The sequence below is a fragment of the Pongo abelii genome, chromosome 7, assembly GCF_028885655.2.
Source record: "Pongo abelii isolate AG06213 chromosome 7, NHGRI_mPonAbe1-v2.0_pri, whole genome shotgun sequence".
In the NCBI taxonomy this organism is placed as follows: domain Eukaryota; kingdom Metazoa; phylum Chordata; class Mammalia; order Primates; family Hominidae; genus Pongo; species Pongo abelii.
In genome coordinates this window covers 23267045-23509114 of record NC_071992.2, presented here as the reverse complement: position 1 = coordinate 23509114, position 242070 = coordinate 23267045, and the positions used below count along the sequence as shown (strand labels likewise).

General features: G+C 45.1%; 1 long non-coding RNA gene across 1 annotated transcript; it reads left to right on the top strand.

Moving 5' to 3' along the window:
- Window positions 1-85049: 85049 nt before the first annotated feature.
- Window positions 85050-222301, top strand: LOC134761911 (uncharacterized). Its single transcript, XR_010141068.1, has 4 exons — window positions 85050-85412; window positions 94454-94522; window positions 213847-214033; window positions 221937-222301. It is a non-coding gene; the product is annotated as an uncharacterized LOC134761911 (long non-coding RNA).
- The last annotated feature ends 19769 nt before the right edge of the window (window positions 222302-242070 follow it).

The window sequence follows — 242070 nt, the reverse complement described above, 5'->3', positions numbered from 1 at the left end:
ATGCAGTGGACATGGGCGTGGTGGGGAGCGACAGCTTGGCATCACACGTTGGGAATGTTTTATTGTCAGGCTGTCTGGGTGGCCCTGTTAGTCTTACATAGAGCAAAGTGGTATGTCCCTCTGGGACTCCTGGCTTATTTGAGATGTGTGATTGTGAGTGCAGTGACCTGGTCTTTTGGGGCCCACCAGAGAAGAAGGAGATGATTGTGAATGTTCTGGGGTCATGGTCTGAAAGCATAAGTATTTTTTGGGTCTCCCTCTATTCCTTCCTTTCCTGTTTCTCCATTTGCTACCCAGGCCCCACTTGGACACTAGGCCTGCCATAGTTTCCAAGAGAGATTCTCCCCAGAGAGGACCAGGAGGATGCCTGCTGGCCAAGTGTGTGTGTGTGCATGTATGTGAGCATATGTACGTGTGTGCGGTTGTGTGCAGGCTCGCACATGTTCATGTGCATGTGTGAATATATACCCATGGCAGGAGGGAGAATGGAAGACTGGCAGGCAAGAAGATGTTTCTACTGTCAGCCTGGCCTTCAGGGCTGCATGTGAGTCCATCCCATTTCAGTTGGACAACAGGATGCAGTTTTCCCATCTCCCAATCGCAGGTCCCCTCATTGGCTTTTGCTTCTGGTTGTATATGTGTGAGCAGCATCCGTTCACGGCATTTATCACTGTGGTGTATTGCCTTCCAGCCTCTGCATGGAAGGGGTACAGTGAGCCAGCCAGGTCTGTGTCCAGCCATTGCGGGTAGACGTGGTCATGGCATCCACTTAGGAATCTGTGTTCTTTGCAAACAGCAAAGATCATTTAACTTAAAAAGTACTTTACTGGAAGGCTATGGGAGAAGGTGGCTCACAGAATTTGTGGGAGGTGGGGGGACCAGGGCAGGTGAGGGCAGGGACTAGAGGGCATCTGAGGGGCTGGAAGGCAGGATCTACAGGGTCAGCATTCTGCTGCCAACCATTGCCTATCTGGCTGAACTGGGCCTTGTGCCTGCCCTCTGCCATACTTGAGTGTGAGAGAGAGGATATATATGTCATGTCTGGTATCCCTAATAGGAGGTAAGCCCTTAGGCTACATCATGGGGGACAGAAAATTTCCCAAGAGGAAATTGAGGTACCATTTTGAAGGAGGAATGGATACTAGCTAGCTTTACTCTGCCCTCAAATGTCTCCCTATACAAGTATCACATGGCTGAAATTTTACCATTAGGTATTCATTCCTTTGGTTGAGATGATTACTATTTGTGATTCTCTCAAAATATGCAAATAGAACTGGAAGAATAAATTGTTGCTATCTTAATGTTAGTTAATTTAATGGTGTGAATGAATTCTAGTAACATTAAGACATTTGAGTCTAGATATTGAAATTGGGGTTGAGAGACCAAAAATAGGAAGTGCATCATGGAAAGTTTGGTAGGGACCACCAGAGATAGATTTTTTTTTTTGAGATAGTCACACTCTCATCCAGGTTGGAGTGCAGTGGCGCGATCTCGGCTCACTGCAGCCTCTGTCTGCTAGGTTCGAGCGATTCTCGTGCCTCAGCCTCCCAAGTAGCTGGGTTTACAGGTGTGTGCCACTATGCTTGGCTAATTTTTTTTTTTTTTTTTTGTATTTTTAGTAGAGACAAGGTTTCGCCATGTTGGCCCAGCTGGTCTCGAACTCCTGACCTCAAGTAATCTGCCTGCCTCGGCCTCCCAAAGTTCTGGAATTATAGGCGTGAGCCCCGACGCTGGGCCACTAGAGACTGATTTTTAGATTTTCTTAGAGTTGCTGTGGGAAACTGCAGCCACATGCAATCCAGGGCCCTTGCCTTTACCCCCAAGTCAGCAAAGTATATAAAATTGGCTTTTTTTGCCACCAGCCCCCTGAGGATTCCTGATCAGGGGCATGCCTCTATCTGCAAGTCTGGCTTACTCTGTTTTCTAGGCTCTGATACCTTGTCAAGTGTGAAGTCATATAGGTGGCCAATTCAGAAGCTCAGGATTGAGTGAGCAGTGCCGCAGGTCCCATGTTGACCCACGATGGTCTTCACAGCAGGGTGCCTACCTGGTATCAAGACCAAACACAGGGTCGTCACCTTAGTTCCTGGCACGCCAGGCCTTGCCTTTGCAATTGGCTTGGCACACAGATTTCCCAGAACTGGGCTCAGCACTGCTTTTGCTGGTCCTGCCCTGACGGGGATGCTTAGGCCGTGGAGGTGCCCTGCTGTTTCCCACAGACCTTCCTGATGGTGGTCCCAGGCCTGCCAGGATGGACACCTTTGGCCAATCCGGACTTTCGCCCATGACTCGCCTGCTCACTGAGGAGCCCACTGGGTCTCTGGTTTAGCCTCCCAGTGTCGGCTGCCTGCTGGTTCCTGCCTCTGAGGGTCTCATAGCCCATCTGCTATGGCTTCACTTCATGCCAAAGGGGCTTGTGTGTGTGTGTGCGCGCACACACCCACGGCTTCACTTCTGCCAAAGGGGCTTTGTGTGAATGTGTGTGTGTGCATGCACCGATGGCTTCACTTCATACTGAAGGGGTGTGTGTGTGTGTGTGTGTGCATCCACACATATGCACCTGTCTCTAGTTCCCAGCCACAGACTGTCGAATGCCTAAGATGAAGACTTTCCTTTGCTCATGAAGATTGAAGCCCCAGTGTTCCCTGCCAGCTGGAGAAATTCTTTACCAGCATTTTCTAATCTGTGAAGTGAGTTTAAATTGGGCTGCCCCTCCCAAGTATGCTGAGACTGGTCACTTACTGCGTATTTTTAAAAATTTATGTATTTATTTAAATATTTTTATTATTATTTTTTGAGACAGTGTCTCATTCTCTTGCCCAGTCTGGAGTGTGGTGGTGTGATCATAGCTCACTGCAACCTCAAGCTCCTGGGTTCAAGCGATCCTCTTACCCTAGACTCCTAAGTAGTCGGAACTACAGGTGTGTGCCACCACTCCCTATTCATTTTATTACTTGGTAGAGATGGAATCTCACTATGTTGCCCAAGCTGATCCTAATTGTCTGGCCTCAAGGGATCCCCTGCTTCAGTCTCCCAAAGTCTGAAATTACAGGTGTGACCCACCCATGCTCCTGGCCCATACTGTGTTAATACAAGTAAACAGATTCATCGCCTGTTTGTTGCTCATTTTTTTAGAATCTTAGTAGGGGTAGATAATCTTTTTTTTTTTTTTTTTTTTGGCTGGAGTGCAGTGGCGCGATCTTGCCTCACTGCAACCTCTGCCTCCCAGGTTCAAGCGATTCTCCTGCCTCAGCCTCCCGAGTAGCTGGGATTACAGGCACCTGCCACCACACCCGGCTAATTTTTGTAAATTTTTTTTTTTTTTTTTTTTTTTTTTTTTTTTTTAGTAGAGATGGGGTTTCGTCATATTGGCCAGGCTGGTCTTGAACTCCTGACCTCAGGTGATCCATGGACCTCCGCTCTCAAAGTGCTGGGATTACAGGCATGAGCCACCACGCCTGGCCCATTCACCTTTTAAAAATGGATTAAATTTTTTAGGAAAATCCAAAGTCATTTAGAAGCCAAACTGGTAAATAAGGTTGATGACATTCCCTGTGGTGGGTTTACATGGTGCCTTCTAGTCATTTATGGTGACTTTCAGGCAATCTTGTTCAATCTTGGTTGCCTCACCTACAAAATTGTATTAGATGATTCAAGTCCTTCTCACCTCTAAACGAGCTCTGGAAGAGAGGAGAGAGACTGAGACAGAGATGGACAGAGGCTGCTGAGGCTGACTAAGCAGTCAGCTGGGGTTTTCCGGCCCAGCGCATCCCCTCCCCTGCAAGGAGTACCTCCAACGTCATGAGCGATGGGGGTGATCCCAGCCTGCCGAGGTGACCACATTGAATCTTTAAGGTCTGATGTGTTTTCTAAAAACTCAGCAGTATGGCTTCATCACTCTACCTCCTACGTTCAAGCAAGTGAGTAAATAGAAAGGGCTCTGAAAACCTCGCAAAGATGTTGTTTACACAATCAAGGCCACACAGAGCGTCAATTAACCAGACATATTTGCCACATTCCTCTTTTAGTGTGAAGTGGAGTTTTTGTGCTGTACCTTCCAGAGTGGAAAAATGGTATCAAACATTTTAGGAGGATTTTAATAGCACTACTGCAAACCAAACCAAAACCAAATGTAGATACTTAAAAATATATATATTTAAGAATTAACTCATGCTTACATAGCCCTTGCCATGTGCCAGACATCATTCCAAAACTGTATGACTGTTACCTCGTTTCATCCCCATTAGGATGTAGTGAGGCTGGTGCTGCAGCCTATTCTACAGACAAGCACACCGAGGTGTGGAGAGGTTACTATCTTCCCCGAGATGTTATGGGGTGTGGCAGTGCTCAGACACAAACTTAGCAGGCTGGCTCAGGGCCCTGTGCTGTAGCTGTCATGCCAGGCTGCCACCCTGAAATGAGTCACAGATGCCACCTGTGTGCTCTGCCTGTGCTGACCACGGGGTGCTACACTTAACTGGACTTTATCATTGCTCCCTCTCCTCCCTCTCCAGCAGCCTTGAGCTTGTGCAGGTCGGCGGTAACAAACCATCCACAGATGCAGGGCTGGGTGTACCTTTGTGGCCTTCACAAGGTAGCCCACAGGGCAATGAGGGGGGAGTTCTATAAGCGACTTCATAAAATCAAGTGCGGTGTGGACTTGAGGAAGGAGGGAGTGGGGAGGAAGATGCTGCCCAAGGACACAGGCCCCTGCTCAGAGCCTTCCCGGTGGGGTAGGGGGATGGGGGTGGCATTCCACTTCAGGGCTTGCCATCCTGATTTTGCTGGGATCGATAATGACCTTGCTGGGAATGGCTTTACTGGAAGGTGGCTTTTCCGGGAAAGAGACCGACCAGCTAGGATCTTGCTCGCTTGGACCTGCCTGGACAGCTCTTACCTTGGGGGCACCATGGTTAAGAGGATAGTGTGTAAGTTTTGGAATCAGGCAGACCTGGGTTTGAGTTCCAGATTAGCCACTGACCAAGGGGATGACCACGTCCAGTCTGAGTTTCAGTTTGCTCATCTGTGAAATGGAGACGGTGGTCCCTGCCTCCAAGGAGTGGTGTCAGGATTCAGTGCAGTACCCTGCCACATGCCCGGGCACGCAGGGGTGCTCAGCCACTCCCTCGGCCCAGTGGCCACCCTGCCCCAGCCTCCAGGACTCCTCAGCACCTGCTGGCCACCAGGCTCCTTTTGGCAGTGAGAGAAGCTGCACTGGGACCTGTGCTTGGATCTTCTTCCTTCCTCCTCCTCTCTGTGGCCTAAGAAGCTTTCACGGATTCCCTGTGGCAGACGAAAACATGACTGTGATCAGGCCCCCGGGCTGTGTTCTTGCAAGCATTGCCAGGTGGAATTGAGAGGGCAAGAAGAGAGAAGAGAGAGAGAGAGAAAAAAGAAACTTCCTTGTGTTGGTAAATAGAGTTGATGTGATCTCTGAGCCACTGGGGTCAGTGGCTACAGAAGATGCAAATGTCACGTTCTTTGGAGTCCCTTTGACTGGCTGCCCCTTCTCCACGCATGCAGGCAGAGGATGTGCTGCCGGAGCAAGTGCACCAGCTCAAAATGGTGAATAAATATTGATCAGATGTGGAGCTGAGCTGAGGGGAATGTCAACACCGATGGGAGGTGGGCTGGCGTGGGGTTGCCCTGTCAGGTCTGATGCAAAAGTGGAGTGGGCTTTGCTACCTCGGGCTCCTAGGAGATTCCTGCAGGGAGAACCCCAGGAGGGTATGAGTTCTGAGCCACCTCGATGTTTTCTAAGTAGAGCCACTTCTCCTTTGTGTGCTTTTCTGTATAGAAAAAAGGCTGGCAGGGGCTGGGCCTGGTGGTTCAAGCCTGTAATCCCAGCACTTTGGGAGGCCTAGGCGGGCAGATCACCTGAGGTCATGAGTTCAAGACCAGCCTGGCCAACATGGCGAAATCCCATCTCTACTAAAAATACAAAATATCAGTTGGGCGTGGTGGTGTGTGCCTGTAATCCCAGCTACTCAGGAGGCTAAGGCAGAAGAATCACTTGTACCCAGGAGGCAGAGGTTACAATGAGCTGAGATCTTGCCACTGCACTCTAGCCTGAGACTCCGTCTCAAAACAACAACAACAAAAAGTTGGCAATGGGGTGACAGTCTGATGACATAGTAAAGTCATTTCTTTTCTCAAGGAGTCTGGAATATACCAGAAGGAGTATCAGGGGATCCAGGTTCAAATGCTGGCTTTGCCATCCAGTAGCTGGTGACATCAGCTAGGTCACTAAACTTCTCTGAGCCTTGGAAAGTTTGCTCTAGGTCAGGGATGGGCACACTTTCTCTGTAAAGGGCCAGATGGTGAAAATGACAGGCCTCGTGTGCTATGCCATTTCCATTGCAACTAGCAACTGTTCTGCTGTAGTTCCAAAGCAGTCATAGGCAATGTCAATGACTAGGCATGGCTGTGTTCCAACAAAACTTTATTTACAGAAATAGGCACAGGCCAGATTTGGCTCATGGGCTGTAGTTTGCCAACCCCTGCTCTAGATGACCTCTGAGACCAAGCTGTCCGTCCCAGGCAGTTGGAACTCTGAGGGTTTGCAGTGGGGAGTGACTGATGGGTGACAGGGCTGAAATCATCCTTAAGTTGGAGGAAGAGAGAGGGCATGCTGGCCCATTGTGCAAAGGAGGTGAACTCACATGGGAGTTGGTGGAGGAGAAAGCTGGGAGGAACCATCCTGCACACGGTCCAGGGGTGCAAGGAGAGAAGCCAGGTAGCCTGTGGACCAGGAACACATAGGTGTGGGCTGGAATGTGGGGGCTTTGTGTGCCACTGTGAGATTGTACTCTGCTTAGGGGCATCTGGTAAGCAGGGCGAATGGGGCTGAAAGCCAGCCACCCTCAACTCACCTATCTGTGCACCCAACCTGGGCCTCAGCCCTGAGGAGGGGGCATCATTCTCTAATTTGCACCAAGGTTTCTCTGTGTGCCTGCAGAGAACTTGTGGCCAAGAGCAAATGGAGCTGCCACCCCAGTGGCTGGGGAGGGGACAAGGGTCCTGAGTGCACAGAGAAGTCCCTGAGAGCACTGCATGGCTGTGGGCAAGTCACTTACCCTCCCTGGACTCTCCTGCCCTCATCTTCAAAGGGAAGGGAGAGGTCAGAGGGGCCGCTCCCCAACCTTCCCTCGGCAATGAGATTCTGTGATTCTGTGACTGGCAGCCATTCCTGAACTCACCGGCCTGGGGCAAAATGACTTGAAAGGAGGCAGAATTCATCTCCCTTTCAGCAAACACCACCACACGCTTGGTTGCTTCAGTTTTTCTCTGAGCCTCTGGTCCAGAGCTGTGGACTGCCACCTTAGAGCTTGCTCTGTGCGTGGCACCTTACACGCTGGCCTGTTCCCACTCCTTCAAGACAGCATTTCTTGGGAAGCCAACCTCTGGGGCCATGTGAAGCAATGACTCAACCACCGCCTGGCCTCCCTCCCTGGAGGAGGGCACACTTGAGTCACCACCTTGACCTGGACACTGCCCAGCATCAGAGGTCATGAAGTCTCCTACGCATGGGCCACCCTGGCAGAAAGTGACTAATCTCATCAAACATCTCTATGGGAGGTTTGCACAACCACTGTGGTGAGCGTGACTCCGTGTTGAAGCTCTTGCAGCCAGAAGAGAGGCTTCCAGGAAAGACTCTTTGATTTTTTCCAGCCCAGCACAGTGGACTGACCCCGCCTCTCTCCTTCCCTGCCCACCAACACACAGGAAGCTCACAATGTAAGATGAGGTTGCTGCTCTCACCCTACTCCATTTAATAGTCAGGGTCCAACCTCGTTGGTCAAACAAATCCTTGTGGAATGACCCCGCCTGGCCCAGTGTATCATTCACTTTTATCCTCAGTGGAAGATAAAAGGCCTTTTTCAGGGGCCCCAGCAACCTGAAATTACTCTTAATTCTCGTTTTGCTAGAAAGCTGGCTGAGTGGGAGGCTGCAGTGACATGAGGGATCTGTACTAAAATATCTTATTCTGGGAAATGTATTTCTGGTATTTCTACCTGGAGTGCGTGGTGGTGATGGGGGCTGCTGGAATAACCTTCTCTTCCAAATGGAGGAGACATGATTTTCTTCACAACTGGAAATGGTCCAGGGGTGCTGTGGTCCCAGGTGATGACAGTGATGCCCTAGCGCGACCCCTCAAACTCACCCTCCTGCATCTTGATATGGAGTCCCAGGGCAGCCTTGGAGAGGACAGGTCTAGAAAGAGCGCTGGGCAGTCTGAGAAGTGTTTGTGGAGGTAGCCACACTGTTGGGTCCCTGCTGTGGGTGGGAAGTTGGGCTGAGCTGGCCCTGTGAGCCTCCTTCCTTTTTGGGCATTGGTTGGCAGGACTAGGAAGTCCACACCACCCAGGATCTGCCTCGCTGCGTCTGCACCTTGCGAAGGATCCCATCAGAGATCAAGCCCTCCTGGGGAGGGCTCTGTTTAGGACCAGGCCCTGGGAGCTTCCACAGAATGAAATTAGACAGTGGCAGGACTAGTGGGGGGACACAAGGAGGGTACTACTCATTCGGCAACCAACATGACTGATGGAGTGATTGATTTCTGGCAGCAAGATGAGTGCTCCCAGGGATCCCCCTGAACAGGAATCTCTCTCGGGGGATCCCTAAGGATTCTCTTTGTTCTCTCCAAGCCCCCTGACTTCCACCCTTGGTGCCAGCTGCCCGCGAGACTCCTCCCCTTTCTCCTCTGCTCGCCCCGCCCCCTGTGGTTAGGCCGGGACTACCAAATACTTGAGCGTGCAAGTGTAGGATTTAGACGACAGGTGTGGGACTCTGGGTATGATACATGCATGCTGATTAGGTCAGCCCTAGTTGCTGTGTCCTGTTAGAAATTCAGCATGGCACAGACTTGGAATCCAATCATTCTCTTCTAGGAATTCCCTCTTTCATCCTTCCTCGTTACAGCCTCTTCCGCCTGGCTGGCTTTCTGTCTTTTGCCTTCTGCTGCCGGCGATGTGTGCAGCGTTTGCAGGCCCTGGAGAAGGAAACGGCTTTATCCCCCCACATCCTGTGCTTCGGCTCAGGATTGCTCTTCCTCTTGGCTGTCTGGACCAACTGAGCATCATATTGGGGTATCCATCCACCCAAAGCCCCTGAACGAACCTGCGCTCTGGGTCCATCGTGAAAATTCCATCTTGTGTTTCCCACTGTCCAGGCCAGGCCCTTACAGGGTCCTCTCCCCTCCTCGGGAATGGAGTCGAGAGAAGGAATCCGCTAGCGACACACTAGCATGTTAGGTGGCCTCACTCTACCCATGTAGTTTGCCTGAATATTGTTACCTATTTTTTCCAGTTATTAGCCTCTTGGAATTCCACTGTGCGTTTCCTGACTTCTTTCCATCAATCTGGGGCAAAACTCCCTTCGTTTGAATTAATTGGGAGGTTTTCAGGGAGACTCATTTAAATGAATTAAAAAATCTGATTTATACAATTTTGCTTAAACAAAGAAATGTACTATAATCTGTTTCGAGTGGAAACCAGTCCCTACGAGGCCTCCGTATACAGCCTCCATTTAAGGCCTCCATATAATGCCCTCCACGGTCTGGCTCACTACTTTTCTGACTCCTTCTCCAGCTGCCCTCTCCACCCACTCTGCTCCAGCCACAGGGGCTTCCTGGCTGTTCTTTGCACGCCCCCAGCCGATTCTCACCTCCAGGTCTTTGCAGTGGCTGTTCCATCTACCTAGGACACTCTTTTCCTAGTCAATATCATAGCTAACTCCCTCACTTCCTTCAGGTCTCTGCTCCAACATCAGCTAATTAAAGAAACCTTCCCTCTCCAGGGAACCCCTTCCCCCTACTAGTTTAGAACTTCCTAAACTTTACTTTTCCAAAGCACTTACCGCCTTCCAACAGACTACATATGCATACATGTTCACATGTGTGCATATATATGTGTGTCTGTGTGTATAATTGTTTATGATGTACTTCCTTACACTAGAATGTAAGCTTCAAGCAGGCAAGATCTTCCTCTGTTTTTTTCTTCACACCTCTATCCTTAGCTCCTAGAACAGTGCCTGGCAGAGAGTGGGACTTCAGTAAATGTTTGTTAATTGACTGAAAGAAAGTAGGCATGGAGTTTCAGTGGGTCCTGGGAGAGTGTTCAGGTAGAACGTGAGGAAAAACGGGATGGGGAGAGGAACAGAGAGGATTTTGAATTGGCATATCAAAGCAGATTGCAGGGAGTGCTGGCCTTAGACAGCTTTTTTGAATTGCCGAATCAAGGCCACACTGCCGTGCATGAACAGCAGAGCCGAGACTAGAACACTAGACTGTATTTCTGAGTCCAATCCTCTCCAACCTTGGAAAATGGTTTCTTCTCTTAGTGGGTCCTGCCCATACCCTACAGTCCACTTTGATTAATTTGCTTAGCAAACTCTTCTCTTGTCAGTAGAGCAAAGGGAACTTGCCATGGAAGCACAGTGGGGTTTGACCCAGTAGGATTTGAAGGAGGGTGTTTTGGTGAGACACTCCAGGGTGGGGGTCTGGCTGTTGTGGGAGACTTGGACATCTGCCGAAACAAGTTCAGTTGAGTTCCTCCGCAGAAAGCCTGTCTTGTAATCAAGCTCGAAGCCGTCTGATTTCTTCATCCTGTCCCTCCAAATAACTACATGTCCTGGTTTACCCAGCCTCACCCTCCTATTTAAAAAAAAAAAAATGATGTTCCAGCGCAAAAATACCCTGCATCTATGTCTCTTTCTGAATTTGCACCAGGCGTGCATGCTTGCCATGCGCTGGGGCCACTTGCTGTCTCAGTAAACAAAGGGGGAAGTTATCCAGGGAAAATCTCCCTGGTGCTGAGCCTGGGCCTGGAAGGGTTAAGAGGGGCCTCGGGAGGGGGAGGGGGGGCAAAGAGGGGAGCAGGTGGGTTTTATTTACTAAGCGGGGGCTAATGATTACAGAAAGAGGAATATCAGGTCTTGCTTGTTCAGGTATATGATTGAGAAAGGCCATCAGCAGAGGGAAGAGGAGCTTGTCAGAAATCACCAGGCCATTATAACCGAGATCAACAGCTGCCTCTTGAAATGGGAAGGAAATAGATACAACCTCAAGAGGACGATCAAATTGAAAGATTCCAGTGTGCCTGGGTGAGCGAACATCACTTCATAAAAGATCTACTAGGGCAAGCAGCCTCCTTATAGTAATTGTCTTTCTCCAGCCATTAGTGACAGGAGTGCAGGACATTGGTTGAAGCCAAAGGTCAGGGGTCAGAAGCAAAGGGAAAGGATGAGACCAGCTGAGTAAAATTTCCAGCTCCTCTGCCTCTGGGGAGGGGCCACACAGTTGTTGACTTTTTTTTTTTTTGAGACGGACTCTCACTCTGTTGCCCAGGCTGGAGTGCAGTGGCACGATATTGGCTCACTGCAGACTCCACTTCCCAGGTTCCAGCAATTCTCCTGCCTCAGACTCCCGGGTAGCTGGGACTACAGGCATGTGCCACCACGCCTGGCTAATTTTTGTGTTTCTAGTAGATACAGAGTTCACCACGTTGGCAGGCTGGTCTCAAACTTCTGACCTCAAGTGATCCGCCCGCCTTGGCCTCCCAAAGGGTTGCTGACTTTTAAAGACAGAGGAGAAGGGAGGAACCAGGAACAGCAAGCCTTAAGTTTTCTAAATTTACTAATAATCTTGTACTTAATTGATGCTTAGCGTATATAGGACAGCATGCTGTCGTTCCTGGGGAGGGGGAGTCTAAAAGGGCCTGCAAATTGTCCTGCCTGGTAGAGAGAGGAACTTCAGTGAATGTTTGTTGATTGACTGAAAGTAGGCATGGAGTTTCAGCGGGTCCTGGAAGAGTGTTCAGGGCAGCTCAGTTGAATTGAGGGGGCCACAGGCATTTTCTGTTTTCTATACTCCCATTCTGAGGTGAGAGGACAATGGTGGGTATATATATGTGACAAATGCACACACACAGAAGTTTCTCCTTGGCAAACATAGAGGTAGGTGGAATTGTTTATTCATTTACAATTCTCTGAGCCAAACCTTGGGTTCCTTTGGGAGAAGCTGATTGACTAACAAATCAAAGGGAAGCGGGCTAGAAGTGACTGGGCCATACAGACTAGACGTCCTCCTTGTGGCCCCGCATTGACCCTGTTGCAGTGGCATGAGGTGACCACAGGGCCCCGACTGGGCCTGACTGAGGGTTGGGGAGCCCACTCTGCTGGTGGATGCTGCCGCCTGGGTGCCTGAACTCTCGTCTCAGATGTCGGCCGACAGCATGCCTGTCCTGGGCCATCTTCTTCTATGGCCCCATGATGCCATTCTTCCCGTGATCATTTGTAACTAGTGAAGAATTTTGCCAAACCTATCATTTGGGCTTTAAAAAATGCCATTGATTATTTGCACATGAACTCAGAGTAATCAAGGGAAGAATAGACAGAAAGAATGAGGCATCCACAGAGGCAGCTGATGAGAGGGCTTCCCCCTCCCTTTCCTGAGCTTTCCTGCGTGGGTGGAGATGACCCCATACAACATGGACTGGATTTCGGGCATCACAACCCTCCTGCTAGGGTCCAGGATGTGCCTGCCCTCAGAGCTCTGCTGAAGTGGCTGTGCCCTTGAGGTGGAAGGCAGACAGAGGGCAGAGGGGCCCTAACCCGCTCCTCATCACTCAGAAGCAGTTGTTAGCACGGGTCCTGGGAGCTCCAGCACTTGGCTGGCTGTTGCCCAGGAAGAATGCTTCCTTCTGCTGGATGCAGGGGTGGGGAGGAGGTATCTACCTGGGAGTCAGGAAAACAAGGCTGTGGTTTCTGCCTGGTCTAGGTCACTTGCCTTCTGTCTGCCTCAGTTTCCTCTTCTGTCAAATAAGTGGTTTGGACCGGGTGGGTGTCCTGGCAAACAGCTCCAGGAGATCTAGAATGACTGGGCAAGGTAAGGTATGGATGGGCAGCTTATGAAACTGGGCTGTCTCAGTGTGGACCAGCTCAGTCTTTGGGTCCCTCAATAAATTCTAGCTATATGACCTTTGGAAGCCACTTAACCCTGTAAGCCTCACTTTTTCCCTCTGTAAAGGGGGTTATGTGACATTTGCTTTGAAGAGTTGGGGGTATTGAATGAGCTAATGCACATGAAGTGCCTAGTGCAGGGCCTGGTATGGAGTAGGTCTTAAAAAATAGGTTCCCTTTTAATTTCCTTTATCCCCATGTCCTCTCTGCCTGTGCTTGCATTCTTCTCATTCCATTGCTGAACCAAATTTGGGAGTTGGAAAGCCGTGTGAACAGACTGCAATAGTTTGATTCCCTGTGTAAATGTGATGACTGGAGGACATTGTAACATTCTACTCTTGGCTCCAGTGGGGTTTGCTATCAGTCACAGCCTCTTCATGAAGGCTTGCATTGTTCAAAAGCTCATTCTGGAAGACACTGTTCATTACAGAAAATGTCCCTTCCATACGGATATATAAGACCCTAGATCTTAGTACAGGAAAAATAGTCTTCCTTGATGTTAGACCATGATGGAACAGATCTTATTTTCCCTTTGTGCTTTGGTTGCCAGAAAACACAGTTAAGTTTGTGCTCAAGAGCTATGATGTCTGACATACTTGTACTGCCCAACCTCCTTTTATAAATCTCTCAAGGAAAGCTTCTCTGGCTCCCCAAGGCTGGGAAAGAGGCCACCTTTAATGGTCCTGGATGACCCATGCCCACTTCCATCTGAACACACTCAGGCTAATTGTCTTATTTTCTTTTTCTCAACACACACATGCACATATACACAGACTTTAAGTTCCTTAAGGCCATGGAGTGTGTCATTCTGCCCAGTACACCCAGCACAGAACACATGGTATCTGAAACTTATGATATACTCCATGAATACTCATTGAATAAAGAGATAAATGAATGAGCAAATGGTTAAAGAAAGCACTTTAGTTCAGTTTGATGTTTAATTATCCTTCCCATTCTACTCTATGGGTTTTGATCTTTACACTTGATCTTTTGCAATGATTGAACACTTTTGATTAGAAACAGAACTTCAGGCTGGGCACAGTGGCTCACGTCTGTAATCCCAGCACTTTGGGAGGCTGAGGTGGGCAGATCCTTTGAGGTCAGGAGTTCAAGACCAGCCTGACCAACATGGCGAAACCCCGTCTCTACTAAAAATAGAAAAAAATTAGCTAAGTGTGGTGGCACATGCCTGTAGTCCCTCCCACCTACTCTGGAGGCTGAGGTAGGAGAATTGCTTGAACCGGAGGCGGAGGTTGCAGTGAGTGGAAATTGTACCACTGCACTCCAGCCTGGGTGACAGAGCGAGACTCTGTCTCAAACAAAAAAAAGAAAAAAGAAACACAACTTTAAACCTTTTTGGAATTATGTGGGGTGTAAGTAAATGAATCAGCAACTGCATATCTCTTTCACAAAGCCTTCTTTGCTAACTCCAGCCAATGAGCCCCTTGTGCTCAAGAATGTAAATTTGAAATGAAGCAGGACATGTGTTTCTATTCTGTGCTGTCATGTGACAGCTGTGTGAACTTGGGCACTTTTTCACCTCTCTGACCTTGTGTTGCCCTGCTTATAAAATGGAGGTAGCAATAACTCTTGCAGAGGGTTGTGGAAGATTAAACAAGACAGCATAAGTAAAGTGGGTAACAGAATTCTTGACCCACAATAAGTGCTCAGCAAATTTTTATGATGAGTGAAAAAAAAAAGTTTCTGGTTCAGTGATTTGACGTGCCCTAAGTCCTGACATTTATACTCAAATGTAAGCTCCTTGAGGCCAGGCACCTTACGTGACACTCCTCATGTGTCTTTTTTTTTTTTTTTTTTTTGAGGCGGAGTTTTATTCTGTTGTTGCCCAGGCTGGAGCATAGTGACAGGATCTCAACTCACTGCAACGTCTGCCTCCTGGGTTCAAGCAATTCTGGTGCCTCAGCCTCCCGAGTAGCTGGGACTACAGGTGTGCGCCACCACGTCCAGCTAATTTTTTTTCATTTTTAGTAGAGACGGGGTTTCACCATGTTGGCTAGGCTGGTCTTGAAGTCCTGGCCTCAAGTGATCTGCCTGCCTAGGCCTCCCAAAGTGCTGGGATTACAGGTGTGAGTCACTTCACCTGGCCCTCTATGTCATCTTGACCACCTAGCTTGGCGCTTGGCATATTGGCTCTGCAAATCCCTGAATAAACCTCTGAACATCATTGGAGAGAAGGTTCAGGCATTCAGTCTGGTGCATAGACTCGTGGCACATAGATCTGGGAGGGGCCTTTGAGATCAGGTGGTCTGACTCCCTATTATATGGGAGAAACTGGGGTCTAGGCAGGTGCTGCCCTGGAACCCGGGCCCTTGGCACCAGGCAAGGATGCCTTTCCCACCACGGTGCTGCTCCACCTGGCCATTAGCAGAGATGGCCCAGGAGATCAGCCCTCCCAGCACATGGCCTTGACCAGGCTGACACCAGGCTGCAGTAATTACCCGTGGCACAGGCGTGGAGCTTCATGTTTTCAAAGTTCTATTTCACAGCCATGATCTCTTTTCAGCCTCACAGGGAAGATATGAAGTAGGCTGAGCAGCTGTTTTTGTCTGGATTCCCCATGGGAAGCTTGAGGGCTGGAGAGGTTAAGTGATGGGTTGGAGTTCCCTCGGCCAGTTAGTGGCAGATCTGGGATAAGAACTGCCATCGGTGAGCCCCAGCTCCATGCTTTCTGCCCTGTGCCTGGTGGGGATGCTGCCAGGGATGGCATCTAGAAGTTGGTGCCATCTCTGAAGTTTGCTCTGAAGAAGGTCAGAGCCTGAACCCAACCAGTGTAGCCCACGGAAACTGAGAGGGCCTGGCCTTTCACTGAGTCCACCTTTGTCCCTGACTGACGTGGCATGATGGCATCAGGGGGAGACCAGGGCTAACTTTGAAGGCCTTGATTTGTCTCTGGGGCTGGGTTCAAAGTCAAAAGCTGTGACAGGCAGTGTTGCCAAAGGCTGTATTAATAACATGGCGGTGGGGAAGAGGACCGCGTGTGGAGAGTAAAGGCTCCACGCTCGTCTCTGAAGCTGTATCACGCGCGCGCGCGCACACACACACACACACACACACACATAAACGCCTCTGTTTGGAGCGGGCACTGGACACACGCACGGATTGGCATTTAGCAACTTTCCAAATGTGAATCGCAGTATAAAATTAAATCCACATTTAAGGGCTTTTAAAGCATAGCCTATTTCTTCAGCAGCTCTTTACGCAGCGCTCACTGATTTATAATCTAGGCAGTAACTCACTTCACATTGCTGAGAGCTGGGTGTTAATCCTTAGCTAGAAGAAACACAGGTCTCCCTGTGTGGACAGCGCAAGTCTAGCTCCCTGGGCCTATAAAACTGTAGGACAAAGGCATTCTGGGAGATGCTACTGAGTTACCTCCCCCTCCATCCTGATGACCTACTTCCCCTCCTGATCCTCTGGAGTTCCTTGCTGGCTAGGAGCCTGAGATGCAGGGAAACAGATTTATTCATTCAGCAACTTTCATCTAGAGCCTGCTATGTGTTGACTACGGGGCATCCAAAGGAGAAACTCCCTTCAAAAACTCCCCGAGGAGGCCAAGCTGGTAGCCTGGGCTTTCCCGTCTGTTGTGTGAACAACGGTTGCCCATAAACTCTTGCACACAATCCCCCTCCCCACACCATCCCAGGAAGAGAAGAGACACTTTGAAGTGCCCCCTCGGAAAGTCCCCAAGCCTTAGCCTATCCTCTTTCCCTTCAGGTCGGCAGGCTGTTCTCTGGCAATTTTAAGTTAAGTCTGGTCTAGGGCCTTCTCAATACTTGGGCTCATGCAAGCAGATTTCTCTGTGGTCTCCTAGAGAATGACTCAGGCCTTAGGGGGTGTTTCTTCCACTTCTGTTGGGGTGTATTTGTGCTAATTATTTGCTGCTTCCATTACATAACCAGGCCTTTGTCAGCTGTTTTCCGATGGGACCATCTGTGAAGTTGGGGTTTGCTGTTCAGGAAGCATTTCTGATACGTGCTCTGGGAAGTCCACGGTACTGTGATTTTGCATCTGCCCTCTTGGACTCCACCTGCCACTGGCTGCAAACCCAGACTGCAGAAGCCCCAGAGAGCTCAGGCACTCTCTGCTGCGGAGGGAGCCTCTCCTAAGGAGGGTGTATTCAGGAAATGCTCTGCATTCATCTGCAGAGGCAGGGCCCAGGACGCCTGGCTCTGGCCACAGCTGGAGTGGGGATGACTTATTGGAAAGGGGCAGAGTACAGTAGAAAGAGCTCTCCTTATAGAAAATACCTCTGTTTATCTGTGCCCAGCCGGGACCCTTTTGTTAAATGTAAACCCAAGCTTGAAACCCCATTAACTAAATTCTCATTAATGGCAATGACAATAGCTAATGTTAATTGAATGCTTTTTAGGCACCAGATACTGGCTGGGCGTTTAACCCGCATTATCTTATCTAGTCCTATTACAATCTTCTGAGAAGGTGCTATTCTTCTCTTCATTCTACAAGCATGGAAACTGAGGCTAAGAGAGTCTTGCTACCTTGTCCAGAGTCACTTAGTTGGGGTAAGTGGTAGTGGTGGAGGGCAGGGATTTGCCCCCAGGGCTTCTTGCTTTTATTGCTTTGTTTGCTCATTCATTTTTACAAACATATATTGGATGCTTTGTTCATCTTCTTTCCCTGGGGAAGCTCAGAGCATAATGGGGGAGACCTTCTTTGAAGTGTACAATGTGGGTGTAGCATACGGGGATGCGTGTAGCACATAGCACTGGGTGCTTCAAGGAGATGGCTGTATTAGGGTTCTCCAGAGAAACAATCAATAGCACACATATTATAAGGAATTGGCTCACGTGATTCTGGAGGCTGAGAAGTCCCATGATCTGTCACCTGCCATCCCTCAGTGGGTGGAGTAAATTCTCGTCCAAGTCTGAAGACATGAGAGCCAGAACACTGATGGTTTAAATCTCAGTCCCAGGACAAGCAAAGAGTAATGTCCCAGGGTAGCAGTCAGAAGAGAGAGAGAGAGAGAGGAGAGAGAGCAGAGAGAGAGAGAGAGAGAGAAAGAATTTCATTGTCCTCTGCCTTTTTATTCTATTCATGCCCTCCATGGGTTGGATGTGCCCGCCCATGTTGAAGAGGACAGATTTTTATGTAGTCTTATGATCCAAATGCTAATCTCCCTTGGAAACACTCTCACAGACACACCCAGAAATAATGTTTATAATATTTAACCAGATATCCGGGTACTCCATGGCTTAGTCAAGTTGACACATGAAATTCATCACAGTGGTTGAGTGTCAGTGACTGTCACATACAGGGATAGGTCAGGTGGCTTCTGGAGGTGGCGAGGTGCTGGAGCTGAATCTGGAAGAGTAAGCAAGAGATGCCAGGCAGAGAAGGGGAAGAGGGCCTCCCAGTAGGAGGAGTGGCCTGTGCAAATGCAGAGAGGTGAGAGGGATGGCTGCCCTGGGCACCTTGGTGCAACAGCAATATGGTGGATCCTAAAGTCAACAGGAGGCCCATAGGTCTGGGAGGGAAGGCTCAGACAGGTGGGGGTGGGGCCTAAGTGCAAAGAGAAGGGGAAATTTATATCATGGGTCTTAAGGTTGTGCTGAGGCTTATCTTTGCTATCCATAAATGCCTCTTTCTCTAATCCTTGACACTTAAAGCCCATTTTATGTGTTCCCTACCCGCTTTGATGTCAGTGTCATACTATTCCACCCCCTTTGCTATGTGGTCTAAATGTGTATGTCCCCCAAAATTCATAAGTGGACACCTAACCCCCAATGTGATGGTAATAAGAGGTGGAGCCTTTGGGAGGTGATTAGGTCTTAGGGGTGGAGCCTTCCTGAATAGAATTTGTGCCCTTATAAATGAGGTTTGAGGGAGTTGCTGGCCCTTTCTTTCATGTGAGGACACATACAAGCCACTATCTATGGGGGATAGGCCCTCACCAGACATTCAATCTCCTGGCACCTCAGACCTCCCAGTCTCTGGAACTGTGAGTAATAAATTTTGTTGTTTATAAATTACCCAGTCTAAGGTATTTTGATGTAGCAGCCAAATGAAGTAAGACACCCTGCATTAAGCTGCTGCCAGCTACCGAGTCCGGCTATATGCCCTGGGGTGTTTGAGGATCTATATCCTTGCAACTCCCACTCCCTGGTCTTTGCTTATAGGAAGCACACGCTAAACTTACTTGTAACTTGACTTCCTTTGTTCTCCTTTTGCTTCCCCAAACCACCTACGTAACGCTGAGCAAGGCCAGTCCTAAATGGATGTTCAGGAGATTCTGAACTTAGATCACGTGTTTAGTGTGTCCTGCTAAACTTCCTCAATTCCCCTTATGTCAGTACAAAATCTCAAATAATAGGAGGAACTAGAAAAAACTGGGGTAAACTTTGGCCACTAAATACTATTATAGTAGGGATGGCTGCGGTGAGTTCAGGTTAAACACAAACCACACCGTTTCCTGTCACACAACTGCCCCAGCCTCGAGACCCTCCTGCAGCTAGAACAAATTCTCTCTCCCTCATCGGACCACCTCCTTGGATGAGAAGACTCAATATTGCCAAGAAGTCAGTACTCCCTAGGTAATTTATACAGGTATATTACTCCCAGTAATATACCTACAGGTTTTCCCCCATGCTCCACTCCCTCAGAACTAGACAAGGTAGTTGAAAGTTTATATGGAAATAGAAACAAGCAAGAAATATGAAAAATGTCTTAAAAAACAAAAAACAGCAGGCTAATGAGTGGAGACTAGCCCTACCAGACAATTTGGAAACACTATTGTCTGGATAGTGAAAGCAGTGTGGCATTGGCATGGGTGGATACACCAAAGGGGTAGAACAGCAGGACCAAGACAGCCCAGAAGCAACGTAAGAATTAGGAAGTGATGCGGAGATGCAGATGGCATCTCAAATCCATGTGGTAAACATGAATTCTTAATAAAGGGTATTGGAACAATACAGTAGCCATTTCTGGAAAAAGATAAAATTGGCTCTGTACTTTATATCATGCATTGGGAAAATCTCCACATGGAGCAATGATTTAAACATTAAAAGCAAACCTAATAATGCTACAGGGAAACTTGGAGTTCACTTTGGATGGGGATAGACTTTCTATGATTCAAACTCTAGAAGCCATGAAAGAAAAGATGGCCAGGCGCGGTGGCTCACACCTGTAATCCCAGCACTTTGGGAGGCCAAGGCAGGTGGATCACCTGAGGTCGGGAGTTCGAGACGAGCCTGAGCAACATGGAGAAATACACTACTAAAAATACAAAAATTAGCCAGGCGTGGTGGCTCATACCTGTAATCCCAGCTACTTGGGAGGCTGAGGCAGGAGAATTGCTTGAACCTGGGAGGCGGAGGTTGTGGTGAGCTGAGGTCACGCCATTGCACTCTAGCCTGGGCAACAGAGTGAAACTCCGTTTAAAAAAAAAATGAAGAATTTTGACTATATAAAAATAAAAATGATTTCTGCATGCCCAAAACACTACATGTGGAATCAAAAACCAAGTGATACTGAGGAAAAAGCAAGTGAAGAATGTGAACGTTGAGTTCACAGAAAAAAAATGCAAATGCTCCTTCATCATTGGAATAGAATAGATGTGCAACCCATTCCTAATGACAGAAATGCAAATCAAAACCACACTGAGAGATACCATTTCTCATCCCTCTGATTGGGCAAAAATACAAAAATTTGACAAAACACAGTGTTGGCAAAATTGTGGAAAATGATGTGATCTCTGCTATTGCAAGCAGAGTGTGACATGGAAGAACTCTATGGAAGGAACGTTGGTAAGGTCCAACAACATCATGGATGCCTTTACCCCTCCACCCACAATTGCACTCTAGGAACTATCCTACAGATACACCTCCACACATATGAAATCACATGTGTACAAAGTCATTCATCATGGCACTGTTCATAATAACAAAAGTCTGGAAATGACCCAGTGTCTGTTCACTGGGGACTGCATGAAGCCTCCTGGCACATCTACCCAGTGGAAAACTCTGCAGTGGAGAGAAAGAAAGAGGAAAATCTCCATGTATGGATATGTAGACAGCTCCAGGATAGTTTGCTAAGTGAAAGAGGGAGGGACAGAACGTGTAAATAGTATATCTTTTGTGAAAGATAAGAAATGAGAATATATATATGTATATTCATTTGTGCTTGCATTTGCATAAAGAAACATGAAGAAGATAAACAAGTGGATAGAAGGGTATTCTGTGGTAGAGGAGGCCAGGGTTAGGGAGCTGCAGGAGCCTGGATTCTCTGGGTTTATCTTTGTATGGAATTTGGAATTTGATGAATACAGATATATTACCTGACTTAGAAACCTGTGTTCCAATCTGGCCAGATTAGAACAATGCCATAGGTTATGTGTTAAAATGAATCCAGAGTCTCCAGCTCCTGTTTGTGGTGGGACCAAGGAATGTGCATTTCCCCACGGGCGTCAGATTATTCTGTGGTTTGGGAAGTTTGGGAAACTGTTGATGCTCATGCTTTTGATGCCACTGAGGTTACAAGGAGCCAATCAGAGAGACAATCCCTGTGAAGGTCCCAACACTCACAGTGTCATGATCCTCAAACCTGAAACCCCATGTCTAAGTCTGACCCCATGTCCACTCCTTCCCCTGGAAACCCTGACCCCAAGAGGCCAGTCTCCCACCCCCAGAGGAGCACTGTGCTGTTGGGCATTTGTCTCCAGCAAGCCAAAGTATTTTGTCAGATTTTATTTTCCACAATTTAGAGTATAAAAATGGCACATTTATTTTTGTTTTAAAATATAAAATTACAGTTGAGCCTTGAACAATACAGGGGTTAGGGGTGCTGACCTCCCCACACAGTAAAAACTCTACTTATAACTTTTGACTCCTCTAAAACTTAATAGCCTACTGTGGACCCGAAGCCTTACCAATAACATAAAGTCAATGAACATAATATTTTCTATGTCATATGTTTTACATACTGTATTCTCACAGTATAGTAAGCTAGAGAAAAGATGTTAAGAAATAGGAAAGAGAAAATGTATTTACTCTTCATTAAGTGGAAGTGGATCATCACAAAGGTCTTCATTCTCGTTTTCAGGTTGAGTGGGCAGGCGAAGAGGAGGCTGGTTTTGTTATCTCAGGGGTGGCGGAAGTGGAAGAAAATCCGTGTATAGGTGGATCTGTGCAGTTCAAACCCTTGTTGTTCAAGGTCAACTGTATATTATAATCTTTAATTTTATTTATTTTATTTTATTTATTTTTGAGACAGAGTCTCACTCTGTTGCCCAGGCTGGAGTGCAGTGGCATGATCTCAGCTCACTATAACCTGTGCCTCCCAGGTTCCAGTGATTCTCATGCCTCAGCCTCCTGAGTAGCTGGGATTACAAGTGTGCACTACCACTCCCAGCTGATTTTTGTATTTTTAGTAGAGACAAGGTTTCGCTGGTCTCAAACTCCTGGTCTCAAGTGATCCACCTGCCTCGGCCTCCCAAAGTTCTGGGATTACAGGTGTGAGCCACCAAGCCAGACCCATAATCTTGAAGACGCTTTTTCAAACTCCTCCTCCTCCCTCTGTAGGGAATCCTGATAGTTCCAATGGATATTTCTTCTCCACTCCCAAACCTCATTCAGGAAAAACTGATGGAAGATGCTTAAAAGAGATCCCTCCGGTGCTTCCTCCCCTCCAAGGAAACATTCCCTCCCCTTTTGTGAGAGCTAATGTAGTAAGAAAACCTAGGCCTGAGAGCTGGATAGGGGTTGCCATGCCAAGTTCCCTCTGGCCCTCTAAAGATTTCTTGAAAATCAACTTGCAAAAGGCAGATTAGTTGGAGAAAAGGCGTGCAAATTGATTTAATGTGTGTACATAGAAACCTTCAGAATAAAGACCTAAAGATACAGGGGAAAGTGTCCATTCTTATGCTTCTGTTCAACAAAGGATGGACAGCTGTGTAGAGATATGATTGGACTAAAAGGGTTTGATCTAATACTAACAGACTGAGTGGGAAACCCAGCGAGGCCTGTCTGTCTAGATTCTTCCTGGCCTCTTTGAGCAGCTTTCCTTCCTTTGGTGGTGTGTGGCAGACTGTCTCTGGAAGGAGGGTCTCATGACCTACAGTCAAACAAGGTAGGTCAGGTAATTTCCTTATGGCCAGTGTCTACAAAGAAAGGCAGGGGGAAAGTTAGAGTCATATTTTTAGGTTTAATGGCTGGCTTTGAAGAAAAGGGGTCCTGGTTTCTATGACCCACCTTGGGGAAGAGGGATTCTATTATCTGTGGGTAGCCTCGAGGGAGAATGAGACTGGAAGACAGGAGGGCAGAAGGGCAGAGAAAGACTTTTGCTTCTGAGGCTGTTTCTGAAGCCTTCATTTTGGGGTGCTGTTTTCTGAGCCCCAATGTAGCTAATCTCCATGGAGTGCTGCAGAGAGTAATCCACATCATGACCATGGGGTGGGTACAGGGGCTATGAGGCTGGTCCCGGTCCTTTGAGAGAGTCTGAGGCTGTCTCTGAGAGGCTATCTAGAAGTTAGGGAGATGTTTGTTTGGAGCTGGCACCAAGCATTGGCCCTTTAACTCACTTGGCTGACTGAGAATGCTGCCAGAAGGACCCAGGAGGGCCCTGGGTCCAGTAGGTTTCCAACCAGGCTTTCTGTGACCCACAGCCCAAGGGACAAGGTGGTGGCAGAGCTGTGCTCTGAGCCACAAATGCTGGCCACCTAGCTCAATGGTAGCACGGGGCCTCTAAAGCTTAGCCCTTTGCCCCATCTCTTTCCTGGCCTTGATTTTCCAGTTCGTTGCTCTTTTTTTTTTTTTTTTTTGGTGTCAGAGGACAATGTCTATCTCCTTCCTGCGTCTCCCTGAAGTCCGAAAGGACTAACGAGAGCCTGTCTTGGAAAAACGTGGGGTTCTCCAACATGGGAAAAACATGCTGCTAACAACGGGGAATTATGAGACAGAGACTGGATTTGCCAAACCCCAGCCTGTGGTAGGTATTGGGTGAAGGTGTTGGCAAGAGTAGCCTCATGTCTCTCCACCACCCTGCCCTGCCTGGATCCTGCCCTTGACCCATATGCACTGTTGGTTGCAGGTCCTGTTGCCCATGGCAACAATCATGTTGGAGGACGGAGTAAAGGTAGCCATGAGACCTGGGGCAGCGCCCCTCTCCTCTGCCAACCTCAGTTTCCTCCCCAGGCAAATGAGAAGCTGCCCTAGGTCATCTCTAGAGGCTTCCCAGCTGGAGCTCTGGTTCCTGCCTGGCCTGCTGCCCAGCACTGGGGTCTCTCTCCAGCAGACATTCATGGTGAGGAGAAGCCCCTTGCCGGAGAAGACAGAGCAGCTTTTGCTGGAATAAAGAATGCAGAGCAGGAAGGCCTGAACAGGAAGCACCCACGGGCACTGGCCATGTCCACAGGCTGACAGTGGCTGCTTCTACCAACTGCCCTCACTCGCCACTCCTGGGTCTGTGTGGCTTTACAACATCTGCACCCGGAGAGAATGAACAGTGCATCCAAACTTCAACCCCATCTGGAAACAGATGTTTTTCCTCCCTCCATTATTTTCTGTAAATTTTGCAGGCATTCAGGCCCCATTTCCTGCCACCCCTGTAAGCTCTTGGCAGTTCTCCCAGGTTCTTGAGCCAAAGCACTAGGAGAGATCCAAGCTGAGCGCTGGGGACCCCGCAGCCCGAGCTGCTCTGCTCACCCTCCATTTACTGTTTTCTTTTTCTTCCTTTCCTTTCCTCCTCCAGTGTGAGCTCAAGGGAGTCTGAGGGTACTTCCAAAGAGACCCCACTTTGAGGAAGATTCTCATCCTTACTGGGGCCCAGAGGCTCCGGGGAACAGCCCTGGGCCAGTATGTGTGATGAGTATTTGCAGGAAACTGCTGCTTACAGGGGACCATTTCATGGGCAGCCAAAGATATCTTTGTAACCTTCTTATGTTCCTTTCTGTGTTCTTTGGGGTCTCCTCTCTGATCCCATCATTCCCCCCACACTTGTTGGCATAAGCCCCTGATTCTTTTTTTTTGAGATGGAGTCTCGCTCTGTTGCCCAGGCTGGAGTGCAGTGGTGCGATCTCGGCTCACTGCAATCTCCACCTTCCGGGTTCACACCATTCTCCTGCTCCAGCCTCCCGAGTAGCTGGGACTACAGGCGCCCGACAACACGCCCGGCTAATTTTTGTATTTTTAGTAGAGACAGGGTTTCACCGTGTTAGCCAGGATGGTCTCCATCTCCTGACCTCATGATCCGCCCACCTCGGCCTCCCAGAGTGCTGGGATTACAGGCATGAGCTACAGCTCCCAGCCAGCCCCTGATTCTTGAGGTCCCCATCACAGAGTCCTACTCCTTCCTAAGTGACAGGTGCTCAGTTATTCTTTCAACAAACACTAATTGACTGCTATGTGCCAAGGGACGTAGCAGCGGAGGAGCAGCCGGCTCTGGCTTGTAGGAACTGGTGATAGAGTAGTGGAGGAAAAGATCATTGAGGAAGCGATGACAACAGCGTGACCAGTGCTGCAAGGTCTCAGCACAGCCCATAGGGCTCAACAGAGGCTTCTGGAAGGAAGAGATGTAAACATTCCCTCCCTTCCCCCTGAAGCTCCTCTTCTCACAGTATCCTGAAGGTTTTGGAGGGGAGGAAATGAATGGAAAAAATTCCCTGACGTGGGCGAGTCTCAGGTACAGGTTAGTTCTCTCCAGATTATTTCCACGTTACACAAAGGAGCTTGTTAACCTAACTTGTTGACCTAATTGCGTGTCCTGGAGAGAAGTCCTTTCATCTGGCTCTTGATGTCTTAGTTTCTGCACTAGTTTCCACCCATGCCTCTCTTCTGAAAAGCTGACAAATTCTCACATAGAAGATCAACATATGGTGTGTGTGTGTGTGTGTGTGTGTGTGTGTGTGTGTATGTGTTTAAATACTATTTTTGGAGGGAGGCTGGTGCTTGGAGTCCAGAGACCTGGATTTGGGCTGCTATTAATTAGCTTTGTGGCTTGGGGTGAATCGTCACACCTCTCTGGACCTTGATTTCTTCCTAGAAGAAGGCAATGCCATCTGCCCTGTCTGCTTCAGGCAGAAGCTACTGGGAGAGTGTTAGAGCATCTGTATAAGTGTTGGCCAACACTTGAAAAGGTCTTCTCCAAGTACCAGGAGTCACCTTTGCTTGGTGTATTAGTGAGGGTTCTCTAGAGGGGCAAGACTAATAGGATAGATGTATATATGAAAGGGAGTTTATTAGGAGAATTGACACACGCGATCACAAGGTGAAGTCCCACAATAGGCTGTCTGCAAGCTAAGGAGCCAGGAAGCCGGTCCGAGTCCCCAAATCTCAAAAGTAGGGAAGCCGATAGTGCAGCTTTCAGTCTGTGGCCAAAGGCCTGAGAGCCCCTGGCAAACCACTGGCATAAATCCAAGAGTCCAAAAGCTGAAGAACTTGGAGTCTGATGTTTGAGGGCAGGAAGCATCCAGCACAGGAGAAAGATGAGGGCCAGAAGACTTAGCGAGCCTGCTCCTTCCACCTTCTTCTACCTGCTTCGTCCTAGCCATGCTGGGTGTTGATTAGATGGTGCCCACTCAGATTGAGGGTGGATCTGCCTCTCCCAGCCCACTGACTCAAATGTTAATCTCCTTTGGCAGCACCCTCACAGACGCATCCAGGAACAATACTTTATATCCTTCATTCCAATCAAGTTGACACTCACTATTAACCGTCGTACTTGTCCTCACATACTCAGTAACATGGGGCTCACTCCAGTCAGCAGATTGGGACCAATTATGAGCTGGGGTCCCCTCCATGCTCATCCCTAAGGCCCCCATTTCCCGTTTCTGTGAGTCTGTTCCTGGCTGCAGTGAGCTTTTGCTTCCAACACCTGCCCCTGAGGAAGACAGCTCTGGGGGTACTGGAGCTGCCTTGCCAGCTGCCAGGGACTCACCCCACCCCCAGCTTTCCATCTGTTACCTGGGATTGGAGGAGGGTGAGAGCCTAGCTCACTGGCCTCACCATCAGAGGGTCTCTGTTGTGTAACTGACACTCGTGAACTTCTCCGAGGGATTGGGCTGAAGTCATCTAAAGGGGACCTTACCTGAGATTCCACTTGTGCTTGGCTCCTTCTACATCCCTGTCATGTGTCCCCCTCTTCCTTACAGTTTTCTCTTGGGAGAACTTCCTTAAAAAGTCACTGCCATGTGAAGCCTGGCCTCTGAATATCAGGGTCTGTTAATGGGGATCTGGACCTTGGGGAAAAACTCTTTGAAGATAATGTATCCTTAGTAAGGATAAAAGGGTGAAGAAAGAGAAGAAGCAATTGAACAATTATTAAGCACCAACTGTGTGCCAGGCACAGTGATAAGTGGCTATTTCACCTGATCCTTAAAAAAACAAAAACTGTATGATTGCTATACTTCCCATTTTACGGTTGAGGAAACTGAGGCCCAGAGAGTTTCAATAACTCACCCAGGTAATGAAGTTCGTGAGTGACATCTGACCCTGGGTACCACACGTTTTCTGATTCCTTCTGTCACTTCCCTGGGATGCTGTGGATCTGGGGAGCCTGGGGCTGGCTTGCGGGGTACTTGTGAGGTGAGGGAGGTGTCTCTCTCTCGCTCTCTTTTTTTTTGAGACGGAATCTCACTCTGTCACCCAGGCTGGAGTGCAGTAGCTCAGTCTTGGTTTACTGCAACTTTTGCCTCCCAGGTTCAAGCGATTCTCCTGCCTCTGGGATTATCTGTGTGCACCATCATGCCCAGCTTATTTTTTGTGTTTTTAGTAGAGATGGGATTTTGCCATGTTGGCCAGGCCGGTGTCGAACTCCTGACCTCAAATGATTCATCTGCCTCGGCCTCCCAAAGTGCTGGGATTACAGGTGTGAGCCACTGCTCCTGGCCAGACATTTCCTTAGGCTAGCCTGGGCCTGGACACAGCCCTTGTAGTCATATGCCTGAGCACAGAACAGCCTTGAGTGCCTTTTGTTTCTCTTCTGGTGGGGAGTGTGTGACCCTCTCCTACTACCTGCAGGGTGTGTGTGTGATGGGGCTGCTGTCACCTTCTTTTCTCCCTGCCCTATCAAAAGAAAGGAGATAGGATGTCCTCCTGGGGCTGGGAACACATGCTAAACCAAAAGCCCTGTGGCCTGGAGCCACTCACTTTCTGCCTTCTGGGCCTCTGTCTTCTCATCTGTCAAATGGAGGTGGCCATATCTGTGTGTGGCCTTCTTCATGGAGTTGGCAGGGGACAGAAGGAGAGAGCAGACACTGAAGCTTCGCAGGTAGAGTGGCCAGACAGCCCCATAGAAATGCCAGGGTTTCCAATTCTGGAAACGTATCTGCTCCATACCTCTGCCCTCCTGCACCTGAGCTGCTCACGGGCTGGGGGTTGATCCTCTATGGGACAGTTCTCTACCACCCACCCCTGTTCCCAGCTCCTATGCAGTCTGGCCTGCAGTTAAGTGTCCCCTTCCTGGCCCTCCCCAGGCAGCCCTGTAAATAGCCTGCGCTGAATTCTGAACACACCTCAGTGGAAGGGGAATTATTTGCCAGATATACAGTGTCTGCGAGAAGGGCCTCTTATGAGTCGGTGTTCAAATATGTTACTGGCTCAATAAACAGAGGTTTGTTGTAAATTAAGGGAAGGAAGCGAGGTGCCTGCAACAGCCCTTGTTCATTTACTGTTTTCTATTAGCAGCACTTTCCCCTAAGTAGTACCTAATGCCCTGGGAGCTGTGGGGCAGGCAGCTTGGTGGGGGGAGGGTGGGGGGTGTAATTACACTGCAGTTGTTAGGTAGTTAGAGCTATACAGTAAGGCCCAGAGATGGACAGGGGCAGGCCCAGAGATGGACAGGGGCAGCCCCTGAGGGACTTGGCTGGGTTCCTGTGTGGGACGGGGGCTGCTGGATGGATTGGCGAGAGGCAATAGAAGGTGGTGAAGGGAGGAACAGCCTGGGCAAGGGTGGCAGGCAGATCTGGAAACCCAGGCTCTGCCTTTCATGGCTGGGATGCATGGGGTTGCTGGGGTCGTGGCTGATGGAGCCCTGTGGTTGATTGACAGGTATTGGTGAGGCATGGCAGACTGCGGCTGGCATTGGGGATGAATGAGGCCGAGGTGGGAGTGGGGAGGGGTCTGAGGTGAGGACGGCTGTTGGGGAGGGGAAGGAGAGTGCAGAACCCAGGTTGAAATCCACCCAGGCTGCCATTTTCTCAGAGGAAGCAGGCTGGCTGCTGGGTCTCACCTTTGGAGGTGTTTTTTGGTGCTTTCCATTTCCCAGCCAGGTCCAGGGTCCCATCCCCGCCTAGTTCCTCATTCTGAGCGGGATTAGATGGTCAAGGTCAAGCTACCCACTCCTTGCACTGCCTCTCCACCCTCTGGCCTTCAGAAGCTCACTTGCCCTCACGTCAGGCATCCCAGGCTTGGGAAATGTTAGGTTGAGCTGTGGGTTTCAGATGGGAACCCATCTGGTCCTTGACATCAACTGTCTCTGCAGGTGTCCCCTGAGCTGTCACTGTGCCCATCTGCTGTAGTTATGTGTCCAAGGGGGTGCTACTGCGACATCCCTCTTCCCCCAGCTGGACTGTATGGCCGTGTCTGTCATCTCACCTCAGCACAGGTGAATAGTATTTAGAAAGGTGGGAAGGCATCCTTGAACTCTCAGCAATGGAGGTGAGGGTTCCCCTGCCTCCCTGGTCCACCGAGTCCTCTCAGGTCCCAAAGGACACAAGCTTTTGACATACTAGAGGCCAGAAGAGGCTGCAGGCCTCTTTGTTTTCTGTCCTGCAGGTTCCTGCCCCAAAACAATGGTCAAAGAAAGGTCTAGTGCTTGAATGGGAGAGGGGAAGGGGAGCAAGGAGTAGATGAAAGATGAGTGCTGATGTTCCCTGAATCCTTTCTGGTCTCATGGAAAGACCAGGGACCTTGGGCAGCGTGTGGTTCGGCCCCTCAATTTATGGATGGGGATCTGGGGCCCACCGTTAGGCAGATTCTGAGTGGAGAGTGCACCTCTTCCCTGGTGGAAGAATTTTCAGTTGACATACTGGAATGTATATGGCACCTGGTGGGTGCCCAGAATATTTTAGTTGAATAAATGAATGAATGAATGGAGAGTGGGGCAGCCTCTAGTGAGTGAGGAGGGAGGAGATTCAATGGGAGCTCCAGAGTTTCTCCACTTTTCTTTCCTCCCTCCCTCCCTCCCTTTTTTCCTCCCTTTCTTCCTTTCTTCCTTCTGACATCATGGCATGCATAGAAAATGATACCATTAGGCTGGGTGCGGTGGCTCATGCCAGTAATCCCAGCACTTTGGGAGTCTGAGGCGGGTGGATCACAAGGTCAGGAGTTCAAGAGCAGCCTGGCCAAGATGGTGAAATCCCATCTCTACTAAAAATACAAAAATTAGCTGAGCGTGGTGGCAGGTGCCTATAATCCCAGCTAGTCAGGAGGCTGAGGCAGGGAATTGCTTGACCCTGGGAAGGAGAGGTTGCAGTGAGCCATCCTTGCACTCCAGCCGCGCCATTGCACTCCAGCCTGGGAAAAAGAGTGAAACTCTGTTAAAAAAAAAAAAAAAGATACCATTTGGAGGGCACACTAGAATAAATCAGGGAGAAATTAATGTCTTGTAAACCTGTAACTACTCCTGCCCCACCACTGTGCTGCAGCAGGCTGGCTGGGAAGCTCTGGATGCCACCTCCCCACTGGGACCCTAGAGCTGGCTGGAAGCAAATGCAGGCCTGAGGGGTTGGAGACCTTGGCTCAGATGAGCAGAAAGAGAGGTCGGTAGGTTCCACCTTAGGCTTCAAAAGAGAGAAGGGGCCTCATTTAGCTAGTGGCACACAAGGGCTGTGGGTTTTGGTGAGTTCCTCCTCTGTCCGTGATCACAGCTCCCCATTGGAGCTGCTTGGTGATTGAATGCCTGGCTGCCCACTTACTGGAGGCCTTCTGCTGCATTCTCCAGGAGGATCTCATTAGTGTCTCCCTGCTCTCCTGACTCTCTCACCCCCTCCCCAGCAGCAGAGCTGGGGGTAGCTGCACAACTCCTGCTCTACTGCTCTGAGTGCAAAAAATTTCTCATCATGGTAGGCATCAAAGATTCTGCCAGGTTTATGAGATTGGAAGACAGCTCACTTCATTCCAATTGGAGAGGGCGGGAAAGCATCTTTGGAGAGCTTTTGATTCTAGAGGCCTTTATCCCATGCCTAGTCTCGTCTTCCCAGGCTGGATGAGAAGGCTACATTCCCTTTGTGTCTCTTTTCTATTTCACTCTTATTTTGCTAAGTCTTCTCGCCATCCCTTGAGGCTCAGGAAGTGGTGTGCAACTCCATGGAATGCCATTACCACCCTACTCAGAGCAGAGCAGCAGGGAAGCCCTGTCCCCAAGGCTGGTTCTCCAGGCCTGCCCTGTCTGTTAGCTGTGAGCCTGTGCTGGTCCTTTACTGGATTTATCTGCAAGTCACTAACTTTCACTCTTCTCCCAGTCTCTGATACTGGGGCTCACTTCAGCATGGTGCAGTGGGAAGATTGTTGGCCCAGGAGGCGAACAATTAGGTTTGAATCCTGGCTCTGTGGTGTGATCTTGAGCAACTCAAATAACCACTGTGTGTGTGTGTCCGTGGGGGGTGTGTGTGTGTTTTAATCAACTTTAAGATACAGAAAAATGTACTTCCCAGCATTGGGGTAAGGGTCATATGACAATGTTTGTAAAGGTATTTAAAAACATTGTATACCACTACGCAGGTATTGGTTATCCCAGTTAGACCCTGGGATCTCAATTCTAGTTTTCATTGAGCTAACTTGTCAGAACCAGGCTATAAAGGACACATCTCCACCTTCCCTATTACAGAGCCAAATCAAGGGAGTGTAAGAGCAGGATCTTGGGGCAGCCCCTAAGATGAATGCTATTGGTCTGCACTTAGCCTTCATTAGACGTTCCTTCCACAGATACTTACTGCACACTCATTCCAAGTCTAGGTACTCAGTGTACATCAGTGAACAAAACGCATACATTAGTCCAGTGCCACTGAGAAGAAGATGCCATGATAGGATGACGTTTCCTGGAGAAGGAGCAAGGAAAGAAAAGGAGAGCCTCACACTGTGATGCAGGTCCGATGCCTGCAGAAGGAGACATGGAAGGGAGGAGGCTTGGAGTAGAAGAGCCTTGGGCTGAAGTGCAATTCCAGGAATGCTCTGGCCCCACCAGCGGGGAGTTCTTGAACCAAAGTCACCCATAAGAGAGCCTTGCATTTTGCCAAATGGATCTGTGTTAATGACCTTGCTGTGCTCAGCTGCTGGCTGGAAACAGCCCGTGGGAAGTGTGAACTCAATATGAATGTGGTGGTGGGTCCCAAGGGGTGAGCTGAGATCGTGAGTCCATTGTGCTTCTCACAGCAGAGATCTGAGCCGTGCAGTTTTCATGGACACCCCTAATGTTTTCATGGAGTGAGAGAGACAGAAGGCACTCAGTAAGCATAAGAAATGAATGAATAAATAGATAAAGGTATGATAGAAGCCTGTAAGTATTATGCAAAACCCGAGGTGGCACGGAGAAGGATTGGGAGTGCCAGGATGGGGAGGGCTGCGACTGATGTAAAATGGGAGGGTAGGTCTCATTGAGAAGGAGGTGTTCCAGCCCAATCGTGAAGATGAGGGAATTAGCTACATGGCTGTCTCAGGGAGGGGTGTTCTATGAAGAGAGAAGAGTGAAAAGGCCCTAAGGTTGCAGCATGCCCCACTGTGTGAATAACAGCAGTGGAGCCGGAGTGGAGAGGGCCAAGGGGAGATTGGGAGGACAGGGTGTCTCCCAGGAGGGGTGTGCCTGTAGGCCATTACATGAGCTTAACTCCTCTGAGTGATGTGAGCAGATGATGGAGAGTTTGGGCAGGGGAACAATGTTGTCTTAATGTTTTAAAAGCACCGATATGGCTTTTAAATCGGAACATATTCTAGGCAGCTAAGATGGAAGACTGGAGACCAGTTGGAACATGAGGACATTGACTCAGGTAGGAGAGGATGGTGTCAGTGGAAGTGATGAGGAATCGGGGTGATATGGTTTGAACTTGTGTCCCCGCCCAAATCTTACATCTAATTATAATTGCCAATGATAGGAGGGGATTGGATCATGGGGGTGGATTTCCCTTTGTTGTTCTTATGATAGTAAGTGAGTTCTCACAAGGTCTGGTCGTTTAAAATTTGTAGTGCCTTCCCCTTCTCTTTCTTCCTCCTGCTCTGGCCATGTAAGACGGGCCTGCTTCTTCTTCACCTTCTGCCATAATTGTAAGTTTCCTGAGGCCTCCCAGCCATGCTTCCTGTACATCCCGCAGAACTGTGAGCCAATCAAACCTCTTTTCTTTATAAATTACCCAGTCTTGGGTATTTCTTTATAGCAGTATGAGAATAGACTAATACAAGGGGCCAGGCTGGGTGTGGTGGCTCATGCCTGCAATTGCAGCATTTTGGGAGGCTGAGGTGGGCGAATTGCTTGAGCCCAGGAGTTCAAGAACAGCCTGGGCAACATGGCGAAAATCCTGTCTCTACAAAAAATACACACACACACACACACACACACACACAAATTATCCAGGCATGGTGGTACAGACCTGTGGTCCTAGCTACTTGAGAGGCTAACTGAATCCAGAGGATCACCTGAGCCCAGGAGGTCAAGGCTGCAGTGAGCCATGATTGCACCAGTGTTCTCCAGCCTGGGCGACAGAGTGAGACCCTGTCTTAAAAAAATAAAAATAAATAAAAAAATATATATATCTCATATCCCCATAAGATTCTGAATGTATTTCGAAGGAAGAGCTAACCGGACATCCTTCTGGACTGATGAGAGAAGGAGGGGAACCAAGGATACCACCCACAGTTTTGGCCTGAATAATGAGAGTAAATTAGGCCAATACCATAAAAAAAAGAACATAGAGCTTTCAAACCAGCAGAGGGAAGTTTTATCTATCCAGTGGAAAAAAGGGAAGAAGGAAAAACAAGTATGAAAATGTGAAATAAGAAATATGAAATAAATAGCAAACACAATTCTTAATATAACATCAATTTACAGTAATATAAATGAATTAAAATCATAATTCAAAATACAGAGACTTAAATTGGATTAAAAACACAAGATTTAAGAATACGCTTTCTGCAAGATACAAAACAAGAGATTGGAAATAACAGGGTAAAAGAAGAAATAGCAAGCGAACATGAGCCAAAAAATTTAATAAGAAAAAAAAGGGAGGAACGCTATATTCCAGTAAAAGGAATAAAGGATCATAAAACTATAAAATCATGAAAAATATATACACACCTAGTAAGATAGGTGTGTATATGTATGTGTGTATATTTATACACATGCACATACATATAAAAAGTAGCTGTAGAAACAGAGAGAAAAATAGATAACCATTTTATTTGAATATTTTAATATATTCCTCTCATAAGTTTATAGAGCAAGGGAACAAAATTTGTTAAGTATACAGAAGATTTGAACAACTTGTTTAATAATCTTAAATGTGTGTGTACAATTATATGCAAATATGTAATTTATACATAACAGAAAATACATTTTGATTATATGTAGAACATTTACAAAATTGGCCATAAATCAGAGCACAAAAACAGCCTCAATAGATTCCATAGGACCAATATCATATGCATCACACAGATAGTGTTTGTATTTAGTCCATCTTAACACTGCTAATAAAGACATACCTGAAGTTGGGAACAAAAAGAGGTTTCATTGGACTTACAATTCCACATGGCTAGGGAGGCCTCAGAATCATGGTGGGAGGCGAAAGGCACTTCTTACATGACGGCAGCAAGAGAAAAACGAGGAAGAAGCAAAAAAGGAAAGCCCTGATAAACCCATCGGATCTCATGAGACTTATTCACTATCACGAGAATAGCATGGGAAAGACTGGCACTCCTGATTCAATTACACCCCCCTGGGTCCCTCCCACAACACGTGGGAATTCTGGGTGATACAATTCAAGTTGAGATTTGGGTGGGGACACAGCCAAACCATATCACTGTTCTCTGACCAAAATGCAATGAAACTCCAAATCAGTTAAAATCCAAAGACTGTGTGTCTAGAAACAAAAATGACAATACTAAACAGTCTTTGGATTAAAGAAGAATTAATAAAGACAGTCACAAAATATTTAGGATTAAATAAATGAACAAGCCACATGGCAAAAGTTGTGGGACATATATCAAGCAACACTTAGGAGAGAAGGGATAGCCTTAAATACATCATTAAGAAGATAAAGAATATCTTAAACAAAGGAGCTAAGTGCTCGTCTCAAGAGGCTGGAAAAGTAGCAACAGAATAAGCTTAAAGAAAAAGAAGGAAATCGTAGACATAAAGGCAGACGTAAATGAATAGCAAATAACAACAAAGAAATCACGGAAGCTTAGCAAAGCTGAATGTAGGTCTTTTGAAAAGATTAATAAGATAGACAAACCACTGTTAAGAGTGGTTGAGAAAAAAAGAAATAAGACAGGATTAAAAAAGGAAAATGACAGACACAATAGATGTTTAAATATTAAAATAATCTTATAAAAATATTATAAAGTACCAGTACATTTTAAAAATTAGATGGATTGGATACTTTCTGGAAAAAATGAGAAGTGCCAAAATTGGCAAAGAATAAATAAAAAACCCAAACAGACCAGTAATGAGTAAAAAAATTAAAATCCTAGCCAGTCCCTGCCTTTAAAGAACTAGGCCCATATCCCTTTACAATTAAATCCTACAAAGCATTTATAGAGAAAATAATCCCCATCTTGTAGAAGCTGTTCCAGAAAATAAAAGGAGGAAAAAAGTGGTCTGATCCATTTAATGAAGCTAATTTAATTGTTACTCTTAAACTAGACAAGGAAAAGAGTAAAAAATGATAGGCCCATTTCACCTGCAAAAATAGATGAAAACAATACTAAATAAAACATTAGCTAACTGAATCCAAACATGTCGGTGGGTTTCCGGGAAGAATGCAGGGCGGTTTAACAGCAGAAAATCTGGCAATTCACCACATTAGTGGACCAAAGGAGAAAAAAAAATCATATGATTATCCCAGGAGTTGCATAAAAAGCATGTGATGAAGTTCAATATCTGTTTATAATGATAGTAATAAAAATGACAAGGTTCAATACCTATTTATAACAATAATTATCATCCTAATACATTTCTCAGGAAACTAGAATTAGAAGTGAACTTCCCCAACTCTAGCAAAGCTGCTTACCCCAAACCCACAGCAAGTCCCACTGAATGGAGAAATGTGAGCTTCACTGTTTTATTTTTTAGAAAGAAACCACATGCACATTGGGGTCTGTCTGGCCTCACGTCTCATGCTCTTCCTCCTCTGCTGTTTTCCATCAAGTAGGGTCAAAGACTGAGGCATAGCAGGCTCTAGGAATTTTCTCTGGAGCAAGGTCTTTTTGGTTGATTATAATAGAAACTCACTTAAATCAATTCTGTAAAAAATGGGAACTTGATGGTAGATATGACAAGGCCAAAAGTATTTAATGATGTCTTCTTAGGCTGTAACAAGTCTTGCTGGTACCTCATTGGTGAGCAGGAACCTGCTTATCTTGCTGCTGGTTCCAAATGGCACCACTCAGTACTCCAGGGATAAATGAATGGGTCACTCTGTTTTGCTCCTCAGTTTTTGGAGATATAGGAAGAAGGATGGTGGATTCCATGAGAGAAAGGCTGTGGCACTCCATAGTGTGGACAGTAATTCTCATGTGTGGATAGGATTACTAGGAAGAGGAAAATTTTATAAATTTTTGCAGGTATTAGGTGCAGACTCTCCTCCCCTAGTTCTTCAAGAGGACCTTCAGTCAAGAGCTATTTTTTAAATCTCTAGACTTTTTAGTGTTAGCTATGTGATGTTTGTTTTTTTCTTCCAATGTGTTCTTATAATAAAGGAAGAAACACAATGCCACACTTTATTCAGGTCACATAAGAAGACAGGCTCGCACAGTCCCAAATCAGTAGGGTTCATGCCCCACTTTCTGTGCCTCCTTCTCTGGGTGCTCAGATCTTCTCATCCATTGACTGGCCTTGCACTCGTGTTCCCGTTCTCTGTTTCATTTTCTTCTCCCTCTTGCTCTCACTCTCCCCTCAATTCAACTCCTCTGGATCTATGAAAATTTTAGGTTGATGAAACAATTATCCTGTGCAAAGTGCATGAAAATTTTACATCCTTAATTCAAAGGACAAACAGAGACTGGCTCGTGCCTCTTACACTCAAGTTCAAAATCTTGTAAGACAATCTCTGATTTCCCCAGCCTGGATCAGGTGTCCATCCAGGTCTAATTGGTTTCTGGCCAGAAAAAGGGCAATGAGGAAGGGTGGAGACAGGGTCCCAGGAACAAACATGGCTATAGGGGACCATGTATGTAGGTAGGACTGGCTCTCAGAAAAGAGAAGCGTGGGTTGGCTGGACTTCCCAAGTGCACTCTGCACCTGTCTGCACAAAAAGTACAAAGTTTTCTTAAAAGCCAGACCCTGGCCAGAGAGGGTAACACATGACTCTGCAAATGAGGTAGTCCAGGACAGTTGTGGGTATGACGCAGACCATACAGAAGCAGTGTTCAGTTGTCAGCTGGATGATTTCTGAGGACAGGGAGCTAGTTCTAACTAGCAAGAGGAAAAATAGAGAAGAAAAGAGTTCATAACAGCTTGACACCCTCCAGGCTGAACCCAGCAATTTTATTTTTTCTTGTTCAGGAGGGGGAAAAGTCATCACTAATTCCACAATTACTTCATTCCAGAGTACTGGTGAAAAATGACTTCAAGTGTAAAATATTGTCTACTAAAGAATTAACTTAATAGATAATTTGGATTCAATTATTGGCTCAATACTGAAATTTTCTGGGAAAAGTGCAGGCAATATTTTATGACTGTCACATGATGCAGCGATTGTGAAATTAGTTATTAATGACTTATGAGAGAGACACTTAAAAAAAGTCAACTGGGAAGTTGACTAAATACATCACTTAGGCATTTATAGGGCAGGCTAAGATGGGGGATTCTTTCTCCTCCATTTCTCAAGTGATTCCAATTTTGCTGACCGAGCCTCTTGCCTTGGCTCTGTCCTTCCTCTCCCCATGTGTGTGATTTGGGGTTGGAGTCATACATGAATTCTTTGGGAGCAATTAGAAACTGAAGGTTGCTGCCATCCATCATGGCCAGGGGGACGCCATTTCTCTTCCCCCTGAGAGCTGGGTGCTGACCTCTCCCCTCTGCTGCTGGCCATCGATTATCTCTAGCCAGCATTGTGTGAGCACCAAATGAACTTTTAAAACCAGAATGAACTGCAGGAAGTTTATGACCATTACTTCCCACCTATAACCTGCTTGCTAGTCAAAGGGGAAATTTTTTTGAAGTCCCCTGTGTTCACTTTGGGGGTGAGTATGATATACTTTCATTAGTGCCTTTAAAGTTGCTGCTGAGGCTACCTTCTAAATTCAATTTAAATGACTTTTGTTCATTCTTCCCATAGTACTTATTGGGCTTTTACTCCATGCCCAGCACTGTGCTAGAGCCTGCAGGGAATGGGAGATGCAGAAGACATGCTCTTTGCTCACTTAGAGCCTCAAGCCTAAGGGGTGATCTACGATGAAGCAATGCAGTGACAGTACTATTTAGGACAGGGAAACTGCCCAGTTGAGTGGCAGATGCAACATGTGTTCCATAGAGTGAGATGTTGGGGACAGAAAGTTCTTGCCAGAGGAGGAGTGTAGGAGGTCCAGATTCTGACATTGAGCCAAGAGCAGTATGAAGGGGCAGCTCATTCATTCAACAAATACTGAGTTAGGTCTACTAGGTGCCAGAAGAACTCCACAGGGCTCTAGGTGTCAGGGACATAAAACCACAAAGTAGACCAATGCTTTTTGCAATTCATTCTAGGCGACAAACATCACATAGCTAACACCGAAAAACCCAGAGATTAAAAAAATAGCTCTTGACTGAAGGTTCTCTTGAGGAACTAGGGGAAGATAGGCTGCACCTAACACGTGCAAAAATTTCTAAAAGTTTCCTTTTTCTAGTAATCCTATCCACACATCAGGATTACTGCCCATACTGTGAGGCACCACAGCCTTTCTGTCATGGAATCCACCATCCTTCTCCCATATCTCCAAAAACTGAGGAGCAAAACAGAGTGACCCATTCACTTATCCCTGGAGTATTGAATGGGTGCCATTTGGAACCAGCAGCAATGAATTGAATGAGTGAATATGTGTGTTTTGGGGTGGAGGGAGATGACCAATAATCAATACATTTTTAATAGGCACATCATCTAGTATACTAGAAGAAAATAGGTGCTGCAGAAAAAAATGCAGTGGGGTTAGGTGAACTGGAGACATGTACAACAGTGGGTGGGAGGGAACAATTTAAAATATGGTAGCTGGGGCTCACAGAGAAGATATCTGAGTAAATATTTCAAGGAAGAAGTGAGGGCTTTCGTTTGTGAATCTCTGGAGAGAGATCTTTTTAGGCAGAGAAACATCCAGGGCACAAGATGCAAAACGGGAGTGAATTGGTGTCTTCCAGAAATAGCAGTAAGGTCATGTTGCTGTGGGAGTGAGTGGAGGGATGAGGTTGGAGATGTGATGGGGACAAGATCGTGTGCTAGGGTCTTCCAGGTCATTGTAAAGACTTGTGTCCTTTTTCTGAGTGAAATATGGAGTCACAGGAGGGTTCTGAGCTGAGCAGGCATATGATCTGAATAATGATTTCAAGGGATCCTTCTGCCTGTTGTATTGGGACTAGACTACAGGGGGCAAATATGTAATCTGGGAGATCAGTGAGGAAGCTAAGACAGTGAGCCAGGTGAGAGAAGTCCTGTGTGTAGCAGTGGAAGTGGTCAGATTCTGGATGTATTTTGAAGGTGGTGTTGATAGGTTTTGCTGGTGGAGTGTGTGGTGTGAGAGAAAAAGAGAATTTCAGATTGGCTCCAAGGCTCTCTTCTGGTGATACGGTTTGGATGCCCCACTCAAATCTCATGTTGAGTTGTAATCCCCAATATTGGAGGTGAGGACTCGTGGGAGTTGTTCAGATAATGAGGGCAGATCCCTAACGATAGCTTGGGCCATTCCCTTTGTGATAAGTGAGCTCTTGCTCTGAGTTCTTGCGAGATCTGATCATTTAAAGGTGCATGACAACAGTCCTGCCCCTGACTTTCTCTCTCTAGCTCCTGTTGTTGCTATGTGATGTGCCTGTGCTGTCATTGCCCTCTACCATGACTGGAAGCTTCCTGAGGCCTCCCCAGAAGCACTATGCTTCCTGTATAGCCTGCAGAACCATGAGACAATTAAATCTCCTTTCTTATAAATTACCCAGTCTCAGGTATTTCTTTATAGCAGTCCAAGAATGGCTTAACATAGAAAATTGGTACTGAGGAGTGGAGAATTGCTATAAAGATAACCTGAAAATGTGGAAGTGACTCTGGAGCTGGGTAACAGGCAGAGGTTGGAGGAGTTTGGAAGGTTCTGAAGGAGATAGGAAAATGAGAGAAAGTTTAGAACTTATTAGAAACTGGTTAAATGGTTGTGACCAAAATACTGACAGTGATATGGACAGTGAAGTCCAGGCTGATGAGGTCTCAGACAGAAATGAAGAACTTATTGGGAACTAGAGCAAAGGTCATATGTGTTATGCCTTACCAATGAGCTTGGCTGGATTTTGTCCATGCTCTAGAAATCTGTGGAAGTTTGAACTTCATAGTGATGATTTAGGGTATCTGGTGGAAGACACTTCTAAGCAGCAAAGTGTTAAAGAGGTGACCTGGTTGCTTCTAACAATCTATGCTCAGATGTGACAGCAAAGGAGTGAGTTAAACTGGGAACTTACATTTAAAATGGAAGCAGAGCATAAAAGTTTGGAAAATTTGCAGCCTGGCCATGTGGCAGAGAGAGAGGAAAAAAAAAGCTTTCTCAGGAGAGGAATTCAAGCAGGCTGTGGAGCAACCACTTGCTAGAGATATTTGCATAACTAAAAGAGAGCCAAGTGCTAATATCCAAGACAATGGGGAAGAAGCCTTGAAGCCATTTCAGAGACCTTCCTGGCAGGTCCTTCCATCACAGGGCCAGAGGCCTAGGAGGGAAGATTGGTTTTTTTGGGCCAGGCCCGGGGCACTGCTGCCCTGAGCAGCCTCAGTACAGCACTCTCTGCATCCTGGCCATTCTGGCTCCAGCCACAGGACCCCAGATACAGCTTGGGACACTGCTTCAGAGGGTACAAGCCATGAGCCTTGACAGCTTTGTTGTGGCGTTAAGTTTGTAGGTGCACAAATGCAAGAATGAAAGAGGCTTGGGAGCTTCCACCTAGATTTCAGAGGATGCATGAGAAAGCCTGGGTGCCCAGGCAGAAGCCTGCTACAGAGGTGAAACCCTCACAGAGAACCTCTACCAGGGCAATGCAAAGGGGAAATGTGGGGCTGGAGCCTCCACACAGAGTCCCCAATAGGGCACTGCCTAGTGGAGCTGTGAGAAGGGGGCCACTTTCTCCAGACCTGAGAATGGTAGATTCACTAGCAGCTTGCACCCTGCACCTGGAAAAACTGCAGGCACTCAACTCCAGTCAGTAGGGAAGCCATGGCGGCTGAATCCTACAAAGTCACAGAGGTGGAGCTGTCCAAGACCTTGGAAGCCCCCTTCTTGCACCAGTGTGCCTGAGATGTGAAACATGGAGTTAAAGGAGATTATTTTGGAGCTTTAAGATGTAATGACTGCTATGCTGGGTTTAGAACTTGCATAGGGCTGGTAACCCCTTTCTTTTGGCCAATTTCTTCCTTTTGAGATGGGAATGTTTACCCAATGCCTATACCCCCATTGTATCTTGGAAGTAAGTAACTTGTTTTTGATATTACAGGCTCATAGGTGGAAAGGCTTACCTTGTCTCAGATGAGACTTCGAACTTTTGAGTTAATGCTGGAATGAGTTAAGACTTTGGGGGACTGTTAGGAAGGCATAATTGTATTTTTGTAATATGAGAAGGACATTTGTATTTGGGGGGCCAGGGGTGCAATAATATAGTGTGAATGTACCACTCAAACCTCATGTTGAATTGCAGTTCCCAATGTTGGAGGTGTTTGGATCATGAGGGTGCATCCCTTGTGAATGGCTTGGGCCATCCCCTTAGTGATAAATGAGCTCTTGCTCTGAGTTCTTGTGAGATCTGGTCATTTAAAGTGTTTGGTACTTCCCCTCCCCCACCTCTTTTTCCCATTCTCATCACGTGATACACCTGCTCCTCCTTTGCCTTCTGCCATGATTGGAAGCTTCCCAAGGCCTTCCCAGAAGCAGATGCTGCTATGCCTCCCATACAGCCTGTAGAGCCATGAGCCAATTAAACCTCTTTTCTTATAAATTACCAGTCTCAGATTTTTTTTTTCAATAGCAGTGCAAGAATGGCCTAACACACCTGGCCTGCCTGCTTTCCTCACCCCACTTCTCCTGAGCATATCCCCTCAATAAGCTACTCCACAAGGACCTCCATCTCAGGCTTTACCTCTAAAGAGCTCGGAGATGATAAACTTTCACAAAAGTAAAACATTCATGTAACCATCATCCAGATCAAGAAATTGAAACACTGCCAGTTCTCTGGAAGTCCCCTGGTGCCTCTTCCCAAAGATTGTCATCAATCTGAATTATAAAACCATAGATTAGTTTTGTCTGCTTTTAAACCTTATTTATTTATTTATTAGAGACAGAGTCTCACTCTGTCACTCAGACTGGAGTGCAGTGGTGAGATCATGGCTCACTGCAGCCTTAAACTCCTGGGCTCAAGTGAATCTCCTTCCTTAGCCTCCTGTGTAGCTGGGGTACAAGGGTGCACCACCACGCCCAGCTAATGATCTTAAACTTGATATAAATGCAATAATACAGTATGTACTCTTCTGTGTCTGGCTTCTTTCACTTGAGATTATGGCATTCATTCATAAGGTTGCTTGTCATGGTAATTCATTCTCCTTCATTGTTGTATAGTATTGAATTGTGTGAATGTACAATGCTTTCTTATCCAATTTAATGCTGATGAGCATTTTGGATTGTTTCCAGGTTTTGGGTTTTACAAATAATAATCCTGTTAATATTCTTCTTGTATGTGTATTTTGCTGCACATATGTAGGGTGTCTAAGGATGAAATTGCTAGGTCATAGTTGAAAAAACATATTTATTTATTTATTTATTTTTTGAGATGGAGTCTTGCTCTGTCACCTGGGCCGGAGTGCAGTGGCACTATCTTGGCTCACTGCAACCTCTGCCTCCCGGGTTCAAGTGGTTCTCCTGCCACAGCCTCCCGAGTAGCTGGGATTATAGGCGTGTGCCACCACACTTAGCTAATTTTGTATTTTTAGTAGAGATGGGTTTCTGCTAAGCATTTTTTCACAGTGTTTGTCCTAATTACCATCCTGTCAACATGTATGAGTATTCCAGTTGCTATATATAATTGGTGACATTTGTTATTGTCTGTTCTTTTTATTTCAACAATTCTGCTGGTATTTTAGCAATTCTGCTGGCAATGTTTCACTATGGTTCTAATTATTGGTTCCCTGATGATGACAAAAAAGATTGAGCAGATTTTCATGTATATTGACCATTTGGAAGTGTTAACTTTTATAAAAATGCCTGTTCATGTCTTTTTCCCATTGAACAAAAATTGGGTTGCCTTTTTTTTGTTGATTTTTAGGATTTCATTGTGTATTCTGGACACGAGTCCTTTGATTATATACAACACAAATATAATTTCTCAGTTGGGATTGCCTGTCACTTTCTGAATGGTGTTTTTTTGTGGACAGAAGCTCTTATTTGTAATGTTATTATTTATTTCCTTTAGGGTTAGTACATTTTGTATCCTGTTGAAGAAATCTTTGTTTAACTTATGATCCTGAAACTGTTCTACATATTTTTTTCTAGAAGCTTTATAGTTCTAAGGTCTTTGACCTGAACAACTGGAAGGATAGAGTTGCTATCCACTGAGATAGGAAGATGGGGAGTATCAGTGTCTGAGAGGGGCTGTGGGGAATTCAGGTTGGGATATGTTAAGTTCGAGGTAAATATTGAACATCGAAGTGAAATTTCACATAGATGATTGGATCTATGAATTAAGAGTTCAGGAGTTAGGTTTTCATGAACACAATACTAAAACAGTATTAGAGAGGATGCCAAACACTGAGCTCCCAGGCTTGGCCATGTTAAGAGTTCTGGATGAAGAAGAACCAGAAAAGGAGACTGAGAGAGAGCCAAACCAGCAAAATGGGAGAACAGCGAGAAGACTGTGTGTTCTGCAGGGCTGGTGAAGAAAGTGTATGTGGGAGAAGGGTCAGTGCTGTGTTGAACGTTGTGGACATGTCATGTAAAATGAGGACCGGAAATTGCACCTTGGACTCAACAACAGGGAGGTGACTGGTGACATGATAAGAACAGTTTGGAGGAAGGTGGGGAGGAAAGGCAGATTGGAAGACGTCCAGAAGAGAAATGACCGGATTAAGAAGTCTGTTGCTGGTAGCTATGACTCTGTGAGAGCCCAGGCCATGCTTTCAGGAGTGTAGAAGAAGGGAGGGAGCTGCTAGTCCCAAGTGAGAGCAGCAGACACAAGAGTGAACCCGATAATCCTGCCAGACCCCAGACCTGTTTTAATGAGCCAGCCCAGCTAGGTGGGCGCTTGCTGATGAAGAGCTCCTGAGCAGACCCATGGGGGCTTGGAAGGGAGAGCAGCTTTGTGGAAGTCCTGGGCCATGTCGAGTTTGTAGGCACAGCACATAGTGCTCTCTATGCATTTCCCAGCTCATTTCCCTCTTTCGTTTCCTCCCTCCCGCTTCTTGTTCCTTCAGTGCAGAACTTTCAGCTGGGGGGTCCCTATTGCATCAGCTGTCCACATGTCAGGGTCTTCATTTAGTCTGTTTCCTATCCTAGAATCTCCCCCACTGCTTCCTCCTGACTGATTTCTACGTATCCTTCTCGTCTCAGTCAGGAAACACATCCTCTGGGAAGTCTTCCATGACCGTTTAACATCTAGCATCTGCCTCCGTGGCATTCTTCTCGGTGAGTTCAGTGGTCTCTTTATCTGTGTGTCTACAGCACTCGATGGCGACATTCTTATGGGCTGTGTCTCATGCTTATCCATTTCCGTCTCATGCACAATGACTGGCATAGAGCAGGTCCTCACAGGGTTTTAGCAGGGGGACTACGGAGGCCCTTGCATTAAGTGCAGGATGTGGACGGGCTGCCAGGAGGGAGAATGGTATTCCAGGAGGAGAACAGTGTGAGCAGCGACTCAGCAATGCAGCCGCATTGATCAGGGCATAGATGGGATCCGGAGAGCCAGGTCTGGCCAAGGGTTTGAGGTGAGACTAGAAGGAGATAGTGATGGCTCAGTGGGTGCCGGCCACATCAGAGAGGCAGCAGGTGCGTGTGTACTTGCACATGTAGCCGTTGAGGAGTGAAATTATGGATATCAAATCAAGCTAATTTACATGGATAAGTGCAGCCAGTGAGGCTTGGCCTGCGGGAGCTGATTTATTTAGGGCAAGAGGAGATCCGGCAGGGAGCTCCCTTCAGGTGAGCGAGCGGCGGTGTGGCCACCAGTATAAATAATCCAGCTGTCAGCCCGAGTTAAAGCCTCTGTTACTCTGTTTACTGCTGGAGGAGGAAGCACCAGGGCTGTTTCAGAAACATTTTTTAGAGAGATGGACCTCTCCCTTTTTTCTCTTCCTGGAACACTGGAGGACTAATCTTTTTTAAAGCAAGCTTGATTGCTTTTAATTCTAATTATAAAAGTGAAATGTGTTTAGTATAGAACATGTGAAAAATACAGAATGGTGTAAAGACAAGAATTAAAATAACTCTACATCTACTGCCCAGAGATAACCACTATAAGCGTGTTAAAAAATTTCTTCCAGTCTTTTTTTATGTTTAAGTGCAATTTTAATAGTATTCCAGTCTGTGTTCTAATTTTTTAAAATTTAAGATGATATTTTGATCCTTTTCCTATCCCACTGATAGAAGATGGCTGGAATAGTCTACCTTGTGGATGCACTGTACTTTATTTAGTCAGTCCTCAGTTAGTGGATGTCAGAACTATTTTCAATTTTTTGTTGTTATCAATAGTACTACAGCAAAAAACATTGTTTATGAGTCATTTTCTATATCTTGGATTATTTAGAATAGATTTCTAGAAGTCAGACTTTTCTTGCATATTGTCAAATTACTGTCCAGATATATATATATATACTTTCCATATATATATATATATATACTTTCATATATATACTTTATATATATATACTTTCATATATATATACTTTATATATATATACACTTTCCTTATATACATATATATTGTTTAATTATATCCTTATATATAAGTTAAAGTGTATAATTTGCCTTTTTGTTTATAATGGGGTTTTTGACATGTGCAGACTTTAATTTTACATGTAGAAAAACTTCTTTCTCTTTCTTGCCCTTATGCTTAGACAGTCTTTTCTACTACAAATAATAATTTAAGATATAGGCAAAGACTTAGAAAAAATGTTTTTTTTTTTTGCTGTAGGATTATTGACAAGAACAAATTAATGATTTACTTACATATATTTTACTTATTTTATGATTTCATATGATTTATGAATCATAAAATTAATCCATCTGATATTTACTTTGATGAAAATTATTTGTTTTCAATTATTAACCACATACTTAACCAAATGTCCCAAATAATCTTTTTCTGGGTGCTTACTGATGACCTCTATTTAAAAAATAAATTTGTATGTATGTGTCATTCATTTACATACTTGAATTTGTCTGTGAACTACATATTAATTTTCTCATCAGCTCCATGCCATTTGATTGCTGTAGTTATAGTCAGTTTTAATACTTGTCACAGCAAGTTCCCTGTATTACCCTTATTTTAATAATGCTTTTGGGAAATTATTGCATCTTGATTTTTACTGATGACCATTTGAATCACTTAGTTAAACTTTAAGGAAAAAAAATTTCCCCTGGCATTTTGATTGGAGTTATACTAAATTTATAAAGTGTTATGTGAAGAACTGACTTCTTTACAAGAGTCAGTTTTCCCACCCACAGATATACTCTCTTTACTCAAGTTTTCTTTTGATACGGATTGTTATTTTATTTATACAGAGTTGGGGGCCAGCCTGATTCACCTGGAACATGGGAACAGGGAACAGAGGTGCTGGGAAGGCAGAGAGAGGCTGGGTAGCAGCTTGTCCCCATCTGTCCTTGCCTTTGACCCTAGCTGTCTCCCCAGGAGCCCCACATGGAGCCTCCTAAGTGGGGCACACTGGCTTCTGCCCAGAGGCTCAAGGCTGCCCATGCCTGATCTGGAAGCCTATAGCAGCCATTGCTTCTCTTTCTAGATTGTTTTTGCTGCTCATGTCTTATTTCCACTCTCTTCGTTTCTGATGATTTATCTAGCTTTGGATTTATGGTTTTGCATAGCTCTGGGCAGACAGGCAGAGAGCAGATACTCTTTCATGGTGGAAGAATATTACCATAGGTGTGAGGCTTGATTGGGTACACAGCCTGTTAAGCTGGCGAACGCAAGGCCTGATGGCTCAATATGATGCCCAACAAGGATCTCTTGGCTCTCAGTGCCACGTAACACAAATCAAGAACCCACTTTATTCCCTGGCCACAGTCTATCATCTAAATGTTTGGGCAACCCTTTTGGCTTCTCTATCTTGAGATAAAGCTAGAGTTGTACCTCTTAGCGTTTGTATGTGTGACGTGTGTGTGTGTATGTGTGTGTGTGTGTGTGTGCATGCATGTGTGTTTTGGCTTCAGAAACTCCGTCTAGACAGCCTGAAACTTTGAGCCTGGATATCCTCTGGTTCTCACCCTTCATCACCTGCACCATTTCTTTCCCTAGCTACTTTCTCTTTGAGTCTTCCTGGAGCAAAGAGGTCAGTCTCCCTGGAGCTGAGGGCGTGGATTGGAAGGGAAGAGTAATAAGTTGGACGCTTTGGGTGCAAAGGTCATTCTGGTCTTGGAAGTTGTCTCAAGACAGAGGATGGTTCCAGGGGGCACCCAGGGGCTCAAATTTCAATCCTGGAATTCCAGGTGGACAAGATCTTAACTTGTCAATTTGATTAGACCCCAATGTGTCAGAAGTGTCTCCAGCTCCTCTTACACTCTAGACATCTTCCTTATCTTGATCTGGGCTGGGGGAATTTCCCAGTACTCGCCCTGCACCAGAAAGACCTGCACTCCCTGCCAGGTACACCCTCCAGCCTGCCTCAATTTGGGTGTCAGCTCCTCACCTTTCACCCAGGCCCCTGGGGACCTGGCCATCTTTGGGATGGTGACTGAGATGGCTCTCCCTGCTGGGCAGTGACTCTCCTTAGGGTTTCCTGGTCTTGACAAGAGGAAGGAGTTGCAAGAGGAAGACAAGAGCATAATGAAGTGCCTCGGGTCGGTTATCACTCCCAAGAAAGTTTCTTTTCTTTCTTTTTTTTTTTTTGTGATGAAGTCTTGCTCTACTCTCCAGGCTGGAGTGCAGTGGCGTGATCTGGGCTCAGTGCAACCCCTGCCTCCCTGGTTCAAGCAATTCTTGGATTCTCGTACCTCAGCCTCCCGAGTAGCTGGGACTACAATCATGCACCACGACATCTAGCTATTTTTTTTTTTTTAAAGTAGAGACAGGGTTTTGCCATGTAGGCCAGGCTGGTCTCAAACTCCTGACCTGGGGTGATCTGCCCACCTTGGCCTCCCAAAGTGCTGAGATTACAGGTGTGAGCCACCATGCGCAGTCCCAGGAAAGTTTCTCAAAAGGGTTTGCCCCCTTTGAGAAGCAGAAGCAAAGAACTTCTACAGGTAAACGAGAGGGAGAGGAGAGAGAAAGGAGAAAGTTCACTGCTATTTCTTGCCTTTCTTATCTAGAATGCAAATTTCTGGATTTGCATGGCTCTCTTCTTCAAGGAGGAACACTTAGTCCTCTGCCCACCCATCTCAGCCCCACCAGACCATGCTGTCTGTAGCCTGGCAACGCTTCCTTGGGTCCTCAAATCCCGCCTTTCACCTCCTGCTTTTCTCTTGCCATGCACCCCACACCTGAAGGCCGCCTCACCTCTCACCTCCCTCCTCCCTCCCAAGAGTTGGGTTCCATGTCAAAGTCACGCAGAATTGTCTAATTATAACAGATTAATCCATTAGGATTTATGCCTTTCGGTTTATTGGCTGGAACTATCCATTTCACAGCTGTGGCTCCCACATCTAACCAGCTAGCAGGCAATTTAAATATAGAAAGCAATTTAACCTAGTTGGATACCGAGGCATCTCGCTTAATGTAGTGCATAAATTTCGGAGCTCTTTGCTCTCAGTCCTCAAAAGGGCAGCCAACAGTTTCATGTCCTGAAAAGATTTGGCTTTTTGGGGAATTTACACCCAGAGAAGGGACCCTGGGTCTTGGTTGAAAGAAAGGAGTCTTTTCAAATGAGGTCAGGGGTTGTTTGCAGGTCAATTCAGCTTTTCTTTTTTTCTTCCTCTTGTGGGGAAAACGATGTTTTCCTTGACTGAGCTTTTTTGGAGCCTGACATCCAAAGGATGGAGGGTGTTTGCATTTTCCTCTCTCCTTTTAATTTTCATGTACTGCCTGTTTGAGGAAAGTGGTTTTTCCCACATTGTGCCAATAGTCAGGGTCACCCTGCCTGCTAAGACTTTGCCATCCAGGTGACACCACGCTCAATCTTGGTTCTCCTAGCTTCCCAGCACCTGGCTTATAGTAGGGCCCCACCTAATGTGTGCCGTGGCTGGGAAGAAAGGTGGAGGCAGGAGGCCATGAGAACTTGCAAACCCAACTCTAAACCCCAAACTGGAAGCAACAGTGACCAGGACATGCAGACTTGAGAAAACCCTTTTAGTATGTACGACTGCATGGCCACCCCCCTTTCAGGTAGGAGAAGAGCAGAGAGGGAGATCTTGCTGAGACAAGAGAAGACTAAGAGGAATGAGGTACAAGTCTCCAAGTGCCTGAAGAGCTTCCACAAAATGGGATTGGATTTTTAAATTTTCTTTTCTGCAGGGCCTCAGATGGCAGAGCTAGCAGGCTAAGGGACGGAAGTTATAGGAATAAAGAGTTGTAACTAACTTATTTGTAGGACAAACTTTGCATTGATCAAAGTTGAAAAAAACTTTTTAATGGAACTCTCAAAGAGATAACAAACTGCCTACCAGTATTTATGCTTAAGCAGAAGTTAGCCATGGCTGGGAGCTGTAGTGGACTTGAGAACCAGACAGGTCTAGGAGACCTTGAAGAGGTTGTCCAACAGAGCTTCTGTGATCATGTATCTGGCTTTAGGAATCCATGGACCTGAAACGCAGTCTGTTTTATCCACTCCCTTGGGCAGATGGGAAAAGAAAACCATAGGCTTTGAAGAGGGTGGTGGGAGCTTGCTTAGCACAGAGTCCCTGAGCCAAGAGCATGAGTGCAGGTCACCTTGGTTCCCACTGCTTGGATTCAGTTCTTCCCCAGGGCAGGATGGTGATTGCAGTAGCAGGGATGGGGTGTCTGCTATTTTCCTAGAGCTGCCATAACAAAGTACCACAGACCAAGTGGCTTTAATCACAGGAATTTATCATCTCCCAGTTATGAAGGCTAGAGGGCTGGAACCAAGATGTCGCAAGCCCAGTGTGCCCTCTGACAGTGCTAGGGAAGGATCTGTTCCAGGCCTTACTCCAGCTCCTGGTGGTTCCTTGGCTTGTGGCAGCAGCACTCCAATCTTCACAGGGTGTCTCCCTGTATGTGTGTCTTGTACAAATTTTCCCTTTTTTCATATTGGATTAGGGTTGTACCCTACTCCAGCATGAGCTTATCTTAACTAATTACATCTGTAACAACCTTATTTCCAAATAAGATCCCAGTCATATTGGATTAGGGGTCTACTTTATCCCAGTGTGATCTCAACTAATTACATTGGCAACGACCTTATTTCCAAATAAGATGCCACTCTGAGATACTGGAGATGTTAGAACTTCCACATATAAATTTTGGTGAAACACAGTTCAACTCATAACAAGGTATGAAGAGATGGGCTATAGAATGGTTGGTTTGATTATAGGACCCAGCAGAGGTTTCAGATGGTTTTGATAGGTGTGAAATAACTCTAAAATGTTCCAGTCCGAGCCACTCACTCCCCCATCAATCTGCTCTATGTAAAGCCCCAAGCAGGTATTTCCTCTTTTTTTTTTTAAAACTCTAACAGTATTTGAAGTGGGCATCACAGTTTAGCCCTTAGTGATGGTCCTTATACTAGTGTTTTGTTCCTGCAAAGAAACTATTACTGAGCACTTAATATAGAAGAAGTATGTGATCTATACAATATCTCAATTAGCCATGACTCTGTGAAATAGATAGTATCAATCTCATTTTGCAGGTGAAGAAATAGATGTTGAGAAGATACTTGGTAACATGCTCAAAGCCACACAGCCAGTGGCAGCACAACGGGGATTTGGACCCCTGTCTATTTGGCTGTAAAGTTCATTTTCTCTCTGATACACCAGGTAACTCCCAAACTCGTTCATAAGCTTTTCAAGAGAACAGACTTCTCTTACATTCCACTCACTACCAGGTTGATTACAATTCGCTGTAGGCATTCCTTCAGTTCCTTGTGGTGAAATGCCCAGGTGCTGCTAGGTGATCTCTAAGCCCCCTTTTAGCTCGTCTGCTTCATGGTGAATAATCTCCTTTTTTGACTAATGGATTGGTTTACTTTGAATCAGGAATTTGGTGATTATGCACAGAGTTGGTATGTAATAGAGCGCAGTACGGACGTGGAAACGGCTCAATGCTGGGTGGCCTGCCTCCCGGGTAACTGTATCCTGGGCTGGGTCCTCTACTTTAAGGTCAGAGGCTCTGCATCTTCTTCATTTCTCCAGGGGACCTTCCAGTCTGGGTGAATTGATTTACACTCTCTCAACTCCCAGCAGTCTTATGGGTAAGCAACTGATTTATTAATATACAGTGAGAAGCAGTTGCCAAGAAGACTGAATGATCGGGGCATCAGGCAGCACCCGCTCTTCTCACCCTTGGGAAGCAGCTCAGTCCTGAAAGTTAGTCCACAAGGAAAGAGACCAACAGCATTGCGGTGGCTGTGAGGGCTTATCATCAAGCTATGGTAACCCTAACCAATCCTTTGAGCTCTTTTTTTTTTTCGGCTTTATTGAGGAATGGTAGACAAATAAAAATTATCTACATTTAAGGTATGAAACCTGATATTTTGATATGCAGATACATAGTGAAATGATCACTTCTGTCAAGTTAATTAACATACACCACCTCACATAATTATCTCTCTCTCTCTCTCTTTTTTTGGTATGAGAACACTTAAGATCTACCTTCTTAGCAAATTTCAGTATATAATACAATATTGTTAAGTATAGTGCACGATGTTGTCCATTAAACCTTCAAAACTTATACATCTTGCATGACTGAAACAGGTACCTTTGACTAGCCCCTCCCTGTTTCTCCCTCTTCCCGTCCCCTGACATCTTCTTTCTACCCTGTGTTTCCATGAGTGTGACTTATTTTTTGTTTTTAAGATGGAGTCTCACTCTGTCGCTCAGTCTGGAGTGCAGTGGTATGGTCTCGGCTCACTGCAGCCTCCGTCTCCTGTGTTCAAGCAATTCTCCTGCCTCAGCCTTCCGAGTAGCTGGTATCACAGGCGCCCACCACCATGCCTGGCTAATTTTTGTATTTTTAGTAGAGACGGGGTTTCACAGTGTTGGCCAGGCTGATCTTGATCTCCTGACCTCAAGTGATCTGCCTGACTTGGCCTCCCAAAGTGCTGGGATTACAGGCATGAACCACCGAGCCTGGCCGAGTTTGACCATTTTAGATACCATATATAAGCAAGATCATGCAGTGTCTGTCTTGCTGTGTCTGGCTTACTTCACTTAGCATAACATCTTCCAGGTTCATTTGTGTTGCCACAAATGGCAGGATTTCTCTCTTTTTAAAGGTTAAATAATATTCCACTGTCTTTATACACTGCATTTTCTTTTTTTTTTTTTTAATTATTATTCTACTTTAAGTTCTAGGGTACATGTGCACAACATGCAGGTTTGTTACATATGTATACATGTGCCATGTTGGTGTGCTGCACCCGTTAACTCGTCATTTACATTAGGTATATCTCCTAATGCTATCCCTCCCCACTCCCCCCACCCCATGACAGGCCCCGGTGTGTGATGTTCCCCACCCTGTGTCCAAGTGTCCTCATTGTTGAATTCCCACCTATGAGTGAGAACATGCAGTATACACCACATTTTCTTTATCTATGCACCCATCAAGGGACACTTACACTGTTTCTATATCTTAGCTATTGTAAATAGTTCTGCAGTGAACATGGGAGTGGAGATACCTCTTTGACATACTGATTTCATTGTCTTTGGATATATACTCAGTAGTGGGATTGCTGGCTCATATGGCAGTTCTATTTTTAATGTTTTGAGGCACCGCCATCGTGTTTTCTACCATGGCTATACTAATTTACATTTTCACCAACAGTGGTAAAGGCTCCCTTTTCTCCGTGTCCTTGACAGCACTTGTTTTTTGTCTTTTTGGTTAGCCATTCTTAGGGGTATCAGGTGGTATCTCACTGTGGTTTCAATTTGCCTTTCCCTGATGATTAGCGATGTTGAGCATTTCTTTCATATACCTGTTGGCTATTTGCATATCTTCTTTTGAGAAGTGTTTATTTAGGTTCCTACTTTTTAATTGGGTAATTTGTTTGTTTGTTTGTTTTTTTGTTTTGCAACTAAGTTGTATGAGTTCCTTATGTATTTTGGATAATATATCCTTTCCTATTCTCTTAGGACCTATTTAACAAGCAGCCATTGTATCAGGTCAGTAGGTCAGGACACCATCCACGGGGATGCTTACACTTACACGCTTGCTCTGACTGTATTAGCTACAAATCTGCCCTTCCTATGTAGCAGATTTCATGACACAGAGGAGGTAGGTTTTGCTTTAGGTCGCCTGTCTCAGATGATCAATATTTATTGAGCATGGATCATGTGCTGGGTGCTGGGCTATATACTGGTGGGGGCCAGAGGGACTGATACATGCTTGATAAGCATGTGAAGAGATGTTATAATATGAGGGATAACAAGGTGGGGATAGGTACTGGATTTTATGTGAGCACTTGGAGAGGCTGGGGCTTCAGGAAGGCCTCCAGGAAGAGACACAGCTGGCATTGAATCTTGAAGAGAAGAGTTAGCCAAGACAAAGCCACAGAAAATAAAACAAAGAAACAAAAACTGCCAACAAGTCCTGGCAGAGACAAGAGTATATGCAAAATCATGGATGCATAAAGCAAGGTGTGTGTGTGTGTGTGTGCACGTGTGTTGTTTTTTTTTTGTGTCTAAGTGGATTGGAATTAGAGGATAAAATGCTGGAGATGAGATGAAGTAGTTGACAAATCATGGAGATTGGTCAATACCAGGTCAAGGGGCAAAGACTTAATCACTGAAATGTTTCAATCAGAGGAGTGACAGGGTCAGAATCACGTCCTCTAGAGAGCTGGCTATGTGGAGGATTTCCTGATGGAATTTCTGGAGCCTTGCTGATCTGCTCCATACATGTTGCTGAAGGAGTCACTCTGGAGCTCGGGGGAGGGTTACTTCTTGGTGTTTGCAGGACAGCTCTACCTGCCTCCCAGGTAACTGCAGTGCCAGAGAGGAGGGAGGCATTCCCTGACCTCGTAGCTGGGTTTTTGAACTCATTTTCTTTTGGAGGTTTAGAGTTCTCTGCTCCTGAGTACATTGTGAACTGTTGAGGGCTGCTGCAGGGTAGGAGGAATGGTGTGTGTGAGTGTGTGTGTGTGTGTGAGAGAGCATGTGTGTGTGCACCTGTGCATATGATCATCCACAACAGTGAGCTTGGCGTTAACCAGTCAGTATAATATCTGGTTACTCTCTCTTCTTTCTCTATTCATTTAGTGTCTATTGCAGTGCTGATTGCATTGTACCTATAATCTTTTTCTGTCTATTCTACTTAACAGTGGGCAGAGACTGTCATCTTTATTTCACAAGTAATCCGTGACATAATAGATGTTCAATAAATATTTGTGAAGTGAAAGAGTAAATGGAAGAATAAGGGTTCCTGTGCTCCCTGGCACAAGACCCTGGCCTGGGATCAGCAGAGAATGCCAAAGAAGGCAACATGTCCTGACTGTGGCTGTGCCAGGTGGGAAGCCAAGGGCATTAAAAGGTCTTAAGTAGAGGGTCGGGTCTTTGATTAGTGCATTGACTCTTTGAAGGGAGACTATACTATGAAAACTGGTACTTACAGGAAGGTCGTATCTCAACAAGGCTTCAGGGTGGATCCCTGCTTGTCCCTGACAGCTAGGTCTTGGGCATGGTCACCAGGCTTCCTAGTTGCCCCAAATTACATGAAAATCACAGGTGGGGTGTGGCACAGGCTTTTATGGGTCCTTTCCTTTGGAGCCTATTGACTGTCTTCTTTTAAGTACAGGCCATGCTCCCCTCTCTGACATAGCGGGCACTGGCAGCTGGCAAATCCAATTAAGAATGCTGAAACATGTACTGTAATTACAAAAAAAGATATGCATGCATCTTAAGCATTTTGCCTTAGTTTAAAATATATACATGTGTACTTATTTGCCAATCCTTTTGGGAGGGGTCAAAGCTATTCTTGGAGTATGAGTCTCCTAATCAGAGTTTCCCTTCATTGTTCTTGGATCAACCACGCCTGTGATGCATTATCTAAGAATTCTAGTTTTCTTTAAATCCCGGGTTTCTTTCAAGTAGAATAAGAACATCAAGACCCATGCAAAGCAGTATAAATGCAGAATTCTAAATTTTTTACAATTATGCCCACCACTTTTCCACCCTGCTCCCCAAGCCTCAGTCTGTTTTAGTGGGGTCTCACCCACACATTATTTAACACCATTTTAAATGACTTGCCTTTATCAAGTCTTTCCAAAGCATTCAATATGGTGTACTTAGAATCACCAGCCTTCTTTTCATTGGTGATTGCATTTACAGCTTATTACTTTGCATAATATTTAATCTAGATGCATAATCAACAATAAGAAGTATAATTGGCAACAGACTCCTGATAAGCAGACAATTTGCGCTGGGAGAGGAGTCCAGGGTATCTTGGAACCAGCCCAGTGATTTCTGTCCTCAGCAGGCTGGGACCCCATCAGTAAGGTAAAAAGACATCTGCTCCACACCCTGTTTTTTCAGTGACTTCAGGACTGGCTGCCTTTGCTGCTCTCTTCTTCTCCAGTCTGTTAGTCCGTCATAGGTGGGGGATTGGGACCAGTGCTTTCTGAGCTCCCCTTAGTTCTAGAGTAGACTTCTGGGCCCTCACAGGAAATGCTTCTAATTTCTCCTGCCTCCTTCTTCTTTTTCCTGCCTCCACCAGACTTCATAAGTCCTCCCCAAGGTCCCTGCAAATGTTTCCATGTATAGGAAATCCCAGATCTCTCTTGATTTATTATAAGCCACATATATATGGAATGGATTCCCAGCTTTGTCACACAGCAGCATGTCACCTTGGCCATCATACTTAACTTCTTTTAGCCCATCACACCTATCACATCAGATTGTTGTATTAAATTAAATAAAGTTCAACATGTTATAATAACAGCTAGCATTATTAAGTGCTTACTGTGAACCAGGACAAGCTTTACATGGGTACTCCATTTCATTTCTGCAACAACACTGTGAGCTAGGTGCTACTGATCTCAATTTACAGCAAAGGAAATGGAGAGTCAGGTAGTCTACAATATCTTTTAAAATCTAAGTGGAAGAAGCCATGCTACCACAACTCTTGCATTCTGTGTGCCTGCAAAATTAGCACCATGTGAATGCTGCCAAAATTTATGGCTTGTGCTTTCTGGAGTGATGGGTTGAGCAGCACTTGGGCCCATTTGAGTTATGGCTGGGGCAGCCAAGGAGCAGTGCATCCAATGTGAGGAGCAGTGACTCAAGGCTGCTCTGCGCAGCAAGTCTACGGAGGGTACCCTTGACACATCCCCCCAGATCATTCTGCCCACCTCGAGTTTTGAGCCTGTGATGAGAGGAGCAGATTTAAAGATCTCTCAAATGTTTCTAGGGTCATTCTCCCATTGTCTTGATGATCTCTTATCTCCACACTAATCTTCTTAGCAAATGGTCAATTGCCACACCCTTAGTTTGTACTCCTGAACACGCTTTTTTATTCTTTATCTGATCAGGCTGGAAATTTTTGAAATCTTCCTATGCTGCTTCTCTTTTAATTATAACGTTTGTCTTTAAGTTACTTCTTTCCTCTTGCATCTCACTTAGGCAGTTAAAAGTAGCCATGCAGCTCCTTCAACTTTTTGCTTAGAAATTTCTTCTGACAAATACTCTAGTCTATCACTTTTAAATTCTGCTTTCTATAAAGCCTCAGGTATAGACATAATTCAGCCAAGTTCTTTGCAACTTTATAGGAAGGATGGCCTTTACTCCAGTTTTCAGTACCTGTTTCTCAGTTTCATCTGAGACCTCATCAGAATGGCCTTTACTGTTCATATTTCTACCAAAATTCTGATTAGGACCACTTAAGTAATCTCTAAGAAGAGTCAGACTTTCTCCACAGTGCTCCTCATCTTCTGAGGCCTCACCAGAATCATGCTTAATGCTTGTTTACTGAAGTCCATGCTTTTTCTAGCATGCTTCTCCAAAATCTCCCAGCCTCTACCCATGACCCAGTTCCAAGCTGCTTCCGCATTTTCAGGTATTTGTTATAGCAACAGTTCCATTTCTGGTACCAATTTTCTGTCTTAGTCCATTTCTATTGCTATAACACAATATTACAGACTGGATAATTTATAAAGAATAGAAGTTTACTTGGCTCATAGTTCTGGAGGCTGGAAAGTCCAAGAGCATGGTGCTGACATCTGGCGAGGGCCCTCATGCTGCATCATCCCATGGTAGAAGGTAGAAGGGCAATAAAGCATGGGAGCCAGGGACAGAACAAGAGGGAGCTGAACTCATTTTATTTATTTATTGTTTTAAGAGACAGTCTCCCTCTGCTACCCAGGTTGGAGCATAGACAATGTATCACAGCTCACTGCAGCCTCAAACTCCTGGTCTCCAGTGATCCTCCCACCTCAGCCTCCTGAGTAGCTAGGATGACAAGTGTGCACTCCCACCCCCACCTAATTATTTTATATTTTGGAGAGATGGAGTGTCACTATGTTGCCCAGGCTGGTCCTGAACTCTTGGCCTCAAGTGATCCTCCTGCCTCAACCTTCCAAAGCTCTGGGATTACAGGTGTTAACCACCATGTCCAGCCTGAACTCATTTTTATAACAAGTCCACTCACATGATAACTAATCTACTCCTGGGTTTACATTAATCTATACATCAGCAGAGCCTTTATGACCTAACCACCTCTTAAAGGTCTTACCTGTCAATACTGTTGCGTTGGGGATTAAGTTTCCCCCAGGAAACTTAAGTTCCAACATGAACTTTGAGGGAAACACTGAAACCATAGCAAGGTTTTTTTGAACTTTCTGGAAAGAGACAATCTGCAACCCTCCTATAATTATCTCTGTGGCGCACCACACTTTTGGTGCAGTAGAACGTATTCTAACGTCTATGTTGTTAGACACCATATCCCTAGTTTATAGAAACTGAAATTGCAAGTAAAACTCTATTTGCTACAACCAAGATGTAGTGAAAAAAGGTGCCGTGGGATTAGGAAGATCTCCGCTCACATTCCAGCCCTGCCATTTTCCAGCTGTAGCACCTTAAACAGATTAATTAATTTCTTTGCTTCTCGGTTCCTTATCTGTAAAGAGGCACAATAATATCTACTTTGCAGGGTTGTTGTGAGGATTAAATGAAAGTGACACTGCTCGGCAGATAGAGGGCAATCCACTAAGGGCCTTTTATTTATAATTCATTCATTTAATAAGGGCTTAATGAAAACCTATGATGTGGCCAAAACTATTCGAGGAGCAGAAGATACTGTGCCTACCTGTAGGAGGTGGCTCTCTAACTGGGAAACGTGCTGAGTGCACATGAGGCTGTTGAGTCCCATCGCCAGGTGGCAGAGCCCTAGTGCTGGAGCAGTGGATGTACAGATCAATTCTGTGACAGCTGCCCTTGTCCAGATGGAGACTTCCCTGAGGAGGACAAGGTGGAGGAGATATTGTTGGGACCTGAGGGAGAGGAGAAGTCAACGTGACCACTTGGAACAGGGCCCCTCTGGACTTCTGGTCCCCTTTGCCTGTTGCTTGGCATGACTAGAGTGTTGAAGAGATTGGAAGAGGTTGGAGGTAAAAGTTGTGGGCTTGAGTGTGTCCTCCATGCCGGGCTGAGAGCAGATCATGGTGCTAAGACAATGCTGACAACCCAGCCAGGGAAAGCGTTTGCTTGGAGGGGCTAGTTGTCACCACCAAATCAGCCATCTTTGCTGCTGTGAGGCGTTTGCAAGGAAAGGCAGCTGGCTCTTTCATCACCAGAATGTGCAGCATGTCCCTGTGTCTCTAGCCTTTGCTGGGGCACCAAAACAATGCCAATGACACAAAGAGATGAGCAGCACAGTCATCCTTCTTGGCTCATTTATGGGCAAGTTTCCAGTTCTGCTACCAGTATCACTGGATCTTTTAAGAGAGAGGCTCCACCTTGGGGATCCCCCAGCTCTTAGCATCTTCAGCCAGGAGGCCAGAACAGCTCCTCCAGGGACCGATGGTTAGTAGACATGCCATCCCTGTGAGAGGACAACTGCAGCCACCATGCCAACAGGCTCCTTGTTGCTGACACAGACCGGCAGTCTCCCTTTCCCCTGCCTCCAGGTTCTGTGGCAGCTGTTTAGTGACCATAGATCCCTTTGTGCTTAGTGTTTTCCAGGTTAATTAATCCAATTATTTTCATCACTATAGTTTATAGTTAGGCACACTGTGCAATTATATCATCCATTCTGCATTATTGATGTGCAATTCGCCAGCCAAAGACAATTATTAATTCTTACCCTGTTGGGTTGTATCAGACATAAACCTGATGCATCCTCAGTCCCGATGCCTGGGTGGTTATCCAGTGTTTTGGGATCCCTGCTTGGGTCTGGGCTAGCTGTGTTGTTAGAGAGCCATCCAGTGAGCATGAGTGGATGCCTCTCATTGAGGGGAGGTCTCTTTGGGCAAGACCAGGTAGTACAACATCCTCAGCTGAACTGAGAAGAGGAGCATGTGCCTCTGGTCCCAGCCTTCCTATCCAGGCCTTTCCTCCATGGACAGGCCCGTTGGTGTCGTCAGAGATCCAGCTGTGTTCTCCCCAAACCCTAAGGCCCTTCAGCTCTGGTACTTCAAAGGGCTTAGGAGCATGCAGGCCACCATTACCTTTGCATGTGTTATCAACTGTGTGCCAGGAACTTCACATATGCTCTCACTGAATCATCACGACAATGCCACAAGGTAGAATTATTATTCACATTTTAGTTATTCTTATGTATTTATTTTTGGGACAGGATCTCTCTCTGTCACCCTGACTGGAGTACAGTGGTGACATCCCAGCTCACCGCAGCCTCGACTTTCGAGGCTCAGGTGATCCTCCTACCTCAGTCTCCTGGGTAACTGAGACTACAGGTGTGTACCACCACTCCCAGTGAATTTTTTGTATTTTTGGTAGAGACAGGGTTTCACCATGTTGCCTAGGCTGGTCTCAAACTGCTGGGCTGAAGCGATCTGCCCGTCTTGGCCTCCAAAAGTGCTGGACTGCAGGCATGAGCCTCCTCACCTGGCCCATTCCCATTTTACAAATGAGGAAGTTGAGGCTTGGAAAGACTTAGGGACTTTTGAAAGAATTGTGGAGATGAGTTGCACCCCAGTTGGCTTTGCTTCAAAGACAACACCTTCTTAGCATAAAGAAAAGAATTGCATTTTATAAAGAATAAGGGGAGGTGGGCATTTGAACCTGACTTGATGTGAAAGGGAAGAAGAATTAAAGAGGACTGTCAGCATTAGCTGACAGGCGACAGAGAGATAAAGGCGCTCAGGCAGCAGGGCCTCTGGATTCCTGGAGCCATGTGTGTGTAAACCATGGTGGCTTTCACATGTGTGGCTGTGACAGCCCCTCCCGCCAGGCTGCTGAGAAGAAGGCCCTGTATGTAGTGAGCCAGGTCTGGAGGCTTGTTCACACGTGACCCCTGATGGCAGCGTGGGACTTCCGGGGAGATGAGGATGTGCCAGGGCAGAGGCAGGCCCCCCACAAGGACTCTTGTGTCCTTAAGCACTCATGGTGTCTAGATGTATGTGAGCCACTCTTGACTGGGGACGTCTGGCTTTTGGAAGGTCCATGGGGAGTACAGGATGAAGCCACCCAGAGAGACTGTGTCCATCTCCCTGCATTCTGCTCTGCCTGCCCCCCTCCTATCTACGCCAGGTGAGGCCAAAGTGAAACGACAGTGTAGGGAGGCTTCAGAAGGAAAACTGGTGTGAAAGGGCTGCTTTCTGCCTGGGGTGGGGGCAGCTGGGGGCTGAGGAAGGTGGACTTCTTATGTTTGGGGTGGTGTGGATATGAGAGTCAGGGCTGTTGTCTGTCCTCTCCTTCCCTCTCTGCTGTATTCTTCGTGTTTTTAAATTTTCTGTGTTTTATGATGTTTTGACATCTTGCAGGGGCCTTGTCAGCTGGGGAGAGATGGCTTCCCCCAGGGCCAGCTGATTCCTAGAGAGGGTAAACAGCTTGCCTGTGAACACACCCTTCATGCCCCATTCCTGAGCCCATCCTCCTAATCATCTCCTTTATCTAACTCTTCCCCACCCAGCAATATTTCCCTATCCTGAATCACTCCAGGGTCAGGTACCAAGCAGCTAGGGAACACCCTTATACTCAGAGCCCACTGACATTATTCAGAGGAGCCAGCCTGAGGCCTGCCCACGCTGCCCCACCTTGTCTTCCTGAGAGCCTTGTGATAGAGGTGTGGCCTCTGCTTTCCCGGTGCTGGCTTCTGCCTCTTTCCTGATTTAGGTGCTTGGCTGTGTGGCCATGGCTGGTGATGCCTCCCGTTTCTAGGGGAGCTGGGAATAATAATAAAATCTTTCAGTGGCATTAGTCTCTGTGTGCCATCACTCAGTCACCTCAATTAAAATCTTGCAGGTGCATTTTAATACAACTGCCACCAGGGCAGTCCAGATTCATGGTCCCCAGCACAGCCCTGCGGGGGCCTTGCCAGGGCTGGTCACACCTGGGGGTGGCCGACTGTGGTCACTGTGAGAGGATGGCACACATTCCATGGAGAGGATGGGATAAAGGTTCCAACCCTTTCCAGCTTGTTTCGGAAGTCAGAGCAGCACACCCAATTCTTTTTTCTCTTGAGAGGGAGTCTTGCTCTGTCACCCAGACTGGAGTGCAGTGGTGCGATCTCGGCTTACTGCAACCTCCACCTCCTGGGTTCAAGAGATTCTCCTGCCTCAGCCTCTCATGTAGCTGGAATTACAGGTACACACCACCATGCTTGACTAATTATTGTATTTTTAGTAGAGATGGGGTTTTGCCATGTTGGCCAGGCTGGTCTTGAACTCCTGACCTCAGGTGATCTGCCTGCCTTGGTCTCTGAAAGGGCTGGGCTTACAGGCGTGAGCCACCACGCCCAGCTGACACACCCAGTTCTGTGTGTACTTTTCAAGAGGTTTGGAGACACCAGACGAGGCCACCCCAGAGTAGGCGTGGGTGCCACCTGTGAGCCTTTGGGGATGAGGAGAAAAGGGATGATGACTCAGAGTGTGAAGGGAGTAAAGGAGGAGAAGCTGTTTCCCAACTGCAGCTCAGGGAAGCAGAGGCAGTGCCCAATACCTCCTTTTTTCCGTGTGCTAAATTGGGGTTGTTGTATTTGCTCCTTTACATTACAGGATTTAAGCCTGCAGGGTCAGGGAGGGAACTCTGAGTCTGGGTGGAAGCTCTTTAGAAAGTCCTGGAATGTCATCATGCTCCGCCCTGGAACAGGCAGCCTGGAGACAGGAGCATCAGGGCTGGGGGTCGGGAGGTGGCTGGAGTCTTCAGTAAGAAGGAGGAATGATGCATTTCTGCACGGTTCAGTGGCATGTTCTGGGTCTCCACGGACCCAGCCAACTGGTTAAAGGAAAACGATTTCCCTGTGGCATCATTTTCAAAGGGAGGATGAGGAAAACTGAAAATTGCAGTAATGATAATAATGATAAACACAATATAAATAAATTAGATAATAAACGTTAGTGGTTTGCAGAAATAGCAGTTGCAAAGCCCCAGGCTGATTCCAGGACCCAGATGATGGGTTATGGCAGCCGCTAACCTTGGGGATGGTGCTGCCACTGATCGGAGAAGTGGCAGGGGCATTTCCTGTGGCTTCTGTGGGGGTTCTGGTCTCTGCTGTCCTCTCCACACTTCTGTAGCCCTGCCTAAGCCTCTGGGGACTTCTCAGCTTGGCTCAAGGGCTGGCTTGGCTGGGTGGGTGGGGACTTAGGCCCTGGGTTAAGCTCTGGCTTGGGAAAACCCTCATTGTGACCCTGGCCTGGCCACTCAGTTCTGTTGCACCAAGATGCCTGTGATCAGTTGGCAGAGGGAACAGGTGTCGAGCTGTTTATTTATAACAGTTAAGGGCCTTGAAATGCTTTCTCCAGGCTCAGAAAAACCCCCACAAAATTTTTGTGTTCATTCATTGTATCCCTTCCCATCTTCCTACCTCTCTTCCATTGTCCTTCCCTTCCTCCTTCCTTCCTTCTCCCCCAGCCTATCTCCCTCCTTCCTTCTCTTCTTCTCTCGCTCATTTTCTTCCTTTGAATCCCTAATAATGCGGCCCAGTACTGGGTTCTTGCTACCTGGAGATGAATGAAGCCCAGTGTTTGCCCTTGAGGAGTTTTAATTGGATGTCTAAGTCTGTAGAGAATTATTAAAAGTCATTGACCTGCAGAAAAAATAGAGCTTTCCTCTATCTGATTGGAAGCATCCCACAGTCTTATGAAACCCTAAGGCTGCTCTTGAATTCCTGCTCCTCCTTCCAACAGGCTTCTGGGTTAGACAGGGAAGCAGGGCATAATGACAGTGCCTTGGGGTTGTCCAGCCGGCTCCTGCATCCTGGCTGTGTGAGCCCAGAGAAGGGGCATTGGCCTTGCCTGGGTGACCCCGGCTGAGTCCCCTGCTAGTCCTGGTGGCCCTCTCCCTGTGCACCCCTCCACGTCCCTGCTGTTCCCATGGTGAGTTGTGGTCTGTGGTCTGTGCTGCAGGGACAGACTGAGTGGGGGCTTGCTGCCAGCAGTGCCACTGAGCCTACTTTAGGCTGTTATTGTCCAACTGCAGGCTGCGTCCATGTGCTTCTCCAATTTCCTCAGGTCCAGTTCAAACCTTTTCCCTGAGCTCCACGATGGGGTAATATTGAACCGCCTCCTGGATAATAGTGCACACAATTGCTGTTTGTTAAGTGCGTGTGTGCTATGTGCCAGGCACTGTACTCTGCTGATGAAGGTCATTGTGTTTAATCTTTATCATTATCCTACAAGGCAGGACTGCAAGGGTGAGGCAGTAAAGCCAGGGTAACTCACTCAAAAGTGACATGGCTCCTTGGTGGGTCCCTTGAAAGCCCAGACCCAGATGTGGAAAATTGCACTTGTTTTCTGCCTGTCCTTTCCTTATTGGATTCTCCTTCAGTGACTTCTTTCACTCTGTTCAGCCAGTGGCCCAGCTGAGTAACCCAAGTTGCTTTTTTGCATTCTTTCCCTTCATCCCAACAGCCCCTTGACACTACAAATAGCTTTGTTGCCAATGATATCCATAGTTACTATTTATTGATCTCCTCTTGGTAGCAGGTTGTGTCAGGATTTAATTTTTAATCCTTGGAGAAACTGTGAGGTAGATGCTGCTACCTTGCTTTAACAGATGAGAAACCTGAGACCTGGAGAGGGTTGGATTGCTTGCCCTTTGCCTTCTAGTGAGCACGCACCCAATCTGTCTGATTCCCAAATGCCCACCCCTCACCAACAGGCAGCGATGCCACCCTCCTTGCTAAACCTTGCTAAATTCAGTTATTGTACTTCCTTGCACAGGCTCTTGATCCATTCCTATGGTAGGTGAAATAATGGCCCTTCCAAAGATGTCCGTGTCCTAATTCCTGGAGCCTGTGAATACACTGGCTACATGGTAAGGGTGGAGATTAAGGTTGCAGATGGAATGAAGGTTCCAGCTCACCTTAAAATAGAGATTGTCCTGGGTTATCCGAGTGGACACAGCGTAATCACAAGGTTTCTTTAAATGTGAAGGAGAGAGGCAGGAGAAGATCTACCTTGCTGGCTTTGAAGTTGGAAGGGGGCCACAAGCCACAAGTGAAGGAATGTGGGCAGACTCTAGAAGCTGAAAAAGGCAAGGAAGTGGATTCTTTCTTAAAGCACCCAGAAGGGAACACTGCTCTGCAGGCACCTTGATTTCAGCCTTGTGAGACCCATTTTGGACATCTGACCCCCAGAACTGTAAGATAATAAATCTGTGTTGTTTGAAGCCATCGAGTGTGTGGTAATTTGTTACAGCAGCAAGCGGGAACTTATATAACCCCCTGCAGCCCTCAGCTCAGGACCTCATTACCTTTCTCTTGAGCTGTGGCCTCTGCCTTTCCTCCAATCTTCCATCTAAAGGGTCTAAACTATCTTTTCAAGGCAAATATTGTTCCCCACCCCCAACCTTGGCCCAGAAATCATTACTGGCTTCTGCTTTCAAATCTGCGAGGCGGCCAGCCTCTGCACCCTACACTCTGCCTTCCTTCCCATTAGCCTGGAGAAAGGTCCCTGGCCCTCTCCAAGGCCAGCTCCCAAAAGTGCTCTGTGACCTTCAGGACTTCCCTCTGTCTGTGTGGCCTCTTCTCAATCACCAGTTTCTTGCTCTCTGGGGACAGTTCCTTTCGGTACACAGCTATGTGCTGGCAGTTCCCATTTTTATCACCCATCTCACACTAGAGCTTTTACATTTGCTGTTCCCTCTGCCTGGAATGCTGTTTCCCTGGGTATCCATGTAGCTCATCTCCACATGTTGTTCAAGTCTCTGCTCCAATGCAGTTTCCTTAGAGAATTCCCCCTGATCACCCCGTCCAAACTCTCTGCTCCCACGTCTCTCCTGTTCTCTTTTCTTGCTAGCCCCGGCCACTGCCTGAGACTGCAGCTTCCCTCTGTCCGTCTGGCTGCCTCCTCCTCTTTGCTCACTTTGCTCATTACTTTAACTCCAGAGCCTGGAATAGAACCTGGCAACCACGTAGGTGCTCAGAGAACGTCTGCTGGAAGAATGAATCACGTTTTATTGCTTTAAATACAGTATGGATACTGATAGATGCCTATATCCTCAGCTCCTTTATCTCCCTGAGTTGCAGATTTATACATCCAAATGCTTATGTGACAGACACTCTATTTGGATGTGTAACAAGCATCGCAAGGTTAATGAGCCTTGGGTTGGATCTGTGTTTCCTGCCTACAACCTGATCCTCCCCCAGTCGTTAAGCTGAACACCAATGGTTATCCTTGATCCCCGTCCTCCCCCTCTTCACACCAGTCTCCTGGCCAGGTCTACACCCCACTACTGCCCACTTTCTCATCCCCACTGTCACAACCACTCGCTTCCACTCTTGCTCCCCCACAACTCAATAGGCATGTGGCAGCCCAAGGATCTTTGAAAAAAAATTTTTTAATTGTACATTAGTTTTAGGTTTACAGAAAAGTTTCTAAGGTAGTGTGGAGAGTTCCCAGGCACCCCTCACCCAGATTCCCCTATTGTAAACATCTTACAGTACTAAGGTACGCTCATCACACTAAAGGACCAACATTGGTGCATTGCTATTAATTATACTCCACACTTTATTCAGATTTCACTAGTTTTCTTTCTGTGCTGGAATCCCACATTACATTCAGTCATCATGTCTCCTTGTAACAGCTTCTCGGATTTTCCTCATTACTGATGACCTTGACTGTTTTGAGGAGTACGGGTCAGGCAGTTTGTTCAATGCCCCTCAATTTGGGTTCATCTGATGGTTTTCTCATGTTTAGGCTGGAGTTATGGGTTTTGGAGAGGAGAAGTGCTATTCTTTTCACATCACATGAAGGCTACCTAGCATCAGCGATGTGTTTCACTGTGGACCTTGGCCTTGATCACCTGGCTGAGGTCGTGTTTGCCAGGTTTCTCCTCTGCAGCTACCTTTCCTGCTCCTTTCCCATGCTCTACTCTTCGGAAGCAGGTCACCAAGAGCAGATGACATTCAAGGGGCAGGGAGAGAAGAAAATTAAACTCCATGACTTGGAGTGGAGAACGTCTACTAAATATTTGGAAATTGATAGGGGAGATCTGTTTCTGCTCTCTCACTTATTCATCCATTCGTTTATTTATTAATTCATCATGTATTTATATCAGTGGACTCATGGGTATTTGCATCATACTTTGGGTCACAACTCAATAAAATTTTATTTACTTACTGTGCAAAGTGTTCCAGCTTTGGCCTTGGGGAGCTGCTTCGGGTTGGCTCCCGTGTCACTTTGCCGTACTCCCTCTGTTTAACACATCCCTGCTTTCTGGCACTGGAAGGTGCCGTGGGCTCATCTGGTGTGTTCCCTGCCCAAGCCCTAGAATCAGCCATTATTCCAAGGAGCGCTGGAGCCATTTTCTTAGAGAAAGGAAGATCTGGAAGCTGGGTGTGTCCATGGGCACTGGGCCAATGTGCTGTTGATAATGCTAAATGAAACACTTATTTTTGCCCTTAGAATAAAAGGCACACTCCTTACCATAGTCATCTGGTTCTGGGTGACATTTTCAGTTTTGTTTTGAACCACTGTGCAGCCACAATGTACTCACTCCTGTTCTTAAGCCAGAACCTTTGGACTTCCTTTGTGTTCCTCGGTTTTTGCCTGGCTGACTCCTTTCCAGGCTCCAGGTCTCAGCTCAAAGCCTCTGGACTCTAACTTCATGAGCACCGCAAAGGTAAAGGCCTTGTCTGCCTCATTGGCCATTGTCTTCCAGTCCCTGGAAAAGCCTCTGGCGCCTGACCAAACTAAGCAAACATTTATGGAATGAACAACTATCTCCAAGCACTGGTGCCGCCATCTGCAGGCTGGCTCTCTGATGGGAAGCTTGTCTCTCCCTGGAAAGCTTTATTTCTTCTCTTAAGGCCTGGCTCAAAGGTGAGTGGAGCCCTGTCTGATTCCCCGTGATCCAGAAAACTGTGGCTTCTGCTTTTTCTCCTGTTGATCTTTCTGCATGTCTCTGTGACAGCATCCAGCCTGGTAGATGCTAACCATAGTGAGCCTACAAACATACCTCTCTTCCTCACGGGGCAAACTCCCCTAGGGTGCAAACCTTGACTTGCCTATCCAGCGTTGCTGTTCAAGGAACTCAGTAAATTTTTGTCAAGCAAATATTGGGACTCTCCATTTGGATTATTTCAGCCATCTTCAGTCTAACCCTTGCTAGGAAAGGGTGAGCCGGCCACTAAGGGAGCTGTCTCCAGCCCTCAGAAAGGGCATGGAAGACCGTGACAAAGGTTGCCTCCCATTTGCTTTTTCCTTCTTTCCTCCTTTTAGTAGAAAGAACCAGAGGATGGAAACTTCACTTCTAGCAAAACTGTCTGGTATTTCACCAGTTATAAAGGAGGTCCCTTCATCCCTAATCTTATCTTAAAATCTCCTTGATGTCTGTGTCTTTAAAAAAAATTTCCACCTCTGAAGATATTGCAGAAGTGAGAGATCAAAGTTTTTCAAGTGGTGGGTGAGCTGAGGCGGGAGGTAGGGGTGGAGGCTGGAAAGAGGGTTTCTATTAAACTCATCCCTGGATGATGCTTCCAGATGCATGGAAGCTCATTCTGTCACCTGCTTGCAGTGCCCTCTTTTTCTTTCTCTCCCCTCTCCCCAACACTTTTCCTCCATCCCTCCCCCTCTTGCCCATAAACAAAGCCACAGCCTCAATAACATCTTGTAAAGCACATTATAAAATGCCTCTAATAAATCCCTAACAGCCTTGGCCATAACCAGCTGAAAGAAAGGTGATCATGACACGGAAGTGTCAGGGTAGAACAACAAATTGGGCCATGTGAGCAGGGATTTATTTGTCTTTGTAAGTGTGCTATAAAGGTCCATATAATTTCACAAATAAATACGAATATTGCTTAGTAAATGGCTCCTGAATTTAGAGCTCCAGGACCACTGGAAGTAGCACATTAGCACCAAAGGTGCAATTTCAGATGTGGGGCAAATCAGCCCGGGGCACCAACGAGGTGGCACTGAGCCCTACCAGTGTCCCTTCTCAAGTGTGTGCGGTGCCCCAGGCTAGGGCAGCAGGAGGGGACCTAGGGCTCGTGGGCTCTGGGGTTCTCATATCAGTCCCTGGGGCTTAGGATGATCAGGAAAGATCAAAGAGGAAGGCAGGCTCTGAGCTCTTCATCATCTCTCAAGATGGTGATTGTCAGGCTCAGGAGAGCTGGCAACCCAGGAATTGGTCCTCCCAGTTTGTCTGGGGCTAGGGGCTTCCTGGGATGCTGGGCTTCTGGTTTTAGAAGCAGGATGGCTGGTCACCTTTCTTGTTGGAGAGCAGTGGTACAGATCGGTGACCCCAGAAACTAGGCATGGGGAAGAAGAAGGGGAAAGGAGGTGGGGGGCAGAGGGGAGGGGCTTCAGAGAAAGTAGAATTGGATTAATATTGGAGTTTTTTCAACCCTGGCTGTACTTGAAGCACTTTTAAAAACTATTAGTTTGTGGCCCCATTTCAGACCAGTAAATTGGAATCTCCGAGGGTGGGGTCCAGGACTAGTATTACTTAGGGGCTCTGCAGGTGATTCTAATGTGCACTGGGGCATGGTTCAGAGCCCTGGAGGCCCCTTTCCCTCCCCACCCCAATGCTGCTCCTTGAATGCACCTTCGCAGTGCTTCATAGAGCTGTCCGGTCCATTTATTCCCTTTTGTTGTGTTGCCATTGTCCCTCCTACTCCCCTTTTTAAATACCAGATCACATAGGCTCAGACAAACCATATTGGCTAAATCAGTCATGAAACCACCAGGAACACTGGCTGACCCTCTCCCCATCTGGTGCTTTTCTGTTATAGACACAGCCTAAATAAGAAATGATGACCTAAATTTGCAAACCAAAGATGTTGCAAATAGGAAGGTCCATCCTCAGAAGCATTCTTTTTTTTTTTATAATTAAGATACAGATGCAATGGCAGAATGTGTGTATCATTGCCCCTTCTCCATGCCTGATGGTGGGACAGAGTGACCTGGAGCTTATGTATAATTTTGCTCTGTTGGCCAGTGGGGATTGGCTGGCAGGACCCACAGACCCTGTATTTAAACCCTATATGTCTTCCTGCATACTTGCAATCTTGTTTTTCTGCATGGGACAGAAATCTGGATGGTGACTGCTATACTGGGTGGTGGGGGAGGCTCCCTATCATGACCTGTCAGAGGGTGTGGATGGGGGTGGAGGCCTCCCATTATGCTTAGGGAAAGAGAGTAGATCAAGGCTTCCAGAAGAGGAAGTTTGTTTTCCATAGAAACCGAACTTGGGTGTGCAAGGTCCTCCTGCTTCTGACATGAAACTGACTCTTGTCCATTCTTCTAGGCTGCAGTTCTCTGAACTCCACCACCTATCGTCTGCAGCCCAAATTCTGCCCCCCAACCCCTGTAACAATAATGCCTCAATTACCCAGTGCTCTGCCCTCCCATAAAGTGGTAGGTATCCAGGATCTCATTTGATTCTGGCTTGCGTTATTCTCTCATTATTTTATGAATGTGGAAAAGACATAAAGATTTCGATTCAGAGCTTGGGTCCCAGTCCCATTTCACTTGATGGCTGTCTGACCTAGAACAAATCACTTACTTCCTTTGACATTAGTTTTCTTCTCTGTGTAATGGGAATAATGGGACTGTAGACCCATGAAGTGCACAATGTTACATACAGTGTTGGGCACATATTTGGTGTTCATTGCGTCTGGTACCTCTTTCCCTAGCTCCCTCCTTTTCCTCCATATGGCTGTTGAGATAGTCAAATGAGCTAATTTATGTAAGGATTGTGTGGAAAGTGCTATACTCATTCTCATGCCTATCCTAGTTATTACTCTCATACCTATTAGACCTCTATCCTCTCTGGCTGTATCTAGAGACCAGACTATTTACTCTTCCATACTAGACCGTGAAGTACCTATACTGCTTTGCTATCTCTCAGACTTCACGAAGGGAGCATCACACATCAACTCTTTCCTCTCTGAACGTCTATAGCCTTCCTTGCCTTTTTCTGGGGCCCAGTTAAAATTCAGCCTTTCAAGGTTCACATCTGTTCTTTCCAGGAAGGAAGCCTGGGATTTCAGGATCTTGGAGCTGGTGAGGAAAGGAGACTTCGAGGTTTCTGCGGCGATTTATCACAGCTACCCTATCTCTGAGGACTTCACACTGATCTCCAAATGTTTGACTTCGCTCAGGCCATCTGCCTTGACTCTGCCATCCAAGCTGTAGGGTCCTCCTTTCTTATCTCTCCAAAGCCCACTCATCCCCCAGGATCCAAACCTAACCCTGCTTCCCCCAGCAAGGAAGAAGTAACTCTGACCTCTTTCATACTTACCACCTGGATGTTTTCATATCCGTCCATGGCCTGGATATCCTCTCTTGGTCCCCCTATGCTCACCCTTACCCTACTGTGTGCTCTGGGAGGCCAACCCCTATAGACTCCCTTGTCTTTGGCCTCAGGTTGGGTTTAGCCAATGGAATGACCCAAATGGAGATCAGAGGGTGGGAGAAGAGTGGATGGAGAATACTCATTCCCTGAGTGGTTGCCTCACTTGCTACAACTCTTGTTAAGTGGACTTCTCCATGTAACCATCCTCTCTGTTTCTTCAGTTTCTCCTTCCTTTGGCCTCTTCAGGCCCAGGAGAGTTGTACATGTCATCCTTTGTGTATTTCTCTAAATCTTTCCCACATATTTCAAAATAGCATTCTCATGAAACTCTCCTCAGTTATCCAGCTTGAGTGTACCATCTGTTTCCTGCTGAGACCCCCGCTGATATGGCTGCTGACAATGAGGTATCCGATTGAACACTTCAGCATATATTGTTTTGTGTCATCCTCCAGTTGTCTATCCCATGCACATCAGGGTTAGGGTCTTAAGGGAATAGAGGACCACTATCTAGCTCTCTTTGGTGCCCCTGAGCTTGGCATAGAACTTGCCACATATTTGGCATGAAACAAACACACATAGAATTGTCCAAAGGGAGGACTGCCACATATGTGGGCTCCTAAGTCTCTTTTAGCCGTCCCTGCCATGGTGTGCAGGTCTAATGACTGACTTGGAGAGAAGTTCTGAGCAGGGTGGGTGGCCTGGAAGCCTGGACTTGGAAACCAAGCTCATATTTTGGGCTGAGAGAGGCACTGGGGCAGGACCTCTGTGGCTTAGAACATGGGTCCAGGTAAGCCAAACCTCCTATCTGGAGAGCACAAGGTCAGCACTGGGTGACAAAGGATGGCGCGGGCTGCCTAGGTGGTAAAGTTGTGTCTCCTTGAGAGCAGGTGGGCAGAGCCTGGTGGTGGAGAATCTGCTGTCAGGCAAAGTGTAGAGGCATGATCATGAAATCCTAAGTTGTCTGAACTACGAGGGTCCTTAGGGTTGTCTAGTCCTGCACTGTCCAACACGGCAGCCCCTTGGCACTATGTTGTGGCTACTGAGCATTTGAGGTGGGACTGGTCTGAACTGGCATTTGATGCCAGTGTAAAATACATACCAGATTTCTTTTTTCTTTCTTTCTTTCTTTCTTTTTTTTTTTTTTTTGAGACAGAGTCTCGCTCTGTCGCCCAGGCTGGAGTGCAGTGGCATAATCTTGGCTTACTGGAAGCTCCGCCCCCTGGGTTCATACCATTCTCTTGCCTCAGCCTCCCAAGTAGCTGGGACTACAGGCACTTGCCACCATGCCTGGCTAATTTTCTGTATTTTTCTAGTAGAGACGGGGTTTCACCGTGTTAGCCAAGATGGTCTCAATCTCCTGACCTCATGATCCACCCACCTCAGCCTCCCAAAGTGCTGGGATTACAGGCGTGAGCCACCACGCCTGGCCTAATACATATCAGATTTCAAACTCAGTATGAGAAAATTTAAAATTATCTCATTAATTTTTATATTGACGATGTGTTGAGATGATAACATGTTGTATATTTCAGTGATCCCCAACCTTTTTGGCACCAGGGACCAGTTTCGTGGAAGACAGTTTTTCCACAGATGGGGTGAGGGGTGGTTTCAGGATGATTCAAGTGCATTACATTTATTGAGTACTTTGTTTCTATTCTTATTACATTATATGATGAAATAATTATACAACTCACCATAATGTAGAATCAGTGGGAGCCCTGAACTTGTTTTCCTGCAACTAGATAGTTCCATCTATGGGTGATGGGAGACAGTGACATCAGGCACTAGATTCTCATAAGGAGCATGCAATCTGGATCCCTCACATGCGCAGTTCACGATGGAGTTCATGCTCCTATGAGGATCTAATGCTGCTGCTGATCTAACAGGGGGCGAGCTTAGGTGATAATGCTTGTGATGGGGAGCGGCTGTAAATACAGATGAAGCTTCACTCACTCACCTGCTGCCCACCTCCTGCTGTGCAGCCTGGTTCCTAATAGGCCCTGGACAGGTACCAGTCTGTGGCCTGGCGGTTGGGGACTGCTGGTATATATGACGTTCATGATATACATTATTAAGATTAATTCCACACCTTTCCCCCCCTTTTTAATGTGGCTACTAGAAAGTTTAAAATTATATCCATGGCTCACATGACATTTCCACTGGGCAGCACTGGTCTAGTCCAATGCTCTCATTTTCCAGATGAGGAACCTAACGCTCAGAGGAGGGAAGCGTTTTCCAAGGCCTCATACCCAGTGGGGATTAAGTGGAGAAAGCTGGGAGGTCTACATGTTGTTTTACTGTGTCAGTTATTTTTGTATAAACTACAGTGGGTGGAGAGAGAGGGGTATGATTCCAGTGGTCTGTCTCAAAAGTTGACACCAGTTGTCCAGTCTTGGCATGGATTTAGGATGTTGGCATAAATTTGGAATGCAGGCCTGGGACCTTTCTCCATGAAACTGGCCATGCTACTGTCCATGAAGCTCTTCTCTACGTGGTGGGTTCTTGGTCTTTTTGGTGGGGGTGGGTCTTCTCCATATGTGGCCTTGGTGCAGACAGCCTGGACAGGTCATGGCAGAAGAGCTGAAAAGCAGTTTAGAGAGAGCATCCTTCTCACCACTCAATATTACATCAGTGTTGAACGAGTCTTGCCACACTTCTGGAGAGCTTCCTAAACCTGCAGGACCCAGCAACATTCAAATGGATTCTGCAAATATTTCTTGAGCAGATCCTCTGTACCTAGGCTGAGAAAAGGAGAAGACGCAGCTCTTGGGCTCTGTGACTTTATTGTCTGGGACAAGAGAATCCATTATACATGAAACAACTCAAGAGCAATGGCAGACAACAAGGCAAGTCCCAAGAGGGCATCCCAGCCTGCAATTGAGATATGGTGGGAAGCAAAGTCATGACAATGGCCTGGTTTGGTGAAAACATATCCAGCATAGAATCCTTGTATAGTCTTGAGTCCTGCTATGAACAAATTCAGTGATTTGGGCAGATTGCATTCTCTCTGACCTCAGTGTTCTCATTTGCTCACTGGAATAATGCCTTCCCTCTGGTTCCTGTTCCCTAGTGAGGCTGGGCACGGTGAAAGTGCCACCTCCAGCCCAGGAAGAGGTGCCACTTTGGGCTGAGGTTTCAGGACCTCTGTAGGTACAGGGCAGGTGGGAGCTTCTGAATGTAACCCATGAGGGAAGCCAGTCAAATAATTTATCTTCCAAAAGGAGATGCTGCTGCAGGTGAAAGGGAATGATATTAATATTAAAACTGGGACAAGGGATGGAGAGAATGATTGTTCTATGTATATGGGATATATGGCCACCCTACTGGGCAGAGGCCAAAAGACATAGCAAAGACATTGTCCAGTTTAGGCTTTGAGGCTAGTACAGGGAAAGGATTTGTGACAGAGGTTGGAGGCAGGGGTGGATGGTGAGTGTTAGGGTTGGGGTGAATGCAGGGAGGAATTTTGTGATAGCACTGAATCAGACAGAAGCAAGGCCATAGAGTGCTAGACCTGGTGCCCAGCATGGCGCAACCCTGCGGTGCTGGATACTTGCCTCCCAGGGCTATTGCAAATCTAATCTGAGAACGCAATACGAGGCATGAAGTTTGGGGATCCATTGAGGCACTTTTATTCTCATTCCTGGCACAGTGAGCATATTTTGTGGGTGTCCCCTGGCTGCTGATGGAAGAAAGCCCGCTGCTCGGATACCCCCAGAGAGAGCCTGAGAATGCTCCTCGAGTGAGGCCACAACCACTGCTGCAGGATGTAGCGGTTTAAATGTTTGAGACCTTGGGTTCTTCCCCAGGGCCTCCAGCCCTGTCCCCATCCCAAACAATGGGATCTGTTGAGCCAGATGGCTCCCAGGCAACAGGAAGCCCTGGGTCCAAGCCCCAAACATAGAGCCTTGGAGGAGATGCCCCAGTGACCTCTAGCTGGAGAGCACAAAAGGGCCGATTTTTCCTGGCTGTGGGGCTGGAGTGGGAAAAAGCAGCGCTGTGGCTTTGACTCTAGAGAAAGATGACTGGCCTAGTGTTCCAGCCTTTGCCCTGCAGCTCTCTGTTCCATCTACTGACTTCATGGGATTGTCCTTCGAGTCCATCTGGACCACGCTGCAAGGCAGGGGAGACAGGGCCTTTTCTTCCCCTCTCTGTGGCCCCTGGGGGTCAGGCCTGGTGCTGGGCGTGGAATCCTTTTGGCTGCCCCCTGCACAAACCCATTGCCCCCACCACCTTCCTGTGCCCATCTTGCCCATGGCTTCTCACTGGGGCCTGCAGGGATTTGTGGAAATGACATACTTGAGCCTCCAGCCAGGTGAAGTGGTAAAACCCTCTCCTCTTCCCAGGCCCCAGGGATTGGGTCTCTTTGCTTATTGACTCTGCGGCCTCCCCCAGCCCTGTGTCTTGAGATTCAACTGCACACATTTGGTTAACAGCAAGGTGGTCCCTGATGCCAGAGATCGTCATAGGCACCGAGGGGCCAGTCCTCGCCCTCACTGTTTGATGGCATTTCCTCCTAGGAAGATGCCCAAGCAGAACACTTTGGCCTTTCATGGTTGCCTTTAAATGGACCCAGTGGGATTTTTCTTTTAGAGCTCTCTGTTAGGAATCTCCCCCTAAGCTTGGTGCAGTTCCCCAGCTAGAAGAGGTCTTCGGCAGATCCCCTGGACTCTCTTCCTGCACCGTGCTGAAATGTAGGCAGGACTAGGCCTGTCTTCCTTACAGTTTCCTCTTTACTCATGAGTTGGTCCCATGGAGAAATCGACATCTTTCTTCCATTCATTGATGTCTACAGATAAAGCCCAACCAGGCTTCCTTCCCTCGGGGAAGCAGACCCATGTTTTAAGGGTACCTGGGATTTATTTTAATCAGAGATGGTATGAGACTCAGACACAGAAATGACTGTCACGAAGGAAGGAGGAGGGAGGCTTAGCATGCGGGGCCACAGGAGGGAAGCACCAGGGGTGGTCGCAAGGCAGAAGAAGGGAGGGAAAAACGTGGCCAGGAGGCTTTATAGTGGTTTCCCTGGGACAGCTCAGGCCCAGAGCTGGCTAGTTTGAATCGTTACAGCAGCTCTGTGGCACGGGGACTTTCCCTAGTTGTCTGGTCCCTGGCCCTGGGGCGAGTCGGGCAGGTAGAGAGAGGTCCAGAGTGAAGTGTAAGAAGATGATAGGGTAAGTGGTAAAGGAGTGGACTCTGGATTGGTTGATTCACTCTCTCCAGGAATTTGCTAGCCTTGGGAGAGGCAGCCCTCCAGTATCAGCAAGGCCCCGAGATGTCAAAGCATCGAATGCAGAAACTAGAAAATGCGGTGAGTGCACCCTATCTCTTCAAAAGTCCTATAGAGAGCCAGGCACGGTAGCTCACACCTGTAATCCCTGCACTTTGGGAGGCTGAGGTGGGCGGATCACCTGAGATCAGGAGTTTGAGACCATCTTGGCCAACGTGATGAAACCTCATCTCCATTAAGAAAAAGAAAAAAAAACTAGCCAGGCTTGATGGTGGGTGCCTGTAATCTCAGCTACTCAGGAGGCTGAGGTGGGAGAATCGTTTGAACCCAGGAGCCAGATGTTGCAGTGAGCCGAGATCGTGCCACTTCCTTCCAGCCTGGGAAACAGCGCGAGACTCCATCTCAAAAAAAAAAAAAAAAAAAAAAGTCCTATAGAGTTGCTGGCAATTCTGCTACAGTTACTTTCAACAAAACTTTATGCTCTTTTGAATCTGATTCAAGCATGAGGGTCTCTTCTGGGAAGTCTCCCGTCATCCTGCCCCTGGGAACCCCCCAGTGGAATTGCTCTCTTCTCCTGTAGAATCCATTTGTCCCTCTGGGGGACCCCTGCTATCCTGCGCCATAGCTTGGGGCTAGTTGTGTTTATATTTGCTTTTCCCCATGAGCCGTGAGAGCCTTGAGGGTTCACCTGATCCCGTATCCGTTGCAGTGCCTGCCACAGACAGGCCTGGCTCCATAGGCCTTGGCAGATCATTGAGTGAACATGGACCGTAGGCCATTTGAATATCCCCACACCCAAGGGGGCCGTAATATCTGCTGCCTTGGTGTCATTCTTCAGAAAGTGGCAGGAGACATGCAGGGTGGGCACCCGGCAAGCCATTTGTGTTCTTGTTACTGGTGCCACGTAAGCATTTTTGTGGATGTTCTTTGGCTGCTGGTGTGCTGTGCCTGGAGAAATTCTTATTGTACATGACCTTATGGAAGTCCTTCAAGCCTGGACTTTTATATAAAATATAGACCTTTTATTCAAAATGTAAGACCTGCATTTTCCGGAGGAGAGAGGATCCAGGACATTAATCAGACTTTGGAATTGCTCCAAAGTGGGAACAGTTTAAGAGCTTTGGAACAGATGGTCCCTGCCAAGACTGTGGTCCAAGATGATGGTGGCCACTTCCCGTCTTCAGGTCATGCCCTGCAAATGCCCTCTTTCCTCAGAGGGGCCCTGTCTCTGTCCCCTCCCTTCTCCCATAGGTGGGGCCTCTTAGCCCCCTAGCAAGTCAATGTCTCAATGTCTCTCAGGAGGGAGTGATTTAAATCATTCCAGATTATCACCCTACAAGCTAATCTGACTCTGACCTTGTTCTCTGGTGACTGGGCTCCTATATTGTTCCTTGTGCCAAAGACCCTGTCCAGAGGGCTTCTCCAGTGCCCCGAGGCTTGTGGAATAGTGGCCTTCCTAGTCCCTCACCCTTGCTCCTTACTACCTCACCCAGGCTGCCCTGGTCTGGAGCAACTGGGAGCAGCTGAGAGACATTGCAGGTGCTAATGGTTACAACAATGACAACAGCAGCAGCTACCGCTACTATGGCTATTACTCTGCTCAGCAGTAATGACATACTATTAAGAATGACAATGGTAGCAGCTGACCTTGACTGGGAGCTCACTCTGGGCTAGGTCACTTTCTTATTTAATTCTCGCCACAGCCCTGTGACTTAGGTAATTTTATCTTCCCACTTTCATTTTACAGAAGGAACCTGGGGCACAGAGAACCTAAGCTACTTACCCAAGGCCACACAGCTAGTAGGTGTGGAGCCAGAATTTAGACCCAGGCTTGTGCTCCTCCCAAGCTCACACTTGTAGCCCCCATGCTGCATTGCTGAGTGTTCAACTGCCCCCTTGTTCTATGGGCATTGGTGTCCCAGGAGCCAGCATTCCTCTGCCCTCCCCCGTGACTCCCACTAAACCCTGCCCTTCCCTCCTCATCATGTCTGTCGCACAGGACTGCTGAGGCCTGTTACTAGAGAGTGAGCTTCTTGTGGGCAGGGACTGGGCCATTCTTCCTCCCCATTTAGCCTCAGCATGACACAGAGCTGATGAGCAACATTAATGGAGTGAATGGACCGCCCACCACCTGGTTCTTGTCCAGTTCTGTCATGAGATACAACTTTGGACTTGGCTCATGCCAGATTGCCAGTGTGCAAGTGACAGGCTGCCCCACTGTGCCTGTTTCATGCACCCCCACTCTTCACCCATGTGAGCCTGGAAGGGACGGGAGGCAACAATGACAGTGTTAGGGCTTGTCATGGCAGCCCCCCTCCCTGCTTTTGGCACTAGACTTAGACGAGAAGTGACATCTCCTCTTGTGTCTTGACCTCTCCTTTCCCCCTTCCCTGGGGACTCGACCCAGAAGCTGATAGGGAAGGACAGGCCTAGTTTGACTGGAATAAGCATGCCGGCAAAAAGGCAAGAGCAGCTCTCCCCACCAGGACTCAGGCAGCCTGGCCAAGACAGCTGAGGCTAGCAGCCTTGGGGTGACTGAACGGGGCCTGCAGGGGCCACATAATTCGGGCCTGGATGCCAAGGGCTTGGTGTTTCTCCCATTTCCCTACTCAAATGAACCTTTGTCCTGATGGTCATATCCTTCCCCTGAGCAGAGGGGCTAGGGGCTCTGTGGTCCCTGCCTGACTGCATCCTGGCTTCTAGGCATAGGATGGAGGCTGTGAAGTGCTTGTCTGAAGTGTCAACTTTTGGAGCCATGCAAGCAACCACTGGCGGCCTCGTCCCAGCAGATTCTCAGGTTCAAGCAAGATGAGCCACCTGAAGCCAAATTCAAACAGGGTATGTGAGAAGAGGAGCCAGGAAGCACAGCCAGGCAGAGAAGTGGCTGGGGGAGCCAGTGCCAGAGGATGTTAGACATATATGAAGAAAGGAAGCCTGGAGGGATTCCTGAGCAGAAGCGGAAATGACTATGATGGTTTTAAAACCATGCTGCAAATCTGGATATGCCAGAAGCTGTTTAAGGCGTCAAATCAGAGCAGACACCCATGGCAGAACCAGAATGGGTATTCCCAGTAGCCTTTCTTAGGGTCCGACTTCTGTCCTCCAGAAATCCCCTCTGCTTCTCTTGGTTCACACATCAATCCATCAACCCACCAAGCATTTGTTGATGGCTTTCTATGCCTGCAGCATCAGTCCAGACATACACTTACACTCTTGCTGGATAGATGAGTTGGATGGTTGGATGTGTACACCCGCAAACATCCAACCAGTGGTCTCTTGTAAGCCATAGACTTGTGTGGGAGAGAGGGTTGGCATGTATAAGGCACCGACTGGCAGCAGATGGATGCAGGAGTTCTGGAAGTGAGCAGCAGCATGGGCTGCAGTGATCAGGGAGGGTCATGCACTGGGGGGCTTGAAGGATGTGGTTCCATGAACAGGAGATGAGAGAGGCCTCCAGATTGGATGGATTCCTGCTACACACCCTGGTGCCACCAAGACCACAGTTCCAACTCCACTCAGGATCTAAGCATGACCCTGCAGTTGCTACAGCCCCTGACATGGTGCTGCTATGCCCTGTGGCTCACCCTGATGGAGGCTTCAGATTTAGGAGAGAGAATAGCACACAAGGAGACAGGGTACACAGTGTTTCTCTCCTCCCCTCCCTGCTCCTTTCCTCCCTCCCTTCTTTTCTCACATACAAGGTACATTTTATAACAGGAAACAAAAGACACATCACCCTGCCCTCATGGAGCTTACATGGATCCTTGTCACCAGTTCCGACCTTTGGTTTCTCCTCTATAAAATGAGACTACTTCTAGCTCTGAAGCTTTTGAATTCAGTGGAACTTAGAGTGGTAAGCTGGGTTGGTTGCAGCTGTGGAAGGAAAGCTGAAGTCCTGTCCTGTTCTGAGGGGATGGACACATACACACACACACATACACACACACACACCATTGCACCACTAACATGGAAACACTAACATGGAAACAGAAAACATCAGAGCAGCCTCAGCTCCCTGTGGGGTGACTCATGTGTCCCCAGGCACTGGCTGGGTTCTTTGTACCAGGGTCTCCTGGGATGCTCATACCACCCACATCTCTGCATCCTGGTGCTCTGTTCCCTGCCTTACTTTGCCCATGGGCATAACAAGAAGGCCTGCGATGCCTGTGTGTTTAGGTGAGCTACTCCAGTGATGACTTCCTTTTGCAGGAGACTAAACACGGAAACAATAATTGTTTAATTTCAAGTAAAAGGGGCACTGAAGGAGACATGGTGTGACCTTTTCTGTGCATGTATCTATAGATAGAGATATATAGACATTGAAATTTACTTCCCCAGGGAGACAAGTGCCACAGTGCAGCCAGCTGGGTTTGTGTGTGGAGATGTGTTTGTGTACAGTGTTATGTGTAATTTATTTCCCCAGGGAAGAGCAGCTAAGATGGTGCATCTGATTCCTAGCAGAAGCTGCTTTTCCTTTTATTTCTTAAAAATAAACCAATCCACCCCCCACATCTGAACGAATTGTCTCCTCCAGCCAGCTGCGTTATTTGACTGGATTATTTGAGCTTCCTGATGTCTCTGCAGAGATGTGGGCTTTGGTCTCTGCAACCCCTGGGATCTAGTTGTTACCCACCATATCTCTGTTGTAGCCCTGGTTCTGGATGGGAGACAGGGCACTGCAGAATGGCTGGGGCAGAGGACACACATGGTGGGCCGGCCCTGCCTCTGTCACTTGTCCTCTGGGAGGCTTCAAGGGAGAGTTCTGAGTCTTTGCTTACTCTTTGCCTAAAACTGGTTTTTTTCCTGCTGTCACCAAAGGGATGTCCTCAAGTCTCTGCCACCCCCACTTGCTAGTCTCCGACCCTCTCAGCCCCCACCTTCCTCAGTAAGAACCACCCTGTGAGGCAGCTCTCTAGACCCTGGAGTAAACGAATGAGAGCTCTGGCTTCGCATTCCCTGCCCTCTTTTGTGACTCATGGCTGGGGGCTTAGAAATATTTAGAAGGGATTATTTAATTAGTTAGCAAATGCAATGCTTACTTTAATTTTGTAAATTCAGTGGGCACAAGTGCCCACTCACCTGTTCTGGTTGCCATAACAACTTTAAATTTCATCTGTGGTCTCGGCTGATGCTTCTCCTTTGACTGTGTGTATGTGCAGGTTTTGTTTGCTTGTGGGTGACTGTGTGTAGTTTCTCTCCTGGCTTTCTTTCCCCTCAAGCCCTTACTCTGGCGCCTCCTCTTTGGTTTCTTCCTTCTTGGTGCCTCGCTCCTTCTTGATTCATTTCCTCAAGGGTTTCCCTCTATCCCCTCCCTCTGTGTTTGGATTTAGGATGGGATCTTCTTCCATTGCTGGGATGCATGAGCCATGAGTTCTCAAAGGCTCCCTAAAGGTGTTTTAGGCATAGTTGAATTGTAGCTGTCTATGTGGTGTGATTTTAGGGATACCAAGGAAAGCCCCAGATATCAAACTCAGAGTGCTTTAAGTTTCCCTATTGGGAATTTGTAACCTAACAAATATTTTCTTAGTTGACAAAAAGTTATGTTTATTTATGTGTACAGCATGGTATTTTGATATATATGTGTATTGTGAAATGATTCCATTATGCTGAAGGGTGAGGAAACCCAGTGTGAATCCTCCCACAGTTCCCTATCATCAGCATCTCACTCATACCAAAACCTCTGGGTGCCTTGATTCCCCAGCACTTCAGGCGAGCTCCATGGGGAGAACTGCAGGTGCAGGGATGCTGTTGGTGTGTACTGGAACGGTAAGTGTGCAGGGGTTATGGACAGGGAACTGACAGCATCTACTCCGGTCCTCCCCTTGCACTACTCAGATCCCCTCATGGCCCAGTTAACCTGACTGCATCCTGACTGTTTCTTTCAAATGTGACTGTTCCTAATAAAATAAAAAAGACAACTAAGGGGCTAGTGAGATGAAGTTTTTGCTGCTGTGGTTGGTTCTGAGGTTGTAATTGATAATCATCATGTTGCTCTTTCACCACCAACTGGTTCTACATTCTCCTCGCACTCAGCCAGCATTTCTGCTACATTTTTCTTGCCTGGTGGGATGGACCAAGCCATTATCCCTGAGAGGCTGAGCCCCTGGCTACTGTGACTTTGTCAGGCCATTGGTTGAGAGAGTTGCCCATTCATGCTTATCCCTGGGCACAGAAGCACCAAGCAGCACCCCCAGCAGATCTCTTGAATTCCAGACCTATTCCTTTCTGCCCCCATGATGTAGCAGAAATCCTAACTGCTCATGGAATCAGGTCAATTTACCCTCCTGGTTTAATAATTTCTTCTTTGCTTGCTGGTATGCTGGCATGAGGACCCAAAAATGACCAGGGAATAGCCCTCACTTTGGGATTAGAGGAACCCTTACTGTGTCTCCTGCTTCAGGTATTTCCCCCCGACCCTGGAATCAGATTCATCAGATCCTAAAGGTGCAGGGACAAGAGGCATGAATTCCTCCCGTGGGTCACTGGGAATGGTGCTAAGAAGGGCTACCTCTTCTGCCAGCCCTTGGTCTTCAGACCCGTGTATTTAAGTCACTGGGGATACAACACCATAAAGTAGTCATTAGTTCAAACAGTATGCTGCATCTTGACTAGTGTCCCAACCCTGTGGATGTTATTACCAAGCTGGTGCTTAGCTGAACCTTCATGAGGCCAACCCAAAGTTCTATCAGATTGGTGGCTTCTGAGAGATGGATGTATTGGATGCATGACAGGACTACCGGGCCCTGTGGTTGTGTGCTGACTGCCACACCTCTCTCACTGCAAGGTGCATCTTTTGGCCCACAGTGATATACTGCAAGATCCCATATAGTAAACCAGATACTCTATGAGCCCTTGGACACTAGTTCTATTCAAGACACTGCAGGTCCAAAAGGCAAAGCCTTTCCTAGAATATGTGTCAATGCAGCAAGAACAAAACACATCTTCCAGGGTGAGGAATTCTGACATCATCAACTTGCCACGAAGTGGCTGCGTGGTTTCCTTGAGGGATGGTGTCAAACTGAGGACTCAGCATTGGTCATGAGGGACCATATGAATCTCTGGAAATAACTGGACCATCCTCAGTAAGAAGAAGCCCATGCTGTCTGGCTTATGGCCTCCTTACCTGTTATCAAAGCTTCATTCACTGGGATGGTTAAGGGCAGCAGTGGGCTGACATCCTCAGGATCCTGTCTATTTGGTTGTTCAATGCCTGCTCTGTGGGAATGCTCTCTAGTGGACACTGAGAATGATCCACCCCATTTTTCCTCATTTTGCAATCTTGCCCTTTCCAGGCTCTTGACCATAACCAGCTAAGCCATTCTCTACTGCTTGTGGGTATGTGACTGTCATAACCTCAGGGCCCTTCTCCCACCACATCAGGTTGGGGATCAGTTCAAGTGTTCAAGGCCCTCTCCAATGGGAAGATTTCCCTTCACTGCTGACTTTCAGGGCTGCCCTTGCATCAGGCTACTGGGAGATAGTGGTACATTTTTGGGTTCAACTGGAATACGGAGTTGACTTATCTGTGAAGTAGGCCCAAGATTTTCCTTCTCCATCAGCTGGTGATGGAGAACTCCCTACAACCAGGAGCTGAAGGAAACACATTGGTGCAACATAAGTAGGTGACGTGAGATCTGGGTCACCTGTTTGTGTCCTTTAGGCCTGCTAGGGACTGATCTTGAATGTGCCATTTTCATTAAATGGTGGAATTCTCCAGCGTCCACACAACTTATGACTTGGCAGTTCTAAACATATCCAGACTATGATGGACAGCTCTGGTCTCATTGTTCCTTGATATCCCATGGTCAGGTGATTAGTCCCTACTACAGCCCAATAGCATGCCTAAACCTGCCTTTTGAAGGGTGAGGTTTTTTTTTTTTTCTTTTTTTTTCTGTAGATAGTTCAGTCTTGCTCTAGAATCCTAGGGTTTTTTTCTGTAACTTCCCTGCTTAATCTCACCAAGACTCCTCAAAACATTGTCATCTATCCCAGATATTGCTAGCATCCTGGAATCTGCCAGGTCTTAAGGTACCAAATATGAAGCCGCTACCTTAAAGATGGGATGTTCAAGGTTTAACGATTTCTTCTTTATCTTGGAAGAAATATCTCAATATGCCCCATACCACTGGACCTTTAAAAACTTTTCTGATGTGGCAGGCCTCTTAGTCTTTGTAGGGCTTATCTCCAACCCCTGATGCACACATCTTACCAGGACATCTGAGTACTTGCCATTTCCTGCTCATTTCAATTGTTATTATGATGCTATCAGTATAATAGACCGGTCTGATGTTCTGTGGAATGTTGAGAAAAAGATGGTTCCTTTGAACTGTATGGTGACAGAGAGCAGAAGAGTTAAATAGATCTGGGCAAAACCATTCATATGTACAGCTATGTATGGCAAGTGAATGCAAACTTGTTCTGATCTTCCTCGAGAGAGACTGAAAAAAATGTAATCATCAGATTGTAAACCACATACTAAGTGCTGGAGGCTGTGCAGATCTGTGCTACTGAAGATATCTGGCAAAAAGACTTGCAATTGAGGCTACTGTTTGGTTAAGTTTATCGTAGTCCATTGTTATCTGCCAGGAGTCATCTAATTTTGCCGATGGCTTATATGGAGATCTGATGGGGACCATGACCCTGTATCCTTTAAGTCTTTGAAGGTGATACCATACTAGTCTTTTTCATTCCATCTAAGGTGTAGTATTGTTTTACCGTCTTGGCCCAGTGAGCATATGTTTATGTGTATGTATGTGCATTTTAGTGTGTGAGTGTAGGTATGGGTGTGAGTACGGGAATGCCTTAGTCTGTTTTCTGTTGCTGTAACAAAATAGCACAGATGGGGTAATTTCTAAAGAACAAAAATTTATGCTCTCACAGTTCTGGAGTCTGGGAAGTCCAAGATTAAGGTACTGGCAGCTGATGAGGATTTTCTTGCTGCATCCTTACATGGCAGAAGGCAGAAGGGCAAAAAAGGGACAAATGCTGTGTCCCCAGATGGTAAAAGATCAGAAGAGAAAATCTACTCCTGCAAGCCCTTTTAAGATGCATTAGTCCATTCATAAGGGTGGAGCTCTCATGACCTAAATACATCCCAAAAGATCACACCTCCAGGCCGGGCATGGTGACTCATGCCTGTAATCACAGCACTTTGGGAGGCCGAGGTGGGCGGATCACCTGAGGTTGGGAGTTCGAGGCCAGCCTGACGAACATGGAAAACCCTGTCTCTACTAAAAATACAAAATTAGCCAGGCATGGTGGCACATGCTTGTAATCCCAGCTACTCGGGAGGCTGAGGCAGGAGAATCACTTGAACCTGGGAGTCAGAGGTTGTGGTGACCTGAGTTCATGCCATTGCACTCCAGCCTGGGCAACAAGAGCGAAACTCTGTCTCAAAAAAAAAAAAAAAAAATCACACTTCCAAATACTTTTGCATTAGAGATTAAATTTCAATGTGTAATTTGGAGGGGACAAAAACATTCAAACTATAGCAGCGGTAAGAGTGTGTATATGTGTGTGGGTGTGGGTGTGTGTGGGTGTGAGTGTATGTATGTGGGTGTGTTTGTGTGTAAGAGTATGTGTGTGTGAGTGTGTGGGTGTGTGTTGATGGCAGGAGAGGTGGGGAGCCTTCCACTTGGCCTTTTCTACTCCAACAAATACTACACAGGCCAGGAATTCAGTGTGAGAGGTCTGCCAACTTCTGGGTGCATTCATCTAGATTATGCATAAAAGGACCTGAAAAATGACCACAGAGTGAGGCTGTAAACCCACTGGACCCTCTATGAAGTGAACATCTACTGGGAGTCCATTGATTAAATAATATTTCTATGCTTTCCACTCAAATAGGATGGTGTTTTTGATCCCTTGGTATCAGTTTCAATCTGTGCAGATCCTGTATCCAGCAGTCTCTGAAATTTCTGGGCATTATCTTTTTCCCAGTATACAGTTACTCTGATAAATGGCCAAAAGTCCATTTAGGGTAGGAATGAGAGTATTGGTACTGTATATACTTTCTGTGGCATTTTCAGTATCCTTTATCAAAGGGGCCCTGATCTCTTCTTTTAGTGATGGGCTGTGAGTCCAAGAACTATCTCAGATCTGGAAACTGGATGAGGGATTATAATGTTCTATTCTAGCCACTGACATCAGCCTTCTGCTCACCCCGTCTTGATCATTTTAAGTTATATAAGCCAAGCAATACCTTTGTTGGCAAAGAAGATCTATCTCACCTTTGGAAACATCGAGGATTATTAGTCATTGCAACAAGTCTTCCCCCACCCCACCTCCTCCTAGTTATGATTCCAGCCTTGCTGCCCATCACATAATTGCATTCACTTTGTTTCTGACGTTGTCCTGGCTATTCTAGAATCCCAGCCCCATTGACATTTGGGAGCCATGGCAGCATCTCCCACTGTTTTTCCTGGCCTCAGACAATAGCCACCACTGAATTACTGATCACAGTGCCCCATTTCTTTATTGCTTTATTGAAGGCAATGTCCTCCAGGCCTCCCTGGAGAACATAGTTAGCGTGTTCGCTGGTATAACACAGCAAATTCAGTTCAACAAGGTGCCTCTCTGAGCCTTTTGTTCCCTTCCTCAATACCCTGCCAAGGCAGTTCTGGCATTTCCACCTCATATACTATAGGCTGTTATTGTTTCCAAGCTTCAAGGAGCCATGCCAACAGTGCATTAGGACTGACTCTGAATGTCTTTGCCAGGGTATTCAATCTTGAGTCATAGGAAAGTGTTCTCATGTCAATGAATTGTCCACAACCTAACCTTGTATTCCATCCATGCAGTCCAGCACACTCAACATTAATTCCCAGGCATATTCTCCAAGTTCCTGCTGGATTTGCAGCAGCTTCTTTTTTTTGGAATAATCTGTTTCCTTCCATAAGAAGTGACGTATTTGTCTAGTCAAGTCATGCTGAGGCTTGTTCTTAGATATTGGCTTAGAAACAAGGGGAAGTTCAGGCAGCCCTGGGGGACAGTGATCATCATTTTGTGAGTCATTAGCTTTTAGTGAGGCTTTTTCATGGATCCAGGCCAATAAACAGTGTCTCCTCTGCATGGGGGAGGTGGTATTTCTGCTGGCCCAAGGGATTAGGGGAATCTGGGACTTCAAGGTTCTCAAGTGAGTCAATCTAAATGTCTTTATCACAGGTCTCAGGGTTCCATTCATTTCTAATGGGGGCCATCCCTTTAGCATTGAAGGCTTTGAATGCAGCTTCCTTTGCATCTCTGCCACCCTGTTAGTCATACACTGAGCCCAATTTCTGTTCAGTCTGCCTCTCAGCTGGAGGAGACGAGGTTCTCTTTAACATGCTCCTGGAGACCTTCTGAATTTCAAGTTGATAGCTCAGTTGAACTGAACCTATCATATTTTTCCTTCAGAACTTTGGGGGAGTTAACAACACTTAACTAACTTCACAATTGTCATAACTAAAATTACTCCCGTTGTTTTCAAGTCTAGGCCAGTACTTCTCAGACTATTTGTTGTAAAGGAATAGTTTAAGCAATACTTTGTGGACTGATGAATTTCTAAAAAAAAATAACAAAATAAAAAAGGCATATGGTTAGGCACAATGACTCATGCCTGTAATCCCAGCATCTTTGAAGGCCAAGGCAGGAAGATCACTTGAGGCCAGGAGTCTGAGGACAACCTGGGCAACATAGTGAGACCTCGTCTCTACAAAAAGCTAAAAAATTACCTAGGCTTGCTGATGTGTTCCTGTAGTCCTAGCTATTCAGAAAGGTGAGATGAGAGAATCAACTGGGCCCAGGATTTGGAGGTTACAGTGAGCTATTATGGTGCCACTGTACTCCAGCCTGGGTGACAGAGTGAGACCCTGTCTCTAAAAAAATCAAAGAAAGCCTATGGACCACACTTCGAGTAACACTGTGCTAGATCTATTGTATAAGCCAGTGCATTTCCTTCCACTTGGACTCCATCTCAATGCGTTTCACCACAGGTGAGCATTTTAGTAATTTTGATGCCGTGGTGTGCCAGGGTTGTCTCCACCCCATCCCATTTATCACCAGCAATGGGGTCCTCATTAGCATCTGGTTGGCACGTGATCCTATTCTGGCACCTTATGCTGAAGATCTGCTTCCTACTCTTATTCTGGCACCAAATATCTTAGATTGGGTTCTCCCAGAAGCATATTCTGAGCCAAGTAGATGGATGCATGTAGTTTATTTAGGAGGTGATCCTTGGAAACACAGTAGGGAGTGGGGAAGTGAGACAGGGAAGGAAGAAAGCTGAAAAGGATGTATTATTGTATAAATTCCCACTGTGAGAATCTGGGCTCAATTCTACTGGGAAACTGGAAGTAGATTAGAACATTCCGCAGACTTATTTTACTCAAGGATTATTGGCTGATGGCTGCTTCAAGAACATTGACTCTCAGCATCTCCTGTAGATTTGCAGACTGAAAGAAATCTCTCAGGCAGGGAGGTATATGTGCTTGCAGCAGGGTACCACCAGCATGTACCAACACAGGGATATGGACAGATCATTGACAGCATCTGCTATGGAGAGGTACCAGAGGTCCATTCAAAGAGGCAGAGGCAGGAGGTCAATCCTAGGCGCATGCCAGGGCAAGGTGGAAACTGGAAATGAAGGCCAGCCCATGTTAGTCACTGATAAACTGAATGAAGGGTACAGGAAAGAGCAGAGTGTGATTTAAAAAAATGTGGTGCAGTCCAGGTTTGTTTGTGACCAGAGATTTTTGCAACTGGAGAGTAGGGTCTTACTACTAAGGGTGGAAGGACACAATGTGATGTGTTACAAACTGGGACTTGGCAGGGCTATCTGCCTCCTAAAGAATGAGATAGAACAGAGCTCTACAGGCCTTTTGTGAGTTAACCTAATCGTTTGTGTGTGGGGTGTGTGTGTGTATGTGTGTATGCGTGAGTGTTTTAAAGAGATGGGGTCTTGCTATGTTGCCCAGGCAGGAAACAAACTCTTGGACTCAAATGATCCTACAGCCTTGGCCTCCCAAGTAGCTGCAGCAACAGGTGTGAGTCACTGTGCCTGGCAACCAAATGACTTTTGACTTGTCTGTGAACCCCACCATCCTACAGAGGTACCTCCAAGGCATGGGGTGGGCTAAGGGCGTAGGGTGTGTAGCCCCCACTTTGGCTTCAAGCACAGTGTCTTTAGTGGTTGCTGTCTTCTGATGAGATTTTGTTTGAAATGATGTTTCTGCTTCTAAAAGACTGATTGAAAACCAGTGACCTAATCTGTGGAGTTCTGTTTTATCTGCTTTTGGGTGAATCCACTTGGCATGTCAGAGGGTCAGGGCTTGGGGCAGCCGATACGCTGTGTGGGAGGCCCTGGCACATGGAGAATGTGCCTGGGTCTCCCTGAGAGTAATTTTGTCTTCAGATGCCATCTGCAGGGTTTGTAAGAAAAAATAAATAAAAATAAAGTAGTGGTGTCACTTCAAACTTCTGTTTCATTTTTTCTCTCTGTGTAAACCCAGAGTGGGCAGGAACATTCTCTAGTGGTCGGCATGTGTCTCCTGCCCTAACACCTAGTTACCTTGGAAAGTAAACTTGCAGGAGGTACACAGGAAGTCCTGGGCAAAGGTGCCAATCAATTTCCAAGTCCGAGGGATTTCAGGGGGTCCCTTATCTGCCTTCTCTCTAAACCCTAGCCTTCCCTCCCCTCTCCTTTTACAAGAAGGTTGCATTTGGGCCTGGCAGACACATGCTTCTTCCTCATGGCCTCTGCACACCTAGCACCTTGGACAGGGACAGGCGAGGCCATTTCCAGGACTATTTCTCTCAGGGGAACAATTTACTTTTTGCTCTGTGCTTGTCAGCAGAGCTCTTAAATTTTGAGGACAGTTGGATGAAATTGGATGTAGCCAATTTGCATCTTCAAATCGGTTTTGTACACATGGTGCGTGCACTCATGTCTCTGGGGACGAGAGGGGAATGGTGTTTGACAGCTCACAGGCCGTGAGATGACAGTTGTCTCTGCTTTGTCTTTGAGCCTGGGCCTGTGTATCCTTGTGCCTCAGTTTCCTTTTAGGAAAATGGGGGTGGTGGGCTGAGTGATCTCTGAGGTCTCTTTTAGCTTTGGTGTTCTATGGTTTTATGGCTCTGAGGAAAGAAGATGGTAAGAAAACCAATAGTCCGTGTTCCACTGTGTAGCTGAACTGCAGGTCAAGTAGAAAGAGTCAAACTCTTCTTTGCACAGTCTTGGTTCAGACCAGGCTCAGCGTTTGGACATTGTCATGTAAGCAGGTCTGGAAGTGTGGAGGGTGAAGGGGCAGCTGCTGTTTGCTCAAGATGACCTCTTGCAGCCTCTGTGTAGCTGGAATTGGCCATGGGCAATGCAGAAAGTCACTGGATCTCTTAGAACCTCAGTTGCCTCACCTGCAAAGAGAAGCTGAAAAGAATCCCTCCTAGTCTGGTTGAGAAGAATAACCAGGAAGTGCCTGAGATGTCACAGGCACTCATCAGTGTTAGCTTCCTGATCCTTTCCCTTCCACTTGGGTCCTGATCTGGAGTGGCACATTTGAGTAAGAGCCCTCCATGGGTACATTATTCTCACTTCTTCATCTTTATCTCCTATAGCTCCCAAAGCTCAAGGACCTTTTTTTTCCCCTGCAGTTGTCCTCTCTCTCTCTCCTGCATCATTAATTTTTACCTCTCACATTCTATTGGAGTGTTCGCATCAGAATACAAACATGCCGTAATATCTTCAATCTTAAAAAAAATCTCCCTTGACCCCCACATCCCTCTTCAATTACTGTTCAATTTCTCTGCTTGCTTTGACAGCAAAACTTGTCGATACTTTCTGTATCTACTTTCTCACCTCTAATTCTCCTGTGAACCCATTCGCATCAAGCTTTCATTCCTACCACCTCACTGAAATAGCTCCTAGCAAGGTTGCCCTTTACTAATTTGAGTGGTCAACTCAGAGTCCTCCTGTTGACCTGCTGGCCATATTTGTCACAACTAATCACTGTATTATTTGACATACTTTCTTCCCTTGGCTCACTGTTGTTCTTTAACAGTCGTCTTTCCTGGTTTTCTCTTATCTTCCTTACTTTTTAATGCTGGAGTTCCCCAGGGTGCTCAGTTCTAACAGCTGTTCTCTAGGTTCCTCCCCAAATTTATATCTCCAGTCCCACCTCTGACTTCCCTCCCCTTATTACAGACTGATATATCCAGCTTGCCCAGTGTTGCTGCTTGGTTGTCTAGCAAGCACCTTAAACTCACCATAGACAAATCTGAGTGCATCTTAGAAACTGACAACTCAGACTTCCTCATCTTTGTCATGGGAAAATTATTTTTTTCCAGATGTCCAGACCAAAACAAATCTAAGAATAATTTTTGACTTCTCTCTTCCTCTCCCTCTTTACATGCAACCTGCCAAAAAAAAAAAAAAAATGAGGCAGCTCTACTTTTGAAATAATCCTTCCTCCTACCCCTTCTCCTGACCTCTACCATAGTCATCTTGGAGCAAGTCACCATGATCTCTTGCCTAACAATTTCAACAGTCCACTAACTGGTTTCCTTGCTTCCATCCTTCCTTTTTATAGTTGGGAATGATAGTCATGGTTTAGATGTTAATTTTAAAACATAAATGGGATCATGTCACAACTGTGCAAAACAATCCAAGCCGTCCCCATCTCTCTCAGGATAAGTTCTTTTTTTTTTTTTTGTGGGAAAATGACAACTAGTATAACATAAATGGATAGTATATTGAAGACAACATTGGATTTAACATTGTAACGTAAATTATGTATTCCTAGTGTTTATTAGTTGGGAACCTCTATGCCAGGGATAAAAATTGGTGGCCTTTGGGTCCAAATTCAAACTGCAAATATGTTTTATTTGGCTTAAATGTTGTGGTTGCCATACTGTTTTGCCTGCTGTTTTGGCTTGAATATATTTAGTCAGAGCATTTAGCCACAAACTCTACTATAGTCTCTTATTTTATACCAATGTTATGTTACTGGCTATCCAATAGGCATTTGAGATTTTATTCCATATATATTTCTACTTATTTTCTTCTGCAAGCGAATACTTCCTTTTTCCAATATTATTTTTATTTTTATTTTATTTTAAGTTCTGGGATACATGTGCTGAATGTGCAGGTTCGTTACGTAGGTATACATGTGCCATGGTGGTTTGCTGCACCTATCAACCTGTCATCTAGGTTTTAAGCCCCACATGCCTTAGGTATTTGTCCTAATGCTCTCCCTCCCCTTTCCCCCCACCCCCTTACAGGCCCCAGTGTGTGATGTTCCCCTCCCTGTGTCCATGTGTTCTCCATTGTTCAACTCCCACTTACCAGTGAGAATATGCAGTGTTTGGTTTTCTGTTCCTGTGTTAGTTTGCTGAAGGCGATGGTTTCTAGCTTCATCCATGTCCCTGCAAAGGACATGAACTCATTCTTTTTTATGGCTGCGTAGCATTCCATGGTGTATATATGCCACATTTTCTTTATCCAGTCTATCCCTATGGTAACTTTTCTGACACCTGCTTAAAACCCAAAAGGTCTACAGGATTGTGAAGCCCTGTTTTCACGGTCTGTATTCATACTGAAAATCAGGATCAAATGAGCTTTTGCCCTTCTGTTCCACGGGAGGTTTCTGTGCTCCCTGAGCTCACCTTAGGACACCTGCGTTATTGTTTGACAGTGTACTGCCCCAGTCAAACTCCCCACCTGGCACTGTCCCTGGAGCAGGTTGCGCCTGGGTGGTGTGTAGCCAGGTGTTTGGCGCCAGATGCAAGAGCCCCTTGGGGCTTGCCCCCCACCCCCACCTCAGTGGGTCAGTGAAAAAACGGTAAGTTCTACATGATCTAGGCCTTCTCTACCTCTCTGGCCTCCTTTGCCCTTTGTTCACTCTCTTGCAGCCACATCATACTCTAACGTGCCCAGCACAGTCCCAGTCTAGGGCGTTTGCATCTGCTCTTCCTGCCACCTGAAATGTTCTTCTCCAAAGCTGGTCACATTGTTCACTCCTTCACTTCATTTGGGTCTACACAAATGGTACCTTCCCAGAGAACTTTCCATGAACCTCCTATCAAAAACACCACCCTTTGTCATTCTCTATTCCCCAATTATTCTTTTTGTTTTTTAAATTTGAGAGCTTTATTGAGGTATAATTGACATACCATAAACTACACATATCTGATAAGTTTTGATATAATGTATACATCAGCAAAACCATCCCCACAATTAAGATAATGAACCTATCCATCACTGGCAAATGTTGACTTGAGCTGCTCTGTAATCCTCCCTCCTGCCTCTCTCCCATACACAAGCAATTACGGATCTGTTTTCTGACTATAGATTAGTCTGCATTTTCTAGAATTTAATACAAGTAGAATCAAACAGTGTATATTCCTTTTTGCCTGGTTTCTTTCGCTCAACACAATTATTTAGAGACTCCTTCATGTTGCAGCAGGTATCGGTAGTTCATTCCTTTTTATTGCTGAGTAGTATTCTATTGTGTACCTGTCTATTCACCTACTGCTGTATGGGACATTTCTAGTTTTTGCTGTTACAAATAAAGATGCTGTAAACATTCATGGGCAAGGCATTGTATGAACACATGTTTTCCTTTCTCTTGGGTACATGCCTAGGGGAGGAATGACTGGGTCATATGGAAGGTGTATATTTAATTTTTACGAAACTGTCAAACTGTTTTCCAACAAAGCTTTTTACATTTTACAGATCAACTAGCAGCGAAAGCGAGTTCTAGTTCCTCCATGTCCTCGCCAACACTTTCAGCAACTTTAAAAGGTATGTAGTGATATCTCATGGTGGTTTTAACTTGGATTTTTCTAATTACTAATTATTTTAGTAATCTTTTTCATGTGCTTATTATTTTAGCATCTTTTTCATGTGCTTATTTGCCATCCATATACTTCATTTGGTGAAGCGTCTGTTCAGAAGTTTTGTTTGTGGACAGTCATGTGTCACCTAATGATGGGGATACATTCTGAGAAATGTATTCTTAGGTGATTTTGACATTGTGAATACATCATAGTGTGTACTTACATAAACTTAAGTGGTACAGGTTGAGTATCCCTAATCTAAAAATTTGAAATCTGAAATGCTACAAAATCTGAAACTTTTTTTGGAGTGCGGACATTATGCCACAAGTAGAAAATTCCTCGCCTGACCTCATGTGACAGGTTGCAGTCAAAACTTTGCTTTATGCACATTATTATACAATACGTATAAGATTACCTTCAGGATAGTCATGAAAGGTATATATGAAATATAAATAAATTTTGTGTTTAGGCTTGGGTCCCATCCCCAAGATATCTCATTATGTACATGCAAATATTCCAAAATCTAAAGAAGACTGAAATCTGGAACACTTCTTGTTCCAAGCATTTCAGATAAAGGATATTCAACCTGTGTAGCTTCCTATACACCTAGGCTAGATGGCATAGCTGATTGCTCCTAGGCTACAAACCTGTACAGTATGTGACTGTACTGAATACTGTAGGCAAATGTAACGTAGTGGCAAGAGTTCATACATCTAAAAGTAGAAGAGGTACGGTAAAAATACGGAATTATAATCTTGTGAGACCACCATCATATATGTGATTTGTCACTGACCAGAACATTGTTATGTGTTGCATGACTATTAGTTTTCTGGTGCTGTATAACAAGCTATCACAAACGTAGTGGCTTAAAACAACATTCGTTTGTTATCCCACAGTTTTTGTGCATTGGGAGTCTGGGCACAGTTTAGCTGAATCCTCTGCTCAGGGTCTTACCAGGTTGTAATCAGGGTGTCAGCCAGGCTGATATCTCACCTGGTGGCTAGGCTAGGGACAAATCCACTTCCAAGCATATCAGGTTGTTTGCAGGATTATCTTGGAGCAGTGTGATTGAGGGCCCTGGCTTCTTACTAGCTGTCTTTTAGCTACTAGGGGTTGTCTGCCATACCTTGCCATGTAGCCCCCTCCACAGGCAGTTTAAAACATGGCTTTTTGCTTCTTCAAGGCCAGCAGGCAAATCTCTTTGCAGCCTGCTAAGATGGAGTCTTACGTAACATAAGGTAATCATGAAGTGATAGCCCGTCATCTTTGCCATATTCTGTTGGTTAAAAGCAAGTTGCAGAGTCTATGTGTACTCAAAGGCAGATGGTTAAACAAGGGCATGACTCATTGGAGGTCATCTTAAGGTGTGTTCACCAATCCATTATTTTACTGGGTTATCTATTTTCTTCTTTTTGAATCTCGAGAGTTCTCTATATACTCTGGATACGCATTCTTTATCAGATGTATGCTCTTCCTCCCAGTCTGTGGCATGTCTTCTCATGCTCTTAACAGTGTCTTTCAAAGATCAGAAGTTTTAAATTTTGAAGTCTGATATATCAATTTCTTCCTTTATAGATACTGCTTTTGGTGTTAGACCTAAGAAATCTTTGCTTAACCCAGGGACAAAAGCTTTTACTTATATAGTATTTTCTTCTAGAAGTATTATAATTTCAGGCTTTATATTTAGGTTTATGATCCATTTTTAATTAGCTAGAATCACGTTTGACTTCTCTCTTCCTGTCCCTCTCTACATGCAACCTGTCAAGAAAATGAAGCAGGTTGTATATCATGCTAAGATACGGATTGGAGTTTACTTTTTTTGCCTATAGACATCCAACTGTTGGGATACTGGTCTGTAGTTTTATTGAAATATCTTTATCTGGTTTTGGTATCAGGGTAATGCTGACCTCAGAGAACGAATCAGGAAGTGTTTCTTTTCTTCAATTTTCTGGGAGAGTTTGTATTGAATTGTTATTATTTATTCCCTAACACTTTGATAGAATATACCAGCAAAATCATCTGCATCTGGAATTTTCTTTGTGGGAGGAAATTTATTTAATACATATAAGGTTACTTAAGTTACCAATTTTTTCTTCATTGAGTTTGATGGTTTTTTTCTTTCAAAGAACATGTCCATTTCATTTAAGTTGCTTGTTTATTGGCACAAAGTTTTTCGTAAGATTCTCTGATTATCGTTTTAATATCTGCAGAATCTGTAGTGATATAACCTCTCTGATTCCTGATATTGGTATTTCATGTTTTCTCTCCTTTTTCTTGATTAATCTGGCTAGAAATTAATAAATTTTATTGATCTCAAAAAACCATCTTTTGATTTTACTAATATTTATATTGCTTTTCTGTTTTGTAGTTCATTGATTTTGCCTGCCATCTTTATTATTTCCTTTCTTCTACTTATTTTGGGTGTACTTTTCTATAAATATCAATTAGGTGCCGTTGGTTGATAATGTTGCTTAAATAGTCTATGTCCTTACTGATTTCCTTTCTGTTTGTTCTACCAATTATTGAGAAGTAAGCATTGAAATTCTTTACTAAAATTGTAGATTTGTCTATTTCTGCTTACGGTTTTGTCAGTTTGTGCTTCATGTAGCTTAAAACTTTATTATTAGGTGCATTACCTTTTTGGCATTGCTATGTCTTTTTGATGAATTGGCCCTTTTATCATTATGAAATAATCTACTTTACCTTTGATTATATTCTTTGCTCTACAATCTACTTTGATAGTAGTATAGCCACTGCAGTGTTTTTTGGTCAGTGTTAGCATAGTACTTTTTCCATGCTTTTGCTTTTAATATAATTGTGCTTTTATATTTAAGGTTTGTTGTGAGCAGTATACAGCTGAAAATCCTGCTTTTTGTTGGAGTATTCACACCTTTGCACTTAATGTGACTATTAATATAGTTGCTTAAATCTATTATTTTGCTAGTTGTTTTATATTTGTTTTATCTATTCTTTTTATTATTTTCTTCTTTTCTAGTATCGTTTGGAGTAATTGATTATTTTTATTATTTCATTTATAAAGTGATTTTCTATAACTCTTTGTTATGTTATTTTAGTGGTTGCTTTAGGATTTTTAATATACATATTTAATTTATCAGTCTACCTTTAAGTGGTATTATAAGTACCTCATGAATAACATAAGAGCTTTATAGTAATATACTTCTATTTCTCTTCTAATGTTCTTTGCGCTGTTGTTGCTACACTGTTTACTTTTATACATGTTATGAACCCCAGGCTACATTGTTATTATTTTTATATAATTAGTTATCTTTAAAAGATATTTAAATAATAAAAAACAATTTTACATATTTCCCTATGTATTTACCGTATCTAGGGCTCTTCATTCTTTTCCGTAGATATCTAGTTCCATCTAGTATCATTTTTTTTTTCTGCTTGTAGGACTTTCTTCAACATTTCTTGTACTCTGGATCTTCTGGTGATAAATTCTCTCAGCTTTTTCATGTCTCAAAAGTTATTATTTTGCCTTTGGTTTTAAAAGATATCTTTGCTTCTGCAGAATTCTAGGTTGACAAATTTTTCTTTCAGTAACTTAAAGTTGTTGCTTCACTGCTTTCTGGCTTGCATTGTTTTTGATGTGTTATCTGCTCACATAGTATCCCGTTCTGCTGTACCCAACATGTGGGCTTCTTTTTCTGGCTGCTTTCAAGGTTTTCTCTCTATTGTTGGTTTTGTGCAATTTGACTATTGGATTTGGAAAATTTCTAGCCATTAGTTTTTCAAATATTTTTCTGTCTTCCCTTTTTTCCTCTCCTTCTTTGACTCCAAGGAAGTCAATATCAGGAATTAATCAAGAAAAAGGAGAGAAAACATGAAATACCAATATCAGGAATTACACATACATGAGAGCACTTGGAGTTATCCCATAACTTAGTAATGCTGTGTTTATTTGTAAAGTTATTTTTCTCTCTGAGTTTCATTTAGAATAGATTTTATTGATATGTATTCAAAATTTGCTACCATTTTCTTCTGAAATGTCTAATGGGATTTTAATCCCACACTGTGTAATTTTATCTCACACATTGTAGTTTCCATCTATAGAATTCCAATTATCTTTCTATCATTTATGTCTCTACTTAACTCTTTGAATTACAGTCATAATAACCATTTAACATTATTGTCTGCCAGTTCTAATATCTGTGTCATTTTTGAGTTGATCTCAATTGATTGATTTCTTTTCTCATTGTGGGTTGTATTTTCCTATTTCTTTGTATGCCTGGTAATTTTTGATCAGTTATCAGACATTGTGACTATTACTTAGTCAGGTGCTGGATATTTGTGTTTTCATATAAATATTCTTGAGCTTAGCTCTGTGGTGGAGTCAAGTGACTTGGAAACAGTTTAACTTCTTTCGGGTCTTGGGCTTAAGATTTGTTAGATGGAACCAAAGCAATGCTCAGTCTAGGCATTCCTCACTACTGAGGCAAGGCTCTGAGTTATAAAGTTTTACAGTGTGGCTGATGGGAATAGGCACTGTCTCTGGCCCTGTGTGAGCAGTGGGCACTGTTCCCTTCAATCCTTTTGGATGGTTCTTTCCCTGGTCTTGGACATTTTCCACACACACACATGCTGATCAGTACTCAGCTGACTACTCAGTAGGAGCCCTGTCCTGATCTCCAAAGTTATCTCTCCTTGCATCTCTCTCTGTTTCTGCTCCATTTTGGCAACTATCTGCCTTGGTTTCCCTGGACTCCAAGCTGTCTGTCTCTTCAACTGAAAATGTCTTCTGGGCTCCATCTGTTCCTCCTCCTTGTGCCTTGAGCTAGAAATTCTCTCAAGTTGGGACTAATGTAGAGCTCACCTGTTTCTTGTCCCTCAGGAATCATTGTCCTTTGTTGCCTAATGTTCAGTGTCTTCAAAACCATTGCATTTTATATTTTGTAAATAGTTTGAATGTCTCAGAAAGAAGAGTCATGGTCCTTCTTACTCCATTCTGACTGGAAACCCTGGTTTCCTTTATTTTTCTTCATAATTATTGTCACCAGTGATGTTATATATTTATTTGTTTTGGTTTTTTTTTTTATTCCTACTAGAATGTAAGTTCTATGAGAGCAGGGATTTTTTGGTTCACTGCTGAGTCCCTTTCACCTACAACAGTGTCCGTTATATAATAGGTGCTCAATAAATATGTATTAATGAATGAAAAGATGAGTCAATAAATGGATGCATCCCGACACCCAGCCACCCTGGTCTCCTCATGTCTTCTCCTTCTGCCAGATCTCTGCCTCTGTCCTTCTGCTCATGCTGGTTCCTGCTTGACGAAACCCTCCTCTTTCCTCTCTGATATGTTTTTCTGTCTTTCAAGCCCCAGCTCCCATGTTTCTTCTCCCATAATTCCTTCTCTGATTGTTGTGACTGACTCAGATCTCTCTTTCCTCTAAGTTCTTTCAGCACTTAGAGCCAGTACCATGTAAATTACAACGTCATTGCTCCCCTTTTTGGGTTATGTGAGCTCTTTGAGGGCCTTCCCCTGTCTTCCCCTGTTTCCCACTATGCACCTAGCATAGGGCCAGTCTCAAGAAATACATGTTGGTGATGGCTGGAGTCTCTTCTCTTTGCATAACTTGTGAGTGGATAGAGTCCCCTGTTCTTCCTCTATCTCCAATGTTTCCACAGTAGTCCCTATTTCAGGGGCTGGTGTCCTGTCCCTTTTGAATTTTCAGGAACCAGAATGTCTGGAATTTGGAAGACTTTTGAGGTTTCAGGTCAGAGCAAAGAGTTTGGAAACAGGCTGTGGAAGAAAAGGGGATGGCAGTTGGGATGAGGGACAAATATTTGATGAACATGTATTTTATGCAGTCACTTTGTCTATTATTACTTCTCATGCCACCATAGAACCATAAGCCTCATGATGCTAACATCAAGGTGGGCATGTTGAAACAGTGTTGCTTGTAAGTGAAGACCCGTAACACAGAGAATGATTGGATTCACAGAAAACCATGCTGCTAGGAACCCAATGGTTTCCCTCCAGAATTCCAGGCCCCCGGTGTGATGGTATTTGGAGATGGAGTTTTGGGGAAAGAATTAGATTTAGATGAGGTCATGTGGATGGGGCTCATGATGGAATTAGTGCCTTTATAAGAAGAGACACCACAAAGCCTGCTGCTTTTTTATCTACCATGTGAAGACACAGTGAGAGGGGGACTGTCTGCAAGTCAGGAAGAGAGGTTTTACCAGAAACAGACCATGTTGGCACCCTGATCTCAGACTTCAGCCTCCAGAAATGTGAGAAAATAAATTTTTATTGCTTTAGCCTCTCAGTCTATGACATTTTGTTATGGCAGCAGCTTGAGTGGACTAAGATATATGCCAATCAATCAGTGTGTTGTGATTCAGGAGGATTGGCATGAGGGAGTCACATCCTGGGAGAAAAGATGTGTGTGACTTCCCTTGCTCGGCCTTGATGAAGAAGCAGATAGTGCTGATACCTGTGAGAGTCACCCCAGTCTATTGTCTCATTGCTCCATCTCCTTTTTGGGTTGAACCATGGGAGGGCCACCCTGCATTGTGGCTCTTCCCAGCTCCCTTGCTGTAGCATGGGAGCCATGGTCACCCTGATTGGGCTGTTAAAAATGGATTGGATGCCCCCAGCTTTGCTCCTGGCAGCTGTTAGGGGACAGTGTCCTCCTTTTACTAGATCATGGACACAGTGCTTTGTGCTCTCACTGCATGAGGTTATCTCTGACAGTGAATGACAGGGTTCTTTGGCTTAATTCACTAGTGGAGGACAGAGTCCCTGACAGGTAGCTCAATCCACTTTCAGCTCTGAATCCACCTAATCATACTTCAAATCCCCATCAAGTCTCTATGAAGTTCCCCACTGGAGTAGCTCCCTCGGCTTGCGGTCTCCCCACCACTCAACCGGTGTGATCACCCTCCCCGTTGCTGCCATCAAACACAACCACATGTCCCCTTTTCTGCTCATTCCTGATGGAGGATGGTCTTGCTACCAACCCTCAGCCTTCTCTGCAGAGTACATGATTCTTCTCTTCCTGGTAAGAGCCAGTATGCATTTTCCTCTGTTCATCTCCCCAGTTAATGCTTCCAGGGCTATCTCAATTCCTTGAAGAACCTCCCCTTTGGTTGGGATGTTCTTGCCAAATAGGAGGCCTGTTGCTTCATAGAAAGAAGATAACTTGGAAGGTGCCCAGCCAACCAGCCTAAGTGATGTCAGCATTGTTTAGACCTGGTACACATCCCGGAATGAACTCCACAATGGTTACAATTTCCTTCTGGGAATGTGGCCATTTGGGACCCTAAAGATAACAGCTTGGATATTTTTCCTGTTTTGAAGTTGTCTTTTTGTTTGTTTGTTTTTTAAATAAACCTTTTCCTTTTGAAAGGAACCTGGATTTTACAAATTCACCTGCTCATATTTATGGTTTCAGGTCTTTTATCTCTCCAGCCATCAGGGAAAAAATAACTTTGGCAGCAGTAAAAGTAGACTGGCCACTCTTATCTCTGTCAAACTTGGGGGAAATGTTGTCAGATTGCCTGGCTCACATGACAGGGATATTTTTCTTGTAGTCTTGATCCTGTTCCCTGGCAAGTTGGATGTGATTTATCTTAACACTCAGCTTCCCCTGCCAGGACATGCACAGCATGTTTGGACACATGGTCTTTTAAAAATGTTATTTTGAACGTTATTCTTATTCATCTTGGGGCTGATTGTTTTGGGGGTCTGGAGTGTTCGATTTGGCTGCTAGTCTGCTTGAGCCTCACTGGGGTCCCCTGGGGGATGGGTGACTCACTTCTCTGTGGGATGAATCCCACAGAGACAGTTGGATCCATTGAAAGAAAAATTTCCTAACAAACCCAGTTATGTATAGAACCTGTGGTGTTGTATGGTTGTGGAACACATCCGGGGGAAATTTTACCTATACCTCTTCTCGATTGTGCTACCTCTAGCATGATTGACTCTTTTGTTGTCAGCCCATCTTGAGTTTACAGCACCCAAAGGGTATATGATCTGAATCAGGTAGAAAGAGAGTGTGCCTCTGTCTCTCTCTCTCTCTCTCTCTCTTTTTTTTTTCTGAGACGGAGTTTCACTGTTGTTGCCCAGGCTGGAGTGCAGTGGTGTGATCTTGGCTCACTGCAACCTCCACCTCCTGGGTTCAAGCAATTCTCCTGTCTCAGCCTCCCGAGGAGCTGGGATTACAGGTATGCGCCACCACGCCCGGCTAATTTTGTATTTTTAGTAGAGACGGGGTTTCTCCATGTTGGTCAGGCTGGTCTCGAACTCCCAACCTCAGGTTATCCACCCACCTCAACCTCCCAAAGTGCTGGGATTACAGGCATGAACCACTGTGCCCAGCCTGGGAATATGCCTCTCTTGTGTAAGGCTTGGGTGTGGCTATCCTAGAACCTACAGGTCCACAACTTTGACCTGGAAAGTTTAAGAGGTTGGGAAGTGTAGGATAGGCAGAAGAGCTTTCTGACTTTCTGGGATTTCAACATATTTCATCTCTGAGCCCTTAAGGTAGATGTCTCACTTCCTAGCAGAATGTAGAAAATGTAAAGTTGGGTTTAGGTACCAAGTGTTTCAGTAAAAATGAGCTTTAGTCTCCCTAGTTTGAAAAGAACTTTTTAAAGGGGTGGAAAAATGGTGTCTGAATTGGTGAAGAACTTTGCAAACAGAAAATCAGAAGCGTCCAACTAGGACCTTATCAAATTTAAAGTCGGTTATAAATTTTACATTGGTTGGAAAACATTTAGTTGTAGTAAAATTTAGTGAGATGACCTTAATGTGGTTGATAGTTCTGGCAATAAAAACAGATTTTAGGACAATTACCTGTGGCACAAATGTGGGGAGTAAGACTCTGGGGCACTGATTCCAGTTGAGAGTTTGAGGCTTAAAAGCATCTGTCCCAGTTTTTGCAGACACTAATTTGCTCTTAGTCCAGCCCCTCACGTTTAAAACCTGTTGCTGAATACAACACCAGAGAAAGATCATTTGTACCCAGAGCTGTTAATACACTTTCTTCTTTTTATTTTTTTAGACAGAATCTCACTCTGTTGCCCAGGCTGGAGTGCAGTGGCATGATCTCAGCTCACTGCAACCTCCGCCTCCCAGGCTCAAGTGATTTTCATGCCTCAGCCTCCCGAGTATGTAGGATTATAGGCATGCACCACCACGCCCAACTAATTTTTGTATTTTTTAGTAGAGACTGGGTTTCACCATGCTGACCAGGCTGGTCTTGAACTCCTAGCCTCAAGCAATCCCCCCACCTCGGCCTCCCAAAGTGCTAGGATTACAGACATGAGCCACTGTGCCTGGCCAAATAAACTTTCTGAAAGGTAGGTTCCGAGCCATAATATCTTGCTCACTTTTATCGAATCTATGATTGTATTTTATCCCATCACACACACAAAAGACATCTCTTTACTTCTCCTAAAAGATTTATCAGTTTTTGGATATTTTATAGATAATGTATACTTGATGAATGAGCATGAAGCCTGGAGTTTCCAGTCCAGTGTTTTATGTGAGAAGCAGACAGGCTCTTTGATAGGTCTTTCAACCACAGACCATGTTTTTAACCAATTACCACCTGGTGGTGAAGTCCACCAGGAGCAATATCCGATCGTGTGGTTTTTGTTGACTCTTCCCAAGCCTTCATATTGATTAAGAATGAATACATGAGCTCATCAAAGACCCGCAGTTCTTGATGCTTCTACATACTTGATACTATTATTTTATAATCACAGTCAGGGGCAGTAGACGAGCAGTAAAATCAGGGAAGTGTTTTGAACCCCATCATTTCAATTTGTTTCTTAATGATTTGATATCCCATGTGGATGAGAGGGGCATGAGCCCACTGCTGTGATGAATGGAAAGACACACATCGTTTATATTCAGATCACAGTTTCCACTGCCTTGAACTTCGAGTGGACAGGAGAGACAAGAGGTCTGATAACTGCTAGTAAACTGCTGGAAGGAGCCCTCCAGAGCAACAATCACGAAAGCAGCATTACTAATTTTGGTAGAATTTTCTAGTACTTCAACTGCTTAATAAGCAAAAATAGTGTGTGGTTCGGAGCATGAAGTTTGCTTCCAACTGCTTGGGTTCAAGTCTAGGTTTTGCCACTTGTTAGCTGTGTGGCCCTGTGGCTCATTTTCTTCTTCTGTACACTGTGAATAGTAATAGGTCCCACCTCCTTGGTGAGCTTATGTGACTTATTGTAGGTAGGGTCCTGAGAATAGCTTGGCATATGTAAGTGTTTGCTTTGAAAGCCTATACATTTTGCTCTTGTGCATATCAACTTAAAAAATTCCAGGCTAAGTCAGAATGGCGATTATTAAAAAGTCAAGAAACAACAGATATAAAAAGAAGAAATAAAAAGGCGAGGCTGTGAAGAAATAAAAACGCTTTTATACTGTTGGTGGGAATGTAAATTAGTTCAACCATTGTGGAAGACAGTGTGGTGATTCCTCAAAGATCTAGGACCAGAAATTCCATTTGATCCAGCAATCCCATTACTGGGCATATACACAAAGGAATACAAGTCGTTTTATTAGAAAGATACAAGCATGCCTATGTTCATTGCAGCACTATTCTCGATAGCAAACACATAGGATCAACCCAAATGCCCATCAATGATAGAATGGATAAAGAAAATGTAGTAGAAATATACCATGGAATACTATGCAGCCATAAAAAAGAATGAGATCATGTCCTTTGCAGGGACATGGATGGAGCTGGAAGCCATTATCCTCAGCAAACTAACACAGGAACAGAAAACCAAACACTGCATGTTCTCACTTACAAGTGGGAGCTGAACAATGAGAACACATGGACACGGAGGGGAACAACACACAATGGGGCCTGGTGGAGAAGGGTGAGAGGAAGGGGACCATCAGGAAAAATAGCTAATGCATGCTGGGCTTAATACTTAGGTGATGGGTTGATAGGTGCAGTCAACCACCATGGCACATGTTTACCTATGTAACCTACCTGTCCTGCACATGTATACCAGAACTTAAAATTAAATGAAATTGAAAAAAAAATTCCAGACCGAAATCCTTATGGCCATTCTCTATGGTGTAGCCTTGCTCACCCGCTTATCTACATACTGGAATTGACCCAAGACTCCTTTACAAAGGGGAATCTTGGCCTTGCCTTTTGGTTGGCACTGTCAATTGGAGGAGGGATGGCTTCCTTCAGGCTTTCTCCTTGAGGGCTGCTCAGCTCAGCTCCAATAAGAGGACTTCACATTTACTCTTGGCTCTGTTGCTGGTTGAAGTGCATGGGTTTGATGGGCAGCCCAGGCTTGTGGCACCACAGGTGCTTCTGAGGAGTAAACAACACTGAACTCATTGTTGAAAATTGAGTTAGAAAAGAAAAAAGAACTCAGCTAAGAGAAACGATACCTTAAAGAATTTTTCAAGTGACAGTCTGGAGTCTAAAGTTTACATAGCCTAAAATGTGTCCCAGATCAAGTTGTATCACTGGAGTTGGGCACTGAGATCTCATCACTCTGCCCTTCCCCTGACCTCTCCCCTGAATTCAGCAGCTTTTACTGAATGAGGCTTTGATGGGATGCTCCCAGTCCACACTGGAGTGGTTGAGAAGAAAATAGGATGTTTACGTCAACGATGTTGCTCATTACATCATGTAGGGGCCTCCTTAAGAGGTGTCTAAGAAGGCATTTTCCCCTCTGCTCTCAGGGCCAAGTGCACCTCTGTCCTGATCACCTGGTGTTTCTCTTAGGAACCCTGTGAGTTGTATAAAAGACCAGCCTTTCCTTTTCACACTGGTTTCTATGATGCTTGGAGTCACGTGCATGGGCAACTCCTAGATCTTTGTCATCCTCACTTTTTCCAGCCTCAATTCCAGCTTTTGATTATCCCTACCTTAATTCCCTTTCTTCTCTTGCTTCAGTTTTAATCTTTAGCTTGTTTCTCTAATGTAATCTCATCAACCTCCTTAAAACCTGTCTACAGCAAGGTGAGGACCTTGCTGTATTTATTACATGAGTAAATAAATAACTCAAGGGAGTGGGTGTTGTCATCCCCACTTTAAAGGTGAGGAAATTGAGGCCCTGAAGGGCAAATAAGTTTGCCCAGTGTCATGCAGTACTAAGTAGATGGTCCAGGTCAAGCTCAGGCCTGGCTGACTCTGCAGCCTGGTCTCTTCTCACCCCCTCCTCATGTTCAGAAACATAGGTAGAAAGAGCTGTATTACGGGATTGGAGGAGCCACTGATGCAAGCAGCCAGTGGGTGAAACTGATGAGAAGTGAAAGCTACACTTCCATTTCACATTGAGGAAAGACACATATATGGAACATTTGGTCATCAGGGTACAGGTAATCTGTAGGGTGAATCTCAATTGCATTGTAACCTTGATTAACTGAGACTGGTTAACTTGGGTAATTGAATTGTCAAGTTAGCTAAGAGTCAACTCAATATACTTTGCTTTTCCACCCTGACTATTGAAGTTTTCTGACCATTTTCTGCTTCCATTACTATAATGTAATTTACATGTTAGGAACACAATTATAATTCTATACTCCCTTCAACATGTGGTACAATTCCAAGGACAGAGTAGTTCCCCAGTCCTGACTTTTGATTCTGTTGAATAATAGTTTTCTTGGGCCTTGGGGTCAGGCTCATAGCTATCAGTTCTCTCTGAGCAAGATAGCGACTGGGTACACAGGCTGGGCAGGACACTGACCCACTGCAAGCATGCCTGCATTCCTCCATGCACCCGTTCAACTGCCTACCTAGTCCACTGACCTGAAATGACAGTGAGATACAAGTTTATTGTGCTGTGATTTGCTTGTTTCACTTAAAATAGAAGCTCTACAATTTTATTTTAGTTACTTGAGAGTTTCAGTTGGCAGGGTTGTGGTTAATCAAGATTTTGTTTGCCTGTATGGGTTTCTCATTATCCGTAACCATATATTGAGCATCTTTTGTACACAGAAAAATGTGCTGGGCTTGGAGAATACAAAGATGTATGAAGATGAGGCAAGTTTCTATTTCATGGTGAGGAACAGACAAACTGGCTGTGGCTGGCTTCTATGTTTAAGGTGATATGAACCCCCCTCCATGGTATTTCAGAAAGAGCACAGGCTCTGGCCTTGGATTCGCCAATGACTTCTGTAGGACTCAGGAGAAGTTTCTTAACCTATCTGAACCTCAGCTAGTTTCTTAATCTATCTGAACCTTGTCTGTAAACTATGGATACAAATATCTATTCAGAGATTTGTTGAAAAGATGAGATGTAACATGTAAAACCCAGCCCATAATAGCTGCTCAGTAAATGATAGCTGGTAATATTGTCCTTCTGAGCAGTCTTTGCCTAGAAAAGCAGGGAAAACATTTCTTCCCATTCCCTTTTAGAACTGTTTCAAGAATAGGTGGCATAATTTCTGTGAGGTCCCCTTCGATTTCAGGTCAAAGGGCCAAGGCCACTGTAAGCCATATTCTATGGATGCTCTTGTCTATAAATATCCCCAGCCTGTGTAAATACACAATTGAATGCAAGTGTCTGAATCATAGTGAAGATATGCATGCCCGGCCGTCAGGCATTGTACAGCAGCCAGCGTCTGTCTCGCACATTCATCAAGCCGCACAGCCGCCCAACAGAAACAACATTGTGCACTGTGCTTGTTCTGCACGCTTTATGCAGAGAGAGAGCAAATCAATAGAAGAAAATGTGGATTTGTTCTGCCAAGGAGAGGGGTGGGGGCTGCAGGGTTGGTAAGGAAAAGGGGAATGAAAAGGGGGGAAGGATATTAAGGACAAGGAATGAATAGAGTCTTAGTCTATTTGGGGTGCTATAACCAAATACCATAGACTGGGTGGCTTTTAAACAACAGATATTTATTTTTCACAGTTCTGGAGGCTGGAAAGTCCAAGACTAAGGTGCCAGCAGATTTGGTGTGTGGCAAGGGCCACTTCCCGGTTCATAGATGGCACCTTCTTGCTGAGTCTTCATGGTGGAATAGGAGAGGGATCTCTCTGGGGTCTCTTTCATAATAGCACTAGTCCCATTCATGAAGGCTCCAACCTCATGACCTCAACAGCCCCCAAAAGTTTCACCCCTAATATCACTTTGGGCTTTAGGATTTCAGCGTATGGAAATTTGGGGTGGGGGGCATAATTATTTAGCTCCACCCTCATGACCTCAACACCTCCCAAAGATCGCACCCCTAATATCACCTTGAGGGTTAGGATTTCGGCATATGACTTTGGAGTGGGGGGCATAATTATTTAGTCTATTGCAGATAATAAGAGAAGTGAAGGCTGAGGGCAGACACAAAGTAATCCCCTCTCTGGTGTTTTATAACTCCTTAAGTTCAGAGGGTTCTTTGCACATCAAAGATTGCAGTGACACCCACGGGGCTGGAATAGGGTGTGGAGGACTTTTCTTGCTCTGCCATGTTGGTTTTCCCTACCAGGGACAGCCTGACCCTTCCTGTTATCTTTCACATCCCTCTCCCTCTCTCCTTTTCTTCCCTCTTTCTCCTTTTTCTTGAGTTTCTCCCCTCCCCTTCTTTCTAGCCCTGCTCCCCAGCACCCCTCTTGGTGTTCTCCTTTTCCAAACCCTAGGGTTGGTGATACCAGTGTCTCCCTCACTAAATGAGCTTTCCTACTGCCCTCATCTTCTAACCAAGTCGTTAACATCTAGTAGCTCCATGGACACAGGCTCAGCTTGTTGTCAACATCCAAGCCCCGTGCAGGATGATCCTGCAGGGAGAGGTGGACATGAACATTCAGGGAGACAATGACATCCAGAACGGCCGTCACAGTGGCTGACTGCTAAGAGCAGCCTGGGATGGTGCAGGGTGAGGGAGGGCAGGTTGTGGCTGGAGAAGGAGCTGACCTCCTCCAAGGCCCAGTGGATGCTGGGGAGTGGCCTGAGCCCATATAGTACACAAGCATCCTGCCCAGGTCAAAGCCAACAGGGAGGAAACATGGCCAAGGGGAAGGAGCCCTGGATCAGGATGTGGGAAGGCCCCATGTTCTCCCAGAATAGCTTTGAGACTCAACATTTCCAACTTTGAAATGGGTACAATGACCCTGGCTCTGCATGCGTATCTTCACCCTGATTCAATACTGAGTGCTAATGATGCTCAAATGAGGTCAAGTGAGGTAAAGGGCTTCACATCTCTCTCTCACCAAGAGGTGTGGCATATCGGTTCACAAGAGCACTGTAACGAAGCCACAGACTGGGGGCCTTAAACAACAGAAACTTATTTACTCACAGTTGTGAAGGCTGGAAGTCCAAGATCAAGGTGCTGGCAGGGTCGGTTCCTTCTGAGGCCTCTCTCCTTGGCTGGCAGATGTCTCCTGTTGCTGTGTCCTCATGTGGTCTGCCCTCTGTGTGTGTCGTCCTCATTGCCTCCTTATGAGGACACCAGTCACATTGGATCACGGCCCAGCCTAGTGACCTCATTTTACCTTAGTTACCTCTTTAGAGGGCTGATCTCCAAATCTAGTCACATTCTGAGGTATAGGGGATTAGGGCTTCAATGCAGGAATTTGGGAGGGATTCAGTTCAGCCCATAGCACATGGCAACTTTTGTTTCTATTCTCATCAGTCCTCCCTGGATTTAGGGTGTGTCCAAGTGATGAGAGCGTTTTCATCCCTGGCAGATGGGAGGATGGACAGCAGGTTCCAGAGGGTTGTGGGGTCTGGGCCAGCCCTTAGGGGGTGGGAATGAGTGGGAACTGAGTGGCTTCTGCTAAGCCTCCTCCCATCAGTGGCCTATCTTCCTGCCAGGCCTCCCCTGCAATGGGATGTCCATGTGTCCATGGGGCTTCTATTGTGGCTCAGAATGGATGGTTCAGGCCCAGCTTTGTCCACATGTCCCCTGAGGCCTACTCAGAGGTAATAGAACTGGCTGAGCTGTTACCAGTCATGGCCCCAGCCTCCATCTCCTCCACCTGTGAGCTGAGAGGAGGACCTGGCAGCTGTGGCTCATTGGTCTGCGGGGAGTTCTGTCTTCCTTTTTTGTCTGGGTAGGAGAGCGTCCTCTTCCAGAGGCAGTGATGGGGGATAAGGCAGCACTCCTAGAAACTGGGTCTGTACATGCTCTCTCCCCCATTGGATTCCTGTGGAGCTGGGGCGCTGCCAGGCTCACCCTGGGGGACCATTGGAACAGGGTGTGAGGCAGCTGGTGCATGTTGCGGGAGTTAGAGGTGGCAAAGAGCCTGGACCCTGATGCCTGCTTCTTCCTCGGAGTCTCTGGTAGAGGGGGATTGGCTGCAGCAGCCTTGGGTGGAAGCTGGGAGAGTCTACATAGCAGGACAGAGTTCTTCCGGATGGTGGGTGTGTTGGCTGCCCTGCCGAGGTCCCGGGGTTCAGGTGAAGGACCCTGGAGGGTAAGGCAGGAGGCAGGAGCTTAAGGAGGGGAGTCCTAGCAGGGGAAGGATTGAGGGCATGGACCTCAGGAGGGTGGAAGGGAGACCACCTTGCCCCCCCGTCATCACCAATGGAGGGCCAGTCCAGTCTGGACACCACCCATGGCACAACAAGCAAGATTGTCAAGAAAGTGATTCCAGGAACTCTCCGGGTGCCAGGTGTCTGGCTTCCCCGGTCAGTTCTGCAAACAGTAAGCACCCCTCAACCTACTTGGCACCAGAGCAATCTCTTTTACCACCAACCATGTTGCCCCACATCTGCTCAATTCAAAGGGAGAGCAGAGTGGGAGGACTGTGTCCACTGCAATGGGACACACTTCCAGGTCCAGCCTGGGCACCTCGGTGGGGCGATGGGAAAGAGGTCTATACCTTCCTTCTCTTCTCTGGTCAGCTTCGACTTGCTAAGTTTTCCCTTTCTCCAAAAAAGCTGTTTCCTTACTTCATGCCATGTGATGTTATAGAATTGTCGCTAATCTCAGCACACCTGGTCGTGACCCAGAAAGGACCTAACTGGTGTGAAATGCCCTGGAATAAACTATGCACTCAGACAAAGGTGGCCTACAGTCCACGGAGCCAGGCTGAGGCAGACAGAGAGACCCAGAAGAACACTTACTTAGCTCAGGCTGCCCTAACAAGATAACACAGCCTGGGTGGCTTAAAAAACAGGCATTTATTTTCTCATGGTTCTGGAGGCTGGAAGTCTAAGATCAAGGTGCTGGCAGGGCTGGTTTTTGGTGAGGCCTCCCTTCCTGGCTTGCAGACAGCTGCCTTCTGACTACATCCTCACCTGGTCTTTCCTGTGTTCAGAGAGAGAGGGAGAGAAAGAGAGAGATCTCTGTTGTCTCTTTTTCTTCTTAAAAGAACATCAGTCCCACAGGATGAGGGCTCCATCCTCATGACCATATTTAACTTTAATCCACCACATTACAGGCCCTATCTCTAAATACAGTCACATTGGGGGTTAGGGTTTCAACAAACAAATTTTGGTAGGGATTCAGTTTGCTTCATAACAACCTCCCTGCCCTTGGAAGGCAGCTGTTAGAAATACGCTGCCTCTCATTCTGCCTCCCCATCCCAACATAGGAGAAGAGGGAGAGGGGATCTTCAGGTGGCCCTCACCTCTCTATCCAGAACTCCAGGGAGAGGAAAAGGAAGGCCAGCCACAGCCTCTTGCTCCTTCAGGTCCTGGGCTGAAAGCTGTCCAGGGCTGGGGAGGGAAAGAGCTTTAAAATGGACCCAGATTGAAGCTTAAGATGAACTGAGGTTTTAATAATCAGAATTGACAAGAAAGTTATAGAATCTGTCTAAGGTGCCATTAAGAGATCTGCTATGCACCAGGGGAGACTGGATTTAGCACCGTGTGGAGGTCAGACTGCTAATAAGCCCGTTCCATCACTGTGAGACTAAGTCCTTCGCTATTGGAAAAACTTTCCATCACCAGTGGACTCTGCTGGACCGTCCACCCCTTAGGTGGTGTTGCTGACATGGGCTCAGAGGGCTGGGCTCCTGGGGCACAGAGCCCGGAGGGGCTTGCCAGAGAAGAGACTCTGAGCTGGGGATATCGGAGGGAATTAACAATCAGAGAGTACCAGCCCAGTCCCTGTTGAGGGAGACAAAGGGGAAAGGTGCTTCTAGCACAAAGGCCTGGAGGCAGGATGGGCTTTGGTCTGTTCCAGAAATTGTAGTTTCTCCTAGGGCAATGATTTCCTGGCTTTGGAGTTCACAGACCATAAGAAACAGTCAAAGTTGGAAATCAATACAGGGTTACCAGCTTTGTGTTTTGCCAAGAAAGGACAAAAAAAACAAAAACAAAAACAAACTCTTACTATCTATTATTACCACCCTTCCCAAAAAGAACGAATATTTTAACACCCCCCTCCACCCCAAATCAAAGAAGAGAGAAACAACATAATCTCGGAATGACATATATAGTCCTTTAAATTGAATAAATGTAGCTTTGTGAAAAAGTCACTGCATTGACTTTTTTTGGGGAACTAATTTTGCTGAGGCTGATGCAAACCTCACTAATCTGAGCTGAAGCTTGGCTGATAACACGTGTGAGTGTGCATGTGTCTGTGTGTGTGTTTTGAGTGTATGAATGTGTCTGTAGGTTTGTGTGAGTGATGGGAGTGGCAGAGAGGGACATTAGCCATAGGACCTTCACCTGCTGGAAGCCCATCCCCAGTTCCTAGGGATGTTCCTCCTTCTGTCCCTTCTCTGCCATCACCCTCGTATGCTTTCTCTCCCTTCCTATCCCACTCCCATTGCCATCAGTGAGCTGACTCCCCGGGCCCATCCCCTAGTCAGGGGAGAAGCCAGTCAGCAACCCCGCCAGACTTCTCACTTCCTGCCAAGAAGAATTGTCCCTCCGTAAAGGAGCTTTGCATCCTTGTGACACACAGTCACTCCAGGGGAGCAAAACTGGGCCAAGTCCTTATGCAGCAAAGGACTCAGCTCCCTCAGGGCCTGGCACTGCTTGAGTCTCTCACGTGGTTTATGACCTTGAGTCAGCGAGGCTGTCCTTCAGCCCTGTCAGCTGGGACAAAGCCACAGGTGCCCCTGAGGCTTCTTGGAGTGGCCCTTTAGCCCTCAATGCTTGTTTCCTGGGGAACAGCTGCCTGACCTTGATCCAAACTCCTGGATTGGGCTTGAGTTTCTCCTCTGCTGGTCCCAAACCAACTCTTGACCCCTCCATATCACCCCTTCCCTAGGGCAATACCTTGCCCCAATCAGGCTGATTGGTACTTAATCCCTCTAAAAGTTTACATCATCTCTTGCCTTTATGTTTTTGTTCCTTATAATTCTCTTCTTCTGAGAAGTCTTCCCTTCAAAACCAAAGCCCAACTTCAAAGGTCAGCTAAAAGGCCACCTCCTCCAGGAAGCCTTCCCGTACTACTTCAATGAACACTAACTTTGCCCACTAAGATGAAGGGAAGGTAGGAACTGGGTTACAACCTCTAAAAAAAACCTTCTCCATCTTTCAAAACATGTGCTTCCTGCCCTGGGCCTCTGAGTTGCCTCTCAGCTCAGTTTTCTTGTTTGAGATTTAAAAATTCAGATGACTCTCCTCTCCTGGCCCCCAGTGCTGATTCTGTTCAATCATTTTTTAAAGCCGTACTCTTGTTTTTACTGTTTTTAAGTTTGCCTTTTTATGGAGCCATTTTTTAACGCTTATTATTTCTCATTGATTTTACTTTCTCGTTTAGCATTTGCTATTAAAGAGGAAACAGGAAGTGGCAGTGTGAGACCTGGCCTTGCCAAGTGGGGGCGATGGGAGCTGGGCTGGGGTAGGGGGATCCAGGTTCGATCACATTTGCACCCTTCAGCCACCCACAACTTGGGAATCCATCCCACCTCTCTATGCCTCAGTTTTTCTCATGTGCAGAGATTTAAAAACCCTGAGTACACTGAGTTGTTGTGGGTATTAAATTAGAGAATGCTTGTATGGTGTGCAGCACAGTGCTTGGCCCATGCTAGGTGCTCACAAAATGAAATTTCTCCTTCTCATTTCCATTTCCCAAGCAGAGTCCTGAGCTGGTCTTTCCTGAAGCTTCTGGGTGAGCCGGGGCAGCCACCAACCTGTGAGGTGCCTTCCTGAGAATTAGAGAAGGATGTTCCCTCTGAGTGGAGCAGGACACCACGTGGGGGCAAATGGAGCTTTGCAAAGCTTTGCAGCTTTGCAGCAAATGGAGTCCCAGGCCCATTCCCCAACCTGGTTGGGCAGCGGCCTCATAGGTGAGGGAGGAAGGCAGCTAACCTCATGTTAAACATCCCCAGTTCTTGCAGTGGCAATGATTGGCAGGTGAGCTACAATGCTGGCTTCAAAGGAGAACTTTGGCAAAGGTGCCTATGTTCAGAATCTTCCAGAGGGAGAGAGGCACTGTTCTCTTTTCATGCATATTCCGCCATCCTCACTGTGAATGCAGGCTCCTTGAAGAGAGAGACTTCCGCTTTGTTCTCTTTGTATTTTCTCTGCTGGACGTGGTGGCTCACACCTGTAATCGTGGCACTTTGGGAGGCCGAGGTGGGAGGATCACTTGAGGGCAGAAGTTTGAGACCAGCTTGAGCAACACAGTGAGACTCCGTCTCTACAAAAAGTAAAAAAAATTAGCCTGCCATGCACATACCTGTGGTCCCAGATACTTGGGAGGCTGAGGAGGGAGGATCTCTTGAGCCCAGGAGGTCGAGGTTGCAGTGAGCTGTGTTCATACCACTGCATTCTAGCCTGGGCAACAGAGTGAGATTGCATTCATCATGCCTGTGGCTGGGCATTTTCCTCTGCTTGAATTGTCCTCACCTAGCTCCTTGCCATTTGGCTGATTCTGTCTCATCTTTTGGGACTTATTTCATATGTCATTTCCTCCAGGCAGCCCTCCTTGCTCCACAGGCTGGATTAGGGGCAGGGAATCTCCTTGGAAGCTTCTGATTCAGTGGGTCTGCAATGAAGCCCAAGATTTGCCTTTGCTCCCAGATGATGCTGATGCTGCTGGTCCCTGGACCACAATTCAAATAGCAAAGCAGTCTGGGCCATGGGGTCTGGTTCAATGGAAAACATTGAGTATAGGACCTCTTAACCTTTTGAGGGTCAAGAACTCCTTTGAGAAGCAGATGAATGTTTTTGGACACTTCCTCACAAAATGCACACATACTAATACTTTTCTATATTGTTCCAGAAATTTTATTGCCTCCCGAAGCTCATCTATGCACGTCCAGGTTGGAAATCCATCTCTCTGGGCCACCATGTAATGCAATGAACAAATACACGGGCGCGTGTGTTCGGAAACCAGCTTTGTCACTTAGCTGGCTGCTCTCTCTGGGGTTTCGTTTCCTCATTTGAAAAGTTTAAACTTTTAGAAAAGGATGATACTTACGGTAACTTTCTCATAGGGTTATTGGGAGGATTAAAGATGATAATGCAAGAAAAGTGCTTAGCACAGGGTCTGATAAGCTCTTCATAAATATTAGTTATTCTGTTTCTTATTATTATAACGAATAATTGATGTGCATGGAGAGGAGCTGCAGCTAGAGGGACAGAGCACTACGGGGCAGGAGCACTAGCTGGGGGCTCACCTTGCACCTGGCTCTGCCATGATGTTTTCACATGCTCGGTATCTTTCACCTCTCAGAATGAGCTGAGCATACAGCCAGCTTGCCCTATTGTTCAATGAGGACATGGAGCTTCAACAGATTAGGTCCTATGCCCAGAGTCGCTCCGCTTCTAAGCAGCGGAGAGAGTTTTGCAGCCAGACTGCTGTGTTCCGACTCTGGGTTTTTCCCTCTATTTCCCTAGATGAAAATAAACAAATAATTGGATGCATGGGGAGGTCTTTTTTTTTTCCCTTTAAAAATATTTACATGATTTTCTCACATTTTAATAAAATGATATTAACTTTAATTTCATCATTTTCGGCAATGCTACAAAGCTGCCTGTGAACTTTTCTCAGCACATTAGTTGCTTGGGCGGTTAATTCTTAGCCCTTAATTTTGGTGAGGCTTTCTGTAAAGCGACGGCTCCAAAGAGCCATTTACCTGTTTATTCATACTTTCCACCAAAGACCTATTTTTCTTTGCAACCACCCCAACATTAAGTACGCAGCCAGTTTTATTTATTTATTTTTACAAAGAAACCCTGACCTGTAAGGACCCCTTTCTTTTCATCCCAGTTTCAAAACCATTCATGCATTTTAGAAGTTATGCAAATGAGCTTCCCTTGATTTTAGAGATTTCTCTGGAATTGATTTTGGGATTCTATATTAATTACCACTACCCAGGCATAGGGGCTGCCACATAATGGATATATTTAGCAAGAATGACAAGGCTGATAATTATGCACGAGGTGCCTCAGAAAAAGGATTGTGTACTTTGATGTTTAATTTCAGCAAACTTCTTTAGTTTGTTAAACTTAATCAAAAGCAATCAAAATACACTGGTGTAAATTACAGCAAATTAATTGCAAACCAGTGGAAAACATCATGTCTTTCAAATTGAAATGTTGAACTGGAACTTCTGATTGAATCACTCAGATCTAGGAAGCGGTAAGTTTTTCAATGTGGAAGGGTAGTCTAGAGCTTGAGTTAGGATCAGGGTGGGAAATGCGCATGATTCCATAAGGAATTATGCTTGTAGGGAAGACTGAAGGCCTAAGAATAACTTTCATGTTTGGCTTTAAGGGAAACTCACTCTGTGGACTTGGGAAGGTCACTTAAACTTAGATTCTTGGGGCTTCAGTGTCCTGATCTGTTCAGCAATATAGCTTTTGCCTTGCTACTTTGATCAGTAAAGAGACAGCTTACCTTTATCATCTTTATTGAATGTACTCTGAGCCAGGTTCTGTGTGCACTCCTGTTGTCTACCTTAGACCTGATGAGGGCGCTAGGAGGTTGGTGCTCCCGTTTCACAGATGTAGACTCAGCTCCAAGACACGTTGAGCCCAGGCACTCTCACTCCAGAAGACTACTCTAGGAATATTGTGTTTAATTTCAGAAGACTTTGATTTGACAACCTAATCAGAGGCAATCAAAATATGCTTATGAAACATATAGAAAATTAATTTCAAGCCAATGCAAAGGATTACATTTCCCAACCACAGAGAATCAAGTGAGAAGATGGATGTGAAAATATTATGTAAAATGTTGACTGCTATGCAAATGAACGGTAGTAAAACTAAGGCAGCAAATCTAGGAGATGATGCGGAGGCCAGTTTTGCAGAGAGACAATTCCTCCAGCTCATGACTCATCACTGGAGGCTAAGTTTTATTTCATGAGATTTGTAGTTCAGTAGGGCCCACTGAGTCATTCAAACATTGATTCATTGAATGCATTTTTTATCTACCAAGATCAAGGTATGAGAAAAGCAACACAGGGTTTAACAAGATGTCATCTTGACCTCTGGGAGCCCATGATGTAGTGACAAAGACATATAAATTGTTCATGATAATCCAAGAAGCCACTGAATAAGAACAAAAAGTAGCATTTTCTTGACACTGTTTTAAAGATGGGAACTATGTTACCAGTGCATCCCCAGGACTTGACACAGAGCCTGGCTACAGAAAGTACTTCATACATTTGGTTGAATGAATGAATTTTAAAGGAGTCTTGGTTATCAGGGTGGGCATCTAAGTGAAAACTTTCCCTCCATTCACAATACTTCTGACACCAAATGTGTGGGGTGTATCCTACTAATAACCAATTCTCCAACTCTCCAGACACTACCTGGCTGTCCAATGAGTCAATTCCATTCTGACATTTACTACGCAGACTTAGTGCAGTCCCCACAGGGTAAGGGATCAGTCTGAGATGGAGCGGGGACTCCTTTTGGGGGCCTGCCAGGTCTCTCAAACATAGAAATAAAGGAACCTCTTGAGTTTCTTCAAGAAAAATTTCAGACACCTTACTATCCTTAAAAAGTAAGTGAGCAACTCGATAAGAAAGAAGATAATAATGGCTTAAAACAGTAGCCAAAAAAGCTAGAGCCACAAGATATTTTGTCTCCTATAAAAACAAAAGGTAACATCCTAACATAGGTCCCTGTGTTTAAGAAACCTGGACTCCACTGGGCGGGGCGCAGTGGCTCAAGCCTGCGATCCAAGAATTTTGGGAGGCTGAGGTGGGTAGATCACTTGAGGTCACGAGTTTGAGACTAGCCTGGCCAACGTAGTGAAATCCCACCTCTGCTAAAAATACAAAACTTAGCTGGGCATGGTGGTGTGCACCTGTAATCCCAGCTACTCCGGAGGGTGAGGCAGGAGAACTGCTTGAACCCGGGAGGTGGAGGTTGCAGTGAGCCAAGATGGTGCCACTGTACTCCAGCCTGTGTGGCAGAATGAGACTCTGTCTCAAAAAACAAAACAAAAAAACCCCTGGAACCCACCAAATAGAAAAGACCATTTACTGGCACATAAACCTGAGATTAGGGAAAACCGAGGACTGAATGAGCTCTGACTGCCATTCGAAGTTCTAAATGTCTTCCTGAAGGGCCTAGAGAGAGTCATGCCCACAGACCACCTTAGCATTCCCTTCTATTAGCCCTAAGTTTTTAGACAAAACTTTGCTTCCTTGACCAATCACAGATCAGAGACTCTTTAAATCCTCCTATAACCTGTAAGCCCCTACTTCAAGATATCCTGCTTTTTAAGGCCACAGCAATGTCTAACCTCTATGTATTAATTTACAATTTTGCTTGTAACTTCTGCTTTCCTGAAATTTGCCCCTGCCTTTAAAAACACTTGCCTGTAAGCCATCGGGTAGGTTGGGTCTTAAATGTGAGATGCCTGGCTGGGTACGGTGGCTCACGCCTGTAATCTCAGCACTTTGGGAGGCTGAGGCACAAGGACTTCTTGAGCCCAGGAATTGGAGTTTGTAGTAAGCTATGATTGCACCACTGCACTCCAGCCTGGGTGACAGAGTGCAATGCTGTCTCAAAAAAAAAAGAAAAATAAAAAAGTGAGCTGCCCAATTCTCCTTGCTCGGCACCCTGCAAATAAGTGCTCTCCTTTCTCTGTCTACGAAACCTCAGTGTAAATATTTGGCTTTAATATGCTAGGCGAGCAGACCCAGGTTTTGTCTGGTAACAAGTCCAACAAGAAGGCCCCCTACTTTAGACACCAATAGTAGATCCAGGTGACCTGCACTTTTGACCAACTAGCTATAAATCAGGGGTTCCCACAACCCCATCCTCAGGTTTCATAATTTGCTCACAAAATCATAATTTGTTCACAAAACTCAGAAAAACAATTTATTTCTGTTTACCTTATTATAAAGGATAAAACTGAATAACTAGATGAAGAGATATCCTAATTACCTTTCTGGTGAGGTCCAGAAAGTTCCCAAGTGCAGGAGCTTCTGTCCCCATGGAGTTTAGAGTGTGCCACTCTCCAGCACATGGGTGTGTTCCCCAGCCCAGAAACTGTCCTAATCCCTTAGTGTTTAGGGTTTGTAATGGAGGTTCCATTATGTAGGCAGGATTGATTACATTCTTGGCAATTGGCAATTAACTCAATCTCCAGCCCATCTCCCCTTCCGGGAGGTTGAGGGGAGGGGTTGAAAGTTCTAACCCTTTAATCACAGAGTTAGTTCCTCTAGCAACCAGCCTCATCCTGGAGCCATGTATCTCAGGGCTTTCAGCCATTCACAATCTCATTAACATAAACCCAGGTCCAGTTGAAAGGGGCTTGCTATGAATAACCAAAAAACCTCCCATCACCTGTACCACTCAAGGGTTTCAGAAGCTCAGTTCCAGGAAGCAGGGACAAAAACAAAATGTTGTATTAAAAGGTGGTCCTATCATCCCTACCCCTCAGGACATTACAAGTGGAACAGGGGATGAAGACAAATTGTGTATGTCATTTTACATCACAATATCACAACATTGCAGAGTGGATGACAGTTTATTGAGCCTTGTAAAAATTAATCAGGTATTTGTGGGTGGCATCCCAGGATGGAGGAACAGAGTGAGATGTTTAGGGCTGCATAAAGAGTTGGGTGTAGCTGAGATGACCGGTGCAGAGATCGCAGTATTAGGAGAAGAGGGTGATTCTCAGGCTACAGAAGGTAGACTTTATGCTGTAGGTTTTGGAGGAGAGTGGCCTAAGCCTATGAGATTGGCTATCACAGTTGACATGAGAGCCAGAGCCAGAATATTGTAATGACTAGGAGCCTAACTCTGGAAACTGACTGCCTGGGCCTTGAATATGTGCTCCACTCTGCCAGCTGGGTGAACTTGGGCAAGTTATTTAACCTCTCTACCTTGATGTCCTTGAGTGTAAAATGGACGTGGTAATAGCCTTACTCATAGAGCTGTTGTGAGGTTTTCAGGAACTGTTGTGAGTAGAGCACCGAGAACCATACCAGGCACATGGTATCCCTGAGCTAGTGCTAGCTGAGATGACTGGTGGATGTTCAGTGGCCTCCATGGGAATCCGAACTTTGTCACTTACCAGCTCTGTCACCTTGAGATGATGAGTGGAGCTCTCCAATCCTCATTTTGCTTCTTGTAAGTGGCGCAGCGGAAGCGCCTCTGCATAGGGTGAGGGCTAGCTGACCCTCATCCAACACTAACGCTTGCACAACACTTTGCACAGCATCTACCTGAGAGTCAAATTGTCAGAGACGTTCAAACCAGAGCAATTCTATCTTGAACAGGAGCTGAGTAAAACAAGGCTGAGAGCTACTGGGCTGCATTCCCGGAAGGTTAGGCATTCTTAGTCACAGGATGAGATAGGCAGTCACAAGATACAGGTCACAAAGACCCCACTGATAGAAAAAGATTCAGTAAAGAAGCCAGCCAAAACCCACCCAAACCAAGATGGCGACAAAAGTGACCTCTGATTGTCCTCATTGCTCATGATATGCTAATTATAATGAATTCGCATGCTAAAGACACACCCACCAGTGCCATGACAGTTTACAAATGCCATGGCAACATCTGGAAGTTACCCTATATGGTCTAAAACAGGGGTCCCTGGCCCCCAGGCCAAGGACCAGCACCAGTCCTTGGCCTGTTAAGAATGGGCTGCACAGCAGGAGGTGAGTGGCAGGTGAGCAAGCATTACTGCTTGAGCTCCACCTCCTCTCAGATCAGCAGCAGCATTAAATTCTCATAGGAATGCAAACCCTATTGTGAATGGTGCATTTGAGGGATCTAGGTTGCTCACTCTTTATGAGAATCTAATGCCTGATGATCTAAGGTGGAATAGTTTCAACTGAAACGATCCACCCTCCCCCCGCCACCACCAACCCGTGAAACCGGTCCCTGGTGCCATAAAGGTTGGGGACCTCTAGTCTAAAAGGAAGACAGAAACCCTCTGTACCAGGAATTCCTTGCCCTTTCCTACTCACGAATAATCCACCCCTTGTTTAGCATGTAATCAAGAAATAGCCATAAAAATAGCCAAAGAGCAGCCCTAGGGCTGCTCTGCCTATGGAGTAGCTGTTCGTTTATTCCTTTACTTTCCACATAAACTTGCTTTCACTTTACTCTGTGGACTTGCCCAGAATTTTTTCTAGCATGAGATCCAAGAACCCTCTCTTGGGGGACTGGATCAGGACCCCTTTCCAGTAACAAAACCACACCTTGCCCTGAGTGTAGGAAGATGGCTCCATGGTGAGAGGAAGCCTGGGTGAGACACAGAGGTTGGGGCCTTGCGTGGAGGCTGTGTGGATTGTCAGTGTGACAGGCAGTGAGCTAAGGTTTTGGGAAGCCAAACAGAAAGGTGTCTGGGGCCATGAGAGAAAAGGGAAGGGCGAGCTGAGAGACTTGACTGTTGGCCTGAAGGTTTACAGGGAAGGGTCAGGGCTTGGAGGAAGCAAAGATAAGGACAAGGCTTCTCACCCAGTGCTGGGAGAATGACTATATATTGACTGAGATGAAGGACTCAGGAGAAGCAGGGTTAGGATGAAGAACTGATAACATTGACAGATTTACTGTGCAGCAGATGTGTGGTTGAGAGGGTTCGGAGAGCATTTCATTAGTTAATTGTGTTTGAACAGGTATTCTCCATATATTCTGCATTTTTAGAGAGATGAACTTACTCACATTACTTCTTTTATTGTGGTAAAGTATACTCAACATACATTTGTACTAGTTTTAACCATTTCTGATTGTACGGTTCAGTGGCATTAGTGCATTCACATGGTTGTGCAACCACCACCACCATCCATCTCTAGAACTCTTTTGTCTCCCAAATTGAAACTCTGTGCCCAATCAATAATCACTCCCTGTTTTTTCCTCCCCACAGCCCCTCACAACTATTATTCCACTTTCTGTCTATAAATTTGACTACTCTATGTGCCTCATATAAGTGGAATCAGACAATATTTGTCCTTTTGTGACTGGCTTATTTCATATAGCTTAACGTTTTCAAGAATCACCCATGTTGTCAAATTTGTCCAAATATTCTTCCTTTTAAAGCTGAATAGTATTCTATTGTGTGTATAAACCATATTTTGTTCATCCATTCCTCTGACAGACACTTGGCTTTCTTCCACCTTTTGCCTATTGTAAATAATGCTGCTGTGAACATTTGTGTCCAAATATCTATTCAAGTCCCTATTTTCATTTCTTCTGTGTATACACCTAGAAGTGGAATTGCTGGATTATATGGTAAGTCAATGTTTAATTTTTTGAGGAACAGCCATACTCTTTTCCACAGCAGCTGCACCATGTTACATTCTCACCAGCAACGCACAAGGGTTCTGAGTTCTCCACGTCCTTACCCATGCTTGTTATTTTCTGTTTCTTTCTTTGTTGTTGTTGATAATAGCCATCCTAGTGGGTGTTAAGTGATTTCTCATTGTAGTTTTGATTTATACTTCTGTAATGATTAGTGACATTATACATCTTTTCATGTGCTTACTGGCTATTTCTACATCTTTGGATAAATGTCGATTCAAGTCCTTTGCCCATTTTTGAATTGGGTTGTTTGGATTTTTTGTTGTTGTAGAGTTTAGGAGTTCTTTATGTATTCTGGATATTAATCCCTTATGCTATGTGTAAAATATTTTCTCTCATTCTCCCATTGTGTGGGTTGTCTTTTCACTCTCTTGCTAGTGTCTTTTGATGCACAAAAGTTTTTAGTTTTGATGATGTCCTTCACGTTACCTATTTTTTTTCTTTTGTTGCCTCTGCTTTTGGTGTCATACCTAATCACATCCCTTCCTGTATCACATAAGAAAGAGTCAAATTGTGATGCCAAGCTTCTGGGATAATGGTGTAACTAATATCTTAGCAAAATCTATTTTATAACTTTCTTGGGTTACTGTAAATACTAGACATAGGGATATACAATGCCAAGCTGCAATTCTCGTACCTTGCTCTCTAAATTTTCTTTTTTTGTATCAATGTTCCCATCAATCTTCTAGTCCCCAGGACTGAGAATAGGCATTCTTGACTTCCTATCCCTCTCCCTTCTAATCAGCTACAGAAGCTAGGGAACTTTCCTTTATCCTCCTGGGCAGCTAGGCTATAGATCCCAGCCTTCTAGCAGTTAGATGAATGAGTTCTGGCCAACAAAATGTAGGTAGAAGAGGTGTTTTTATCTTCTGGCCTGAAGCAGAAGCTCCTATGCAACCTTCCATGCTGTCTGTCTGCCCTCATTTGCTGGTCATATACAGAGGATCTCACGAAGGACTATGTGGATTGTGTTGGAGCCACAAGGCAGAAGGAGTCTGGGCCCTGAATGACTGCATGGGTCAAGCCTCTCTATTCACTCACGTTGTCCTGTGATACGAGTGAGAAATAAATCTTTACTGTGTTAAGCCAGTTACATTTGTGGTTGTTTGTTACAGCAATTCGCCTGTGCAGATGAATCCGCCAACAATTTAGATGTCCTCTCAGAGATAGCCAAACAGTATGTCTCCTTGCCTCCTCCTTCCCACGCATATTTATAGTATTTTAGTCCCCTTGCAGCTCCCCACATCCCTAAACCACTATAATTGTTTACCTACTGGGTTACCTGGTCCAAATCTTTCCTCCTCTAGTTCATCATTCATGCATAACAGAATGAATATATGGAAAATAAATATTTCGAAGAGGATAACAGCTTTATATGCTTTGGTTTCAAAACTTTTGTTATTAGAGATTTTCCTGATAGAATGGCTTCTTCACTCTTTTAGTGCTCCCCTACAGAAATACTCGCCATCCGTTATGCATGCCTGCTTTTTTAACCTTGGCTCCATCTCTCCTTCTCCTCCTATCTTCTTCAAGCTCAAGTTCCCTTGTTCCCCTTCCTCCAGGGAGCCCTCTGTCATCTCCTGTCTTACTTGTTTATCTTATATCCTTGGCACCAGACATACATTGCTCTTCATATATGTGATTCCATGCTAAGTGTCTTCAGCTGAACCAGAGATTTCTGACATTGGGTTCATCAGTGCAATACGTGAGGCCCTTGAAATTGCATGTCAAATTCTTTGTCTGTGCATGTATGTAAACTTAGACTTTACATACATGCACAGACAAGGGGTAAACTTAGACTTTACAAGTTCCTTCCAATGTGGAAAGTGCGTAAGACTGGCATACCCATTGTCCTTAGAAAACCATTCATGAAGGCAGCAATCGATGTAATACCTCAGAAGCAAGAAAAGATAGAGGTGGAGGCAAAGTCTGCCCACATAGGATGCCCTTTGTACTCCTCCTGCTTTAATAGGAATGAGTGCCCAGCTTCCAGGGAGGGGGAGTCAAAAACTTCTGCAATGAAGTGACTCACCCCTGGCACAGAATTGCATCTGGCTGCATTCCCTTCACTTCATATGGGGCAGGTGGTTTGTAGAGTTGACTGAAATGGGCCAGGGCCTTGCCAGGTTACTTCACTCCTTTACCTACCCTCAAACAAGGCTAGCTTTTGCCATATGCTGGGGTGGGCAGATAGTTCCCCTGTTCTTGTCGTTCCATCAAGATAATGCCACACTAGCCAGCAGCCCTCCTCTCCATTGTCTCATGTCCATATTCATAAAATACTTTAGAGCCTCTTAGATTCCATGGTCCAGGCCCAGTGGCCTCTGATGCTTGCTATTCCCCAGGGGGGACTGCTGGAGCCCTGGAGGATCCCCTTCCCTCTGTGACTCTTTCTGTTTGCTCAGCACCCAACCCTGGCAGAAAGCAGCATGCCTTGCTAGCTGCTTTCTCTACAGCTCTATGAATGTTTAATAAATTCTTAATTAAAAGCTGGGTACCTCATCTATTCCTGTCAATTGCTTCTCTGTTGTGAAGAAGAGAGGCCTACAGGAGGGAAAAGTCAAGCCTGCACTCCGCCCTCTGTTCACACCCACAACGACCCATGTGCACGTACACACACACACACATGCACAGTCATGGGACTCGGTGCTGTATTTACATAATTCTATTGACATTTTGAGGCTAAAATTATGTATGCTACTTTAATTCTTTGTTAAATTAAATTATGAATGTTTGGAACGTAGTAATTTCTTTTGTTCTATGAACAGATTGTTTTATATATCTGCCTATATTACCAAGTTATTAATTTAATGATTTCATAATAGCAGCTCATTCCTCTGGGTAATATAAAGACTGAAGTGCATGCTCTGTACAGCACAGGCAGACACTGCTTGCTCTATGTGAATTGAAGTTTTTAGGAATAAAGTTATTAGTTTTGGCAGAATGTTTAAGTGTGCACAGGGAAAGTGGAGGGATGTGTCAGGACAGCTCGAGTTTCCCAATCTCATTGAAAAGTCAGGGCATAGTCCATTGCCCGTGAGACTGGATGAAAATAATTTTCTTAAATAACCTCCAGCACCTAGCTGAACGCTGGCAAGTTTGAGAGCTGCTGCCTGCCCCTCTACCCTGGCAGCTCTGGACACAGTGTAAGGTCAGCCCCAGCTACAAACAGGAGATTCTTTATCTTTCATCCTGTGGACCTGCTGGGTAATCTCCAGCATGATGGAGATGTGCTGCCAGGCAACACAGCTGTGACTGCATCGTCCTGCTCCTTGCTGGCTTCCCACCCTATTGTGGGGAGATGGAAAAGAGCCAGATTCTGTGTGGTGAGTGGGGATGAACATGAAGTCTGGATTCAAAGGGACCTTCCTCTTTCCCTGGGAGTTGTGACTTTTGTGACTTGGGCTTTTTAAGCCTCAATTCCCCGATCAGTACAATGGGGGCATGGATAACACCTTTCCAATCAATGTTGTAGGATTGTTGTGTGGCTTAAATGAGGAAATGGGTGGGAACGTGCTTTGCAATCACTAACAGACAGACTTCTTTGGAGGCTGGGTTGTGTAGGGTATGGGCAGGTACCACTAATCACTACATCAGAGCAATGTTCATGACCACTTTCCTCACAGCTCCAGGTGACTCACTTCTCCATTTGTTACTCCATTTGGTACTCCATTTGTTCAGCTGACACCTGAGATTTGAGTTTGAGGACTTCTAAAGTTCTCCCACCTTTGGTAGTTTGGGACTCTATCTATTTTTCAGGAGAAATCACCAAAATGCTTCATTTTAGTTGAGAAGACAATGCTGAATGTGGAGCCTTATAAGGAATCACAGCATATTCAGTTGTTCAGTAAATACCAAGCACTGCTAACTCAACAAGTACTGATTTAGAACAGCAGATGCAACAGTCTCCAAGACAGGAGTGGTTTCTGCCTTCTCCAAGCCTATGATCTAATGAGAATCAGATGACTAAACAGGCAATCGTGATATCCTGTGATGATAAAAGGCATGTACCCACCCTAGACTGGGGCCAGGAAAGAGGAAGGTAAGCCTAGGTTGAGACCTTGATATTGACTACGGATAAGCCATGCAAAGAGGAGGTGAAAGGATGGGAAGGGCCAAGGCATTTCAGGAAGTAAGAGCATGTGGAAAGTGTGGGGAGATGGAGGCAGGAGAGAGCAACACAGCATGGATTGGACATTCCATCTAGGTTTGGGGAGGGGGTGGTGAGATATGAGGCTGGAGCCGTCAGCAGGCAGACTTTGGAAGTTTTGCTACGCAAAAGGCACTTGGGGAGCCACTGAAGAAGATAAGGGATTATTTGTGTTGTAGAAAGGATGCTATGGCTGCCATGGGAAGAAACATCTGGAAGGGTCAAGTTGAAGGCAGGGAGACCAGTTAGGAGACTGCTGCAGTCAACAAGATGGGAGAAAACAGGGTCTGTGTTAGGTAGTGACAGTAATGTAGAGAGAAGACATAGGAGGTGCTCAGAAGGTGGAACTGATGAGGTCTCCATTAGGCTCTTGGTTAGAGCCAATGCTCTAAAATTTTGCCCATTGCTCTCTTGGGCAAAACAGAGAGGTAGGTGCTGAAGCTTGGACCAGCAGAGGTCTCTGAGGTTGCTCTTTACCCTTTGAGTTCTTCCCTCTTTGGCTTTTCTATTGTTTAAGAGGAAACTCTCACACAAACGCTTTCTTCCATGGCTGACACACACTTGTGTAATCACCCGATGGGTTTTTCCTGCCTTCTGCACAGACAACACCAATCCACTGGAATTGTGCTATTGTGGTAGAGAAAGAGTATTACTAACATGAGGCTGGCCATAGAGGAGATGGACACTCAAATCAGTCTCCTCAAAAGTTAGAGTTTTTCAAGTATAGTTTGGTGAAAGGGAGGCTAGGGAGTGGAGAATGTTGACTGGTTGGAGATGAAATCATAAGTGTATAGAAAGTGGGTCTTGTGCACGCAGTCAGCCTCTGGGTGGGATCATGCAGCTGGACCCATTGAGTCATGAGTCACAGATCTGAGTGGAGTCAGCAGGTTGTCAGAAATGCAAAAGTCTGAACAAATATCTCAAAAGGCTAGTCTTAGGTTCTACAATAGTGATGTTGTCTACAGGAATAATTGGGGAAGTACAGTCCTTTGGAACAATGGCTGATTATTGATTAACTATGCCTACATCTTAGTAGAATTCAGGCCCCTCTTATAATCCTAACTTGTGGCCTTTCCTTAGTTTTACAAAGGTGGTTTAGTTTTGGAAAGGATTATTACTATCCTTGCTTTAAGGTTAAAGTATAAACTAAATTCCTCCCCAAGTTAGCTTGGCCTATGCCCAGGAATGACCAAGGACAGCTTGGAGGTTAGAAGCAAGATGGAGTCAACTATGTCAGACACCTGCATACACATGTGTCTCAGCTGCTCAGTGAGGCCAGCAGGGTAGCTAAAAAATATTTCTCTGCAGAGGTGACAGATTGCTAAGTTAAAACCAGTGTCATTGCTTATAGTTTCTCCATTTGTTTTTTTGTCTCTGCATGTCAACTCTACGAAACATTCCAACATCCTCAATTGAAAAAAAAAAGAATTCCTTTCTTTTGCTCTCACACAATATAGTATGTCTTAATCATCTCTGGATTCCTGGTGCCTAGCACTGTGTCAGGCACAGCTATACCCAGGACTGTTGAGTGATGGATGAGCAAATAGACCCCAAGGGCACTGGGTCTCATTCCTCATGAAAGGAATTCTGGGGTGTGCTCACCAACCTCCCCCAGAAGAAACCTGGATCTGTCTAGCTATGAGGCAGGAAAGCACTAGAAGTTGATGGAAAACCTCCTTCCCAATTAGAGAATTGCCAAAGCCAGATACCTGTGGGGCCAAAGACAAGAGGTCCAAAGTAGTTGCTTCGCAAATGTACGTTAATGTTGGCCAACCCATTAGCAGAAGGTGGGCAAGAAGGGGACAGAGGGGAAAGTAGAAGTAGGGTTGGTTAGGGCTCAACCTACCTACAGAGGGTAGCAGCTATGAAAGAAGGAATGTCTGCTTAGACACAGGATAGAGAGATGGTGAGACATACACAGGGACAAAAAAGGTGACAAAGATGATGTGGAAAACTGAGCGTGAGCCAGGAGCCAGAATTTGGACAGAAGATCAACTGTGCAAGGTGACTTTCACCAAACACGTGAGGGAAGAATCAGTGTAGGATATGTCAAATAGGATCCAGGGGGTTGGGAGTGTGTGGAAAATGACTATTTTGAGACATCAGGGGATACAGAGAGCAGCGCAGAGTTTGGACTGAAGTATTCATACGGAGAGAGGAGATCATGTTTGCTTTGTTAATGGCTGTGCACCAATGACTGAGGCTGGCACTTCATAGATAGCCAATAAAAAATGAATGAATCCTGGGTGTTGTCCTTCAAGAATCATGTAGAGGAGGCCGGGCGCGGTGGCTCATGCCTGTAATCCCAGCACTTTGGGAGGCTGAGGCGGGTGGATCACGAGTTCAGGAGATGGAGACCATCCTGGCTAACATGGTGAAACCCCGTCTCTACTAAAAAAAAAAAAAAAAAAAAAAAAAAAAAAAAAAAAAAAAAAAATTAGCTGGGCATGGTGGCGGGCACCTGTAGTCCCAACTACTTGGGAGGCTGAGGCAGGAGAACAGGAGAATGGCATGAACCCAGGAGGCGGAGCTTGCAGTGAGCCGAGATCACACCGCTGCACTCCAGCCCGGGCAACAGAGTGAGACTCTGTCTAAAAAAAAACAAAATCATGTAGAGGAAGGTTAAGGAAAGAGGGGTGACAGGGGGTAGGAGAAGTGTGCTGTCTTCAGGACCTGGATCTTAGAACTGGCAGAGTGGAGGCAGATCAGTAGGAATGGATTATGTTCAACACATTACCAAGTGGTACCCCAAGAATTCTTCCTCAGTAGTAAATTATTGCTAATACACTACTATGGTCTGAGTGCTTGTTGTTCCCCAAAATTCATATGTCAAAACCTAATCCCCAGTGCAATAGTATCAAGAAGTGGAGTCTTTGGGATGTGATTAGGTCATGAGGGCTTTGTCGTCATGAATGGGATTAGTGTTCTTGTAAAAGAGGCCCCAGGGAGCTATTTGCCTCTTCAGCCATGTGAGGACACATAGAAGGCATCATCTATAGAGGTCTTCCTCTATCGGCAGTTTAATCTTGGATTTCCCAGCCTCCAGAACTATGAGCAATACATTTCTGTTGTTTATAAATTATGCAGTGGAAAGTATTTTGTCATAGCAGCCCAGATAGACTAAGACATACACTAAACATCATGGACTGAGTGGATGATGGCTCAGAGGCCCCTAAGGCAAGGGCACTGGCAGGACCCAGAGTCAAGGCAGTAAGTCCAGAGTCTCCTAAAGAATGCTTCAGGAGATAGACGTGGTGTGATCTTCAGGGAAGGACAGAGAGCTTTATTTTGATTGCTAACTATAGATGTCTTTTTCTGGCGCCTCATGGAAAGGCCACGTTTGCAGGTGAGGATGGTGGTGGTGGTGGGGTTATGGCTAAAATCCAGGAGAGGAAGTGTTTGGCTTCCCACTGTATGTCTCCAAACAACAAAAAAACTGGAGACTTGTGAGAGGCCATTTGGAGCAATTCAAAGTCTGGAGCCCTGGGCTATTTAATGTTTCCAGCAATGAACTAGATGATGAAACAGAGAGCACGCTCATTAATTTCATAGATGACACCCAGCTGAGGCTGGAGGGGCACCTTGGAGGATCAGATTAGAATTCAAATTGACTCGAGTAGGTTTTAGAGATTCGTCAGAAACCAACCAAATGAGATTCGGGAAGGACAAGGGCAGAGTAAGGGAAAAGCAGCCACACAAATGACGGGGAGGAATGACTTACTGAGTCCCAGTCCTGCTGGAAACCTGAAGACTGTCTTGACCTCCTTGCCTGATTCATCACTGCTGACATTTGCACACAGCTTACAATGAACTTTCACAGCTCCCTCCTTTGAGCTTAGGGTGACAACCCCTTAAGAGAGGAATTGTTATGAATAAGATCATGGGGGTTCAAAGATGTTAAAAATCTGCCCAAGGCTGCATAGCTGATAGGTGTCACAATCAGATGCAAACTCAGTTAACACTTTACAGCGCTCATTTGACACTTACCTCAGTGCTTTACTGTGTCCTCTGTTCTCTCACCTCATTTAGAGGTACATTTCCCTTGATGCTTCCCTTGCCCACAGGCCAGCCCCATCTCCTTTCCTATTCTTTTCTAGGTAGCCAATATCCTAGGGTGCGTCCTCCAACCCAATTCTTACAAGCTGCTTTATCCATCTGGATTTGTTCTATTTGGACTAGACCCACCCAGGTAAGTTGTGCACCTTGGGTCCATCCAGCTATCTGTCAATTCCTCTACTCGTTGGGTTTGTTGAGAACCAATGGAGGAGATCATATAATTGGCTGGAAGGAGCCACTGCAGATCCATTGGGCAGGCTCTTGGTGCTGCTTGGCAAGAATCCATTATGTGTCTCTGGTCAGCTTATTCCCCTCAAGGTTCTAACAACATTACTGCATCATTTATCATCATTATATCATCATCATCATCATCATCATCATCCTATTGAGGAACAGATGGGGGTCATCTGGAAAGTGCTGTCCCAGCTTCCTATCCTCATTCTCTCTCAACTCATCCAAATGTACGTCAACTCTTACTCCTCTCCTCCTGGCTCAAGGCAAGGAATGATTTTTCTTTTCACTCTTCTCTCCTGTACTCATAGTCTATCCCATTCTTCTTCCTTCAGGGACTCCACAAGATCTTCCTACTCTATTGTTCCTTCCTCATAGTCCTTGAACATGCTTCAGTTCAGCCCATCTTCAAAAGCTCTTCCTGGAGGACAGTTACTAGGGAGGTGATGGAGTATGGTACCGCTGTACTGGCGATGTTCTGGTTCTTAGGTTAAGTGGAGCTCTTAGGTTAAGTGAAGCATTCATGGGTACTTTACATATATTCTATCACATGTATCCATCACTAAGTAATTAAAAAATCAACTTACATAAAAATACCTCTCCTTCAACCACGTTATCAACATCTTGTTCTTCCTTTTGAAGACAGTTCCTTGAAGATCATCATCTTCAACTTTATTTCTTGGTCCCTCCTTAAGCTACTATTTTAATGACAAAAGCCTCCAATGACCCCTAATATGTCAATTTGCAGCCCACACCTCACCTTACTTTTCTGAGGCATTAATCAGTCTACCACTCCTCTTCTCTTAAAACCCTGTAGACCTGAGCCATTTCTCTGCCTTGGTTCTCCCCACTTCCTAATGTATCCTTTTACAGCCCACAACTCACCTGACTTTCCTGAGGCATTAACCAGTCAGCCGCTCCTCTTGTCTTAAAACCCTGTAGACCTGAGCCATTTCTCTGCCTTGGTTCTCCCCTGAGCTCCCTAACCAGCATCTCCCAGTGTCTTTGCTGCTTCCTCTTCTTCTGCCCAGAACTTACACATCTGTAATATCTCAGCTTCCTTTCCTAGGGTCCTCTTTCCCTTTCTTCTCATTCTTCCTGCACCAGACCAAGGATGTCCATGACTTCACATCTACCCATTCATACACATCTGTCCTGGCCAGAGCGCTCTCCTGTACCACACACCTTATATTGAACTTCCCACTAGATAGCTTCACCTGAATGCTTCTCCTCCCATGCAACCTGGACTCATTTTATTGCCCTCCTTCAACTTGCCCCTCCTTCTGTGGGCCAGCCCCTAGGAGTTATCTTAGACTCCCACACATTTGCTCTTTCCCTATATCTGATTGTGGAGTAACTGTCTTTGTTCATGGTCATAAGCTCTTCATTAATTTCCCTGTTTCTAACCTTGCCTCCTGTTAATCCAGAGCTGATCTTGCCAAGATGCAAAATTGTAGGCCCCCAAGGCCACCATGATGTCCCCACTCTTTGCCTTTGCACATGCCATGCCTCTTCCTCAAGACCCTTCCCCATGTTTCCCACCTGGCAGCTGTTCCTGCCAATGCTTTTGCTTCCCATTCTGAGATGCAACACAACGTGGCAACTGAGAGTGCTGGTCCTGGAGTCACCCTGACTAGGTTTAAATCGTGATCTACTCCTTCTAGCAATGTCACTTGGGTCACACACCCTAAGGCTTCCTGTCCTCATCTGTGAAGTAGAAATGAGGAAAGCACCCACCTCATAGCATGGATGTGAAGATTCACTAAGGTAAGAGTCCTCAACCTCAGGGCCATGGATGGGTACTGGTCCATGGTCTGTTAGGAAACGGGCTGCACAGCAAGAGGTGAGCAAGGGCAAGCAAGAGAAGCTTCATCTGTATTTAAACACACTCCCAGCACTTGCATTACTGCCTGAGCTCCGCCTTCTGTCAGATCATCAGTGGCATTAGATTCTCATAGGAGCATGAACCCTATTGTGAACTGCACATGTGAGAGATCTAGATTGCACGTTTCTTATGAGCATCTAGCTAATGCCTGATGATCTGAAGTGGAACAGTTTCATCCCAAAACCATCCGGCCCCCAACCCTGGTCTGTGGAAAAATGGTCTTCCATCAAACCTGGTGCCAAAAACATTGGGGGATGCTGCACTAAGGCTCTCTGTAAAGCATCTGCCACCATGTTTGGTGCATTGGAAGTCCTTCCTCTACAGTGGCCCTCCCCACATTGGACTAAGGTCCAATGGCACGTGCTCCATGAAGGTGTTTCAGACCTTCCAGACAGACTTAATTTTACCACTTTTGCTCCTTAGAGTGTAATTTTGTGTGTTTGTCTGCGTCTACAAGAACACTGGACACTATTTGTGATGTAGCTCTTAGAATCTGACACAGTATTCAATGTTAGGCACCCCCTGCTCCCTGCCATGCCTCAGAGATGAGTGGCTTGGACCATTCATATTTGCTTGGTTACATAAAGGCTTTTGTGGTTTTGGACGAGCTTCCTCATCCAATTTACTCATCTATAAACAGAGGCCATTGTGCAAGGGATGCTGCATTCTGAAAGGGTACTCTTACATTGGGCATAAAGTTCATAGGGAAACCAAAATTCCTAAAATAATCAGGATGGAATATCTAGAAGTTAGGGCTGGTCAGCAGGGTACACATTGTCCAGTGTGTGGACAGACATTGTTGGGAGTTGTGGCTGTGGAATAGGACAGGGACCTGTATTACACATTGTGTGTGTGTGTGTGTGTGTTTGTGTGTGGTGTATGTGTCTGCAAAAACACATGCCTGTGCCCCATGGTTGTGCAGTGTGCCCTGGGGCAGCTAGCTGACAGTCAGTGGCTTCATTGTTCTCTGGCTGAAACAGTTGTTAGAGCTGTTAGAGGGTTCACAGGAGCATGAACCCTATTGTGAACTAGCAGCAGCTGGCCTGGCCAGCCTCCCCACAGTGATCTCAGGGCGCAAGAGTCACGCTGCTGCGTGAAGGCTATGAGAGATGGAGGCTTAGCTAGATAGAGCAACCGGCCCTTGTGGAACCCCCTAGGCACACACTTGCTACCGGCCACCTGAAGAGCTGCCAGGACATTCTTGCACTTTGCCTGGGTGGGACTGGGAAGCAGCTGCCACTAGCTCTGGGTGGATGCCGATACAGGCTCTGTGGCTGGCAGCATCTCCCCAGGAGATGGGTAGGACTGCCTGGCTGATGCTCTCTGTCCAAGTTCCCTGGGGTAGGTTGGGAGAAGGGGACAGAGGGCGTTGGCTCTTGTCCACAGCGAGGATCCACTCTGCCTGGCTTTGGGGTCTTCTGGCCTGTCAATTTCTAGCCCACCCCATTTTGGGCTCTTTCGCTTCTCCTCTGCATATCCTTTAAGGGTTCAGAGCATGACCTCACCTGGGGCCACAGAAGCAGATGGGGAAATGGTTCTGTTGCCTGCTCTTTTGCCCTGGCCTTTCCTCTAGGCCTGGCTTTTGGGCGGCCCACTCTAAAGGGCCTCATAAAGCAGCTCCCTGCAGTCCCTAGGGGTCCTGCTGGCTCTTCCTTTATTGGCCCTGTAAGAATTTTGTAACCTGCCTGTGGATGGCTCCTTTGGGACCATGGACCTACCTGTAGCACTTTCCCACATCCCTGTTCCCCAGCTGCACATTAGAGGCATCAACCCCCACTCCCACTGAAGGCCTGGGCCATGTATTTATCACCTCTTTGGGGCAGAGGCAATTCGGACACTCCGTTTGGTCCTTGCCGTAAACTTGCTTGACACAGTCTGCCATTTCTCCAGCATCTAACTAGCTCCCCTACCCACATTTTTAAAGGCATAGCCTAACTCCTGGTGGGTAAATGGCCCTGTAGGCTTGTGTAGTATAGTCAGGACAGGGTCTGTGGAGAGGGTGGGACTGGACATGGGCCCTGAAGTCCAGGCAGGATAAGGCTGAGTGGCAGGAGGGTGTGTGGGGCTTCCAGGTTAAGGAACACATCTTTGGAAATGGTCCTTCCACTGCATTCTCACAGCTGCCAATTAATAGTGCCTGTCAGGTGAAGATGGCACTCAGAGAGAGGAGTGTGCCCCAAGGTCCCTGCAGAGGCCCACTGCTGCATCTGAAGCTGTGCTATGCTCAGGCCAGCCAACTTGTCATCTTCCATGTGGCCTTGTGGGATGAAGACGTTGAAGTGCTGCCTTCTCCTAATGACCTTCAGCAGAGAACCTGAGTTGGCTTCTCAGCAGACATGTCCCCTGCCTCGGCCCTGCTGCTACCGAGGCAATTAACTGCTGCTGTAATTCTGGGTCTCTGCACCCATGGGCCCCCCTTTCCAAACAACCATGTTGAGCAAGAGTCCTTAGAGGAGAAGGGAAAGCGGCTGTCTGGTCTGGTGGCCCGACAGGTGGCCAGCTGAGAGATGACAGGAGTGTGAATGGAGGGGCTGTGTGGTTTTAATCACTTCAGATGCTGTTCTGGGAGCAGATGTGAGATTGCTCCCAGAGAGCACTCTGGGGGTTGCAGCACCCTGAGGATAAGTGAGGGTGACATCCGGAAGACAGGATATTCTCCCAGATCACTATCCCCCCGGGGCTGGCCCCAAGCCCTGCCAATTACCAACCTTGCTGGCTGGGCTTCTCTGTGTGGGAGGGCGCCTGAACTAACCCTGTGGCAGGGCACCCCACCAGGGAGTAGGAGGCTTGGTGGCCCTGAGAGCGTGCTCCTATGCTGGGGGTGAGGGGTGGCATGCTGGGAGGCTAGGGGAATGACCTTTGGGGACCTCAGATTCCCGGATGCCTCTAGCCCTCCCATGGGTTATTTTCTCTCGCAGCAGAACAGCAGCAACCTGGGTTAATCAGGAGCTTGGGCTGACCCTGGGAGGATGGTCTCAGAGGAGAGAACCTATTTTGAGCTCGTGAAATGATTAGTGCTGCTAATCACAGGCTCAGCCCAGACCCTTCTGGCCTACTTACAGGCTGTTCCAACTTTCCCTGGCCTGCACGCGCTCTCCCTCCCCATCCCTCCTTCTCCTCTGTAAGCTGGCAGCTGCCCTCACCTGCCTTTCTCTCTTCTTGCTCTCTCCTCCTATTTTTATGGGAAAAGAGACCCTGGGGACCCCGAGAGCTCTAGTCTGTACCCCTAGGAACCCGAAAGATTTCAAATGACCGCAAGAGATTCTAAAGCTGAATTATCCTGACCACAAGAAGACCCAGGGTACATTCTATATAAGGAAAGAGAGAAGGCCTGGGGGCACTCCCAAGGTGATGGATCCAAGGGTTTTCCTTTGGACCGTGGTGAGTGGTTGGGGGTGAATGAGGGAGTGAGGGGTGGAATGAGCTGAGGGGGAAGGTCCTACCCAGGTGATCCTGCCCTTGGCCTACAGCCAGAATTTCTTGGGAGTGGCAGCAGTTTTTGAGTGACCCAAGGTAGAGCTGTGCTCTTGGGCATTTAGAAGAGGCAGTGAGGAGTCCAGGGGTCTGGGACCTCTGGGAAGCTGGCCCTGTGGCTGGTTCTTCTGAGCATTCATCTGGCCTGGTGAATGAAGGCTGGTCAGCATACTCATTCACTCACTCAACAAGCAGGCGTTGACGCCTGTTCTGTACCAGGCCCTGTGCTAGGTTTTGGGAAAAGTGAAGGGTAAAAAGGCTATGAAGGGAAAAAAGAGAGTGCTGAGTTTGAAATTATTGGGAGGGGGTCCTATTCTAGATAGCAGAGAACAGGCCCCTCAGAGGAAGCGACATTTAAAGACTTGAAGAATGAGTAGGGATGAGCGGAACTAGGAGTGGGAGAAACAGGATAGGTAGAGGCATGCATGGAGCCCCCGAGGCAGGCAGGAGATGGGCTGTGGGGTGCCACAGCGTAGAGAGGCACAGTTGGCAGGGCACCACAGCCTGGGCTGTACAGGCCACGCTAAGGAGTTTGGATTTTGTCCTTAGAACAGGGCATGCTCATCCCAAGCCTGCTGTTTTCTGACTCACTCTATGCCCTGGCCCCACGCTGCTCTGCTTGGCAGGGCCTAACTCTCATAGGCTGTGTCTTCCAGCCCCTGGGTCAGCAGGTTTCCAGCTGGTCTCAGCCAATGGGAGACTGGCAGGAGCTGGGAGCTGGGAGCAAGAAGGCAGGGCATTTCTCCTTCTCTGCCTTGTACAGCATTTCCAGAACTGGCTGCAATTCTATGTTTCTGGCACCCAGTAAACAGGTCTCCCAGGTGACCAGGCCCCTGGGTCCTTCAATCCAGAGGCCTCCTTTGTCCCAGCAGCATAGGGATGTAAGTGGTACTTTGCCATTGCTAATCTCTGGGTTGCCTCATTGCTCCTGTTTGGCTTCTTGGCCTCCTTAAAATGAACTCAGTTTTAAATGCTCACTTACTGAACACTTGCACGTTCTCTAAGAAGGACTTTGCATATATCGATTCATTCAAAGCTCTATGATATGGATTATACCGATTTTATAACTAGAAAAACAGAGTCAAAAGAGGTGAAAGTACATAGGTAGTGAATAGCAGAGCGGAGCATTGAACCAGGTAGTCCAGCCCCAGAACTTGAGTTTTTAACCTCTGGGCCAGGGCCTGCGTAAAGGACTGAGTGCAGAACTCAGTGAAGTGTATGGTTCTAGAGGAAGACTTGAGTATGCATTATGGCTTCCCCATGATGGGTTCTGTGATCTTGAGTAAGGCCCTGAATCAGTGGGCACTTAATCAGTTTGCTTATCTATTAACTGGGGATAATATTAATACTAGAATTTAGTTCCTCGGGGTTTTATAGGATCAAATGAGATAATACACGTGAAATACTTAGCACAGTGCCTGGCACATAGTGAGCACTTGATCAGCATGTGCTTTTATTCTTGTTTTTCCTTTTACATGACTGTCCTGAACCAGGAGTCCAACACATGGGACTGGACAACTGGATCCTGGGTCAGGTAGGGCCATGGCTGCTTTTGTGCTTCTAGGTTCCATTGAGTCCTGGGGTGAGTACACTGAGCTCCATGGTGCTGAATCTGAAGCCTCATCTCTAAAGGTGTCCTTGGCTTCTAGGTTGTCCTGTCCTTGCCTATAGTTTTTCTGTGTTCTGAGCAGGTGTTTCTCAGAAGTCTCATAGGGAGCCTTCGCCCTCCATGGCTTTCTGCCTTGTGGAGACCTCCTTGTGTCCCCAGGAGGACTTTGCTAGACTAAATCAGGCTGAGAACCACCAGACCCAGATCTTCGGAGCAATCTCAGGCCCATGGAACTTGTAATGGTCTCTGTTGTTCTTTCCTGTTTTGAGCCACAATGAAAGATGGAGCGTGTGCATACACATGCACACACACACACAAACACACACACACACTACTAAAATCAATGACCCAGTGGCAAACCTCAGTGAATTGCTGAGCCTTGAACAATTTCAGCCGACTGATGAAGATCCCAAATAATTTTCATTCTAATCTATGTTGCTTGACTTCTAAGGAGGTAATGGCCCCTTTGGTGACATGCTGTCCTTTCTGTACACAATTTATGGCTGTGACTTGCCTTTCTGGACTGCTACAAAATGCAGAGGAAAAACAGCTTTTGAATTACTGTGAGCCATTCTTTGCTGAGATGCTGGACCCTTGGCTCCCAGCTTGGGCAAACATGGTGGTGACCAGGCCAGGGAGAGGGTGGAGAGAGATGGAAGGAGGAAGAACATGGAAGGAGGTCTGAACATGAAACTCAAAAGATTGTAATGATATTAACAATAAGAGTCATGTTTATGCACTTACAATTGCAAAGAACGTTCAACAGCATTGTTTCCCCTTAATCTTATTAACCTATCATTTTACAGGAGATGAGATTTAGTTAGGTGACTTGTCCAGGGACACACATTTAGTTGGCAGAGGCACAGTCACAACTAACACCAGTTCTGACTGTCATGCAGTTTTTCTGATGACTATGTGGGGTGAGGAGGCTTACAGGCCTTTACCAGGTAAGTAGCAGTTGGCTGAGGAGGTTGGAGTCTTCCAGGCTGCATAGAACACGACTCAGGGTCATGTGTGTAGTCCTTCAGGAGAATGATTCTCTGGGCCTAACCTGATACCCAGTCAGGTCTGGCCTGGCACCTCCTAGGCTGTGGTTTTTGGGGGGTGGGACAGGATAAGACTAAGTTGATTCCTATAAGTCTGTCATTTCAGTAAAACAACCCAGAGTAAATGCTTTGCTGAGCTTAGGAAATCTTCTAACCTCTCTGTAAATCTCAGCTCCTCCCTCATCTGTAAATGGGATTGTAACAATCAAGTCTCTGTGAGAATTAAATGCAATAAAGAGCTTTGTAAATGGTCTAGAACCAAAGACATATGAAGGAATTTTATTGTATCTTCCATCACCACCACCATCATCATCCTCCCCATTTCCTCCATCATCATCAACATCATCATCACCATCATGATCTTGTAAGAAGGAGAGCATAAGTCAAAAATTACTAAGAGTATAGATCAACACTTAGAATATCTGGGGGAGCTTATTTAAAATGTCACATCCTGGCCACACCCCCAGAGATCCTGATTCAGAAGGTCTCAGTAGCACCCAGAAATATTCCTTTTTAGCAAGAACCCAGGGTGATTTTTGTTGCAGGAAGTCTGTGCATTGCACATTGAGAAACATTGCCTTATAGTTGTAGGACAAACGAAAGGAGATTGTACCACACACAGGGTTTAGTGATGTTTGTGAAACCTGTAAGCCTACGACAATATGTGTAAGCAGTCCAAGACCTTTCCACATGAGGTCACTGGCTACCCATCAGCATTCAAGGGCAGGAGCAGCCTCCCTAAGTTTTCTGGTTTTGCTTTATCTAGTTTAAGCCACCTGGGGTGAACTGGGTAGAGCATATCTATCTAATACACTCATGTGAACTTCGGTCTTGGGATTGAAACAGCAGTGTAAAGACAAATGAAGAAAGTATTTATTTATACTGACACAGTACAAAGCAATTAATCCTCGCTATTAGCCATAATTAAATTCCTCAGAACGAAGACTTTCAACTTGTGAGCTGGAGCAAATCTCCCCCTGTGGCTTCCTGGGGAGGGCAGGCATCTTCCCCGGCTCCCCTCTGCCCTGCCATCCCGGGCTGATGCTACTCTGTTCCTATTGATTCCAAAGAGTTCCTCAAGCTGAGATTGGTGAATTGACTTTGCAAGTTGCCTTTTTAAAGGGCCAGACTAATTTTCTACAGGAAACATGGGAGTTATATATGAAGAAACTCATCTAAGCAAAATGTGTAGCAGAAGTCCAGGGTGGCCAGTAGGTGATATTGTGATTTATTTTTGCATGTGGAGTATTTGCAGGACAACCCTGCAAATTAAATGTGCATCCACTGACGTGCATGGTGGCTAGAAACTTCCTGTGGGGGAAGACACTCCAGCCATGTCTAAATTTGGGGTTTAGACATGATCATATATGTCAGGTAAACTGAAAGTGGGGATGGGGAAGCAGAGGACAAACTACCAGGTGGGAAGTGAAGCTGCGTAAAAGAGACCCTGGCTGACAGAATCCCAGGAAGGCACTCAGAGGCAGACTCAAGGCTCAGGGACCTGTGGAGTGATTTGGTGAGTGTAGGAGCTATTATTTGTGAGCCCTCAACCCTATTTCTGTATTAGTCTGTTCTCATGCTGCTAAAAAGACATACCCAAGACTGGGTAATTTATAAAGAAAAGGAGGTTTAATGGACTCACAGTTCCACGTGGCTGAAGAGGCCTCACAATCATGGGGGAAGGTGAAAGACATGTCTCACATGGTGCCAGGCAAGAGCGCATGTGCAGGGGAACTCCCCTTTATAAACCCATCGGATCTCATGAGACTTATTTACTATCATAAGAACAGCACAGGAAAGACCTGCCCCCATGATTCAGTTACCTCCCACAGGGTCCCTCCCACAACACATGGGAATTATGGGAGCTATAATTCGAGATTTGGGTGGAGACATAGTCAAACCATATTGGGGTGGTGGGTGGTATGTGTATATTTCGGGGAGGGAGAGGCTTTGGGGTGTTTCCTCCAATTCTCCAAATGGGGAACCCCTGCAAAAGAGTGTCACTAAGAAGAAAGATATCAGGTTGGTGCAAAAGTAATTGCTGTTTTTTACCATTAAAAGTAATGGCAAAACTGTAATTCCTTTTGCAACAACATAATATTTTGATAATCTGGGATGGAATAAGAGTGGGTGGCAGCTGCAGCACAGGCACCCCCAAAGGCTCCAAGAGGTACCCAGAGCAGGGAGGGGCATTGTGGTAGAGCAGTTGGAACAGCCTGGGCTCTGACCCGAGGGGAGTGTGGAACGAAGTGTGGAACTCCAGCAGTGGGGTGGGAGGTGGGTAGACAGTGACCAAGCTTGCCCAGTGGGGGAGCGATGGGCTGGGCTGCTTGGGCTGTGCTGATGAAGCTGCTGTGGGTAGGTTGGGCACCATTGCCACGTGATGTGGATTTTCCTGACAAGTCTCCTGGGGTTTCTCCCTCCCCAGCTCCTGTTTCCTTCTTTCCTTCCTTCCTTCCTTCCTTCCTTCCTTCCTTCCTTCCTTCCTTCCTTCCTTCCTTCCTTCCTTCATTCCTTCCTTCCTCTCTTTCTTCCTTTCTTTCTTTCTTGATGGAATCTCACTCTGTAGCCCAGGCTGGAGTACAGTGGCACAATCTCAGTTTATCACAATCTCCGCCTCCCGGGTTCAAGTGATTCTTCTGCCTCAGCCTCCTGAGTAGCTGGGATTACAGGCATGCGCCACCATGACCAGCTAATTTTTGTATTTTTAGTAGACACGGGATTTCACCATGTTGGCCAGGCTGGTCTTTAACTCCTGACCTTAAGTGATCTGCCTGCCTCAGCCCCCCACAGTGCTGGGATTACAGGTGTGAGGCACCATGCCTGGCCCCTGCTTTCTTTTTAAATCTTCTGTCCATACTTGATGGTTCCGCTTGCAGGGCTCTCCAGTACCCAGGCTGGCATGTGCAGGAGATAAAAATAAAACTCAGGGAACTTGCTGCAGTATCATTTTTCAGGTTTTGCGGTCCCTATGTGACCCTCTCTCCACCTTTAAGCGTTCTTTTGTGATTGTCTGTTGAATTATTTGCGGAGTATTTAGTTTTACTTTGAAGAAGAAAACAGGAAAAGTGGGCTAATGACATCTTGCTGTTGAACTTGCACTCTTTGTCTTGCTTTTAAGCTCTGTCCTGGGATGGCCAGATGGGGAATTAGCAGGTGCTGGTCATTGGTCTAATGTAGGAGAACAGCAGATGCTTGTGGCTATCGGTGGCACACGGGCAGGGGCCAGGCCTTCTGGATAATGCATCAAATTGCCCCATGTGCTTCTCTATGTGGCACCAGCCCTTGAGGCTATTGTTGGAAATAGCAGTGGGCTACATGCTCCAGGGTCTGATCCAATGTGGTCATGCCCAGGGTCTTGTTGCTGCTGGAGGAAGGTGGCATTGTATGAGGCAGTTCAGTGAACCAACCCATCTGTCACCAGAGATTGCCGTCTTTAGGAATTGTGCTGTCTAACAGAGCTACAACAAAGTGCTGACTGTGCTTTACGGGCACAGGGGCAATTGGGGAACTGGACTATACATTATAGCAACTTTTCCATGAGCTAGAAACCATACACCTTTGACTTCCATGATTCATTTATCTTACATTGTAAAATCAAGTTTTTGCCATGTGCCTGGTGATATGGTTTTGCTCTGTCCCCACCCAAATCTCATCTTGAATTGTAGCTCTCATAATTCCCATGTGTTGTGGGAGGGACCCCCGTGGGAGGTAACTGAATCATGGGGCTGATTTTCCCCATACTGTTCTCGTGGTAGTGAATAAGTCTCATGAGATCTGATGGTTTTATAATGGGTTTCCCTTACATGATTGTGAGTCCTCCCCAGCCCCGTGGAACTGTGAGTCCATTAAACCTCATTTTCTTTATAAATTCCCCAGTCTTTATCAGCAGCATGAAAATGTACTAATGCACCTGGCATGTTGTTTGATGTTGTGGGGAGAGAGAAATGAATGAGACAGAGCCCCTGCCTTTGGGGAGCGCCCTGTCTAGGAGGGAAACATCAGCAAGAGTGGCAAGATGGGACCTCTGCTATGCAGGGGCATATGCAAGGTGCTCTGGTACCATCAAGGGAGTCTGAGGGAGCCTTCACAGTGGTGGTGACCATGGGGGTCTGACACTGAGGGCTGCCAGCAACCCAGGAAGACAATGAGAAAGGCAGAGTGGGGCACACCGAACCACAGTCTCACTTGTCCAAGACACATGGGTGACAGTGTCTAAAATTGGAACTGGGGGCTAAGAGGATTTGCCTTCCAGGTATGTACAGCCTGATTAGAGAGTTGGACCCACACTTAACCATAAAGTTATTTATTTGCTCACTGACACCACAGGGTGAGAGATGTTCAGGTGAGATGTTGACTCTCCCACGTGGTTGTAGTTGAAACCTTCCTTCTCATAGTAAAATGGAAACTTCTGTCTGGGTTAATGGATCTTGAGGCATCTTTAAGGAGGTATTGGAGTGAGTGGGGGACTTGGAGCAGGAGGAGTTGTGGCTTTTGGCTCTCATTAGCAGGGGACAGCTTGTCAGTTTTGAAGGTGAGGTTGAGGCTGCTCTCCTGTATGATGTAAGTGTGTGTGTATGTGAACGTGAACGTGAGTGTGCATGTGCATGTGAGTGTGTGTGCATGTGTGTGAATGTGTCATATGTAAGCTGCCATGAAATATTTTCTTTTTATCTTCTCCAGCACTTAGCTTCATGTCTGGCACATTGCAGGTCTCTAATAAGTGGATATTTAGTGTTGACTGACTTCAGGACCTGGATGACAAAGGCATATTTGCTCCACAGAAAGGAGAAGAGAGAAGGCATCTCAGCCCACAGTATTAACAGCAGCAGCTCCATTTGTCAGCTCCAGACTCTTGGAGGCAGGTGCCCTGGTATTCCCACTTGCTCTTGTCTTGGCACTGGGGAAGCTCTGAAAAGACCTGGCTGCTTGAGTTCCCTCATTCCATTCCCCCTAAGCTCATCTGGGTCCACTTACCCTCGGCTCCTGGACCACTCTCATTCCTCAGTGCTTCTGCCCATGCAGTTTGTTCTACCTGGAAGGGGTCTTCTTCACCAGTAGAGAGCCCCTACTCAGCCTTCAAAGCTCTTGCCAGATATCACCTCCTCAAGGAAGCCTTTCTTGATGCCCTTGACCTGGGTGCCATGACCCTCCTCTGTGTTGCCCAAATATGCTGTCCTTCCAGTGCAGCATTGGACTGCAGCGGTGCTTGCTGTTGTGATCATTGCTTTACTTTCTTGTCTTTGCCACTAGATTGAGAGTTCCTTGAGGGCAGAGACTGTGTTTTGTTCATCTCTGAATTCCCAGAGCTCAGAATGTGGTCAGGCTTTTAGATGTTACATTGTGCACATTTTCTCTGTAACAGGCACAGCTTTGCTTCTGTGAAGTGGGGAGCATGTCTAGAGCTCTGTGGTTCAAAGATTCTGGACACATTTGAAAGGTGAAAGAAGCCAGGACACCTGGAGCATTGCAAGCAATGAGTAGAGTGATGGAGATGAGGCTGGAGAGCAAGGCAGGAGCTGGGTCACGTGATGCGTGGCAGCCGACAGGACCAGGAAGAGGATGTGAGTTTCCAATTCCTTTATGAATCTGCTGGGCCAAGCAGAGAGTAGATTCGGTAATTGTAGATGCTGCTTCTTCTGTCTCTTCTTCTAATATCTCAAGACATTCTAATTACTCCCCCTGCAGAGAGAGAGAGGAGAGAGAGAGAGAAAAAGAGAGAGGAGAACCATATACAAATGGTAGGAAAGGCAACTAAAATGATCAAGAGGGATGGGACAGCAATTAGGATTCTTAACTCTGGAAAGATCAAGACTGGCAGAGGATGGGATGAAAGCTTTTCAGTTGTGAAAGATGGAGTGTATGTCAAAATCCTAACATCTTAGTCCTAAATCCCTCCTTCTCCTGCATCCCCATAAAACTTGACAGGAGTTAATTTTAGGAGAACTAAAGGGAACCTACTGTACTCAATGAGTAGTGTTAAATTTCTGCAACTCTCTATCCCCAAGAGACATTGCACAGGTGGAACATATAAATAACGTCAAGAAGGGTTTACAAATTTCAAAGATTAAAGTTCCCTAATGAGCTGAAGAGTGGAGTTCAGTATTTTAGGGCATCACCCTTAATTTGACACTCACCCAGTAAGCAAGCTCCTTGCTGCTGTGGGCAGAATAGAATCTTTCAGATGTGACCATTTGTAATTCTCCGTCTCTTTGGCCGCACAGCACTGATGTTCATTGAGTGTTCCACTCTGCAGACAGGGTGGGGCATTTGGGAGTTGCCGGTTTTTGGCTGTCCTTAAAAGATGTTCTCAACCCGTGGGGAAGAGTTTGTGCTGGGTTGTGTGAACCACAGCTGCTAGGGAAGGAGAGCTGGACTTGAGTGAGGAGACTTGGCTGGAGCTCTAGCAATATTTTTTCTTTTTTAATTGTGTTGAAATACTCCTAACACAAAGTCTGCTATTTTAACCATTATTAAAGAGTAAAATTCAGTGGCACTTGTTATATTGACAGTGCTGTGCGATCATCACCACTGTCTAGTTTCAAAACATTTTCAGCACCAAAAAGGAAGCCGCATGCCCCTTAAGCGGTTACTCTCCATTCTCCCTGCCGCCAGCCCATGGCAACCAGTAATCTGCTTTTTATCTCTATAGGATTTCTAGGACTAAACTTACTTCCCAGGACTGCCTTCCCCTGCAGCTGCATCTTGTTCTGTTCTCCCTTCTGATTTGGTCTTTGTCCAGTTCTTTACAAATGCATGAGTTTTGGGATCACAGACTTGTGTGCATGCCGACACTCACTGGCCTTCACCTACGATCTGGATGCAACATCCTTCCTGACTCCATCCCAGGTTCTGAGAACCTTCCTGGAATTGGCCTTCCAGTCTGAGCCTTATGCTTGTACAGCTGGGCTGGATTGGACTGGTTCTGGGAGTGGAGGAGCTAGATATGTGTGTGGAAGTCTTTGGGAAACTATACAGTGCAGCACAGGGCTGGGAATGGTTACCTGCTCCAGGCAGGTGGTTCCTCCATAACACATAGCAACTGGCTGCCTTTGGAGTATAGACCAGGGGTCTCTCTCCAAGTAAGCAAAGACATGGGAGAGCCTAAAATGCAGTCAGTGGAGGTGAGCAGCTTCTGCCGAAGAGAACTGAGCAGGGAGTTTTAACAGCACATGGTCTTCATGGGTGTGGCTCTGGTGCATTTCTCTTGGCCCATAGCTGAGAGGGCAGCAGAGTGGGAGTGGGGCTGTCTGCCAGGGCTGGGATCCTGGGACTGCTGCTGACTCCTACCCACTTCACAGGAGTGTCATGAGGACCAAAGAGTGTGTGTGACAGAGCTTGGGGAAGGCATAAATTGCTGTTGTACAAGTGTAAGGTAGGACATTTTTATACTGGTAATAATTGTGAAGTTTCTAGCTCTTGTCTGATATCTCCAGCCAGCATGTGTGATTGATGTGAGGGGCTGGCCAGGAGCCTCAGAGTCTTTTACTCACTCTGTCATTCATGTGTTCACTCACTCATGCATTCTTTCACTCATTTATTCCTTCACTTATTCACTCACTTATGCATTCATTCATGAATTTATTCATTAATTCACTCACTCACTAACATTTATTCACTCATTCATTCATTCACTCATTTATTCACTCATTCTTTCACTCACTAATTCATTTATTCATTCACTCACTAATTCATTTATTTATTCATTCACTTACTCACTTGCTAACTTTTATTCACTCATTCATTCACTCGCTCACAGACTCATTCACTCACTAACTCATTTGTTCACTCATTCATTCAGTCACTAATTCATTCACTCACTCATTCATTTACTTACTTGCTGACTCTTATTCACTCCCTCATTCATTCATTCATTTATTCACTCACCCACTCATTTATTCACTCACTTGCTGAATCTTTTATTCACTCACTCATTCATTAATTCACTTACTAACTCATTTACTCATTCATTCATTCACTCAGTCACTAAGTCACTCAGTCACTAAGTCATTCACTCATTTACTCACTTGTTCACTTTTTTATTCACTCATTCATTCATTCACTCATTTACTTACTTGCTGAATCTTTTATTCACTCATTCATTCATTCACTCACTAACTCATTCATTCACTCACTTGCTGACTCTTATTCACTCGTTCGTTCTTTCCTTGCTCATGGTTTAGATCTGCACTATCCAATATGGCAGCCTCTAGCCATGTGTAGTTATTGAAAGCTTAAAATGTGGTCATCTCAAATGAGATGAGCCATAAATGTAAAATACATACTGGATTTTGAAGATTTGTAATCAATATTTAAAAAAATATTGATTACATAGTGAAATGATAGTATTTTGGATATGGGTAATAAACATGTATTATAAAAGTTAATTTCATCTATTTCTTTTTACTTTTTAAAAATGTGACTACTAAAATGTTAAAAATTTCCTACATTGCCTACATTATATTTCTATTGTACAAACCTGGTTTAGCCATATCTATTTCTCTGAAGGACAGGAGAGTGTGAGACTGACTTCTCTTGGTTAAAAAGTGGCACAGTCTGGCATCTGTCTCTTTGAATAATATCATGGAGAGAGTGAGGCTGGCCTTCAAGTCCTGCACATAGGGACTGAGCACCCCAAACCATGAATGGAGAATGTAATTACAAGCCTCTCCTGAGGGACTGAGCACAATGTTTATGATTGATAAAGGCACTAAAGCTGTTGATTATTTATGTTTGCTGGTTTGTACTTCAGTGCCTCTCAACAGTGCAGGAATAGGAACCAAATAAATTACCCAGTGATCTGGGAATTCATGTAACCCATAACTTGGGTATGCTATGTGTGAGTATGTGTGCACATTTTAATGAGATGCAATTTTGTTTCAATTTGGGAAATCGCAAAAGCTCTTCTGCTTTGTTTTCTCTGATTCCAGCCTAACAGCTTTGGGGGTTGCTACACAGGATTCTGCACACGTGCTTCGGCACAATATTCATTCAAGAGGTGTATATTGGACACATGCTCTCTGCTAGGTGCTGAAGAAATTAAAATGAATAAAGTTTGCTCCTTGTTCTCAAAACATTTTGGTGGATGAGAAAATTGTTTAAAAGCAAAGTGCAGGCTGGGGACAGTGGCTCACGCCTGTAATACCAGCATTTTGGGAGGTTGAGTCGGGTGGATCACCTTAGGTCAGGAGTTTGAGACCAGCGTGGCTAACATGGCGAAACTCCATCTCTACTAAAAATTTAAAAAAACACAATAGGCAGGCATGGTGGAGCACACCCATAGTCCCAGCTACTCTGGAGGCTGAGGCAGGAGAATCCCTTGAACCTGGGAGGCAGAGGTTGCAGTGAGCCGAGATCGCACCACTGTACTCCAGCCTGGGTGACAGAGTAAGACGCCATCTGAAAGAAAAAAAAAAAAAAGCAAAATGCAGTTTGCTCAGTACACTTCTGAGAAGATAGAGCAGATATACTTTGCCCTATTCTCCCTAGTAAGTACAATGAAAATTCCTGGATACTGTACATAAGAAAAATAATGAGACATTAAAAGGTTGAAGAAAGGCACACTGCTAGAGATCAAGAAAAGAAGAAATGACAGGATGATGAGTTCCCTGGGTTTTCTTTTGGTCTTGTATTTCCCAGACATGGAGATAAAGAAACTGGCAACTCAGAATGCCAACAGGTGCAAGAAAAAGTAAAAGACCCATCAAAAGCCTGTTTCCTCTAGCCAAAGGACTGGGAAAGAGAACAATTAACAAGACAGAAAACTTTTGGACAACAACTACTTGCTATAGTTTGGATGTTTGTCCCTCCAAACCTCATGTTGAAATTTGATCCCCAGTGTCGGAGTGGGGGTGCCTAATGGGAGGCGTTTGGGTCATGGGGATGGATCCCTCATGAATAGATTAACGGCCTCCCTAGGGCAGCAGGAGTGAGTGAGTTATCACTCTTATTGTTTCTTGAGAGAGCTGGTTGCTGAAAAGAACCTGTCATCTCCCTGCTCTCCCTTGCTTCCTCTCCTGCCCCATGATCTCTGCTCACACCAGCTCTCCTTCCTCTTGCACCATGACTGGAAGCAGGCTTTAACCCTCACCAGAAGCAGATGCTGGTGCTCTGCTTCTTGTACAGCCTGCAGTATTGTAAGCCAAATGAACCTCTTTTACTTATAAATTACCAAACCTCTGGTATTCCTTTATAGCAACAGAAAATGGACTAAGACAGAAAATTGCTGCCACGGAGTGGGGTGTTGCTGTAAAGATACCTAAAATGTGGAAGTGGCTTTGGAGCTGAACAATGTGCAGAGGTTAGAAGAGCTTGGAGGGCTCAGAAGAAGATAAGAGAGGGAAAGTTTGGAACTTCTTGGAGATTGGTTTAGTGGTTGTGACCAAAATCCTGATAGAAATACGGACAGTAAATTTCATGCTGACGAGGTCTCAGACGAAAATGAGGAATTTACTAGGGACTGGAACAAAGGTCGCCGTTGTTATGCTGCAGCAAAAAACTTGGCTGCATTGTGTCCATGCCCTAGGGATTTGTGGAAGGCTGAACTTAAGAATGATGACCTAGGGTATCTGGTAGAAAAAATTTCTAAGCAGCAAAGTGTTCAAGAAGTGGTGTGATTGCTTTTAACAGCTTTTGATCATATACAGCAGCAAAGGAATAACCTAAAGGTGGAATTTATAATTAAAAGGGAAGCAGAGCATAAAAATTTGGAAAATTTGCAGCCTGGCCATGTGGTAGAGAAAGAGTAATTTTAGGAGAGGAAGCCAAGAGTGCTGAGGAACAACCACCTGCCAAAAAAAAAAAAAAAAAAAAAAAAAAAAAAGAATCAAGTGCTAATAGTCAAGGCAATGGGGAAAATGTCACAAAGGCATTTCAGTAATCTTTGAGGCCACTCGTCTCATAGCAGGCCCAGAGGCCTAGGAAGACAGAGTGGTTCTGGGGGAGGCCCAGGGCTCCATTGCCTTGTACCACCTCAGGCATCCCTTGGAGCCAGGGCTCAAATGTCCCCAGGTGCTGGTTGGGCTACCACTCTGAAGAGTAAAAGCTGTAAGTCTTGGTGATGTCCCCGTGGTGCTAAGTCTCCTGGCACTCAGATGCAAGAGTGGTGAAGGCTTAGCAGCTTCTACCTAGATTTCAGGCTATGGATTGGAAAGCCTGGGTGCCCGGGCAGAAGTCTGCTGCAGGGGTGGAGCCATTGCAGAGAGTCCACCTCAGTGCCTAGTGGAGCTGTGGGAGTGGAACCACCACCCTCCAGGCCCCAGCCACCAGCAACATGCAACCTCAGCCTAGAGAAGCTGCACACATTCAATTCCAACCTGTGAGAGCAGCCACGTGGGCTGTGCCTAGCAAAGCCACAAGGGCAAGTCAGCCTGAGGCCTTGTGAGACTAACCCTCACACCAGTGTGCCCAGGATGTGGGGCGTGGAATCAGATTGTTCTGGAGCTTTAAGACTTAATATCTGCCCTGCTGTGTTTCAGACTTGCATGGGGCCTGTTATCCCCCTTTTTTTTTTAAATTATACTTGAAGTTTTAGGGTACATGTGCACAACATGCAGGTTTGTTACATATGTATACATGTGCCATGTTGGTGTGCTGCACCCATTAACTCGTCATTTACATTAGGTATATCTCCTAATGCTATCCCTCCCCCCTCCCCCCACCCCACAACAGGCCCCGGTGTATGATGTTCCCCTTCCTGTGTCCATGTGTTCTCATTGTTCAATTCCCACCTATGAGTGAGAACATGCGGTGTTTGGTTTTTTGTCCTTGTGATAGTTTGCTGAGAATGATGGTTTCCAGCTTCATCCATGTCCCTACAAAGGACATGAACTCATTTTTTATGGCTGCATATCCCTTTCTTTTGGCTGATTTTCCCCTTTTGGAATGGAAATGTTTACTCAATGCCTGTACAACCATTGTATCTGGGAAGTAAATAACTTGTTTCTGATTTCACAGGCTCATAGCTATGAGAAACTTACCTTGAGTCTTGATGAGACTTTGGACTTTTGAGTAGATGCTGGAAGAAGTTAAAACTTTTGGAAACTTTTGAGACGAGATGACTGTATTTTACAATATGAGAAAGACATGAGTTTTGAGGGAACAGGAGTGGAATGCTAAGATCTGATCCCCAGTGTTGGAGGTGGGGCCTCCTGGGAGATGTTTGGGTCATGGGGATGGATTGCTTGTGAATAGATTAATGCTGTCTCTAGGTGCTGGTGAGTGCATTCGCATTCTTATTAGTTCCCTCAAGGCTGGTTGTTAAAAAGAGCCTGACACTTCTCCTCTCTTTCTAGCTTTTCCTTTTGCCATATGATCTCCTCACATGCTGGGTCCCCTTTACCTTCCGCCATAAGTGGAAGCAGCCTGAGGCCCTCACCAGAAGCAGATCCTGGCGCCATGCTTTTTGTACAGCCTGCAGAACTGTGAGCCAAATAAACCTCTGTTTAAAAAATAAATTACCCAGCCTCAGGTATTCATATATAGCAACATAAATGGGCTAAAACAATTAGCAAATAGAATCAAGCAACATATAAAAAGCATTAGACACCATGACCAAGGGAGGTTTATTCCAGGATTATAAGGTTGATTCAATATTCAAAAATCAAACAGTGTAATTCACCATATCAATAGGCTAACAAAGAAAAATAATGTAATCACATGATCATACGTATCAGTGCAGAAAATTTAATGCCCATTCTTAATTTTAAAAATTTCCAGATAAATAGGAATAGAGTGAACGTTCTTAACTTGATAAAGAGCATATACAAAAAATCTACAACTAATATGCTTAATGGAGAAAGACAGAACATGTTTCCCCTGAGACTGGGAACAAGGCAAGAATGTCTAATCTCACCAATCTCATTCAACATAGTACTAGAAGATATAGGCAGTACAATAAGGGAAGCAAAGGAAATAAGAGGCATGCAGATTAGGAAGGAAAAAATAATAAAACAATCCCAGTTTGCAAATTATATAATTATCTCTCTATAAAATCCCAAGGAGTCTACCAAAAACTCCTAGAACTAATAAGTGAATTTATCTAGGTCATAGGATACAAGATAAATATAAAATGGCATTGAAATAAGAAATTAAATACCATTTCTGATCCCCCTAAAAGGTAATATTTAGGTTGTAAATCTAAGAAAACATATACAGGATTGATATGCTGAAAAGCGCAAATGCTAATGAAATTAATTAAAGATCTAAATCGAAGGAGAGACATATCATGTTCATGAATTGGAAGATTCAACATAATAAACATATCAACTCTCCCCAAATTGTTATATAAGCTTAATGCAATTCCTATTAAAATTTTGGCAAGGGTTTTGTAAATATACGCAAAATTATTCTAAAATTTATATGAAAATGCAAAAGAACTAGAATAGCTAAACAAGTTTGAATAAAAAAGAATAAAATATGAGGAATTAATCTATCTGATTTCAAGATGTATTTTATAGGCACAGTCATCAAGATTGTGTGGTATTGGTTGGGGGATGGACTCATAGATAGAATAGAGAACTCAGAAATAGACTCCCATAAATAGGCCCAACTGATTTTTGACTAAAGGGCAAAAGCAATTCAATGGAGGAAGGATAACCCTTTCGACAAATGGTGCTGGCACAATTTGATAGCTACGGTAAAAAAAACTAAACCTAGACAAAAATCTCACCCTTTATACAAAAATTAACCCAAAATGAACTATGAATTTGAATGTAAAATTTAAAATTTAAAAACTTAAGCCCAGGCACGGTGGCTTATGCCTGTAATCCTAGGACTTTGGGAGGCCAAGGCAGGTGGATCTTGAGGTCAGGAGTTCGAGACCAGCCTGACCAACACGGTGAAACCCCGTCTCTACTAAAAATACAAAAATTAGCCAAGTGTGGTGGTGCGTTCCTGTAATCCCAGCTACTCAGGAGGCAGAGGCAGGAGAATCACTTGAACCCGCGAGGCAGAGGTTGCAGTGAGCTGAGATCACGCCACTGCACTCCAGCCTGGGCAACAGAGCAAGATTCCATCTCAAAACAAACAAAGAAACAAACAAGTTTAAAAAAAATCGTAGGAGAAAACATTTGGGAACTAGAGCCAGGCAAAGAATTCTTACACTTGACATCCAAAGCACAATCTATAAAAGGAAATATTGATAAACTGAACCTCATCAAAATCAAATACTGCTCTGCAACAGACCCCATGAAAAGGATGAAAAAGAGAAGCTACAGGCTGGGAGAAAATATATGGAAAGCATACCTATAATAAAAGACTAGTATCTATAATACAGAAATAATTCAAAGCTCAATAGTAAAAAAAAACAAACAAACATACAATTCAATTAAAAATGGGCAAAAGATGTGAGCAGGCATTTTACTAGGAGGATATACATATCAAAATAGATGAAAAGATGTTCCACTTCATTAGCCATCAGGAAAATCTAAATGAGAACCACAATGAGATGAGACGTCACTACATACTTATCAGAATGGCTAAAATAAAAAACAGTGACAACAGCAAATGCTGATGAGAATGCAGGAAAACTGGCTCACTCATACATTGTTGGTAGAAATGTGAAATGGTACAGCCACTTGGGAAAAATATTTGGCAGTTTCTTAAAAAAGCAAACATGCAACTACCATACGATCTGAGATTTGTACTTGTAGGCATTTATCCCAGAATGAACATTTATGTCCATGCAAAAACCTGTATATGTTTGTTCATGGCAACTTTATTCATAATAGTCCCAAACTGGAAACAACCCAGATATCCTTCAACAGATGATTAAACTATGGCATATTCACAACATGGAATACTACTCAGCACTAAAAAAGAACATCTACTGATACACGCAACAACTTGGATTCATCTTCAGAGAATTATGCTGAGTGAATAAAAAACAGTCCCCAAAATTACACACTGTATGAGTCCATTTTATAACATCATTGTAACGACAAAATTACAGAAATGGAGAACAAATGAGTAGTTCAAAGGGCTAAGGGAAGTGGATGTGTCTATATCAGGGCAACACGAGGGATCCTTGTGGGGATAGAGATGTTCTGTATCTTGATTGTGTCAATGAAAATATTCTGGTTGTGATAGTGTACTGTAGTTTTATAAAAGATGTTACCATTGATAGGAACTTTTCCCTTGTGAAAGGTACTTGAGATCTCTTTGTATTCTTACAACTGTATGTAAATCCATAATGATCTGAAAATGAAAAGTTTAATTAAAGAAAATAAATATAATTCAATTTATTAAGTGCTATCACAGAGTTATATAAAAAATGCTCTGGGAGTCCTGGGAATGAATCAATTATTTCTTCATGGAGAAGTTGGTAAAGGTTTCACAGAGCCATCAACAAATGAGCAATGTCTTAAAAAGATAACTTTTACCCCTCATCTTTCATGTGATTTCATCTCTCTACTGAATTCTTTTGTGTGGTCTCCACTGTTTACTTATTGATAGCTTATTAAGGCTAGGGGCTGTGCTAAGTGACACAGTTTTAAATATTTCATACAATAATCCTGGGAGGCAGGTACTATTATTTATTGATAAGGAAACTGCTTTGAGAGGTTCAGACTCTTTACAAAGTTCACTCAGAGGGTAAGGGGTGGAACCAGATTTCAAACTCTGGTCTGTCTCAGACCACTACTTAGGTGGGCACTGAGAGTCGTCTTTTGTTATTTGTTTGTTTGTTTGTTTTACTTGTTCTCTGCTTTTCTGCCTCGTTTTCCTGCCCCCTTTGGGGTTAATAAAATATTTAAAAATATTTCATTCTATCTTCTCATAGCATTATAGCTACATCTCTCTCTCTATATATTTTGAAAGTTTATTGTCCAGTACTTTGGGAGGTTGAGGCAGGCAGATCACTTAAGGTCAGGAGTTTGAGACCAGCCTGGCCAACATGGTGAAACCCCACCTCTAGTAAAAATACAAAAAAAATTAGCCAGGCATGGTGGTGTATGCCTACAGGCTACTCGGGAGGCTAAGGCATGAGAATCGCTTGAGCCTGGGAGAAGGAGACTGCAGTGAGCCGAGATCATGCTACTGCACTCCAGCCTGGGTGACAGACTGAGACTCTGTCTCAAAAAAAAAAAAAGTTTATTGACTAGTGATTACAATGTGCCTCTTTAACTTAATCATTGTCTTTCTGAAATTGTTATACCATTCTTGTTTTAATGTCAAAATTAAAGTATAATTCCATTTACCACATAATGTTCTTTGTTCTATTGTCATATATTTAATTCTACATATTTTCTAAACACCAGGATATATTTTTATTACTTCAGTCCATTTTCTTTAAAGACTCTGAGAAAAAAATAATTAAAAAATTTATCCATACACAGTTATGAATTGCATATATATGGTAGTCCCATAAGATTGTAATACTGTATTTTTACTGTACCTTGTCTATTTTTAGATAGGTTTAGATACAAAAATATTTATCATTGTGTTACAGTTGGCTACAGTATTCAATACAGTAACATACTGTATAGGTTTGTAGCCTAGGAGCAATAGGCTATATCATACTGCTTAGGTGTATAATAGGCTATACCATCTAGGTTTATGTAAGTACACTCTCTGAGGCTCTCACAATGACACAATTGCCTAACCATTTCGTGCATTTCTCAAAACATATCCCCATCATTAAGTGATGCATGAATGTATTGATAATTTTCAGCATTCTTCATTCCTTCCTGTATTTCCAAATTTCCATCTGGCATAATTTCTATTGAGCCCAAATAACTTCGGTTAGCATTTCTTGTGGTGTGGGTCCGTCGGTAATGAATTCTTTCTACTTTCAGTGATCTGAAAATGCCTTGACCTTTCTTTTTGTTTTGAAGGATATTTTCACTGGATGTAGAATCAAGATTGAAGTTTCATTTTGTTTTGTTTTCCCTTCAGCATTTTAAAGATATGCTTCTGTTGTTTTCTATTCTCTATTGTTTGTGGTGAGAAGTCAGCCATTATTTTTGTTGCTGTTCTCCTCCATGGAATGTGCCTTCTTGGGCTTCGTTGGAGATTTTTTTTTTCCTTTGTCTTTATTGTTTCAGCATTTTGATTTTTGATATATCTCAGTGAGGTTTTCTTTATATTTTCTTTTCTGGGTGGGTTTTGCTGAGCTTCTTGGATCTGTGTTTGTTTTATTTGTATCTGGAAAATTTTTTCCTAATATTTTGTAATTTTTTCCAACAAAAATTTTGAATGAAGACAAGGTCAGTGTTACTGATTTTTTTTTTTTCCAGTTTCAGCAAGGCTTAGTATAGTGTTGTTATTGATCTTGCCCTTATTTTAAATTTTGGTTGTTTGTACATCATGGATTTCTTTTGCATTAATTTTGATTTGTTAAAATACTGCCTTATTGTATTATATTGATTGCCCAGTTTTTTTGGCACCTCCTTAAATTTTACACTCAAGGCAAGTGCCTCACTCATTTCATCTTAGTCCCAGCTTTTTCTTATAGTTATTGAAAAGTTTTGCTAATTCTAACATCCATGTTGTCTTTGGGTCTATTTCTATCGACTATTTTTTCTTGATGATTTGTCATATTTTTCTACTTTCTTGCATTTCCAGTAACATTTAATTATATATAGGGCATTATGGATGATATAATCTAAAGATCCTGGGTTCTGTTTTCTTACTCTGAAGAGTGTTAGGTTTTGTTCTATAAAGCAACAGGTGAATTCCGCCGATCACCTGAAATTGTGGAGGTTTGATTTTAGGCTCTGCTAGGGTGGCTCTATTTCAGTTTTCCCCTAAGTTTAAGGCTCAAATGTTGTCACTAGTCCTAAGGTCTGGCCCTTCTTGGGTTTCAGTAGAAAGCCTTCTGGGGTTTACGAAAAATCTCTAACTTTGGTGAGGTTTTAACCCTGAACTCTGTTCCCTCAGCATGAGGCAGCTAATGAAATATCTTCTTAGCTATTTTAGCCTTCTGTTTACAGCTTTCTGGATTTCTTAGTACCTCACTCAATCCGTGTGCAGTCCAGAAGTGCGGCAGGATCCTGAGAGCAGTGTGTTTGCATATTTGGTGCCCCTCCTCCCAAAATCGCTCACTCTTTTCTGAGATACGCCCTATGAATTTCTAGCCACTTAGACAACCCTACGTTCCAATCTCTGACTTTCAGTGGTTGACAGCCCAGTAAGGCTGTTGCTTTCTGCTTGATCTCTGTGTACCATGTGCCGTACAGACTGGGCATGCCTTCAGGGGAAAAACCAATTACATGTGGATCTTACCTAGTTTGCTTACTGGTGTGAGTTGAATTTTGTCCCCCAAAATTCTTATGTTAAAGTTTTAACCAATACCTCAGAAAGTGATCTTAATTGGAGACAAGCACTTTACAAGGTTATCAAATTAAAATGAGGTCATAGGGTGGACCTAACCCAGTATGACTGGTGTCCTGAACAAGTGGGAGATTTTGACACAGAGACACATGCACGAGGAAAGCTTCATGTGCAGATGAAGGCAGAAATTGGAGTTGCTTCTGCAAGCCAAGGAGTGACATAGACTGTCAGAAAACCACCAGAAGCTAGGGGAGAGGCATAGCGCAGACACTTCCTTACAGCCTTGGGAGGGATGAATACTGTCAGTACCTTGATCTTGGACTTCCAGCCTCTGAAACTGTGAGATGATACATTTCTGCTCTTTAAGTCACCTAGTTTTGTGAACTGAATATTTGTGTCCCCCCACCTCTGCCCAAATGTATATGTTGAAATCTTAACTCCCAATGTGATGAAATTAGAAGCTGGGACCTTTGGGAGGTAATTAGGTCATGAGGGTGGATCCTTATGACTGGGATGACTGGGATTGGGCCCTTATAAAGGAGATCTTAGAGGCCTCTCATACCCTTTCCTGCCATGTGTGGATACAACTAAAAGTTGGCACTCTATAATCTGGAAGCAGGGCCTCACCAGAACCCAACCCTGCTGGCACCCTGATCTCGGACTTCCAGCCCCCAGAACAACAAGAAATAAATTTCTGTTATTTGTAGTCACCCAGTCTAGGGCACTTTGCTATGGCAGCCTGAACTAAGATACCCAGTTTACCAAACTGCTCTACCTGCTATAGTAAGCCAATATACTCTCCTTCATGAGGTCATATCGTCTCTAGTTTCTCCTGGCTTTGGCCACCCCCAAGTTCCTCGAACAGGTTTTAAAAAATATATATGTTGTCTACAGTTAATAATTGTTATTGGCATAGGGGTTAGTCCACTATTAGCTACTCTATTATTACCACAAGCTTGAAGTTCATGGGCTAACTTTTCCGTCTCTCTTGAGTAAATGCTTGGCTGCCTGTGATATAGTTTGGATGTTTCTCCCTCCAAATCTCATGTAGAGATGTCACCCCTAATGTTGAAGGGGGGCCTGGTGGGAGGAGTGTAAGTCTTAGGGACAGATTCCTCATGAATGACTTGGTACCATCCTCATGACAGTGAGTGAGTTCTCGTGAGATCTGATTGCTTTAAAGTGTGTGGCACATCTCCCTCTCTCTTGTTCCTGCTCTCACCTTGTGAGATGCCTGCTCCCCATTCTGCCTTCTGCCATGATTGTAAGCTTCCTGAGGCCCTCACCAGAGGCACATGCTGGCACCACGCTTCTTGTACAGCCTACAGAACCGTAAGCCAATTAAACCTCTTTATAAGTTACCCAGCCACAGGTATTTCTCTTTCTTTCTTTTTCTTTCTTTCTCTTTCTTTCTTTCTTTCTTTCTTTCTTTCTTTCTTTCTTTCTTTCTTTCTTTCTTTCTCTTTCTTTCTCTCTCCTTTCTTCCTTCCTTCCTTCCATTTTTCTTTCTTTCTTTCTTTCTTTCTTTTTCTTTCTTTCTTTTCTTTCTTTCTTTCTTTCTTTCTTTCTTTCTTTCTTTCTTTCTTTCTTTCTCTTTCTTTCTCTCTCCTTCTTTCTTCCTTCCTTCCTTCCATTTTTCTTTCTTTCTTTCTTTCTTTTTTTTCTTTCTTTCTTTCTTTCTTTCTTTCTCTCCTTCTTTCTTCCTTCCTTCCATTTTTCTTTCTTTCTTTCTTTCTTTCTTTCTCTTTCTTTCTTTCTTTTTCTTTCTCTCTCTCTCTCCTTCTTCCTTCCTTCCTTCCATTTCTCTTTCTTTCTTTCTTTCTTTTTCTTTCTTTCTTTTTCTTTCTTTCTTTGTTTTCTTTTCTTTCTTTCTTTCTTTCTTTCTCTCTCTCTCCTTTTTTCTTCCTTCCTTCCTTCCATTTTTCTTTCTTTCTTCTTTCTTTCTTTCTTTTTCTTTCTATCTTTCTTTCTTTTCTTTCTTTCTCTCTCTCTCTCTCTCTTTTTTTTTTTTTTTTGACAGAGTCTTGCTCTGTGGCCCAGACTGGAGTGCAGTGGTATGATCTTGGCTCATTGAAACTTCCACCTCCTGGGTTCAAGCTATTCTCCTGCTTTAGCCTCCCAAGTAGCTGAGATCACAGGTGCATGCCACCATTCTTGGCTAATTTATGTATTTTTAGTAGAGATGGGGTTTCGCCATGTTGGCCAGGCTGATCTCGAACTCCTGACCTTGGGTGATCCGCCCACCTCAGCCTCCCAAAGTGCTGGAATTACAGGAATGAGCAGCTGCACGCAGCCTCCAACCTCAGGTATTTCTTTATTGCAACACAAAAATGGTGTAACATAGCCTGCAATCCAGTTATGTTTACCCCTGAATCCAGTCCAGCATCTCAGACACCACCCTAAGGTCTGGTGTCCCACCCTCCGATGATCTAAGAGAAGAACTAGGGCAACATCAAGGGTCTTCTGTGGTCTCATAGCAGTTAATTGGTTATGGCTGTTCTCAAAATTGCCTAGGTAAAACCCATGTTTTCCCTTTGCTGGGAGGTGTTTCACGGGACTTCAGTTGGGCCACTATTCAAGTACTTGTGAAGATGGAAGGCTGCTTACAGTTACCTATAAGAAGCTTGACCCCACCCACAGATGCCTCTGCAATCCACTTCCATGCAGGAGTGTGGGATTTGTGGGTGCATGTGCATGCATGTAGGTGTATTGAGGGCAGCTAGGGAGCTCTCCATTTGGGTAAGAATACAAAGCAAGTTCTTTGTGTTTACTAATATTTCAATTTTCTTTAAAATAGATGGCTCCCTTTCGGTCAACAATTGAACATACCTGTAACTTGGGGCACTTACCTGTCATTTAAATCTCCTGAAAGCAGCCTGACAAGGACCTTGGGGAGTTAGTCCACAGGACATTAACCATCAATTATTCTGGGTTCTCTAAGTGTACTCTCTCTCTACCAAGTCCTATTACCAGGAAGACACATGCTATACTACATTATTTTAGCTTCCCGTAGAAATGTCTTTTCAGAAAACGGTGATCTAATATTATGCTTTCAGTTTCTCCATCTAGTGCTGATAAAAGAAGCAGTGATATGAAGAGTACTCTGCAACTTTTGTATAACTGCTGTTGAAGATACTGTTCACTATGTTGTTCAGTATCTTATACAGAGGCCTAGGAGAATGGCTTTCATTTTTTTCTTTTTAATCACGGAATCCATTCTTCAAATAAAAGCTTATGTGGAAGCGTAATACCTGTAATAGATCAATATGGTTAAATGGAAGCTGGAGTCCCTTGGACCTTGTCTTTTCTCTCCTTCTGCATTTATTTTTTTTTATCTCCTTACCCACCACCTTACACGCCCCTGCTCAATTCCTTGTTAAAGGTCTCATAGCATAAAAATCACTAGTGCTAGTCTAAGGTAGACGTTATGCTGGGAATTCACTACAGGGACAAGATTTGTCTCATCTGACAAATAGTTGTGTTCATTTTGATATAACCCAGATTTGTAACTCAATGTATTTCTCTTCTTGCCTTGGATGAGAGGAAATTCAGATAAATTAGGTGCCCAAAATGCAGTATTTCTTGACTATTATTTCTAAACATAGCTAAAAATGGCTGTCTCCCACTTTTTTTTTTTTTGCAACCAAAGATACAGAGGGTTGAATTTATTATATTTCCCAGTTCCAGGTACATTATCATTACTGGTTCAGACAAAGCCCCTCTGTTGTAAACATAAAGGTTTTTATGCATGTGTTTATTTATTTATCCTCCTTTATCCATAAACTCTATTTTTATTCCTCACTATTTCCCCTACCCTGTAGGCAGCCATATTCTAATGGATTTAATATATGTTAAGCTCCGTTCCTGAAACTGTGTATTGTTTTTTATGCACGCACATACACACACATTGTTTCATACATTCTTCACCATCCACATTGCTATATATAAGTATAACCTACTGCTTTCAACTGCTGCATAGTACCCTATGGTGAATAACTACCACATAGCATATTTCTTCCTTGCCAGTGATGTGCACCCAGGTTGCCTTCTACTCCTGGCTACCACAAATAACACTGCAAAGAGATCTTTATATATGTGCCCTTGTGACTGTATAAGAATTTATCTGGGATATGTAGACATAGAAGCAGAATTTGGGGGCCATATCATGTTTATATGGAATGTGACTATGTACTGGCAGACTGTGCAGTCCAATGGCTACACCCATTCACACTCCCACCAGCAGTGCAAGAAGGTTCCTGCTTCTTTAAATCCCCAGTGACTCTTGGCATTATTCAATTTTCTTACATTTACCAGTCTGTATTTTTTTTGTTTTCTTAATTTGCATTTTTCTTATTCTTAATTATTTTGAGCAGATAGTCATATGCTTGTTTTGGATTATTTTTTCATTTTTCCTTCTATAAATTACCTGCTTGTGTCTGTTGCCCATTTTTCTATTGAGATTACCATCTTTTTATTGTTGATTTTCAAGAGTTCCTTTATGTTCTGAATTAGCTTTGTCCAATAGAAATACAATGTGAGGTACACACATACAAATTAAAATTTAAAGATTAAAAAGAAACCAGTGAAATTATTTTAAAAAATATATTTTATTTAATCTATTTTATTTACCCCAATATATGTAAAATATGATCATTTTAATATAAAGCCAACCAATTTTTGTAGTAATAAGTCCTCAAAAATCTCAGGTGATCTGCCTGTATCAGCCTCATGAAGTACTGGGATTACAGGCCAGCTGCCTTAATTTTATCATTTAACTTTTTCCTCTGTTTTAAGTAGTCCTAGTCTGTATACTACAAAAAGTAGTTTTTCATAGAGAATCTCTATTTTTCTGTGTCTCTCTCTCTTAGAAGCCCAGATATAAAATTGCTTTGGCAAAAGTTCTTTATATTGGCTTGTAAGAGCTTACACCTCTTGGAAAATAAAATTATACAAATCATGATCTCTGCTTCTGGCTAAAGAAACAAGGTCCTGACTTATACACTTATCTGAAACAAATGGAAAAAAGGAAAAAATACTATATGTATGTGTGTATGTATGTGTGTTTATACACAGAAACATACATATATGTATGGAGGAATGTATACATACATACATACCTACACATCTACACATGTGTGTGCATGTGATATAAAACCACAGTTTTCAAGACTGGACATAAGATCAGGCAACAGGAAACCTTGAGAGATGGGAAACAAGTGACATAATATGGATTGTTTCCCCAGGTTACCACCTGAAGAGAGATTTCAGGCCATAGCAGAGAGAGAAGAAAACCACATGGAACCCAGGGTTTTCCCTGAGTTGAGAATTTGAAGCTGGGAGCTGGGGGATATCAAGGAAGCTGGGCCGGGGCAATTTCCAGAGAGCAATGAGTGTGTGTGTGTGGGGATGGGGCTGTGGGGGAGAGTGGGAGAATGAACGTGCATGTATGCAAACATATGGGTGGTGTGCCTCAAAGTTGGGTGGTGTGCCTCAAAGTTGGTGAGGAGTGAGGGAAAGAGAAAGCTCTGTGGATTTCAGTAGGTCACTCATAAGTCTTCAGCTGAGTACTGGTCAGCACACCTGAATGAGAAAACAATTGAAGCTGGAGAAGGAATGACCCGAAGAGATCAGAACAAGCAATATCAAAGCCCACACAGGGCCAGAATTAGTCTTGTTCCCACCAGAAACAGTAAAAAATAACAACACCACATACACACACACACACACACACACACCCCCCACAAACTATTCTACCCAATTCATTGAGCATAAGGTAGTACACTAAGAAGACCTTTAATTCATTCATGGGAAAAAATTATACCTATACTAAATATTGGTCTGGTTCTGCCTAATAAAAGTTGACAGCAATACTTAGAAGATTCAACCTATTTTTGTTTAACATACCTTCATTTTAGAAAATGACTCAATAGTATTTATTGGAATGTGAAAATATACACCCAACCATGAAAAGTTCACAATGATTAATACTCAATACAGACTTACTAGGCATGCAAAGAAGCAGGAAAATAGAAGCTACAATAATAAGAAATATCAATCTATCTAAATTGACTCCTGAACAACACAGGTGATAGCATTAATAGATAGAGACATTAATACACTTAGCATATTGTATCTATGTATTCAACAAGGTAGAAGAAAATTTCGGAATGTTCATTAGAGACATGAAAGATAAAAAGAGTTCCAAATTGAAGTTCTAGAGATAAAGACTATAATGTCTGATATGAACAACACCCCAGATAGAAATAACAGAATGGGCATTATAGAATAAAAAATTTATGAACCTGAAGATATCAAAATGAAACACATGAGAAAAAAATTGAAAAAAAAGTTTCATTTGGAGGAGCCAAGATGGCCGAATAGGAACAGCACCGGTCTACAGCTCCCAGAGTGAGCGACGCAGAAGATGGGTGATTTCTGCATTTCCATCTGAGGTACCATGTTCATCTCACTAGGGAGTGCCAGACAGTGGGCGCAGGTCAGTGGGTGAGCACACCATGCACCAGCCGAAGCAGGGGCGAGGCATTGCCTCACTCAGGAAGTGCAAGAGGTCAGGGAGTTCCCTTTCCAGGGGTGACAGACGGCACCTGGAAAATCGGGCCACTCCCACCCAAATACTGTGCTTTTCCGATGGGCTTAGGAAATGGTGCATCAGGAGATTATAGCCTGCACCTGGCTCAGAGGGTCCTACGCCCATGAAGTCTCGCTGATTGCTAGCACAGCAGTCTGAGATCAAACAGCAAGGCGTCAGCGAGGCTGGGGTAGGGGCGCCCACCATTGCCCAGGCTCGCTTAGGTAAACAAAGCAGCCAGGAAGCTTGAACTGGGTGGAGCCCACCACAGCTCAAGGAGGCCTGCCTGCCTCTGTAGGCTCCACCTCTGGGGGCAGGGCACAGACAAACAAAAAGACAGCAGTAACCTCTGCAGACTTAAATGTCCCTGTCTGACAGCTTTGAGGAGAGCAGTGGTTCTCCCAGCACGCAGCTGGAGATCTGAGAACGGGCAGACTGCCTCCTCAAGTGGGTCCCTGACCCCTGACCCCCGAGCAGCCTAACTGGGAGGCACCCCCCAGCAGGGGCAGACTGACACCTCACACGGCAGGCCGGGTACTCCAATAGACCTGCAGCTGAGGGTCCTGTCTGTTAGAAGGAAAACTAACAGAAAGGACATCCACACCAAAAACCCATCTGTACATCACCATCATCAAAGACCAAAAGTAGATGAAACCACAAAGATGGGGAAAAAATAGAGCAGAAAAACTGGAAACTCTAAAAAGCAGAGTGCCTCTCCTCCAAAGGAACGCAGTTCCTCACCAGCAACGGAACAAAGCTGGACAGAGAATGACTTTGACGAGCTGAGAGAAGAAGGCTTCAGACGATCAAATTACTCCGAGCTATGGGAAGATATTCAAACCAAAGGCAAAGAAGTTGAAAACTTTGAAAAAAATTTAGAAGAATGTATAACTAGAATAACCAATACAGAGAAGTGCTTAAAGGAGATGATGGAGCTGAAAACCAAGGCTCGAGAACTACGTGAAGAATGCAGAAGCCTCAGGAGCCGATGCGATCAAATGGAAGAAAGGGTATCAGCCATGGAAGATGAAATGAATGAAATGAAGCGAGAAGGGAAGTTTAGAGAAAAAAGAATAAAAAGAAACGAGCAAAGCCTCCAAGAAATATGGGACTATGTGAAAAGACCAAACTACGTCTGATTGGTGTACCTGAAAGTGATAGGGAGAATGGAACCAAGTTGGAAAACACTCTGCAGGATATTATCCAGGAGAACTTCCCCAATCTAGCAAGGCAGGCCAACATTCAGATTCAGGAAATACAGAGAACGCCACAAAGATACTCCTCGAGAAGAGTAACTCTAAGACACATAATTGTCAGATTCACCAAAGTTGAAATGGAGGAAAAAATGTTAAGGGCAGCCAGAGAGAAAGGTCGGGTTACCCTCAAAGGGAAGCCCATCAGACTAACAGCAGATCTCTCAGCAGAAACCCTACAAGCCAGAAGAGAGTGGGGGCCAATATTCAACTTCTTAAAGAAAAGAATTTTCAACCCAGAATTTCATCTCCAGCCAAACTAAGCTTCATAAGTGAAGGAGAAATAAAATACTTTACAGACAAGCAAATGCTGAGAGATTTTGTCACCACCAGGCCTGCCCTAAAAGAGCTCCTGAAGGAAGCGCTAAACATGGAAAGGCACAACCGGTACCAGCCACTGCAAAATCATGCCAAAATGTAAAGACCATCGAGACTAGGAAGAGACTGCATCAACTAACAAGCAAAATAACCAGCTAACATCATAATGACAGGATCAAATTCACACATAACAATATTAACTTTAAATGTAAATGGACTAAATGCTCCAATTAAAAGACACAGACTGGCAAATTGGATAAAGACTCAAGACCCATCAGTGTGCTGTATTCAGGAAACCCATCTCACGTGCAGAGACACACATAGGCTCAAAATAAAAGGATGGAGGAAGATCTACCAAGCAAATGGAAAACAAAAAAAGGCAGGGATTGCAATCCTAGTCTCTGATAAAACAGACTTTAAACCAACAAAGATCAAAAGAGACAAAGAAGGCCATTACATAATGGTAAAGGGATCAATTCAACAAGAAGAGCTAACTATCCTAAATATATATGCACCCAATACAGGAGCACCCAGATTCATAAAGCAAGTGCTGAGTGACCTACAAAGAGACTTAGACTCCCACACATTAATAATGGGAGACTTTAACACCCCACTGTCAACATTAGACAGATCAACGAGACAGAAAGTCAACAAGGATACCCAGGAATTGAACTCAGCTCTGCACCAAGTGGACCTAATAGACATCTACAGAACTCTCCACCCCAAATCAACAGAATATACATTTTTTTCAGCACCACGCCACACCTATTCCAAAATTGACCACATACTTGGAAGTAAAGCTCTCCTCAGTAAATGTAAAAGAACAGAAATTATAACAAACTATCTCTCAGATCACAGTGCAATCAAGCTAGAACTCAGGATTAAGAATCTCACTCAAAACCGCTCAACTACATGGAAACTGAACAACCTGCTCCTGAATGACTACTGGGTACATAACGAAATGAAGGCAGAAATAAAGATGTTCTTTGAAACCAATGAGAACCAAGACACAACATACCAGAATCTCTGGGATGCATTCAAAGCAGTGTGTAGAGGGAAATTTATAGCACTAAATGCCCATAAGAGAAAGCAGGAAAGATCCAAAATCGACACCCTAACATCACAATTAAAAGAACTAGAAAAGCAAGAGCAAACATTCAAAAGCTAGCAGAAGGCAAGAAATAACTAAAATCAGAGCAGAACTGAAGGAAATAGAGACACAAAAAATCCTTCAAAAAATTAATGAATCCAGGAGCTGGTTTTTTGAAAGGATCAACAAAATTGATAGACCGCTAGCAAGACTAATAAAGAAAAAAAAAGAGAAGAATCAAATAGATGCAATAAAAAATGATAAAGGGGATATCACCACCGATCCCACAGAAATACAAACTACCATCAGAGAATACTACAAACACCTCTACGCAAATAAACTAGAAAATCTAGAAGAAATGGATAAATTCCTCAACACATACACCCTCCCAAGACTAAACCAGGAAGAAGTTGAATCTCTGAATAGACCAATAACAGGAGCTGAAATTGTGGCAATAATCAATAGCTTACCAACCAAAAAAAGTCCAGGACCAGATGGGTTCACAGCCGAATTCTACCAGAGGTACAAGGAGGAACTGGTACCATTCCTTCTGAAACTATTCCAATCAATAGAAAAAGAGGGAATCCTCCCTAACTCATTTTATGAGGCCAGCATCTTCCTGATACCAAAGCCGGGCAGAGACACAACCAAAAAAGAATTTTAGACCAATATCGTTGATGAACATTGATGCAAAAATCCTCAATAAAATACTGGCAAACAGAATCCAGCAGCACATCAAAAAGCTTATCCACCATGATCAAGTGGGCTTCATCCCTGGGATGCAAGGCTGGTTCAATATATGCAAATCAATAAATGTAATCCAGCATATAAACAGAACCAAAGACAAAAACCACCTGATTATCTCAATAGATGCAGAAAAGGCCTTTGACAAAATTCAACAACCCTTCATGCTAAAAACTCTCAATAAATTAGGTATTGATGGGATGTATCTCAAAATAATAAGAGCTATCTATGACAAACCCACAGCCAATATCATACTGAATGGGCAAAAACTGGAAGCATTCCCTTTGAAAACTGGCACAAGAGAGGGATGCCCTCTCTCGCCACTTCTATTCAACATAGTGTTGGAAGTTCTGGCTAGGACAAATAGGCAGGAGAAGGAAATAAAGGGTATTCAATTAGGAAGAGAGGAAGTCAAATTGTCCCTGTTTGCAGACGACATGATTGTATATCTAGAAAACCCCATTGTCTCAGCCCAAAATCTCCTTAAGCTGATAAGCAACTTCAGCAAAGTCTCAGGATACAAAATCAATGTACAAAAATCACAAGCATTCTTATACACCAACAACAGACAAACAGAGAGCCAAATCATGAGTGAACTCCCATTCACAATTGCTTCAAAGAGAATAAAATACCTAGGAATCCAACTTACAAGGGATGTGAAGGACCTCTTCAAGGAAAACTACAAACCACTGCTCAAAGAAATAAAAGAGGATACAAACAAATGGAAGAACATTCCATGCTCATGGGTAGGAAGAATCAATATCGTGAAAATGGCCATACTGCCCAAGGTAATTTATAGATTCAATGCCATCTCCATCAAACTACCAATGACTTTCTTCACAGAATTGGAAAAAACTACTTTCAAGTTCATATGGAACCAAAAAAGAGCCCGCATCACCAAGTCAATCCTAAGCCAAAAGAACAAAGCTGGAGGCATCACGCTACCTGACTTCAAACTATACTACAAGGCTACAGTAACCAAAACAGCATGGTACTGGTACCAAAACAGAGATATAGATCAATGGAACAGAACAGAGCTGTCAGAAATAACGCCACATATCTACAACTATCTGATCTTTGACAAACCTGAGAAAAACAAGAAATGGGGAAAGGATTCCCTATTTAATAAATGGTGTTGGGAAAACTGCCTAGCCATATGGAGAAAGCTGAAACTGGATCCCTTCCTTACACCTTATACAAAAATCAATTCAAGATGGATTAAAGACTTAAACGTTAGACCTAAAACCATAAAAACCCTAGAAGAAAACCTAGGCATTACCGTTCAGGACATAGGCATGGGCAAGGACTTCATATCTAAAACACCAAAAGCAATGGCAACAAAAGCCAAAATTGACAAATGGGATCTAATTAAACTAAAGAGCTTCTGCACAGCAAAACAAACTACCATCAGAGTGAACAGGCAACCTACAAAATGGGAGAAAATTTTCACAACCTACTCATCTGACAAAGGGCTAATATCCAGAATCTACAATGAACTCCAACAAATTTACAAGAAAAAGACAAACAACTCCATCAAAAAGTGGACGAAGGACATGAACAGACACTTCTCAAAAGAAGACATTTATGCAGCCAAAAAACACATGAAAAAATGCTCACCATCACTGGCCATCAGAGAAATGCAAATCAAAACCACAATGAGATACCATCTCACACCAGTTAGAATGGCAATCATTAAAAAGTCAGGAAACAACAGGTGCTGGAGAGGATGTGGAGAAATAGGAACACTTTTACACTGTTGGTGGGACTGTAAACTAGTTCAACCCTTGTGGAAGTCAGTGTGGCGATTCCTCAGGGATCTAGAACTAGAAATTCCATTTGACCCAGCCATCCCTTTACTGGGTATATACCCAAAGGACTATAAATCATGCTGCTATAAAGACACATGCACACGTATGTTTATTGCGGCATTATTCACAATAACAAAGAGTTGGAACCAACCCAAATGTCCAACAATGATAGACTGGATTAAGAAAATGTGGCATATATACACCATGGAATACTATGCAGCCATAAAAAATGATGAGTTCATGTCCTTTGTAGGGACATGGATGAAATTGGAAATCATCATTCTCAGTAAACTATCGCAAGAACAAAAAACCAAACACCGCATATTCTCACTCATAGGTGGGAATTGAACAATGAGAACACATGGACACAGGAAGGGGAACATCACACTTCGGGGACTGTTGTGGGGTGGGGGGAGCGGGGAGGGATAGCATTGGGAGATATACCTAATGCTAGATGATGAGTTAGTGGGTGCAGCGCACCAGCATGGCACATGTATACATATGTAACTAACCTGCACATTGTGCACATGTACCATAAAACCTAAAGTATAATAATAATAAAAAATAAAGTTTCATTTCAGTGAGTTGTGAGACAATTTTAAGCTGTCCAATATACATGTAATTGTAGTCCATAAAAGAAAATAGGAGTGGGAGGGAAAAGACAAACAAAATTGAAGCAATGATAGCCAAAAAATCCCCAAATTTGATGAAAACTATAAACCCATAGATTCAAGAAACTCAATGAAATCCTAGCATAAGAAATATGAAGAAAGCTACAGCAAAGCACATCATAATCAAATTCATTAAAACCAGTGGTAAAGAGACAATCCTCAAAGCAGGCAAGGGCAAAAAAGACACATTACATACCGAGGAATAAATATGAGGATGACAGTAGACTTCTTGTTGGAAACAACTTAAGCCAGAAGGCAGTGAAATACTATTTTACAGTATATGGGAAAAATCTTTCATATTTAGGATTCTAAATCAAGTGAAAATATTTGTCAAAAATACAAGGAATATAAAGACTTCTTCAGACATACAACAGCTGGAGGAATTAATTATCAGCAGATCTGCACTACCAGAAATGTTAAAGGAAATCCTTTGGGCAGAAGACAAATGATACCAGATCAATATCTAGATCTACAGAAAGAAATAAACAGTACTAGAACTGGTAATTACAGTGATAAACATAAAAGTAGGTTTTCTTATTATTTAAATATCTTTAAAGATAATTTATTGTTTAATGCAAAAGTAATAACAAGGTATTGTGTAGTTTCTCAAATATGTAGAAATAAACTATTCACAAATATTGGGAGGAGAGCATAAAAGTATGCTTTTTTATGATTTTAATACCATATATGAACTTTTTTTTCTCAGTTAGTATAACTGTCTTTGTAGAAAATCCTACAGGATTTACACGAAAGCAACAATGCAATATAGCTTTGTCCAGATTATAAATACTTTCTCAGATTTTTAAGTATTTATGACATCATTTTCAATGCATGTATACTTTGTACTAAATTGAATTGTCTTTTCATTATTGGATATTGCGGTTGTTTTAGAATTTCCTATTATTGTTATTGTTGCTGTAGTGAACATATCTATTAGTTTAATTTTATTCACATCTCTTGTTATTTTACATTGTGCAAATCACCAATAATTAAAGTGGAATTGATGGATATTTTAAAAGTTGTGGTATGTTTTATAAAATTGTTATCAAGGCATGTTGTTCTAACTTCCATATTATAAATAATCTCCAATGTAATAGGTAGTAAGTAGTATCCTATTATTTTAATTTGCACTACTTTGCAAAGACTATCTTTTCTCCATTGTGTTGCCATTGCTCCTTTATTAAAGATCTGATGACTAAATTTGTATAGGTCTATTTCCACATTCTCCCTTCTGTCCCATTGATCAATTTGCCCATTGTCTTGACTAATGTAGCTTTATAGTAAGTCTTGAGGTCAGGTAGTTTCAGCCCTTTGACTTTGTTCTTCTCCAATTTTGCATTGGCCATTTTGGGTCTTCTGCCTCTCCATATAAACTTTAGAATCAGTTTGTCAATATCCACAAAACAAGTTGATGGGATTCTGATTGAGACTGCATTGAATCTAGAGATCAAGTTGGAAAGAATTGATTTTTTGACAATATTGAGTCTTCCTATGCATGAACATGGAACATCTCTTCATTTAGTTAGTTTTTGATTTCTTTTATGAGAGTTTTGTTTGATCAGGTGTGTTTTAGAAAAGTGCTTGCTATTTCTTTCAAACACCAGAATCCCATTTAGTGTAGTAAGATGCTCATGCCAGGAGATGTGTAAGGAAGTTGACAGCCCATTCTTCCCTCACTCAAAGGGATGTGATAACTGAATGTAAGGATGGATAGAATCACTCACACTTAAAAAATTTGCTCTTTCTGCCTTTTTGTAGAATCTGCATGATTGCATGCATCTGAGTTAAATGTGTTTATAATGTGACTGTATTGTATGCAGCCCTTAAGCCATCCCTTAATCGTTTCATGCTCATAGAAGATGGTATGCATTAACTCCAGGACTCTTTCCCACAGAACTTGGAATTCAGAACCCATCTCAACTCAGAGCTCATCCCAGGAAGCTGTTAACCAGTCATTGCGAGTTGTCATGGATGTGGGTACCTGATTGTCATTCCTGAACTATATCAATGCTGCCTATTTTCAAAAATATATTTGAAGCATTAAAAAAATCAATTACTAGAAAGATGTAAATAGACACTATTATTCTAATGATCATAGGCAGTATTAGCCTAGTCTCCCAACCCCTTAAATTGAAACCCTGTGTCTGTATGAAAACTGGGAACAGGGCCCAGCTTGCCTATGGGGGAGTACTGCAGGCCAGGCCCAGGTGGAGAGAGAGATGGCGAATGTGGGTGGCCTTCATGAGCTGTATTGACAAAGTGTGGCTTTGTTGACTGGAGAGAAGGGCTTTGATTTCCTTTCTCAAGGATTAGGACATGTGAAAGGGTCAGGCAGTGGGGGACACAGGACTTCAGCCAACATGCCAACTCTGCCACCAAACAGTGTCACTGATGTTGGGCAACATTACATCTGTGTGCCTCTGTTCTTTATCTGTAAAATTGGGATAAGAGTTCCCTCCCCCTTGTATGCTGTGAAAATTAAATGAATAGCAATGGCAGGGCAGATTAAATGAATGGCATTGTTCTGACTGGCAGGTCAGAATGATTCTTGGGAGTCGTTGCTCCAAGATGGCCCTAGAGCGCAATGCTCCACCTGATCCAAGGTCCTGGAGCTGGGTGTGATTCCCATCAGCTGACCTCATCCTCCCCAGCCTCCAGCCCCTGGATCCTTGCAGGGTTCTTCCTGCCTGATGCTCCTCCACACCAATCTGCCTTCAAATAAATCAGTAAGCGGACAGATGAGCCAACTTGGGCATTAGAATATTTGCAAAGGGTGGCTCTGAAGACAACAGACATGTGTAATAATCCATTTCGGCACTGGGTGAATTTGTTCCAACCAAAGGGCCATCACCAGTGTCAAAGGCAGTTAGCGTCAGGCTGCCTCTGTATCTATTTCTTGTTAGCGCTCCCACATTGAACAGTAAACACTGTTCAATTTCGCTGTTTTGCAAATTTCTCCAAAACAAATATTCTGACATCAATGTTAACCATTTTCCTCCCCTCCCTCCCCAGAGCTTTTTCTTTCTTGCTTGCTTTCTTTCCAAAACTTTTCAAGTTCAAGACCCTGGGAGCCTGCTGAGCTCAGGAGCAGGAGCTGAGGAAAGTTCTGACAGACCATATTCGCTGTTGATCTCCTTTCTCTTCACCATGGCTAAAAATATACACTTCTTCACCCAACCTTGTCAATTCCCCTGGAATTAGAAGGGCCGCCAGAGTCTCATCTGCCAAATCTGTACCCCAGAGCGGAACTTAGGGAACAGGTGGGGAGGGTGGGTGATGCGGTGGGGAGGTGGAGCTTGGGGACTGGAGGAGCCCAGGGCTTTGGGCTCAAAGCTGATGGGCAATGAAGGAGGGAAAGCTCATGCAGGAAGCGGGGGGCGGGGGGTCTCCTGCTACTGGAGACATAACTTCTAGGGAGTCCCCACCCCTCAGTGCACACATCAGGCATTCTGTGGGTGCTGGGCATGTAAGACTGGGCCCCTAAGGAGCTCACTGCTTTGTGCCACAGATGGACACATGGAAAATCACAAAGCTTTGAGAATAGAAGTAGGTCTGAAATGATGGTTAAGTGTTAACTTTGGTTTATTCTGGCAGCAATGAGGGTTTGAGGGTTGAGGGTTGTTGCATTTTTTGTTTTTTCTTGTATTACTTTTGTAAGAAAAAGGAACAAGTACACTTTATAAAAAGTGAGAAATTTATTACTTTAATAAAAGTAACAATACAACATGGTGAGTTTTCTAGAAGTCCATTGCAGGCTGGGAGCCCTGAAGTTTTAAAGCGAGAGGGGCCGTCTGGTTGAAGACAATTTCCAAACCAGAGGATAATTACTGAAATTTTTTTTTTACACACAGGACCAGTTCTAGAGTGTGAGGATACAGAAGTGTATTGCTGGAACAGAGTCCAAGGTGGGGAGAGGTGAGAGGTGGTAATGGTGAGAGGTAGTAGGGGAGGCCAGGCATGGTCCAGACTGGAAGGGCCTCAGTGGGGGAAATGGGTAGATATGGCGGCATGAGGTGCTGCGCCAAAGAGAATGCAAAGCTCCAGGAGAAATAAATGCAGAGCAGTCTTCCTGGGGTATCAATTATACTTAAACATCCTTGGGGAGGAGGTTGAGTGATTCTGTAGATAGGTAATTTGAAGAATTATCATAACACTGGAACAAGCCTGAGTGGATCCTGGCAGAACTCTCAGACTAGGCTCCAGTCTGGTGCCCTCAGAGGGAGTGTGGCCCCCAGCTCTGCTAGGTTAGGGGAGCTCCCTTGGGAAAGTGTGAGGAGGCCTGCTGTGGTGAGAGGAAGTGAAGGAGAGAGTTTTATCCTATTTGAGCTTTAGAAAGATCCCCTGGTGGCTTGCATGGAGAGGGAGGATGAGGTTTGAGGTTAAGAGGCCTTCATAATAGTTCACCTTGGAGATGCTGAGAGACTGGCCACAGCCCTCACAGGGCAGATGTGAGAGGGATGTGGGGATTGATGGGGCTTGGATATTGCTGGGGCAAGGTGTTGGGGGAAGGATAGGGGAGTCCAGATGACTCCTAAGTCTTTGGTCGCTGAGAGATATGACACCATTAACCATAACAGAGAGCACAGGAGGAGAATGGGTTTCATTTCATGCATCTAGAAGGCGGTGAATGAGAGACCTCCAGGGAGTGGATTGTGAGTGGGGAAGAAGAGAGGGACAAGGGGGACCATGATGGGACAGCATCTTCAGGGAGCTAGTGGAGGATGAGAACCAGGTAATGAGAAGACCTCTCACCCTTGTCCTCCAGCCACTCCACATATCTTCCAGGTGCTGGGGTCCTGGGCCATGTTGGACCACCAACATTTGCTTCCTCAGCAATCCCTCCAGGTCTGCACAGCTCTCCTTGTCTTTCCAGAGGGTGCTCAGTCATCCTTCAGCTCCCTCGGAAGCTCTCCCCTAAGTGGGAACAATTGTCTCCTCTGTGCTCCCCTGGATCCCCTGTGACCTCCATCACTGCATCTGTAGCACTTTACAGAATGTGCTGGTTTCCATGGCTGTTTCCTCCATCAGCCTGTGAGCTCTGTGCCCAGCCTTGCACAGAGTAGGTGCTCAATGAATGTATTCTGGATGAGTGGATGGATTGTCCAAAAGGAAGGAGAAAGAAGCAAAAAAGGATGTGCCCACAGAAAGAGAGAGAAAGGAAAGAATTCTCAGTCACAGGAACCACATGCACCAAAGAATAAAGTCGGATGAGAGCCGAGAAGCATTCGTTTGAGTTGGGAGGTGTCCATGGCAAGAATAATGTCCCTGGCTAGATGTGGGCAGAAACACATCACAGCAAGTTTACATTAAAGAGTGACTAGGAGATAAGAAAGTGGGGACACTGAATGCAGACCTTTCCCCCCACCCCCAAGAAGAAGTTCAGAATAGAAGAGAAAGGGAAAGATAAGGTGATAATTACAAGTGACATAGATTTTTAGACTTGAAAGGAAGGAGCAAGTGGGGAAAGAGAAGCCTATATAATGCAAAGTGAATGGGTGCAAGTGATTGAGATGGTAAAGGATGATCAAGAGCAGAGGTGAAGGGGTTGGCTTTGAACCAGAAAGATCTGAAGTTAGACACCGCTTCCCCTATGAAGGACGATGGTGAGGGGAAGGGGAAGGGGAAGGGAAGGGGAGGGGAATAGGTTAGAGTTGAAGGAGATCAGGGAAGGCTGTGAATGGGAGAGGAACACACACACATAAAGACTCATGACAATGCTGTGCATCCACAGGAGACTGGAAAATCACACTAGACCTCCAATTGCTATGGTTCTATGATGGTCCATAGAACCAGTTCCATCTGGAACTGCTCTCTGGGCCTGCTGCAAAGCCACCATCTGGGACTCTCCTTTTCTATCATCTGAGGACTTAGCTTTTCCATTCTCCTGTCTGGGGCCCTGTTTCCTGGGATCCATGTTTTTCTCTTTTTTGGATTTCTTCTCCACATCTTCTGCCACATATCTAGGGGCTTCCTGAGATGCTGAATGTACCTTGGAGGTCTAAAAATGTCTTTAGTCTATCCTTATACTGAATTTAGGGTTTAGTTGGAAAATCAATTCTAGATGGAAAATAAATTTCCCTCAGAATTTTGTCTTCTGAATTCCCCTGTGGTTATTGAAAAGTCAGTTGTCATTCTTAATTCACATCTTTTGATGTTATATTTTTCCTTTCTGGAAGAATTTAAGAGATTATCTTTAGCCCTGTTTTTCTAAACTTTCATGATGAGGAACCTTGATGAGAGGTCTTTATTTAATATGTTGGGCAATCAGAATCATTTCAAACAGGGGACTCATGTCAGTTCATTGGAAAATGTTTCTGTAGCACATATTGGATGATTTTCTTCTATTTTTATCTGTTCTGTTTCTGCAACATCCACTAGATAATTGTTGAACTTCTTGGATTATCCTCTAAATTTATTATCTACTTTTCATCTTTGCCTCTTATTTCCTTCATTATGGGTGACCTCTTTGACTTTGTCTTTCAATTATCCTATTAAATTTTTGATTTTAGCAATCACACTTTTATCTTCCAAGAGTGTTTTCTGTTCTTTGTTCTTTTTAAAAATTACATCCTTTTTTTTCTTCAATGGCTGCAATATTTTCTCTTCTACATTAAGTGATATTAATTAAAGTATTTTGGAAAATTTATTCTGCTCTCTGCGTTGTTTTCTTCAGTTTTTTGTCCTGTTAATTTTGGTTGTTGTTTTCCATATTCCATGATTGTCATCTATATCCCAAAAAAATCACTGGAAACTATCTCTCTCTCTTTCTCTCTCTCTTTCTGTGTGTGTGTGTGTGTGTGTGTGTGTGTGTGTGTGTATGTATGATGCATATTAGGGGAGGAGGACTTATTATTGGCTTTCCTATAGGGTGATCAAGCACCAAGCAGGATATAGATCTTTTTATTTTTTGGTGTGAGGAGACAGAATTCTCTTTCTTCAAAAAAGTCAGCTGCTTACCAGGATCTCTCTCTCTCTTCCTCTCTTTCTTTCTTTTATCTCATCTCTCTTGTTATTTGTGTACCTACCTGTTTTGATTCTTGGACCTGGGTGGAAAAACAGAGTTAGAGAGTGTGTTTCTCACTGTTCAAGATAGAGAATTTCATGTCTGTTTTTAACTCTGAGACTCGACTCTGTCTTCTGCTTTTTCTGGTGGTCCTGCACTTGTACCTGTAGCTTTTCCAGTTCAATAGAACTACAGGATCAGCCTCTGCTCCACCATCTGGGCAGGATAAATAGAGAGGTGGCATTTCAGGGTTGGAGGAGACCTGGGGGTCTAATTGTTCTGCACACTGACTTCAACCAACATCTCCTTCTCAGCTCAGCCCCTCCACTGTCTCTCAGGTACCCAGTGCCTCCCAATGCCAAGCCTTCTGCGGGCTTTGCTGGGTGAATTGGCTCCTGCCTCACAGGCACCCTGTAAGGCTCTCAGAGCACAGCTTTCTCAACCCTGCAAGGACAGTTGCTGCTCATCTTTTCCCACCCCACCTTGAAAAAGTGGATTGAAATATCTTATCTGCTACTGACTCCTGTCTCATTCTCTGCGTCCCTGCTGGCTTTTATCATTTATTTCATCACATTGGAGGGTTTCACATGCTCAATTTAGCATTTTAATCAGAAAACCTAGTATACCTTTTGGTACAAAAAAAATGCTATGCAATCTGTTGTATGCCCATTGTTGCCTAATGTGGCAGGCTTTCCATGAAGACCTGTTGACTTAATTAGTAATTCCAGGTCTGGCACATGGAACTATCAAGTCCAAAGCTGAGCCTGGGGCACAAGGAGCAGAGGATCCCTCTGGGAGAGAGGGAAGGAGGCCAGAAAATAGATTTCCATAAGGTGGGTAGGTAAGAACTGCTCTTCTTTCTAGATCTTAGTTGATGAGGAGTGATTGGAACACTTGGTTGGTTTTGCACCTAATTTATCAGTTTTGGACAAATTGGCTGTGCCATTTGGACTGCACAGTGAGAGCTGTGACTGGCTAATATAGGAAGGAACACCACCCCTAAAATTTTCTGCCCATTATCCTTGCATTAGGGCTATTTTCCAACCACTTGGAATTAAGCCATTAAATCAACAAGCAGATTGGAAGCCCTACTGAAAAGAGCCCATGAACCATGATGGAATGCACCTGCACCATGATGGACTGTGCCTGCAACATGATGGAATGCACCTGCAACATGATGGAATGCACCTGCACTGTGATGGAATGCACCTGCACCATGATGGAATGCAGGGGTCATAGCCAGGCATCTAGGGATGACCTCTGCTTCCCTCTGACTGGCAACAGATCAATCAGACTTATGTTTCCCCTTTCTCTGGGACTTCACAGGGTCTCTAGGGAGATGACAGCCATAGGAAGTTTGGGGATGAGTCTCTGGCCACAAGTCCCTTATGGTCACTGATGTGAGCCCTGCCCAGTGGATGGCTCTGCTGTTTCTATGCCAACATTGGGCACAGGGATCTTGGCCAAGGTTCTCAAGCCACTGACTCCATGTATGTTTCCCTTGGGCATCAGGATACTGGAGCTTCCATTGGAACTCAGGCCACCCTATGGAACTGTAGGGATTGGGGCTCAAGTCCTGCTGCTCCAGGATGCCCATCTCTGTCTATCCCCACACATCCCCCAAGGGCCTGGGAAATCCTACCCTTCCACTTTAGTTGGTCTCCATCTCTTGAACTAAATCTCAGTTGGAGGTTACCTTCCATGTGTTTGGTATCAGCTTCTGTTGTTGTTTTTCCTCTGAAACATAAAATCCTCTTAACTCTACTGTCAGGCACTGGGAACCAGACTGAGATGAAGATTAGCTAAAATCTAACTTCTTAGTTTTGGATTAGGGTTTCCAATTATTTTGAGTCTCCTACTGAAACAGGAATAAAAAGCATCAGTACCTTTGGTATTTGACTAAACTCTGCAGTTGGAAAACCTGGTTAGCCATGACTTTTCCAAATGTATTAGGCCATAGAACTCCATTCCCCTCTTAACATTTATTAACACCTGTATCAGTTAGGGCACCCATAGGAAACAGCTGGCATACTCACCCTGGGATAATTTTAAGATGCTTAATTTACAAAGGGATTGATGACAACAGTGTGGGCAGCATGTGATGGATGGTGCATGGCCCTGGGGCCACCTGCATGGAGCTGTTAACACTCCATCCTGGAGAGCTAGGAAGGTATAGGGGAATTTGGCAGATGGAATTTGTCTGCTCTGTCAGTTAAATCTCCCCATCTGATTTCTGAGTGCCCCTGCTTCTTCACCAGTGCCCTTACCTTGTCATCAGAGGTCTGGTAGGGATGAGAATTAACTGGCTCCACAGCTCTGCAGCCCTTACTGTCAGACCCTGGGCTTAGTCCTCACCACATCTCCTCTGTGACTGCAGGAAGTGAGGAACTTCATTACTGCCATGCGTCTTCTGGTCCTCCGAGTACGTTCTGAATTGCATGCTCATGTCCTCTAGGGCTGTAAGAAGGAGGAGTGAGTGCGATTAGCTGCCTGATGCCCATTCTCAGACACGTGGGATCCCAGGACATGGGGCTCAGCCTGCACTACAGTGTCAAGAAGCCCCACCAGGGTACTGGGGTAGGAAAGGTTACTTCTCTAAAAGCTCTGGTTTCTGGAACTAGGGGTGGGGCCTAGGAGGCAGCATTTTCATCATCAGACAAGCTGTCATCCTGGAGAGATGAGGCAGTGAGGGAGGCACTGAGGATAAGGCACTGGGGAGGCAGAGGAACATGGGGCAGGAGCAGTGTCCTGAGTTGGGGATCCTGGCTGGGATTCTTTCTATGGGGTTCTCTGACCAGCATATGGGGCTCTGGCCCCACCTGCTGCTAGGATGGATGGTTGGAAATGCTTTTTCATGGGGTTTTACCACTTATTCTTCTAAGCATCTCTCTCTCCTTTGCCTTTCTCCTTTCCATTAATTCCCCACGCTTTTCCTCACGACTGCTCTGTTTGTTTCACTTCTGCCTATGTCTTTTCCTAAATCTTTTACTATCTCTCTTCTTTTTTTTTCAGCTTCTTTTCCCTTATGTGATACAATTATTTTTATTAGCCTGTGCTATCTATATATTTAAATCCCAGAAGTGTATCTGCTAATTGTACTTTTAGGGAAATAATTATGCAAGTTAAGATGATTAGATAATGAAAGTGTTCTCTGGGGCTGGCCTCTTTACAAGGGAATGGTGATGGGAACAGGGATCCTTTCTACTGAAACTAGCAGGGCAGTTCAGTCCTTATTAGGACACTTTTGAGACATCTGAGATATAATCAGATCACTCCCAGGGCTTGGCCAGAGGGCTAACTCTGGGAGCTCATCCTGTGTACAGGACTGGATATTTTGTGGCCTTCCAGGAAGACAATGATCAGAGAGCTCCGTGATACATGGCTTAGGTCTTAGGACCCCATGGAATTCCTAGATCCATATGAAGATTCCAAAGACACTTGAAGTTTCTGAAACTTGAGCGTACACACACACACACACACACACACACACACACACGCACATACACAGCAAGATTTGGCTTCCCTTGGGCAGAGGGTTTTGTAGACGCGAAACTGCTGAAACGTATCAACTCTGGAATTGCTTCATCGTACACTAATGGTGGCCATAAGCTTCCTGCTTACTCACTCTTGTCATATAATAAATGTTCACAAGATACATGCTTTCCTTCTCTGGATTCTGCTCTTGATTCAGAAGGGTGGCTTTGCCAGACACTGCTGGCACACCTGGGCCATCACAGGTGCCTACCACACCTTCGCATCCAGTCACTTGCTGACCTGACCTCCCCAGGCAGGAAGAGGTGGTGCTGGTGCTCTTATTCCAAGATGAAGGGGCATTGGGAGAGGCTATGGCCGTGGGATGGCCCAAGTTAAGAAGGGGCAGAGAGTAAGGGTACATGTGATATTGGGTGCGTAGGGGAGCAGAGAAGTGAGTCAGGGAGAGTGGGGTTCTCTTGAGGATTGAAGAACTGGCAGGAGTAATTTCTTGGAAGAATAAAAGGGGATGGGAGATGATCCTGGTTTAGAGCCACTATTTTGCAAAGGGAGAATTTGATGCTGAGAGGGGAAATTCTCTTCTGCAATGGGACCTTGACACTTCTCCATGAAAAAGTGGAGCAAATTCCTCTCCCCTTGAATCTGGGTTGCCTTTAGTGACTTGCCTTATCAACAGAATGTGGTGGAAATGACGTTCTGGGTTTTCCAAGGCCAGGTCCTAGGAGCTTTGTGGTTTCTGCTTCTCTTCTGTAAACACTCACCCTTGGGGACACTTCCTCTTAGAACCCACTCCTCAGCGGGTGAAGTCCAAGACACATGGAGAGGTCACATGAAGGGGCTCTGCTTAGTGTCCCACCTGAGAGGCTGCCTGGCAGCCAGCATCAACTGACAGGCTTTGGGAGGGGATCTTAGATGTCCAGCCCAGCTGAGCCTTCAGTGACCTCAGCTCCAGCTCCTCCTGACTGTAACTGCATGAGAGACCCCAAGCAAGAACTGTGCAACTGAACTCAGTCAATCCAGAGTTGTGAAAGGTAATACATTTTGTTTTGAGCCACTACATTATGGGATAGCTTGTTATGCAGTAACAGATAACTAGGAAGCATATTTAAGAAAAATACTCAAGATCCTGAATTTTAGACAAGAACCAAAGGGTCTTATCTCTGCACTTTCACAATTACTTTCAGAGAAAAGGGGCAGTTTTAAAAACAAGCTGCCCTGACTATGCAAATATATCCCTTTCTCTTTGGACAAATTAATGGTCAAATAGGCTTGAGTCATTGGCCTTCATGCTTGAAGGCAACTTAAAGACCATGGAATAGTCACGAGCCTGCCTGCTTGCTTTACAGATGAGAATCATGGAGCTGAAGGGAATTGCCCAGCGTCACCCAGGTGCCTAATGACAGAGCCTGGGCTGGACCCTAGGTGCCCTGATTCCTAGCTCAGTGCTCTTTTTATTCTATTATGCTGCCTGTTTATAATGCTGTTTAGGGACAGGCAATTCCCTGAAATGGGAGTTTCCAAAGGCCGAATGAGAATGATGAAAGGGTGTGTGTGTGCGGATTCTGAAGTCACCTGGGCTCTTTCACAGCTCTGTCCAGCTGCTGGTTTTTAGGGAGGCATAGCTTGTTTCAGTTGGCTCAGGCTACCATAACAAATTATCATAGACTGACTGGCTTAAACAACATATGTCTATTTCTCATGGTTCTGGAAGGTGGGAAGTCCAAGATCAAGTTGCCTGCAGATCCAGTGTCTGGGGAAGTCTGCTTTCTAGTTTTCAGACAGATGTCTTCTCATTGTATCATAATATGGTGGAGCAGAGAGAGACAGGAGACTGGAAGTGAGTTCTCTCAGGTTTCTTTTCTTGTTTTTAACTTTTATTTGAAGTTCAGGGATACATGTGCAGGTTTGTTACATAAGTAGACTTGTGTCATGGGGGTTTGTTGTACACATTATTTCATCACCCAGGTATTGAGCCTGGTACTCGTTAGTTATTTTTCCTGATCCTCTCCCTCCTCCCACCCCTCATTTAGTTTCCACTTATAAGTGAGTACGTGCAGCATTTGGTTTTCTTTTCCTGAGTTAGTTTGCTAAGGATAATGGCCTCCAGCTCCATTCATGTCCCAGCAAAGGACATGATCTCGTTCTCTTTTATGGCTGCAGAGTATTCCATGGTGTATATGTACCTCACTCTTTCTTTATTCATTCTATCATTGATAAGTACTTAGGAAAAGAGAATTTCTTCTTATAAGGGCACCAATCTTATCATGAGAGCTGCACCCTCAGGCCCTAATCACCTCCCAGAGGCCCCAACTCCTAATACCATCACCATGGGGATTTAGGATTTCAACAACTGCATTTGGGTTATTCAGGGGAAATGGGGGTGGGGGAGACAAAAACACTAAGTCCACAACACAGTTTCAGTTATTTAATTTCAGTTATTTAATTTAATTTTTTTGAGACAAGGTCTTGCTCTGTCACCCAGTCTGGAGTACAATGGCAAAATTATAGCTCACCGCACTGCCTTGAACTCCCAGCCTTGGCCTCCCAAAGTGCTGGGATTACATGCATGAGCCACTGCACCCAGCCCAGTTTCTTTTTAAAAAGCATCTTTTCACACTATGTCTGGCAAGAAGACATTGAAATGTGGAGTGATAAGGTCAAGCGTGGAGAAGGGCCTCAGTGGAGAATTGGCTGTGCTGTGGCACAGCAGGGTGGGAGGCTTCAGGGCACCCCACTCTCCGGGGATGGAGAGGGTCTGGATAGGGCAAGGCCTGTGGTGAGCCAAGTTCCTGGCCTGGGCTCTGAAGGCCATTGCCCCTGGCACTTCCTGCTCATCACCAGGCCAACTGAGAGCTCCCCATTTGAAGAAAAGCAATGTCTGGCTGATCTGGGAGGCAGTTGTCTCCATCCCAGGGCAAAGGAAGCATCAGAGGGAGGTGCTCAATGATGAGAGAACATCAAATTGCTTTTTATGGGTTACACTGCATCTCCTCAAATTTGTATGTTGACATCCTAACCCCCAAGGCCTCAGAATGTGACCTTATTTGGAAACACGATTGTTGCAGATGTAATTAGTTATGATGAGACCATACTGGAATAGGGTGGCCCTCTAACCGAATGTGGCTGGCGTCCCTCTAAAAAGGGAGAAGGCCATGTGAAGATTCATGCAGTAGTTGAGGGAGTGCTTCTGCAAGACAATGAACATCAAGATTGCCAGCATGCCAGCAGAAGTTAAGACAGAAGCATGGAGCAGGTTCTCCTGCATAGTCCTCAGAAAAAACCAACCTTGTCCACACCTTGATTTTGATTCCAGCCTTCAGAACTGTGAGACAATAAATTTCTGTTGTTTAATTAAGTCGCTTAGTACTTTGTTATGGAAGCCCTAGAAAATGAATACAATGTTAAATAGGTCAATGAATGGAGTCTTGAGATTAAAAAAAAAGATGAAAGGGGACAGGGAGTAATGGTTTGGAGGAGGAAAAGGTGAAAAGGTAGGTTGGGAAGCCCTGGCGGGAGAACCACAGCATAGGCCCTTGAGACTGTGGACCCATGTCATGCCATCTGCAGTAGAGAATCATGCATCCTTTGAGAAACTGCTCTTGGCATGTTACTGGATCCTAGTGAAAACATGGGTGGACACAATGCATCCCGAACTGCCTGTTGTAAGCTGGGCTCTGTCACAGCTACCAAGTTATAAAGTCAGACAGGCCCAGTAGCCATCTATTGTGGTGTGGAAATATTACATGTGACGTTGAGCTTGAGTAGGACCTAAGGGTATGACTAACCTGCTAGACCTCCTGGTCACCCGTCACAGTTGGACTTTCCAAGCTTGTGCCTGTGGCCATAGAGAGGAATCCTGTATGATCAGCTGGAAGACGAGGCAATATAGTTTACTCTTGGTTTACAGGTGGATCAACTCTACATGGGTGCAAGCCAAAAATGGGCAATGGCTGCATTTCCCCCACATTTAGTGTGACCCCAAAAGGCAGTAGGGAGGGAAAATCTTCCCAGTGGAGCTTTGAGCAGTGCACCTGGTCATCTACTTTGTATGGAAAGGAAAGTGGTCAATTACCTGGTTAGGGGTCAGAAAAGGAAAGGACTACAGGCAAGGCAATGTGGGTAGAAGCATGTGATAGACATACGGGAATGGGTACCAAATATAAGGATTTTTGAGTCATATGTTCACCACGAAGTATCTGCTATCAACTGGGTAACTGAGTAGACAAAAGGACTTGACCTGTTAACCTTGGCCAGTGTTTTAGCCTGTTGAGGCTGGTATAATAAAATACCATGAACTGGGTGGCTTATAAACAACAGAAATTTATTTCTCACAGTTCTGGAGGCTGTGAAGTCCTAGCCCTGGGAACCAGCAGATTCCATGTCTGATAAAGATCAACTTCCTGGTTCATAGATGGTGCCATCTTGCTGTGTTCTTACGTGGTGGAAGAGGAGAATGAACTCTCTAGGGCTTCTTTTATAAAAGCACTAAACTATTCATAAGGGGTCCACCTTCGTGAACTAATTATCCCCCAAAGACTCCACCTTCTGATATCCTCACCTTGGAGGTTAGGATTTAAACATGAATTTTGGAGGGGATGAGGGTGCACAAAAGTTCAGTTCCTTGCAGCCAGCCTTCATAATCAGCCACCCCACATTGACACGATGGACTCATGAGTGGAGTGGCTACAGCATTAGAGAGGAAGATATGTGTGAACTTAACAGCATGGACTTCCACTTACCAAGGCTGATCTCGCCACTGCTGCTTCTGAAGGTCCACATTGTTAGCCAGAGTCCAATTCAACCAGGCCCTATTTCTCAAGGAAACCAATTGGCTACTTAGTGACAAGTTGACTACACTGGTTCCCTTCCATTCTGGAAGAGCCAATGAATCCTTCTCCAGGGAGAGATATCTTTTCTGGGGATGGGTTTGCCTTTCCTGCCCACAAAATCTCAGCCAGCATTTTTATCTGGGGGCTTTCAGAATGTGTGATTCATAGGCATGGAATCTCATAACAGCACAGCATCTGACCAGAGGATCCACGTCACCTTGAATGAGGTGTGAGGACCATAACTAGGGAATGTGGGTCTCATATAATGTGGGACCGTAACTAGGGAACCAATGGTTTTATCACAGACTTCTGCTCATAGGCAGCCATGCTCTTGCAACACTGGGACAGCCCTCCAGAGGCACAGTTGAAGCCCCAGTTGAGAGGAAACATTCTGAAGGAATGAGTTATCATTATTCATGATGCAGTCCATTTGTTAAACCATTGGCATTTATGGTACTATGTCTTCCATAAGAAGGAAGCAAGGGCCCCAGAACAAACCTGTAAAGGCAGGAGTGGCTCCACTTACCATCATAGGAGGAGTCATGATCCTAGCAGGGGCAGTGTCCTTGATTAGCAGGAAGAATCAGATCTGTTTTACACAATGGGAACAGGAAAGAATACATGTGGAATCCAGGTAAACCACCAAGATAGCTGAGGTTGAGGAAACTTTAAAAGGGACAGTGGGGAAAGGGGAGAATGGCATTAGTTATGGCCCTAAGGTCAATTGCAAAGAGGGGGCAATAGTTCATCCTACTAACCTCCCTCTCCTGGTTCTTACTTAGGAAGAAAGGCCCACCGGACTCATGAAATTATGAAACCAGCTGCTGCCCAAATCTGTGTGGAGAAGGTTTGCTCAGTGCAAGGGGTGGACTGTAGCAGCCATGAGAATGTGCCTTGGGGAATTCTAACTATAGGGCACACAAATAACCAAGAAAGGCAGCTGCTGTGTATCTGAGATCCAGCATCCCATTTTCACAAAGGCTACATTTCCCATGGGCTGCTTTCAGCTAAAGAATGAATGTGGCAGGTACACTAAGGAAGATGTATTCTTGGGAGGCAAGGGACTCCTCTGGTGACCAGTGTTGGCTTGAGGACACCTGAACTTGCCTTAGATTGCATAATTCTTTAGGATGCTTCCATCTAACCTTCTATTCCTCTGTCCTTCCTTCAAGATCAGACTTGCATCATGGTCTGACTGTCTTACAGCTTTGCCTGGGCCCCTCCCCATTTTCTGTCATAGGCATTTCCCCTAAAAAAAATCCTTGCATGTTTAATGGTGTCTTGGCGTCTTCCTCCCAGAGCACCCAGAATAACCCAGTCCCTTTAACTCTTGCTCCAACCTCTGTAAACAGACCTTCCATAAAGCATCTCTTCAGATACCCTGCTGAGTTGCCATCTGTTTCCTGCTGGGACCCTCAGTGATAGAGATTGCTATAGACTATAAATGTTAGAGAATTTCAAGGAAGAAAAAGTAATGTTAGGTGGTGTGATGAGAATAAGCAGCAAGGAAGACATGGGTCTTGAGATATGGGGTTGATCTGGCATTACAGGCTGGCATTTCAGGTAGGGGTGTGTGCATGTAGGCATGCATGTGTGTGTGCAGCATAAACAAATGTACTAGGGAAGAAACAAGTACATATGGCAGAGTTTGTCCAAGAGTCCACACCTCTTTTCTCAGGAGCTCCATTTGTGCTATGGGAGGAAAGCACCCAGAAATGCTTATTTCTCTATGTTCATTGTTTGTAATTTGCAAAGAAGTTTCCCCCTTTCCTTATTCATCACCTCATTGCCTGCATCTTTCTTTGTGCAGCTAGGAGCTCATGTTAGACAAGAGCTGTGGCAGTGGCCAAGGCCAGATGAAAATACAGAAAAGCAGGAAAGAAAGACAGAGAAAAATGAGTGCCTTGACATTCTGGTGTCCAGGGCTCAGGATATTGGGGACAACAGGACTAAAGAGCCCCATTTGTTAGAAGCCAAAGACAGGGAGCAGTTTCCTTCAGAAGTCAGAGGGTGAAGAGAGGTTGGTTTGACCAGAGGCTCCCAAAACACAGTTCCACAAGAGCCAGGGAGATAAAAGTTTTTAGACATAGGCTTCTATAATTCAAGTATCTCTCAGATGTTACTGCTAAGCTGTGAAAAACCAGGTTCTATTTATTTCTTCATTCAACACACGCATATGGGGTACCTACCACGTGCCAGGAACTGCTCTAGGCACTGGAGATGCACTATTAAACAAGACAGATAAAAAATCCCTGTCCTCATGGAGCTTACATCCTATTGATTAACAAATAAACCAATAAAACAAATAACATGTCAGAGGGTGGTAAGTGCCATGGGGCAAAGCAAAGCAGGAAAAGGAATAGGTTGTGCGTGGGCTGGGGCAGAGAGAGCTGGAAAAGGCCTTGCAGAAAAGGCAATGTAGAACAGAGACTTTAAGGAGGTAAAGAAGCAAGTCTCAGAGATACCTTGGAGAATGGACCATGCAGAACAAAGAGCAAGTTCAAAGGCCTGAAGGTAGAGGTGTGCTTGCTGCTCTTATTAAAGTCTGTCTATTTTTCATCCTGTACTAGACTACCTACACACAGTAAACCTTCTGTTTGCAAAGTCTTCAAGTTCTAGTGTTTTGCATTCCAGACTACATTAATGTTATCTAACTGTAGCATCTAAAAGGCACCAGTGGCATGACAAAAAACATTATATCTCATTATAGTATCAGACTTGAGGTTCATTACCTCACAATCTGCATCAGTTTCAGCAGCAGATGAAACTCCCCAAATATGACTCCTCAGATGCATCTCCACTTAATTTAGAGACTTTGAATTTAAAAGACAAATAGTACCTTGGCTTTTGGGGTTGGAAAATTTGCATCCTGGTTCACTTACAGGCTGTGTTGTCCTGAATAGTTACCTAACCTCCCTAAGCCTCTATTTCTGTATCTATAGATGGAGATAATAGCAACATCTACCACACACACCAAGGAGGAAATCAGATAAGACTGTGCATTTATAAGTGTTTATGAATTATTGGCTTTTTTTTTTTTTTTTTTTGGTGGAGTCTTGCTCTGTCACCCAGGCTGGAGTGCAGTGGCAAAATCTCGGCTCACTGCAACCTCTGCCTCCTGGGTTCAAGCAATTCTCCTGTCTTAGCCTCTTGAGTAGCTGGGACTACAGGTGCCCGCCACCATTTCTGGCTAATTCTTGTATTCTCAGTAGAGTCGGGGTTTCACCATATTGGTCAGTCTGGTCTTGAACTTCTGACCTCAGGTGATCTGCCTGCCTTGGCCTCCCAAAGTGCTGGGATTACAGGCGTGAGCCACCATGCCCGGCCAAATTGTTGGCTTTGGTATAGCACAAGATGCTAACTGAACTATTAGTCTGTTTCTTGATACATAACAAACCGTGTCAAAAAAGTAATGGTTTAAAACAACAATCATTTATTTCCTCACAGTTTCAGAAAGGTTGACTGGGCTTAGCTGGCTGGTTCTTCTGCTGGTTTGGGGCCCACTTTTATGGTTGAAGTGATCTGGCTGCTCAGCTGGATGACCCAGGATGGATTCACTCGCTTGTCTCGCCTCACTTATACATTCTTACCTAAGGCTCTTAGGTAAGAGTGATGTGATGTGTTGCAAGCCAGAGATTTATAAATGCTTGCACACTGAGGTTTGCCCTCTTAGAACACTGCCATCACAGTGTAGAAAGCCCAGACTTTCTACTAGAGAGGCCACATGGAGAAGAACAGAAGTGATGTTCTGTCTGGGGTGTCTGGGTGTCTGGTTCTTCTCCACATGGTTTCTCCTTTTTTTTTTTTTTAGCAGAATAATCTATTTTTCTTTTACATGGTGAGGCCACTTTCCAAGATGACAGTGGCAGCTGTTAGGCCTTTTATGGCCTGGGTTCAGAAGTTACATATAACTTTTGTTACATTTGACTGCCCAAAGCAAGCCGCAATGTCATCTGAGATTAAAGGGGTGGAGAAGTGATCCTCAGCTCTCAGTGGGAGGAACTTCAAAGTCACATAGAAAGGGATGTGCAACATGGATGGAAGAAATGGGCCATCTTTAGAAACAGCATACCACAGTCTATCCTCTAGCCTCAGCAAATCGCTCCCTGTCATGTGCAAAATACATTCACTCTTCCCAAGACCCCCAAAAGTTTCATCTCATTATGGCATGAAGCTTGAAGTGTATTATCTCATGATCTGCATCTGGTTCAGATGTAGATAAGACCTCTCAGTGTGGCTTCCCAGGTACAGCTTCTCTTGATTCAGAGACTTTGAATTTAATTGACAAGCATTCTGTCTCAACACCCCTAAAACTCAGCAGTGGTTTAGGAACTGGATAGACCCAAGAGCCAGTCCTATTTAAAATGGAGAGACCAGGAACAACAAAGCAGTTGCTGGTCCACAGCAATGATGAAGTCTATCTGGTTACATGTTGATGTTGGCTTCCCTTAAAAGGGTCAGAGAATGTTCCGTGATGAGAGTCTAGTTCTGCTCTCTGAGAGGGAAACCTAGGCCTTTGTTTTCTGTAGCTCTTAGGTCTTCTCCCTAGACTCTTGGTTCTATCCTCTAAGATGCATTTATTTATTTTTTGTCTCATAGGAAATTATCTGTGTTTGTAGCTAAGTAGCTTTCCCAGCCTGATTCTTGCTCATAGAAAGTGGGGTCTCAGAGGCTTATCTTCCATTTGAATTACTTCTTTCACTTTCAGTCCAACTTGTAGTACTTTCACTGATTAAGGGCTCTTAAAAATTTTGTGTTTCTTATGAATCTTACTGGGGTTCACCCCATGGCCCCAGTAGCTCTATCCGTAATTATTTTTGAGACAGACTTTTCTCTTTGGGTGTGCTAATCTATTGTGGGACAATATATTTAAGACTGTCAGAAACCCCTTTGTTCAGCAGAGAGGGTCTCCTAATCACTGCCTTTCAGAGGTTTACCAAAGGGTCTTATAAGCGCACCCTTGATTTGATCTTTTTGCTGAGGTTATTTCTTATCTGAGAGCCTTTGCCTGATCGAAAACACTGGAAATCAGAACTAGTTTAATTTTTCTAAACCAGTAAATTTTTGACCTTTTATATTTCTTCTAGAACAGTCTTGAAAACTAAAGAGCTGGTTCTTTAGCTCATCCCTCTCTGCCAGTACCTTATCATACACAGCTGAAAGCATCTAACTGATGCTTTTAACATTTTGCCTAGAGATCTTCTTAACTAAATCAATATGTTCATTAGGTACTGTTTGTCTTTCAAGTTACTGCAGACAACATTATTGGCAATTATTCTGCTGGTACATAACATGGGTATCCACTTTTCCAGCCTCTAATAACAACTTCCTCACTTCCTTTCTAGCATACTGAAAGATTGTTCACCATTTTTCCAGGCTTCAGTAACAACCTACTCAGTGACTTCCCAGCTCCTATCTGCTGTGTTGTCCCAGAGCCAATGCCACATGTTTTAGGTTTTTGTTATGGCGGTACCCCTCTACTAGATACAAATTGCTTTAGCAGTTATCTACTGCTGTGCAACAAATCACTCCAAATTTTTGTGGTTTCAGACAAGAACCATTTATTTGCTCACTCTTCTGTGGTTCAGTAATTTGGGCAGGCTTAGCTTGGATGGCTTATCTCTGTTCCACATGATGTTGGCTGGGCTCAGTCACACGCCTGTGGTCAGCAGTCAGTTCATCTGGGAGCTGACTGATCAAGATGGCCTCACTCACATTCATTCCAGTTGGCTGGGGCTAGCAACTGAGGTGCTTCTGTTCTTTTCCATGTGGCCTCTCTAGTAGAAAGCCTGGGCTTTTTACACTGTGGTGGCAGTGTTCCAAGAGGGCAAACCTCAGTGTGCAAGCATTTAGAAATCTCTGGCTTGCATCACATCTGCTGGTGTCCTGTTGGCCAAAGAAAGCCACATGGCTGAGCTCAAAGTTGATGTAAGAGTGGATTAAACAAGGGAATGCAATCTGAGGGGCAGGATCCATTGATGGGCCATTAATGGGATCATCTACCATACCTGATGTCTTCATTGATCTGTTCTTGCTGGCTTCCAGAGATGGTTTGTAATAGGTAATTCTAACACTTACTTCTATTTTGATCTTGTTCTCATCTTCTCCCAGGATTAAGGGAGGATTACAATTACTTTCCTGCCCCCTTATAGTGGACCAGACTAACTATGGCCTGTGGGTTGTGGGTAAAGAGCTTATGTTATTTTCAGATAGAGAATTTAGTTGCTGGAGTGAATACCTCTCATTTCTCCATTCCTCACATACTATGTGAGCCCAGAGATGTCTGTTGAGATTGTAGTTTCTTCTGGCCTGGGTAAGGAATGAGTGATGATCGCATGAAACAGAGCCTCTCATCCTTATCTCCACACTTCACACTTGTATCAAGATTTAGCAATTGACCTTTACAGTCTTAGGCTATTGAGATGTTGAGTTCTTTGGTTACCACAGCATAACCCAGCCCATCTTGATGGATACACAGCCTCAGTCTCTCCATGCCCTGTGGTCAGTTCTAGCTTCTTCCCTTGGTAGTTTTTGATATAACTCAAGCTCCAAGAAAGGGAGGAAGATATAGATAATTAAGTGTCTAATAGGAGAGATGAAGGAAGGGGGAAGGAAGAAAGCATTGGGCCATGAGGAGCCCATTGTTTATTTGCCAAGGATTTATGACATGCCTCCTGTATGCCTAGGCTTTGTGCACTGCCTGGGGTATGAAAGATGCGTAAGGCATGCTCTGGAAGGGAACACAGACTACGGGGAGGCTGACACGTGAACAGTGAACCCCACTAGAGAGTGATGGCTACTGCCCAGGGGTGAAACTGATTCTCTGTTTTCTTCTGTAATTGGCTAATTGTCCCTGCAGGCAATTTCCATAGAGAAATTCCAGCTATGGCATCTGGCATGGTGGCTTCATTGCAGTAAGTGTGTGTCCAGCCTCACAAGGTGACATCTTTGAAGGCCAGCATTCATCTAGATGCATAAGGCTTGTGATTTGTTGAAAAGTCAGTCTCATTACTTTATAATTACGTACCGGATTCAAACTTTACAAAAGACAAATATGGGGACAAAACCGAACACTTCTGAGGGCTGCAGTTTGCAATTTTGAGGCAGAAACGGACTGAAATGGGAAGGTGTTTTTGAACAGTCAGGGCCACCTCAGAGCAGAGGCCCTGAGGAGGCTGGATAGCATTCCTGGCAAAGCTTTAAGACTCTGACATTGTAAAGCCACAGCACAGTAATGGGTTAACCCATGAGATGTTAACATCTAACTAATGTCGGCTCATGCATTTTACAGGGAGATCTGGCTTGGAATGTCTGGGATCAGCCTGCTGAGGCTGTTCAGGGCTGCTGAGGAGGTCAGCACAGGGTGGGCATTTCCTGAGGTCAGACTCAATGCAGATGAGGCTGGGGGTGTGTGGGGACTTAACCAAAAAGTGTAAGCCACGTGTAGGTTGTGGTGGGGCAGACTTTAACTAGATTTAATGGGTATGAATTTTACTCTACAACCTGAGATATAAGGTAAGGATTTTTCCTCCTCCGATTCTAATTTAATTTATTCCCAGCCCACATTCTACCAGGCCAATGAAAAATTCTATCTTAGTCAAAATGGGGACCCTTTTTCCCCACTCTGTGCCTTCCTTGAGTTTTGGTCGTAGTATCTTAAAAGCGCAGGATATTTGCTGGGCACCTTCTGGTGTTCAGTCCTCACGGACATGTCCAATTTTGTATCCCACCTAGTCCCTTGATGCTTAGCTGCCTCTCTGCAAGATGGCACAGAGGGCCTTTGCTATGACCAAGGTCCTTTTGCATAGGATAGGGTTGATGCACCTAGATGCATCCCAGAGAGGTGTTCCCAGGGTCCCAGCACCTCCCAGGGGTCAGGCAAGGGAGCAGGAAGTGGATCCTTGCTACTTTCAAGATCCCTCCATCTCTGTTCCCTCTTAGTCTTGTAAATCTTTCCCGCCCTCTCCAGTGTCTGGCTATGTCCCTCTGCTGTCCAATCCCAAGCCCCAGGACCATCCTCTTTTCAGAAAACCTACTTCTTTGTCTCCAAGATCACACACTTTAAGAAACAAAAGTCTTTTAAGCCTGCCCTGTGGCAAAGGAGCACAGTTTCTAGGACTCAGAGCCCTCCTTTCTCCCTCTCCGGAGGAAAAAGAGGAAGTGGGTGGTACCTCCTATTCTCTCTAATTTTTCTATGGCTGTTGAGACCAAAATTATACTGTCTTTCCCACATATGCATTGAGCATAGCGTGGTGGTAAAGAGAGGGATCAAAGAATAAGCAAAACTTACAGACAAGATGGTCAGAAATGAAGCAGGCAGATGAATGACTGCTTCAAAGAACACAGAGCATCCGACCATGCTCACCATCTATGGGCACCCTCGTGGTCTTTGAGCAATTGGGATAGATGTAGAAAGGACCCAGATGGAGCTGGGTATGTAGGAGTGTTAGGGCCCAGGAGGAAACTTCTACTATGAATGAGATTCGTAAATGCATGCTGTTCTATTCTGTGGCCTTGGACAAATATTTATCCAGAGCCTCCCACGTGCCAGGCAATGTGCAGGGCATGCAAGGGCTTTGAGGGCCGGCAGAAGGAACTAGAGATGTGGTGGAGGTATAGGTACGAGAATGCAATGCCATGATCTCCATTGTGCAGACAGCTCTTGAGCCAGCTTATGTCTGTGTTGGTGACGGGGGAATCTGTCAGGAGACTCCAGACAGTGAAGAAGGCCTCCCTGGTCCATTTCTTACAAAGCCTCCGAAAGTGTTTCCCTAAAAGCCTCTTCAAACATGGTCATCATTGTCTTAAAGATAACTTTTCCGAATCCATGTTTCTTCACTTTGTAATTTGCTGTGATAAAGTTGTGTTTCCCCATACCCTCTCTCCTTGCACAAAGGGAACCTCATGTGGCCCTGAGGTTGGGCCCTTCTCTCCCACTTCTGCTGAAATTGGAGAGTTGGTGGGGAGAGGCTCTCGGATTGCCTCCCACAACACCCCGTAGCACTCAGACTTAGATGGAGGGGGCAACTGGAGGGACACCCTGCCCCCTGCAGCACAGCCCTTGGAAGGCCACTCTACATGGTGGTTTTGCAGGCCCTCCCGGTCACTGAGGCCAGGCCACTCCTGGCTCTTCATTTCTTGGATCCCGGCTTCTTATGTTTTGTTTTGTTTTGTTTTGTTTTGAGACAGGGCCTGTACTCTGTTGACAAGGCTGGAGTACAGTGGTATGATCTTGGTTCACTGTGGCCTCGACCTCCTGAGCTCAAGCAATCCTCCCACCTTAGCCTCCTCAGTAGCTGGGACTACAGGTGCATGCCACCATGCCTGGCTAATTTTGGCGTTTTTTGTAGAGGCAGGGTTTCGCCATGTTGCCTAGGCTGGTCTAGAACTCCTGGGGTCAAGCAGTCTGCCTGTCTTGCCCCCCTAAAGTGCTGGGATTACAAGTGTGAGCTGCTGAGATTACAGGCATGAGCCACTGTACCCAGCCAGGGCTCTTTAAGACTGGATGTCACTGTTTCTTCTTCATTTTCCAGCTTTTTTTTTTTTTTTTTTCTTAGCACTTGTCCCCTTCTGGAGTGCCAGCACAGTGTTGTGATCTTGGCTCACTGCAATATCCACCTCCCGGGTTCAAACAATTCTCCTGTCTCAGCCTCCTGAGTAGCTGGGATTACAGGTGCCCACCACCATGCCCCACTAATTTTTGTGTTTTTAGTAGAGACAGGGTTTCACCATGTTGGGCAGCTGGTCTTAAACTCCTGACCTCAGGTGATCCGCTCACCTTGGGCTTCCAAAGTGCTGAGATTATAGGTGTGAGACACTGGGCCCAGCCCCAGGGACAGATCTTTTTCTTCTTGTCTTCTTGTTCTTTTTCTCCTTCTTCTTTCTCTTATTTGTCCTCCTCCTCCTCTTCTTCCTCCTCTTCATCTTCCTCTTCTCGTGGTAGGTCTAAAATTCCATGACATTCCAGACCACGGAGGAACATAGGTCCCGAGGCAGCCTGGAGTGAGGAAAGGGTCTATCAGTATTATGGGTTGCTGTAAAAAGTTATATTTAATCCTGTCTTACATGATTCATTATTAAGATTAATTGACTGCACAACAAGAGGTATAGAAGTGTACAAATAATCGGACCACCGGCTGGGAATGTAACACTCCAGTGCACCATGGATTTTCTGTGAAGTTCAGATTCAGGCTTCATTAGTTTGACTCACAGTTCCCTTCTCTTGAGAGTTTATGAACTGGTTCACAACTGCATTTAGGTACACCTGTTTGTTAGTTTCTCTCAAAGCTTGGCTATTCTAATGCATCTTCATTTTTCAGCCTGGATCTCCAAGAAGGGACCCTGAAAACTTGGCCAGTGACAGTGGGAATGGCAAAGAGAGCAAGAAGCTTGCTGCTTTGTGATAGCATCGATACTTCTAGTTCAGAGCCTGGATAGGTGTGGGGATACCTTGTGACAGCAATGGATGAGAGGTCTCCAAATCAACATGATCAGTGTCCATAAGAGGGGGACAGAGCTGGGGTAGTGGAACATTTCCCTACTTCCTGTGACCTTTTCCTTGGGGACAGAAGATCTCAGGTTAGTTTTCGGGATAACTCAGACTTTCAATGTCTTGCTCCCACAGAAAATGGCTAGGTAGAACACAGACCCACTACTGGGATTCAATTCTAGACACAGTTAGGACATGTGCCTGCCTTTTTCCCTCTTCCAGGGAGATTCTCTTTTATCATTCGGTAGAGGTTTGCCAGTGGCATGTGTCAGGGGAAGCCTTATAATTTACCTCCCACAGTTGATTTTCTATTTACATGTCTTTTTTTTTTTAAGTTAATTTGTTTCAGAGAAATAAAACCAAAGCTTCCTGGTGCCAGCCCCAGAGCTGGGTCCCAATCATATGGGTGGCAGAGATGAGGCAGAAGAGGCCTCCCCAGCTCCAGCTAAGATCATGGAGATGGATGGAAGGTCAGAAACACCTATGCTACAGCAGATTTAAAGATAAAGAAACTGGTGACTCTTTTCTGGAACCTTAGAGACTTTCAGAGACCAGTTAGCAAGCAGCAGCTGGAAAGTGAGACTCCACTGGGGCATTGTGGGGCTGGCAAATCTGTAGATGTGCTGGGCCAGGTCCTTCCCCTTGGTCTTTTTGCTCCTGTTCCTCCTGCAGTCATTAATTCTGCATTCTTTTCAGTGCCATCAGCTATGATGGGTTCAGATATGTCTTTGTCCAACTCCCTCTCAGATGCTGGAGTTGGCTGATTACACTGGGAAGCTGCCATAGAGATGTGGGGCTGTATCTCATTCTAGAGCTTTGGACAGAGTGCAGAGGCAGACACTTCATGAGCTTCCTGCCTGGAGAAGTGGAGAAGAAAGGAGCAGTGTGTGGTTTTTGTACTAGTATGACCTGTGGCTTGTTGCTTATTTATCCGCGGCATCCACGGTACAGGTCAGGGTAAAAGGAGGAAGATAATAAAGACAGGGGTAAAGCTGGTGTTCAAGAGACATGCATCAGGAATGCACTTGGAGGCATTGATTGATATATGACGTATTACCTATCAATTAGTCCCTTAGTCCCTCTGTAAGCTCTGATGCTAAAGGCTGGAATGTGTGTGTTGGCACTCCTGTGTTTGCAGTAATTGCTAGGTTTCACTACCTGTCACATAGTAGGCACTTAGTAAATGTTTGAGGCTCTGGAAAGAACAATTCTATAACAAAGCAGCAAGTTTTCTGCTCTCTCTGCCATCCCCACTGTCACTGGCCAAGACCTTGGGGGTTCCTTCTTGGGGATCCAGACTCACAAATGGAGGTTGATTCAATAACTCCCCAAATACAACCAAAAGTAGGTGTTTGGTAGACACTTCGGATTATTGACTCTTTTCAGAGTGTCTAACAGACCGGGAGCTCCCTTCCACCCTCCAACAAGGGTGATACTAATTCCGGAAAACAGTGAGTGGTAGCCCAGGCTCTGCCCAGACCCGCAACATTGGTTTGAACATTTGTTTCTGGTGAAATACTGTGTCTTGAAATTCTCTTCCTTGGATCACCCCACTCTCTCCTTAAGTTACTTTGTGCTCCTTTGTTCTGGATTGCAGCTTCAAAGCCACATTAATGCAGACGTCTGATCAGGACAGCTCTCTGCAGCTTGAGTCTTGGAAGATGAGCCTCTTAGGAAACTATTTTCTTCCTATGGGCAGCTCCAGCAGGAGAAGCGATGAGAGAGGCAGGCTGAGACTCTTGACTCAAAAGAGGGATTAATTATGAATCTCATCCAGCTGCTCTATCCCTGTCTCAGGCTGTCCCCAATAATTAAGAGCTGACAATACAGCTGTTTTCAATGAGCATTTTCACCTGGGAAATTTAAGGTTCTTAAGAAACATCATCTGAAGATCCATCCTCTGTCTCCTTCCTTCCCTGGTAGCAAAGTGTAATGAACCCCCTGGATGCTTAAATGTAAAATCACTTGAGAAAGCATTAGAGTAGGACAAATGTGTTACAGTGGAAACAGCGGGAGGTTTAGAGGCAGAAGAGGTCTGATTTTGTGTACTGGTTCTTCCACTCATGGGCTGTATCATGTTGAACGAGTAACGGAAACTCTTGGATTCATTTCCTTGGCTGGAAACATGGAGTTAATAAAATACTCATGATTTAGTGAACATCTATTATTAATTAGCTGTAAAATGGGGATAATATAATGGCCATAACTTAGGGAGCTCCTCCTGTGATATGTTACATTTTGTTATCTGTATTTTGCTTTAATCTGCAAAAGATTTGAGCCAAATCTCTCTCTTAAACACACATGCACATGCACACACACGTGTGTGTGTGTGTGTACATCTATTAAATTCAAGAGAATAAAATAAAAAAGTCAGGGTAAAAGTAGGAAGCTAATAAACACAGGAGTAAGGTGGGCTGACACTCAGAGATGTGTACCAGTAATGCATTTGGAGGCATTAATTGACGAGTGTCTTATTCTTGATAATCCCTCTGTCTCCTTCCTTCCCATCTCCCTGTCTCATGCCCCCTGCCCCCAACCCCCGGCCCAACCCTCAACCTGGTCACCATCCTTACAAGCAGAAATGCAGACACAGTCAATATTTACGTCAGATTTGGCATTACAAAATAGATCTTTGAAATATATAACCAAGACCAACATTTCAGAGAAAAGGGTTGCTTGGGATCAAAAGTTAAAGCCCTGAAGGATGCAGGGCACAAGGTTTCTGGAAAGAACAGATGGGGAGCCCTATTGTTCAGCCTGACTAGACAGAGCTCTCTCAGGCTGGGGTCAGGAGAAGCTGATGTGGTTATGAAGATCAGACACTGCGCAATTCCCTGGTAAGGCCAGTGGCCATAGCAGAAACTACGAAGAGGGTGTGAATGATGGTAAAAAAGCAACAGAAACAAGAATGCAACAGGAGAGGCTACCTGGACAGCTGATGACCAGGGATATAGATAGATGCAACCCTTACCTTCTGTCTTGGTCTGTTGTGGCTGCTATAACAAAATACTTTAATCTAGATAATTTATAAGCCACAAAAGTATTTCTCACAGTTCTAGAGGTTGAGAAGTCCATAATCAATGTGCCAGCAGATTTAGTGAGGGCTTCTTCTCTGCTCCAAAGAGGTGCCTTCTTGCTGTGTTCTCACACGGCAGACGGCAGAGAGCAAAAAGGGCCAAACAACCTCCCTGGAGCCCTTTTCTAAGGGCATTGATCCCACTCATGACGTGGGAGATCTCGTGACCTAATCACCTCCTACAGGCCCCACTTCTTAACACTATTTTATTAGGGACTACATTTCAACATAAATTTTGGAGGGACACATACATTCAGACCACAGCCCCCTGCCTGCTCCAGCACTGTGTGGGCTCCTGAGAACATCAGAGCCACCCCAGTGAGAAAAGGCAGTGAGGGAAAATACACCCAATGGGCTGGAAAAATCTGGATTGACTAGAAGCCAATTTGCATGGATAGGGAGAATAGAGGCTTGCAACAGAAGGTGAGTTGAGTTAGGAAAACTTAAGACAGTTCCATTTTTGCATGCCTTCTTGCATGGCCTGAGAAAGTAATCCCTGTTCTTTATAAGGTGTTTCCACCTGGTTTCTGATGTTGATCTGTGCCAGGATTAGCTAAGGCATCTTCTGTCTGAACCACCATGCCTCTTTGGGTCTACTGAAGCCCTGTCAACTGCATTTGTGGGTGGTGAACAGGAACATTTGAGACCTTCTCCTCTGTCGCTCTGGGACTGCAGAGAACCCAGGGAGCTCCCTCAGGCCCTCTTTTTCTGTGGGTGTGGCAGCATTTTTCATTACAGCTGTGCAGCATGCTGGCATGTGGGGTAGGGGGACTTGCTTGGAGAGGTGCCTCCCAGACTGCACCAAGGTCTCTGCTTCTCTGGCACCCGCAGTCCTATTGAGAAGGAGAACGGATATCAGAACCCAGAGTTCCAGGTGAGTACCAGCTTGCTTCTCTGCCCGCATTCCCATCCTCCAAGTTCATGGTCAGAACAGGGTAGTGTGAAGCTTCACCAGTTATTCCATATTTATTATTTCTAGCATACACTTTCTGCCATAATCCCTTTAGGGTTGTGGCATTTGATGTTGATGTGCCTGGATATAAGACTTAAATGTATTTTCTCATCTATTCCCTCTACCACGAGCCTATTCTGAAGCTCATAAACTGAACCTCAGCTTTCTTTCTTTTTTTTATTTATTTTTTTTATTATAACAATGCTTCCCAGAGGTAGGAAATGAAGGTTTCTAGTATGGCTTGAATGGAGAATGAACAAAGACATGCAAAATATTATTTGGCTACAAATGCATATCATATGATTGCTAGAGAGAAGACATAGAGTTGAGTCTCAATGATTGCTAGAGAAAAGACATAAATTGAGTTTAAGCTTCTCGTGGCCAATATGAAAAGGAAAATCATTTCAGGATTAATGATGTTCAAAGATTTTAAAAAATTGCTTAGGGGTAGCCTGGCTTTTTCTTATTTGAGATGCATAAAAGTTCTACCAGGGATCTTCATAGAAATATACTGTTATGAGGTTGATTATGAACCTCATAACATGAACATGAGGATATCTTGACAATGGTCATAGCATCAGATTTTACATAGCCACTACTTGTCTTCTAAGTGTGTCAATGACATAATGATGAAGTGTAAACCGCCAAAATAGTTAACAAGCTAAGACAACATTACTCAAGGACCTGAGGCTGATAATCTTATTGAGTAAATTTAAGAATAAGTAGAGTACTTTTTCTCAAAATGCAGTCCACAAAACATCTGCACCAGTATCTTCTGGTATGCTTTTAAAAATGCAGATTCCTGGTTCCCACCTATGATCAACTGAATTGGATTTTCTGAGGGTAAGAGCCAGGAGTCTCTATTTTCAACAAGTGTTCTAGTTGATCTATGTACAGTAGATGATCTAGAACAGGGATTCGTCACCTTTTATTTTGTGCCATGGACCCTTGACAGTCAGGTGATGCTTATAAACCAGAATAATATTTTTAAATGCAGAGAATCAAATACACATGATTGCAAAGGAAATCAGTTATGTTGAAAAACAATGATCAAAATATTAAACAAAAATAGATTTGTGATAAATAATACATGTGCTTCCTCATTAATGCATTGAATAACAAGATCTAGCAGCAGGTCAAATAAACAATAAACAATAAAACTATTGTCAAAAAAACTATTGTCAAATAAACAATAGTTTTTAGGAAATGACGAGTATACATGATATTTTGAAATGTCTGCGACCCCTGTAATGTAATATGGTATGAAAGTCTGCTATTTTAATTGGTGACAGAGTCTGAGGCACTGCTAATCCTCCTGTCATTTGTCACCTACATTCATAATTAAAGGAAGTTGGTGAAAAATGGGAGATATATTTTTTTCTTCTTTAAGTTCATGGGCCTCTCTCAACCCATAAACCATAGGTTAAGAATACTTGTGTGGTGGGATGGGTGGAGTGCATGAGCTTTGGGACGTCTTGCATAAACAAATGTGATGCATATGCCTACATGCACATCACATACATGATACTTTTGTAACTCTGCCTAAGATAGCTTGAACAGAGGCTATTTAAAGTTGTGGTCTCAGTGGGATGAGCATAGCTCGCCACTATTAGTATTTAAAGACAGAGCCTTATGCCTTGGTAATCAATGAGACCAGGAATAGGTTCAAGGCATATTATGAAAAATAAAGGAGTCTGTTTGAAACATATGACTGGCTTTTTAGACTCAGTCCTTTTCACGCTTCATCCATGAGTTCTGATCTCTTCCAGAACATGCACACATAGATGCAAGAGAGCCACGTTCTGTAACATGGACCATCACTGCAATAATCTTGACCTGGAAAGATTTCAAGGCAGGTGTTACCACGTACTTCCTGACACCACAAAAGGCCCAATAAAACTTACCAATGTTTTCCAAAGCGTGTTCTGCAAAACATGTGTCTTCAAGAAGATGGTCAATAAAAAGGTGTTTTTTTTTTTTTTTTTTTTTTTGTGGTCAAACAAGTTTGAGAAGTTCTGCAACCTAAATAGCTCCTCTTGGTAATTCACAGCATATTAGCAGTGCTAAAAAATGTACAGGCAAGGAGACCTGCTTCATTTTGTGTGGCTCAGTAGTTTTCTACCCTCACTGTGCATCAGAATGTCCCGGTGAGCCTTAAATAAATACTTAAAAGAGGCCAGGCACAGTGGCTCATGCCTGTAATCCCAGCACTCTGGGAGGCCGAGGTGGGTGGATCACCTGAGGTCAGGAGTTCGAGACCAGCCTGACCAACATGGCAAAACCCTGTCTCTACTAAAAATACAAAAATTAGCCAGGTGTGGTGGCGGGCGTCTGTAATCCCAGTTACTCGGGAGGCTGAGGCAGGAGAATCGCTTGAACCTGGGAGGTAGAGGTTGCAGTGAGCCGAGATTGTGCTATTGCACTCCAGCCTGGACAATAAGAGCAAAACTCCGTCTCAAAAAATAAATAAATAAATAAATAAATAAATACTTAAGAAATATCCACCCCTGAGAGATCCTGATTGATGCGGTCTGGGGTGGGGCATCAGGTTTTTTCTCAGGTTCTTTGGGTTCAGGGCAGTGGTGAACTCATCATTTGTAAAGCTTACTTTGCCATTGACCTTGTGTGAGGTTCCCAGGGATGTTGTAACCACGTACTACAAACTGGGTGGCTGAAAACAACAGAAATGCCTTGTCTGCCAGTTCTGGAGCCCAGAAGTCCAGGATCAAGGTGTTGGCAGGGCGAGGCTCTCTCGAAGACTCTAGGGGAGTGCCTGCTTCAGGCTTCTCTCCTGGCTTCTGGTGGCCGGCAATTCCTGCCATTCTGAGGCTTGCAGCTGCGTCACTTTGTTCTCTGCCTTTGCTGTCACAGGACGTTCCCCTGTGTCTCTCTCACCTCTTCTCATAAGGACACCGGTCCTATTGGGTTAAGTTCTCACCCTACTCCATCCACAATGACCTCCTCTTAACTTTATTACATCTGCAAAGGCTTTTTTTTGAGACAGTCTCACTCTTTCACCCAGGCTGGAGTGCAGTGGTGTGATCTTGGCTCACTGCAACCTTTGCCTCCCAGGTTCAAGAGATTCTCCTACCTCAGCCTCTCGAGTAGCTGGGATTACAGGTGTGTGCCACCACACCTGGCTAATTGGTGTGTGTGTGTGTGTGTTTAATAGAGACGGGGTTTCACCATGTTGGCCAGGCTGGTCTTGAACTCCTGGCCTCAAGTGTTTTGCCCACCTCAGCCTCCCAAAGTGCTGGGATTACAGGCATGGGCCGCCACACCTGGCCAAAGGCTCTGTTTTCTAATAAGTTTACATTCACAGGTACTTGAGAAAGCAAGGTTAGGACTTCACCGTATCTTTCCGGGGAACACAAGTCAACCCCTAGCAAACCTCCTTTGCAAAGAATCCTTGAAACATGCTTTGGGAAATGCTGCCCACTAGAATTTTAGATTTTGAGCAGGGTAGCTTCCTGGTAAAACCACCCAGATGAATTATTTACACATTCTATTCCCTGGTAACTGAACCATTTGAATTGCAGTAAAGAATCATTGAGGCAACAGAATGCTGAAGGTTGTTTTTCTGTAAGGATGATTTTGGTTTTAGAGGGGTTGATCTAAAGCCATTCTTTCTGACCCAAACGAGCTTGCCAGACAGATTGTCTGTTGCAACCACGCCCATTCTGGGTAACAAACAGCTATCATCCGCAGAGAGGTGGATACTTACCTATCTGTTCTCGACAGTAGGCAGGCCTGTACGCCAACGCAGCCAGGAGTGGTAACAAGCCATTCAGGTGCTTGTTCAAAAGAACAAGGCCCAAAATACATCTGTGTCTCACAGCCCTCGAAACCATTGCCTAAGCTGCAAGGAGCTGAATCCTATCTCCTGAATCTCCAAGTAGTAATTAAATGGAGGTTTTTAATAGTCTGGGAGGCAGAGTGACCCCATGGAAAGACAGAACTAGGACTGAAACCCAGGATCTGACTCTGAGGCCTGTGCTTTTTTCATCTTTCCTCTGTATTTCTCTGAAAATAATAATGATATTTGCCTTACAAGATTGCTATGAGGATTAAATGAGATGCTGTGGGTCAAAGTGCTTGTAAATTATAAATTCAGAAGAAAAAAACCAGGATCATTACAGAAGATGATGGAATCAGCTTTAATGTTAGGATGATGATTATTATTAAGGAGCATAAAACTGATCATTGGCATTGGCTCTGGACAACATTATGAAGTCAAGTTCGTGGCTGACTGCCTGCCTGCTTCCCTTTCCACAGCATCTCTCTCCTTAAATCTTACCTGCCCTTGCTAAATGTAGCTCTGTGGTTGACCTGCTGATGTGAGTTTGTGTGGTTCTGGCTGTATAAAATGGAGCTGCTGATTTGAACAGCCCTGTTATTAGGGTCAGAGAAGGGCTCTAGTTAGAAAACAGGAGGAAGCAGCTCCTTCCTGTAATCAGAAGACACAGCTTTTGGCAGGGGCTACAGAGAGGGAGAGGCACATGGAAGATGTCCTGCTTGCCCTTGAAGAGAACTTTCTTAGAAGTCCTGCCCCTGAGAATCATTCTGGATCCTGGGAGGATCGGCTGTCTTGCCTCAGAGAGGCTGAGGTCTTGCCTCAAAAAGCAGGTTCCTTCCAAACCAAGTTAGGAAGCCTGGAGCCCTGGAGGTATAGCAGGAAATAAAGAAAGCAAGGGCTGGGTGCAGTGGCTGACGCCTGTAATCCCAGCACTTTGGGAGGCCGAGGCAGGCGGATCATGAGGTCAAGGGATCGAAACCATCCTGGCCAACATGGTGAAACCCCGTCTCTACTAAAAATACAAAAGTTAGATGGGCATGGTGGCACATGCTTATAGTCCTAGCTACTTGGGAGGCTGAGGCAGGAGGACCGCTTGAACCCTGGAGGAGGAGGTTGCAGTGAGCCAAGGTTGTGCCATTGTACTCCAGCTTGGCGACAGAGCGAGACTCCATCAAAAAAAAAAAAAAAAAAAAGCAGCAAGGGGCAGCCATCACAGAAGCACAGGGGCTCTTAGTGGTAGATAGCCACTGGAGGGTGTGACAAACAAAGAGAGAAAAGTGCTGTTGTAAAAAACCCAAAAACATCTAAAAGGCAGCCCTTGGCCCAAATGTCTCCTCCACCGGCCTACTCCAGAGTCTGAATTTCCATCACTGGGAGTCCTCGTGGGTGCTAGAATTTCCCTGCTAAAATGAAAATATCCCTGGAAGTGGGTGTGTGGGTGGGTCAGGTCTTAACTGTCTCTCAATCAATAATATTTGGAGATAGATTTATTTATTGGCTCAAGAGCCTTGGGAACCTTACAACTAGGTTGCAAGCCCCACAGTACCTATCCTAGTGCAGTCTCCAGAGCAGGTCCCTGGTAAATGTTTGTGGGGTCATACGTGGATTAAAGGAGATACAGACCTACTGTGCTATGAGGAAGAGAAAATACCTATATGCTATGAGGGATGGTATCAGTGTAGGGACTGCTACTTGGGGCCTCTAAGATTTGGGAAAAGAGAGATTCAAGAAGCTACAAAGAGAAGGCAGTGTGGCATAAAGGATTTGAAGACAGAACGATTTGGGTTTGTGTTCTAATTCTGCCACTTACTATCTGATCACATGGAGGTCATGCAACCTCTCTGAGCCTTGGTTTTGTCAACTGTAAAATGGGGATACTGATATCTCATAGGACTGCTGTGACAATATGTAGAGGAGATGGCAGTGTAATTTCTTTATCAACGGTGAAAGGACAGACTTACTATTATTATTATATAGGGCAGAACATGCTCAGTACTATTACGAGTAGTATTTGCCTTGAAGGGACAAATGATACCATTGACTAGCTCTTTGTGTCTGGGAGGAGTGTAGACATGTCTCACGGGAAATATTAGTGTACTGTAGTAGCGCACCGCACAATGGGGAATCTGTTTCACCTTAGAGTTCAAGAAGTGGATTCCTTCCAAACTAAGTTAAAAATTCCCTCATCATGTGGATGCTGAAGAGAGAAGGGAGGTGTTAGAAACCCAGACAGAGATCTCTGGTTAAAGAGACATTGAGTTACAGCATCAAATGGCCATTCCCATCTCAGTAAAGCAGGCAGCTGGCAAATTTGCAGGGAACACTGGGAAAAGCTAAGCCTGGGGAGAAAATCAGATGAAGATTGAGTACTAAGGGAAAGTACTGAGGTCAGTACCAAGCTGTTGGGTCACAGCCTCAAGGGCCCTGAGGAAAAAGGGGCCCACCTGGCTCTGAGGACAGCTTTGCACAAGCAGAAGAGAATCTTGAGTGGGCAGAGATCTTCCCACTAGTGCCATTGCTCAAGGTTATTCTAGCCACATAGGGTGGAGAAGCTGAGATGGATATCAGTATTTCTCTATGGCCATATAATTCTCTTTAGACCAGTATATGCTATAAACCGAACCTGGTTGTCCCTCCGACTTTGTGTGAATTCACTTTTGACCAATCTATTTGTCATTTTCATAAAATCCCAAGGAAAAGACCTGCATATACATACATACATACATGTGTATGTGTGTATATATATATGTATTATGTGACACGTATATATGTGTATGTATGTATGTGTGTGTGTGTATATATGTATACACACACACACACACACATATATATAGTTCTATGTGAATCTTACTGGGTTGGAGGCTACTGACAATCAAAGTTAAGATTCTGATTCCTCTAAAAATGGCCAGGCCAGGTAAGGAGCTTCCAGTAAAGAATGTCATCATAAATAACTCAATTCTGCATTGGGGAGCCACTTATCACATGACAATGGAAACACAAAGGGCTAGAAACACACAATGAAGGATATATTGGCTCCAATTGGGGAACTAAGGCAAGCTCCAGTGAGGATGTGGAGCTTGCAACAGGTCTTAATAAAAGGCTGGGATATTGACATAGGGGCTGAGCTCAGGTCAAGAGCATGGAGTGGATTCCAGGGAAGATCGAGTAGAAAGTGGTTTCGGTTTGGGGACAGGGACTCACATGACATGGAGGTAGGATCAGGGTGACAACAAAAGGGTAGAAAGAAAAAGTGGGAGGGCCTGGGGACATCATCTGCCTTGTTGATGGTTCTACAGGGCATGAGCAGAGGCTGAGGTCTTACCTCAGAGGGTCACGGGACTTCTCAGCAGGGAAGGGTGGACGGATGGGGCCAGGTCTTTGCGGACACAAATGCGAAGACTTCCTGACTCGGTCAGAGAGCTCTTGGATAGGATATAGAGATGTCCCTTCCCCCTCGACTGACTTACACATTCCTTCTGAGTTCATCTTCACAGGACTTTTCTGCTCTGCTAAACAAAACAAAACAACAACAAAAACAGAGTTTGGCATTTTTCTGGATTTGCCAGAGGGAGCTCTTGAAACGGTCACTGCAGAGTATTTTTATTGCTGCTAAGCAGGTTGAGGAGAGTTCAAGGCATCCAGAACAGTGCGTGTGGAAGAGCTCAGTGCTGGAGGTTTCAGAAGCTCAGGACTTTCATCCTTCAGATGTCACTCACTGCGGTGTGACTATTTTACCTCTCTGTGTCCTCACCTGGGAGGAGAGAAGATTGCACAGGGTGGTCAGAAGAGCCCTTCCAGTTCTGGAGTCTGAGTGTCTGTGTCCTCTCTACCGGGTGATGTGGGTGACCATGACTGCCCTAAACTGCATGACAAAGGCTGACTGCTCTGCCTTGTGTATACACAGACAGAGTTTTGCTTCTAGAGCTAGTCTAGCATAAAAACAAACAAACAAGCAGCTTGTTTTTAAAAACCTAGATCGCTTGATTTAACTTGGCTCTGGGTCTGCAAGTTAACGTTTTCGGAAGGAAAAGCTCCCCAAACCCCAGGAAAAATGAGCTGGTGCAAAGATGGAGAAACACCAGGCAGAAAGAGCGAGGAGAAAAAGACTTCATTGGTATCTTTACTCTGAAAATTAGAGGTCATCCTGCCTTGTCAGTCTGACCTGTGGGTTCCTGCATTCTGGGCGAGTTGAGTCTGAAAAGAGTATGAGTCAGCCCCTCTCCTTTGCGTTTTCCCAATGAAAATTTCCCTCAAAGAAATTCTAGTAGCGGAAATGATTGCATAATTGCAACCTTGTTCTGTTGTTGCAATGTTTTCCAGCTGCTATAACTATTTATTTCCCCTTCAGTACCTGTTTACTTTCCAGGAGGAAAGGGTGAGCCATAAAAAGGGTGGCTGAAGAAAGGTCATTTCCAGGGGCGAGAGCAATGCAGATTGCAATGAGGTGGCCCCTTGGTGGTCCTGCGAAGGAGGGTCAGGGTACTCAATATTTGCCTGTGCTGGAGTGATGACTTCACTAATTAGCCCATCTCTCTGCCCCTGGTGAGGACTAGCCACGGACTTTGCTCCCTGCCCTTTTCCCCACAGCCAGGATTGTTAACTGTAATGGTCAAGTCAAATGTCCATGAAAAAAATCCCTCTTCCTGGCATCCCCCAGTGGTTGTGTGACAAGTCAAGGTTACCTTGAAAGGAATGCAGAGGAGGAAAATCTATCCATCTATCAAGATGTGAGTCACCCATGTGATGTCATCTGAATCTCAACCTTATCCCATTAATTTTGACTATGTAAACACATAAAATACCAGAAGAAAATAAAACACATGCAGCTATGAAAGACACACGTGCTGCCACAGACATACACACGTACACCCACGCACCGACACACTGACGTACATGCATTCACTGGCCTAATCTGCCCAGGCAGCAGGCAAGAGGTCCTATTATGAGTGGAACAAGTGGATGTGGAGAGGGATGGCTTTTTTTGGCAGCGTTAATGAGGGTGACCTTCGGGTAGGGATGCACAGGCTGCATGGAACGGAAGGGAACACGAGACCTTGGCATCCCTCTCACTCGAAGGCATGGCAGGGCTTACACAATTAGGCTTAATTATGTCCTGCTCTGCCTTCAGCGAGTGTGTTCCTTGCAGGTGGAGTCTGGCTTTCCCTCCCCATGCATTCCCCAGGCTCTTTTCCTGATGCTGGAAACCTGACTGGCCTCTAGCTATGGTTTTCAGAAGCCAGGCATGGAGGCCACCATGACTGCTGAAGCCCTGCCTCTCTGGCATTACCTGAGTCCTCTCTCTTCCTAGAGAAGGTGAGTTGCTGATCACTGCCCAGTGGGTTTTTATGGGGCATCTTTTTGATTGTGAGCACAGGTCTGTCAACAGAAGCCACTGGGGCATGGGCACTGTGGTCGTAACAGCACAGGGCTGAAGCCAGGAGATGTGGCGTGAGTCCCAGTGCTTCTCTGATCCTCAGTTTCTTCCTCTAATAATGGCAATTAAAAAAGCTACCCAGCCTACAGAGCAGCCACATATGCTGCACAGGCTGGGCACTGCGTAACTCAAGCATGTCTTGTGACTGATGGCAGGAGGCTGGAGCCGAGCAGAACAGTGGCCCAGCTTGCCTGCTTCCAAGTTGATGGGGTCACACAAGATCAGTGATTATTTACCGTCTGCTTCTCTTTGCTTCTGCTGATTTTCCTAGAATGTGACCTTTCACCTGCCTGGCTCAGGGTATATGCCCATCAGCTCCCTCTCTAGCGAAATCCTGTGTCTTGCTCCTCCTGGTCAACCTTGCCTTCCTAATACCTGAGACCTGCAGTTTCCAAGCGCAACAGAGAGGTGGAGAAATTTCCAGTATTTGTGGCTTTGCTGGAGCAACAGGGCTTATCTGAAAAATGCACACCTTAAGGAAGGGCCTGAAGGAGGCAGTTTGCTGCATGGAGAGGAAAACTGGATTCCAGGGTGGAAAGATCAAGCAGGTCACAGGGCAAATAAGGACCCTGCACACATCTGCCCACTCAACGGACGGGTCGAGGGTTACACTCCTAATGCGTGCCATTATCTGTGGTTAACCAGGCCTGGGACACAGAACAAACAAGATTCTGAACTCTCCTTTTAAGCAGGAGTTTTCACCTCCCCCTCAGTCACTCTTAGGCTTCTCCCTTTTCATCCTTCCCCTGCTATTAACACAAGTGGTGAACATCTGGGTTTGCCTTGGCTTGTGTGGAAGGGGCCAACCAGAGCAGGAAGCCACAGGACCCAGGCCAGGAAGAGTGAAGTGAGCTATTACCCACGAGAGTGAGCCCAGAGGGGACACCTGGCTGCTTAGGAATTGGAAACAGGAGCATTGTAGGAAAAGGAGAAGATTCTGGGGACTTTCAGCCTTGAAGAGCTTCCTCATGGAGGAGAAACCATGCTTTTCCACCAAGCTGTGCAACAAAATTACCCCAGGGCTTTAGAAAAATATGGATTCCTAGGACCTATCCCCAGAAAATCTGATTCAACACATCTGGAGCAGAGCACTGGGAACGGATGTTTAAAAAAAATAAGCATGTAACTTTAGAATAATTTTAGATTTGCAAAAGTGTTGCCAAGACAATTTGTATTTTAGCCCTTTTTAACTTGTGAAATATAAAGCACATATAGGTAAGTGCTCAGAACAAAGAATGGCTTGATGATTTATCACTAAGCGAACACCTGTGTCATCTCTACACATCCACAAAATAGGACACTGCCAGGGTCCAGGAACTCCCCTCAGACCCTCTCTGTTCCTTCCCATCCAAAGTTTACCTCTGAAGCAGGCATTCCCAAATGCTGGTGTTTAATTTCTCATCCCTAAACATTTAATTTCATTTGATCCATTTTTGAACTTTATATAAATGTAGTCATAAAAAGTAGGCATTTTGGGAGGGTCTGGCTTCTTTCACTGAATAAGTTTCATTCATGTTACTCTGTATAGTCTGTTCTTTTTCACTGTTCCACCCTTACACAGTGCTAACCAATACAGTAGTCACTAGCCACATGAGGCTATTTAAATTAAAATTAATTAAAATAAACAATTCAGTTTCTCTCTTGCACGAGCCATATTTCAAGTGCTCAGTGGCCTCATGTGATGAATGAGTGCCATCTTGGACAGTGCAGAGTGGAAAATTTCCATTATCATATGAAGTTCTTTTGGACAGCTCTGCTCTAGGATGTGCAATTTTATGAATATATCAAAATTTACCCATTTTACTGTTGACAGACTTTGTGATTCCTTGCAGTTTTTGACTATTGTGACTGACACTGCTGAGAATGTTTTTGTACTGGCCTCTTGGTGCACATGTGCAAGTATTTATGTTGAGTGTATGCCTTGGAGTAAATTGTAGGGTCATAGGGGTGCATATGTTCAGCTTTAGCAGATAATGCCACACTGTTTTCTTAAGTGGTGTACTAATTTGTACTTCCACAAGAATCTCTTTTCAAAAGCATCCCAGGTAATTTTGAAGATTCATCAAGTTTGGGATAACGGCTTGATTTTTTAAGGGATTTGATTTTATCTTTATATAAGAAGGAGTTTTCTAATGATCGGATTGTTTAGCAGTAGAATGGACCCTCATGAGAAATACCTCATCTGGTGGTGAGTGTCCTGTCTTTAGAGGTATTCAAGTTGATGCTGCACAACTTTCTGAAACAACAGCTTTAAAAGGAACTCCTGGACTTAGTAGGAAGCCTTCCTAAGTGATGTATTAAATCCTTTCCAACTGTAAGAGTCTCTGATTTCATCCCTTTTCATGGCTACGTTTGGATGTATGCATGCTGGATAGCAAAATTCCTCTTAGTTAGGCAGCAGAAGAGAGAAAGGGCCGATGCCAGAGGCCAAGATTAATCACAAATTGAATCGTTAGTCCCTGAATAATTGAGTTAGTTGTCCCAATGATCAATGAATCACCTCATGCTCACTCTCAACCTACTGTTTCTACTTGAGCTCTTGGGATAATGGGAATCATGACTTCTTCAATGTCACCCTCTGCAGACATTTATAGGTCCTCCTTATTTCTATTTTAATGGCTTTATTGGATATGTGCCTATTATTGTAATGGTCTCAAATCATTTCTGGAAACAGGTGTGTCATAAGTCATAATACTGTAAAAATGTCCTCCTCCACCATTGCCGGGCAGTCTATCTTCATCTGTGTCCATGCTATCTCTCTCCACCTGTTCTTCCGGCCTCCTCCCTGCTGGAATTCCCTTCTACCCTTGTGGGGTTTGGAAATGCAGGGATTATTCTAGGTCACAAGAGTAATAATCCTCCTGCCAAGGCACTCAAGAGGCTGCCCTTGACGATAGAATGGCTTCCTTTTAACTCACTTGAAGACTGATTGTTTCTTATAAGAATGCTGTTAGGGGATTTGGGAAAAGGTCTTGAATCTCACTGGGTATATTCGAGTGATGAGATTTCAAAGGGAAAATGGGAAGTGGGCAGATCTAATAACCCGAGCCTATGCTGGGCCCGTGCTCAGCAACCAGCTTTGCTCCATGATAGAGCCTTCAGCAGAGTCCTGCTCTGGGTCTCCAGGGAGTTCACAGATGAACTTGTTGGTAATTTTCAGGTAAAAACCACCCAACCAGATCTCAAACAACCTGTGGGTGTAGCTACAACTGGGCCAAGATAGAGGTGAGATTGTGGTGCTGCTGGTGGTGGCAGATCTTACTCCAGCTCTAGATTGGAACTCAGGGTTGAGTTAGGCTTTGTCCATATAATTTTATGGATGGAAGGGACCAATTGGGGCAGCAGAAATAACTCCAGAGAAATAGCACTGGGGCTTCCAAGGGTGGCCTGGAGCTCATTCTTAATGCCATTGGTTTTATCCTTAGAAGGATATAGAGAGAACTTTGGAGAAGAAACTTGAGAAGTTGGCAAGATCAGACCTAGTACCCATGTAGTTTTCTCTCTGTGGTTTTAGCCTGTCACCCCACTTTTTTGGTCCTTGGTTTCCTTGAAACTTCAGAAACAAAGACAATCAAAGGGGTATGTCTGAAGAACGACGTCCGTCCCAGGAGACATGCTAGGCTTAATTAGCTGGTACCCCCAGGATGTTCTGAAAATGAGAAATGGCCAGGATTATTATCTATCAAATGTCAAATACAAATGCGCTCATGTTCCCATTATGGATGTGTGTGTTGCAAACTTGCTCAACCGAGTGTGACCCGTTGGGTGGTTTTAATTACAAATATCAATAAAATTGGTTGATATTTATGGGCACAGACCCTTCAGATCAGGGCGAAGGAAGCTAATTGCGTAAGACAGTGCCGTGATTGAACTCCAAGGGAGGCGTGGACTCCTGCTAGCTGGGTGCGAAGCTGAGACAGCTCCAGTTTCCCTGTGTTAATTAAATGTGATGAAATGAATATTAACTTGTAAAAAGAGTCGGAGACTTGGACTGGGTTTACTTGGTGGGTGGGGCTGAGGCTAGGGATGGGGGTTGTGGTTGATGAGACTCAAGGGCTATTGTCTTAGAGAGAAGCAAACATTAGCACAGAGGTTCCCAACCTTGGCTGCAAATAGAATCACCCAAGGGGCTTCTGCAGCTTACCAGTTCTTGCACTGCACTGCCAGCAATTTGCCTGGGGTGGGACTTTCCCACGTTATTCTAATGACCAGCCAGGACTGAGAATCATTGATGTAGTGAAAACAATTCATGCTTTTGGGGTCAGGCAAATGAGACTTTGAACTAGCTGTGTGTCCTTGAGCTTCAGAGATTTTTTTTTTTTTGTCTGTAAAAATGAGGTTAATCAAAGCTGCATGGTGCATCTGTGATGTTAAAATGAGATCATATGGTTGACGGGGCTTGGTATCTAGTCAGGGCTCAGAAAAAGTTAGATTCCCTTTCTTCCTTAGATGCGAGTGCATGTGGGCCTGAGAATTTGGAAGACTGCAGGGGCCTGGCGGTTTAAGCCAAAGTGAATTCTTCTCTGAGCACTGATAGGATTGCCCATAAGAAGAAATCATCTCTTCAGCCTTCTCATCCTCCACAGGAACAGAAGGACACGTCCCAAGTGGCGAGCCGTGCAAGGCCACAGACACAGTGAGTGGGCTAGGAGGGGCGGGGCTGAGGGTGGAAGTCCTGACTGCTTGATTTCCAGCCACACCTCGGTTCACTCCACTCGGGAGAAACTTGCCATTTCTGTCCCACTGTGAGGAGCCTTGTCGCTTTTGCTCATTTCCTAGGGCACCTGAGCCACAGTTTCTTGGGAGACATGATGTCCCCAGAAGCAGGGAACAGTGGTGTGACATGGAGCTTTTTAAATTTTTTTTTTTCTGGAGACGGAGTCTCACTCTGTCGCCCAGGCTGGAGTGCAGTGGTGTAATCTTGGTTCACTGCAACCTCTGCCTCCCGAGTTCGAGAGATTCTACTGTCTCAGCCTCCCGAGTAGCTGGGATTATAGGCACGCACCACCATGCCTGGCTAATTTTTGTATTTTTTTTTCTTTTTCTTTATTATTATTATTATTATTATTATTTTTATTATTATTATACTTTAGGCTCTATGGTACATGTGCGCAATGTGCAGGTAAGTTACATATGTATACATGTGATGGGGTTTCACCATGTTGGCCAGGCTGGTCTCAAACTCCTGACCTTAGGTGATCCACCTGCCTTGGCCTCCCAAAGTGCTGGGATTACAGGTGTGAGCCACCATGCCTGGCCAACATGGAGCTTTTAACTCGCTTTCTCAAATCTTCTTACCGTAACAGTCAAGGTCTTCCTGGTTTCACCCAACCTTTTTATGTGTCCAATATTCCCTTCTTGAAACCCACACAGTGCAGCCACACTGGGGTGCTCCAAACCCCGCAACAGGCCCCCTCCTTCCTTCTCTGAGCATCTACTCATTTTATTTTTTCCCCCTTCCCTATGACATCTGTAACTCACCACCTCCAGAAAGCCAAAAAAACAATGCTTCCCTCTGTATGAATCCTTTTTTGAAATGCCTTCCTTTGGAGAAATGATGATGGTAGTGTGGGTGTCTTGCAGGGTGCAGGCCACACAGCCGTATTTTGTTATTTAATGGTATCTCTGTCTCATCCCCATTACTGGACCACCAATGAGGCAGGTGTAGTGGAAAGAATTAGCACTTTGGCATCAGGGCACACCTGGGTCTGAATTTCATCCCTGTTACTTATTAGCTTTGTAATCCTAGGAGAATCATTTAGAGTCTCTAAGCCTCTGTTTACTCATTAATTAAAATGAAGAAATAATTCCTATTTCTCAGGGCTGATGTGAGGATTAGTTTGATACATATTTATGAAAGACTCTGGCAAAGAAATGTTTTCATTGATGCCTGTAAAATGATTAAATGAATTGATATAAACTATATGGCATGATGTTTGAAAAAATTGCTCTCACTTTCCTTATCGTTAAAACTTGCATTTTGGGAGTGGTGATGGTGAGGAATATATGGATTCTTTTCCAGATGTTCAAGTCACAAGATATGGGTCTAGGAAACCAAACTAAACTTTCAGTGGCTACTACAAAGCCTGCACCATTGTCTTTTTGCATGACATCCTTAATACAACCCCATGAGGTGGGGATTATTTTTTCAGAAAGACAGGATTCTAATCTTGGCTTTGCCAGTTACTGATGGGCTTTGGCAAAATGGTTTGCCTGCTCTGAACCTTAGTTTGCTAATGTATGTAATGGGCAAGGATTCCACTCACACATGACTTCTATCCTCAGTAGAACGAATGCACAGTGCATATGATAGCGCCTGGCATGTGGTTGGCACTCTACATAGGACAGTTCTATGGCCATCCTTATGACAATATTTGTACAATGAATAGTGTGTTAGCATCACCCATGGTTTATGGCTAGTATGAGCAGTATTGTTATTTCAACCCTAGTAATTCCGTGCCACTTCCAACCCTCTTCCTGCTATATAACCCTGTCCTGGGCAGGCTGTCTTAACCCTAAGATTGCAGCATCGCTGAGCAGGACCTTGTCATGGGCATCCATATTGCATCTGTTCAGAATTCTTCGAGTTTGCCACCAGGAAATCTCCGTCCACCCCTGTGTTTTGCAGAATCGGCCCTCACTCCCCTCTGGCAAATCCCCACCCGACTCTATTTCCCTTATCAACCTGCTGATAACCTCTCATTTGTCATCTTTATTAGCTTTTAATCTTCCATCAGTTTAGTGCTGGAGTTTAAGAGTAGGATTAGAGGGGGGAGTTTAATTGGATGATCCTCCATGTCCCCTTGAACATCAGATTCAATAAAAGTTTATGAAAAGATAAAATCGCAAAAGGGTTTTATAGTCCCAGACAGAGCAAGAGACTGGTGCGAGAACAAGGTAACTGTTTTTCAACCTCATGTAATCCGTGTTTCGACTTGATTAAATGAGGAAGTTAGTTTTCCATCTCTCTCTGTCTTCCTCCCTCTCTTTCCATGGGCAACATTATGCTTTTCCTCCTGGCATAAGCAAGAGGCCACTTTCTGCCAGGCGCCTCTCCTCTCTTGCTTTGATTTTCCCTGACAGGAAGACTAATGAAACCTGGGTGCACCAGAAAATAACATTTATTTCACGCAGAAATATGCTGAACCACAACTGAAGGTGGCTGAGGTGATCATTTGATGAGAAAGAGACTGGTTTTCAGGACGGGGAATCGTGAAGATGAAGGGAGGAAAAGTATTCCTCACCGTGAAGTCCCTCCTTTCTCAAACCCATCTTTCCCCAGACTTCCATTCTCTGCTTAGACCATTTCGCTTCTGGTTCAGGCAACCAGAGTGTAAGGGGTGGGCTGACATGTGGAGTCATGTGTGAATTCGTTCATTGATTAATTCAACAAATATTTTTTGCATGCATTTTACATGCCAGCCACTGTGCTACGCAGGGAGGATAGAAAGGTGAGCAAGACCTCACTGTGCTCTCAGGAGGGCAGAGTCTATGGGGGAGACGGACAGTGTGAGAGGAAATTATTTTTTTATTTTTACAGCCACCACTTTGATCTAAGGAAGTGATGACCCTTGGTGGCGTTTTTTTTTTTTTTTTTTTTTTTTTGTATTGATGTGATTCTACAGTGAGTTTGGCTGTGAGACCTAGGATGAGGAAGTGATCTGCACAGTGAGAAGTGAAGAATTTGGGGCTTTTGGTGGAAATCTCGGTGGAGGGGATGGGAACAAGAAAAGGGAGAAGGTGGGGAGGGGGTAGAAATAGAAGCCAATGAACGAGTGTTAATCTTTGGGTTGAAGATTCTGGGGTGAAGATGTAATAAAATGTTCCAGGTGTGGATAACTGAAAGATGTTTAAGGAATAATCTACAATACTCATTGGTGCTTTGTGTGAATATTTATTTATTTACATGCAGTCTTCACTTAGGGCAATAAAGGTAAAAAGGCCAGAATCATTGGTGACTAGGAGAATGCAGCTTCCCAGGAAGTCATAAAAATCCAAAAGTGGGTTTGAGATTTCCACTGGCCAAGAACTGGGGCCCACGCCAGTCTTAAAGGGACTCGGGTGACCCCAGGAGATGTGTAATTTACATAACTTGTATTGAATACCAGATGCAATAATGACAGTGGTACTAGGTAAAACCAGAGCTCGAAGGAGGGAGTGATTAGTCCACTTGGGGAAGGGAGGTGTGGATGGGCATCCGATAAGACTGCATAGAGGGGGTTGAGCTTGAGTTGGGCCTTGAAGGATGGGCAAGTGTTTGCTCGATGGATGGAATGGAAATAGAGGTGGGGCACAGGGCCCCTCAAGAAGAGGAGGTATCAAGGAGACAGGAAACAGCAAGATAGCTTGGAGGCCAGGGAGCCAGAGGGGGATGTGAGGGGGATATGAGAGGCTGTAGATACCAGCATCTGGGAAGGGGATGGTGGTGTAGTCGTGGTGGTGTGGGTCACGAAAGACCTCTGATGTCAAGTAAAGGAGCTTGGATATTGGTAGTTTGTGGAGGACTGCCGAATAATTTTGCTTACAGTAGGATGGAGTAACATTTCATTTCTGGGTGAGCCCCCTGGCTGTGTGGAGGATGACTGAGGGAGAGGGTGACACTGGACTCAGGGGGACCTATCTAGGGACAATGGCCCAGGGGAGACACAATGGAGGCCTGAACAGAGGTGGTCACAGCGTGGACTGGAGGGAACGGGCTGCAGGAGTGCTTTGAACAGAAAACGGAAAAGCTTTGTCACTGATGGAACGTGGGGGCAGGGGATGGAGGAAGAAGTGTATCACTCTAGGCCTGTGGATGGAGTGCCTGGTGCTGACTTGTGTGTTCTCTGGGAGAGGGGATTCAGGGTCATGTTTAGGTATTTGTGGAAATGCCCCAGTTGTGGATGTGTTGAGATTTAGGTGTCTGTGGGAAGACGTGCTTGAAGCCATGTGAGTGAATGAGATGGTCCTGAGAGAAGGTATTGGGTAGTAAAAAGAAAGGAGAGAGGAGGGTAGGAAAGGAAGGGAAAGGGAAAGGAAACGTGACCCATGCTTTTCTGGCATCTTTGAATGTTGTAGGACCATATCTGCTTCCACCCACCTGTGGATGGGGATGTTTAAGAGGTCTTAATTGTGGATGGAAATGGATAATGACTTCACATGTTGGCAGACGTGTGGGGCATGGGGTAGGGGTCTGTGTGCCCTGCTCCTGATGGCTGGGCAGGGTGGGGTCCCCCTCCCAAGCCGAGCCCACTGTGCCGCCATGTGGTTCCAAGTGAGAATAATTTGGTTTGGGAGCCAGATGTTTGACTGGATCTTTTAGAGTAGGGGTGGATCCAGGCTTTATGGAGCTTGAAACTTGCATGATCTTTGAAGGAAAAAAAAATACGTTGTGCATATGAAATTGGATACTGGACTTCGAAGGGGTAGTGAGGATCTCTGAAGCCTAAGTTTCACTAGTTTTATGATAAATTCCCTTTTGTTTGGGAGACTTCCAGAAAGCTTAGGAAAGGCATGTGTGTATTGAGTGTGTGAGTGTGTGAGTATGTGTATGTGTATACTTCATAAATGCTGCTGGCTTTTTGAACTCATTGGGAGGATGAGCTAGGATAAGTGAGAATGCAGGCCTGGTACTTCCTCAATCTCATCCTACCTAGCATGGAGCTCACAAAAATACGAGTCCTAAGAGCATGCATTGGGCACGTGGCCTGGGTGTCAGCTGGAACATCCAGCCTTTAAGGTCTAGGAGAGGTTGACATGAACTCCATGCCGTGGAGGTCCATGTTTTGGGGAGAGCCCGATGCTTTCCTCTGTAAGCTCCAGAAGGACTTACGTCTTCATGAACCCTTTTGCTTCTGAGCTTGTGCTGCAACCAAATTAGTTACAGATCTTCTCAGTGTCTCTGTTGCATTGTGCGTTGACTCAGACGTGGAACTCATCTTCCTTCTATGATTTATAAACACACTCCTTCACTCATACCCACAAGGCCTTTATGTATGAGGCAGACTTCACTGACTAAAGGATGGATATATTAAGTAACACAAACAATTAGCATTACATGTGAGCGATTGTGAATCCTTATTCCTTCTGCCATTGCTCTTTACCTTCCCCTCTTCTTTCCTTCTCTACTTTCTCCTCTTCTATTCCTAACTCTTGTTCCTTGCAGCTTAGTGACCCCTTTAGTTTCCCTGATTCCTATTAGCCAGTGCCCTCCCAGGTCATGTGTGTTAACCGACTGTTGCCATGTAACAAATCATGCCAAAATTCTGTGTCTTAAGCAATAGTCATTTATTATTTTGGATGAGTCAGTGCTTCAGTGGGATGGGCCTGTTGATTGCGGCTAGACTCAGCTGATCTTGGCTGGGCTTGTTTATGCTCAGGTTGTTGACTGGTGGATGGTTGTGGGGGTGCCTGGTATTGTGCAGATCCCCTATTAACCTCAGTAGGAAAGGCACCAGGCTCCAGAGCTTGAAGAAGAGACCCAGAGCCAGCAACAAGATGAAACGTTTTTTCTTTTTCTTTTTTTTTTTGGAGTCTTGCTCTGTCACCCAGGCTGGAGTGCAGTGGCACGATCTCAGCTCAGTGCAACTTTTGCATCCTGGGTTCAAGCAATTCTCCTGCCTCAGTCTCCCAAGTAGCTGGGATTACAGGAATGCACCACCATGCCCAGCCAGTTTTTATATTTTTTGTAGAGATGAAGTTTCACCATGTTGGCCAGGCTGGTCTTGAACTCCTGACCTCAAGAGATCTGCCCGGCTCGGCCTCCCAAACTGCTGGGATTACAGGCATAAGGAGACTTGGGGTTTTATTAGGGGCTTACATACAGGGGAGAAAGCCCAGTGGCGGTAGGCTGGAAAAGGTAATTGCATGGCTTAGCAGTGGCAGATGGGGCAGGAAAAACACATGGCTCCATGGTGGGTAGGCTGTGTAGGAAAACGACAAGCTCTTGGAAACAGCATGCAGTTTATGTAGCATTTTCACTTGATACCCTCCCCGTAAGACCTCTACCTGGCACCCTTCATTTAACCCAAAATTCAGGGCCTCAATCCCCTGTCTGGCCCATGTTCCACAGGAAGGGCCAGGAGCTTAGTAAATATTCCTCATAGACAAGGAATGCATCTCCAGGTTGGCTGGGTCTGAATTCCCTAGCTCGAAACACGTATTCAGGTGCATCTGCCACACAGGGTCATTCTAAGGGTATGCTGAGGTTATTGGTGTCAGGTGTGTTTACCCTACAGCTGGTCTGGGATGCCCTTGAGCAGTAGGACCCACCCCCTGCCATGGGTCTTCCATATCTCTCCAGAAGGGTACTAGCCCCTGCCAGGGGTCTCCTGTACCTCTCTAGTTATGTTCTGGGTGGGGCAGGATTGAAGAGAGCGGAAACATGCAAGCATCTTTTTCAGACCTCTGTTTGCATCAACTTTGCTGTCATCCCCTTCACATGGGCAGGTTGCATGGCTCAGCCCAGAGTCAGCGTGGGAGGCACTACCCAAGGGCATGGATGCAACAGCCATGAAACGCCGGGGCTGCTACTACAATCCATCTATCACACCGCGTCTTTCAAGAAGTATTTTTCCAAGCAAAGACTGTTCCTTCTCTAAGAGGCATCCTGGTTCCAGCTGTTAAGACAATAATTTGTTTCACTCTGCTACATCTGGCCCCTGCCTTGCATCTTATTGAACAATAACATCGCCCAGGGTGTGACATTTTATAAGGGCTTTAGCATTTCCACATGAAAAGTACATTTTGGTAGATCATTTATTTACTTTCTCAAATCTTATGGGCAGGTCTAACCTTTCTTTATTTTCAAAGGGTTCTGCTTAATTTCCAAGAGACCCTTGAATGGAGGAAAGTAGTGAACCTGAGTTACTGTGTCATTGCTTAAGAGCTGATGGCCAAAAAGAGAAACTGAGGCAAGGAGAAAATCCTGGTGATTCTGAATTCTAACATGATTAAGCCACACATGTTCCCTGAATTGGCACGAGGACACACTGGTCATCCGTTTTCAGTGCAGAGTCTCAGAGTAGCTGCCTGTTTGGGGAGCTGTGGGGGTTGACAGTCAAGGCATCTTCCTCATTACTCGCATTCTAGAGGGAAGATTAGAGATGGGATGGGGTGGTTGTGTTCTGTGTCCCTCCCTTTGCCACATCCCCTCTTAACCTGTGTGAGTGTGTGTATGCGTGGGGGTGGTGTGTGTGAATTCACATGTCTGCACACACACATATCAACATACCTCAGGGTTCTCTGCTGAGAGAGATGCAGCTTTGACAGTGCTTTGCACTGCTTTGTGTTAAACCAGACAATAGGGGAAATGATTAGGGCCTTTCAGAGCAACCACCTGACAATAGTGCGAGGTGAATGTGGGCTGATTGGAGCTCCGTTGACTACTTCCTGATAGCAGAGAAGGGCAGGCCAGGGGTGGCCCAACACCTGCGTTTTGCAGAACTGGTTCCCAGGATGAACTCTTCCTTCTCGTTCCTCCTACTCAACTCCCCCCAGGGACCTCTGGGTTGGTTAAATTTAGTGTTCTGGTGTATCCAAATCCATGCGATTTCTTCCAGGACTGTGCATTTAAATGTCACCCAGACTGCAAAATTACCAACACATCAGGCTGACAGGGGTTGTTTAAAAGCCGTGTGACTGTGAAGGAAGCAAAGAGGAGGGATGTCTCCAGAAGACAAGAGAAGAAAGAAAGGAAAGAGAAGCCTGGGGAGAGGATGACTGGGCTTCTTTCTTCCAAAGTCCCCCTAAAACCAGCCCCAATGAAGTCAACCAGGAAATGTCCTCTTCAAACAAACCCTGAGAAAATAAAAATGAAATTGGAGGTGGGAGTGGCTGCTTGTCATAACCCCCTTCCCTGTCTTCCATCGCCTTTCCACTCGGCGTCTCTGTAGGGTTGCTGATAGACTCGGAGTGTTCTCCTGGGCACAGTGGGGTCTGGGGACATGGTGGCGTGGTGTAAACAGCCATGAAGTTAAGCCACTGGGTCACACACCTGTGCTTGGCCACTTACCAGCTGTGAGATCTGGGACTCTCCATTTCACTTTTCTGAACTTTGGTTCTTTACTTCGTTAAATGCGGATCATTGTCTTTGCTCTGCCCACTTTGCAGGGGTGCAGTGAGGATCACATGACATGAAGTATTAAAAAACCCTTCAAAATAACTCATCTGGGTTCTGGCGGTGAAAGGGGTCCATGCCACTGCCCAGATGGAGGTGAATGGACACTTCTAGACAGAGAGAGGCACACAGCACCTCAGCCCTGGAGCAAGGCTTCTGGAATGAAGACCAACCAGGGGCTTCACTGAAACCATGAAGGGACATTTAAGATGCCATTTGGAGGCAGCACCCAGGCCTGAATGACCTCAGGTTGAGGGTTCTTGCTTTAGTATCAAGGTGGTTTGAAACCCTACCATGGTTTCAAGAAAGGTCCTATGTCCTTCTGCTGCCTCAGCTTTCTCATCTGTCAAGTGGGAGAATGACCATATACCAGCCTCATGCATCCCTGTGAGATTTAAATGAACAAATAAGTGCCTAACCTGTGCCTAGAAATAAGCCCTCAGTCAATATTGTCTACTATTATATCTCTTTCCTAGGGTCTCCTGCTTTGAGAGTCTGGAGTTCTTTCTAGAAAGATTTTTATATGATGATTGCAGGAACTTGAAATAACACATGTAATGTTTCTAGCCCGTGGCTGGGCATGAAGCTCAAGATATGCTGATTCCTGTCCCTTTTTCTTCACATTCTACCTCTCATCTTACTGGTCCATGAGCTTTTACTCTGTGGGTAAAAGCCAGAAGAGAGGACACAAAAAGATCCCAATGAAAAAAATAGATCAGTGAGCTATTGTTACCACTCCATGACACCTTGTTCAGAACTCTTCTTCATGCATTTTGGGCTTGATAAGTAAGAAATCACATCAGGAACATCCACCAGTCATCATCCTCCACATACAGACCTAGGGGGGAATTCACCTCTCTGGGTCCTAGTTTCCCCATTTATAAAAAGAGGTCATTGCCAAGGGACCTTCTAGCAAGTCATGATACCTTTGGCTTCAGTGCTCCCAGCCAACGCCAGGCCCCAGCCCCTTTCCATGGTAGTATCACTGCTATTTTATTTCTTTTTCTCTTTGTTTCTTCATCTCGGACATGCCAAGTATTCATGGCATTTCTGAGAATCCAATAAACTGCATTATTGGGAGGAGATAGGGAGTAACAAACATAGGCAAAAATCTGCTATTTTCACATGAATGCTTTAGGCAATCAGCCATGATGGGAAATGAAATGTGTGGAAAAATACAGGGTGAATAAAGAGGGCTTTAGTGAGATGATAAGGCATTTATGCTCGTGCCTGCACGTGACTGCTGTCGATCCGTCAGCCCAGTGGCTGCAGCGCAGCCTGCGACGGCTTCTGCCGTGGAGGTCTGGCTCCCAGTCCTCCTCTACAGGTTGGCTTTTGATGTGGAACAACCCATAGTTATTTATCAAAGTTCCAGTAAGGATCAAGCGAGGAGAGCAAGGGCGAGACTCCCTGCAGGAAGGGACCCAGATCAGGCATCACGAGTTGCTTCTGTCAATTACAAGCTCTTGAGAGACCTTCCTTGGGGAACTGAGGGAGTCTCTCCTGCTGACTGATGTGGTGGAAGGGACATTTAAGATGCCCTTTGGAGGCAGCACCCAGGCCTGAATGACCTCAGGTTGAGAGTTCTTGATTCTGTATCAAGGTGGCTTAGTGTAAGTTCTGCAAATGTGAGAATTAAGAGGCGGGTTCAAGTTATAGCTGGAATCCTGACCTGTTGTGTGATGTTAGACAGCACGACCAATCTCCCTGCTCCTCCGTTGGGTGTCACCGATTCAGACACTAACGCTCATGCATTTTACAAATGGAACAGTGCCTATGTATTTTCACTGTAGGCATAGGTTTTTTTTTTTTTTTAATTAGGAGTCTCAATTTTTTAGAGCAGTTGTAGGTTTAAAGACAAATTGATCAGAAAGTACAGTGAGTTCCCATATATTTCCTCTCCCCTTCACTCAGTTTCCCATATTCACATCCTGCATGGATGTGGCACATTTGTTACAGTCGATGAGCCATTATCGATACATTGTTATGAACTGAAGCCCATGGTTTATGTTATAGTATGGGAACAGTCTTTGTGTTGTATAATTACACAGGTTTTGGAAAATGCATATCCTGTATCCACCATTCCAGTGTTACATAGAATAATTTCATTGTCCTAAAAATCCTCTGTGCTCCACCAATTCATCCCTTTCTCCCCTCCCCACAAACTCTCAGCAACCACTAATCTTTTTACTGTCTCTATAATTTGTCTTTTTTTCCAGGAAGTCATATAGTCTGATTCATACAGTATGTAGCCTTTTCAAACTGACTTTTTGCCCATAGTAATACATATTTAAGGTTTCTCCATGTCTTTTCCTGGCTTGACAGTTCATTTCTTTATATTGCTGAATAGCATGGCATTGTATGCATATACCGCAGTCTGTTTATCCATTCACCTACTGAAGGACATCTTGGTTGCTTCCAAGTTTTGGCAATTATGAATAAAGCTGTTATAAACATTCCCGTCCAGGTTTTTGCGTGGACCTAAGTTTTCAACTCAATTGAGTAAATACCAGGGAGCGTGATTGCTGGATCATATGGTAAGAGTATATTTAGTTTTGTAGGAAACTGCCAAACAGTCTTCTAAAGTGGCTTTGCCATTTTGCATCCCCACCAGCAATGAGTGAGAGTTCCTGTTGCTCTATATCCTCCCCAGCATTTGGTGTTGTCAGTGTTTTGGATTTTAGCCATTCTAATAGATGTGCAGTGGTATCTTGTTTTAATTTGCCGTTCCCTAAGGACATATGATGTTGAGCAAATAGGAAGAGTGCCTATGTATTTTCACTCTAGAAATAGTTTTAACAAGCTCATTTATCTGTTTATATTTTTTCTTCCAGCTAGTAGGAAATCAGAAGTGTGTGTGTGGTACAACATGAGAAGGAGGCCCACAGCTGATAGGAGCAGAGAACCCCATGCTGAGCATCAGAAGACCTGGTCTTCCTGGTTACCCTAATTGCTTGACCTTAGGAAATCAGCTCATCTCTGGAGCTCAGCTTCCTCGCTCTGGAAATGTGTGGCTTGTACTATATCAAGGTTATGAAATGCTTCTCAGGCCAATGCCCTTCAATTGGAGTGACAGCCTGAGACGGGAAGAGGCTACTGGGGGAGTAGCTTATCCTGGCTGAGAGGTGCTGACTTCCATGGCAAAGACTGTAGGCGGGGGCACCTGTGACACAAGCACATTCTCTTCTTGAGAATGAGTTCTAACTTTCCCTCCTGTTTACAATTCCATGCAAGTTTAAGTGACCACTGACAGCCTAACAGAAAGAAAGGAAAGAAAGGAAAGGTTTTTTTTTTTTTTTTTTTGAGATGGAGTCTCGCTCTGTCACTCAGGCTGGAGTGCAGTGGCGCAATCTGAGCTCACTGCAAGCTCCGCCTCCCAGGTTCACGCCATTCTCCTGCCTCAGCCTCCCAAGCAGCTGGGACTACAGGCGACCACCACCATGCCCGGCTAATTTTTTTTTGTATTTTTAGTAGAGATGGGGTTTCATCGTGTTAGCCAAGATAGTGTCGATCTCATGACCTCATGATCCACCTGCCTCAGCCTCCCAAAGTGCTGGGATTACAGGTGTGAGCCACTGCACCTGGCCAAGGAAAGCTAGTTTTAAAAACACTGACACCATGGCTTAAAAACCTCCAGGCTGGGTGCAGTGGCTCATGCCTGTAATTCCAGCAATTTGGGAGGCAGAGGCAGGAGTATTGTTTGAGGCCAGGAGTTCAAGACCAGCCTGGGCAACACAGTGAGACCCCATCTCTACAAAAAATGAATAAAATTAGCCAGTCATGGTTGCATGCGACTGTAGTCCCAGCTACTCAGGAGGCTGAGGAAGGAGGGTGGCTTCGGCCGAGGAGGTAGAAGCTGCAGTGAGCTACATTCACACCACTAAACTCTAGCCTGGGTGACAGAGCAAGAGCCTATCTCTAAAAAATAAAAACAAAAACAGCCTCCTAGAGTAGGTGCAGCCTGGGTTGCAAAGTCAGCAGGACTCACAATTATCGGTGGCTGGAACCTGACATTCCAACATTCCCTGTCTGGCCCTTGAGCTCTGCCTGGAAGGAGAGAAATTTCATCTACTCCTCCCCACATCTCCAGAGCTGGACGTGCCTGGCATAGAAAAATGTTTCCCTTAGGTTGAGTAAGCATCTTGCAGGCCCTTTGTTCTAGGCACTGGGGACACAGCAGGGAGCAGAGACAAAAGTTTCTGTCCTCATGGGGCTTCCATCTTGGTGATGTGCATGAACAACTCCGTCAAAATTAATTTGCACTCTATATTCAGCTTCAGAAAACGGTGTCATCCTATTTAGGAAAAGGTCCACTCTAAACAGTGAAAACAAAATGAATTTGGGATCTACAAAGGTGAACTTCAGTTATCTGGGAACATCTCATAACATGAAGGTGCTAACCCAGCGGTGATGAAGGTTTTATTATGATTTTCTCCCTGGGGGCTTTCAGCAAGGCAGCCGGCGAGGAGTTTGGCTGCCTGAGTTTCTCCTCTCATTAAAGCCTCAGCCATCACATCAGGCCCTGCTCCAACTCCAGCCTGGTACCCAACAGGGCTCGAGAAACCTTTGAAGTCCCAGTGGCTCTGAACTCTGAATCCTTCGAAGGCGTCCCACCCATGCACTCCCCAGCAAGTTCCCAGGGAGATGATTAAACACACTTGAAAGCCGAGTCACTTTCCTAGATTAAGAGTTGTGTGTAAGGAGTGGAAAAAGTCTGAGAAGCGAGGAGATGCTTATCGGGGTTTGTGCACTGGTGAAGTCTTCCTTCTTAGCTGAATGCTTTGGTAATGGCTTTCTTCATGGTAGAAGGAGACAATTTCTCTTTTCTCATCCTGAAAACTTCCTGTGAGTAGCGACCTCACCCCCATCAGGAGAGGCAAGAGAAAGCCTTCAGATAACAGATCTACTGCCCTGCAAGGTCTGGGAAGTCCAGGCAGCTCATGAGTCCCTGCAGGGTCTCTGGGGCCTCTTGTGCCTGTCCTTGAGGATGGGACAAGAAAAGGCTGGAAAATGTTGCATGCAGAGCCATCAGAGAACTCAGTGCTCCTCAAGCTACGAGGAACCAATGAGCCACTTGGAAGCCATGTGCAGCTCCTGATTGGCAGGTGTGGGGTGGAGCTTATGGTTATCATTTCTAAAGAGCACCCAGCTGGATGATGCTGCCGGTCCACAGACCACACATGGAGAAGTGAGGATCGAGTCACCTCTGATATTTTACAGGGGAGAGAATTGAGGTCTCAGGGAAGGGGAGGACATGGCCTGACCAAAGTCACCGAGCTGGGGAAGTGGAGGAGCTTGGCTGGATCCCAAGTTTCCAGAACCCCAGACCTGGTACATCTCATCTCCTCTTTGTGAAGCCAGGCAGGCAACACCCAATTGCAGGCACGCTTCAGAGGGAATTAAAGATCACTTGTATTTCTTTCCTGTACAAAGCCCACTTATTTTTTCCCTATTTACTCATTCAGACAACTAGAAATATTTATAAGACCCTCTATATACCCTCCCTGAGCAAGGCACTATAGGAATGATAGGAATAGCAAGTTATGTATGAACTAGAATGGGAGAAGTGACATTTATATGTAAAATACCTACAGTAAAAGAAAAGCAGTTGACTCAGAGCTGATGGCATGTCATAGACCCTACATTGTCCCGGAGTCCAAAGGAGAGAAAGAGACCTTTGTGGCCTGGTGGTCAGGGAGGGCTTCTTGGAGGAGGAGGCTAGCTCAGACTGGGCCTTTGAAGGCTGCATAGGATTTGAAGAGATGGAGGGGAGAGAGGGGTGGGCTCTAAAGGTGCTCTGTCTGTCAATTAGGCCTCCCTTTTCACTGCATTGGGCCGTTCCCATCCAACATTTTCTCTTTCTTCTCTGTCTATATCTTCTTCCTTCTATTCCCTGTTCTTCTTCACCTTCCCTCCTTCCCTCTCTTCCTTTCTTTTCCCTTCCTTCCTTCCTTCCTTCCTTCCTTCCTTCCTTCCTTCCTTCTTTCCTTCCTTCCTTCTTCTGCTTGTGGTCTCATTTCCACTTCACAGTAGAATATAAGTAGAAAATAAAGGACTTATAATCAAATACCTTACCTTACCTGTTTATCTCAGCAATCCAGTGAGAAAGTCAGCCCTGTGGGTTATGCCCATTTAACAGGTAAAAAGAGAGAGGTTCAGATTAGTGACTGAGGGCTTTCTTAGGATGCCTGATTTTCATTGTTAAAACCAGGACAATCTTGATCATCCTAATTATGTGCTCACTTTCCAGTACTTTGGGAGCATGTCTCTGGCCTGTTGGGCAGGGTCAGTGAGGTCATGGGGTTACTGTTAGGGTAGATTAATCCAGTGCTCTGCCTTTCCCTTTAGGAAGGGGAGCTGGCCACATATCCCTGGAGGATGGGTGCAGAAGAATGTGACTCAGAGCCTGTCTGCAAGCACAAGCAGGAGCAGTGTTGCCATTGCACCTGGTCCCTGACTCAGCCCTGGGGTATCCTCTGCTTTGAACTTGAGCAATCCAGCTTTCCATCTTCTCCTTTTCAATCCTGCAAAGACCCTTGGCCTTCTGAGGCATTGAGGTTTCCCCTCTTTGCTGACATTACTCAAGAACTTTTGCCTCCTAACATGAACAGGACAACTATTAGTACAAAGTCCTGTTCTCTTAAAAGGACTTAAACTTGGGTATACACACACACACACACACACACACACACATATATATATAGTCTAGGCAGGGACTTTTGCATGTGACCATTATGCATGGGATGGATGCAGAACTCAGATTTGAATAGTTCAGAATCTATTTTTGGTCAGGACTCCCTAAGCTAGATGAATTCATCCTCAGAGTTTAGCTCAGCCTTCTTTTGGCTGCTTGAGAAGTTTCTGGCCTCACTATTCCTGGTGTTGCATAGTCATAGCCATGTGAATCTTGATTGAAAACCTGGATGTAAATATGAAAGCAAGAGAAAGAACAAGGTCCTTGGCCTTTACCACACAGCCTCTCTCAGGTCAGAGGAGAAGGACTGCTTGGGTTGAAAATCAAGAGATTAAAATTCTAGTTCTAGCTCTGCTGCCTGTTTAATCTTAGATAAGTCATTTCTTCTTCCAACTCCTCATCTTAAAGAACTGAACTAGATTGCTGGGCACAGTGGCTCATGCCTATCATCCCAGCACTTTGGGAGGCTGAGGTGGGCGGATCACGAGGTCAGGAGTTCAAGACCAGCCTGACCAACACAGCGAAACCCCATATCTACTAAAACTGCAAAATTTAGCTGGGCATGGTGGCAGGCGCCTGTAATCCCAGCTACTCAGGAGGCTGAGGCAAGAGAACAGCTTGAACCTGGGAGGCAGAGGTTGCAGTGAGCCAAGATCGCGCCACTGCACTCCAGCCTGGGTGACAGAGCTATCCAGACTCTGTCTCAAAAAAAACGAACTTAACTAGATGTTTTCCAGGACCCAGCTTAGCTCTAGGAGTGCCTGATTTCTCTGCCTTTGCAGGGAAAGCAACATGGTTACTGTTTAATGAGTTAGGCACTCATTTCCTTAGTTGTGTAGGTGAACAGGGTGTGACAGACTAGAAGCGGTGGTGATAGATGCCAAGAGCCAACTGTCAAGGCAACAGTATTAGGAGTGGAAGACACACTACTAGAAAAGCTAACAGCAATGGAAAAGTTGGGAGAAACTACTTCTTAGCACAGCAGGGCGGGGTTTATTTTGTATTAGGGGAATTGGCTCTTCTAGGCTCAACAATCCCTGAGGACATCTCTAAGTTGACATTCAACATGTACTAAGCACTTCAGAGTTTCTGAAGCCCGTTCACAGGCATTACATCCTTGAATTCATCAACAAGTGTGAGGCTGATGGGCATGCCATAGTCTTATAAATGAAAGTGAGGTCTAGAGAGATTTAAGGATGTGCAAATGCTAAGATGCAGAGGGACTCACCACAAGTCTTTTGGCTTTGGGTCCAGTGCCATTTCCACTACACCATAGCTGCCACCAACAGGATGATCACAGTAATGATGGACTTACCAACAATGGTCAGAGCAATAGGAGACTGTGCTTAGAATTATAAGCTTCAGTGATCTAGAAACTTTGCTCAGCCAGAATGCTTCTTTGATTTCAAACAAAGAGGTATAAATCAGGCATTCTTGTGGTTCTGTGTTTGCAATCAGTTACTGGTGAAGTCATTAAGACTGGAGCCACAATGCACATACACAGCTATGCCCAGTAAATCGTGCAGCCAAGTACATACAATAGGAGGCAATTTAACAAGTAGGGAAGATGTGTACCTGCTCCTTCCGAGCTTCACCTGGAGGAAGAGTCTACAAAGAAAGGGAAGAAGGTTGCATCTGGTAACAGGTGGGGCCTGTGTGGCTTGATAGCTTAACATGTATCAGGTGATACTCAAAGAGCTTTACAGGCATTGATTTATTTATGCTTTACAACCACTCCTTGAGGTAGGTCCTATTCTTATCCCTGTTTTTGAAGATGAGGAAACTGGGAAACAGAGAGGCAAGCTGAAAGAGACTGATCCTATTTGGTATGGTTTGGCTCTGTGTCCCCACTCGAATCTCATTTTCAATTGTAATCTCCATCTGTCAGGGGAGGGGCCTAGTGGGAGGTGATTGAATCATGGGGGCAGACTTACCTCTTGCTGTTCTCGTGATAGTGAGTTCTCATGAGATCTGGCTGTTTGAAAGTGTGTGGCACTTCTCCTTCATGCGCTCCCTGTCTCCTGCTCCACTGTGGTAAAGACGTGCTTGTTTCCTTTTCGCCTCTGCCATGATTGTAAGTTTCTTTAGGCCTTCCAACCATGCTTCCTGTAATGCCTGCAGAACTATGAGTTATTTAAATCTCTTTTCTTCATAAATTACCCAGTCACAGGTAGTTCTTTATAGCAGTGTGAAAATGGGCTATAATACACTTGTTCAGGTGGGCAACTTCTGCCCTGGGTCATGTAGACAGATGGACTTCTGCTTGGAGCTTGGCCAACATTTGAGTCCTGGGGCCACTTCTCTGTCTCCGCCCTCCTCTTTCCTCCCCACTTCTCCCTCTCTTCCTTTCTTCCTTCCTTGCTTCTTTCTTCATTTCTTCCTCATTCCTTTATTTTTCTTCCTTTCTCATTTTCTGGGTGTCTACTAACGCCAATAATGATGCATAGTTCTAGGGATGTATAAATGAGAAAAGCACTGTCTCTATTTTTAAGGGATTCAAAGCCTGCACAGGGCTTGGGAGTAGGGTAGAAGGTGCAGACGTGAATATCAGTGGAAATAAGTTCATCAGCTCATTTCCCTGTAAGAGAGAATGAAGATTATAGGAGAATAGGAGTGTGGGCCACCTGTAGCAGGTAGGTCAGGACAGAACGGATGTAAGAGGTGGTGGTGGGAAAACATCAAAGGGTATCAACAGCTTTGCAACTAAGCTCGCGCTGGGTCTGCTGCAGCCTCTGTCAGCAATCCTCTTATGGGGACTTCTTCCAAAGACACCAGGGGCCTGACACCTGGAAGGAGTTTGGAGCGTGGACATCCATTGGTAGAGAAGGTGCTCATCTGCATGAGGCAGGCAGTATGCGGAAGGACTGTGCTTCGAAAGGAACTGGATTGAAATGGTAAACTTTTCATGAGAGATAAGGTTATGAAGGAAGTGGAATTCCCTCCTGAGTCCCAAGGGCCATAGATAAAAGGCAGCCTTTCTGGCGATCTTTAGCACCTTTCATCAGTCAATTAATTCACAGATGTTTCTTAAACTCAGAGCAGAAGCAAACAAGTGTGCTAAGTACTGGGGAGAGGGCCCAGGGAAGTAGAATACAAGCCCCTACCAACAGATAGGGGCAGTCTGACTGGGGAGATGAAGCAGCTTTGTTACTAGGTAATAGCTTTACAATGCGCTGAGCACCAGACATGCAGTGCAAATCATACATCTAGATTGTGCTCAGGATGGGAGGGATGAGAGTGTGCTGGGGTGGGCTGGGCTGGCAGATGAGCAGGAAAGACTTCTTGAAGGAGATGGACCTTAAAGAAAGAGTAGGATTTGGCTGGTGGTAGAGGGGAGATTTGGGGCTGAGTAGCTGAGAGAGAAGTTCCTGCACCATTCCACAGGCTGAAGGATGAACTGGAGCCAGGGGAACAGCTATGTGCAGGGAGGTGTGGAGGAGGGATGTTTTATAGATTCTGTCTCCCTCCTGGGCTAGTTAGGAAGGTCTGGGCTACCTTTCCTCCAGTGCCCATTGAATAGGACCTGATGTTCAGAATGCAGGATTGGAAAATATTCTTGGAAAAGAAGCCTAATCTGCTGGGAAAAATATTTGCTATTTTGCAAAGACTCAGAGGAGGCATTTCTTTCCCTTTTGCCATTCTCAGAGCAGAACCCTTCATGCCACTGCAGTGGCAGGACCACAAGTCTGAACGAGGGTCCGTGGTTGCTTAATGGCCTTGGTGTTGAGACAGGCATTGACTTCTTTTTGCTGTCTCTGTCCTACCGTTTCTCTGTGCTCCCTCCACCTGCAGCCCCCGCCACATGCCTTTGCTCAGGCTGTGCCTATGGTGCCTCCTACACCCCATTCCCTGACTTCCATGCTTCCAAACACCCGCTTTCCCAGCTTGCGGCCATCCATCTCTCCTTGTGAGAGCCCCTGGCCCGGCATCTCTTGTAAGCATAGATCATTCTCAGTCAGTCATTAGTCACCTGAAGAAAGCCTCATACACCCTATCAGACCGAGGGCCGGGCAAGCCCTTGGCCCAGGCACCTCTACTTCTCTTACAGTGTCTAGCACAGCCTTCTCACCTAGGGGGGACTCAACAGACCGAATGAGTCAGGAGGTTCAAAGAAAAATCAAGGGATTCAGAGTGAGCATGGCGTGTATGGGAGAGCGAGATCTCTCTCTAGTGTTTTCCAGATGAAGATGACATTGCCACTGATTTTTGCACGTGGTCTCCCTATGATTTTCTCTTGGGAAAATTTCGGCCCCTCTTTTTACTCCTGGGACCTCCAACTCCACAGTTCATTCTCTGTCCCTCTTACGATGATGATTTGGTGGGATTCTGATTCCAGGGCTCTAAGCTGTGTGCTTTCCTCCTGGCTCTCACACTTGTCTGCCACGATGAGGGCAGTTGGTGGAGCTGAGAAATCCCCCAGGACTTGCACCACCCCCGGGGCCAGCTGAGGAGTGTCGTTTTTCCATTCGTTCAGAGCACAGAGCGTGGGTGTGTGACTTGTCGGCGATCCAGGCTTGCAGGGGAGTTCAGCTGTGGCCCTGCCCACCTGTCCTGTGACCTCGGGGCCTGTCACTTGACCTTTCTGGTGTTCCGTTCTGCTGATTTTCATAATGACGTTTGGTGTGAACTGAATATGCTACTAATGTTACCTCTTGCGGCCTGGAAGGAAAGACAGGAATCTGCTGGGCCTGCCTGGAGCCGGGGAAGGATCCTGGATGGGGATGGAACAGCTGAGAGATTTATACCAGCAGGTGGTTGCTGCACCTGTGGAGATGTCAGCCAGATGCTGGTTCCTCTGCAGGGGGTGTACAGACTGGGGAGGGTGCAGAGATGGGCTGGAAGGGAGGAAAGGAATGGGGGATTCTCTCTCCTCTGTATAGTAATCTGCTTCTGACAAGAAGCTTCTGTTCTTTTCCACTGGAAAGCTTTTAAGAACGCTGAAAAGGACAGGCAATTATAGGAAGGTTAGGTGTGCTTGATTGGATGTTGTTACAAATCACTCATTGTCATACAAGGCATTTGGAAAGGAGGCCATCAGGACTGATTGCCATTTAGGGTAAGTGATTTCTGTTTAGAGTGAGCAAGCAGATGAAGGCTTGGCTGGTGCTCGTTGTCCTCTCTCCCTGTTTGCTGTTGTGTTGATGGTTTTTGTTGCAAGAAGGGTCCTTGCAGATGCTCACAGAATGTGTGGATGAGAAGAGGCTGGAGACCAGCCTTCTATTCCCATTCCCACCCCACCCTTCCCCCCATTACACTGACAGGGAAACTGAGTGTAAGGAGAAGGGGAAAAGAGACTGGTCTAGCCACACACAGCAAGTCAGTGGAGATGCTAGACCAGAGTCCAGGTCCAGACCCCAGGCCAGTGTTCTTGCCTATGGTGAGGCTCTGAGCTGACACTCCAAGGGGACTGGGTGTTTCTGTTAACACACCCCATGGACAGTTATGCAGGCTGAGCATACCTCACGTGGCAGCCCTTGAGGTTCCAGGTGCCACTTCATGATTAGTTCCTCTGGATCCTCTCATACCCTGTCCCCACACACCCTCTTTACTTCTGTGTCTGAAACACCACCATAATGGAGAAACTTCCTTGGATCCTGGAGTCTATTCTATCTTTATGAGTCTGAATTAACCTGCAAGTGTTCTGGGAAGGATTGCACTGTAAGTAACCAGGGAACAGTGAACTAGTAGCAGAGGAATCCACAGATGGGGAAAGATGGTAGAAGAAAGAACATCAGAAATAAACTTCAGCAAATCCTCCATTTGGTCCAGCAAAAATTCTCCCACGATTTTACCAATGAGGAAGATGAGGTAGAGGATGGCCAATGAACATACTTTTTTTTTTTTTTGAGACAGAGTCTTGCCAGGCTGGAGTGCAGTGGTGTAATCTCGGCTCACTACAACCTCCGCCTTCCAGGTTCAAGTGATTCTCTTGTCTCAGCCTCCTGAGTAGTTGGGACTACAGTCATGCACCACCATGCCTGGCTAATTTTTGTATTTTTAATAGAGACAGGGTTTCGCCATGTTGGCCAGGCTGTTATTGAACTCCTGACCTCAAGTGATCCACCTGCCTCAGCCTCCCAAAGTGCTGGGATTATAGGCGTGAGCCACTGTCCCTGGCCTTTTTATTTTATTTTTAACTGTTTAAATTTTATTTTTTAAATTTAATCTATTTATTTGTTTTGAGACCAGGTTATGAGACTGGCTAATTTTTGTATTTTTGGTAGAGATGAGGTTTTACCATGCTGCCAAGGCTGGTCTTGAACTCCTGGGCTCAAGTGATCCACCTGTCTCGATCTCTGAAAGTGCTGGGATTACAGGCGTGACCCACTGTGCCTGGTTCCAATGAACATATTTATGCTTGGAGTCATACCTGTGTTTGTTATGCCAGTTTTGAGTATAAACTGTCAGGGGTTGAATTGTGTCCCCCTGCAAAATATGTCGAAATTCTAGCCGCCATGACCTCAGAATGCGACCTTATTTAGAAATGGGGTCTTTATAGAGGTCATGAAGTTAAAATGAACTCATTAGGGTAGACCCTAAACCAATATGACTGGCGTCCTTGTAAAGAGGGGAAATTGGGACAGAGAGACAGACATGCACAGGGGGAAGACTATGTGAAAACACTCAGAGAGAATGTCATGTGAGGGCAGAGATCGGGACGATGCATCCATAAGCCACCAAACCCCAAATATTGCCAGCAACCATCAGAACCCAGGACAAGAGCATGGAACTGGTCCTTTCCCACATCCCTCAGAAGGAACCAGCTCTGCTAACACCTTGATTTCAGCCTCCAGGACTGTGAGACAATTCATTTCTGTTTAAGTTACTTTGTTTGTGGTACTTTGTTACGGCCACCCTAGGAAATGAACACAGTAAGAATGTCCTTCTCCCCCATCTGTTTTTCTTCTTATTACATAACTGGACTGTACAGCTTTATTTTATTGGGATGAAACCCCTCTGGTGGTGTGCTGGTTGTGTTAATGTTGTCTGGATTTAGGATAAAGCAGGGCCTGGTTGTGTGATTGAGACTGTGGGACAATCCTAGCATCTCTACCTTGTACCAGGCAGGGAAATTCCTTCATTTAACCATTTAACAACTGTTTGCTGAGTGCCTACTAAGCATCTGGCACCATGCTGTGTGCTGGAGACACAAAGACACACAAAACACTTTCCTCCCTTGTGAGGAGTTCACAGTCATGCAGACAAATAATTGTGGTGTGATGCTGTGCAACACAGCGATGGTGGTGGTACAGAGTATTACAGGATCACAGAGTAGAGAAGGGGACCTGGGAAAAGGTGGAAGAAGCAGGGAAGGCGCCAGAGAAGAGGTCACAGGAGCTGAGCCTCCAAGAGGTTCTCTAGGGCACTAAGTAGAAAGGCTGCTCCATGCGAGGTGACACCATGAATAAGGGAACAGGGACACAGAACAAGGGGTGTGTGTGTGTGTGTGCACTTGTGTGCATATGTGAGTGCCTGGGATGTTCTTAGAAGCAATGGATTCACTCATGCACAGCACAGTAGCTCAGGCAGATCCCTCATAAGCTGAGTAATGCCTGTTCTTGGAATGGATCTCAAATCCAACTGATAAGGTTTGGCTGTGTCCCCACCAAAATCTCATCTTGAATTCCCATGTGTTGTGGGAGGGACCTGGTGGGAGGTAATTGAATCTAGAGGCAGGTCTTTTCTGTGCTGTTCTTGTGATAGTGAGTAAGCCTCACGAGGTCTGATGGTTTTATAAGGTGGAGTTTCCCTGTACAAGCTCTCTCTTGGCCTGCTGCCATCCATGTGAGATGTGACTTGCTCCTCCTTGCCTTCTACCATGATCGTGAGGCCTCCCCAACCACGTAGAACTGTAAGTCCATTAAAACCTTTTTTTTTTTTGGTAAATTGCCCAGTGTCAGGTATGTTTTTATTTTTATTTTTTTGAGATGGAGTTTCACTCTTGTTGCCCAGGCTGGAGTGCAATGGCACGATCTTGGCTCACTGCAACCTCTGCCTCCTGGGTGCAAGCATTTATCCTGCCGCAGCCTCCAGAGTAGCTGGGATTACAGGCATGTGCCACCACGCCCAGCTAATTTTGTATTTTTAGTAGAGACAGGGTTTCTCCATGTTGGTCAGGCTGGTCTCAAATTCCCAGCCTCAGGTGATCCACCCACTTTGGCCTCCCAAAGTGCTGGGATTAGAGGTGTGAGCCATTGCACCCAGCTCAGGTGGGTGCAGTGTGAAAATGGACTAATACACCAACCTAAAACAGGCCTCTCTACGGAGTGTGGGTAAGTGTGACTTTGGTCTCCAGCTATCTGAGCCAGTCCTTACCTTGGTGTCCTTTGCCTACATTTCTGAAGGAAAGTATCTGAAGTTGTTTTTCTGATCATCTTCCTCTTTTATGGAACTCCCCTCTTAGCTTCCAATGCTTTGATGCAGGACATTCAAGTTGATTCAGATTTCCTTTGCATCTTAGACCAGGGTCTTCCTAGCACTTGTATGTGTGTATGTGTGTGTGCCTGTGCCATTCTTTTAATATATTTTCTTAATTAAAAAGAACATTAATCAATTGAAAGGTTGGGTATGCTTGGAAACTGCCTCGCTCTGTTGCCTACTGGATGGATGTGACGGTCTCAGTTGGGAGAATGGAGAAAAAGAACTGAGTTTGAAGCAATAGCTTTAGAGAGACATTTCGTAATTTGTGAAAACACCTAAAGTCCGACTTCACATGTGAAATACCTTCATAAAATTGGAGTGGGCTTTCCCAGTACACACCGTTCTGGGATCAAGCTCTGAAAGGACAGATGAAGAAAGCCATCATTGTTGATTATTGGTGATTAGAGGATGCCCAAGACATAATTTATTGCCGTGTTCCTGTGATTTATCTTAGGGAATGAGCTTTGGACCAAGAATCAGATCTGGGTTCTAGTACTGGTTCTCCTACAAGTGACCTTGGGAAAATCATTCCCAGACAATGAGGCCTCAGTTTCCCTATCTACAAAATGTTTCTTCCAATTCTAACATTCTGTCATACTTCCTTTATATATTCCCATCATCTACAAGGCCCTGAAAATGCTACTTGTTTTCACATGGTCATTTGTAAGTCAGGCACATTTTTGAGTATAGCATATACGAGAAAGTCAAATTCACTACCTGGTCCTTCCTAGCTAACAAACTTGGAGAGTGGGGCAAAGTCAAAGGCGTGTGTGTGTGTGTGCATGCACACACACACACGTGTGCATATATGTGTACATCAAATTTTCCTTCCTTTTCCTGAGACTTGGAACTATTGTGGAGTTTAAAGGACAAATCATAGCTCAAAGACGGACCCAAATAGCTTGATGTTGTGAAAATGGCATAAAATTAGATTAGAATCCTGGCTCTCCTACTTAGCAGTTTTTGGGAATTTGCAGGTCACCTAACCTCCATGAACCTGTTTCCTCATCTGTGAAAATGACTTTAACTGTAGGATTCTTGAGCAAATCAAGTTGGTTTATTCAACAAGACTTTACAAAGTGCTGACTGTATGCTGGACATTGTTTGGATACTGGGTAATCCAGAATGAATAAAACAGACTGCATTCCTATCTTTTAAGGAGGTTATAATTCAGTGTGAGAGATGGATAATAAATAGGTAAATAAGCAAAAACACAAAAAAAGTAATTAAATGCTATAAAAAGCAAATAGAGTGCTAAGATAAATAATTGTGGGGAGGGCCCTAATTTAGATAGGGTTATCAGAGAAGATTTGTCTAGGAAGGAGAAATTGGCCCAGCTGGGGTGAGAGGTGGGCAGGTATATAAAAGGCTTGTCCAAGAAGGAAGAGTGTGTTCCCCTGAGCTGTGAATGGTCAAAAGATGTTGTGCATATGGAAATGTCTTATCAACATTATGGCATTGTAGGAATGGCTGGGGGATTCATATTAAGTCTCCTTAGGCCTTGTCTGTGGTAGCTGTGAAGTCTTTTCTCAGTTTGGGCCATGCAAAAAATGTTCACCCTCCAGTTTGCACCCATGATTGCACTGAGAGCATTTTCTATTAGGTGGGTAGGTGTGTGCGCACATGTGCATGGGAAGTGTAGCATGTGTATGAGTGTGTACACTCTCCCCTGTGTGTATGGAAGAGCAGGAATGACTGCAGGCCTGTCACCAGCTCACACTGAGAACATCATCTGCATCACTTGTTCCAATGGTGAAATTAAGCCTACTTCACAAATAAGATCAATTTCTCACTCTGAGCCAGGGACCAAGGGATCTGGCTCATTTTCCCTCCTCTGCTTTCCCCGAAGATAAAAAAGGTTTGCAAATTGTGACATCCACATCAAATGCTAATGGCACAGTGGGGACTCTCCAACATAACTGATAAACTTCTCAGATTGAGGGCAGACTGTTAAGAGAGAACAGCTCCAGATGTAATATTTGGAGCTCACTTCCAAGAAACATTAACATTTTGGAATGTTCAGAAGTAAAACTCCATGAAATAAAAGTCTGGGAGGAATTACACTGGTGGATCTGATCCAACAGAAGAAAGCAAAAGCGGGTCACCTTCAGCTTTCTCCAGGGACCTGAGTAGGCCAGGAGCTTCAACGTGTCAATTCTGGAAAATAACTCAATATCTGAAACACTGATCTAAGAAAAAACACAAAAGCCCAAGATTCCTGACCTAGTAGGGCTTTTAGCTCAACCCTCCTCATGCTTAGATGAGGAAATTGAGTCCTAGAGGGGTGAGGTACTGTGAAGTGTCACATACCTGTTTGGTCACAGAAAGAACCAAGATAGCAGAATCCAGGGGTAGTGATTTGTCCTTCACTGCCCTACACTGAATTCCTAATGTCACATGTGGAGGAGTGGGCAGAAGCTTCTGTTTCTTTGTTTCATGGTGTTGCCAATAATATCCAGTGTTATAAAGCCTGAGAATCAAGATGTTAAACATCAAATATGTGTCACATCTTGTTTTCCTGCTGGGCTACAGATAAGCTTTTAAATAAGGGCAGGTGTTGGTGCTTTGCCATGGGAAAGGCCCTGGGCGCTGGTGTGGTGGAGCAGAGAACTGCATCCCAAAGCCAAGATGGCCTCTCCGTCTTTGCCTGACAGACACAAATAACTAAATTAAAGTAACCATCTTAATGGGGAATAAATTAGAGGGTTAGGTTAAATAAGCCCATGGAAGCAATTTGCCACGTGTTCCTTCAAGGGAGATTTGGCAGAAGGAGTAGGGGCCTGCATTTCCTATTAAGGCCATTGCTGGAGGAGATTGGGTGGCTCAGGGTCAGCGGATGCGGATTAGGAGGTGTCTTCTTGGAGGCCATGATTAGAGAGGTGGAGGCCGAATGCCCGTGCTCTGGGGGCACCTGCACCCCTTGCTTCAGGGCCAGCACTGTCCAGGCAGGGGCTGCTTTGTCTCGCAGGCTGTTGAATCACGTTCCGTTACAAGTTCACCTTGATTATGCACTGCCTGTATCACATGTGAGAGGGCTGTCATAGGTAGGGGTCCTTGATAAGCAGACTCTGAGTTGCAGATAGGTTATTAAAGAGGTCCCTGGGGTCCACACCAGGGGAAGGGCAAGGGAGGAATTGGGGTTGGGCAGAGGGGAAAGGGCAGTGCGATGCAACCTACTGATTGCAGCAACAGACCCCAGGGTACATCCTGGAACTGAAATGACCTCCAGAGTTGTCCTGAGTTGGGCTAAGATGGCCAGGCCTTTTTCTGTCACTGTGTTGAGGGCACCCCGGGGAGGGGTGTATTCATGGGTGATGCAGCTCTGTTGCTGGGCAGTCTCCACAGGAGCTGACAGCCAGGCCTCTGCCAGTGCCACTCCCAGCAACCTTGGCATGGGAGAGCACGACAGCAGCTACGACAGGTGTTTCAGAGAAAGGACTGCTTTTATTTTTCTAAACTTATCTTTAGGTCTACTGTGTGTGTGTGTGTGTGTGTGTGTGTGTGTGTGTGTGTGTGTGTGTGTGTGTGTTTGAGACAGTCTTGCTCTGTCACCCAGGCTGGGGTGCAATGGTGAGATCTCGGCTCACTGCAACCTCTGCCTCCTGGGTTCAAGTGATTCTTCTGCCTCAGCCTCCTGAGTAGCTGAGATTACAGGCACCTGCCACCACGCCCAGCTAATTTTTGTATTTTTAGTAGAGACGGGGTTTCACCAGGTTGGCCAGACTGGTCTCGATCTCCTGACCTCAGGTGATCCACCCGCCTCGGCCTCCCAAAGTGCTGGGATTACAGGTGTCAGCCACCATGCCCGGCTTGTGTGGGGTTCTTTTCCCCCACATTGACCAATCTGACCACTTCTCTGACACCACCTGGGTGTCCTACAGTTCAATGCAACTCAATTGTGATGCTAAGTAGAGTTAGTGCAGACCCCATAGGTTAAGGGCTCAGTCCCATAAATGCCCCTCATTTCAGATGCCAACATAGGTTCCCTGATCACTCACAGTTCTGTCTGACTCAGCTACAAATGGGAGGTCCCCATGACCTCCTTTTTGGGTTCAATAATTTGCTAGAGCAGCTCTGAGAAGCCCAGTAAACAGTTTACTTGCTATTGTTGGTCAATGGTGAGAAAGGGTATTTTAAAGGATACCAATGCACCACCAGTTGAAGAGATACATATAGTGAGGTTTAGAAGGGTCCTGAGCACAGGGCTTCTGTCCCCAGGGAGTTAGGGTACACCACCCTTCCAGCGTGCTGATGTGTTCCTGTTCACCAATGCAGAAGCTCTCTGAACCCTATCCTTTTGGGTTTTTATGGAGGTTTCCTTGTAGAATCACGATTGATTACATCATTGGCCATGGGTGATCAACTCAGCCTTCAGCTCCTCTTCCTCCTGGGAGGTCAGGGGATGGGGTCGAAAGTTCTGACCCTCTAGTCACAAGGTTGGTCTCCCTGGCACAGTCTCTAT